Genomic DNA, 288,358 nt, shown 5'->3' on the forward strand with positions numbered 1-288,358 from the left:
AGTGTGGGTTCTTGTCTTCACATGGGAAAGAATTCAACAGTGAGCCTTAGTAAAGTGAAAGAAGGTTTATTCAGGCATATACACACTCCATAGGATGTGGGCCATCTTGGAAGGTTAGAGACACCAGGGTATGGGGCTGTCGGTTTTAATAGGGGTGGGTAATTTCATAGGCTAATGAGTAGGAGGAGTATTCCAGCTATTTTGGGGAAGGATTTCCAGGAATTGGGCCACTGCCCCCTTGTTGGACTTTTATGGGTGTCCTTGGAACGGTCATGGCACATGTAGGTGTGTCATTTAGGGTTCTGATGTATTATAATGAACACATACTGAGGCTCAAAATCCACTGGAAGTTGACTTGTCCGCCATCTTGGACCAATTTTGTTCTAACCAGTTTATGTTGTATCCTCAATGGCTATGTCATTCTTTTTTTTTTTTTTTGGTGGTACGTGGACCTCTCACTGTTGTGGCCTCTCCCATTGCAGAGCACAGGCTCTGGACGCGCAGGCCCAGCGGCCATGGCTCACGGGCCCAGCCTCTCCAGAGCATGTGGGATCTTCACAGACTGGGGCACGAACCCATGTCCCCTGCATCTGCAGGCGGACTCCCAACGGCTGTGCCACCAGGGAAGCCCACTATGTCATTCTTTTAAAGGTTGTGACCTGCCTCCTTCCTATTTCAGTCTTAGCTATTAAGGATTTTAGGTTTCAGGCGATAGACAGTAAAGCTTTGGAAAGACTCCAAACAGAGAACTGGCAAAATTAGACTTCATTTTATAAGTGAGCCCCTAGAAATTTCTGGTTCAGTACTGTCAACAGGGTAGCTTTCGTGTGGCTAGTGATGAGAATTTGAGGTTAAGACACAGAATGTGGTGTTAGGAAACGTTTTTGGACCAGATCATGGGATTAGGGGTGGGTATGATGGGGTCATTTGCCAAAGTGAGGTGTAGAGAATATGAATATATTTTAAGGGAAGAGATACTTTTTTTTGTTTGTTTGTTTTTATTTTTTTTAGTATGGACCCCCTGAGTTTTGCATAATTGTGTTCCATGCTTAGGACAGGCACACTGGGATGCAAGAGCAATAGCTTTCATAGAAGGAAGTTCTCCTGTCTCCCTCCTGCTAGACTGCAGGGTGTTTCTTGTATCAGAAAACATGGGAGAGGACAGTGTCAACAAATTTGCATGCCACATTAACACTTGTCTTCTTTCAAAAATTATGGATAAGAAAATACATTATCTTCCTGTAGAGAAAACTTGTTAAAAGTTATACCTCTGTATTTCCTATAGAAGTCTTGAAATACCTTTATATGTTGCCCCCTTGTTCTTTCCATTTAGTATACATAAAGTAAATGTGTATTGTCTAGCATTCGTTTATCAGTGAAAGTACATAGGCACTCTGTATACACCTGAAATGTGGGAACAGGTGCTTATGAATTTCAGTTGCAGGCAGTGGTGTAGAAGGAAAAGTTTAACAAGTTCTCCATAAGGAACAAATTCTGATTTCTATCATTTGCCAGTTTCTGAGGGGTAAATTCCCCACCATTGTTGACTGCAAGCTTCCAATGAGATGTCACTGCACACAGACTTGGGAAGCAATGTGTACAAGCCTGCTCCAACATTGCATAGATTTTAGGCCAGTGACAATATCTTGGACAGAAAATCAAGTTATACTGAAAAAAAAGCATAAAAGGAAGAAGTCTCCTATCTTGCAGACAGGCAATATGAATTCTCAGGGTCAAAACGAAAAATGAACAAGAGTTATATGATGAGAGCAAATGAAATTTGCAAAAATGCACATATATCCTCTAAGACATCTAATTTTACTTTTAATACATAGATAAACATTCATGTATTAAACCACCCACATATTAAAGGTAAAATTAAATGTCTCAGTATATTTATTCTAGTATATATATAATCTATACATTTATTTTAAAATGCTTATAGTTGAATATAAATCAAGCTTATACTTTTCTCCCCGTAATATAGTTTAACAAATGAATAAGGAAAAAAATTACGTTAGACTCTTGATAAAATATAATTGATATTAGTTATATTGAATAGATGTATATAGTCTGTGAGTCTCCCTCAACTATTTTAGCTTAAAACAAAAGGGACAGAACTACTACCATAAAAACAAAAAAAGTATTGTTTATAATTCTAATGCCACTTATACTTGAATAAAGCTTTATAGTCTACAAATCCTTTCACTTATGATAGTGCATTATGATGCCACCAAGAGGTCTCAAAGCAGTCAGGCTATATAATTAATATTAAATGGTGCCTTACACTTATGCCAAAGGGCATTTTCAATGTTCTCGAAACTAAAATTAACAGTTTGTACCAACTAGTTTCTCTAAGCTTTTTAGAATGTTTTATGCATTTTGTATTATTAATTCTCTCAAAATATTTGGAGGTTGGAAGAAAATTCTATCATCCGTGCATATTGGAATAATAAGCTCAAAGAAGAGTTGTGACAAATGGGTTGGTGGGTTGATGTCATGATACTCAGAATAGGGTCCTCAGTACCTTTGCCAGAATTTAGGGGCTGTAGTTGGTGCCAGGAAAAGATGGAACCCATAGAGGGAAAGACAAAATGAGAATAAGTCCTCTAAAGTGAATGCATGGCATCAGTGGGTCAGGTAAGTGCTGAGTGAGCACTCATTGTTACAGGAGAGAATGATAGTAGCTTGTAGGAATCTTAGATAATCTGTTCAGAAAAAACGTTGAAAATTATGAAATGAATTTAAATATTCAATGCAGATTTTGGTTTTAGCAGTTAAAAATGTTCATTTTGCAAAGAATAGAACAAGTTTGTTTTTTCTTCCAAATATATTTGCTACAGATAAAAGTACATTTATCAACTAATTGCAGGATATCTATCTACCTACCTACGTGACTACTTACTTATCCTCTATTAATCTCTATCACCTGATGAAAAGAAACAATGGAATAGTTTTCCCTTATTATCCCAAATAGATAAGAAGGCAAGCAAGCAGGCAAAGAACAAACAAAAGAACATTCTGTCATTTTTAAATATGAATCACTCAATCCACACTTTACAATCTCCCACCAAAGCAGCCAGAAGCTTTTCTAAGGAGAGAAAGGAAACATCTACTCAATAGCATTCTAACTTGAAAAGCATGCCACACATGTGGCAGGTATTCAGTGACATTACACATCTGAGAAGTCCCTCACTTAATATTGCATTTATATTTTTGAGCCTGAATTATAGAAGTTTTAACTAGAAGATATGTGAAAGCACTTATTCCAAATTATATGTTCTTTTTCAAAAATGAGATATTAAGTGCATCCTGTCAAGTATTGTTAAATATTCGCTCCTATTTTTTAAAGGAAAGGTATTTAAATTAAAATGTTCTTTCGAAAATGCCATTACTGAAGAATTTTGTCCCTCTTATATTAACCTTTTCAAAATAAGTCTAAGATTTAGCTCCATACAGAGTTGACTTCTCTTTGATTTAATGAAGGGAATGATAGATATTTAAATGTAAAATCGGGTAGCAGTGCTTGTGAATTAACAGCTTTTGGTTACAATTGTAGCAATGAACACAGTAAATCCTCTAGAGCTGTCATGCTTCACTAGGTAAATAATCTGTTTTTGATGCCTCCCCAAATAAATGTTTACATGAATGATTGCAATGGCTATGAAGAGGCAATTATATCAAGGAAGTCAATAATATACTTTTGTAAGAGTCTTAATCTGTTAGAATGTATTATGTCAGTTTCCAAATGACAACTTTCAATGATACTTCAAATAGAAAATTTTCTAAATTTGAAAAGATAAACCGTAGAGACCATTAGTTGTTTAGTTATGTCAGATGTATTAATAACAATTCATTATCTAGGACAAAAAAAAACCTGTTTGTTGTTTTATTAATGCCCCATAGTTTAGATTATCACACCTGTTATCTATTTTACTTTGCCTTTGTAATTTATAGTTTAAGTAATATTTTGACTAATAAAGGTGAGGGAATATAAAAATAATGTTAAATCTATTCATATCTTAAAGCCACGAAAAGAGCTCCAGAATTAATATATCAACTGGATGAATGAGTGGATGAATGGATTTATAGACCTATAATTGGAAATGTGTATGTTTTGAGTATGCTTTTAGACTTCTTAAAAATAACACCCTGGGACCCAGCCTGCTTCTATATATTTCAGGAAGCACATGATAAATATGGGCCCTGTGTTTGGAAGGAAAATAAGGCAGACTGCACTGCGTTTAGCTTTGCCTGTTATGAACATATTTGCACATATATATTTGGCAACTGAAGCTAAACCTCAGACTTCTTATCTCCATATCTATTACAGATTCTGAAACACTTGTATTATGTTAGCCAACAGTATACTAAAACAAAACATGCGGAACACTAAAAATATATCTTCAAAGTGAAAATATTAACCTTTACTACTGTTACTAATAATGAAAACTAAAAGCAATCCATATCATATAATCCCAATAAACTTGTGACATGACTTCATTATCTCCATTTCATACATGAAGAAGTGAGAGCTCAGGGGCTGAGGTAAATGATGTACATCAAGTAGCCAGGAAGGAAGTTGTAATTTCAACTGAGGCCTTTTGACTTCCAAATGCTTCTTCTTCCAAGCTTGTCCAATCTGACAAACAACCAAGAACGTTTTCAATTTAATAATTTATGCTAATATCTAAATTAAATTATCTCACCCAAGTAAAGTGATGAGTTTTATCCCTGACAAAGTCATATGGTCACAATCTGATCAGCTGATTTTTTTTCTTTCTCATCTTTCCCAGATCAACTTTGTAAAATGCCAATTGACAGAATAAATACTGACTGCCGAGATTTTTTCAGAGCATAATGTTCGTATTTAGGGAATATATCTATTTTTTCTATACTGTATAGTCATAGGTCCTTTCCTAAATGACTTTTACTACTCATAAATTATTAAGATTAAACAATTTTGTCTTTATTCATCACCATTTTCACTTGATAGTTGGCCTGAATCAACAAGTTTAAAAGAAGAAAAGTAATAACAATTTCAAGGTAGTTGAGCCCATTATAAAGCTGTCCTGCAAAACAGCTGAGAACATTTGTAAAACTTGAATAGTTTTAATCCTTTAGAGATGAACAAACCACAAAATAGTTCTCAAAGCTCAGTAAAAAAATAATTATACTTACCTAAATATAATTATTCCCCAAATAGCTCTTTGTCATCTTATAGTGGCCTGCCATATACCATATATACAGTTTATGTTAAAGTAATATTTTTCAGTGAACTCTTGAAAGCAACTATTTGTGTCAGGAATATTCCTCTTGAATGTCTTTTTGTCATTCACAAATAAATATTGAAGCAATCATCATCCTTTGGTTTGGAATTCTACTTGATTTGGGTGGAGTCATGTTATTGTACAACGTAGTTCTGAAACTGGAAATCCTTTCTGGTTAGTGCTTTGCCAAATAAGCTGTCATTTGTAATCATTTTCACACTTGGCAGTTTTGCATACTGCCTTGCTGAAAGTCTTCATTCAGAATTTTCCTGGCTTTATCAAGGGAGGAAAAAAAAATCTAATTCTTGTTCTAATTCCAATGCTTCCCCTCATATACATGCGTGTCTGTAATAGTCAATAGGTCTGAATTCCACTTCTTAGGCCAATGAGCTGAGCCTCTGTGCATTGGATCCATTAGAATTTGGGAAATGCGGATCAACACAGTGGATGCACCCAAGTGATGTTTTTCCATGCTGCTAATACTCAGCTTTTAACTGACATCAGCATCATGTGGCAAAATTGCTTCCAATCTCATTTAAGCAGCTGCACATTGTAATAGGGCTAAATGATGGGCTTTAGTAAGTTGGTGAAGCTTAAGTTTTAGAGTTGTATAAATTAACCTGGACACAAGCCATCTTTCAGAAATTTGATTCCTGTTTGTCCTCCTAAACGTATATATTGTTTCTCAGGATGAAGACAATGGGTTAAAAATGGGGACTAATGAATGGTACACAGTATGCTTTTGTTCGACCCTGTGGCTTGGACCTATATGGGCTCTCAGCCATTGTGCTAACCTCTGCAGGGCCAGGCACTTGAAAGAACTCTGTGCAACACTATTCCTATTTCTAGAGCTATGCAGGGACAGGGAATATCCACTGCTGCTTCCTTTCCATTAAGGTGCAACTGTCCCTCTTTTTTGCCTTTCTTTTATCCTTTTCATGAGTGCCAACTCATACAGACTCTATTATCATTGTTAAAAATTGTCATTTTCTAATGTTAATGGTAGCAGTATTTCTTCATCCTCAAAACCTCACAAACACACTTTGATGTTGGCACATGTATCAGATCAGAGGAAATGAAGAATGCCACTGAAAAGTCAATTTACAACATCATTGCCATTCTTCTTTTGATAAAGTCTAATCTTTCACCTTGCATATCAATTTGGGTAGCCTAAAAATAATTTTTGGCTGTAAAGTACTCAAATATTATTGAGATGACTTTGTCAATAAAAGTGTAGGAAAAATGTTATTTGTCACACTTTTTATATCTTTCCCCTTTAAAATCTATTAAAGTAAACCAAACCAAAACAAAACAAAACCCATGAATTTAATTCAAGAGCTCTCTGTAGTGCTAAATGCGCCATCTAGTGGCATAATTGAGCCCAGGGAAAATGTATTACACTTAAAATACAGTGTTTGTTTACTTCTTCTCAGTGAGGCTTGTTGATGAGACAAAAGTGATCAGAAACAGAGGAAAGCTTCAAAATATATGAAATGTATCTATCTTCACTTATCAATATTTTGCTTGAAATATTCTAACATTTACATTTAAAAAATTAAACTATATATGTATTTAATATTTTTAAGAAGAGTCATATATTTCTACTGGCAATTTAAATAACTACTATAATCAAGGAGGTGGGTAATGTATAACATTTACGTAGAATTAAAATCTAAGAATGGGGTTTCCCTGGTGGCACAGTGGTTGAGAGTCCGCCTGCTGATGCAGGGGACACGGGTTCGTGCCCTGGTCCGGGAGGATCCCACATGCCGCGGAGCGGCTGTGCCCGTGAGCCATGGCCGCTGAGCCTGCGCGTCTGGAGCCTGTTGCTCCGCAACGGGAGAGGTCACAACGGTGAGAGGTCCGTGTACCGCAAAAAAAAAAAAAAAGAAAAAAAATCTAAGAATGAATTAATCCAAACATTTTAAGAATGACAGGTAACTTATATTTGTCATCTATCTTTATCTTTCTATAAACTATATTTTTCATAAAATATAAAAATAAATCTAAATTAATTACTATCAATCTTGTTCATGACTCAGATATATAATTATCTAAATTGGGGGTCAGCAAAACTATTTTACAAACAGTAAAATTTTTTGACTTGTGTGTTACATGCAGTTTAGTCCTTATTTTTTTCCTTTGGTTTTTGTCTTACAACACTTTAAAAGATATACAGATATTTTTTTAAAAAACAGTTTTAACTTTAGATTATAAAAAACAGACAGTGGACTCAGATTGTTCCCCAGGCTGTAGTTTGCTAACTCCTAATCTAAATTATTACATTTAGAATATAAGCACTTTTGTGATTCTTAAAACAAATAATGATAAAGTGACATAATCTTAGTCTTTCATTTAGTTACTATCTGGAAAATCATTGTTTGGATGAATAGTAGTTAGTGACCTTATGAAAGAAAATTAGTAAATTACATTCAACAGGACCTCTAAATTTTTAAATTTAGAGTACCATGGTATTATGTTGAGTAGCATGACAGAAAACTGTCAAACTTGAGAGAAAACTGAAGTAGCTCTAAATAAAGCTTAAAATAATATCATGATATTAGAACAGAAGTCTTGTGACCAAAAACCAAGGTTAAGTTTTTGTTTCAGAAATGGTTACAGTTTTGTGAGAGTCACAATGAGAGGGTATTTCATCTCTTCTTAAATACAGATATTTTTCACACATTTTGTTGTGAATGCCATAAAGGAAGTAAAAATCGGACCATTGGGGATGGCATTTTCCTGACCTTGAGGTCAAGCATGGCCATGCAAATTGCTTTGTCCAATGGAACATGATCAGAGTTGAAATATGCAAGTTCTTAATAGAAGCTGTCAAATAAAAAAGCAAGCCCAGATTCAGTAAGGAGAGACTTAATAAGAAAGGCTTATGCAAGCGGGTAGAAGGGCCATGACAACAGGGGAAGGGGAATTATTACAATAGGGAAGACATTCAGACCCTAAGAGATGCAAGTATCTCAAGGGTCAGGCAAAAGGATTAAGTTTGTTTTATAGGGAAGAGTAAACAGAAAGGGAATGTGGGGAGGTGGGATGAACGACAGGGACAAGGTAAGATAGCAGCCCAGAGAATGCTTTACCCTGAGGCTAGCTTCCTCTCCCTGTGTATTTAAGGAGGTGCTGAATCTTGGCTGAGGCTGAGGATGGCCAAGTTCAGGAGCCCGGAGGGAGGACAGAATTTTAACTAAAGTTTGATTAACAAGCATTTTGTTCCAGTTGATCAGTGGGACAAACAGTTCAGCTATTCATTTATGAGGTGAAGAATGGGGATTTGGAGAGTCCATGTTATAAACAAGGGGGCATCCAAGAATCTTATCTAAATCATTCGGGAAGGGTATTTCTTTGCAGTAAGCTGTTTTCGGGAACACAAGGTATAGGGGCTTTCTTCAATTGTACATATTTTCTAGGATCCCAAGGCTTGGATGAAATTCAGCATCGTTCAAGAGTCTAATTGCTGGTGCCATAATCATCATTAAAGGAAAAATTTCCACAATTTACTGACCTAGTAGGCTTTTATTCAAGGATTCATGAATTGGGTGGCATCCAATCCAGCAGGTAGAAAAGAGCTCCAAAGACTTGTACAAGGTGAGAGATTTTTACAGACCAAAGTAAGCAGGATCAAGGAATTTGTACTAGGTACTTTCTGTTGGTTAAGGCAGCATTACTTTTCTTACACTGGAGCAAAGGGAAGTCTTAGAACCTGGTTAGGTAACTTGTACAGAGCAGGACCTAAGCCTTCCTTTTCAGGAAGAGCAGAGTGTAAAAACTTAGTTAAGTTTTGGTTTGCTGAACAAGAGCCTTAGCATGAGGGACTCCATCTGGGGGGTAGTCTGGTTACTTTAACATAATCATGGAAGCCCCTTTGTTAAAGTGGCTCTTGAAGATTGTAGAGTCTTATATGCTGAGGCCACAGCTGAAGGAGTATGTCTGGGTTAGTTCTCCAGGCTAGAAACAGGTTCTAAGTGAGTGCAGTATACTGTTACTGTCCCAAGCTGCTGAAATTTGGGGTCTTTCTCCTAATCCTTAGATTTATGTATGCCAGGTTTATGTAATTTAATAAAATCTAACTGATACACTCTGTTCCAGTTTTTAACAGTCAATTAGGAAACCATCAGGGGCTATTTGGTATTATTGCCATTATGATTATGATCATTATTTGATGTTTAACTAGTTGACCGGCCATTCTACCCAGCCTTCTTATTCTTGGATCAGAGAGAATTTGCTTATAAATTAAGAAAAGGAAGCACTTAGATCCCAAAATACATTAGGTAGGCTGGAGAATAAAATCTGAAAATAAATAGAAGGTGCTCAACTATTTCTTTTTTCTTTCTTTCTTCCTTTCTTTCTTTCTTTCTTTCTTTCTTTCTTTCTTTCTTCCTTCCTTCCTTCCTTCCTTCCTTCCTTCCTTCCTTCCTTTCTTTCTTTCTTTCTTTCTTTCTTTCTTCTTTCCTTTGGAGGTGAGGGGGTAGAACACCTTCCTTACTAAAACAGGCAAATATAATGCTTTTGACAGAAGTTGTGATTATCAGAGAAAGCATAGCAAAAAATTTAACAATTGTTCACTTGTGATAGCATGTGGGCATTATAACTTATATAAAATTTGAAAAACAAAAGAGAGTTGAAGTCTCCATTCTGTTTACTTTTGCCTTGGTAGGCATACTCTAATAATCTTTTTTTTAATGCAACATTTACAAATAAGGTTATGTATAATACTAATGAGGAACGTATAATAATTTTAAGAGTAAGAAATGGAAGCACTCTAACCTTTTGAAAAGGAAGGATTTGGTGGCCAAAACACAATTCTACAATATCTTTCTTTTTATTGGAGAACATAAGTATAAAACTCTATGCTTATTGTTCATGAAATAGGAGGATTTTTAGAATGTATATTTTATATGAGAAAGATGGATACCAGTTAGGCATAATTTAATATTTAGTTTCTTTGGATGATACTTCTTGAGTCAAAAGATATAAACCTAGAGTCTGTCATAGAGAGTGAAATAAATCAGAAAGAGAAAAACAATCGTATGCTAACACATATATACAGAATCTTAAAAACAAACAAACAAAAGACCATCATCAAAAAGTCTAGAATCAATAAATGCTGGAGAGGGTGTGGAGAAAAGGGAAGACTCTAGCACTGCTGGTGGAAATATGAATTGGTATAGCCACTATGGAGAACAGTATGGAGGTCGCTTAAAAAATTACAAATAGAACTACCATATGATCCAGCAATCCCACTACTGGGCATATACCCTGAGAAAACCAAAATTCAAAAAGAGTCATGTACCAAAATGTTCATTGCAGCTCTATTTACAATATCCTGGAGATGGAAACAACCTAAGTGTACATCATTGGATGAATGGATAAAGAAGGTGTGGCACATATATACAATGGAATATTACTCAGCCATAAAAAGAAACAAAATTGAGCTATTTGTAATGAGGTGAATGGACCTAGAGTCTGTCTTACAGAGTGAAGTAAGTCAGAAAGAGAAAGAGAAAGACCGTATGCTAACACCTCTATATGGAATTTAAGAAAAAAAAATGTCATGAAGAACCTAGGGGTAAGACAGGAATAAAGACACAGACCTACTAGAGAATGGACTTGAGGAAATGGGGAGGGGGAAGGGTAAGCTGTGACAAAGTGAGAGAGTGGCATGGACATATATACACTACCAAACGTAAGGTAGATAGCTAGTGGGAGGCACCCACATAGCACAGGGAGATCAGCTTGGTGCTTTGTGACCACCTAGAGGGGTGGGATAGGGAGGGTGGGAGGGAGGGAAACAGAAGAGGGAAGAAATATGGGAACATATGTATATGAATAACTGATTCACTTTGTTATAAAGCAGAAACTGGCACAGCATTGTAAAGCAATTATACTCCAATAAAGATGTAAAGAAAAAAAGAAAGAAAGAAAAAAGTGGTTCTGAGGAACCTAGGGGCAGGACAGGAATAAAGACACAGATGTAGAGAATGGACTCGAGGACACGGGGAGGGGAAAGGGTAAGCTGGGAAGAAGTGAGAGAGTGGCATGGACATATATACACTACCAAAGGTAAAATAGATAGCTAGTGGGAAGTAGCCACATAGCACAGGGAGATCAACTCGGTGCTTTGTGACCACATAGAGGGGTGGGATAGGGAGGGTGGGAGGGAGATGCAAGAGGGAGGAGATATGGGGATATATGTATAGTAGAGCTGATTCACTTTGTTATAAAGCAGAAACTAACACACCATTGTAAAGCAATTATACTCCAATAAAGATGCTTAAAGAAAAAAAAAGATATACACAATGGCTCTACTTTTTGAAGATGCAGCAATTGATTACGTGTGAGAGTAAAGATGCCTGAACACATTACAAATCATTTATTGTGTCTATATAGGTTATGTAATCCAAGAACCCTCACATGTATTTACCTAAGAAGTTAATAAAATGTTAATGTTTTAAATTAGGAAATATATTTTAAATATCAAGTAAATTAAAAATAATGCACTAAGATGTTATAATAAATGTGTGAAGTAAGCATGCATTTTTATTCCTTTTTTTTTTCTTTTTCTTTTTTTTGTTTTTTTTTTTTGCCGTACGCGGGCCTCTCACTGCTGTGGCCTCTCCCCTTGTGGAGCACAGGCTCTGGTCGCGCAGGCTCAGTGGCCGTGGCTCACGGGCCCAGCCGCTCCACGGCATGTGGGATCTTCCTAGACCGGGGCACGAATCCATGTCCCCTGCATTGGCAGGCGGACTCTCAACCACTGCACCACAAGGGAAGCCCACATTTTTATTCTTTAATAAGATAAACTGGAAAATAATACAGTGAAATAAAAAATACTAAAATACTTCTTTTAGAAAATACTTGATAAATGCACTTTCAAAATTATATGGAGAGCCTGGCCTAGATAGGAGACTGTACATTTTTTTTCCATAAGCAGAGATAGTTTGAACCTTATGTAGTTTCCATTATGATCCAGAGCAGATATTTGAGATATAGCTGCTCAGGATTATGGCCAAGTTCAATTTATGGCACTAGGACACTGTGTGAAGCTAACTGGTCTCCTGTAGAGATTTAAATCAGAACTTTGACCTCATTAACTCTGCATACAAATCAACAAAATTAACTGATTCAGATATGCCAAATAAGATTAACTCTCACATTACTTATTAAAAATATAGAAATCTACACATAGCACAGTTAATATTTTCACTTATTTTGATGTACCTCCTACAACATTTGACAAACATGGAAACACAGTTCATGAAAAACAAAGTAGTAGGTAGACTCCCCTGTGTCACCTGCTTGGAACAGAGTAAGGACAGAGTCTTGGTCTTGGTAGTTTTCCCATGATTGCTACATATTCTGGCAATGAATTTGACAATAAATTACTGTATTGAATTCATTCCTATCTTCTGTGTGTCTAACAGAGCTATTTATTAAAGGGCACCATAAAAGACTTTCAGGATTTAGTAGCAAGTATGTGCTGTGATTTATTGTTCATGAGTGAGGTCTGTTTTCTGCCATGTACTCTGGCTTGTTTTGTGTAGGCAGAAATTTCATACACCTTGTGCCAGGACATAGCTTTGTCTTCTGGAGTGTGAATTGTCACAATAGAATAATGATTCTGTAACTCCATGTAGATATGAATTAGTTCCCAGACACATAAAATGAGTCGACACATTGAACTTACCAGAGTCTGTATGCTCAGAGGCTGAAGTTTTGCAAATGGTTGCTCAGAGAGAAGTATGATTTTAAAAGATTTTATCTTTAATTTGTCTTCTCAACAATTTACATATTCTAAGGCAGATGTCAAGCTGTCTACAGATGTACTGAAGAGTCCAAAACTTTCCCAGGTGTAGAATCTAAAACTTTTTGCACATAAAAGATTTTAAAGTGGTTGATGTTTTATATTGGAAACTACAGGCATGTCTTTTGGATTTACCTAACATAAAATGCATAGAATCTGATAACAAAAGAGCTGGCTGATTAACATCTTTGAAAGATACATCAGATGAACTTTTACAGCAAAATATTTAATCATATAAAGTCAGGTCAATATTTTACTTTATTTTTTTAATAAAACGTCTTCTGAACCATACTAGAGATTATACAAACATGTTAGAAGTAAGGCTTCACCTTCAAGTATTGTTTCCAGATAATTAAGGAAACAATACAGATTCCCACCAAAAGACAATATAGATCACCATCACCAATGTGCTTAAAACTCGTCAATGGATTACTATGCCAGATAAATCTAAATTTTGAAACAAGTCATTTGAGGTTCAAAAGAAAGAAAAATAAGTGAAAGATAAAGGGAGATGACTTTAGGAGAGTGTTCTAATTTTCAGTGTATTTACACTGAGGAAGTGGTGAATTCAGTCCCTGCAGATATTCAGCATTAGCTGGACAACAGCAGTCACAGAGTCCATAGACAGGACTCGAGCATCTGCTGATGTTTGAAGTAATTGACATTAAAGAATATATTATTGAACCCTGATATTACCGGCTGTTTTTCATGCTTTTCTCACCTATTTTGTTATCCAAAGGAATAGCATAAGGATAACAGGTTGTTTGTTGGAGCATAGTAATCCTGTGGTCCCCTCAAAGATTTTTAATGGAAGATGTCTCCCAGAATGTTAGTACCTTTTTGTGAAGTACATCTTGTTCATCACTCAATAGTCTACACGTTATGGAAAATATGAGGGTTGTCATGACAACTGGATGGGAAATTTAGTCAATATAATTAATTTCACATAATGCAGTATTCTCTTCCTTCTTATTTGTTAAAAAATATAATTCCATGCCAAATCCATATTCTGCACTGAAATAGCCTGAAATATGTCTGATGATATACACTGCAGATACTTATATAAATGAGAATTTATAGAAAGTATATTTTGTCCTGTCAGATTCTGCCATTTCTGTCTTGATCCCACCTTTTCCTCCACCAGTCAAGTCAGTGCCTGGACATTGAATGGACAGCACTCAGGCTTAAATTCAGCTCAGGAAAAATTCTGTCTTGACTTACAGTTTGGTGAGCATTAAAAATAGGTTAATCCTAAAGAAAAGGTTCAGAAGCAAATTTGATATATCAAAGTGAAGCATGTAATTCAACTTTCAATGCACATACAGAGCAGACTGAGGCACCAGGCAATGGGATGAAACCTTGGAGTGTGAGACCACAGCGAGAAGGATCACAGAGGGTGTCTGCTTTTGAAAGTGTTTAATGAAATAAATAATCTACCAGATATCATCCCTATCATATCACCTTCCATAAATATAAACAACTATATTATTGGAGTCACCATTATTTTGTAAATTTTTCAGGCACTATTAAATTTTCAATAATGGAAATGTGCAGAAACCTAGGTAATGACCATATATAATTTCTACTGTACAGGCAATCATTTTACATCTTCCTCCAGTGAGTGAAATATAAAAATTCATTAAACCAGGAATGTACATGTGCTGACATATATCTCAGTATTTCCTTAGAAGATGTCAAATTTAATAAACAGAAACCTCAATTAAAATAATATCAGGAGGGTGTGGCTGAGATGGACCACATCTTCCCAGAGGCACACCAAACTTACAACTATTTACAAAGCAACTATTGAGAAATATTGGAAGACTAGAAGAAAATATTTTGTACAACTAAAGACATAAAGAAGGAACCACAAGGAGACAGGTAGGGGGGCAAAGATGCAGTATAGTCAACTCCCACACCTCTGGATATGTGTTCCACAAACAGAAGGGTAAATACAATTGAGGAGAAACTCCCCAAGGAGTGAGGGGTCTGAGCCCCACATCAGGCTCCATAGTCCAGGGGTCCTACACTGGGAAGACAAGCCCTCAGAACATTTTGCTTTGATGGCCAGTGGGGCTTACTTTTGGGAGAGCCAGGAGGCTGTGGGAAATAGAGACTCCACTCTTCAGGAGTGCATACAAATATCTCACATGCTCCAGGATATAGGGCAGAAGCAGTAATTTGAAAGGAGCCTATGTCAGACCTACCTGCTGATCTTGGAGAGCCTCCTGGCGCGGCAGAAGGAGATTGCTGCTCACCTGGGGACAGGACCGGTAGCACTCATGTTTGGGAGCTTGATATACCATGTGGACACTGATGCCTGCAAGGACAATTTTGGAATCCTCTCTCTAGCTTATTAGCACAGGGCTCCAGCCCTGCCCCTACTCACCAGCCTATAGGCTGAGATGCCACAGGTCAAACAACTAGTAGTCTAGGTGGAGACACAACCCTTCCCACCAGCAAGCCTGCTGCTTGAAGATCTCCTGAGACCACAGCTGCCTGGTACATAGCCCTGTCCAACAGAAGGTCCAGGACCTGGCCTTGTATACCAGTGATGGGACTAGCCCCAGGAACCCCAAGGCCCTGCAGCCAGAGACCCTGAGAACCAGCCTCACTACCAGTGGGCCAGCACTTGTCCTAGGACCAGTCTCATCCACCAGTTCATAGACACCAGCTGAAGGACATCCTAACCCCCAGCCCAACCCACCAGTAGGCCAAAACATCAACTCTGGGAGCCCAGGGCTCTGCAGCCAGAGATCCATGGACCCAGCTTTGCACAACCTTAGGACGACACCAGACCCAAGAGCAACCTGGGACACAGTCTCACCCACTAGGAGGCCAATACTAGCTTTGGGATACGCTAGACCCAGAAGTGAGTCTTGTCAAAACAGGATCTGCCCACCAGCAGGGCAACAACAGCTCCAGGGCCCCCAGGGCCCTGGAAACAGCCCCAGGAACCTGGCTCTGCCCACTATTGAACCAACACTATCCCTGGGACACTGAGGTCCAGGTCCCATACACCAGCAGGCTGAAACCAGCTCCAGGACACCTTGGAACCCTCTGCAAGTCACCACTGGATCCAGCCCCACTCACCAGTGGGCCAACACAAGCTTTGGAAGACCCCAGACTCTGCAACCATCCATGCCAAGAATAAGCCCTGCCCACCAGCAGGCAGAAACTAGATCTGGGACCCCAGCCCCACAATCACCCACCTCAGAACTAGGCTCCATCCCAATCACAATTACATGAAAATGAATAAAATATCTAGGAATAAATCTAAGAACGTAAAAGAACTGTACTTGGAAAACTATAAAACACTGATAAAAGAAATTGAAGGCCACACAAACAGACAGAAAGATACACAATGTTCATGGATTGGAAGAATTAGTATTGTTAAAATGACCACACTACCCAAAACAATTTACAGATTCACTGAAAACCCTATCAAGATACCAATGGCATTTTTCACTGAACTGGAAAAAAGTAATTCTAAATTGTGTATGGTAACACAAAAGACCAAAAAAATCTTAAGAAAGAGCAAAGCTAGAGAAATCATGCTCTCTGATTTCAAACTATACTATAAAGCTACAGTAATCAAAACATTATGATTTTGGCACACAATCAGACACATAGATCAAAGAAACAGAATAGAGAGGCCAGAAATAAACTTACATTTATAAGGGCAGTTAATCTACAACAAAGGAGGCAAGAATATACAATGAGGAAAAGACAGCCTCTTCAATAAAAGGTGTTGGAAAAACTGGACAGCTGCATGCAAAAGAATCAAACTGGACTACTTACTCACACCATGCACAAAAATAAATTCTAAATGGATTAAAGACCTAAATGTAAGATGTGATATCACAAAGTTTCTAGAAGAAAACATAGGCAGTATGCTCTTTGCTATTGGTCTTAGTAATATTTGTTTTTGTGTATGTCTCATCAGGCAAGAGAAACAAGAGCAAAAATAAACAAATGAGACCTAATCAAACCTAAAAGCTTTTGCACAATGAAGGAAACTATCAACAAAACAAAAATTCTGCCTATTGAATAGGAAAAGATATTTGCAAACAATATATCTGATAAGGAGTTAATATCCAAAATATAAAAATAACTCATACAACTCAAAATCAAGAAACAATTAATCCAATTAAAAATGGGCAGAGGATCTAAACAAACAATTTTTTCAAAGAAGACACACAGATGACCAATGGGCACATGAAAAGATGCTCATCACACAAATCACCAGAGAAAGGCAAATCAAAACCTCAATGAGATATCACCTCACAGCTCTCAGAATGGCTGTCATCAAAAAGACAACAAATAGGGCTTCCCTGGTGACGCAGTGGTTGAGAGTCTGCCTGCCGATTCAGGGGACACGGGTTCGTGCCCTGGTCTGGGAAGATCCCACATGCCGCGGAGCGGCTGGGCCTGTGAGCCATGGCCGCTGAGCCTGCGAGTCCGGAGCCTGTGCTCCGCAACGGGAGAGGCCACAACAGTGAGAGGCCTGCGTACTGAAAAAAAAAAAAAAAAAAAAAGACAACAAATAACAAGTGTTGGTGAGGATGTGGAGAGAAGAGATAAATTTTGCACTGTTGGTGGGAATGTGAATTGGTGCAGCCTCTATGAAAAACTCTATGGGGGTTCCTCAAAAAATTAAAAATTGAACTACCATATGAAGCAGCAATTCCACTCCTGGGTATATAACTGAAGAAAACAAAACCACTAATTCCACAAAAAAATATGTGTACCCTGAAACCAAGCAGGACCTGTAGGGCTCCTGGGCATGGAAGAATTTCTGTTCCCCATTTCTTGTTTGTAAGGAATAGACCCCAGCCTCCATGACCTTCCCTGAGTTCCAAAGGGCAGATTTGAACAGTTGCTAATCAGGAAAAGGAGGGCATGCAGAAACAAGGGAGGAGCAGCCAAGAAACAATAGTGTCGCCTTGGTGCAGGGTCCTGGTTCTGCCTTAAAGATTACACATAACAATATCTTTAAGCTTTTTATAGAAATACAATCTCCAACAAAGGGAAGATGTCAGCATTCTTCATTCCAGATTAAAGGAACCAGAGGAGCTCTTCAAGAAGATCACCCAGGGCCAGATTAAAGGAACCACAGAAACTCATCAGATTGCCTGAGACCAGATTAAAGGAGTGTAGGCCCTGCACACACCCTAATCTTGTCAGCAACCCCACCCTTGAACTATTGCTATAAAACCCCTCACCAAATCCCCCTGGGTTCAGAAAGAGTTTTGAGAGGTAGGAGCCTGTGTGTCCCCCTTTGCCTGGGAAAGCAATAAAGCTATTCTTTTCTACTTCAGCTAAATCTCAGTCTCCAAGATTCGATTTGGCACTGAAAACTCAAGAGTTTTTGACATCAACCCGAGTGTTCATTGTGGCATTATTTACAATAGTCAAGATATGGAAGCAACCTAAGTGTCCATAAACTGATGAGTGGATAAAGAAGATGTGGTATATATTCATAATGGAATATTACTCAGCCATTAAAAAATATGAAATTCTGCCATTTGCAACATTGTGGTTGGATGAAGAGCATATTATGCTGAGTGAAATAAGTCTGACAGAGAAAGCAAATACTGTGTGATTTCTCATATGTATGGAATCTAATAAAACAAAACAAACAAACAAACACACAAAAAATAAACGCAGTCACAGATACAGAGAAGAAACATGTTGTTGGCAGCTAGGAAGGTGGTGGGCAGATGAAAGAATTTAGTGAGGGAGATTAAGAGCTACAAATTTTCAGTTACAGGGCTTCCCTTGTGGCTCAGTGGTTGAGAGTCTGCCTGCCGATGCAGGGGACACGGGTTCGTGCCCCAGTCCGGGAAGATCCCACATGCCGTGGAACGGTTGGGCCCATGAGCCATGGCCGCTGAGCCTGTGCATCTGGAGCCTGTGCTCTGCAACAGGAGAGGCCACAAAAGTGAGAGGCCAGCGTACAGCAAAAAAAATAAAATTTTCAGTTACAAAATAAATGAATCACAGGTATGAAATGTACAGTATGGAGAATATAGTTAATAACTATGTAATGTCTTTGTATTATGACATATCATATCTAGAATTATTGTGGTTATTTTGAACTGTATAGAAATACCAAATCACCATGTTATGTAAGAAGAACTAACATAGTATTGTAGGCCAGTTATACTTCAAAAACATCAAAGAAATGAACTCACAGATAAAAAGGTCAGGTGTGCGGTTATCAGTGGCAGGGGGAGGAAGGAAGAGTAATGATGAGTAAGAGTAAGATGAATGATGGTTGTCAAATGCACAAACTTCCAGTTATATGATGATAAGAACTAGGGATGTATTATACAACATACTAGTTATAATACCACTCTATATTATACATGCAATTTGTTGACAGTTATCCTGAGTTCTGATCACAAGAAAAAATTTCTTTTTCTATTTCTTTAACTTTGTTAAAATTTTTATGTGAAATGATGGCTGTTTAAGAAACTTTCTGTGATAATCATAAGTCAAGCTATTGTGCTGTACACCTTAAACATACACAGTGCTATATGTCAATTAAATATGTAACCAGGAAACCAGAAAGGGGAGTATGCTCTACAATGATAGTAGAGCCCAAAAGGAAGAAGAAAGACTCCCTCTTCTTTCCTGGCAAAAGCTCATCCAATGAGATAGTTACAACTCAGCCAATGAAAAGCCATAGACTCTTTGTTTACTTTAGCCCTCCCACTTCCTTTCCCCTCTGTAAAAGTGTTCTCCTCTATATTTTTGCAGGGGATTTTCACATGGCTCACCATGGTTGCAGACCTTGAATTGCAATTCTTTGCTGATACTGAATAAACCCATTTTTGCTGGAGAAATAACTGGCAGGCTATTTGTTTTAGATCAACTTTATGGTGGCCTGTATGGGGACCAGAGAGGACCCCCAAGGAATCTGAGGCTGGTAAGCAAATAGGTACAGTACCTACACTGAGCCCACTGTGCTCACTGCTTTTCTCACTGACCTTGGGACTTGTAGGTAAGTTTTCCTCCTGAATCTGACCTTCTGCCATTTTTACAGTTTGAAGTTCTCCAAGGTTTTATTTGGGATCTTTTTAAGGTTTTATTCTTTCTGGCTAAGACCTTGTTCCACATGTGAGTATTTGTTTGGCGCTTTGGCATGAATTTTGAAATAAGGCTGTTCATCTGAATCTGGCTTTCCTTCCACCCATTCTTTTTGAAATAGGGGTTGTTTAATTGGCACTGTGCCACTTCAACTTTCAGCCCATTCCTTTGGAATACAGGCTGTTCTATTGTAACTGTGATGAGCAGCCTTTGGCCTGGCTGGTCTGGGACCAGATTGTTCTCTTAGAACTGGCTGGTATTAGGGCTGCAGGATATTTGAGCTGTTTCAGCTGTTTGAAAATTATTCTTTTATGCTAGAGAAAAACCTGAGGAGAAAGATCCCAGTTATATAAATATTTTGAGGGCATGTCTGCTACAGAGACCCCAACCCATTTTATGTTTGAAAATCGTGGTGCATTTCTAACCAAATGGACTGACCTGACCAAAGGCAATTTAGAATATCAATGGCCCTTGTGAGGAACTTTTTTTTTTTTTTTTTTTTTTTTTTTTTGTGGTACACGGGCCTCTCATTGTTGTGGCCTCTCCCGTTGCGGAGCACAGGCTCCGGACGCACAGGCTCAGCGGTCATGGCTCACAGGCCCAGTCGCTCCGTGGCATGTGGGATCTTCCCGGACCGGGGCATGAACCCGTGTCCCCTGCATCGGCAGGTGGGCTCTCAACCACTGTGACACCAGGGAAGCCCGGAACTTACTTTTATTGCAACCAAATTGGACAACCATAGCTCTAAATTTTCCAAAACTGAATGGAATGCCTGTTTCAATTGGTATTTTGAGGCTTGACATATTATCAGGAGTCTAAAATTACTGAAAAATAAAATCTTAACATTAACTGGGGAAAATAGTTAATGATAAAAGAGAGAAAAGATCTCTGAAGCCTCAGGCTCTTCCTCTCTGGTTTCTTTGTCTCAAGACCCCTCTAGCACTATCCTCCTCTCCCGTCTATGCTGCTTACATCTCCTCTAGACCCTCAGTTCCCACATAATAATTCTTGCACCGGACTTCACTTTTTCTCTGAAATTCTCCCCACCTCCTTTTCCTCTGAACCTATCAGAACCTGCAGATCCAAAGACTACACCCTTCATTTCTTATGTTCCCTGGACCAATGCTGAACCACGAGCTATAGTCAAAGATTTTCCCAAAGTAATTGGAGATCCTCACAGGTTTTCTGAGGAATGTAATATAGTCATTCAAACATATCAACATGGTTTCTCTGACTTATATCAGCTACTTCATATGCTTATCAGTAAAAGTCAGGCCCAGCACTGGATGAAAACTGTTAATTGGGAAAATCCTGAAAGCTCTCTAGAATGACAATTGGGAGACCATAATATAAGGACTTCATCGAGCAATTCCTAAGGCTTTGAAAAGCCTGCTGATTAGAACAAAGTTCAAGTTTGCACACAAAAATTTCATGAAACTGTCCCTTCTAATAAGATGGAATCAGAAACTATATCTACTCCATATTTAGTTAAGCTGGCAAACCAGACTCTAGATGAGCACAATGGAAGACCGCCAAAATTCTTAATCTCCAACTCCAGCAAATTGAGGCCCCTAAGTGAAACCAAAACACTTCCATTTCTGCTATTATTGCAAAGAACCAGGACACTGGAAAAGAGATTGTTACAAATTCAAGCACTTTAGGCACCTCCAGCCCTTTAACCAGCCTTTCCAAAGTCCTCCCAATCCTCAGTGATGGACTTCAAGGAATTGCAGCGTCTCTTCACAATATTCCTTCATAATTGGCATGGAGGAACATTTCTCCAGATAGGGGATGAATTTCTTCTAGTCCTAATTGACACCAGTGACACACTCTTGGTTCTCAATCCCACTACTATAAAATAGCCCCTGCCTCAGAGTTCCAATAGTGGGGATCTGTCCACCTATTCCCTTTTGTTTAGGTCCTTTGAAAGATACACACCCTTTCCTCCTTAGTTCCTCCAACCCTATCCATCTAGGCCAAGACTTCTCAAGGAAGTATCATTCAGAAATGTCTTTCTCCCAAAAGGGGGAAATAATTCTGGAACTTGAAAGTAATCATCAAAGTAATCAACTAGGTGAATTAAATGACACTTTGATGTTTATTATTCCCCCTCTCTCTCTCTGATGGTACTAGAGCTTATTCAGGAACAATGATCATTTGTTTCTATTGAGTCAGCTACCAACCTTCTTACGGCCAAAATTTCCAACTGCTATTGACAAAATTCACAGCACTCCTCCAATCAAGAGGCAGAAAAGCCCTTCAAGGCATAAGGCCCATAATAGAAATTATAAGGTTCAAGGTTTTATTACCTTCTGTACTACTCCCCATAATATTCCCATTTTACCAGTGAGAAAACCAAAGGGCTGAGGAAGGACATTTTCCCAGGACCTCAAACAATAAACATTATTATCCCTCAACACCATGTTGTCCCTAAGCCTTGTGGATGTTACTAACATCCATTGCCAACAAAAGCAAATTCTCTATTGTAATTGATTTATGCAGTGCATTCTTAATTTTCCAGTTGATAAAGCTAGTCAATACCTTTTTTTGACTTTACATTAGAAGAAAAACAATTCATCTGGATAGTAATGCCCCAGGGTTTTACCGAGTGTCCTTATTTCCTGCAGATCCTGAATGCTGATCTGGATTATGCAAAGTTCCCTAGGGCTTCTACTTTGTTTGCAGTATGTGAATGACTTCTTTAAGCTCCTTACCAAGCCTCCTCACTTGCTAAAGCTTTTAGCCTTAAAGGGATATAAGGCTGGCAAAGAAAAATTGCAGGTTTTCCAAACTCATGTTTAAAATTGAGGGCACGTGGTATTAGAACAAAGGCTACCCCTATATCCAGATAGACTTCATGGTGTCCTAAGTTAAACAAAACCCAAAACTAAGACCTAACTGCAAGGTTTTCTCTGGCTGTTGGTTATTGCTGAAACAGAATCCCAAATTTCAGTCTCATAGCCAAACCACTGTATATTTTACTGAAGAAAAACAACCTGACCCAATCTTATGTGAAGAACCTGATGACATAGACTTTAAGGACTTGAAGTAGAATTTGTGAACCCACCTGCTCTTGGGCATCCCAATTATCAGATCCACTTTTTTTTTCTTTTTTGTATATGAAAAAAAAGGGAATGCCCTTGTGTTAACTCATCTCTAATCATAGAGATCACCATCAACCTGCACCCTATGGCACAACGATACCCTCTTTGCCTTAGAGCCATTACAGCCATTGCCATTTTGGTTAAGGCTACTGAGAGAATCACTGTGGAATTCCCTTTAATTATTTTTGTGCCGCACACAGTAGAAAACCTACTGCATTCTCATCACACTCAACATTTCTCAGCCAGCAGCCTTACCTTTTGTTAACTGCTCCTCACATAACTCTTTAATTTCACTGATGATTCTTATTTAAAAAGGTGACTAACAAATATTGTGTTGTGTATGCTACTGCAACTCCTTTCAATGTTGTTCAGAAAGCATCTTTAACTATAGCTGTTACTTTGGCCCTACAAGCTGAATTATACACTCTTACACAGGCCTGTACTTTAACTAGGGGCAAAGGTGCCAGTATCTATACTGATAGTAGATATGCTTTTGAGGTAGCTCACAATTTTGGAATGTTGTGGAAGTAACCTGGCTTTCTCACTTCCAGAAGAAATAAAATTTAAAACGGTCCTTATAAAAAAAAAATGGTCCTTATGTTAAGGAACTATTTGATGCAATACTTTTGCCTTTTGGAGCCCAAGTCGATCAACAGGTGGCTACAAAAAGGCATCAGAACACACACAAATATCCAAACAGAAAATGGCACCACAAAAACACAGCCTTTTTTTAGCCAGTCTTTATTAATAGGAAAGAAAGTCATCCTAGAAAGTACCAGAAAAAAAATGTTACATCACATTACCAGATGATATGCAACAATCCATACAAGTTTAGACAGATGATGATTTGAGAGCTAATAAGTGATTTAACTTCCTTAAGATCAAGAGATCTCCACCTGTTTCTTAAACAAAATCAAGGCACTTTTAGCAGGAAAGAGGAGTAAATGGTCATGGGGTAAGCAAATAACATCCACTGCACCAGCAGACTGACCTGCAGGTTCTTGCCTCCGGTACTGCACTTTTGTAGGGTCCCACCATTCTTTTAAGCCCATATATATTGAAGTACTTCTACTTACTGTGGCAGCACTGGAAAGAATACTTTTAAGAGGACAATCTTTTAGTGTAAAAATAATGCTCAATATCTTAAACTGTAATGGATTTCTTGAGTTTGATATGAAAACAATGCCTCAGAGAGGTCTGGTCAGAAAAAAAAAAAAAAAGAATGAGAAAGAAAGTAAACTGGGTTAAAGATTGTCACTCATTTTACCTGTTTCTCTCAGTCAATTACATATAGTGTGTTGTTGTTGCTGTTATTGTTTTAGATATTCAGTTCAACTTAATTTTTTTTTTTTTGTGGTACACGGGCCTCTCACTGTTGTGGCCTCTCCTGTTGTGGAGCACAGGCTCTGGACATGCAAGCTCAGCGGCCATGGCTCACGGGCCCAGCTGCTCTGCGGCACGTGAGATACTCCCGGACCAGGGCACGAACCTGCATCCCCTGCATTGGCAGGCGGACTCTCAACCACTGCGCCACCAGGGAAGCCCTCAACTTAATTTTTTACTCTTAAAAAATAGCCTCTTAATCATAAATTTTATAATTGCATAATAATAATAAGCACTCTGGAGTCAAGTAGGTGGCAGTAAATTAGAGAGTCCATGGCAGTACTTTTCAACTTGTATGCTACACATCCCTGGTGATTCTCCCAGAGGAAGATCTGTTGTGTACAATTTATTTTTGTTTCAGCTGAATACATATACACTTATGGCACTGTTGGTCAAATGATATATTTAGATGAGTTGTTTTGAGATGCAGTTTGCTACATGCAGACAGTTCATGACATAATATTTTGAGTTATGCATTGTGCACATGTGTATGTGTGTTGTATTCTGGTTGCTGAAGGGAAAAGGGAAATCTGGCTCACTCAAATAAGAGCTGGTCCCAAGTCCATATCTACATAGCAGTCTGGGTAAGAAATAGAAACTGTAGCTAGGAAGACAGTTTCCAAAACAACTGTATATTAAAGAAAGGGCAGTATAAGCTTTGTAGTACCATAGCTATTTTGTCACACAATCCATGTCCAAGTGCCTTCATGCAATGTACTGGTAATTGCCACTTGAGAACTTTTTAGACAGCTATGTATCATTAGTTCCAGACTTGATGTGACTCTCCCATACTAGTGAACACAAGGTAGGTAAGCTTTCATAAATTCAACAAATCCATTGAGTATTCATTATGTGTCAAGCATGTATTAGGCTAAGTATATCACAGTATATATGTCATGATGCCCAAGAACTTACAGTCCAGTCCAGGGAATGACAAACTTGCTGTGAATGGCCAGGTAGTAAATATTTTAGGCTCTGTGGGTCACATATGAACTTTGTTGCATCTTCTTCTTTGTTTTGTGATCTGTTTGTTTTGTGGTTTATTTTTTAAACAACCTTTAAAAATGTAAAATATATTCTTAGCTTGCGATCTATACAAAAAATGTGTGAGAAAGCTTTGGATCTGTGCTTTCTATTTTGCTGACCCCTGGTCTAGTTAAGAAGTCTAGAGTAAGGTGAGACTGGACAAAATGCAGAAACATAAAGACAAAGAGTGATTGACTAAAGGCTCCTCACTGCTTAAAAACAAATGCAGGTTTTTATTGTTTTGTTTTGTTGTTGTTGTTATTTACATTTGGTTCATTTTAGAATAGTTCATTATGCAGGTCAAAACTTTATATCATTAGTAAAACATCACACTACTTAAAATAATAATACTCTAATTTTGGCTTAATTTCTTTATTATTCTGATACTATAATGTTTAGTGGAATTACCTAGCATTTTAATATTTCAAGGAAGAAAATATATAACTTCTACTCTCATTTTGTTTCAGTGTCAGTGAAACCGAAAATCTGAATAATACATTATCATTGTATTAGTTTGAAAAGCACCATAGAATTTTAGTGCTGAATCAATTTAACATTATCTTTCATGATCCTTAATGGGCATTAAATAGGTGTGAAAAAATGTAAGATAAACTTTGGATTCTGTTTCTTGCACTTGGGTTTTGCAAAGTACTCTCATACCACATTAGGTGTGTAATTTTGATTAAACTTCGGATCATTGTTTTCTGTTACAGAACAAAGTCACCTTTTTTGGAATAAGTATGCACTTTATGATCCCTCTAGACAGTTTTTGATTACTTCTGCTAAAAATATTTTAATGAAATTATGGTTTCTACATGACTGTACTGAAATTATCCTTTAAAGACATGAAAGAATTATCAGGAAAAAAAAAATCCAGATTTGAAAAAAAAAAATCATAGTGGGCACAGAGTGCTCAAATCCTAATATAGTTCAGAAATACACTCAGCAGCATGTTTTTCTTTCCTGAATATAATTGTTGTTGTAGTAATATATTTTTTAAGGACTATAATAGCTCACATTAGTACATTGATATAGTTACTCCTCAGGATTTTATATTTTATGGTTCTTTTTAGAGCAAATATAGGCTTTTACAATAACTTCTTTTTAAAACTCCATTGACCAATATATGTTCTCTTACTCATTGTTGTGGACCTAACTGCACTGGGTCAACTGAGCAGAGCTTGTACTAGGTTTTCCAGTTCCTTTTTTTAGATCACATGCACCACAAGGTACACTTTGTGTGGGATATGGAAGGCAAAAGGGAAGCAGCAGCCAAGTTGTTTTTAGGCTCAGAAGGGCAGTGCAGGACCTAGTGCTGTTGTAGTTAACACATATTGTTGCAGATTTGCTGGCTTACCTTGTTGGCCTGGGACACAGCCAGGCCCATAGTTCCTTCATCTTCAACCAGATCCTCATTTTGTGCAAATCCTGGGCATCAGTTTCTCTAGCATGTCACCTGATCATCAAAATTGGAGACTGGGAGACCAGTGCAGATTCTAGCTGGTCTTCATGGGTTCCAGTTTGCCCTTTTTGTCCTCCATTTTATGTCCATCTTTCTTTCCTGAAAGTCCGCCCTGCTCTCCAGACCCAAAACTAAAAGCAAAAACAACAGGTGTCTATAAAGTGTTATCAGCACCTTACAGTTATATAACTACAAGTCTTTTGTATAATTTCCATACCTCTATCATTTCTAGTGGTTCTATTTCTATGATTGACTCCTGCATGATAAACTCACTATCTTGAATATTATACAGTAACATTTAAATTTGCCTCATAATGTTGCAAAACATAATTTTGCTTTACAGTGTTTTTCTTTAGCTTTACTTCTTTCACTGAAGAGCAAATAAATGAATAGTTCATTAGACAATGTGTGAATGTTTCACAGCATAAACTTTTGAAAAATACAGTGCAATACATTTTGCATTTCAAAATGTAAAATGTGTAATGGAAAGCCTAAGAAGCTACTTTTAATAGTTTTTATTATATTAAGTGTGAACTAAGAGGGTCAGAAAAATACTTTGCAAAAAGTAATGTGAATATAGTGGACTCTGGAAAGATGCAGCCTGAACATACATTCCTGAATCCTTCTCATACTGTGTCTCCCTCTTTGAAATAACAAGCAAAAGATGTAAGCATGCTTGTTTTTAGCTTAGATAATATTCTTAATGCCTCTTTTATTCTGATAAATTCCAGGGGATGGCCCTCATTCTTTACAGTACAATGAGAGAACTGGAAAACCACAGAAAACAAAGGTTTCCCTCTCCTTTAAATTATGAAAAGAGATCTGTATATTTCATCACAAATTAAGGAGGTCCATCTGTATCATCCCCTTGAATGATCCGTGGAGGTAATCCTCAATCCTGCTGTGATTAGGATCCAAAGGAACCCAGTCACTGATAAACTTAATTATTCAGTCCATGAGAAGTGAAGCAGATAGCCTCTTACATCCATAGAGGACAGTTAACCTGGGGCTTTTTCTACATATCTCAGCTCAGAGGCAAATATTTCCCAGCCACTCTAACGTTGCACTTCTCAGCATTGAAAGATTATTAAACAGAGAGAAAGATAAGGATATTAATAATAAAAATGACAGTCCTCAAAGAGTTGCTATTGAAGGATTTTTAAAAATATCTTTCAGAACTAAAACCCAGTCTTCAAATTGAAAAAAAAAATTCACGATAATTAATAGTTTACTCTTTTTGAGAAATAAGATCAAATACATTATTTCACAAAACAGAGATACAAAGAGGTATAATAATCTCAGGCAAAGAAAAATGAGATATTGAAGAACACCTAATCCAGTAATAAACAGGTGGTAAGTTAGAAACATCACAGGCTGGGAATCCAGACTGCCTGGCTCTACCATTCAACAGCTGTGTCAATCTGTAAAATTGGGAGAATCATATCAACAGTACCTATCTTGCACATTGTTAATCTTTAGTCATGAGAATTAAGTATATATGTTATAGTTTGCAAAATACTTAGAACTAAGGGCACTAAATTTATGAAATATAGGCATAGTCAATTCTTCTTATTAAACCAGGTTTAAAAGCTAATGAGATATTATTAGTGTGTCATTAAACTTGAAAACATACATGAAACTGAAATTTCCTAGAAAATAAAATAGAAATTACAAAAATGACCTGAGAAGTTAGAAATCTTGAAACAGTCCTACTTTAAAAATTACAGTAAGGTACTCTTTATCTTGGTATGTAGTAATCAATTATTAACTAGGAAATTCCCCAAACCAGGTAATAGACATACAAGAAAATGTCAAGGGTCATGACTCACAGAGTGACTCAAAAAGGAAGAGAGACATCCATATACCCAAATTAACAAAAAACTCATCAGATGACAAGGAGCCTGAGTGAGAGTTTATCAGATAGCTATGGGATGACTTAAAATCCCACAGGCAAATGTGGAAATACTTGCATGTACTGGTTACTAATTAAAGGAACAATGTAGCCAATAAAATACATATATCATGGACTTCAGCATAATGTATCAGTTAGAACATAACAATTGCTATTAACAGACAAAACTGGAGATCTAAATTATTGATGCTTGCCCAGTTCAGGGTAGAATAAAATAAACATAAACCACCTTGCCTTTCCACTGAAGGTAACCATAAAATCTGGACAGAATGCATGAATAAGTTATTTGAGTACTCTGAAAAATAAATAATAGCAGGAAGTTTGGAGCAAAGGACCAGAATTCTAAATGCCACAGAACCAGTGGTAAATTTACCATTCTTTGCCCACTGGTATTCCCTAGCTAGTATATGAAACAATCTGAAATTCTGACATCAGTATGATCATGGACAGAGAAAGCTCCAGGAGAAGCCAGCTAGGAGAAAGTGGAGGAATGACCCCACCACCATGCTTTTCTTCTCTCTGATCTCCCATGGCAATGTTGGCAGAAGCTTAGATGCAATTGAAGTCTATAGGAGCTGAAACCCTGAGGGAGAGAACCCTTCCTCCCACAAGTGGTACTCATGAATGTAGGACAAATACCTAAGTTTTTGTTTTTCTCTCTCTGTATCCCACTGCTTGATCTTGAATGCAGGGGACATTACAGAAGTGTGCCACGGAGTGGAATAAGTAAACCTTCAGATTTCTGGCTGGAGAAACAAAAAGGGAGCTGCAGGGAACTTGAAACCACACAAAGGGGTGGTATTTGGAATACAATCCCATGATATTTTTCATGAAATCTTAGAGGTCACCCCCAAGCTATGCATGTATTAATCTGACCCTAACTAGCACACCAAAGACAGAGAACTGAACTAACAGAAACCACTTAGGCTCAGAGTCATAGGCAGTATATGCAAAGGACAGATCCAAATGGCACTGCAAAGTCTTTGAAAACTGAACGAACATTGTGATTACACTATAGAAGTTGGGTTGTGATTTGCAACCTGAAACTAACCAGGTCAATTACAAAGAGAAGAGAAAGGCTCCAATAATACTTGAAGAAATAATACCAGAAAATTCCTAAGTTTGGGGATAACACACAACCAACAGATTCAAAGAGCTCAGAAAACTTCAAATGGGGGGAGGAGTCAAGATGGCAGAATAGGAGGACACAGAATTTGTGTCTCCTCACAGGTACATCAAGAATCCATCTACAAATGGAACAGTTCTCACAGAGCAGCTGCTGAACATTAGCAGAAGATTCCAGACACCTAAGAGGACAAGAAAAATCCCCTTGTAACAGGGTATGATGAAAGAAAAAAAAAAAGAGGAATCAAAGAAGGGACCAGTAACCATGGCAGGAATCTGAAGGGCAGGGGAGGTCCTCACACTCAGAAAACCACCCTCATGGTGGGGAAATCATCTGGGACAGAAAGGGACCTTTGGGGAATCAAATGCAGTGAATGGTCTATGGAAGGCAGGACAAAGTAAGAACTGTGTGCATGGTCTGTGCCGCAGCCCTGTGCACCCCAGCCTGAGTTGTTTGTTTCCTACTGTGGAGGGGGAGTTGGGTGCTGGAAAGTGGATCTTGAAACATGGATCCAGGGAGGGGACAGCTGTTGGCTGTGAAAAGACAGCCTGAAGGGACAGGAGTAAGGAGCTCCACAATGGGAAAGTTTGTGGAAAAAGCCTGGGACACCATAGAAGCAAAGTGTCAATGTTGAGTGACGCACAAGAAGTAGGGCTGCCATTGCAACACCTTTCCCCACCTGCCAGCTTCTTTGGCCTCTGTGGGCAGTGGGAGGGATGCCCACCAGAGAGAGTACACCCCAGTCTGTTGTAATTGCCTGCTGGTCCCATTGCAGCAGGCACTTCGGGCACACCACAGCTGTGACTGCTATAACCCTCTTGGACCTGAGTGAGTAAGTGTGCCCCAATCAGCTGCTTCTTTTTCTCCCTCTCACCTGGGTGGGAAACAGACACCTGAGGGTGGCACACAGGGAGAGGTGGGGTGAAAAGCTAAGCTGAGCCCCAGGGGCAGTGAAATTAAGGAAGAGGACGGAAATCTCTCTATGCAGCTGCACAGGCCTCAGATTAAATCCCTGTGATTGGTTTGGAAAATCCTGTGTCTGTGGAAGATCTGAATAGACAATGGGTGCTTCCAAATGGAGACTGTTCTAACTTTAGCAGCAGTGGACTTTCGGGGCAAGTACAGGAGGGAGTTGGGCCAGGTCAGAGTCTGAGCTGACCCTGCAGTGCCCACAGCAGGTCCAGAGGCCTAACTAGAGGTATTGGAGGTCCTCCTGGAGAGGCAGCAGTTGACTGTGGCTCACTGTGGGAGGAAGGACACTGACAGAGGAGGCCCCAGGAAAATATACTTATTACTATTATTCGTTTTTTTGTTTGTTTCATTTTGTTCAGTTGTTGGTGTTGTTCTTTTTAATATTTTTTTATTTTCATTATTTATGTTTTTATTTTTTTAATATCCTTTTTTTTCTATTTTACTTTACATTTTTGTTGTTTTGTGCTTTTTCTTGTTTTTGCTCTTTTTTATCATTTTAATGTGTTTTATATTTTCTTTGCCTTTCTTTTTTAGTTTGCCTTCTGTTTTTGTTTTATTTTTCATTTTTCTTTTGTTTTTGTTAGTTTAGTCCTTATTTATTGTTCTCATTTTTGAGTTCTTTTGTTTGTTCTCTTGGGTTTTTTCCTTTCTTTTTCTTTTCTGTCTACTTCTTTGTGTGTTTCTGTTTGCTTTTGTTGTTATCATTTGTCTTGAATTTGGTGTGTTTGTTTTCTTTCTTTCTTTTTTTCTTTTTTTGCGGTACACGGGCCTCTCACTGTTGTGGCCTCTCCCGTTGTGGAGCACAGGATCCGGATGCACAGGCTCAGCAGCCATGGCTCACGGGCCCAGCCGCCCCACGGCATGTGGGATCTTCCCGGACCGGGTCACGAACCCATGTCTCCTGCATCAGCAGGCGGGCCCTCAACCACTGCACCACCAGGGAAGCCCTTGTTTTCTTTCTTTGTGTGTGTGTTATTTTTGCTGTTTGTTCTTATTTTTGCTATTTGTCTTGGGTTTTTTTGTCTGTTTTCTTTTACTTTTTTTTCTTTTCTTTCTTTTTTCTCTGACCATACTACATGGCTTGTGGGTTCTTGGTTCCCCAGCCAGGGGTCAGGCCTGGATCTCTGGCCTCAGGATTGCAAGAGTAGAGTCCAGGACAGTGGACCGCGAGAGAATTTCTGGGCACAGGGAATATTAATTGGTGTGTGCTCTCTCAGAAGTAGTCATCTCAACACCAAGACCAAGCTCCAACCAACTGACTTCAGGTTCCAGTGCTGGAAACCTCATGCCAAACAACTAGCAAGACAGGAACACAGTCCCACCAATTAGCAGACAGGCTGCCTAAAATTGTACTAAGCAAATTTAGTCACAAACACACCACATGATGCAGCTCTGTCCATCAGAAGGAAAAGACTCAGCTTCACACCCCAGAGTGCCAGCACCAGTCCCTCCTACCAGGAAGCCTACACAAGCCCCTGGACCAACCTCAGTCACCAGGTGGCAGTCAACAGAAGCAAGAGGAAATAGGACCCTGCAGCCTGCAGAGAGGAGACCATAAACACAGTAAGACAGACAAAGTGAGATGACAGAGAAATATGTTGCAGATGAAGGAGCAAAGTAAAAACCCACAAGACCAAGTAAATGAAGAAATGAGCAGCCTATCTGAAAAAGAATTCAGAGTAATGATAGTAAAGGTGATCCAAGATCTCTGAAATAGAATGGAGACATGGACCTAGAAGATTAAAAAAAAATAATGTTTAACAAGGACCTAAAAGAACTAAAGAACAAACAATCAGTGATGAACAACACAATAACTGAAATGAAAAATACACTCAAAGGAATCAATTGCTGAACAACTGAGGCAGAAGATTGGATAAGTGAGCTGGAAAATAGAATGGAGGAAATAACTGCTGTGGAGCAGAATAAAGAAAAAAATAATAAAAAGAAATGAGGACAGTCTCAGAGACCTCTGGGACAACATTAAATGCACCAATATTTGAATTATAGGGGTCCCAGAAGAAGAGAAAGAGAAAGCGTTTGAGAAAATATTTGAAGACTATTGTTGAAAAGGTCCCTAATGTGGGAAAGAAAATAGTCAATCAAGTACAGGAAGTTCAGAGAGTCCCATACTGGATAAACCCAAGGAGAAACATGCTGAGACACATATTAATCAAACTATCAAAAATTAAATACAAAGAAAAATATTTAAAGCATCAAGGGAAAAGCAACAAATAACATACAAGGGAATCCCCATAAGGTCATCAGATGATTTTTCAGCAGAAACTCTGCAAGCCAGAAGGGAGTGGCAGGACATATTTAAAGAGATGAAAGGGAAAAACCTACAACCAAGATTACTCTACACATCAAGAATCTCTTCAGATTCCATGGAGAAATCTAAAGCTTTACAGACAAGCAAAAGCTAAAAGAATCCAGCACCACCAAATCAGTTTTACAACAAATGCTAAAGGAACTTCTCTAGGCAGGAAACACAAGAGAAGAAAAAGGCCTACAAAAACAAAATGAAAACAATTAAATAAATGGTAATAGGAAAATACATATCAATAATTACCTTAAATGTAAATGGATTAAATGCTCCAACCAAAAGACACAGACTGGCTGAATGGATACAAAACAAAACCTTTATATATGCTGTCTACAAGAGACTCACTTCAGACATAGGGACACATACAGACTAAAAGTGAGGGGATGGAAAAAGATATTCCATGCAACTTGAAATCAAAAGAAAGCTGGTGTAGCAATACTCATATCAGACAATAGGACTTTAAGATAAAGATTATTACAAGAGACAAGGAAGGACACTGCATAATGTTCAAGGGATCAGTCCCAGAAGAAAATATAACAAGAGTAAATATTTATGCACCCAACATAGGAGCACCTCCATACATACAGCAAATGTAAACAGCCATAAATAGGTAAATCAACAGTAACACAATAATAGTGGGGGATTTTAACATTCCACTTACACCAATGGGTAGATCATCCAGACAGAAAATGAATAAGGAAACACAAGCCTTAAATGACACATTAGACCAGATAGACTAAATTGATATTTATAGGACATTGAGTACAAAAACAGCAGAACACACTTTCCTCTCAAGTGCACATGGAACATTCTCCAGGAGAGATCACATTTTGAGTCACAAATTGAGCCTTGATAAATTTAAGAAAATTGAAATCGTTTCAAGCATCTTTTTGGACCACAACACTATGAGATTAGAAGTCAATTACAGGAAAATTAAAAATTTGTAAAATACACAAACATATGGAGGCTGAACAATATGCCACTAAATAACCAAGTGATCACTGAAGGACTGAAAGAGGAAATTTAAAAAATACCTAGAAAAAATGATTCAAAGCAGTGAAATTAGAAATGAAAAAGTAGAATTTACAACTGACACTGCAGAAGTACTAAGGATTATAAAACACTACTACAAGAAACTAGATGCCAATAACATAGACAACCTGTAAGAAATGGACAAATTCTTAGAAAATGACAGCCTCCCAAGACTGAACCAGGAAGAAACAGAAAATATGAACAGATGAATCACAAGTAATGAAACTCAAACTATGATTAAAAATCTTCCAGCAAACAGAAGTCCAGGACCAGATGGCTTCACAGGTGAATTCTATCATTCATTTAGAGAAGAGCTAATACATATCCTTCTCAAATGCTTCAAGAAAATTGCAGTGGGGGGAACACTCCCAAACTCATTCTACAAGGCCACGTTCATGTTGATACCAAAATCAGACACAGATGTCACAAATAAATAAAATTACCAGCCAATATCACTGATGAACATAGACGCAAGAATCCTCAACAAAATACTAGCAAAACAAATCCAACAACACATTAAAAGGATCATACAACATGATCAAGTGGGATTTATCGCAGGGATGCAAGAATTCTTCAATATATGCAAATCAATCAATGTGATACACCATATTAACAAACAGAAGAATAAAAACCATATGATGATCTCAATATATGCAGAAAATAATTCTGACAAAATTCAACACATATTTATGATAAAAACTCTACAGAAAGTTGGCATATAGGGGACTTACCTGAATATAATAAAGGCCATATACAACAAACACACAGCAAACATCATTCTCAATAGTGAAAATCTGAAACCATTTCCGCTAACATCAGGAATAAAACAAAAGTGTCCACTCTCACCACCATTATTCAACATAGTTTTGGAAGCCCTAGCCACTTCAATCAGAGAAGAAAAAGAAATAAAAAGAATCCAAATTGGAAAAGAAGAAATAAAACTGTAACTCTTTGCAGATGACATGATACTATACATAGAAAATCCTAAAGATGCTACCAGAGAGGACCTTCAAGATGGCAGAGGAGTAAGACGTGGAGATCACCTACCTTCTGACAAATACATAAAAAATACATCTACATGTGGATCAACTCCTACAGAACACCTACTGAACACTGGCAGAAGACCTCAGACTTCCCAAAAGGCAAGAAAATCCCCACATACCTGGGTAAGGCAAAATAAAAAAACAGAGACAACAGGATAGGGACGGGACCCATACCTCTGAGAGGGAACTGTGAAGGAGGAAAAGTTTTCACACACTAGGAAGCCCCTTTACTGGTGGAGACAGGGGATGGGTGACAGGAGTAGCTTCAAAACCACAGAGGAGAGTGCAGTAACAAGGGTGCAGTGGGCAAAGCGGAGAGATTCCCACATGGAGGATCAATGCCAACCAGCACTCACCAGACTGAGAGGCTTGTTTGGTCATCTGCTGGGGTGGGCGGGGCTCGGAGCTGAGGCTTGGGCTTCAGTCGGATCCCAAGGAGAGGACTGGGGTTGGCGGCATGAACACAGCCTAAAGGGGGATAATGTGCCACAGCTAGCCGGGAGGGAGTCCAGGAAAAAGTCTGGAGCTGCCTAAGTCTGGAGACCATTGTTTTGGGTGGAATGAAGAGAGGGGATTCAGAGCACCACCTAAACCAGCTTCAGAGACAGGCACAAACCATGGCTAACAGCTCAGACAACAGAGCTGGGTATAAAATTCTAATACTGCTGCTGCAGCCACAAAGAATCCTTTGAGCAAGCTCAGGTCACTATCCACACATCCCCTCCCAGAAACCTGTGCAGCTCCCCACTGCCAGATTCCCATGATCCCAGGACAACTTCCCCAGGAAAACACAGGACACAACTCAGGCTGTTGAAACATCATGCCGGCCTATGCCACTGCAGACTCGCCCTGCATTCTGTACCCTTCCCTTTTCCCCAGCCTGAGTGAGCCACAGACCCCTAATCAGCCACTTCTTTAACTCCCTCATGTCTGGGCAAAGAACAGATGCCAGAGGGTGACCTACATGCAGAGAGAGTGTCAAATCCAAAGTTGAATTCCAGAAGCTGTGCAAGCAATGAAGAAAAAGGGAAATTTCTCCATGTAGCCTCAGAAACAGTGGATTAAATCTCCACAATCAACTTGATGTACACTGCATCTGTGAAACACCTGAACAGACAACAAATCATCCCAAAATTGAGGTGGTGGACTTTGGGAGGAACTGCAGACTTGGGGTTTGCTGAATGCAACTGACAACTTTCAGATTCATATGGTTATTTTAGTTTAGCTTTTAGTGCTTGTTATCATTGGTAGATCTGTTTATTGGTTTGGTTGCCCTCTTCTTTACTTATTATTTTTAATTTAAATAATATTTTTAATTTTTTTTATTTTAATAACTTTATTTTAGTTATTTCTATTTTTTCTCCTTATTTTATTTTATTTCTTTCTTTTTTTCTCCCTTTTCTTCTGAGCCATGTGGCTGACAGGGTTTTGGTGCTCCAGCCCTGTGTCAGGCCTGAGCCTCTGATATGGGAGAGCTGAGTTCAGGACATTGGACCACCAGAGACCTCCTGGCCCCATGTAATATCACTCAGCAAGAGGTCTCCCAGAGATCTCCACCTCAAGGTTAACACCCAGCTCCACACAATGACCAGCAAGTTCCAGTGCTGGACAACCCATGCCAAACAACTAGCAAGACAAGAACAAACCCCACCCATTAGCAGAGAAGCTGCCTAAAGTCATACTAAGTTCACAGACACCCCAAAACTCACCAATAGACACAGTTATGCCCACCAAAAAGACAAGATCCAGCCTCACCCACCAGAACACAGGCACTAGTCCCCTCCTCACCAGGATGCCTACACAACCCACTGAACCAACCTTAGCCACTGGGGGCAGACACCAAAAACAACAGGAATTATTAACCTGAAGCCTGGGAAAAGGAGACCCCAAACACAGTAAGTTAAGCAAAATAAGAAGACAGAGAAATACATAATAGATAAAGGAGCAAGAAGAAAACCCACCAGACCAAACAAATGAAGAGGAAATAGGCAGTCTACCTGAAAAAGAATTCAGAGTAATTATAGGAAAGATGATCCAAAATCTTGAAAATAAAATATAGAAAATACAAGAAACATTTAACAAGGACCCAGAACTAAAGAGCAAACAAACAATGATGAAAAACACAATAAATGAAATTGAAAATTCTCTAGAAGGAATCAATAGCAGAATAACTGAGGTAGAAGAACGGATAAGTGACATGGAAGATAAAATAGTGAAAATAACCAACACAGAGCAGAATAAAGGAAAAAGAATGAAAAGAGTTGAGGACAGTCTGAGATACCTCTGGACAACATTAAATGCACAAAAAATCGAATTATAGGGGTTCCAGAAGAAGAAAAGAAAAAGAAAGAGTCTGGGAAAGTAATTCAATAGATAATAAATAGTTGAAAACTTTCCTAATATGGGAAAGGAAATAGTTAATCAAGTCCAGGAAGCCCAGAGAGTCCCATAAAGGTTAAATCCAAGGAAAAACACAAGACACATATTAGTCAAACTATCAAAGTTAAAAACAAAGAAGAAATATTAAAAGCAGCAAGGGAAAAGCAACAAACAACATACAAGGGAATCCCCATAAGGTTAATAGCTGATCATTCAGCAGAAACTCTGCAAGCCAGAAGGGAGTGGCAGGACATATTTAAACTGATGAAAGGGAAAAACCTACAACTAAGATTACTCTGCCCAGTAAAGAACTCATTCATATTTGACAGAGAAAGTTAAAACTTTATGGACAAGCAAAAGCTAAGAGGATTCAACATCACCAAACCAGCTTTATAACTAATGCTAAAGGAACTTCTCTAGGCAGGAAACACAGGAAAAAGAAACGACCTACATTAACAAACTCAAAACAATTAAGAAAATGGTAAAATGAATATACATATTGATAATTACCTTAAATGAAAATGGATTAAATGCTCCAACCAAAAGATATAGAGTGGCTGAATGGATGCAAAAATCCAAGACGAATATATATGCTGTTTACAAGACCCACTTCAGACCCAGGGACACATACAGACTGAAAATGTGGGGATGGAAAAAGATATTCCATGCAAATTGAAATCAAAAAAAGCTGGAGTAGCAATTCGCATATCAGACAAAATAGACTTTAAAATAAAGACTATTACAAGAGACAAGGAAGGACACTACATAATGATCAAGGGATCAATTCAACAGAAGATATAACAATTGTAAATATTTATGCACCCAACATAGGAACACCTCAATATATAAGACAAATGCTAACAGCCATAAAATGGGAAATCAACAGTAACACAATGATAGTAGGGGACTTAACCACCACACTTTCACCAATGGACAGATCATCTGAAAGGAAAATAGGTAAGGAAACATAATATTTAAATGATACGTTAAAAAAGTTAGACTTAATTGATATTTATAGGAAATTCCATCCCAAAACAATAGAATACACTTTCTTCTCAAGAGCTCATGAAACATTCTCCAGGATAGCTCATATCTTGGGTCACAAATCAAGCCCTGGTATATTTAAGAAAATTGAAATTTTTTCAAGTACCTTTTCTGACCACAATGCTATGAGACTACAATGCTATAATATCAATTACAGGAAAAAAATCTGTAAAATATACAGACACATGGGGACTAAACTATACACTAATAACTAACCAAGAGATCACTGAAGAAATCAAAGGGGAAATCAGATAATACCTAGAAACAAATGACAATGAAAACATGATGACCCAAAACTATGGGAAGCAGCAAAAGCAGTTCTAAGAGGGAAGCATATAGCAGTAAAATCCTACCTCAAGAAACAAGAAAAATCTCAAACAACCTAACCTTACACCTAAAACAGTTAGAGAAAGAAGAACAAAAAAAGAAGCTGAAGATAGCAGAAGGAAAGAAATCATAAAGTTCAGATCAGAAATAAATGGAAAATAAATGAAAGAAATGGTAGCAAAGATCAATAAAAATAAAAGCTGGTTCTTTGAGAAGATAAACAAAAGTGATAAACCATTAGCCAGACTCATCAAGAGAAAAAGGAGAAGATTCAAACCAATGGAATTAGAAATGAAAAAGGAGAAGTACCAACTGACACTGCAAAAATACAAAAGATCATGAGAGATTAATACAAGAAATGATACACCAATAAAATAGACAACCTGAAAGAAATGGACAAATTCATAGAAAAGCACAACCTTCCTAGATTGAACCAGGATGAAATAGAAAATATAAACATACCAATCACAAGTACTAACATCGAAATTGGGATTAAAAGTCTTACAACAAACAAAACCTAGGAACAGATGGATTCACAGACAAATTCTATCAAACATTGGGAGAAGATCTAACACCTATCCTTCTCAAACTCTTCACAAATATAGCAGAGGGAGGAGTACTCCCAAACCCATTTGATGAGACCACCATCACCCTGATACAAAAACTATACAAAGATGTCACAATAAAAGAAAACTACAGGCCAATATCACTGATGAACATAGAAACAAAAATCCTCAACATTTTAAATACTAGCAAAGAGAATCCAGCATCACATTAAAAGGATCATACACAATGATCAAGTCGGATATATCCCAGGAACACAAGAATTCTTCAACATATGCAAATCAATCAATGTGATACACTATATTAACAAACTGAAGGATAAAAACCGTATGATAATCTTAGTAGATGCAGAGAAAACTTTCAACAAAATTCAACACCCATTTATGATAAACACTCTCTAGAAAGTAGGCATAGATTGAACTTACCTCAACATAATAAAGGCCATATATGACAAACCCACAGCCAACATTGTTCTCAAAGGTGAAAAATTGAAAACTTTTCCTCTAATATCAGGAACAAGACAAGAGTGCCCCCTCTCACCACTAGCACTCAACATAGTTTTGGAAGTTTTAGCCACAGAAATCAGAGAAGAAAAGGAAATAAAAGGAATCCAAATTGGAAAAGAAAAATTAAAACTGTCACTCTTTACAGATAACATGATACTATAGAGAATCCTAAAGATGCTACCAGAAAACTATGAGAGCTAATCAATGAATTTGGTAAAGTAGCAGGATGCAAAATTAATGTACAGAAATCTCTTGCATTCCTATACACTAATGATGGAAACTCTGAAAGAAAAATTAAGGAAACACTCCCGTTTACCATTGCAACAACAACAAAAGTAACATACCTAGGAATAAACCTACCTAAGGAGACAAAATACCTGTATGAAGAAAACAATAAGACACTGATGAAAGAAATTAAAGATGATACAAACAGATGGAGAGATATACTATGTTCTTGGATTGGAGGAATCAACATTGTGAAAATGACTGTACTACCCAAAGCAAGCTACGGATTCAACACAATCCCTATCAAACTACCAATGACATTTTTCACAGTACTAGAACAAAAAATTTTGCAATTTGTATAGAAACAAAGAAGACCCCAAGTAGCCAAAGCAATCTTGAGAAAAAAAAATGGATCTGGAGGAATCAGGCTCCCTGACTACAGATTATACCACAAAGCTACAGTAATCAAGACAATATGGTACTGACACAAAAACAGAAATATAGATCAATGGAACAGGATAGAAAGCCCAGAGATAAACTCATGCATATTTGGTCATTTTATCTTTGATTTCAGAGGCAAGAATATACAATGGAGAAAAGACAGACTCTTCAGTAAGTGGTGCTGGGAAAATTGGACAATTACATCTAAAAGACTAAAATTAGAACACTCCCTAACACCATACACAAAAATAAACTCAGAATACATTAAAGACTTAAATGTAAGGCCAGACACTAGAAAACTCTTAGAGGAAAACATAGACAAAACACTCTTTCAGGTAATTTGCAGCAAGATCCTTTTTGACCCACATCCTAGAGTAATGAAAATAAAAACAAAAATAAACAAATGGGACCTAATTAAACTTAAAACTTTTGCACAGCAAAGGAAACTATAAACAAGATGAAAAGATAGCCCACAGAATGGGAGAAAATATTTGCAAATGACAAAGGATTAAACTCCAAAATATAAAAATATCTCATGCAGCTCAAAATCAATAAAACAAACAACCCAATGAAAAACTGTCAGAAGACCTAACTGGACATATCTCCAAAGAAGACACAGAGATGGCCAACAAACTCATGAAAAACTGCTCAACATCCCTAATTATTAGAGAAATGCAAATTAATCCTACAGTGATGTATCACCTCACACTGGTCAGAATGGCCATAATCAAAAAATGTACAAAGAATAAATGCTGGAGAGGATGTGGAGAAAAGGGAACCCTCTTACACTGTTGCTGGGAATGTAATTTTATACAGCCATTATAGAGAACATTATGGAGGTCCCTTAAAGATCTAAAAATAGAACTAACATATGACCCAGCAATCCCACTACTGGACATATATCCAGATAAAACCATAATTCAAAATGACATATGCACCCCAATATTCATTGCAGCACTATTTACTAAGCCAGGTCATGGAAGCAACCTAATTATCCATCAACAGAGGAATGGATAAAGAAGAGTTGGTATATATATATTTACACACACACACACACACACACACACACACACACAATGGAATATTATGCAGCCATAAAAAGGAACAAAATTGTGTCATTTGCAGAGCCTTGTATGGACCTAGAGACTGTCATACAGAGTGAAGTAAGTCAGGAAAAGAAAAAGAAATATCATATATTAACACATATGTGGAATCTAGAAAAAGTATATAGATGATTTTATTTGCAAAGCAGAAATAGAGACACAGACAACAAACATATGGACACCAAGGTTGGAAGGGGTGGTGGTGGTGGCATGATTTGGGAGATTGGGATTGACATATATACACTAGTATGTATAAAATAGATAACTAATGAGAACCTACTCTATAGCACAGGGAACTCTACTCAGTACCCCGTTGTGACCTAAATGGGAAGTAAATCCAAAAAAGAGGGGATATATATATGGCTGATTCACTTTGCTGTATAGTAGAAACTAACACAACATTGTAAAGCAACTGTACTCCAATAAAAATTAATTAAATATAGCTTCAAACAATATAAACTCAAGAAGCCCATTCCCTGTCTCATCACAATCAAAAAGTTTAAATAGAAGAAAATAATCCTGAATATAACCAAGAGAACATAAAGCATTATTTACAGGGGAACAGTGTGACTGTAGGTAGGTCACAAGAAATTGGAAACAATGGCTAATCTACAGAAAGAAAAGAACATTAATGTAGAATTATATATCCAGTAGAAATAACTTTTAGGAAAGAAGATGAAATAAAGACATTCCTAGATGACAGAAAAATAAAATAATTTGTTGCCAATAAACATGTTCTAAAAATTGCTAAAGGAAGTTGCTCAGACAGGACTTAAATGATAAGTAGGAAGTATTGTGAAACATCAGAATGAAGGATGATCAGCAAAGATGGTAACTATCTGGATATATAAAATAAATTATTCTCTTTTAAACTTCTTAAATTATATTCCTTAGTTGTAATCAAAATCTATAACTGATGTGGCTTTTAATGTATGCAGCTATAATATATGATACCTATAATATAAAAAGAAAGATCAAAGTGGTCTGTATGGTGGTAAATTTTTACAATTCCACTTTAAGTGATAAATTATTGATTCTAAGTAGATTTTGAAAAATTAGTTGTCCATATTGTGGGTCAACAGAAAGCAATAAAAATAATACAAAGAGATGTAATAAAAATGGATAAATTAAAATGAAATATTAAATATGTCAAATAACCCATAATAAGGCAGGAAAGAGTAAATATAGGAACAAAAACTAGAGGAAACAGATAAAGGACATGTAATAAATGGTAGATATATATCAAAATAGATCAATAAATACATTAAATGTATAGATCATAAACACATTAATTAAAAGACAAAGATTTTCAGAATGGCTAGAAATAAACAAACAAAACAAATCAAAAACAAAACTATTGCCTTACAATATTCTGTCCCTTAGCAACTCACTTCCAATGTAATGACATAAGTAGGTTAACATAAAGAATAAAAAAAGGATATCCCATGTAAACTCTGATCAAAGAAAGCTGCAGTGGAAGGAAGGAAGGAAATGACAGAGATAGGGAGGAATAAGACAAAGACTCTTTGCTACCTACTCTAATTGGTTGTTATATTAACTCTTTACCCTGAAAAAATAATTAAAATAGAGGGATTTAATATTTAATTTTTTTTAAGAATCAGGTTATCTCTAATTCCTGAAAGAACTATTTTATTCACAAGATAAAGCTAGATAATAAATGAGCAATGAGTTATGTAATTAAAAGATAAGTCCCTACCCAAATATATGTACCTACTATATTAATAATTTTGAAGAAACAAAAGCATTATGACAAAAACAGTATAATAACTGCCACAACAAATAAAAACCTAGAGCTATCTTCCCTTTACAAAGCATTTCATACCTACTACATAGTATAGAACACCACCCTCTAGTGACAATATTTTGTCTATGTGTGTTGAGGAGGATGGGGCTACTTGCTAGGCATTCCTAAATGTATCATTTTTACATAAAACTTTGAACCAAGTACAGACACAAAACAGCATCAGACTATGGCTATTTTGTTCTTTCATCAAAATCTTGTACAATTAAAATATGTAACATTAAGGTAGATTCAGCATTCATTAGTTACAATTTCCTGCTTTCATTTTACTTAGCAAAGGTAGTCTTAGAAACTCTTAGCATATTAATATGTACAAATGTGCATGCAGAAAAGTAAAGATTAGTCTTCCCTATTGCTCTCAAGACAATTGAAAGGAAGCATCATGTTTCCCCATATATGTGTTTACTATAAAGGTGTAGACCAATTTTAATTTTGGGGAGGACATGTTACATACTGAAAAAAACACAAACACACATCATTTTATTCATCTCTGTTTATGACAAATGTATATTCCCATTTTGTAATATTTTACATTTGCATCTTGAACAACCGTTTTAAAATGTCAAGGAATTTAAGAAATAAAGAGTGTGTTGAACAATCTGCAAATAAATTATTTCATTTCTTTTCAGCAGACTATTATTTTTCCTTCCGGAGCATGTGCCTTTTCAGTTTCATCACTTGATTTCCCCCATCCATCTTCGAGCTCTGTCTGATTCCCTGGTGCTAAGGCAGCCATGGAAATGAGGCCATGTGCAGAGCAGAGAACAGAACATCACCTTTGAATGTTATGTGGGCACGTGTTTCAGAAAAGAAGAAGCATTTTCCAGGTACCTTCCAGTGTGGTTAATACGTGACATTTCCCCAATCTCTTCCTCAATACACAAAGTGCTAAGTTTAATTTTGTTAAATGAAAACCATTCATTTCCTCAATATCCATCATTATTTATTTATCCTATGAAATCTTATTACTTTAGCTAAAATTTTCCCAAATATAAATTATGTTTTATAATTCTTTGGCTTGGGGGACACAATTACTTACAAAAATTCATGTCACTGTGAAATATTTCAAATCACAGAAAGCAAGGGACTGTTCAGATTTATATTATGAATGTACAATATATATTTGATTTTTTCTAGTAAATTATCTTTATTTCTAACGAGTAAAATATCAAACTTATTTGTAAAAATATAAACAGATTGAGGAATTCAGGTGTAGCATATCAGAATCTTATGAAAAATGCGATTTTATAGTTAAACAATTTAAAAGGGGAAAACTGAAATAACTATTTGGATTATTCAGCTAGTTGGATTTTGTATTATTCATAGGTAATTTCAGATATAATTATATTATGAGAGCTTGATATTTAACATCACATATGTGATACATATCTACTTTTACACATATGTATATATTTATAATGTAGAGCTGATTCAGATAACCTTTATACAGTACTATACACTTATTGTCCACTTTATTCCTTATCATCACCATTCATTTTATGCTTTTAGAGCTGCTTCTAATCTCTTTGTATCTTAGTTTCTTTTTCCTTAAAATGATACATTTTATCAGACAATCTAAAAGACTCACTTTTTGTAATTCTACAGAAATATCATCCAATGAGTTGAAGTCATAAGCAAATAGTCTTTGACCCTTTATAAAGAATGCTAACCAATTATGGTTTAGGACGTTTTGTTGTCAGGGAGAGTTTCTTGACCAGAATTATCCAAGCAGTCTGAATAATAGCAGTTAGCAATTATATCTCTTTACTCCACACAATGTCTAGTTGGTATGTTATTTAATTTTATAAATAATAGTTACTAAATCCAGGCAGACTTAGAGAGGTTTCTTGGCTGGTTTCTTGTCTGAACTCACAATGTTCTGTGATTCAGTAAGTGTAAGCTTTTTTTTTTTTGTTACATTTATTTCTCATGACACTGAATCAAGAATCACATGTCAGTGACTGCACTAAACCTCTAAGTTTCCTTTCAAAACTTCTACTGAAACCCTTATCCAAAGCCTGATATCTCTTACCACTACTTTAAAGAAAAAGTCTTTTCTTCAAAAGAAAATGCAAAATAGAAAAATTTGATGCAATTTCCAAAGGAAAATATTTAGCAGAAGACACATTAATATTTTTGATAGGGTCATAAGCACTGTAAATCACATAACAATGCCACAGTTTGGGAGTAAAATGTAAGAGAAATGATAGGTGGGTTATTTAGAAGTGAGTATGAACTAGGACATGAGAGAAGATGATCCAGAATTTTATAATAAATAGATTAAGAATAAGAGTTTACTTTTATTTTGCAGGAAACCAGGGAAGCATAATCACATCTAAGGAAAAATAAGTGAGATTTTTTTCACTGAAGAGAAATATTGAATTTCTTTTTTAGAAATCCTTTCTAGATATAATTAAGTGATAATTCAGATGTTAGGGAACCACAATGTAGCACTTTAACTACTGAATTTAAAGAATACCTTGACTTCTGGTTGGTGTTCTTCAGCAAAATACTTTTTACTGCCTTCTGTCATATTGGATATATATTTGTTAATGTCAAGAATAATTGCTTGACACCAATAAGGACATTATTATAATCTGAAGTCAGAGTTCACTCACTTTGACCACATACAACTAGGAGCCACCATAAAGGGCTTTAATTATTTACAGGGGTGTAACAAAGTATTGGCATAGGTATGGGTTGTAGGTATGTGTCCTTTTATTAGTGATCTAGTATTGGGATTGTTCTGGGTGTCATATTTTTTATCTCTAAATTGATTCTATAAATTACTATCGCTAACCATGATTCGGTGAATTGCTTTTAAGCTATATCACTCTCTGGAATTGTACACAGATTTGGAATTCAAAAAATAAATATTGGGTGTCTTTAATGGAAAACTATATATGTTTTTTTTAGAGCATACCATTCCAGGTTATCTTATCCTAGATTTTTGATGCCTTTAATCTAATTTATAATCTTGTAAATTGTAGATAATTATAGTATTTTCTATAGATGTGCAAATAAAATTCCAAATACTGGAATTTCAATTGACTTCATCCTCTCTAAAAAAAGTATGATGTTTATTTTTTAATTATTTCTATATTACGTGCTAGTTTTTGTTTCTTTTATTCCTCCTTTGAACTTGAAACATCTTATTTGTTTTCTAATTAATAATGAGTTAAAATCTCTTAAAGCATATTCATTTTGTCTCTCTATGAGTCACCATTTCACCTTTTGAAAAATATGTTTTTAACAAATAAAAAATAAAATTTAGTTATACAATGAAAGGAAATTATTGGATGGTTTAGTAAGAAATTGTTTACATTTAAAGAGATTTACTTCTCCTCATAATGGAAAATTAAGGGGGTGCTGATTCTTATAGCTGAATATGAAAATATGTGATAATTGATGAAATAGTGAGACAGGAAGGAAGGGGGCAGAGCACAACCATTAAAAGAATGGCATAGCCTTTGAGAAGAACAGGAAGAACAGGATATGACAAAAATTGGTTAGAAATGATTAGGCCCAAGATGGCAGAAGATTCAACTTCCAGTGGACCTGATTCTCATTATACAGTCATTATAATACTTTAGCTAAATGACACACCTACAGGAGCCATGACTGTTCCAAGTCTGACCATAAAAGGCCAAAAAGTGGGTGGTGGGCCAATTCCTGGAAATCTCCACCCCCTTACCCAAAATAGTTGGAATAATCTTCTCACTTGTTAGCCTATGAAATTACCCAACCCATAAAAACTAGCCACCCTATGTTTTGGGGTCACTCTCACCTTCTGAGATGGATCACATTCTGCCTATGGCCTGTGTATCTATATAAATAATCTTATTTTCATTTTACCATGGATTACTCTTGAATTCTTTCCTTCACAAAGCCAAGTAACCTCACTTGGTGGCCCATCCCAGACACTAATCCAGGGAAATATGACCAGCATTTTGTGTCCTATTCTTCTGCAATGATGGTATAGTTTTTCACTCCTTATATGCTATATGAAACCATGGTCGCACATTGCAAGCAATACTCTGGTTCAAATCACCATCATTGCTCACCTGGGTTAATGAAGTTGACCCTCCTCTCCCATTCCACCTTGAACTTGGCTTGCCTTCCATCTAGACTCAACACAGCAGTTAGAATGATTCTCTTCAAAGGTAAATCAGATCATGGAATTCCTCTGCTCAAGACTTTCTTTAAGCCAAAATCCTTACAAACCCTACACAAATTAATAATTTTAACTCTGATCTCATCTTCCAAACTCCACAATGGTCTCCTTGCTTCTCCTGAAACCCTTGCACTTGTTGTTTCTTCTCACCTGTGCTCCTCTTCTCTTCAGTGCCAGAGAACAGTAGGACTAGCTTCTTAACCTACTTCATATCTTTGCTCAAAGGTTACATTCTCCCCTCCCTGAGGCTTTTTCAACCACCCTATTTGAATTTCTAAATCACAACTCCCCTCTAAAGCAATCTTAAACCTAATTCCCTGCTTTGTGTGTGAATCTGCTTTGGGGAGCTCTGTTAAATTTCATTGGTCTTTTTCTCTCTCTTATATTATCCTAGTGTCTGAAACACAGTGAATGGAATTTTTTTTTTCTTTTTGTCATTTTTCCACTAATTTCCAATTGTCTGTTTGCTTGTTCTCTTTTTGATTTGTTGTTGTATACTACTAGTCCCCTATCCACCATTCAGAATGTGGTGTTATAAAGGTCAATCAAGATTCCTATCCCAAGGTGGTCTTGGAAATATTGCAGGTCTAGTCAGAGACTTGTAGATGTCTTTCTTCACTTCCTGGATATAATTCTCTGCCTGGCTTTTGTCCTTCCTAGATCCAGAAAGAGTGATGACCAACAACTGAATACATTTTATGCAGCCCTGGTATAAAGTAGTGGTGCTGACTCAGAACACATCCTACATGAAGCACTTGTAGCCCCATTTTCCTTCTGAAATCAAACCTCTGTTAGTCATTTGAATCTGGGTCCATTTGGCCCATGGATTCAAGAACAATCTCTTCTTCCTTTTTAGGCTGACCCGGTAGGCCTTGTTGCTTTCCTCAGCTTGAGTCACATTAGACAGGCTTCTTCTTACCTCTAGGCCCCGACTCTCTCTCATATGGCCCTTACAGAATCCAGATGGCCTAATATAGAGGCTTCTTCCTCTCTTTTCTTAAAAGTATTTACTTCAGAAAACGTGTTCCTGTAAATTATTTATCTGTCCTTTTGAAATGTAAGTACTTTTAAAAGCCTCTTGAAAATGTCACAGTCCAGGACAATGTTCCTCAAGTAGTTGCAAGCCAAACCCTTGAAATTCAGCCACTGAGGAAGCTACCCTCATCTCCCAGTCTGTGTGGGAGATAGAATTTATGACTTTGATGCACTCCTCACCCCAAGTTCTAAAACTATCTCCTGTCCTAAAGCTACAAGAAAATTGCTTTCCCTTTGGGTAAGGCCACTTAGCAAACACAGAAGGCCCAGAATGTACCTACCCCAACCCCAGGGAGCATTCTCCAGCCCTTTGTTTTAGCAGAGTTGAGTTCAGACAACATTTTGATTTCTCTCCCCTATTGCCAATAATAGTTTTCCTTGTCTGTTTAACTTTGTCCAGTGCAATTTTTGCTTTGACAAATCCCAAGGATATTTTTTTGTAACTCAGATATATTTTTACTTTATCATTTTCATAGATTTCATGTATTTGGCAGAGATTTATGGATGAACGTACTATACTCTCTTGTCCAAAAGTTCTCAATTTTTCGTTATAACTACAAATTTTAAGGCATATTATTAAAACTCAGATAAATTACATACATTTTTTTACTTTATTTATTAAGGAAATATTTCAAATTCAACTTCTTTAGGAGATATTTCTTCAAGAGCACAGCACAAATCATCAAATGTAAGACAGCTCAGAATAAAATGAATTGTTGTGAATGGGCCTCTGCAATGGAAATGAAGTTTGATAGTTGGTTAACGGTTTCTCATGAGATCTATGAGTCATCCAAAGCTCTCAATTTGTTTCCATGGAAGGAAAACTGGTGTTAAAATAAAGATCATTACTCATCCACCCTCACTGAAAAAAAAAGTTATTGGATTCAGTTTCCCCTGGGATAGGAAATAGACTAATCAATGAATCAGATATTCTTTTACTCCACTGTATGAAATTAGTGACATATCTTTCCCAAAAGACAATGCATTTGTTTTTCAAACATTTTACTAACAGTATCATGATTTTTTTTTTATTAATGGTAGGATTGCAATAGATTTCCTAAGTTATCTTGACACAGCTCATAAAGCAGTGAGAGGAAATATTAGCTTTTTGTGTTCCTTATCTGCAGGAGTCTCTTATCTCAAATATTGTTATCTGAAGACAGAAAAGAGAAATTAACAGGATGTTTATCTTGAGATGTGTGTTCAGTTCTCTTCAACTTATCCAAATTTTCAAATCAATAGACTAATTGCAACAGTGTTTGTCTTGAGATAGTTTTAAACATTTTACACTGAAATCAACATGGATAAGAATTCAAAATTCACATTAAATTTAAACATAGTACAGCAGATTTTGTTGAATCTTGAGTTTAGGATGGGTATTCTTCAGCAAATTTCCCAAATTTACCCTGGGGAAAATGTGCCAAGAAAACACTTGAGCAGATACGTGCTACTTGGGGCTGTTCTGTCTACCTGTTTAAGTTTGAAGAAAGGCAGGTGGGCATTTTGATAAGTTCTCTTAATATTGATTTGCCATTTTTTTTTTTTTTTAGTATACAACCAAACTTTAATATGAGATATTTGAAAACCTAGTTAAGTAGTGCAAAAGGCACAAAATATAATTGATTATCAGTAAATGATGGCTTGTTTCTCAGAAGACATCAAGGAAATACTGATTGTTAACCGGAACTATGTTATGGATTTTAGTGTATTTTTAACTATCATTTAATTATATAAATGAAACTATATTCATTTGCCAAATGGGACTAAGCAGTCGATATTTACATAATTTCTTGATTAAGTGCTCTTCTTCACAAACAAAATAGATGTACTTGTCCATGTCCTTTGAAATGTAAAAAGAATTATGTGGTGAGAATGTGAACTTGGGATTCAGGACTAGCTGGGTCTGAATCCACGCCTGACACTTGGGAGATGTAGACCTTGTGCAAGTCCCTCATTCCACTGATATTCAAAGTCTAAAGTTACTAAAGTGGGAATAATATCTCCTTAAAATATCTCATCATAGAAGACATGATCTAATCAGTGCAGTCAGCCTAGCACTGGGCCTGGCCCATAGTAGAATTTCAATAAAAGTTAGCCTGATTTTTCTCATTTATGGATAATTTGCTCTATGGGAGAAGAATAAATTTACTTTCATATTTCACACTGTCACTGAACACAAGTTCATGTGCCTGACACAGAATGGGGCCAAACAAACCAAAGCCTTGGTGTTGGAGCAGAGAAAGGTTTATTGCACGGCCATGCCAGGAGATGGGTGGTTTGTGCCCAAAACCCCTGAATTCCCAAAGGGTTTTGTCAAAGTATTTTTAAAAGCAAGATGAGGGAGGGTCATGGTTGTTTGTTGCAAGCTTCTTGGTGCAAGTGTCCTTTGTTTTTGCATCTTTCCAGGTAGTTGAGGTCACAATGTTCCTGTAATCCTCCAATATGACAAATGTTATTCTCTGTTCTGCAAAGTTTTACCTCTATATGAATGGAAAAGTGTTATAACCTTAAAGGTTAGAGCCTTGAGAATGTGTTATCCTGTATATTTCAGGCTATAGGCATTCTTAACTTGTAGCAAAAGCAGTACAGTAAGTCCCCTACATACAAACCTTCAAGTTACAAACTTTCAAAGATGGGAACATGTGTTTGCATGTCCAATCAAATAAGTTAGTTCACGTGTCTGGCATATATTGTCATGTGTGTGCATCCTCTACAGGTGGTTGTGCTTTTGTGTACTTTACTATATAGTATTGTATAGAGTACAGTAGTACAGTATCTTTATTTCTAGCCCAGGAAGTCCAGAAGCAAGCATAAAAGCACCAGTGATGGAGCTGGTACTGCTAAGAAGTGCCAAGTGATAATGATGGAAACAAAAGTGACAATAATTGAGAGAGTGGAGCCAGTTGAAAAGATGGTAGGTGTCACTCATTCTTATAACATGAATTGTTCAACCATTGGCACGATTCTAATGAACAAGGACAAGATCATGGAACATGTGAAGTATGCTGTGCCGATGACATTGACAATAATATTGAAGAAGTGTGGAAAAGTGATGGAGGAGATGGAGAAACTTCTTGGTGTGCGGATGCAAGAGCAACATCAGTGCTGAGCCCTGCTCAGCTTAATGCTTATTCAAGAGAAAGCTAAGAGCCTTCATGAAGACTTGAAGAAGAAACACAGTGAAGAATCAGAAGGTGCATTTAATGCCAGCTATGGCTGGTTCATCGGTTCAAGGCTAGAGCCAACCTTCACAAAGTAAAAGTAAGTGGAGAGGCAGTGAGTTCAGCTATGTTAGCTGCCTGGGAATTTCATGAAACACTTTGAGAAATTATTGATGAAAGTTCATATTTACCCAAGCAGGTTTTTAATGTGGATGAGACACAGCTGTACTGGAAGAAGATGCCAGACTGAAGTTACATCAGTAAGGAGGAAAAGTTGATGCCAGGCTGTAAAGCAGCAAAGGATAGGATAACTCTATTGTTTGGTAGCAGTGTTTCCAGCGATATGAAGCTGAAGCCTCTCAGTTTATCATTCAGAGAACCCAAAAACCCTTAAAAACATAGCTAAGTGCTCTCTTCCTGTTGTGTGGAAGAGTAACTGCAAAGCCTGGGTTACACAAGGCATTTTCCAGGACTGGTTTTTCAACCACTTTACCTCAGAAGTAGAGAAATATTGCTTGGACAAGGTCGTCCCATTCCACATTCTTTTGCTGCTCAACAATGCTCCAGGCCACCCCCCATTCATGGATGACTTTCATCCCAATGTCAAAGTAGTGCATCTGTCACCAAATACTACATCACTCATCCAACCTATGGACCAGGGAGTTATAGTGATTTTCAAGAAATATTTACATCACACTTTTCATCAGGCATGAGTGACAAATCAGGAACAACCTTGTGACAATTTTGGAAGGACTACAGCATCTACAAGGCCATAAAGGACATTGACTTTGCTTGGCATGATGTTACGGCCATCACCAGGAATGGGGTTTAGAAGAAACATTGCCTGCAGTTTGTTCACAATTTTCATGGATTTGAGAAGGCAGATGAGGAGTCCAAAGAGGTCTTCTGCAACTTAGTGACCCTCAACGAGAAGCTGGAGCTAGATCTGCAAGAGGAGTTCATTGAACTCCTTGCTGTGTAACATGAGTAGCTTACTAATGAAGACCTGATGGAATTGGAGGCCCAGAGAAAGGATGAAGAGAGACAAGAGGAAGAAGAAGTAACTGAAGAATTGAAGAGATTCCTGACGCAGGAAATGGCAAGGGTATTTTCTTTATTTGAGGAGGCACTGTTAGTTTTTGAGGCACAGGACCTGAACATAGAACAGTACATGAAGGTTGCAGCAGCCGTTCAGAATGCAATCCAGTGCTACCGTGTCATCTATGATGAGAAAAAAAAGGACACTACCCCAACATCATTGGATCATTTTTTTCAAGAATGTAGATAGAATTGAATCCAGCAAAGAACCAGAACCTGTGCCATCAATGTCAGGCATGAGTGAAATTGCAGCTTGCCCTCTGTCTCCTATTGCTGACAATCCTTCAGCTCTACCATCTCCCACCTCCTCTCCCTCCTCCAGTCAGTAACTCTTCTTGCTTGTTCACTTGATGCCAGCCCCTCTATGCCGGGTGTTGTACTGGACTACTGTACTCTTCAAGGTACTGTACTGTAAGATTAAAAATGTTTTCTTTATTTTTTGCATTTGTTTTTTTATGTATTATTTGTGTGAAAAGTATTATAAACTTATTACAGTACAGTACTCTATAGTTGATTATGTTAGATGGGTACCTAGGCTAACTTTGTTGGACTTACAAACGAATTGAACTTATGAACACTCTCTCAGAATGGACCTCGTTCATATGTAGGGGACTTACTGTAGAATAAAAGGTTAAAGTAAAAAGAAACAGATCCCGTGTAGAGTCAGATTTGTTCATCCCTATTACAATACTATTTATTGCTTGCTTTAATATGGTGACCAACAGAAAATCTGGACCTATATTTCTTAAACTAGTCTAAGCAGCACAGTATCCCATGAACTGTTCCTGGGTTCTTTGAGGGGCTCCCTTGATCAGAAAATTTCACGATGTGCTGAATATTATATATTTCCCTGTTGGAGAACTCTATGCATAGTGTATTATAGGATTTGAAATGTCCTGAAGTTAAAAAAAAAACAACAAAACAAAACAAAGAAACATAGAATTGTTCAACTTTATATGATTATGCATATTATTTTAGCAAAGTCTATTAAAATAGTACTGATAGTTCTTTCTCCCATCTTAGGGAAAAGTATAAAGAGATGTTCCATGTGAATTGAGTTTGGAGAGAATTTGCAGGTGGATGATCAAATCCGGCACATGAAGGGAATCATATTATGAGAGGAAATAAAGAGAAAATTGAAACGAGTCAACATGGAACTTTCAGCCAGGAAACAAATACTATGCATTATTTATTGTATTAGTTTTCTATATGTTGTATGATAAATTACCACAGACTTGGCAGCTTAAAGTTATACTCATTTATTATCTCAGAGGTTCTATCAGTCAGGAGTGTGGGTAAATACAGGCTTAGCTGTGTCCTCTATTGGAGTATCATAAGGCTGTAACCAAGGCGTTGGCCACTTCTGGGTTCTGATCTGAAGCTTGACCAGGGAAGGGCCTGCTTCTTCGTTCTCTGAGTGAAGAACAGACACCTTCTGGCGACCTACATGCAGAAGCAGGGCCAAATCCAATGCTGAACCCCGGGAGCTGTGTGAACAATGAAGAGAAAGGGAAATCTCTCCCAGCAGCCTCAGGAGCAGTGGATTAGAGATCCACAATCAACTTGATGTACCCTACAACTGTGAAATATCTGAATAGACAAGGAATCATCCCAAATTGAGGAGGTGGACTTTGAGAGCAAGATTTATGATTTTTCCCCTTTTCCTCTTTTTGTGAGTGTGTATGTGTATGCTTCTGTGTGAGATATTGTCTGTATAGCTTTTTTTTTTTTACATCTTTATTGGAGTATAATTGCTTTACAATGGTGTGTTAGTTTCTGCTTTATAACAAAGTGAATCATTTATACATACACATATATTCTCATATCTCTTCCTTCTTGCGTCTCCCTCCCTCCCACCCTCCCCATCCTACCCCTCAGGCTGTCACAAAGCACCGAGCTGATCTCCCTGTGCTATGCAGCTTCTTCCCAATAGCTTTCTACCTTACGTTTGGTAGTGTATATTTGTCCATGCCTCTCTCTCGCTTTGTCACAGCTTACACTTCCCCCTCCCCATATCCTCAAGTCCATTCTCTAGTAGGTCTGTGTCTTTATTCCTGTCTTACCCCTAGGTTCTTCATGATATTTTTTTTCTTAAATTCCGTATATATGTGTTAGCATACAGTATTTGTCTTTCACTTTCTGACTTACTTCACTCTGCATGACAGACTCTAGGTCTATCCACCTCATTACAAATAGCTCAATTTCATTTCTTTTTATGGCTGAGTAATATTCCATTGTATATATGTGCCACATCTTCTTTTTCCATTAATCCAATGATGGACACTTATGTTGTTTCCATCAATGGGCTATTGTAAATAGAGCTGCAATGAACATTTTCGTACATGATTCTTTTTGAATTATGGTTTTCTCAGGATATATGCCCAGTAGTGGGATTGCCCACTACTGGGTAGTTCCATTTGTAGTATTTTAAGGAACATCATACGGTTCTCCATAGTGGCTGAACCAATTCACATTCCCACCAGCAGGGCAAGAGTGTTCCCTTTTCTCCACACCCTCTCCAGCATTTATTGTTTCTAGATTTTTTGATGATGGCCATTCTGACTAGTGTGAGATATCTCATTGTAGTTTTGGTTTGCATTTCTCTAATGATTAATGATGTTGAGTATTCTTTCATGTGTTTGTTGGCAGTCTGTATATCTTCTTTGGAGAAATGTCTATTTAGGTCTTTGACCGTTTTTTGATTGGGTTCTTTGTTTTTTTCTTGTTGAGCTGCATGAGTTGCTTATAAATTTTGGAGATTAATCCTTTCTCAGTTGCTTCATTTGCAAATATTTTCTCCCATTCTGAGGGTTGTCTTTTGGTCTTGTTTATGGTTTCCATTGTTGTGCAAAAGCTTTGAAGTTTCATTAGGTCCCATTTGTTTATTTTAGTTTTTACTTCCATTTCTGAAGGAGGTGGGTCAAAAAGGATCTTGCTGTGATTTATGTCATAGAGTGTTCTGCCTGTGTTTTCCTCTAAGAGTTTGATAGTTTCTGGCCTTACATTTAGGTCTTTAATACATTTTGAGCTTATTTTTGTGTATGGTGTTAGGGAGTGATCTAATCTTATACTTTTACATGTACCTGCCCAGTTTTCCCAGCACCACTTATTGAAGAGGCTCTCTGTTGTCCACTGTACATTCCTGCCTCCTTAATCAAAGATAAGGTGATCATATGTATGTGGGTTTATCTCTGGGCTTTCTATCCTGTTCCATTGATCTATCTATATGTCTGTTTTTGTGCCAGTACCAAACTGTCTTGATTACTGTAGCTTTGTAGTACAGTCTGATGTCAGGGAGCCTGATTCCTCCAGCTCCATTTATCATTCTCAAGTTTGCTTTGGCTATTCGGGATCTTTTGTGTTTCCATACAAATTGTGAAATTTTTTGTTCTAGTTCTGTGAAAAATGCCAATGGTAGTTTGATAGGGATTGCATTGATTCTGTAGATTGCTTTGGGTAGTAGAGTCATTTTCACAATGTTGAGTCTTCCAATCCAAGAACATGGTATATCTCTCCATCTATTTGTATCATCTTTAATTTCTTTCATCAGTGTCTTATAATTTTCTGCATACAAGTCTTTTGTCTCCTTAGGTAGGTTTATTCTAGATATTTTATTCTTTTTGTTGCAATTGTAAATGGGAGTCTTTTCTTGATTTCACTTTCAGATTTCTCATCATTATTGTATAGAAATGCCAGAGATTTCTATGCATTAATTTTGTATCCTGCTACTTTACCAAATTCATTGATTAACTCTAGTAGTTTTCTGGTAGCATCTTTAGGATTCTCTATGTATAGCATCATATCATCTGCAAACAGTGACAGCTTTACTTCTTCTTTTCCAATTTGGATTCCTTTCATTTCCTTTTCTTCTCTGATTGCTGTGGCTAAAACTTCCAAAACTATGTTGAATAAGAGTGGTGAGAGTGGGCAACCTTGTCTTGTTCCTGATCTTAGTGGAAATGCTTTCAGTTTTTCACCATTGAGTACGATGTTGGCTGTCAGTTTGTCATATATGGCCTTTATTATGTTGAGGAAATTTCCCTCTATGCATACTTTCTGCAGGGTTTTTATCAAAAATGGGCGTTGAATATTGTCAAAAGCTTTCTATGCATCTATTGAGATGATCATTTGGATTTTCTCCTTCAATAAGTTAATATGGTGTATCACGTTGATAGATTTGCGTATGTTGAAGAATCCTTGCATTCCTGGAATAAACCCCACTTGATCATGGTGTATGATCCTTTTAATGTGCTGTTGGATTCTGTTTGCCAGTATTTTGTTGAGGATTTTTGCAATTCTGCTCATCAGTGATATTGGCCTGTAGTTTTCTTTCTTTGTGATATCCTTGTCTGGTTTTGGTATCAAGGTGATAGTGGCCTCATAGAATGAGTTTGGGAGTGTTCCTCCCTCTGCTATATTTTGGAAGAGTTTGAGAAGGATAGGTTTTAGCTCTTCTCTTAATGTTTGATAGAATTCACCTGTGAAGCCATCTGGTCCTGGGTTTTTGTTTGTTGGAAGATTTTTAATCACAGTTTCAATTTCAGTGCTTGTGAATTGTCTGTTCATATTTTCTATTTCTTCCTGATTCAGTCTTGGCATGTTGTGTATTTCTAAGGATTTGTCCATTTCATCCAGGTTGTCCATTTTATTGGCATAGAGTTGCTTGTAGTAATCTCTCATGATCTTTTGTATTTCTGCAGTGTCAGTTGTTACTTCTACTTTTTCATTTCTAATTCTATTGATTTGAGTCTTCTCCCTTCTTTTCTTGATGAGTCTGGCTAATGGCTTATCAATTTTGTTTATCTTTGCAAAGAACCAGATTTTAGTTTTATTGATCTTTGCTATCATTTCCTTTATTTCCTTTATTTCTGATCTGAGTTTTATGATTTCTTTCCTTCTGCTAACTTCGGGTTATTTTTGTTCTCCTTTCTCTAATTGATTTAGGTGCAAGTTTAGGTTGTTTATTCGAGGTGTTTCTTGTTTCTTAAGGTAAGATTGTATTGCTATAAACTTCCTTCTTAGAACTGTTTTGCTGCATCCCATAGGTTTGGGTCATCGTGTCTCCATTGTCATTTGTTTCTAGGTATTTTTTTATTTCCTCTTTGATTTCTTCAGTGATCAATTTGTTATTAAGTAGTGTATCATTTAGCCTCCATGTGTTTGTATTTTTTACAGATCTTTTCCTGTAATTGATATATAGTCTCATAGCATTGTGGTCTGAAAAGATACTTGACACAATTTCAATTTTCTTAAATTTAACAAGGCTTGATTTGTGACCCAAGATATGATCTATCCTGGAGAATGTTCCATGAGCACTTGAGAAAAATGTGTATTCTGTTGTTTTTGGATGGAATGTCCTATAAATATCAATTAAGTTCAGCATGTTTAATGTATCATTTAAAGTTTGTGTCTCACTATTTATTTTCATTTTGGATGATCTGTCCATTGGTGAAAGTGAGGGTGTTAAAGTCCCCTACTATGAATATGTTACTGTCGTTGTCCCCTTTTATGGTTGTTAGTATTTGCATTATGTATTTAGATCCTCCTGTGTTGGGTGCATAAATATTTACAATTGTTATACCTTCTTCTTGGATTGATCCCTTGATCATTATGTAGTGTCCTTCTTTGTCTCTTCTAATAGTCTTTATTTTAAAGTCTATTTTCTCTGATATGAGAATTGCTACTCTAGCTTTCTTTTGGTTTCCATTTGCATGGAATATATTTTTCAATCCCCTTACTTTCAGTCTGTATGTGTCTGTAGGTTTGAAAGTGGGTCTCTTGTAGACAGCATATATATGGGTCTAGTTTTTGTTTCCATTCAGCCAATCTGTGTCTTTTGGTGGGAGCATTTAATCCATTTACATTTAAGGTAATTATCGATATGTATGTTTTCTATTCCCATTTTCTTAATTGCTTTGGGTTCACTATTGTAGGTCTTTTCCTTCTATTGTGTTTCTTGCCTAGAGAAGTTCTTTTAGCAATTGTTGTAAAGCTGGTTTGATGATACTGCACTCTCTCAGCTTTTGCCTGTCTGTAAAGATTTTAATTTCTCCATCAAATCTGAATGAGATCCTTGCTGGTTAGAGTAATATTGGTTGCAGGTTTTTCTCCTTCATCACTTTAAATATGTCCTGCCAGTCCCTTCTGGCTTGCAGAGTTTCTGCTGAAAGATCAGCTGTTAACCTTATCGGTATTCCCTTCTGTGTTATTTGTTGTTTTTCCCTTGTTGCTTTTAACATGTTTTCTTTGTATTTAATTTTTGACAGTTTGATTAATGTGTGTCTTGGCGCATTTCTCCTTGGATTTACCCTGTATGGGACTCTCTGTGCTTCCTGGAGTTGGTTATTTCCTTTCCCATATTAGGGAAGTTTTCAACTATAATCTCTTCACATATTTTCTCAGTCCCTTCCTTTTTCTCTTCTTCTTCTGGAACCCCTATAATACAAATGTTGGTGTGTTTAATGTTGTCCCAGAGGTCTCTGAGACTGTCCTCAGTTCTTTTCATTCTTTTTTCTTTATTCTGCTCTGCAGTAGTTATTTCCACTATTTTATCTTCCAGGTCACTTATCATTTCTTCTGCCTTAGTTATTCTGCTATTGATCCCATCTAGAGTATTTTTAATTTAATTTATTGTGTTGTTCATTGTTGTTTGTTTCATCTTTAGTTCTTCTAGGTGCTTGTTAAATGTTTCTTGCAGTTTGTCTATTCTATTTCCATGATTTTGGATCATCTTTACTCTCATTATTTTGAATTATTTTTCAGGTAGACTGCCTATTTCCTCTTCATTTGTTAGGTCTGGTGGGTTTTTATCTTGCTCCTTCATCTGCTGTTTGTTTTTCTGTCTTCTCATTTTGTTTATCTTACTATGTCTGTGGTCTCCTTTCTGCAGGCTGCAGGTTAGTAGTTCCCGTTGTTTTTGGTATCTGTCCGCAATGGCTAAGGTTGGTTCAGTGGGTTGTGTAGGCTTCCTGGTGGAGGGGACTAGTGCCTGTGTTCTGGTGGATTAGGCTGGATCTTGTCTTTCTGTTGGGCAGATCCACGTCTGGTGGTGTGTTTTGGGGTGTCTGTGGAGTTATTATGATTTTAAGCAGCCTCTCTGCTAATGGGTGGGGTTGTGTTCCTGTCTTGCTAGTTGTTTGGCATAGGGTGTCCAGCACTGTACCTTGCTGGTCATTGAGTGGAGCTGGGTGCTAGTGTTGAGATGGAGATCTCTGGGAGATTTTCACTGTTTGATATTATGTGGAGCTGGGAGGTCTCTTGTGGACCAGTGTCCTGAAGTTGGCTCTCCCACCTCAGAGGCACAGCACTGACTCCTGGCTGCAGCACCAAGAGCTTTCATCCACATGGCTCAGAATAAAAGGGTGAAAATGTAGAAAGAAAAAATTAGTAGAAGTAGAATGAAAGAAAGAAAGAAGGAAAGAAAGAAAGAAAGAAAGGAAGGAGGGAGGGAGGAAAGAAAGAAGGAGGGAAAGAAGGAAAAAAAGAAAGAAAAAAGAAGATAAGGTAAAATAAAATAAAGTAAGATAAAATATAATAAAGTTATTAAAATAAAAAATAATTATTAAGAAAAAAATTTAAAAACATACAAACAAACAAACATAAACGGACAGATAGAACCCTAGGACAAATGGTGGAAGCAAAGCTATACAGACAAAATCTCACACAGAAGCATAAACATACACTCTCACAAACAGAGGAAAAGGGGAAAAAATCATAAATCTTGTTCTCAAAGTCCACCTCCTCAATTTGGGATGATTCCTTGTCTATTCAGGTATTCCACAGATGCAGGTACATCAAGTTGATTGTGGAGCTTTGATCTGCTGCTTCTGAGGCTGCTGGGAGAGTTTTCCCTTTCTCTTCTTTGTTCTCACAGCTCCCTTTGAAGCTCCCTTTGGCTCTGCTTTGGATTTGGCCCCGCCTCTGCGTGTAGGTCGCTGTAGGGCGTCTGTTCTTTGCTCAGACAGGACGGGGTTAAAGGAGCAGCTGCTTCGGGGACTCTGGCTCACTCAGGCTGCGGGAGTAGTGGGGCACGGAGTGTGGGGCAAGCCTGCGGCGGCAGAGGCTGGTGTGATGTTGCACCAGCCTGAGGCATGCTGGGTGTTCCCCCGGGGAAGTTGTCCCTTGATCCCGGGATCCTGGCAGTGGCAGGCTGCACAGGCTTCCCGGAAGGAGGGTGTGGATAGTGACCTGTGCTCGCACACAGGCTTCTTGGTGGTGGCAGCAGCAGCCTTAGTGTCTCATGCCTGTCTCTGTGGTTCGCGCTGTTAGCCACGGCTCGCACCCATCTCTGGAGCTCCTTTAAGCAGAGCTCTTAATCCCCTCTCCACATGCACCAGGAAACAAAGAGGGAAGAAAAAGCCTCTTGCCTCTTCGGCCGGTCCAGGCTTTTCTCCAGACTCCCTCCCAGTCAGCCATGGTGCACTAACCTCTTCAGGCTGTGTTCATGCCACCAAACCCTGTCCTCTCCCTGCACTCTGACCAAAGCCCGAGCCTCAGCTCCCAGCCCCGCCTGCCCCGGCGGGTGAGCAGACAAGCCTCTCGGGCTCGTAAGTGCCGGTCAGCACCAATCTCTGTGCAGGAATCTCTTCGCTTTGCCCCCCACGCCCCTGTTGCTGCGCTCTCCTCCATGGCTCTGAAGATTCCCCCCTCCGCCACCCGCAGTCTCTGACAGCGAAGGGGCTCCTAGTGTGTGGAAACCTTTCCTCCTTCACAGCTCCCTCCCACTGGTGCAGGTCTTGTCCCTATTATTTTGTCTGTGTTTATTCTTTTTTATTTCTATATGAATGAAAAAGTGTATAACTTTAAAGGTCAGAGCCTTGAGAATGAGCTATCTTGTATATTTCAGGCTACAGGTGACATTCTTTTACAAAGGTGCAGAGCCAGAATGACTAAGAACAGGCAACAGAACACAGAGGTTAGAGCTAAAGGAAGAGATCCAATATGGAATCAAGTTTGTTACACTAGGTATATTTCCAAACTCAGGTTTAATTAAGTGTGATTTCAACTCATGACGTCTAATAAGATATGCCTATTTAATTCATCATATGAATTTAATCAATGTTAGATTATTTTATGTGTAGCACTTTTAGTCATTTTGTTCATATAAAAATTGTTTCTATAAAGAAAAAACTTAAAAAGATGTCATTGTTCACTTTAAAAATCTTACTTATTTACTAAATGTCTTCCTTCATAATATGATCAACATTTTAACTTTTCAGCCTTATTTCAAAGCTCAAAGATATTCCTTTTTTACATGAGCACTGAGAGAACAGCAATGAAACCACACCATTAAAACCAAGACCCACTAATAAATTCTGAAGTGCTTAATTTGTCAAATAAAAGCAACCATTTAATCTATAAAAGCATAACTAAACAAAGATGAATTTACTAGTTTTGAAGAAGTTTCTTGGGGACAAGAAAGTGATTATGATGTTAAATCAGCTTTCTAAATATAAATGATTTATGGGAATCTTCCAGAAAACAAAAAATAAGCCCATCTTCAAGAAAAATGTGCAAGTTAAAAAATGTTAATACAATGTTTCATACTTAGTCCGAAATTGTTCCCTAGGGAGACATTTCTTTTTATTTCATTGCCAAGCCTGTGCTTAAAAAAAATAAAAAAAGGAAATTAAAACAAACTGCTTTTGACTGTATGTTTTCCACCATTTATAAATCCATGTGTCTTTGACATTATATCTAATCTCTTAAAGTTGTAGTTTTTAATTTCTAAAGTAGGACAATTAAAACCATGTACCTTGTAGGGTGGTTAAGAGTTAAACCCAACGTAACTCATTTAAACATGAGATACTCTAGAAAAATGCCTAAAAATTTTCTCATACTGTGTCTCAAAAAACAAAATGATCTTTGGAAAAAGATTAAAAATAAACATTTCAATTTTTAATTTGTTTAATTATTTATACCTTTGACTAGAAAATTGTGTTCATGAAGAGGTAAGTTCTTTAAAAGGGATTGAACTACTGTTTATATTAGTGAAAATTAAATTTAGCTATGTTTTGTTGGCTAGATATTAGATTTTGTTTGAAAACTGTAAGTTGTCAACCATAAAGGAAGTTTTATTTGTGTTAACTGAATTTTTAGAAGAATATATTCAAGTATTTACTTAACACTGTATATCACCCATACCTTAATAGAAAGGTATTTACTAAGCTAATATTTTTCATGGACAGATTTGTCTTTGAAATGTTTCTCACAGAGTGGAGTTGAATGCTTTATATTTGTGTCAGAGAGCATACTTGATTAAGTCAGAGTCCAGAAGATTAGATTGAAGAACAGATATTCATATTTACATTTTTCTTTTTTGGTTGAATATATTCTATACTTACACTGCTCATTTTGTGTTTATTACAAATTTTCTATTTCTAAAAATAATAAGTAATATTACTAAGTAAAAAGAATAGATTTTAATAAAAATTAACTGTAAATGTTTAAACAAATTATATACTGTATTAGTAAGTGCTATTTTTCAAAAGAGAAAATTATGCAAATTCACCAAACTGATAATATGTTTATGCTGGTTGTATTTTTATTTAAAGTGAATTTAACTAAATAAGAAACATTTATATTTTGAATTGTGTAAAACCTTTTGTCTCATTTATTTAGCAAGTTAGCCAAAGAGGAGTGTAATAATTGTTTGGGGTTTTGTTTTTTCCATTAAGGAGGATTATACTGCAAACCCATTTTATTGAGATGCCATACTCTATTTTTAAATATATTTATAATTTCTATAAATAGAGGATATATATTTTAATATGATGATGTATACATTATCAGTTTTTTACTTGTGTTCTTCCTTCTTGATGCAACTAAATTTTAATGCATATTGTTTCTTAAATGTTGGTAATTTAATAATTGCATTTTAAATCATGTTACAAATGCTAGCACTATATTATTCACATCTGAGTTATTTAATGGAGAAAGAAGAACTATCATGCATATTTAGTTTTTATGTGCATGTCTGAAATTCAGAAAATAATCTTAGTTCTTTTAGATCTGTATTTAGTAGAATATGCACATTCTCCTGATCAGAAACAATCATAGACACTGGTTTTTATATCTTTGAAATCACAATATCTCAGAGACAAACACCTTAAATATTTCAGTTATAATCTCTGGTATTCAATCATAATATATTGTGGTTCAAAACTAACTTTCAATATGACTCATGGTTTCTTTCGGTACTCACATATGTTGAGAATTGGAAGTTATACTAATTTTAAAGGAGTTAAAACTTTAATGAAAGTTCTCATTGACTGCAACTTTTTAAGTCTGTATTTTAAAATTCTTCAATATAATCTTACCTATGCTGAATCTTTTACTCAGAAGCAAAAACAAATAAAAGAAAGTTGGACCACCATTTGCCCTCAGGAATGGCTGCTTTCTCAGTAAGTAATGGATAAATAAAACAAAATAAAATTTAAAATATCTCCAGAACACTGTAGTTTAGTAGAAGAGATCTCTGTGGCTCTGAGGAAATGAATAGGAATACAAAGTTTGATGCGTTGAAATCCCGGTGCCTTAAAAAAATCCAAAGTAGAGTCTGTCATCATGAACACTCTGGTTCAAATTCTCTGCACATTTGGAAATCTCTTAGAGATTAAGTTCTGAGCCCTCTAAGAAGGCTACATGTTCACTATTCCTATGGCTTTTCTAAAAAAATCAATTCATATTTCTGTATGGTGTGTTAACTCTCTTTGTGGAATTACTTTTTCCTCAGTACTTTCTCTGACTGGGAAACTCTTTTTTACCTTTACAGCTCATTTCTGACATAACTTCCCCTGGAGCTCCTTCCCCACAATCCTCATACATATTTAGCCTCCTTCAATATTTTTCTTAGTATTTTGTTCTTTACTACTGTACTTAGCACATTGAATAGTAATTATCTGTTTTATAGGTCTATCTCCCACTCACGTGCCCTAATTTGGTTTGCATTGAAAATACAGATTGCTCTTTGCACCTTATTTCTTTTCATATTTAAACCATTTAGCAGAGGGCCTGTTGCACAATTTGCAGTTGAACTCTATTTGCTGAAGAAGAAATCAAGTATTTACATATTCTCTGATGCTCAGTTTGTACTATTTCTATTTTAAGTGGAATCCATCAAAGGGATTTTATTTTTTCAATCAGTTTGATGATATTCTCCACAATTTTTTTTTCTTTTCTTCCATGAAGATCTGCAGAAAGGTCAACTGCAATGTAAACTGAATCTTGCTCCCAATAACATCAGAAGTCAAACTCTTCACTTTCTGACAGTTAACAGGACAAAAAAAAAAAAATCTTGATGTTGTTAACTAATAAACAACCCAAAGGAGAAAAGGAAGTAAAAAAATGACAAATACTTAGATATCATAATTTTCAACAAAATAGTATAAAGACAAAAGACATAATCATATTAATTCATAAATATGAATAGTTTCAGGGAATAATCTTATTTAGTGTTACTTAAATGGCAATGAAAACTCCAGAAAAATGCCTCATATTTGTGAGTAGTTACACTGCGTTTCTTCTTAAGGTCCTTTATACTCAGCCACTTGTAGGACACTTTACTGGGTTATACTAATGTAAAACATCAGAATGGACTACTGCTAATGCTCCATTACCCTCCGTAATCTCATAGAGCAATAAGTCATTCATGGCATTCCTAAAGAGTTCCAATCTTGATATCAATTCTTACAATGGTTATGTGGATGTAGAATACAAGAATCTGATAATAGCTGTGCAGTTTGGGATCAACTTTAGGTTTTGGAGTTTCTAATTTCTCTCTTTATTTCATTTGTTGTTGTTATACTTCTGGGTAATAACATTTGTGTTCCTTTAAAATACGTGACAACTTTTCAGTCAATTCAGTCACCTCTGTGACTGTAATCAAAGGAGAAGTTAGGTTTCTGTAATTCGTTTACATAAAACGTCCCTCAAAATTTTCCCCTTTCTTCACTGCCTGAAAAGTGAGTGGCCTCAAATCCATTTTCTTTGCTCAAAATTTAAAAGCATCACAAATTTTATGGATGCGCTAGCAGCGTTTATAATCACAATTCTAAAACATTCATAGTATCTTGTCTTAGCAGCTACATAGAAGATAAGAACACAGTTATTTTTAATTTCACTGCTTGTTTCTTGGTCCAATGTTTCCTTGTATCATCAGCAAACTAAATGTATTGACAACTGGTACATTCTTATATTAATTAAATTATAAAGAACAGATCATTTAGCATAGAAAACATGAAAATTATTTAGTGTTTCTTTAGCCCAACATAATGTCTAATGGATTCAGTTTAAATATATTTTATTGGATAATTTAATTCACTCTAAGAGACATACTGGTGATACTGCAATGTGTAAGTTTCATCTAGAATATATTGTATAGAAACTTCATTTGTTGAATTAATCTCTATTATCAATTTGTTGACACTTTATATCCAATATCATGAGAAATACACTCTCTCACTATTAATGTGGCAGTGATGCACTTTTCATCTATATTATGTTTAGAGATTTCAGAGCAATTTTTATTCTAGAGCTTTGATGAGACTTACTTAAGTGAGTTATTGAACAATATTTATCAAGGGCCCACTCTATATAGCACTGTACTGGGTGAAAAATAGTGCTCAAGACAGTAGAATATTCATAAATAGTATAATTAGGCAAGAATATGAAAAAAAATCAAGGAATAGTTTACTTTGCTGAGTTTAAATCCTGTGGAATAGGAAATATATAAGGACAAAGAAATTACCTTCCACTTCCCCTCTTTTTTAGAATTATTCTTTGGAGACAGAGTAAATCTTGAGTTTTCATTTTAACTTTAAAAAAAAAAAACAGATATCTCTAGGGATAAACTTAGTTTCGAGTTCTTACAATGAAGACATATCTCCAAGGGCTATCTAATATTCTAGAGTCTGTCTCACCCTCTAGATTTGTAAAAACATACCTTTTGGAATTAGCTCAGGGGGTCTTTTAGAAGACTTACAGAATATTGTCACAAGAGGGAGCCCCTTTTGTTTGTCAAGGATAAAGAAGTCATTGTTCTTTCTTCTGCTTTGCTATATGATACCTGTGACATTTTTGTCTTAACTTCATGGCCACTTTCATGTTAATTTATATGCATGCATGTCTGTTAAAGCCAATCGAATAATAAGTTATGTTTTCTCTCTCTCCCATATTGGTGAGAAAGGGTTTTCAGTTGGCAGAATTGTTTTTTTCTCTAGCATACACACTAATGCACACACATGTATGCACACATGCACACATAGAAGTACATAAAGAGAGATTCGGGGCAAATTTTAAAACCAAATATTATAAACTGCACGTGTAATTGATAAAGGAATAGAGATTCGGTCTGTGTAGATTTAAGTGAGCAATTCCCAAATTGTTTGCCTTGGTATAAAGAGAGTTGAAGTATCTCCATAGTCAAATTATTTTGGGAATAGCTACTTGCTTTCTTCCCTTCCTTCTATTTAAATGTTTACTATGTGTATTAGCATATTAATATATTTGTAATAAAGAAAAAAAAAACTTGTTCATTTTTTATATTTATAAATATAGATACCTACTGACAATTTTTTTTTTTTTTTTTTTGCGGTACGTGGGCCTCTCACTGTTGTGGCCTCTCCCGTTGCGGAGCACAGGCTCCGGACGCGCAGGCTCAGCGGCCATGGCTCACGGGCCTAGCTGCTCCGTGGCATGTGGGATCTTCCCAGAGGGGGGCACGAACCCGTGTCCCCTGCATTGGCAGGCGGACTCTCAACCACTGCGCCACCAGGGAAGCCCTCCTACTGTCAATTTTTTTTATAGCAAACTTGCACATTCTAGATATAACTTCCTCTAGAATACTTTTTTGTGAAAAGCTGATCTTGCTAGATTAAATGAAGGAAGACAAGGGATTGCAGGGAAACTCTGGAGAGTTTAAATATAGGAAAAGTTATGATGACAATGAATGGATGTGAAAGGGACTTGCAGGCAGACATAATATTCTTGCTATTGTTGGGAGAGTGCAGCAAGTAATGTACAAGCCTATGTACACAGTGAGTATTATATTATATTGTAAATTATAACAAATAGAGTTATCCAGGAAGGAATCAGATTAACTTAACCAGCGAGGAAAAAAAATAGGAAGAGGAAAATTCAAAGAATGTTGTGAAGAAAAGAGCAATCAAAATAACTTACACACTGATGACTGTAAAAGAAACAATAATGAAGAGAAATTCCACCTTGATCAGCACTGCTGATTACAATGCCACCAGTCACTGAAATAGAGAAATTCTCTGATAGGCTTAGATAACACTCACATGTAATACATTTTATTAACAAATCCATGTTAAGCATGATGTCATTTTTTTCAATCATAGTGTAACTGTAACTTTTACCCCATGTTTTTTCTGGGAGTTCATAGTTATAATTCTTACATTTGAGTCTTTATTTTGAGCTGATATTTCTGTGTAGTGTATTCTTCTGTATGTGGAACACCATTTGTTAACAAGACTATCCTTTCCCCGTTGTATATTCTTACCACCTTGTCAAATGCCAGATGATTGCATATACACATGGGCTTATTTCTGGGCTCTCTATTCTGTTCCAGTGGTTTATATGTCTGTTTTATGCCAGTGTCATACTCTTTTTATTAATATATCTTCATATTATACTTTGAAATCAGGAAGTATGGTGCCACTTCTTTCTCAAGTTTGCTTTGACTATCCAGGGTCTTTTGTGGTTTCCTATGATTTTTAGGATTTTTCTATTTACATAAAAAATGTCATTGGGATTTTGATAGCGATTACATTTAATCTGTAGATTTCTTTCTATGGATATTTTAATACAGTTATATCTCCTAATCTGGGAATATGGGATGTCTTTCCATTTATGTGTGTCTAATTTATGTCATCAATATCATGTAGTTTTCAGTGCACAAGTCTTTCACCTCTTTGGCTAAGTTTAGTCCTAATTATTTTATTCTTATTTATATTACTGTAAATGAGCTTATTTTTTGTTAATTTCCTTTTCAGATAGTTTGTTGTTAGTGTATAGAAATACCATTAATTTTCATATGTTGATTTATATCCTGCACCTTTATAGAATTTTCTAGGTATAGAATAAATTTATCTCAATATAATAAAGTCCATAAATGAAAAGCCCACAACTAACATCATACTCAGTGGTAAAAATATGATAAATCTTTCTCTAAGATCAGGAAGAAGTCAAGGATGGTCACTCTTGCTACTTTTATTCAGCATAGTACAGGAAGTTCTAGCCAGAGAAATTAGGCAAGAAAAATAAATAAAAGATATCTATACAGAAAGGAAGAAGTAGAATTATGTCTGTTGACTGGTGATATATTATATGTAGAAAGCATTATTGATTACACATACACACACACACACACACACACAAACTATTAGAAAGAATAAGAGACCTCTTATTTGCTTGTTTTCATATTTTATGTTCACAAATAGGGAGGAAATATAGTGTGGATGAGTCAGTTCAAAGGGCAGAGAGCTCATAAGTATTAGACAACTACTATGACAAAAATCTCTAATTGTAAAGGTCTCTAAGTTTTAAGTTATATTCACAGTAACTACCAAAACAAATGAAATAGAAAGTAAGTCATCATATGATACAAAAAAATTTAAACTAGAGAGTAAAAAATTAAAGAACAGTTATCAATACATTTAATTAAATCATTTTTACCTTTTAATAAATGTTTCACTTATTAAAATAAATAACAGTTAATATGATTTTTTCTAACAGATTACTTGCTTCTTAATATTACACAAGAAATAATTTTCAAAATTAAAATATATGTCTCTCAAAACAATTTCACAATTTGACTTGACTTTCAATTGGTAATCAGCAAATTTTGCAAAAATACATTTTATTTTAATATGGACTATTATACTTAAAGTAATTTAAATTCATATAAACTTTAAATCTTAATACTTGTATCTTTCTTTTACCATATACTCTTAATACATTTCTGTAATTATAAAGTTATGTATTAGTAAAATTATTTTTATTTAAATTAATTAGAGTAGGAATAGTATGGTGCTTTTAATGCTTTCAATCAATCAATCAATATTCAATATAAATTGTTTTCAATTACATTAATACAAGGTAAATGTTATAGACTTAAAATCTTATTGGTTAGTATTAAAATGCATTTTTAATCTGTTTAAAATGATTGCTCAGTAATGGCTGTTATTATTCACTTGTGAAGAGTGCTTTGAGCAAAGTTTTAAAAAAGGTAAAATTTTAATTCAATTTCCAAGTCCACTTATTTTGTAATTTACTGTCTTTGCCCCCTTTGCCCAGCTCACCAATGCCACTCTTAATTCTTCCTGTCAAACCAATTCATTCCACATTGAGTTGCTATATATTCTATTCTTCTCAATATTATTTCTCTGATAAAACCTGCCCAGCACTGGGATGGCATGGAATAATTTAAGGGGTAAGAAGAATAAACATATAAATGGTAAAATTGAAAATATCAATGGCAGGCTATTGAAAAAGATTTTTGGAGATATAGATAGATAGATAGATGATATATATATATATATATATATATATATATATATATCTCTCTATCTCAAGCTTTCCAGTTCCTTTTAGATTATTGGATGCAGAATACCACCAAATCTTCCAGGATTTATAAGTCTGTTTTCTGACTCTGGAAGAAAATGGAAACTATAGCCAAATCAACCACATTTTAGGTGGTCTAATCCTTATGTTGAAATGCTTAGAAAGTTCCTACCTGCTAGAAATTTCCTTTCACAGTAGCTATGCAACATTGCCTTTGATTATCTCTTCTAAAATTCTTTGATTAGGATTACTCCTCAGGGCTAAAGCATGAATACCTACTCCCATGTAGTTGTTAAAAACTACCAAAAATAAACAAATAAGCAAAGCAAGCAACTTGCTTGCTTGTAGTAGAAAAATTGTGCCAGATCTTTGCTAAATAACTCTCCAACTATGAGGATATGACCACAAATATTCTGCAAGCAATATCACTTTATAAATGCCCTTAAGACTAATTCACATCTGGCAGACAGCCTTAACATGGACTGCTTAATTAGAAACTGAATGTCTTCTTCATATACGTGTTTCTATATACAAGTCATAGTAGTAGTCTAAAGCAATTAGTGTGAAACTGTACTACAGACACACCATTAAATTCTTGAAAACTATGTGCAAGTTTTTTTTCAGAGATGTCAGAATGATTAAAAGCACAAGCAGAAATTCACTGACTGAGTTAATATCATTATTTTCAGGATGAAAGTTTAAAGTGCTGTAAAAGAAAGTGGTCATTTGAGTGTGATACTAACTGCAGAAGACACTTCCTGTAGAGTTCTGCCAGAATGCCTAGTACTCCAGAAAGTGTTTAGCTTTGATTCAAACTTTGAAAGCAAAAAATGGAATAGTTCTTTATTTTCTCAAGTATGCTTTTTAAACATAGTTATGTCTTAAGAATGATTTACTTTTATCACAGGACACATTTTAGTAGCAAATTGATTGATCTGAAGAGATGTTCTCTCAATCTTAATACAACGTGGTTTATTCATTTGCTGTGGAATATTTCAAGATTCAATTGATGAGAATATTCAGAGCTTATATCTAAAAACTAGTTTAGAATCATATCATATGCAAAACAGGAGAGATAAGGATTTAAGTATTTCAATTCTATAATTTAATATTTAAAGGTAATAAAATTACTGGCAACCTACTAAAATAAACATAGATAAAACTCTTAATTTAAGATTAGTATAATATTAGTAAAATGCTTGGGAATTGAAAGCACCCCATTTATAATCTCAGAGTAATGAATTAGTTTATTCTTTTTAAAACTTAGACATGAGAAAGATGATATGTAGTATTACTCTTATTGTTGTCTTCAAATGAATTATACCCTGAAAATGGAGGATACATTTACAAATATTGAAGAATCTTGAGGACCACCTGCCAAATTACAGCTCCATTTTTTGGCCAAACTTTAAAGATGACCTGAATATACAGCTGGATTCAGGCTTGCTGTTTTTATAAAGATATGAAAATGCAAGTTTGAAGGAATATAAAATATTTTCTCTCTTTTTCTCATTAGAATGGTTAAAAAATAAACAAACAAACAAACAAAAAATACCTTGCAGATGCAGTGTTTTGCTGCTGCACACACTTTCACACACATACTGAAAGTCACATACACACACACACACTTCTTCAAAATATTAGTTTTCTTTGTTTTCCTTTTAAAATAATTTGTAGGTCACCTTTAACACAAATCTCAGTGTAAGTTTAAGATAACATATATTGACTTTATATTCCTAAGGAAATACCAGGAGAAAGTTGACCAAATTGGAAGGCATACTGATATTGTACATATGTCTAGTAGCAATGATGCTAACAAATAAGGCCAGAGGTGCAAATGATATATTGTACAGCTAGGTTTGCAACAAGAAAAATGCATTCCCTTTCTCATGTAAATTTTCCCCCAACCTAGAGTTGCAAAGGTCTCTCTTGCAAAATTTTTCAAAAGTGGAAATTCAGGGGTCCCAGACAAAGGAGAAAAGGACAACAGGACTGGCTTTTACTAGGACTCTGTTGGAGTATATATGATCCAGTCCATATAAACAGATCAAACCATAGGCAGGGGAGGACAATGGAAGAATGGACCAGTTGGAGATCAAGGAAATATGGGGGAAGCTTTCTTAGTTTAAAAGACAAACTAGCAAAATTATTTTATTGCTTATTAATGTCACAATTTTTAGTACAAGTTTGTGAGAGGTCAATCATGGGAATACTTTTAGTTTTGATTATACAAGAAGAATTTGTATAAGATTAAACCAATGTTGATTTGATAACATTTTTTCTCATGTCCTTCACTTAATTCTCTGGTTTCATCTCTGAGATGATGCTGTACAGGCCTGACATGCAAGAGGTTTTAATCCTTGACTAAGCTCAGCTTTGGTATGTTTCAAAATGTAGAAGTTTTCTCTAAGGTAGAAAGAGTCAGAACCTGGTCTCTCACTACTGCAATTACTGGAGTCTTGAGAATTTTCATTAAGGAAGTGGGAAATAGGCTAAAAGAGATCTTCTAGTGGACCTGAAAACAAATCTAGAGAACACACACACACACACACACACACACACACACACACACACACGGCTTCTTCACCACTAGGTGATCCATACTCACCATCAGTCCCAAGTCATCAAGGCAGAGTAAAGTGTATATACTATTATATTTGAGACTTTAAACCCTTTTAAAAGGCACCTGTGATGTTGATTATAATCAAATAACTCAAATTTTATATGCACACATTATATATGTATATATCTACTCTATATATTTACCTATACTATATATCTACTAATTATAGACATACACACATATTTTATCATTTATCTAGGTAGCTAGATAGCTAGCTTCATTTTTATTTCTCTGGGTTGCTAGGTTTGATGAAGAATGTGTGGAGGAGATGGTTAGGGAAACACAAGTTGAGTGATTAATCTTAAATCTTTCATCTTTAAGCCAGTTAGGGACAGTCCTGTTTAACTCTGTTTGTGAAGGTTTGTATCGGTTTAGGTTTTATTTGGTCTCTAAAAAATCTCTTTTGCTTTCTAATCACAATGAAATGATATATTTTTTCTTTTGATTATGTTCTTTCCCAGCTAAAGCTGAGAAAATCCTACATTCTCTTAAGAGCTGACTGATTCTTCCAGAATTATATTTATGATCTTATCTTTTGATTGTCTGTATGTAAGTGTATGTAAGTGTTAAACTCATAGATAGATATTTTGAAATGGCTGCATCATAAAAAAATGACCTTGAAATTTAGATATCATTTATGTACATTTTCATGGCAACTAGTTAGTCCATTTTGTATTAAAATAAAATATATTAATTTTAAAGGGGCAAAATGTCTCAACTTTATCCATTTGGCCTCCCCTATAATAAGGCAAAAACTTGTGCTTGTTAGAGTATGTTTGCCACATAAAAGCTACAAAAAGTTAATGTCACAGAAGAATACAGAGACAGCAAGAAGGGCACATTAGATATGACAGTCCAACAACCTCATATATTTTTCTGATGGATACTAAATTTCAAAAAAAATTGAGAAAAGAAGAACTCAGATATCAACAATTCATCTGTCTCAAGTGGTTTAAGGACATATCTGGTTAAATTTTGAATTTAAAAAAATTATTCTTTTACATATGTTCAATTTATGAGTTTCCAGAATAGGAGCAAGTGAAAATGTGTCAAAGTTTTCAAGTTACAGAACATAAACTTTCTCAGGGAAATTATTAAAATAATTGCTATTAAAATTAAAAACATATATAGAACTATGAACTGAAGAAACAGAATTAAACCTCATATTCATGTTGAACTTTACATTTTTCTGTTTCTAATTTCTAGTATGCTAAATCATTCTCTTTATTTTGATGGTAAAAGCATAGCCCTCTTGTATAATCTGTATAAGTTGACTCACACAGTTTGAAATCATAGAAATATAATTTGCTCTTAAAAATAAGCAACTGGGATGTATGCATTTTACATTGAGCATTTTTTAATGTATCAACATATTTTCAACTGCATTGCAAAGCAGGAGATGAAGAATAACTTGTAGAAAATAAAGAACATCTAGTATAGTAATTATATTACTCAATGACAGAGAAATTCAGGAGTAGTGGAAAATGTATGATACTAGGAATGTTGATAATTACTAGGGTATGCTGAGTTCTGTATATTTATTTGCTCAGATGCACCAAGTAAAATATGATCAAGCTATCAAAAAGAAGGTTCTACATTTTAAAATGCTTTAAGTCAATATAACAAATGTTATGAATTCATCCCTTATTTATTTATTTTTTCTCCAGTTGTAACAGAGCTTCAAATTGACATATCCACAGCGCATGTCTAGAGAAGAGATTTTACTAGAATATATCAACTAAAATGACTTTTACTCTTCAATCTGTCATCTGTTGTATTATAAATCTAACATCTTTACAAATCTTTCTTCTTTACATCATTATGATTCCTTTGAAGTGTGGTTTCAGTTTCAATGTCCAAGCCTTCATTTAAGGAATTTATTTTGTTTATTGTGTACTTTTGAGTAATTAATGATAATTTTGCAGAGATTTAAAAAAAATCATCCTAAAATTGATATAGGATCTTAAGGGACCCTGGATAATGAAAACAATCTTGGAAAAGAAGAACAAAGTTGGAAGACTCCCACTTCCTGATTTTAGAACTTACCACAAAGTTAAAGTAATCACAACAGTGTGCTATTGGCATAAGGACAGGCATATAGACCAAGATGAAGAGCCGAGAAATAAGTCCTCACATATATAGTCAGATGGTTTTTGACAAGGGTGACAAGAGCATTCAGTGGGGATAGGATGGTTTTTTCAACAGTGTTGGGAAAACTTGATATCTACATGCAAAAGAATGACCTTTAATTTTTTTATTTTTATCTTTGGTTATTATTAAAGAACAAGATTTCATAAATTTTCTCAGTTTTGTTTTGTTTTATTTTATTGCTACTCTGACCCTTATTGTTTCCTTTCTTCTCCTTGTCATTCATTTCCTTTGTTCTTCTGTTTTAGTTTTTTAAGGTATAAGTTGAGGTCAATGATCTTTCTTCTTTCAAGATTGTTTTGGTTGTCCAGGTCACTTAAGATTTTATACAATATGTATAAGTGTGTGTGTGTTTAACTCAGGATTATATAGCTTAAGTGGTGAACTCTACCAAATACTTAATGAAAAATAGTATAAATTCTGTGCAATCTGTTTTTTTCTACCATTATTATTGGAAGAATAAAATAAATAAATAATAAATAAAATTTATTCCATATTTATTTAAGGTGTAGAGCATAATGAGTTGGTTTACATACATTATGAAATGATTACAACGAAAGGTTTAATGGACATCTGTCATCTCATAAAGATACAAAGTAAATAGAAAAAAAAAGTCACTTGTAACAAGAACTTTTAGAAATTACTCTCTTTTACAACCTTCATATAAAACATAGAGCAGTGTTAATTATTGTAATCATGTTGCACACAATATTCCTAGGACTTAATTAGTTTATAACTGGAAGTTTGTATGTTTTGACTACCTTCATCCAGTTCCTCTCACCCCATTTCCCACCTCTAATAATCACAAATCTGATCTCCTTTTCTAAGATTTCGTTGTTTGCTTGGTTTTGAAATATAATTGACATACAACACAATGTTAATTCCTGATGCACAATATACTGATTCCATATTTCTATACATTTCACAATGATCACCACAATGTCTAGTTACCATCTGTCACCATGTAAAGAGATTACATAATTATTGACCAAATTCCCCACACTGTAAGTTCATATGTGTGACTCATTTATTTTGCAACTGGAAGTCTGTACCTATTAATCTCTCTCACCTATTTCTCTCATCCCCCCTACCTCCCTCCCCTCAGGCAGCCCTCTGTTTTTTCTCTGTATCTATGAGTCTGTTTCTGTTTTGTTGTGTTTGTTCATTTGTTTATTGTTTTCTAGATTTCACATACAAGTGAAATCTTACAGTATTTATCTTCCCTGTCTGATGTATTTTGTGTAGTCTAATAAACTTTAGATCCATCCATGTTGTCACAAATGGCAACATTTTATTCTTTGTTATGGCTCAGTAATTTTCCATTATATATATATATATATATATATATATATATGTTGTATATATATAATATATGAGGTATATATATATACCACTTTGATTGTATCCATTCATCTATCAGTGAGAACTTAGGTGGTTTTCATATCTTGGCTACTATAAGTAATGCTGCATTGAACAAAGGGGTGGATATATCATTTTGAATTAGTGTTTTATTTTTCTTAGGAAAAATACCCAGGAGTGAAATTGCTGTATCATATGGTGGTTCTATTTTTAATTTTTGAGGAACCTCCATACTGTTTTCCACACTGGCTGTGCCTACTTATATTCTCACCATCAGTGTGTGAGGGATCCCTTTCTCCACATCCTTATCTGCACTGTTATTTGTTGTCTCTTTGATAATGGCTATTTGACAGGTGTAAGGTGATATCTCATTGTGGTTTTGATTTGCATTTCTCTGACATTTAAAGATGTTGAGGATCTTTTCATGTGCCTATTGGCCCTCTGTATGTCTTCTTTGGAAACATGTCTATTTAGGTCCTCTGCTCACCTCTTAATTGTTTTTTGTTTTGTTTTGTTTTGTTTTGTTTTTTATATTGAGTTGTATGAGTTTTTTTGGTATATTTTGGATATAAACCATTTATCAGATAAGTTATTTGCAAACATCTTCTCCCATCCAGTAGGGAAATTTATTTTTTCTTTTGTTGATGATTTCCTTCCCTGTGCTAAGGCTTTTAAGTTTGATTAGGTCCCATTTGTTTATTTTTCCTTTTGATTCCCTTGCATGAGGAGAGAGATCCAAAAAAGTATTGCTAAGACCAACATGAATGTTAGTTTTCTTCTAGAGTTGTATGGTTTGAGGTTTTACATTTAAATCTTTGTTTATTTTTGTATGAGAAAGTTGTCCAGTTTCATTCTTTTGAATGCATCTATTCAGTTTTTGCAACACCACTTATCGAACAGGCATTTTCCACATAGAAAAAGACATAGAAAACAAACTTATGGTTACTAAAATGGAAAGGTGGGAGGAAGGATAAACTAAAAGTATGAGATTAACAGAAACAAAATACTATACATAAAAAAGATAAGCAACAAGGATTTACTGTATAGCACAGGAAAATATATTCAATATTTTGTAATAATTTATAAAGGAAAATAATCTGAAAAAATATGTAAATTTACACCTTACTGTACAACTTAAAATAACATAATATTGTAAATCAACTATATTTCAATAAAAGAAAGAATTAAAGGTAACTAAAAAAAAGAAACTATAAAGAACAAAAAATGTCTTTATTAACAGACAACATGATAATCTATATAACAGAAAAGATGTTGTAATCTACTAAAATGCTACTAGAATTCACTGGTGTGTTTATCAAGATTGCAGAATATAAGATAAGTACACTAAAAAATAAATCACTTGTATGTGTTTTACATACAAGAGACAGTTGGAGATTGAATGAATAAAGTATTGTCATTTTAAGATATTATCCAAAATGTAAAATACCTAGGGATAAATAAAAACTAAGAAATGCAAGATTTTTACACTGAACATTACAAAATATTGCTGAAAGAAGTTATAGGAGAATTAAATAAATTGAGAGACAAACTATGTACATGTAATGGAAGACTCAATATAGTTTAGATGTCAATTTTCCCAAAATAATATAAAGATTCAGTGTATTCCCAATCAAACTCAAGTAATTATTTTTGGTAGAAATTGACATTGTGATTTTAAAATTTATATGAATATACAAATAAATTAGAATAGACAAAATAATTTGAAGAAGAAAGCTGCATGACTAACACTACCTGATTTCAAGACTATTTATTAATCTATAATTATGAAGAAATTGCTACTGACACCAAAATAGATCCAGCAAGCAGAATAGAGATTCCAGAAATAGACCCATATGTATTTGGAAAATGGATTTTCAGCAAAGGTGGAAAGACAATAAAACCTAATCTTTCAAAAAATATTTCTGGAACAATTGGATATGCATATGCAAAAAAATTTTTTTTAAATAAATAAATAAAAGAAATTTATCCCTAATCTTTATGTTAGAAATAAATATATAGAAATAAATTCAGAATGAACCTGAGTCCTAAATTTAAGAAATAATACTCTAAAAACTCTAGAAAAATTTTAAGAAAATGTCTGTAAGATGAGTTAGAAAAATATATTTAAAATATACCAACAAAAGCACAATAGAAGTCACTGTTAAGAGAATGACTATAGATAGTACTGGCTTCTGTGACTTTCTGACAGTGAGCCTTTGTTCAGTCACACTGTTACCTGATTGATTAAATTTTGAAACAAGTCCTTTGCTAGGATTGGACTTTATGCAAAGTGTCTGGTGTTGAGTTCTCAATTCAGATGAACTTCGCTGGTGAGCTACTGAGAACTGAGACCCAAAAAATAATGTGGAAGCCATTGTGTGAATTTGACAAGTAAAATCCATGTGGCTGACAGAGTCTTGGTGCTCTGGCCAGGTGTCAGGCTTATGCCTCTGAGGTGGGAGAGCCGAGTTCAGGACATTGGTCCACAGACACCTCCCAGCTCCATGTAATATCAAAGAGCAAAAGCTCTCCCAGAGACCTTTATCTCAATGTTAAGACCCAGCTCCACTCAACAACTAGAAAGCTACAGTGCTGGACACCCTATGCCAAACAACTAGTAAAACAGGAACACAACCCCACCCATTAGCAGGGAGGCAGCCTAAAATCATAATAAGGTCACAGACCCCACAAAACACACCACTGGAGGTGGTCCTGCACACCAGAAAGACAAGATCCAACCTCATCCACCAGAACACAGGCACTAGTCCCCTCCCCAAGAAACCTACACAATGCACTGAGCCAACCTTAGCCACTGGGAGAAGACACCAAAAACAACAGGAACTACAAACCTGCAGCCTGTGAAAGGAGACCCCAAACACAGTAAGTTAAGCAAAATGAAAAGACAGAGAAATATGCAGCAGATGAAGGAGCAAGGTAAAAACCCACCAGACCAAACAAATGAAGAGGAAATAGGCAGTCTACCTGAAAAAGAATTCAGAGTAATGATAGTAAAGATGATCCAAAATCTCAGAAATAGAATGGAGAAAATACAAGAAACATTTAACAAGGACCTAGAAGAACTAAAGAGCAAATAAAACAAAGATGAACAACACAATAAATGAAATTAAAAATTCTCTAGAAGGAATCAATAACAGAGTAACTGAGGCAGAAGAATGGATAACTGACCTGGAAGATAAAATAGTGGAAAAAACTACTGCAGAGCAGACTAAAGAAAAAAGATTGAAAAGAATTGAGGACAGTTTCACAGACCTCAGAGACAACATTAAATGCACCAAAATTCAAATAATAAGGTTCCCAGAAGAAGAAGAGAAAGAGAAAGGGACTGAGAAAATATTTGAAGAGCTCATAATTGAAAACTTCCCTAATATGGAAAGGAAATAGTGAATCAAGTCCAAGAAATGCAGAGAGTACCATAAAGGATAAATCCAAGGAGAAACATGCCAAGACACATACTAATCAAACTATCAAAAAATTAAATTCAAAGAAAAAATATTAAAAGCAACAAGGGGAAAAACCAAATAACATACAAGGGAATCCCCATAATGTTCACAGCTGATCTGTCAGCAGAAACTCTGCAAGCCAGAAGGGAGTGGCAGGACATATTTAAAGTGATGAAGGGGGAAACCCTACAACCAAGATTACTCTACCTAGCAAAGATCTCTTTTAGAGTCGACAGAGAAATTAAAACCTTTACAGACAAGCAAAAGCTAAGAGGATTCAGCACCACAAAACCAGCTTTACGACAAATGCTAAAGGAACTTCTTTAGGCAGGAAACATAAGAGAAGAAAAAGACCTACAATAACAAACCAAAAACAATTAAGAAAATGGTAATAGGAACATACATATTTATAACTACCTTAAATGGGAATGGATTAAATGCTCCAACCAAAAGACAAAGACAGGCTGAATGGATGCAAAATCAAGGCCCATATAAATGCTGTCTAAAAGAGACCAACTTCAGACTTATGGACACATATAGACTGAAAGTGAAGGGATGGAAAAAGATACTCCATGCAAATGGAAATCAAAAGAAAGCTGAAGTAGCAATTCTCAAATCAGACAAAATTGACTTTAAAATAAAGACTATTAAAAGAGAAAAAGAAGGACACTACATAATGATCAAGGGATCAATCCAGGAAGAAGATATAACAATTGTAAATCTTTATGCACCCAACATAGGAGAACATCAATACATAAGGTAAATGTTAACTGCCATAAAAGGGGAAATTGACAGTAACACAATCATAGCAAGGGGCATAACACACCACTTTCACCAATGGACAAGCAAGATCATCCAAAATGAAAATATATAAGGAAACACAAGCTTTAAATGATACATTAAACAAGATGGACTTAATTGATATTTATAGGACATTCCATCCTAAAAAATCAGAATACCCTTCCCTCTCAAGTGCTCATGGAACAATCTGCAGGATAGATCATATCTTGGGTCACAAATCAAGCCTAGGTAAATTTAAGAAAATTGAAATCATATCCAGTATCTTTTCTGACCACAAAGTTATGAGACTAGACATCAATTACTGGAATATATCTGTAAAAAATATAAGCACATGGAGGCTAAACAATACCCTATTAAATAACCAAGAGATCACTGAAGAAATCAAAGAGGAAATCAAAAAAATACATAGAAACAAATGACAATGAAGACACAATGACACAAAACCTATGGGAAGAAGCAAAGCAGTTCTAAGAGGGAAGTTTATAGCAATACAATCCTACCTCAACAAACAAGAAACATCTCAAATAAACAACCTAACCTTGCACCTAAAGCAATTAGATAAAGAAGAACCAAAAAAACCCCAGAGTTAGCAGAAGGAAAGAAATCATAAAGATCAGATCAGAAATAAATGAAAAAAAATGAAGAAAACAATGGCAAAGATCAATACAACTAAAAACTGGCTCTTTGAAAAGATAAACAAAATTGGTAAACCATTTGCCAGACTCATCAAGAAAAAAAGGGAGAAGACTCAAATCAATAGAATTAGAAATGAAAAAGGAGAAGTAACAACTGACACTGCAGAAATACAAAGGATCTTGAGAGATTACTACAAGCAACTCTATGCCAATAAAATGGACAACCTAGAAGTAGTGGACAAATTCTTAGAAAAGCACAACCTTCTAAGCCTGAAACAGGAAGAAATAGAAAATATAAACAGAGCAATCACAAGCACTGAAATTGAGATGGTGATTAAAAACTTTCCAGCAAACAAAAGCCCTGGACCAGCTGGCTTCACAGGTGAATTCTATCAAACATTTAGAGAAGAGCTAACACTTATCTTTTTCAAACTTTTCACAAATATAGCAGAAGGAGGAACACGCCCAAACTCATTCAACAGGCCACCATCACCCTGATATCAAAACCAGAAAAAGATGTCAGAAAGAAAGAAAACTACAGGCCAATATCACTGATGAACATAGATGAAAAAATCCTCAACAAAACATAAGCAAACAGAATCCAACCACACATTAAAAGGATCCTACACCATTATCAAGTGGGGTTTATTCCAGAAATATAAGGATTCTTCAATATATGCAAATCAATCAGTGTGATACACCATATTAACAAACTGAAGGTAAGAAAACATATGATCATCTCAACAGATGCAGAAAAAACTTTTGACAAAATTCAGCACCCATTTATGATAAAAACCCTCCAGAAAGTAGGCATAGAGGGAACTTACCTCAAAATAATAAACACTATATATGGTAAACCCACAGCCAACATCATTCTCAATGGTGAAAACCTGAAATCGTTTTCACTAAGATCAGGAAAAAGACAAGGTTGTCCACTCTCAGTACTGTTATTCAACATAGTTTTGGAAGTTTTAGTCACAGCAAACAGAGAAGAAAAGAAATAAAAGGACTCCAAATAGGAAAAGAAGAAATAAGGCTGTGACAGTTTGCAGATGACATGATACTGTACATAAAAAAATCCTAAAGATGCTACCAGAAAGCTACGAGAGCAAATCAATAAATTTGGTAAAGTAGCAGGATAAATAATTAATGCACAGAAATCTCTTGTATTCCTATACACTAATGAGGAAAAATCTGAAAGAGAACTCAAGGAAACACTCCCATTTACCAGTGCAACAACAACAAAAATAAAATACCTAGGAATAAACCTACCTAAGGAGACAAAAGTCCTGTATGCAGAAAACTATAAGACACTGATGAAAGAAATTAAAGATGACACAAAGAGATGGAGAGATATACCATGTTCTTGGATTGGAAGAATTAACATTGTGAAATGACTATACCAACCAAAGCAATCTACAGATTTAATGCAATCCCTATCAAACTACCAATGGCATTTTTCACAGAACTAGAATAAAAAATCTCACAATTTGTATGAAAAAAGAACGACCCTGAATAGCCAAAACAATCCTGAGAAAGAGAAACAGAGCTGGAGGAATCAGGCTCCCAGACTTCAGACTATACTACATAGCTACAGTAATCAAGACAGTATGGTACTGGCACAAAAACAGACATATTGATCAATGGAAAAGGATGAAAGCCCAGGTCACCTTATTTTTGATAAAGGATGTAAGAATATACAATGAAGAAAAGACAGCCACTTCAATAAGTGGTGCTGGGAAAACTGGTTACATCTAAAAGAATGAAATTAGAACACTCCCTAACACCATACACAAAAAGAAACTCAAAATGTATTAAAGACTCAATGTAAGGCCAGACACTATAAAACTCTTAGAGGAAAACATAGGCAGAACACTCTATGACATAAATCAAAGCAAGGTCCTTTTTGACCTACCTCTTAGAGAAATGGAAATAAAAACAAAAATAATAAATGGGACCTAATGAAACTTAAAAGCTTTTGCACAGCAAAGGAAACCATAAACAAGAACAAAAGACAACCCTCAAAATGGGAGAAAATATTTGCAAATGAAGCAACTGACAATGGCTTAATCTCCAAAATATATAAGCAGCTCATGCAGCTCAATATCAAAAAAACAAAGAACCCAATCCAAAAATGGGCAGAAGACCCAAATAGACATTTCTCCAAAGAAGATATACAGACTGCCAACAACCACATGAAAGGATGCTCAACATCACTAATCATTAGAGAAATGCAAATCACAACTGCAATGAGGTATCACCTCACACCAGTCTGTATGGCCATCATCAAAAAATTTTCAAACAATAAATGCCAGAGATGGTGTGGAGAAAAGGGATCCCTCTCACACTGTTGGTGAGAATGTAAATTTATACAGAGTCTATGGAGAATAGTATGAATGTTCCTTAAAAAACTAAAAATAGAGCCACCATATGACCCAGCAATCCCACTCCTGGGCATATACCCTGAGAAAACCATAATTCAAAAAGAGTCATGTATCACAATGTTCATTGCAGCTCTATTTACAATAGCCAGAACATGGAAGCAACCTTAGTATCCATTGACAGATGAATGGATAATGAAGATGTGGCACATATATAAAATGGAATATTACTCAGCCGTAAAAAGAAATGAAATTGAATTATTTGTAGTGAGGTGGATGGACCTAGAGTCTGTCATACAGAATGAAGGAAGTCAGAAAGAGAAAAACAAATACTGCATGCTAACACATATATATGGGATCTAAAAAAAAAAAAAAGGTTCTGAAGAACCTAGGGGCAGCACAGGAATAAGGACAGAGACTTATAGAATGTACTTGAGGACATGGGACGGGGGAAAGGGTAAGCTGAGATGAAGTGAGAGAGTGACATGGACTTACATATACTACCAAATATAAAATAGATAGCTAGTGGGAAGCAGCCACATAGCACAAGGAGATCAGCTGTGTGCCTGTGACTACCTAGAGGAGTGGGATAGGGAGTGTGGGAGGGAGGGAGATGCAAGAGGGAGGAGATATGGGGATATATATATATATATATATATATGTATATGTATAGCTGATATATATAGCTGATATATATATGTATATGTATAGCTGGTTCACTTTGTTATAAAGCAGAATCTCACACACCATTGTAAAGCAATTATACTCCAATAAAGTTATTAAAAAAAAGAGAATGACAGTATAATTCAAAGAATATGCAAAAATATTTGTAAATTGTATAGCTGATAAATTAGTTTTATGCAGAATATTTTAAGTTTAAAAATTCAATGAAACAAATAACCAAATTAAAATGGGCAAAAGTTGTTAACAGATATTTCATATAAGGAGACACACGGATTCAATTTAGCAGAAGGAAAGATGCTCTGTGACATTATTTATTAAAAAATGCAAATGGAAAGCAAAATAATATGACACACCTATCAGCATGTCTAAAAGTAAAGATTGATCATGCCAAGTGTTGTCAAGGATGTGCAGTTACTGAAACTGTAATATATCATTGTGGATGTGTAAAATGGTACAACTATAATTTGACAGTTTGAACTTAAACATATATCTATCACATGATTGAGATGTTTCACTCTAGGTATTTGTGGAAGTGAAAATAATGCTTATGTCCATAAAAAGCCTTGTACAGAAATGTTCACAGCAACTTTATTTATAGTACCCACAATACGGAAACAAAACACATGTCCATCAACAGGAAAATGGATAAACTGTGGTTTCTAATGTTTACTCTAAGTTTCTGTAGTAAAGTTATGGTATAATACTAACAAGTTTTGGCTGGATCCTGTCCCACTGAATGTATTGCTTTCAGTACTATAGAGTACTCAGGATGATGGCAATTGTAGCTTTTTATTATTTTTTTTTCTGAAAGTAATCTCCATTCCTAAGATTCTCCTTAAGAATCTGTGACAGTACGCGCTAAGTTTTGTTTTATCAGTATGGCATTCATGTCTGGCTGATTCACAAACCTGGCACTTGACTTGATGAACATTCATTAAACAAATATTTGTTGAAATATTAACATCACACAGTTCTTGCATGCAATATTTAATGGTATTTTTCAATAACTACCTTTTAGTAAATGAATGCGACCAGGAAGCTAAAGGTTCTCCTTAAGATACTGTTAAGAGATAGAAAGTGGATGACAATGTGTTTAAAGATGGCTCGATGTAGTGTAGTAGGTTTGCTTCTCCTGAATATGTTAGAACCCTAGAGGAGCATGGCAAAAATGCATAGAGAGCACAGTGTGGATCCATCACTATTACTATAGCAAGACACATCTGTGCCATATTATCTTTCTTATTGTGGCTTCTTGATGTGAGACAATAATCATTTCATTGTGGTGTTTCTGACTAATCATCAAGCATGTGAAGAAACACTGGTGTCGCAAGTATGTGTAACTGACTTGCCGCCCCAGGTAGGAGTGATATAAACTTTTCAATTTCAAAATGTACAAAAGTGAATTTCTATTATTTTCTTTCCAGACAAAATATGGGTATATAAATTCATTCTTATATCTTTTGAACAAATACAAAAAAGACATTTTCCAGTTTCCTAGAATACTGCAGTTGATCCTTAGCAAATGAGGAAAATAATAAAACCATACTAGGAAATGTGTTCAAAGGAACTTGAGGTGGAAAAAGATGAACTGACACAAATAAAAAGGGTTTAAAGATGTAACTTCCCACGTGTTCTATAAATTGCCCTTGATATTGATGGCATCTCACAGTATTTTTGAAGCCTGCCTTGTCTAGTATATTTCTTGAAATATGTTTTCTATGTGTCCTGAACTACAACTTTGATTTCCTATAATTCTGTTCTTTCTGCATTTTCATATCTACAGAATCACTTTGTTGTGAGCTGACCAACAGTGCAATAAAATAAATCATTTTACTGCTGTCAAATTTTTCCTTTTGTCACTTTATAAAGATAATAGTTGACTTTAAAAAAATTAAAAGGATGAGACGAGTCAGTGATTTCTTCAGTTATTCTTCAAAGAGTTATGTGTCATAAATAAATTAATTCCATTGACTTACTGGTAGTATCTTATGGCAAGAAGGGAATTCTAAAAAATATTTTTTTCTATCAAGACAAATATGATATAATTCAACAACTCTTGCCTTAATTTACAACACTGAACCTTAGAAATTGTGGGCAAATATATAATATCATGAAACTGTCATTATACATTTTACATTTCAAGTTATGTTATTAAATAACCCAATAGCATACATGTTATGTTTTAGCCAGTTTCAAATTCTTCCTTGGATCGAAATAAACATAAATCCTATTATAGAATTTGAGTAGGACAGATAGTTTGATTGATTAAATATCATCATAAATACTTCTTGTTCACATACATGCATCTTATTGCAGTCAGTTTTTAATATTAACATTTAAAATCAAAGCAAAACTTGATTAGAATGACTTAGTAATTCTATAACTATTTCCAAATTAAATGTATAGTTATGGTTAAGCAAACAACATTTGCGTTATTAACAGGTAACATCATACAAAAGCTCTTCTGTTCATGAATGGACTGATAGGATAGATTGTGAAATGATCTAGGACATTAGTCTCCTAATTCAAAATGTATATTGCTCATTTAATAGTTTTGGGGGATGGTGTTATTTTTTCGTGTGCACTAAATTTCCCTTCTTCCACAAACCTTCCATTGTGAATCTGCATAACTGAAAATGTCTTACCTTTCACTTTATTTTTTTCAGATTTTCTTCATTCTTTAACAAATTACAGTATACAATCTAAATATAAATGTTTTAATTTTCAAACAAATAAAAATATAAAGATTATAATCCACTAATTATTTAAACAGCCACAAATAGTAAATACAAATATGTATTATATTAGCTTCAGGCTTTTAAATAAATAGGAAAAAAATAGAAATTTCCCCCATTACCCTCCTTGGTCCATTTTCACCCCTGTCTTTCCAAATATATGCTTAATGAATCTAATTATATGGAATAGTTTGCAAGATTTGTCTTTAAGTTTACATAAATTGTTATTATTACATAATTCCTTGTCTCATCTATCTTTAGGTATTTATATCCATATTGATACAGAGGGGCTTCATTTACTTACTTTAACTACTGGATTATAATTTATTTTATTAATATACCTCTCAATATATCTACATCCCATCAGATAGACTTTTTTTTTCCAGTTTTCTTCTTTACAAAGAGTGATCCAATATACATTCCTATAACGGTTTTCTATGGCACATTTGTAAACATTTACGTAGGTGATATATCTAGAACTGAAAGCTTATTCACACATTAGAAACATTTTAAATTCTCTTAGAAATTCTCTAACACACTATACAGTGGTTGTACTAATTTACCCTTTCCCCAAAAGTGTATGAGAGTTTCCATTTATTCAAAACCTTTCCAATATATTGTTTGCTTTCTTTTAAATTAATGTTATACTTAAGGAGTATAAATTTGTATCTCAATATGTTTCTCCCCACCCTTTCTTGCTTTTCTGATTACTAATAAGATTGACACCTTTTAATATATTTATTTTCTGTCCCTACTTAGTTCATATAATTTGAAATGTCTACAGGATGACTTGTTTTCAGTGATTTGTTGGGGTTTTTTATACATTGTGGATATTAATTCTCTTCATCTCATGAGACAACTATTTTAAAATTCAGCTGCTAATCTTTTAACAAAGATTCAAATGGAGTCTTCATTAAATGCATGTCAAATCCCTAGTTACTGCTTCTCCTAATATCATTCTGCAGAGATCCATGCAATGCAGAAATGTTAGGTTTGCTCTCCTTCAGGAGCTTTCATCAAAATTTCACCAATACCTCCTGGATGGACAGGAATACACTGTCCTTGTGTGTTAAATCTCTGCTCTACATCCTGTCTTTACCCAGCTCTAGGGCAGTAGTAGGAGGGATCTGAATTTACGAGTTGTGAGAAGAAAATAACTTAGAGGTTAGCTCAAAAGAAGTCTTTCCTACTGGGCAGAAGTAATTGATTCTATGTCAGTTGTTTAATGACACCATAAGGCATGCACCCTACCAACAAGCCAGCTGTAGTAGCCTGGGGCTTTGCTACTTAACTTTTTCACATACACTATGTGTGGACTACATAAGTTTTTTCTTCAATGATATTTCTAAACATTTTAAATTCTTCTGTGAATGCTTGGGTTTTACTGAAGTAGATAAACTAGTACATTTAATGGAGAATTCTCTGTGACCTATTTGACATGTTGGTACAGTCTTTAAACTTACATAACAAAAATGAATTAAAAACATTTAATTCACTTTAATTATTGAAACTTGAGTCAACTATATAATTGTGCAAAAGAAAAAAAACACTCCTGTGTGTTTTCCTTTCACTGCTAGCACAGAACACTGCTAACACTTCCAGTGTTAAAGAAAAGGATTCAACAGCACCTGTTAAAGATGGTAAGGCAGACTTTGCTTAGGACCATCATGGTAGATAGGGACCACTGCAGTGGGATTTCACAGTGGTAGAAAGATTAAGCTCAGTTCCAAAAACAGCACAAGCAAGTGGGAATCTACAGCCAAGCGTCAGGGTGGGGGTCAGTGAATGGAAATTTACTCAGAGGAAAAATCAGGGGTAAGGGGAATCCTGTCTACACTGACCTAACAGGATTCTTGCTGAAGCCAGGCCTGGGCAATGATGGAGAATGAGGAAATTGATCAGAAGTCAAAGGTGATCAGATATTGAGGGTTGGGGGTTCTGGTTAAACTGACTTAGCAGGCTTCTTGTTAAAGCTGGATTTTACAAGGAAGTAAGTGTACTGATAGGCATAGGAAAAGGTTTGTGAGCCTGCCTAAAGTTTGGCCAAACAAAGGATCTCTGTCACTGGTAAACAAATATGTGGAGGTTTCTCCCACACCAAGCAGTTCTCCTGGGATACCAGTTGGGTGTCCTATAATTCAATTCAATTTCGACACATCTACATGAAGTTAGCATCAGATCCCACAAGTTAAAGCCTCAGTCCCACAAGAATACCCTCAATTTTATCCATTTAACATTTGATCTCTTTCCCTTTTTTTATTTTACAAAGATTTTTTTTTTTGCCAAAAAATTTACTATTATAAATACTAGGACAATTTCACAAAAATTACATTTACACATTGTGAAATAACCAGAAATGTTATTTCTTATTAACTGGAAGTTCCAGGTTGTCACCTCTATTTATGACATACTGACTATAAGTCAGGGCTCTCATGATTCCCTTTGTGGGTTCAATAATTTGTTAAAATAACTCACAGAATTCAGGGAAACACCAACTTATTTTTACTGGTTAATGATACAGTAAAGGATGTGATAAAGGATGCAGATGAACAGCCACATGAAGAGATACATAGGGCAGGGTCTGGAAATGTCCTCAGTGAAAGATCTTCTGTCCCCCTGGAGTTAGGGTGCACCACCCTCCCATTATGTGGATGTATTCACCAACTTAGAAGCTCCCCAAACCCGTACTATTGGAATTTTTATGGAGGCTTCATCATCTATGAGGTTGAAAGTCCCAAGCTTCTATTCGTGGCTGGTCTTTCTGGTGACCAGCCCCCATCCAAGAGCTCACCAAGAGTCACCTCATTAAAACAAAGATATTCCTAACACCCTGGAATTTCCAAGGGATTTAGGAGCATGGTGCCCAATGCTCCTATCACTCAGGAAATTACAAAGGTGTTAGGAGTTCTGTGTCAAGACTGAGGTCAAAGACTAAATGTTAGACAAAATGATTCTCCTAACACCATTATTTTCAAGGGTTTTAGGAGCTCTCTGTCAGGAACCAGATACTGAGAACTATATATATATATACACATATATATATGTATATGTATATGTATGTATATATATATATATATAATTTATTTATTATTTCACTATATGTAATTTTGTGACATCATCCTAATATTTATAATATTATATTGTTTGGCAAACGAAATTATTTGTAAAAGAGAAGGGAAATAGAGCAAATGTTAAATTTATAGTATATAATTTCTCAAGTTTGTTCTCTGACACATATGTAATAATTTAAAAACAGTATTAGAAAGTATTCCTTAAGAACATTTACTAAACAAAAGTTATTTATCTGCCTGGGAGAAGAAAATGTAATATGCTAGGATTGTGGAGATTACTATTTTGTTTCTCATACAGAAGTTTTGGTGAAGTTATTTACAAAGCCTGTTTGATCCTCTGTGTGTTGGCCTTTCACCTTTCCAGGAGCCTTCTCATCACCATCTTCTTCTTTGCCCCAGATTTCCTGCAAAAGCCATGCTCAAACTGAATTACAACTTGAGTCAGTCAACTAAAACATGACAGTGTGGCTGCATTGGCTTCAAACAAAAGAGATAACGATATTCTGCAGTGTTTTGTACTGTAGAATCCAAACCAAATGTTCTAGGGAGTTAAAAATCCATAAGGAAAATGTTTGAAGGATTTTCCCTCCAAGTGCTGCTTAGTAGTCTTAAACTACTTTGTCATTTCACTATCCACAGAGTTATAGTGTGGTTTAGAGGGCTTTCATTCCAGAGCTTTTGTGAGGAGTTTCCCACCATGCTTTGGTACATAAAATATAGAATAAAAAGAGCACATCCTGTTTCTTCTTTATTATGGAACAATTATTTGTGTAGGTTTTCCAGTAAATCAGGAGGTGGACAAGGATGTCAGAGCCAGTAACATTTTTGCAACAAGTTTGTATTAAAAACTACATATATCCAAATTTGGTTTCAATTTTATGATATGAAGTTAAAGTGTTTCCAACTCATTTTTATGACAATTATTCATTTATTCCTGGATCTCAAAATAGAATCCTGAATCTTAAAACTGCATGTGTTTTATTCATTTGTTATGTTTTTCACTTACCTAACTGCTGTGTGTGTGTTTTTTTGTTTTTTTTTTTTAAACATCTTTACTGGAGTATAATTGCTTTACCATATTGTGTTAGTTTCTGCTGTATAACAAAGTGAATCAGCTATATGTATACACATATCCCCATATCCCCTCCCTCTTGCATCTCCCTCCTACCCTCCCTATTGCACCCCTCTAGGTGGTAACAAAGCACTGACCTGATCTCCCTGTGCTATGCAGCTGCTTCCCACTAGCTATCTATTTTGCATTTGGTAGTGTGTATATGTCCATGCCACTCTCTCACTTCATCCCAGCTTACCCTTGCCTTTCTCCGTGTCCTCAACTCCATTCTCTACATCTGTGCATTTACTCATTTCCTGCCCCTTGGTTCATCAGAACCATTTTTTTTATTCCATGTATTTGTGTTAGCATACGGTATTTATTTTTCTCTTTCTGACTTACTTCACTCTGTATGAGAGACTCTAGGTCCATCCACCTCACTACAAATAACTCAATTTCGTTTCTTTTTATGGCTGAGTAATATTCCATTGCATATATGTGTCACATCTTTACCCATTCATTGGTTGATGGACACTTAAGTTGCTTCCATGTCCTGGCTATTGTAAATAGAGCTTACAATGTACATTGTGGTACATGTCACTTTTTGAATTATGGCTTTCTCAGGGTATATGCCCAGTAGTGGGATTGCTGGGTCATATGGTAGTTCTATTTTTAGTTTTTTAAGGAACCTCTATACTCTTCTCCATAGTGACGGTATCAATTTACATTCCTACCAACAGTGCAAGAGGGTTCCCTTTTCTCCACACCCTCTCCAGCATTTATTGTTTGTAGATTTGTTGATGATGGCCATTCTGACTGGTGTAAGGTGATACCTCATTGTAGTTTTGATTTGCATTTCTCTAACGATTAGTGACGTTGAGCATCCTTTCATGTGTTTGTTGGCAATCTGTATATCTTCTTTGGAGAACTGTCTATTTAGGTCTTCTGCCCATTTTTGGATTGGGTTGTTTGTTTTTTTGATATTGAGCTGCATGAGCTGCTTGTGTATTTTGGAGATTAATCCTTTGTCAGTTGCTTCATTTGCAAATATTTTCTTCCATTCTTAGGGTTGTCTTTTTGTGCTGTTTAGGGTTTTCTTTGTTGTGCAAAAGCTTTTAAGTTTCATGACCCATCTCTGCTGTGTGTTTTCCAGTGACTTTTTAGTTAGCATTATTTCTCTGTGCTTAGACTTACATATTGATTTGTCCCTCTCTTGTCTTTCTTCAAATTCATCTTATTCTGAAAAAGATAAACAAATATGGTATCACACTAGGAATTCATCATCTGCTTAATTAATAATCTCCATAATATAAACAGTGAGTGTAAACATTCCCAAGTATTTTGCAATTGATCTTCAGTGCTTTTAGTTTAAAAAATAAGAAAATTAATATCTTTAATGTAAAGAGATGTTGCTCAATATAGACTGGCATATCTTCCTACTTTATATCTATAATGTTGGATGCAAAACAAATAAATAAACAATAACAGCAAGATTGCAGAAGCCTTGCGTAATAACTATTTTTAGGCTTACCTAACTTTTGTGATTGGTTCAAATAGTTAATTTGTCAGTAAATTTGAAAGTGATACTAAACAGGAAATCATAAACAATTAATATAAGAACACACCATGTGTTTTTAGAATTAAAATATATATGATAATATATATTGATATTTTGATCAATATATTGATATTTAGTAACCAACCTAGTTGTGTGAGGCTACAGTTGTAACTTAGAATATAATTTGCTTAAGGAGAATTCTATTATTATCTTTATTACAAAAAGATGTAACTTTAATAAATGAAATCTATGATTTCAAGTTGTAATGTCTAAAAAATGAATTAATGCTTTACTTACAAGACACATTAAATGTAGAATCCCTTTACTTTTTTTTCACTTAAAATTTTTTAGTTATACTCATTCATTAGATATTTTAGCAACTCACTTTTATCATATTCAAAACATTTTTACATAAAAGCTCTATTTTTTTCTCCTTGTAATTCATTAATTTGCGTGATTCACTTAAATGCTTTAACAAGTTCAACCAGCAAAAACAGGTTTGTTTATAAATACAACTGAATCTTGGTAATCTTAAATTTATGTCTTGAGGCCATATAGCTACATAGAAAAAGTGTAGGATTCTACTAGCTATGGTAGGAAGTTTCCTGTAGGCATTGTCAGTATGGGACATTAAGATGTATGATAATTTGAGGGGACAGTTGAATGGAAGTTAGTAATAATTCTTTGGGTATAATGCTCAAATAAAGAAATGTATTACTAGTCTCGTGAATGGTAATTTTCTCCCAATCATCAGCATTTAATGAAACTAGCATTCCGCCTTCAAATGTTTAAGCAGTTTAAAATAATGACTTAATTTAGTAAGTATTTCCACCATGTCAGCCGTCCCAGGAATTTTGTTCTAAAATGTTGTACTTTGTTCAAAAATTAGAAGTCTCCATTTTTCTCCCAGGAATTGACATTGCCTGGAATACTTTTTCCCCTAGTGAGAAGTTGGAAGAATGCATGTTTGACCCAGTGAGACCAAAAGACTCTGAGGGATTTGCTCCCGAGTCCTAAAGCCCAGAATAACCAGGGTGTTACATTTCAAACTGTTGCCCTGGATCCCACATAAGGCTTTACACTGTCCTGCTTTCCTGAACTGCCCAACAATAGATGAGTTATCCAGGGCTTATGGTAAGGGGTGGTGCTGCAGGACATATTGTCACATAAGATTAAGAATAGTAAAACATCACATGAGTCGAGTGTTTGATACAGGAAGATATGAAGTTTTCATTTGAAAATTAAATTATTTAAAAGTCAATTTTCCGTAGTCTTTAACAGCCAATTGTTGAAATGGTGCCATATTACCAATAATAGCCTATATTTTATAGGTTGTGGCCCTACCTTGTTTATGTTCATCCTCAACAAAACACTCTCAAATCCTTTCAGGAATGCCAAGGAATTCCTTACTCCTACTCATGAAGAATTCTGGTCTGTCATCAGTGAAACTAGGTCAGGCTCAACTGTGATAGTCTCTTGGCTCGAGCAACTTCCATGGCTGCACCACAACCTCCTGCCAGATATCAGCACCCCACTGCCGCCCCTGACTATTATGAAAGCTGCCACCTCCCAACAGAGTTGGCTTTGGGGGAAAGTCAGGGGAGACTTTTCATTCCTACAGTTATATTCTTTTAGTTAAACACCAACTTGACTGGATACTTGCTCCAGTATCTTGCAAAGAGGGTTTAAGGAAAAAAGGTCTTTCAATTTTTATTTATAGCCTTCTATCTCATTAAGATGAAAACATGAATCAACTCAGAGGTTGAACATGGAGACAATCCAAATGACATGCAGCATGTCATACTGATAGTTGGCCTTTTATAAATGGATTGGGCTAAAAAGCAAAATGAGTGTCGCAGAGGCAAAAATTGGCACATCCCTTTCAAACCATCAGACTATTGATATACCAGTCACATGGATAATAATGTTCCCAGTGTGAAGATAAATGCATGAGGCTCATTTATCATGATGCCATTAAACATTCACTTTATCTCTTGTGACTTTTGCATAAGATTATTTCAAAACAAAGTGTTAAAAATTGAAAGTCTATATCATCACACACTTAGTCCTAACCATATGCTCATAAAGTGAGTTTTTAATTATATTTGGTTTTATGATAATCTACTACAGAAGGCAGAGATTTTAGTGTTCTAATTAAATATACTTCATATGTGTTCAAAGTGTCTGGTTACATACTCTGAGAGGCATTTGGAGCAGACTCCAGATTGTGCAAAATTGGGCAAAAGCCAACATGAAAGTGTTCTTGGGAGTTAACAAGTGTTCCTTTGTCAAATATTATGCATTTGTTCTGTTTATATAACTATTCCATTTAAAACCTCTCTGTCCCTTCAAATTGTGAACTTAACATAAACTTAAGTTGCTGGACATTTAGAAGTCCTACTGCTCATTTACCTACGTCTTTAATAGGATCACCCATTATGTCTCCATTTGTTAATCCTATACATACATGGGTCTGTGAAAGGAAAAGGTTCTGTTAATTGTCATTTGCCTTTTTAAAGTTGACTGGTGACTGTGCTGCTCCTTACTTGAAAAGTCCTGAGAACCTTCTCTAGGACATTTAGGCGGGTAAGTTTCTAAATTTTAGATCTGTTTCCAATTGCTAAAAACCTTAACTTCTCCTTTCTCACTTGACTAATTTCATCTTCTGAGCAAGAACCTAATTTCCATAAAAATTATAGCTTTAACTTCCTGAATAAACTCACAATATTTATACCAAAAGAAAATCATTTTAAAAATAATCGGTCTTGGTTTTAGCCCATACAAAGTCTAACAATTACTACATTTGAAGTCATGAGACCTAGGTTTCAACTGTGATACTAACAAACGGATTCTAGAAAGTGTTGATCCTAAAAAATGTACAAGGTGAAAGGTGTGAATGAAGGTTTATGTGGGGCAAAATGAGGACTATAGCCTGGGAGACAGCATTTCAGATGGTTCTGAGAAACTGCTCCAAAGAGGTAGGGGGAAAGGTCAGTATATATGTGACATTGGTGAAGGGGGAGTACATACATACAATCAAGCATGTATTTGTTTTGCAGAAGTTTTCTGCTAGTCACGAGGAGCAGTCATCACCATGAAGGATTTGAGTGTTTTTCTAGATATGAGGAGATATAAGAATTGGGCTCATAAAATTGCCTCCTGAAAATATCTAACTATCTAAAGACCTGTTCTGCCAGTTTTCCCAGAGCACAGAGTGCCTATTTCTGCTCTCCACCTGAACTCCTTTCAGGGAGGTTGAAAATCAGCAGCTGCAGCAACACATGATTTAATCCTTATAGAGGTAGATGGCAAGTGCCAATGGCGAGTGCCAATTTGTTGTTGACAAAAGTTACTTAAGCTCTCTAGATCTCAGTACACTCATCTGTAGTAGGATTGGGTTGGATCAGTATTTTTCAAGTCAAATTGTATATCAGAGCAGTAAATGTTTTAAATTATATAACAGAGTCCCTAAGAGTGAAGTAGAAAAAAATGGAGAGAAAAGAGAAGTACAATTTGTTTTGGCTGATCCACAGACAATGGGTTGGACCATAAGGTCTATGCAGTCTTTTATATGTAAATTTGAATTTTATGCCAGTACTGATCCATTGTTAGTATATCATTCTTGATACATAACATGAAAATTTATTGCTAGTTTATCCACATTCTTTCACAATGTCTTTTATTAGACAAAAGAAAGCCTTTTGAAAAAGAGCTTTTGAAGGTATCAGTAATAAAGTTTGTAACTGCATAGCAGAATAAAGTTCACATTGATTTCAAATTCATGACCTTGTTCTCCTAAACAATGTGCCTTAGATAAATGGGTTAATAAGAGGGCAAAACTACATTATTTGTATCATATTTCAAAGGTATTATTGAAAACCTTATTTGTCACTAATCATTTTGTTTTCAGATTGTTAAATGCAGCACAATTGAACACATTTATTAAAATTTTACTAAAATATATCAACATTTCAAGATAGCATGACACAGGCATACCAGTGATTTTGAGATAAAACTGAAACTAAAACTTGGAATCACATAGTCAATGAAACAGCCAATTATAGTGTTTCTGTCCTCCATCATATACTTGTGTATATATATAAAATACACATGATAACATATAAAATTATATATATAAATGCACATACATTTATACATAAATGTATACATAAACATGTATACATAAACATCTCTATTCACTCTCACAGATGAGCTATTAAAATCTAGGCATATTTATGCATGCTACTGTAGCTCACAGAAGTACACTTAACTTCATGGATGCTGATTTATAATCTCCTTAATTCACTGATGTTTTTCATCTTTCTACCTGTATCATAAAGAAAAAAGGAAGCAATATAAGCTGTAATTTTTCTCTCAAAAGAATGTATTTTGTCCAAATGTTATTGAAATTCTATGTGATTATTTCACAGTGTATGCATTCTTTCTTGGTCAAACAGACATTCATGGAAATACATCCCCAAGGAATCATTGGCATCACAGTATGCACAGGACTTCATTGACTGAGGCCTTTGCTAATTGGCAGGGGTGGAGATTTTGATTTTTGCATGAATCATTTTGAGTCCCTCTGTCACACAGACTATACCTATAAACATTGCCAGTCAAGGTAACTAGAGCATAGCAGTACTCACAAAAGAACTGAAAAACCCACAGAGATAGGTCGACATAAATCTATCTATACTGCTAGAAAAGAGAATGCAATGTATATAGATTTTCAGCACTGGACAGGAGAGATCAACTACTGCCTCATTTTACAAAGGAGAAAGTTCAAATCCAAAGATACTGAGATGCTCTTTGTCAGATAGTTAATTAGCAGCAACACCAAGATGAAAACCCTCGTCTTCCGATTCTTAGTCCATTGCTTTTTTCACTTCATCTGCTATACATTCTGACAGTGGGTCAAAAATGAAGTCTTGTTGTGTGAAATAGCACCTTATTTCCATGAGCATTTCTTTTTATTTTATTCTATTTCTTATAAATATCTCTAAAGAAAGCAAAGTTTTGATGTTGTTTACAAATGGAATCGCATGGAAATATTGGGACAGTCTTTTCTAATTATGTAGGCTGCCAGCTGTCAATTAATGAATATGTAATTGCCTATGCATCTAGTCAAACATGTTTCAGTGAACCTGACATAATAATTTAGTGCAGGGCACACCTCTTTCCCCCTCCGGCTGCATTCTGCCCTTCGCTGAATCTCAGAGTCACGTTGAAATCAGGAATAATGCAGCATTTCCCCTTTTGTCCCGTTGTCTCCTGACTTCTTGCTACCTTCCTATCGTGAAGTTTCTCTCCACTTCCTATCCTCACATTCAAGAGCAAGCATTGGAAGTGAGTCACACATGGTGAACTTCCCAAAGCTCTTTCCATTGATTCTGCTGCAAACTTTCACATGGTGGGTAGGGTCTGGGTCCTTTCCTGACCTCTTCACTCTGAGGAAGCACTGTTCTTGTTCCCAGTGAATTTGAGGTTCTTGCCTTCCTGATGAAAGAATTTGGAGATGAGACAGGGAGGTTAAGAAAGTAAAGTGAGCATTTATTTAAGCAAGAACACACTCTCAGAGGAAGAGCGAGTAGACAGGTGAGGAGCTGCTGCCCTAAGTTTCTTCTTCAAGCTGGTTGTGAGGGGCATACAAATGAAGGGGTGGAATATTCACTTCAGAAAGAGGAGTTTGGGGGTCATGTTCCCTGATTTTCGTCTCAGCTCCATCTTCCCAAGAGGAGAAGGGATTTTTGTCCTTATTTAGCTTAGATCAGACGTGTCATGGGGTCAGTGCGTGATGGGTACTTCTTATCTGCAAGGCTAATTTTATTGTAATATAATGAGCAACAGGTTGCATTCACAGTCAGGAGTTTCCCACCTTTCCCCACCTTTCTTTGTCTGCCCCCAAGACACTTATCACCCAAAATGTGTGGTTTCCTGTCAGTCTGGAGGATCCTGCTTTTCTTTCTCTTTCCATGGACTTGTTTACAAGATGTATGATTTCCCACCACCTGGCCCCTACCCCCATTTCTCTGCTCATACCTAGCTATCTGCCTGCTCTAACGTTCTCAGAAAGTACTCAGAAAGTACTTTGACCTGTTAGGCCCTTTGTCCACCACTCAAAGGATGAGCAGAAAGACCTCTTGCTTGAAGTCTCTGATAGTTCTTACTTTAGTTAACACAGTATCATTTTCTTGACTGAAAATTTGAAACAAATTATTTGAAAATGATTTTTCCCAGAAAATAATTATTCCTGTTTACCTGGTAAAGAGGGATATTAAGTTGAAAAGTAAGTAACAAAATTGTTATAACTTTCTGAATCCAAGGCATTGCATAAGCAAGAAGCTTATCTTTTATGGTATTTTTAACTTAGTAAGACAGAGCAACCTAATAGGTATTTGTTAAATCTGTAGGGAAACTTCAGAGATATGAGCTTTTAAATTTTGTTTCCTTTTAGTTATTCTCTTGTCTTCTTTTCCTTAAGCTTTTTGTATCTATTCCAGTTTCTTTTGTGGTAAATGCACACAAAGTGTCTGGAAAATTTAATACCAAGATGACTGTATTTCAAAGATAATTTATGGTGATGTTTTTCCTTATATTTCTTTCAAGTTATTTTCTTCATATCTTTGTCACTGCATGCCCTTCTCCCAGTCTGCTCTCTCTTCTACTACTTTCCTTACTTGCTTAATTCCCAGAAACTTTTTCCCTAAAAATTTACAAAATTTGATTAGTGTAAATGGAGGTAATAAAAACTATACTGGTTGTGAAAAATATGTACAGGCCCATCCTAGATTGCCTCTTAAGCAAATTTATTTCATAAAGTGGATTTAGCAACAATGATTCAAGAGGAAGGTTATTTCTAATAAGCCTAAAAATGAACTCTAGAATTTTGAAAATACAAGATTTTTAACAATATTCCAGTTGTTTACAAAATTGCAAATGACGTTCCTAGCAATACAAAACATACACTTCATAGGCTCTTCTAAGATGGTCAGGTAATAGAGTTTTCTTGTAGCAGAATGTACTGAAAACTGAACACTGTATGTACAAATACATAACATACAAACTTAAAGTAAAAAATAGAGCACAAATATCCGTCTGATCAGAGATTTGTTTGCAGGAATAAGCAAATATGGTACAGTTAATAAAGTGTAAAATATCCATAGTGAAAAAAGAGACATGCACGTATAAGTACACACAGTGAGAGAGAAATAATTCTCAGGAGCTTATCCTTAGGAATTTAAAGTAATTCTATTTCTATTCATTCATTGCTTGACTTATTATAACTGTTCTATAGCACAGCACCCAACAGAGAAGCTATAGTTAAAGTCAGCTTATTGTTTCCATCATAAATCCCCCATAGAATGATTTATAACTTGGTTGTGTTTATTTGCTTTTCCCCAAAATTTGGCATATATGTACTTAAACTTTTAGTCATTATTTCTCTAAATTTAATTTAAATGTTTAGTCTTTTTTATCAACAATAGAAGCACAGAATATATCACAAGGGACATCACAAATTCTACGTTTCTGAAATAAGGCATCTGTCAACAGGAAGAAGATGATAATTATCATGTGAGCATCCTTGTTAAAATCCCTGCTGGGCCAAATGAGTGTATGGAGTGTTTGGGGTAATTCAATCCTCTTTTAAAAACCAGCTTCTTATTTTAGTAAATAGAGCATATTTCTGAATAAAGTTTACAGCACTGCAACCATAATTATAATTTGACATAAAGAACTATAAAGAAAACAAATTTAATATTAATTATATCTCACAAAAAAACTGACTGAATTGTGACATACTCAAAGATCCAAAACATTGCAACTTTCTCAAAAAAACTATGGGTTGAATCTAGTATTGTTTATTTTATTTTGGAAAAGTTATTTTTTTAAAATTTTTCTCTTTGGAAAATGATATTTTACATTTAGGATCATGTAGAATCATGATCATATTTGTTAATATGAATACAGATCTTATTTTAAGTAAAGAATATGCTTTATCTTCTAAGAAAGCTCTATATGTCTGCACATACTTATCAAGTGACATAAATATATTCATGGAAGTAGGTTTTTATGTAAATAAATACACATTATTTAAAATTTTAGATTAGATATTTTTAACTTTTGAAAGTATATGTAGCATACTTTATATGCAAATAGTGTGTAGTTGTACAATGTTCTGGAAGATATGCATTCCCCCCTACCTTTCTAATCACCCTTATCCAATCTCTGTTGCCACCTGCACTTGCTGTGTCCCATCATTATATTTCTTTTCTCAGGGTTATACTATGTACTCTTCTTTTTTTTTTTTAATTGAAGTATAGTTAACGTAAAATGTTGTGTTAGATTCAAGTGTACAGAAAAATGATTCAGGTTATTATAAGTTATTAAAAGATATTGACTATAGTTCCCTGTGCTATATAGTAGGTACTTGTTGGTTATCTATTTTATATATAGTAGTATGTATATGTTAATCCTAAACTTTGTGCTCTTCTATTCTTAATTTAACACACCCTATTGAACCAACTCATACTGTCTCATGATTTCACTTAACATCTGTGTTGATGACTTTTGACTTTATAAATCCCCCTTGCACTCCATACCATTGTACCGTGTAACCTAATAAACATATTTAGCTTAAGGTTTCTTTTTTCCCTAGTCTCAATGAAAGCCATGCTTGTTTCCTGTCTCTCAAGCCATTCACCTGGGTACACTTATTTCTGAGCACATATTCAATCCTTGGAACTTATAGGAAAACATTTGTAGAAAAAAAATTACTGTGATCTTCTATCACCTTACATAAACCTCAGCATACTTCAAATTTCAACACAGTATCTTATAATTGAATCTTTAGTTATTTATATTCTTAAATCCCTGAAAAATATTCTAGGTGCTTCTAAGGAACTCAGCTCATAGAATATGTTCAAGAAATGTTTGTTGAATGAAAGCATTTAATACAAAACATCCTATTAGGTAATCGTATGCTTGAAAGCTAGTCTTTGATTTAACCATTTTTATTAGACTTAATGTTTATCTATATGATTTGATTTATCAGAATTCTTTTATATTTTACTATACGTCAATTATATTTATATTTTATTGAGTAATAAAAAAGAAGCCATGTAAGTTGACCTCCAGAATAAATTGCTTTTTTTTCCTACGAAGCATTTTACTTCAATGACTATGACATTTTAATTTTTTCAAAGCTTTATAGTGTTTCTGAGGTAAAATTGACACAAGTTAACTGCACTTATGTAAAATGTCCAATTTGATGAGCTTTTGTACCTGCATAAGCCCATAAAACCATCATCAAAATGAGTATGATGAACATACCCATCACCACCAAAAATTTCATTAAGCTCCTTAGAATCTCTCGCTCCTACCACCCTCTGCCCATACTATTCCCAGATAAACTATAGATTAGTTTACAATTTCCATAATTTTATGTAATGAAAATCATATATATGTACTCTATTTTGTTTGTTTTTTTATTCAGTATAATTATTTTGAGATTTATCTTTGTTGTTTGTATATCAGTGTTTCAAACTGTTTTATAACTGAACAGTATTCCATTGTATGGCTATATCAGAACTGTTTTTCAATTCATCTCTGGATGGATACATTTGCTGTTTCCAGTTTTGGCTATCAAAAATAAAGCAACATGAAGATTCATCTCTTTAACACTTGACATTCCTGCAAGGAGTGTCTGAGGGTGCCACTTGTTCAACATTCTCACAACACTTGGCAAATGGTTTTATTATAGACATTCTAATAGGTGTATAATAGGATCTCATTATAGTTCTAAAGTACAATCATTACTCTAATCTCTAATGTTGTTGAGCATCCTTTCATGTTCTAATTTGCCTTCAGTATTGTTTTTTGTTGAATTTTCTCTTTAAACACTTTGCCCATTTTTAGAAATGGCTTCTGGTCATTGAATTTTGAGAGTTGTTTTACATATTCTGATCAAAAGTCCTTTATTAGATATTTATATGCAAGTAGTTTTGCTCTGTGTGTGAATTGTATTTTCATTATCTTACCAATATCTGTTGAAAAGCAAAAGTTCTCAGCTTTGATGAAGTTTATTTTATCAATGTGTTTTTAATGGATGGTGCTTTTGGAATTGTGTCTACAAAATCTTTGCCTAATTTAAAGTCATAAAACTTTATCCTGTGAATATTATTCAGCCATAATAAAGAAGGACATCTTGCCATTTGTAACAACATGGGTTGTCCTTGATGATATTATGTTAAATGATATGTCAGAGAAAAACAAATGCCATATTTTATCACTTTTATGTGGAGTCTTCAAACAAACAACCACAAAAACAAGCTCATAGATTCAAAGAACAGATTTGTGGTTGCCAGAGGTGGGTGGTTGAGGGTGGCCAAAAGGTAAAAACTTCCAGTTATAAAATAAATGTCATGGAGGACACAACATGGTGACCATGGTTAATAACACTATATCACATGTTTGAAAGTTGCTGAGAGAGTAGACCTTAAAATTTCTCATCCCAAGAAAAAGTTTTTGTAACTGTGAAAGATCATAGATGCTAACTAGATTTATTGTGGTAATTATTTCACAATATACACAAATGTTGAATCATTATGTTGTACACCTGAAATTAATAAAATGTTATAAGTGAATATTTCAATAAAAATAAATTAATTAAACTTTCTCCTATATTTCATTCTAAAAGTTTTATAGATTTAGGTTTTATAATTCTTTCCATGATCCATTTTAGGTTATGTTTGTATATGGTGTGATGTAAAACAAAAAGGTTGTGGGGTTGTTTGTTTGTTTGTTTGTTTTCATATGGATATCTATTTGCTGGAGCACCAGTTTTTGAAAAGACTTCTTTCTCCTCTGAAAGTCCTTTATACCTTTATCAAAACCCGTTGTCCAAATACGTATGCAGCTTTCTTTAGACTTTAATTCCACAAATGTACTTATCTATATGTCTGCCAATATCCCACAGTCTTGATTACCATATATTTTTAAAATTTTAACCTACTTTTGCCTTTATATTTAAATCACATGTAGGCAACATACATTTGATTTTTGCTTTTTTAACCAATTTGACAGTATCGACCTTTAATTGGAATGTTTAGACCATTTTCATTTAATGTGATTATTGATAAAGACAGGTTAATTTTATCCTCTTGTTGTTTGCAATTTGACCCGTCTGTTCTTTGGAAAATGTCAAACCCCATAGAGGAAAATAATAACTTTCATAATTACACCATCCAGTGAAAACTATTTTTGTAGCTTTGGCGCAATTCCTTGAATATATCACGTTCAGGCATAATATATTTTATTTTTAGTATATTGTTAGTAGCATTCTTTTTTCACACAATATTTAAGTATTTTATATTATACTAAAACACTTTGAAAATATGTTATGTGAAATCATAAAGTCACGCTTTATATTTTATCATACAAAATAGGTATAAAATAATATATTCTTGTATTGTTGCTTAATATTTAAATTATGTCCAAATTTTCATTAGCATATATAATGTTACAAACTAATATTCATCCACATAATTTATACCTGATACATCTTCTTATTTCTCTAGGATAAATCTTCAAATGCTAAGTTACTAGTCAAAACTTTGAACTTTCTAAACTGCCCACGGTTTTTATTCATTAAAACAAAGAAAATCACCAAAACTCTTGGGCATTTTGAGAGATAAAATATATTGAATTAACTATAAGGACTGGAGAAAGGAATTAGGAAAGCAGGCCACTGTTTTGAATAAAACAAAGAGAAAAAGGAAAAGAAGTCTTTGAATTATCAGTTCCTGAAGCTCTCTGCACTGGATACTGGACACTTGTGGATCCCTGATCTGCCTCAGAGCCAAGTTGGGATCAGCATTCTTGTGATATTCAACGGTCCCTTTCTCAACATCATTTTGCTGCTTATTTTCAATGTTCATGTTTCTTTAAAGTACGCGTTTTCTCACTCTTCTTGAATCTGTAATTTAACACTAGCCTGCTTATGCCACAACATCCTCTAGAAATTCGTCTATGCTCTTGCGCTTCTTCACTATTCGGCTCACCGCCCTAGGGCTGGAGTTATTTTGTCATGAAGATGACCTATATGAAATTTTCCTCATAGTTAATTTATTTCTTCAACTCCCATGACTAATTCCCTATGGCCACATGTTTAAAAATTAGATTCAAAATCTAGATTTCAAAATTATTTCCACATTTTCACCTCCAAACAATTCTCTTTTAAGTCTTCTTTCTAGACATGTAATCTTTTTATTTTCTTTCATGTTATCTGCTTCTATTATATTTTCTTCCCTTTCTACTCAGCCTACCTCCTGTCTGTTTAGCCTTTTTTTTTCCTTTAAATAAATTATCATTGGAGTATAGCTGATTTACAGTGTTGTGTTAGTTTCAGGTGTACAGCAAATTGAATCAGTTATACATATACATATATCCCCCCTTTTTAAGATTCTTTTTCCATATAGGTCATTATAGACCTATGCTATACAGTAGGTTATTATTAGTTATCGATTTTAAATATAGTAGTATGGATATGTCAACCCCAATCTCTCAGTTTATCACTCTCCCCTTATCCCTTGGTTATCAGCCTACTTGCTGCTCTAACTTCGGACATGAATCTGCCCTGCACCAGTATCTTGGAATCGCATTCTCTTCCACTCCTCTCTTCAAAAGCCAAGCAAAATCCCTACCTTGAAACCATACTAAAAGCTGCTATTGGTCTCTGGTCCTATGTGATGTAGAAATGTAGTGAAATGGGTATATTGAATTTTCCCTAAGTGTAAATCAAGGTCTCAAACACCCACAGAACCTTCAGTACTAGTCACCAACCCTCTTCTTTCCATGGTCAGCTACAAAGTGCTTTCCCCATGATGATTATTTTAACTTTAATGAATCTTCATAAGTGCCATACCCAATCTCCTTTCATTCATTCACAGCAGACAACTGTGCTTCTTATTATATGGAGAAAATGAGAAATATTGATGTGTTACTCCTTAATATCCTTCCTTACAGAAAAGTATTTACAGAAAATATCCCTACTTACAGAAAAGTATCAATTACGCAGGCCTGCTGCTAACCCTCCCTTGCTCAGTAGGTATTTTTCCCCTCTGCTTTGTTAGTAATCTATGAGGACATGGAAATCTTATTTCTGTGTATGGTGTGAAATGGTCTGCAGTTTATGTATTTGAATTGAAATATGGAAAATAAAGTATACAGAATATACTGCTAACAATCATCTTACTCTCTCTGCCCTTACTTGTAGTTGGTTATATCTTTTAGGATTCCATGTACATTGCTCATCTCATTTCTTCTAAATGAATGCAAAATAGATGTAATTTTGGAGATGGACCAACAAGGAGCAATAGATTGGCTCAGCCACACTATAGAGCTGCTCCACAAAACAGCTCAGCCCCAATCCTCTTATGGCTTAACATTCAGTGGGAACAATGAACGGGTATCTTTCATGGGTCTATTGATAGGTGCTTCAAAAATTGCTTTTTTCATATCTGGCTTTTATTAATTATATTAAGAGTTAGTTTCTAAGGAAATGGTGAACATTTAATTATTGTTCCGCATTTTTATTTTTTTCTTTATTTTTGCCTGTTTCTATTTAATGGTGAATGGGAGCAAACAGTCACATCTAGCTAATTGAAATCCAAACTCAGAAGTTAGGGATTTGTCTTTTATTGTAAGTTATGATAAATGAAATTAGATTCTGAAAGAAAATGCAGTTTAAGATTTACATTAACTTTTTCAGGCAGGTATTTGGATAATTCCACTTATAGACCAGATATTTTATACAGTCATACGTTATTTGTAAATAAAAAGAAATGATAGTCTCATGGACTAGCAGAACCATAACTATAGTAAATATAAATAGATATTTATTTTTCTAATTTTTCTGTGGATTTATTTTTAATCTGATTCATTTATAAAATATATAACCACAAATTTCTTATCTCATTTTCAAAGTAAACTGAAACCAACCGTAACCCTTAGTTGAGGGGAAAATAATGTAACACCTTTAACAGAAATCTTGGGTCTATATTCTGGTCTCAGCTGTATCACCAACCAGTTATTAACTTAAATAAGTCAAATGATCTCTCACTTCTCAGGTTCTTCACACACAAAATGAGAATGTTGGCCTCGATAATCTCTGAGGTTGTATTCAGGTCTAAGATTCTATGACTACATTTATTTAAACGTCCTCTGTGTAAGAGCACCATCAGTACACAAAGGGCACTGCTATAAATAAAACAAGCCTATTTTTACTGGAATGCCAACCAAATCCAAGGTATAACCAGTATCATTATGGAAGCTTCAACTATACATAAACATATTTTTTTGTTGTTTCAGTCTTAAAGATACTTTTTTTCTGTGACTTTTGGTGCTGCTGTAGTGACATAAGCTCACATAAATAATTTATCGTGTTCTACATTACTTAAAGGAAGAATTTTCTCTTTTTATTTAAGAACATAAAGGATGAAGAATACCATCCATAATACTTAAGCACCAGTAGGAAATACCTGTGGTCAAGTCACAGATACTCTATGTTTTCATGAAAATAAACTTAATATAACTCTGTTTAATTTCTCAGCATACTAATAATTTCCCGAAATTCAATTAATAATCAAAGCTCTTAATTTACTTAATACCAATGCAATATTTAGACTATTTGCATAACTTAATAGACATATAATTTTCAAATGACAATGTCATGGTGTTATAATTCGCATGAATAAAGAATGTGTTCAAACTGCAAGATGGATAATTGAATTTTAGTATAACAGAGTATGAATGGTTGTGGGTGTGGTTTCAGATTCCACGTGGCAACCCAATATGACTTGTCAATATTTGTATAGTACCAAAGAAAACTATTCACAGTTACGTGAAAATGTTGAAATACACCTCCCTTTTCCTCCTTATCCGGATGAGACTGAATTTTCTTATTATTCATTATACTGAAACATATTGAAAAGAAAAACAGATATGTCATACAGCTCTTTTCATTGAGCCACACTTTAAAGAGATTTAAAAAATCTTAAACCAATGCTCTAAAAAATAAAGTAGGAAACCTATATTATTTATATTAACATGAATGGGGTTATTATTGTTATCTCAAAATGAATTCATTAAGAATATTTTTAGCATTGTGTTTTATTTTCTAATACAGTAAATATCAATGTATATAATGTAAAAGTTCTTTGACATTCTAAAACTTTTTTAAGAATGTAAAAAAATTTTGAAACCAAAGAATTTCAGAACCGCTACCCTTCAGTATAAAAGAATATTTTATATAATGTGATAAAGTATTTAATATGCAGTGTCTAGAACAAAGAGCTTGACAGATACAAAAGAGCGCCATATATATTAGCTATAATTATGCACCACGTATAAAAGGTATAAAATGAAATGCCCTGAAACCTTAATATTTGCAAAAAGAACCGACACAAACAAGAAGCTCTTGCTACTTGCAGTGACACAAGTAATGGTGTCATCTCCGACCCAGGAGTTGCAGGGTCATGTAACTGGCAGGCTTAGATTTAGCTTACAAATACAGCACACCCTCATGCCCTTATCCACAGGGGATCAGTCTCAAGATCTCCAATGGATGCCTGAAAGTGAGATAGTACACAACCTACAGACGCAGTTGACTGTTGAACAGTGGGGGTAAGGGGTTCTGTACCTTGGCCCAATCATTTTTTATCACAAAGGGATATTAATACAACCAATCTTAACCCTAAAGATAAGGACATTCCATGAAAATTAATGGGAAAATGTGAAAGAAAAGCCACTGCAAACATTAAGCTTTTCTATGGTAGCGGACTCACAATCCAAACTGGGAAGAATAGGCTGCTGTAGGCACTGTTTAGTGATGCACAGAATGGTTTGGTAAGTTATAGTATAAATGACTTATATAAGGTCATGTGGATGGAGGATGACATCAGGAATAGAGACCACTTTGTTTTTCTTGCCAACACCGTGGCTTGATCTACTAGAGACAAAAACACAAAGTTGTTTATTCTCTGAAACTGTTTTGGATGAACTATGCAAAATGACTTTGCAAGTTATTTTAAATTAAAAATTTGCCAAGTGAGAGCTTCATTCATTGTTCCCAAGGTGGAAAGAAGGGTAAACTAGGGGGCTTGAAGTATTGCTAAAATAGATATTGTTTATTTACAAGTATATTAATTGATGTTGCTGTGAAACAAAAAGGCACAATTTATTGTGAGTAGGAAAAAAAAACAAGAATGTTATAGCTTTAAAGTGTACAAAGAATGTCAGTTAATTAAAACACAAAGGGGGGGTATATTCTCATACTTTTTTTAATGTTATTATTACACAAATTCACTTTTAAAATCTATTGTTCATTTTTTTAAAAATTTACTAACAGAACTTAAAATGGAAGAGCAAGTGTAGTGGAAAAGTCAGCTAACTGGGGAGATGAATTTCCTCCAAGATAAATATGTAGATATTATTTTTTTACTTGATTTTTATCCTCATTAATGCCATAATTTTATTTCATGCTGTATTTAAATTGACAAATATATATTACAGTTCCTATATTTTAATGTAAAGTTTATTCAATTACATTAAGCTTTACTGAATAAACTTTACATTAAAATATGAAACAGGAGTAAAATATGGGGATAACTAATACCTGTTATTTATTTTTCTATATTATTCTCTTTTTGAGATATTTTAAATTTGTTTTTCTGTGATATTTACTTTTTCTTGCACCTGTGTTTTTCATTATTTATCAATTTGCTTGCTTTAACTTATATTTTGAAAATTGTGTAACTGAATTTAAGCTTCATGGCTGTGTAAAATGAGATAGTCATTCAGATTTATTATGAATGCAGCTATATCTTCATACACATATGTAAAGAAAAATCTGATTTTTCAAACCTCAATTCTTCATTGATATGTAGTGGGTTTTGAGTTCCCAAAGTAATATTTCCTTAAATATATTCTGATATACAATTTTTAGGCCTGTAAATCTAAAATAAATTATCTATGAATGTGCTTCAACCAACTGGACTGGCATTTGAAAAATTTATGGACTAAATAATCCACTTTCTCAATGATCCTATTAGCCAGATATCGGTCAAGTCTTTGTCTGACTTTGAATTCTTTAGACACAGCAAAGCTGATTCATTGTTGAATGAAGACATATTAAACACATTTCTGATGCAAAGCATTAGGATAATTAGGCCAATTATGTGCCATACAGATTAGTGCAAATAAAAATTGCAAGATGGAAGTAACACTGTACTGATTTTATTTCAGTGCATCTATGGAAGTAAAGCATTTCAGTAGATTTTAGCTGCTTTACCTGCAAATACTCAGAATACTTAACAGAACAAGGTGGAGTAGGAAAGGTGCACTATGAATGTTAGATAAAAGTTGTCCCTGATGTGGCTGTGATCTCACTGAGCCTGTGAGGACACGCAACCACAACCCTCAGGGGAACTAGAAGGCCATTGATATGATAGACAAGGGGCATACTGTGTTCCCTTGATCTTCCAAGATCTTTTAGTAATGACTGAAAGTAAGAAAAACATATTGTTAATTAAGATCTGATGTATTAATCAAGGCAGGAAAAAATAAAAGCTTTTTGTTGTTTAACTAAAATGACTGAACCAAGAGTCAAGGTCAGATGTTATAGATTAAATACATAGCTACACTAATTCAACAATTCTTTTTGTTAAAACACCATTTTTTTTTCTGAGCCCTTTTGGTAATGCTTGTCAAAAACTTCCCGATGTTAAAATTGCTGGATAATAATTCTTTTCAGATTTTACACTTGTAATTTATTTAGGGGACTCTGTCAGAGATGGAAGAGTTCAGAATTTGTACCAAGTTATCTTTTTGTTAATTGTTAGAAACCCAATATCTTCATTAGATTTTTGTCTTTTTTGGTCCAAAGCAATGTCAAGACATCTAATCTTTCTCTGAGAAACTGAAGATCATGGACAATAGTAATTAAGATTCAGATCATACTTCCTTCTTGGCTGAGTTAAGGTCTTTAATTTCTGATGTATTTACTAAAAATTCTTCTCTCTTTTAGTTCACTAATTACCAAGGACTGCTAGGCTGGCAGAGCTGAACTGTGATTGAAAGATTGCATTCTGTGGAAATAAAAAAAAAAAGGCAAGAAAAAGCTGGGGTTTGCTACAGCAGATGTTTAATTTAGCTGTCTGAGGCTTCCAGAAAACACTCTTCACTCTGTGCTGTTGTAAAGATTACACTTCTAGAAACAAGATAGGGAAGGGAGGAAATTTCACTTTTGGTTGTTTAGCTTTCCACACAAAAAGTGATCTGCACTTTCCTGTCATCTGCCTTTGCTTGATTATTTGGCTCTTAAGTTAGTGGTTTGATCTAAGCTTCTTTGATCTGATGGTTTCATATTATTCACTACATTCAAGATAAACCTGTGAAGTCTATGCATTACTTTATGTAGGGAAGGGCGGAAGACAGAAATCATTTCACTCTTGTAAAATAAAGTATAAGAAGAAATAAAAATATGAGGTAGATCTATATATAACCTAAGAAGCAGAATGGCAAGTGCTTTCTTTAAAGGGAAGGGAAAACAGACAAGATTTTATATTTCCATAGTTATATTATTATTTTACAGTTTTGAGTTCTTTGTGTGGAAAACTAAGCAACCAACAGATACATATAGTTGAAAACTCAAGAAAGAGAAGCATAAACGTGTTAGCTAGAATTGTATGCATAATGGCCAAAATAGATAAAACTAGAAATATTTAAATGATGTGGAGAGAGATAATGGGTATAGGACATATTTGTATACTGTAACTTTTCCTTGATCTGCATTTATTCTTTTACCAATGCCACACCATCTTAATCATGTAGCTTTATAAAAAGCCTTGAAATCAACTAGTTTGAGTCCTTCTACTTTATTATTTTTCTTTAATATTCTATTGGTTATTCAAGGTTGTTTATCTTTCCATATGAACATTATAATCATTTTGTAAATATTTACAAAATATTATGCTGGAATTTTGATTGAGATTTCATTGACTCTATAGATCAAGTTGGGAGGAACTGACATTTGACAACAATGAATCTTCCAATCCATGAATGTAATATTTTTCCATTTGTTTAGGTCTTCTTTGAGTTTTTTTCATCAGAGTTTTGTAGTTTTCTGCATATAGATGCTGTATATATTGGGTAGATTTATATCCAATATTTCATGTTCTTGGTGCTATTGAAATGGCATTTAAAAAAATTTTTAAATTCCAATTCCAGTTGTCCACTGCTGGTATATAGGAAAGACATTAACTTTTGTATACTGTTGGGCATTGAACAACAAGGGTTTAAACTGTGTGGAACTGCTCATATGTGGATTTTTTCATTTTTAATATTTATTTCCTATTTTTGAGGATTTTTCATCTATGTTCATGAGAGATATTTGTCTTTTTTTGTGATGTCTTTATCTGGTTTTTATATAAGGATAGTCTGGCCTCATGGATTGAGTTTGAAAGTCTTCCCTCTGCTTTTATTTTCTGGAAGTGATCAAGTAGAACTGGTACCATTCCTTTTTTAAACATATAGTAGAAATCACATGTAAAATCAATGAGGACTTTTTATTTTTTCACACACAAAAACACTTTTTGGTAACTACTAATTATTGGTTTAATTTTCATAATAGATATAGACCTATTTGGATTATCTATTTTTCCTTATGTGAGTTTTGGTAGTTTGTGTCTTACACACAATTGGTCTGTTTCATTTAAGTTATCAAAGTTGTGGACATACTTGTTGTTTGTAGTGTTCCTTTATTATCATTTTAATGGCAATGGAATCAGTAGAGATTAAAGCTTTTTTTTCTGATAGTGGTAGTTTTTGTTTTCTCTATCTTTTTCTTTTTAAGCTTGTTGAAAGATAATCAATTTTATTGATCTTTACAAAAACCAGCTTTTGGTTTTGTTGATTTTTTTTATTTTTTCTTTTCAATTTCATTGATTTCTGATCTAATATTTACTATTTCTTTTCCTTGGATTATTTTTGGCTTATCTTCTTCTTCTGGTTTTCTAAGGTGAAAGTGTAGATGATTCATTTTAGATCTTATTATTTTCCTTTACAAGATAGGCATTTATTGCTATAACTTCATCTGAGCACTTCTTTCACTAGATTTCACAAATTTTGATAAGTTGAATTTTCATTTAGTTCAAAATATTTTTAAACAATTATGTGCAGACTTTTTCTTTGACTTATGCATTGTTTATAAGTTGTGGTGTTTAATTTCCAAATATTGGGAATTTCTCAGATATCTTCATTTTTTATTTCTATTTCAGTTAATTGTGGCCTGCTAATACACTTTGTAGATTTCTATTCTTATAAATCTGTTTGTTGAGATGTGTTACATATCCCAGAATATGATCTAGCTTGGTGAATGTTCCATATGAGCTTGGGGAGAATGTATATTCTGATGTTATGGTTGTGCTATTTCATAAATGCCATTTACATCAAGTTGACTGATAGTGCTATCCAGGTCAACTATGTTCTCACTTATTTGTTGTCCAGTTGATCTATCAATTACCAAAAGAGCTTGTTGAAGTCTCCATGTATAATGTGAATTTTTCTTTTTTCCTTGCAGTTCTATGAGTTTTTGCATCACGTATTTTGATGCAGCTGTTGTTAGGTGCACATTCATTAAGGATGGTTGTCTTCTATAAGCATTGTTACCTTTGACATTATAAAATTCCCTTCTTAATCCCTGATCATTTCCTTTTTTTGAAATCTACTTTTTCTGAAATTAATATAGTTATTCCAGCTTACTTTTCATTAGGGTTTACATGTTACATCTTTCTAAATCTGTTTAGTTTTAAACTTTCAAAGTCTTTACATTTAAGGTGGATTTCTTTTAGACAATACATAGCTGGGTTGTGTTTATATTTGTGTTTCTGTTTTAATCTACTCTGAAAATTTCTGTCTTTTAATTGGTGTATTTAGAGCAATCTCATTTAAAGTGATTACTGATATAGTTGGATCATTACCTACCATGTTTTTGTAGAAATGTTTTCTATTAGTTGCATTTGTTCTTTTTTTCTCATTATTTCTGCAATCTCATTTTAATTGAATATTCATATGTTATACTATTTTTTAAAATAAGGTTTTCCTGGAGTTTTCCATATGCATTTACAGCCAAACTAAGTCCTCCTTCAGGTAATACTATACTACTTCTCACATACCAAAGTTACCGTACAATATGGTATTCCCAACTCCTCTGTCCCTTGTTGTATGACATTGTTTTCATTCATTTTCCTTACCCATATATTGTAATTTCCCAGTACACTGTTACTACTATTATTTCAAACAAACTGCTGTATTTTAAATCAATTAAGAATAAGAAAATACCATCTCACGCTCATTATTATGATTATCAAAAAAAAAAAATCCAGAAAATTACAAGGGTTGACAAGGATTGAAGAAATTGAAATCCATGTGCACTGTTGGTTGGAATGTAAAATAGTGCAGTGCTATGGAAAACAGTATGGCAATTACCCAAACATTACAAATTAATGTAATGTTTTAGAATTACCATGTGTTCTGGTATTTCCACTTCTGGTATATACCAAAAATAATTAAAAGCATGTAAATGAGCAGATATTTGTACAACTATTTTCGTGGCAGCATTATTTACAATAGCCAAAAGGTGGAAGCAACCTGGAGCTCATTGACAGATAAATAGGTAAATCAAATGTGGTATATACATATGATGGAATATAATTCAACCTTAAAATGGAAGGTAATTCTGACACATGCTGCAACCTTGGCAATATTATGTTAAGTGAAATAAGCCACTCACAAAGAGAAAAATACTGTATGATTCCACTTATTTAGGGAACTAGATAGATTAGTCCAAGCTCACAGAGACAAAGTAAAGTTGTGGTTGCCTGGTTGTGAGGGCAACAGGGTTGGGAAATTATTGCTTAATGGGTATAGAGGTTCAGTTTTGCAAGATAAAAAGAGTTCTAAAGATTGGTTGTACAAAAATGTGAATATACTTAATGCTACCAAACTGTACACTTAAAAATGTTGAGAGTAAATTTTATGTTATGTATATTTTACCACTATTTAAAAAATATTTTTAAGAAGATTGAGAAAATAAAATGTTGTTTTTCCTTCATTTATTATCTGATGGCATTCCTTTCTAATGTAGATCTGAGTCTTTTACCTATATCATTCTTCTACCTGAAGAAATTCTTTCAGCATTTCTTGCAGAATAATTCTGCTGGCAATAAATTACATAGTTTTTGCTTCACTAAGAAATTCCTTATTTCTCCTTCATTTTGAAGGGTAATTTCACTAGATATAGAATTCTAGGTGGGTGTTCTTTTTTTTTTAATCTTCTTTCAATGCTTCAAGTATGTTATTCCATTCTGTTCTTATTTGAATGGTTTCAGATGAGAATCCTCTGTAATTCTTATCCTTGTTTCTTTTATAGGTTAGATTTTTTTCATACCTTTGGCTTCTTTCAAGACTGTTTTTTTTTTCCCCTTGTATTTTCTGCAGTTTGAATATTATATAGCTATGTGTAGAATTTTAGTTTTTTTCTTGCATGGTATTCTCTGAACATCTTCTTTCTGAGATTTGGTATCTGTCATTCATTTTGGAAAATTCTTGGCCATTAATATTTCAAATATATCTTCTATATCCTTTTATCTTTTTTCTCTCTCTGGTGTTTCAATTATGTATATGTTAAACCTTTTGAAATCACCCCAAATTTTTTGGATATTCTGTTCTTTTTCTTGTTCATCCTTGTTTCTCTTTGCATTTTGGTTTGTGAAGTTTCTACTGACATATCTTCAAGCTCACTGATTTTTTCCTTGTCTGTGTCCAATCTATAGATGAGCCCATCAAAGTTATTTTTCATGCATGTTACAGTGTTTTGATTGCTAGTATTATCTTTTGATTGTTTTAGAGACTTTCCTCTTTTCTTACTTTTATCCATCTGTTCTTGCATATTATTTAAATTTTCTATTAGAGCTCTTAACATATTAATCACTGTCATTTAAAATTTTCTATATGATATTGCCTAAATCTCTGTCATATTTGAGTCTGGTTCTCATGCTTACTTTATCTCTTCAGACTGTGTTTTTACCTGTCTTTTGGCATTCCTTATAATTTTTCTGTTGTTTTTGAAAGTTAAACATGATGTAAAGATAGGAAATGAAATAAATAGGCCTTTAGTGTGAGTTTTTATGTTAATTTGGCCAGGAATTGAGGTGTGTTTAATATTTGCTGTAGTCACAGGTGTTAGAGAGTTCAAATCCTTTTAGTGCCCTTATTTTTGTCTCAAAATTGCCTTTGAGATTCCCTAAGAACTCCTGCTTAGATCAAGTCTTTCTTATAGATCTCTCAACTGTAAACCACTGTTAATATAAAGAGCCCTATTGATGTGGCAGTATAGTGTGTGTGTGTGGGGAAGTGATCTATTATTTTATGTTTATATCTCATTTTTTCAGTAGACTTGTATCCCTGGGTTGTGTCTTTGCAAGTGTCTCTCACCTTGTTCCTCCTTAGGTGAGACAGGAAGGCCAGAGGAGACTGGAACATTTCACCTAAGAGGTTAAGGTATTGGTAAAGACCTTCTCTTGCAGTGTATGCCTCTGCTATTTCAGAATTCTCTGGGGATATTTCACAATGGTTATTTTCCCCCTCCCTCTGCTGAAGCCTCATGAGAACTTGTGGAGTCTCTGGATGTAAAACCCTAAACCAATGAATCTGCAGGCACCCCTAAGACTATAGCCTCAGCATATTTTATACTTTCTAGTTAGTCTACGCACAGTCTCCTGCAATTTATGAAAATTATCTTTAAGTGATATCATTAAGCAGTTAATGTCTCTAGTGATTTCTGGTCCGGATTCAGAGATGTTGATTGATACTCTCTGTACTCACCTGTCTTTCCAGATTTTGGAGTGGTGGTCTGTCTTGCAAAGTCATTTCTTTGCTACATCCGAGCCAGTGATGTCAGTTTCTTCAGCTTTTGTCATACGAATGGTAGTGATGGTCACAAAGCTCTTTACTAAGCTGAAACATGAAGTTGTCATATATTTTCATCCTTTTGGGCTACTGGATTTGTTATGATATACTTTGTCAGAATAAATTTGAAAGAGAATAAATGTGCCTAATGGAGAAACGGAGGATGTGACATGATAAAACAGATAATGTGACGGAGAGAAAGTCATACAAAAATATATCGATCATTTCTTCCTTTGCCTCAGTTTTTCTGCATGTTATAGGAAGTATACATTCCAGTCTTAATTATCCCAGTGGCTATCTGTGAATTTCAGCAAGTCGCATAATATATCCTGGCCTCAGTTTTCTCATTTATAAAATAAGTCATTTGGGTTAGATAACTCTAAGATGTGTTCTAGCTATAATTCTTTTGGTGATTTAGTATGTAAAAGAGTTATCACTTGCAAAGTGGATTTTTTTACTCATTCACTCATTAAGTATTTATTGATTTTCAACTCTGAGCCAAGATGAACTTCATAGTTAAGGTTCTTGTTTACTTAGAATATATTATTTTATCATGGGAAGATAGCACATAAAAAAGTAAAAGCTTTTAAACATGTGAAAATGTCAGTTACATTATTATTAAGATAGTAAATAAAAATAAGTAGTTGAGCTTAATTGGGTTGAGGATATGGATGGTGGTTGGCAGTTTGAGCAGTCAAATCAGCTATCCCAGTGGAGGTCACATGTGGACTGAACTCTGTATAGTAAGAAAGGACCAGTCAAGCAAAGTTAGGAACAGAGCATCCCTGACAGAAAGATCAGCAAGGATGAAGACGCCATATTGGAAATAAGATTAATATTTTTTTTCATAAAACATTAAGAGCAAAAACCAAGCAGGCAAACAAAAACTCAAGCGGCTGGGAGTGGCAAAGGATGTGTCAAGAGGAATAAGCAGAAGCCTTTTTATATACATATGTACATATATATAAAACAAAAATTTGGACTTAACTTCAAGTACAGTGGGAATCCACTGGAACAGAAAAAGCAGCTAAACTACTGCAATCTGGACAAGAGAGGATAGTAGAGTGAACCAGGAGTAGAAATAGAGGCAGTAAAAGGTGACTGGTGCTGATAGAATTCGATGGTACAAAGGTTTTGAACGTCAGTGGTGAGGAAATAAGAAGTTATAAATGACTTGTAAGTTTTTGTCTTGAGCAGTTAGGTGATTGTGGTGTCATTTAGTGGGAGAGGAAGGCAGAGAGAGGAGTAAGTTCAGGAAGAAATAGACTATTAGCTATGTTAGGTTTGTGAAAAGTGAGAGATATGACAAAAATGGCAAAGAATTAGCAGCTACTTCACGAGGTGAGAATGGGTAGGGTGAAAGCATCTATGAGTAACAAAGAGAGGAGATTGTGATCAAAATGCAAGGATGCCTACCGTAAAAACATTTGAAATAAAGCAAACATGGAAAAAATTAAAAAATACATATCACAAGAGTTCCCTTGCAGAGAACTGAAATATAGGGCAGGAATTGTAATTATGAATGAGCACAGCAGGAATCTGTGAAAATAATACAGAAATCAGAACAGAAGGGGCTAAAATAACAATTGAACATGAAGATGTAAAGGCTGTGTTTCCAAGCTGGGACAGATGTGTTCAAGTTTAATTCCAGTGGCATATAACCAACTCCAAACAATAAAGGAAAAGAAAGCAAGAAGAGACCAAATGAGAAAAAATGACAAAAGCGGGTATCAAGCCATTGCTTTCAGGATGTCACAGCTTTCCACTAAAGATGACTTTTTGCTTCTTGATCTGAGTGAGGATGCAGGAGAAGCAGCGGCAGCCCTGGAACTCAACAGAAAGAACCACATGAGCCGCTTATGGAGAATTAGTCCACCTTTGTAGGGAGGACGTCTGCACCCAGAATTCGGTGTTGACTTCTGTTACATTTAAATAAGAACATTTCATTACTAAAAGTAACCTTCGAGACATAATATCATTTCTTGCTCATTGTCATTCATTCAGATGAACATAATTTTGCTTCTTAATCATAAATGGAGTTTGAAATGTATGTTTAAGATAATTCACAGAAACATCCTCATTTTCTCACCAGCTGATGTTTAAGGAAGTAACTTACTAAAAAAGACACAATGCTACTTAGGGGAAATTTTTAATTTAGAATTTAGAACTTCTAATTGACCATGTTGGGATTTTTAAAAAGTTGTGTCTTTTCATTACAAGAAAATTCAGAAAGATGAAAATTATGTTTCTTTTCAATATGACCAATATATTTGTAACTCATTAACCTTGGTTTATAAATTATTTTTTATTAAAATAAAAATTTAGGTATATGTAACAATAAACAATGGGAAATTAAAAGATATTTTCTTTGATTAAATGTGAATATTTAACTTTCAAGAAAGGGACTAGAGGAAATGTGTAGCTTAATATTGTTATAAATTACTGGCAATATACTTAATAGGGCTTTATTTTTAAAACTTCCTTGTTATATATACTGTTATTTTAGAATGAAGCATATATTTTTCAAGTCAACTTTTTTGGATGGTGAATAGTGAAATAAATCAATTAAAGGAGGGCATTGCTGATCTCTACTTTGGGAAATTCTTTTCTTGACAGATTGCTATTCCTTCTTCTAGATTTAATATTCATCAATAGTTTGTAAAAAGCTGTATATATTATCAAAGGCACCCAGGATGTGATGGATACAAAGCTTTTGCTGGAGCAAACACCAACCTCTTAAGAACAAAATGTTAACATAAGACAAATTTTTATCCTAGCTCTGTGGCAGCTAGAAGACAGGCTTTTCTCATATGTATTTCACCCCACAGGGCCTGCACTACACCATTTTCATGGTTGGTAATGTAGGAAGTGATTCACTTGCCAACTCTAGAGTTATTTTCTAGAAATGGCATGCTGACATCAGTTTGCCAAGTACAACATACCTAGGTATTGAAGCTATTTAATCCATGCAGCCTTTGTGTCCAATGCGGTTTGTGAGCATGCTTTGTAAATTCTGCTTTTCAATTCTCAGTATAGCAGAGGTGGAGTAATTAAATTTTCCTGTTACATATGTTTTCCCCAGGATCTGAGTCATGTTAATGGTTTTTTGGTCATTAATGACCTAAAGCCTTTCTCCTGATAAATGGGTCTCTGGTCTCCCAGAGTACTTGAGCTTGGTTAAGATAAATCTTATACAGGGCTCCCCACTTTTTTTAGGGAATCAGTTATTAGTGTGATGGTCTAAAATACTTAGACTGATAACATGCTGTTTCATATTCCATAAAGTTTAAATGGTTTTTGGGTAATAAGGGACCCTGATATCAGTAATGTTAGTTCAGAAAATTAAGGCCTTTTATTTTCTGTGGAGTTTATAGATCTGAGTCTATATTTACATTGGCTAAATAAGTATATTAAACATGACAATAATATGACAATAACATGAGAATAACAGCAAAGTTATATTCTTACTAAAACTATATGTTAATTATATGATACTACTATGATATCAACTTATTGCAAAAAGAGTTATTGAAGAAATTCTGTAGGAAGTTACACAGAGACTGAATAGGAAATCAAAATAGTGGAATATAGGTAAATCGACAAGTATTGCATACTAACAATGGTGTTTGTAGGTGTATTAGCGTTTTGAACACATACATCACAGAGTATTTTGTAGTTTTCAATGATATCTGATAGGTGATATTAAGCAACTAAGAAAGGAATGTTTAACTAAGTATTAGGAGACCAGATTTGAGTATTAGCCTACCATTAATTTATACTGTTCATCTACAGAATGAAAAACAAATACATAAAAATGGGTCAGCAGATGTCTTAGGTCCATGTTTTAATTGTAAATGTTAAAATTTATACAACTTTGACTTTTAACAAAAAGTTAGTTATTTTTAGAAAATGTTCATTTCCTTGAAAATAATATTTTTGAGACCTTTCATTATGCACTATATGTATAGCGTTTCTAAACAGGGGTAAGTTCCCAGCTCTCAGGTAGCTTATGATCCATACTGGAAGCATCATTACATAGGTAATCAATCATCCAATTATAAGTGTGAGCAGTGCTCCTCTTTATTCTCATTCACCAAATACATAGTGAGTGTTTGTTATGTGCCAGACTCTGTGGTATGTGTGGAGATACAGTGGTGAGCCACACACACACACACACACACACACACACACACACACACACACACCATGGTTCTAGTTCTCATTGAGTAGAAAGATTTGTGGATGGGAAATATGTTAGCCAGATAGTTACACAAATATATACAAAAAGGCAAACAGAGGCAAGTGTTCTGAGTAAAAGCAACACAATTATTAATGTGCATGTTAACAACAACAAAAATCAGACCCATGAAGTCTGTGGTGCTAACGAGATTTTCTTGAAAAAAGCAACACAGGCGATGAATATACATTGAGAAGAAGGATGGGCAATTATCAGAGAATTCAAGAGAGCAGGAGCAAAGTTCTTGTGATGAGCAGGAACAGAGTACATTGGAGAAACTGATAAGATGACATGGGAATTAAACGCAGATAATTTGAAAGACAAATAAAAGATGTTAGAGAGTAAAACTAAATAAGTGTACTGCATTGGGAGGAAGTGACATAAAATCAGTAGGAAAATCAGTAGCAGTACAGAAAGAGCATTCCAGGAAGAAGACAATAATTTTTAAAAAATTTGAGGTAGAAAAGAAAAGAAGAACCGTTTTTATAATATATAAAAGAACAACCATGTATCTAGAGTGATGGTTCTCAGCCAGGATGATTGTGACCTTAGGGGACATTTGGCAAAATCTGGGGATGTTGTATCACAGCTACAGTGATGCTACTGGTACCTAAGAAATAGAGGACAGAGATGCTGCTAAATATTCCATGATGCCAAGACAGCCCCTCACAACAAATAATTATCTGGTACAAAACATCAACACTTCCAGGGTTGTTCAACCGTGATCTAGAATGTTGAGGGCTAAAAGAATAAAAATATGAAGTGTGGCTGGAGACTTAGGTAGTAACCAAATCATTTTAGATTTTATAATCAAGGCTATGGGAAATTTTTGAATAATTTTGTGTAAAGTAGTGACATGGTAAGAGTTACATTTCTAAAGATTACTTTGACTAATGTGATGAATAGATTATAGCAAGAGAAGTTGAAGGTACAGAAATGATTACAAAGTGTTTCAGTAATCGAGTGAAAATTAATGAAGAATTGATCAAAATTAATTCCAGGTGAAGTGGACAGATTTTAGGGAAATTTATAAAGGGCTCTGTGATGGACTGGATATATCTTTAAGGGATATCCCTTAAGGGGTATGTCTAATAGGGATATCCAATGACTTCCCTGTTCTGACTTGGGCAGCAGGACATCAGGTGGTGACATTTCCTGAAGAATTCTGGGAGGCTTGTATAAATGTTTCAGGGTAATTCTTCCTGCTCATGTCATCTTCTAGAACACTGGACTAATTGAGAATCCTGACATAAATGTTCCTACTTGATTATGTTATCACTCTATTTCAAGACACAGAAAACCACCAGTTTTCAGAAAAGAGGAGAATTAATTCCAGAAATGTATTAAAGAACTCATAAGCACCTTGCTTCTCTTGCTTCTTTCCACACAAAATATTGGATTGCTGATCTCACAACTCCCAAGTTTCCACATGTATAGTTTAATAGAGGGAAAGTTTAATAAGTAACTCATCCAGTCCTCACCTCAAGTACTACGGTGAGAATAGCTCAGTCATGTAGACAGCACGTGTTTGCTGCAGTCCACACTGATTGATACCATGGTTGGTCTCATAGGGAAAGATTCTGGGTTGAGTAGCTTGGAAAATTGTCCAGTGTAGCTGATTCATTGCTTTCACAGTCAACATTTTTTGACATCTAGAGATAATTTGGACTTAATTTAATCAAATTATCCCTTGTACAATTAAAACCACACTCTCTCTTCTCCAGGGTCACCTCCAAATAATGTAAGTGGATTCAATGCTGGGGAGACAGTATATTCATATCACACTTTCCCTAAATAATGTCCATTTTTTTCCCCAGTTGATAGGTATTCAAGACAAACGTGGTTATTCATGATTCTGCACTGCACACTTTGTGTATCAGCTTCCTCTTTTGCATCATTCTGGATTATCATGCCCTCACTTGTTTCCTGTGCCCTCTAGTGCTGGGATGTAGTGAGGTGACCACTCTGCGGGTGCCAACCAAACACACAAAGTTGTGACCCAACATCACTGTCAGTCACATGCTCTCAGAATCAGCAATCGGAAGAGTTGGAGAAGCATCTCTGACACTCAACTCCACATTCCTCAGAGGAAGAATCTCTGGCTTGGGTCTGTTGTCCTCAACTGTGAGAGTCAACTGTACACTGGGGTCCTATAGCATAGCAGGACTTCTGAGGTGTCCACATTTTGGAAGCGGTGGGTAGGGGATGGTAGGGACAATACATTTATCAGAAAAAATGGCAACTTTAGCTGAGAAGGCACCAGAGAATGTCTTTGATACACCAGGATATCAGAAAAGTTACAACATTTTATATAATAAGCATAAAATGATGTTTATTATATCAAATATTGAAACATGTTTTATTCTCAAATAAATGAATACTGATTAGGAGATGTAAAGTAACCTATTTATTTTAAGAAAAAAAATAAACCTGATTTAGGACATTTAAACAATTGTATAAGTTTCGACTTCTTTTTGAAAAATTTTCCATACTTGAAAATAAAATTTAAAATCCATTATGTGTGTCATCAATAATACCAGAATAAAGATAATGGTATATTTTTAAATCCAAAAAGGATTTCTAAGTGTCATACATTTTAGTTGTTATAAGAAAAATCTAATAAATGTCACTGAATTTCAAGAGAAATGGATGAGTGCAAAAACTGAAAAGTGTTTTTACAAGCTGGATCTTTGGCACTCTTTTAATCTCATCACTTTTATTTGCACTATTTGATGTCCATGCATAGGTCTATAATTTATAAACAGTGCTGAGACCAGAAATTTTTCAGTTTTCATAAAACTAACTACTTTGTGCATATTGTTAATACACTTTCTTAATAATTTCCATAAATTTGTTTTCAAACATACTGGCTAAAGTAATAACAAGTTGATGAAAGTTTTAGTTTCACTGTGCACACCAAATTTATTTAAATGTTTAACTGATTGAACTAGTTGTTTTATTTAGATTATGTCAAATTTTTTAGAACAGATTCGATTTAATTGACTTCCTTCAGTCAGTCAAGTTCAGACTCTGAAAAGTCAAATTACACTTATATTATCAAAGCACAGCAAAAGCAACTTAGCAAATTGCTTCTAGCTTGGGATAGTTAATATATTTTTCACAATGTATTGCTTCATCCTGAATTTTGTTTTGAACTGATAATACTGAGTTTTTGTTTTGCTCCTGTAGTCTTGTTACTGTTTTATAACTGAATTTATTTTAAGCATAACATTGATTAATTTTAAATTTTATTAACATTTTAAAAAAAAGCAGTAACAGTCAAGCAAGGATGAGATGCCTTATCTGCTGAACTCAGAGAATAAGCCCAGGAGAAAACTATCATTGGAGAAAAAGAAGAAGAAAGGATTTATATATGGCTTTGCATTTTATAAACCAGTACAAATAGCAGGATTCTTGATGATTTTACTGAGCTCTAAATTAACAAACACGGATACCTAAAAAGGCCAGTTGTGTGTTGCATTGCTAATAATGGAAAATATACATGTGAGGCAGAAATAGCTAACAGCTTCTATGGAGTTTTGGTGATTGCCAAGCTGAAGGACCAGCTAGCTGTTTCCTTGCTTTTTCCACATGTTGACTTTGGGATATCCATCTGTTTCAAAGTTTTTAAGAAAATCCAGGAATTTAAAATTTTATGTAACAATTCTAGATTCTAAACACTGGCAGTAATTTCCTTCCCTTCTCTCCCCTCCCCTCCCCACCCTTCCCCTCCTCTTCCCTTCCCTTCTTTATCTTTCCTTCTTATTCCTTCTTTTCCTTATTTTAGTTATATTGGTCTTCTTTTATTTTCCATCTCCTTCCTTCCTTTTCTTCCTTCCCTCTCTTCCTTCCTTTCTTTGTCTTCCTTCTCTCCCTCTTTCTTTTTTCTTTTCCTTCTTTCTTTCTTTCTTTTCCTATTTTTATATGTGCTAATATTTTCCAGGCCAAACACACAAAAAATATGGATCAAAAAGAAAGAATAATACACCACATAATTTTTTGTAATAATCATAGAGAGAATTTAATGCTGGATCATTAAAATGAGACAATTATTTAACTAATTCTTCATACAATTTAGTTAAGGCTGCATAATGACAGTAAATACCAAAACTTTTCTTATATGTCTTGAAAGTTTAGGCATCATGTTTATCTTCAGTAAAGACACTAATAATCACTATGTATTACACTAACCTTGATCACCACCTTTTTCTCAAATTATCTCTTTCTCACTTTATCTTCTACTCCTCTCTCCTACTCAAATAGGGGCAAAGTTGAATAGACAAGTGTTTTTATCTTTATTCAAACTATTTATTTGTAAGTACCTCTGCTTACAGTCACCTTCAGAACAGACAAAGAACTCAAATTTCCAAGTCTCATCACAGACTCACTATAGAAGAATTCCCAATGATGGGGACCAGCCTGGTTAGCTGTTATTTCTAAACATCATAAGGAGAATTATATGTGCAGAGAGATGTGGGATCCACTATTAGAGCAACATGTTATTCTGGTTATCTGTGGAGTCATTTAACAAAATGAAAATGAACAGTAAAGAAATATTCATACTTTAGGACTCATAAGTCTAAAGATATTAGTTGAGAAATGAACAATTTTTAAAGAACACACAATAAACCATGAAGTTCAGTTGCTAACAGCAGCACAATGTATGTAAAATAGTTTATATACATATATAAATGTTTATTTTAGACATACATATGTCTCTGATTTTTAAAACTTTGGAATTATGAGAAAAAAATTAAATGTGAGGAACCTGAATATCCAAAACAAGTCTTAAAAAGAGAACAAAGTGGAGGTCTCACACTTCCTAATTTAACCAATTACTACAAAGCTACAGTACAGAACAATGTGGTATTGGCATAATGACAGACATATAGACCAAAGGAATAGAATACAGAGCCCAGCTATAAATCCCCACATATATGGTTAAGTAATTTTTGATAAACGTCCTAAGGTTATTAACTGAATAGCCAAAGGAATCCTGAGAAAGAAAACAGAGCTGGAAGAATCAGGCTCCCTGACTTTAAACTATACTACAAAGTATGGTACTACCACAAAAACAGAAATATAGATCAATGGAACAGGATGGAAAGTCCAGAGATAAACCTATGCACCTATGGTCACCTAATCTATGGCAAAGGATGCAAGAATATACAGTGGAAATAAGACAGAGTCTTCAATAAATAGTTCTCAGAAAACTGGACAGATACATGTAGAAGAATGAAATTAGAACACTCCCTAACACCATACACAAAAATGAACTCAAAATAGATTAAAGACCTAAATGTAAGGCCAGATACCATAAAACATTTTGAGGAAAACATAGGCAGAACACTCTTTGACATAAATTACAGCAAGATCTTTTTTGATCTACCTCCTAATGAAAATAAAAACAAAAATAAAAAAATGGGATCTAATTAAACTTAAAAGCATTTGCACAGCAAAGGAGACCATAAACAGAACAAAAAGACAACCCTCAGAACGGAAGAAAATATTTGCAAATGAAGCATCTGACAAGGGATTCATCTCCAAAATATACAAACAGTTAATGCAGCTCAATATCAAAATAACAAACAACCCAAACAAAAAATGAGCAGATGTTCTAAATAGACTTTTCTCCAAAGAAGACATACAGATGTCCAAAAAGCACATGATAAAATGCTCAACATCATTAATTTTTAGAGAAATGCAAATCAAAACTACAATGAGGTATCACCTCACACTGGCCAGAATGGCCATCATAAAAAAATCTACAAATGAGAAATGCTGGAGATGGTGTGGAAGAAAAGAAACCCTCCTGCATTGTTGGTGGGAATGTAAATTTGTACAGCCACTATAGGGAAGAGTATAGAGGTTCCTTAAAAAACTAAAAATAGAACTACCCTTTGACAGAGCAATCACACTCCTACATATATATCCAGAGAAAACCATGATTTTAAAAGATAAACATACACCCCAGTGTTCATTGCAACACTATTCACAATAACCAGGACATGGAAGCAACCAGATTAGGAGATGTAAAGTAACCATCAACAGAGGAATGGATAAAGAAGATGTGGTACATATTTACAATGGAATATTACTCAGCCATAAAGAAGAACAAAGTAATGCCATTTGCAGCAACATGGATGGACCTAGAGATCATCACACTGAGTGAAGTAAGTCAGACAGAGAAAGACAAATATTGTATGATATTGCTTATATGTGGAATCTAAAAAAAGGGTACAAATGAACTTATTTACAAAACAGAAGTAGAGTGACAGATATAGAAAACAACCTTATGTTTACCAGGGTATAAGTGGGAGAGGGATAAATTGGGAAATTGGGATTTACTTATACACACTACTATATATAAAATAGATAACTAATAAGAACATACTGTATAGCACAGGGAACTCTACTCAGTACTCTGTAATGGCCTATATGGGAAAATAATCTAAAAAAAGAGTAGATATATGTATATGTATAACCGATTCATGTTGCTGTACACCTGAAACTAACACAACATTGTAAATCAATCATACTCCAATAAAATTTTTAAAAAGGAATAAAGCTGGACCTTGTCATACACTGTATACAAACATTAACTCAAAATAGATAAAAGAACTAAGCATAAGAGAGAAAACTATAAAACTCCTACAACTCAACAACAAAAAAGCAACCCAATTAAAAAATAGGCAAAGAATTTGAATAAAATTATCCAGAGAAGATATACAAATGACCAGTAAGTACATGAAAAATATTTAACATTATTAATAATTAGGTAAATTTAAGTCAAAACCACAATAAGTTATTACCTGACACTCAATAGTATGACTGCTATCAAAAGAAAAAGAACTAGAAAATAACAAGTGTTGGTAAGGAATTAGAAAACTTTCACATTGCTGGTAGGAATGTAAAATGGTACAGCTGCTATGGAGAACAGCATGGTAGTTACTAAAAAATATATATAATTGCCATATGATCCAGCAATACTACTTCTAGATGTATGTCCAAAATAACTGAAAGTAGGGAACTGAACAGACACTTCTACAACCATGTTCATAGCAGCATTATTCACAGTAGCTAAAAGGTGGAAACAACCCGTGTTTCCATGGACAGATGAATGGATAAACAATGTGTGGTATATACATACAAAGGAATATTATTTAACTTTTAAAAGAAAGGAAATTCTGATACATGCTACTACATGAATGAAATTGGAGACATGCTAAGTGAAATAAGCCAATCACAAGAGGAAAAGTATTGTATGATTTCATTTATATGAATAAGGTGACTAGAGTTGTCACATTCATAGAGACAGAAAATAGAATGGTGGTTGCCTGAGGCTGGGGGAAGAGGAGAATAGAAAATTACTGTTTAATGAATACAGAGTTTTAGTTTTGCAATAGAAAAAGAGTTCTGGTGATGAATGATGTTGATAGTTGTACAACAATGTGAGTGCCCTTAGTGTTACTAAACTCTACACTAATCAATGGTTAAAATCATAAATTTTATGTAATGTGAATTTTACCAAAATTTAAAAAGTAGTAAAAAACTAAATTAAGAAATGCATATTTGACTTAAGTGCGGTAGTGCAAATGAAGCACTGCAAATAAAAGCATATGGTAAATGATAATTTCAAGTTTCTAAGTTACTTTTAGGTACGTTTACAAGTAAATATCACTTAACTTTAATTTTGTCAAAAGAATGACAGTCTATTTTTATTGAACCAAAGTATAAAATTTAATAAAATAATTATGCTAGAAAATCTGACTGTAAATCCTATTTTCAGACAACTATTTATAATTATAAGAGAATTATATGAATAAAGGTATCATGACTATAGGGCCATGGTAATTTGATAATTACAATAATTTTTAGTTTGAGACTAAATATTATTTTGTAAAGGCAAAAGTTCTCAACCTCGACTGACAAGTTATTTTGTTAAGAATTTTGGACAAATTTGTTGTCTGAATCCTATATTTTGTGTGTTCTAATGTCTCAAATATATAAGATTGTCTTTCAATTAATTTTCAGTTATAAACTGAAGAAATCTATGGATATCATTAGATCATATTCAATACAGATTTTAGCCAGAATTATGATTGATGCTGTATTATCATGTTAAATATACAATTATTACTTCAGACCATTATTATTATTTATCTTTGTTTTCAAACAGCTAGCATTCTTAAAGGTATTTCAGTAACTTATATATTGTTTTCTTTTCTTGGTAAAATATTATTACCAAGGGCTTCTTACTCATATACTAGACTCTAGTCAGCATCTTAGAATTCAAAAGACAAGATAGAGAATGGTAGGTAAGGTGAAAATCAAAACTTTTAATTAACTAAATAAAGATTCTTAAAATACACCAAAATTAAGTCAGGTCACACCTAAAGAAGAAAGTCACTTAAAGCCAGAGTTAGAGATCATGGTGGGGTCAAACTGATATTCTTGAATAATGAGATTTTAAAAAAGAAAAAGTTGTGAAAACAAGCTCCAGAATTCAGAATGCCAGAATAAAGGAGTAGGGAGACAATTAATTAAATATATATTTATTAAGTACCTGCCATCCTAAATAGTTTAATAGGTTACATGGGAAATATCGTGGGAAAAATGACAGGACACTTGGTTGTAAGGAGTTTTCACCATAATATGGAAGAAAGGCTGGATCAAGTTATTTAGCCTGTAGTTTGAGAGATACAGAAAGAGAAACTATGACAGACTGACGCATGACAAACAAGAGATTGGACTTGGGAAAGTCAATGGAATAAAGGGGCAGGGAGAACCTGTGAACCAGTGGAGCAAAGCATTTAGCCAATTACTCTTCCACTCAAGACCATGAGAGGTGATGGTTAGCGGTAACTTAGGCTGAGTAAAATGTGGGTAAATTAGATAAAATCCAATCTTTTCCCCAGGAAAGCAATCATTCACAATATTTTTCATCTTGTTTCTTGTACACACATTAACATATATATATATATATATATATATATATATATATAGTTATTATCCTCAAATACATGGGATCATTCATTCAAACTTAGATGTCAAAAGAAATTTTTTTTCCGAGATTTTATTGGAAACCTTAGAAGATAAAAGTATTTTCAGTTAATTTTTGTGTTTTGTTTTGATATGCCTTACTTCACAATATATGTCCATATTGAATTAAAAGTGTATCAATGAAAAAAAGAGTGTATCAATGCAATCAGCTCCTTATAGCCATCCTGGTAAATTTCCTCCTATGATCTAAATTTTCCTATTTATTCATTTCTCCAGTGATGAATCTCCACTCTGAAAATGATAGTTGTATATGTCAAATGATCAGTTGAAATAAAATAAAAGAGAAATAAAATAAAATTTAAGTTAATAAACATATTATTGTTTTTATTTTGAGGAAATAGATTTTCCATTTCTATTTAGTTTACTACTGTTTTTCAAAAATTTTCTGAAATATTAAATATATTATATACATTGTATGCATTTGAAGACTTTTGTTATGCTGATATTCACCTTGTTTATGAATGTTGTTAAAAAGTTTATATATACATATACACATATACATATATTCATGTATGTTTGCTTTGCTTCAGAGTGCCGTGTTTAAGACAAAGTCTTCTGCCATCTCTGAATTCTTTGCTATCTGTGCTCCTGTCTCAGATACTAGGTAGCTAGTCTCCTACTTCTTTTTCCTATTAGTCACAGTCAGAAGGTATTATGTTATAAGCCTTTCCAGAAAAGGCATCTTCCCAGGTATTAGCCAAATAATTCTCCAAAGGGAGTTCAAAAATAATTTGAAATCTTATTCAAAACTTTCTATTCAGCTATAACTCTATGACTTTTTATTGAAAAATAAATATAAGATTGTACTAGGAAGCAGTGACAAGCTCCCTTAACTTCAGAACTTTGGTGAACTCTGACTAGCTGGAAATCAAGCCTTCTGTAATAATATCTGCCAATATGAAACCCTTTGATTTGGTTTCAGAAAACTTTCTATACCACTTTTAATATTAATATCATAACAAATTTGATGTATGCTTTTTTTTACATTTTTTCAAATCACACAGATATGTATATATAGGTATATATATATATATATATATATATATATGTTAAATACACAGAATCAAACTAGTTATTTTTTAAATAAATGGCATGACATAAATGGCTTCAACCACAACCTACTTAATTTTATTCTTTTTAAGCCCAGTTTTAAATGCACTTGTAGTTAAATCTATATAAATAAACATACACCTACCTATCAAAGTGAATATAAATTTATTAATTTATATATCTTTAGTGTATCCACATTTCTGCTAAAAGAATATTTAATATATTTAGCCATGTACATTCCAAAGATGTATGTCAAAACTTTGCATCCAAATTTATCTTCTCTTAGTCATGAACAATTTTTATAACATATGCTTATAACAAAAATGCTAATCAACTCTAATGATTTTTCAGTGAAGCACTAGAGAAAATCAACTTATGTTAGAAGAAAAAAAAAATCAGAGCACACACAATGAAGAACATTCTGTTGTGAAGAAGATTAGAATTGTATTCTCAAGAGCTTCTGGAATCTGTCCTCCTTGGAATACTTTAGAATACAATTTAGATTCTTGAAAAGCCACCATGAATAATTTTATACTTGCTATGTATATAGTCCACAGACACCATTTCAATTTCATTGGGCCTCTCCACAATGTTGTGTGGCAGGAAATTCAGAATGTATTCTGGGCATTTTTAAGGTGGGGATTGAAATTCTGTGAGGTTCTAACCTGAGAACATAAGCTGATGTTAAAGCAGGACGTAGAAATAATTTTTGCATAAGTGTAGAGTGATCTTTCCATTTCTTAGGTTCTTAAAGGAGACATAAAAAGTGTAAACACCAAAACTATTCTTCTCTTGGATTGTTCCAGGTAACAAGAACTAAATAATTAGAATTTTTTGTCTATCCCTTTTAATCTGACCTTCTGAATGGTTGTTGGTTTTGCACACACCATCCCCAATTTCACTTATCTTGTAACTGTAACAAGACTACTGTAATGTCCTCCTAGCCTGACCCTGGTGGTGTGTCCCTTTTCTTTAATCTATTTTCCACATTCCAGACACAATTATCTTTCAAAATGTCAATCCAATAGATGTTCTTCAGTACTGTTATGAAAAAATTCAATCGTTCTCTAAATTTCTGAAAACTTATCTGTTTTACTTCTTTTGTTCCTATTTGGATGCTTTTAAAATTTTTTGTTCTTTTTGCCTAATTGCTCTGACTAGGACTTCAAGTACTATGTTGACTGGTAAGAATAGGCATCCTTGCCTTGTTCTTGACTTTAGAGATATAGCTTTCAGTTTTTCACCATTGAGTATGATTTTAGCTGTGGTTTTGTCATAAGTGGCCCTTATTATTTGAGGTACTTTCCTTCTATACCCATTTTATTGAGAGTTTTTACCATAAATGGGTGAAGAATCTTGTCAAATGTTTATTTTCTGCATCATTTGAGAAGTTCATATGCTTTTCATCTTTCATACTGTTATGTGGTGAATCACATTGATTGATTTGTGAGTGTTGAACTGTTCTTGCGTCCCTGGAATAAACCTCACTTGATCATGGTGTATAATCCTATTAATGTTTTGATTTGATTTGTTTAATATATTCAGTTTGCTAATATTTTGTTGAGGATTTTTGCATCTATGTTTATCAGCTATATTGACCTGTAATTTTCTTTTTGTGTGTTGTCTTTGTCTGGTTTTGTTACCAGAGTAATATTGGTCTTGTAAAATGAGTTAGGAAGTATCACTTCTCTTAATTTTTTTAGGAGATTTTGAGAAGGATATGTATTAAATCTTTGAATGTTTGGTAGAATTTATTTGTGAAGCTGTCTGGTCCTGGATTTTTGGTTTTGGTGAAGTTTTTGATTACTTTTTAAACCCTTTACTAATGTTCAGATTTATTCAGGTTTTCTACTTTGTGATTCAGTCTTGGAAAGTTGTATGATTCTAAGAATTAATCAATTTCTTGTTGTCAAATTCAATAGCATACTTCTGTTCATAATATTCTCTTATAATCCTTTATATTTCTGTGGTATCCATTGTTATTTCTCCTCTTTTGTTTTTGATTTTATTTATCAGAGCCTTTTTCCATTTTCTCTTAGTAAGTCTAGTTAAGATTTGTCACTTTCCTTTTTATTTTACAAAGAACCAGCTCTTAGTTTCATTGATATTCTTAATTGTCTTTTTAGTCTCTATTTCATTTATTTCCACTCTGATCTTTATTATTTTCTTCCTTCTACTGACTTTGGGCTTTCATTGTTCTTCTTCTTTTTTTTTTTTTCCTAGTTCTTTTAGGTATAAGGTTAGATTTATTCGAGATTTTTTCTTGTTTATTGAGGTAGGCCTGTATTACTATAAACTATTACCTTAATACTATTTTTGCTGCATCCCATTGATTTGGGTATGTCATATTTTCATTTTTGTTTGACTTAGGTAATTTTTTATTTCTTCTTTTATTTCTTCCTTGACTCAGTTGTTGTTCAGTAGCATGTTGTTCAGTCTCCACATATTTGTGGTTTGTCTAGCTTTCTTCTTGTAAATGATTTTTAGTTTTATACTATTGTGATCAGAAACTATACTTAAGATGATTTCAATCCTCTTAAATTTACTGAGGCTTGTTTTGTGTCCTATCATATGATCTATTCTTGAGAAAGTTCCATGTGCACTTGAGAAAAATGTGTATTCTACTGCATTTGGATGGAATGTTCTGTATAATTCCATTTAATCCATCCCGTCTAATATTTCATTTAAGGCTACTGTTCTCTTGTTGACCTTCTGTCTGCTTGATCTATCTATTGATGAAAGTGGGATATTAAAGTTCCCTACTATTATTCTGTTGTGTCCGTTTCTTCCTTTAGGTCTGTTAGTACTTAGTTTCTACATTTTGGTGCTTCTATATTAGGTGCCTACATATTAATAACTGTTATGTCTTCTTGATGAATTTTCCCTTTCATTATTATATACTGTCTGTCTTTGTCTTTTGTTACATCTTTTGACTCGAAGTCTATTTTGTCTGACATGAGAATGGCTACATGTGTTTTTGTTTGGCTATCATTTGCTTGTAGTAACACCTTCCATCCCTTCACTTGGAGCCTATGTTTCTCTTTATAGCTGAGTTGAGTCTACTAGAGGCAGCATATATTTGGGTCTTGTCTTTGATCAATTCAGCCTCTCTGTGCCTTTTAATCGGTGAATTCAATCCACTTATATTTAGGGTGACTACTGATAGATGAAGCCTTAGTACTGCCATTTTATCTTTTGTTTTCTGGTTGTTATATCTCCATTGGTTCTTTTTACATGTGCTTCTTGCTGACATTTTAATTTGGTGGTTTTCTATGATGTTTTTCTCAGTTTCTTCTATTTTGTGTGTTTTCACATCTGTGCTTTAGATTTATGTTTTGTGGTTACATTGTGGTTTATATAAATGTCTCAATAGTCATTTTTCTGCTGATGGCATCTTATCTTCATTTACCTATACATGTTCCATTCTTTTTCTTTTCTCCTTTTATGTTTTTGTTGTCTCAAATTATCTCTTTTTATGTTGTGAATTTGTTACCAAATTGAAGTTGGTATGGTTATTTTTTCTGCTTTTTTCTCCTTTATCTTTTATACTGTAATAAAGTGTTGAAAAATCTATTCTGATATAGAATCACAATTTTCTAATTCTGTCTATTTATCACCTTGCTCAAAGTCTTGTGTACTTTTGACTTTTTGTTTCAGAAAGAAGAGCTCTTTTCAACATTTCTTGTAAGGCAGATCTAGTGGTGATGAACTTCCTCACCTTTTGTTTGTCTGGGAAAGCCTTTATTTCTCCTTTACATATGACTGATAATTTTGCTTATTAGAGTTTTCTTGGGTGTCTTTTTTTATCTTTCAGTATGGTGAGAATGACATTAAATTCCCTCCTGACCTGTAGAGTTCTGCTGGGAAATCTGCTGATGGTCTAATAGGGATTACTTTGTAGGTTACCATCCACTTTTCCCTGGTTCTTTTAAAATTCTTCCTTCATCATTAACTTTAGACAGCTTTATCATTAACTTTAGACAGCTTTACTATATTATGTCTTAGAGAGGTTCTTTTTACATTGAGGCAATTAGGTGTTTTCTTATCTTCATGGACTTTTATATCCAGTTCCTTCTTAAGGTTTGGGAAGTTCTCAGCTACTAATTTTTTTAAATAAACTCTCTGCTCCCTTCTCCCTCTCTTCTGCTTCTGGATACCCATTACCCTAAAGTTTTTCTTCTTAAAAGAGATGGATAGCTCTTGTATAATTTCCTCATTTTTAAGTATTTTGATTCTCTTTCTTATTGTATTTCTGTAATTTCTAGATTTATATTTTCCTGCTAATTAATTCTTTCCTCCTTATGGTCTTCTCTATTTCCAGTGCTTTCTAATGCATTCTTCATCTCGTTTATTGAGTTCTTCAGCTCCAGAATTTGTTGAATTCTTTTTTAGAGTTTCAACCTCTTAGGTAAAGTATTTCTCCTGTTTGTTCATTTTATTTCTGAGCTCACTGAACTGTCTTTTTTAGTTTTCCTGTAGCTTGTTGAGTTTCTTCATGGCAGTTTTCTTTTTTTTTAGTTAAAACTTTGATATTTTGTTCATTAGGCTTATATTTGCATTAATTTTTAAATAAATTTATTTACTTTATTTATTTTTGGCTGTGTTGGTCTTCATTTTGGTGTGCAGGACTTCTCATTGTGGTGGCTTCTCTTGTTGCAGAGCATGAACTCTAGGCACGTGAGCTTCAGTAATTGTGGCACACATGGTCTCTAGAGTGCAGGCTCAGTAGTTGTGGTGCATGGGCTTTGTTGCTCCATGGCATGTGGGATCTTCCTGGATCAGGGCTCAAACCTGTGTCCCCTGCATTGGCAGGCAAATTCTTAGCCACTGAAACCACCAGGGAAGCCCATGATAGCTCTCTTGAATTCTCTATCAGTTGGGTCACAATATACCATGATTTTAAGTTTGGTTTCTGGAGAATAGTCATTTTCCTTTTGTGATGCTGTGTTACTGTGGTACTTCTTGGTGCTTAATGAGTTGTTCCTCTGCTGGCACATTAGAAGTAATAAACACCATTCTACCAATCCTAAGGATTCAACAGGTTAGAAATTAGAGACCTTTATTTTGTTTTCCAGTAGGTGTTGTGATAGTTCTTGGTTTCTCTTACCTGAGCTGCCTCTGATATTTTCTGAGAGGTAGCACTTTCTATCCTCTACAACCTCTTTCAGAGGCATCACCCCACACCCACCTTATCACTGCTTGTGCCTTCAGGGTCACTGATGCCTCATTGCTGCCACTCTTGCTGGTGTCCCCACCTGAGGCACTGAGATGGTAGACTCTTCTGCCACATCTGGGATCTCCTGAGTTGCAGGCTCCACCACCACAGGGGGAGGTGGAGAGTTGGGCGAGTAGCTGGGGTCACGTGGGCACCTCTGCTGTGTCTGGTGTCATCAGGTTTGCAGTCTCTACCCCAGATGGGGGCTGGGGGCTGGACTTGTGAGTGTCTCCATGTCTGGAGAAACAGAACCCATGTCCTTATGCAGCTGCTGCCCAGTTACCTTTGGCTGTGGGCACTGCTGTGGCTGGAAGGTCAGAGTTGTGCAACCTCCAAGAGGTGCTACCTGTCACCTGCTGCTACCAGGTTCTCAGGAGCTGTGGCCTCAGCTGCCATGGCTGAAGGACTTGGGATTCAGGAACTGTCTCCACTGTTCCCCTGGTTCTACCTTGTCTGTGTGCTCCAGTCCACCCACTTGTAGATGTACAGATATGTGGAATTCTCTGGCATCCTTTTATATTGGGCAGAGGCATGTTTGTTGAGTTGTGGATGTTTTAGTGATAGTAGATTGAAGGAGAGAGACAAAAGCAGCTGACATCATCCACATTTTTTTTCTATGACTAGGAAAAAAGTAACTTAGAAAAACAGAACACTATAATTTTATATTAAATCTCAGATTTGTCAACACTGAATAAAAATATTTCATAGAGTGTTAAATTTAATTACTTGTTATATTACATCATTTAGATTTATAGAATACATTTTTGCCTACTGCATAGTGCTAAATATAAACAAGAGTTAAAATTATTTAAATGGCAATTATAAAAATTTGACTATACAAAATCTTTTTTACACATACAAGTATAGCAGCAATCATAAACTTGTAAATCTTTACAATTGGATTTACTGTGCAAAAATCATAATTTATTATTTTTGAAAACCTAGAACAAACTATAGTTATTAATAAATTAGTTTGAACCACAAAAGAAACAAAATGAATCTTGGTTGAATGATATAATTTATTGTTTTCCTTTAGAGACTCAAGTTAAGTTACACAAATGAAAAATTTACTGTTTTGTAGCATCTTTCTGATAGGGACCAAAATAGCACTATAGTTATTAATCTGTGGATCAACACAATACAACAAAACAGAGACTACAGTAAAAAAAATAAGATTACACTATTTATTCCTCATGCCATTTCTGGAATAAAGTTGCAAATAAACACATAAGCAAATGGATAATTATATAAGTAAGACTAACTTTTCAATAGAAGAATATTTCTTATTACATCTATCCAAAGTAAACCTTGTTTAGTCTGTGGAAATAAATGGGTCAACAATTTAAGATTTATGAAAAGCAATCTGGGTTCTCCCTCCTACCCCTCTTCCTTAGGAAGCTCTGCCACATAAACTTGTAGTGAACAATGTGATACATCAACCAGATCACAATTCAGGAATGATGCACCCACAAGGGCAGCCCTCAGCTGTTCACCGCCTTCAAACACAGGTGAAAAAAATTATGTTGCCCAAGGTGGAATCCCCTTCCTGGGCTGGCTTGCATACATAAGTGATTAATGTTGGGGAATGAAAACCCAATACCCACACTAATTTGAGACAACTCTGCAGGGTCATCCTAACATCAGCATTCCCAAGAAGGACCATGGAGGCCTTTGTTTGTATGTACTGCAGCCATACTTCTCCCCATTCCCAAACCTGCTTCCTTAGTGTCCTGTACAGAGGTGTTTATACCAAGAGCAGTCCCAAATAAAGAGCAAACATTCTAATCTCCATCTCATATGCTGCTTTACAGGAACTCAACTAAGAAAATATCCATCTGTACATTCCATTACATGATAATCTGAATACGTATATTTCAAAAAAAAATATCTATTTTTTGAATATATATTTTCAGATCTAGTCCTTTACAATCTGAGCTCTCTACAGCCATTCAGTTACAAGTAGTTACCACAGGGATACTAAAAGTGACATAATATTTTTTCTATCTAACAAAACATATGCAAGTTGCCTAAGGAACTATCTTCCTCCTCCTCCTCCTCTCCTTCTTCTTCTTCTTCCTCCTCTTCCTTTTCCTCTTCTTCTCCTTCTTCTTCTTCTCCTTCTCCTTCTTCTTCTTCTCCTTCTTCTTCTTCTCCTTCTTCTTCTTCTCCTTCTCCTCCTCCTCCTCCTCCTCCTCCTTCTTCTTCTCCTTCTTCTTCTTCTCCTTCTCCTCCTCCTCCTCCTCCTCCTCCTCCTCCTCCTCCTCCTTCTTCTTCTTCTTCTTCTTCTTCTTCTTCTTCTTCTTCTTCTTCTTCTTCTTCTTCTTCTTCTTCTTCTTCTTCTTCTTCTTCTTCTTCTTCTTCTTCCCCTTCTCCTTCTCCTTTCTTTCTCCTTCTTCTTCTTCTTCTTTCCCAATACATTGTAGTTCTGCTATTAAGTACCTAAAAACCAATGCAGTATTCCATTTAATACTTTGCTGAAATTATCAGGATTGGTGAGATTCTAAGGAAATAAGACAAAGATGGTTTCTATTTATGGGTTTGTTACTAATTAAGTGTGTTGATACCTTGGGCAAGTGCTTAATTTCTTGGGATTAAAATTTTGTCTTCAAAAAAATGTGTGAAACAAGATAGTATAAGTCCCCTTTCAAGAATGGTCTAGCAGGGCAAGGATAATTCCCCCAAAAGAGGTAAGTATGAAAATATGTCAACATGTTCAGTGAAATAATAGTGTGTTTCCCCAAATGGCAAAAAAAGAGAACTATGACGGTGGTGATGGGAAACAATTAAAGTTTCTATGTGAGCCTTGTGACATCACTGGGAAGAATTGTCCAGATTTAGGACCAAATTCTCTGGTCATCCAGTATCTAGGTAAGCTATGGAAGTGAGTTTTCTTTGTGAGAAAGTGAATATTGCATTTGTGGGACCAGATTTTCAGAAGTTGTTGCACTTTCTCCTAATTCTCTCTTTCCTTCCTCTGGTTAGATGAAGAAGATGGCAAGGTAGGAAAGTGGAACCACGAGATAAAAAGAGCAGGGGGTCCCTGAATCACTGTGTGGATAAAGGTAGTCTGCAAACCAGAGACACTGCCATTACATCATTGTATGTTTTGGAAGCAGATTTTTGTTGTCATGAAACCACTGCCAATTTGTTCTGTGTTGGTGATTGCTTCAGCAACAATCATTGTTCCAATAAGGTTCAAAATTAATTTATTTCAAATCATTCACCCCTCAACTCCTACTCTCCTCTAGATTATACCCTGAGAGACAGTCAATTATATAAGAGAAGAAAGTCAACTCAATCATTATCTGTAAACTGCTAAATTAAGACTTTATTCTTGTCTCTTTCATTTTCTATCATTGACTTTTTTCTTCTTTTCTATTCATGACAAGCACTGGAGACTTCTTGACTTGATTGTATCTCTTCTAAAACATATAGCTCTATGTACAATTTTGTATCAGTCTGTCATTTAAATTATTTCATAAATAATGTTCTACATCAACATATAAACAACTACATCATGATGAAATACTTATTTTTATGCTTTTTCTAGTCTGCAGATTTATCCTTATTTATTAAATGTCTCTTGAGAATGAATTTTCAGGCCATTTTTAATTTCCATCTATTATATATATTGTCTTGAGATTAAGTTTCTAAAGCAGTTCTTAAACAATGTTTAGTCACAGTTGGTCAGCAGGTTAAAAAAGTAATTTAAATATTAGATAAATCTGACAAATTTGACCTTGCTTTGAATCAGAACATTCAACAACATAAACATATGTAACTTCCATTAGATAAATTATCTACCTTAAATATCTCTAGTTTGTTTTTTCCTAAGTGTATTATTGTTTTTTAACAAATACTTTTAGCTTAGGAAAATAATATAAAAAGCCATTCAACCCTTAAACATATTTGACATATAGTCAGAGGCAAAAAGTTAGCCAAGTTGTTTTATTCAGTGGACTTATGCTGTTAATTAATACCTGCATCTATAATGCATGGATGATATTAATGTTAAAGGATTTTAAGCAACTTACTATATTAAAATATCTAAATAATATATAGAATAAAAATTTATATCAGAAAACAACTTGTGAATCTAGAAAAATTTTGGAAACAAATTAGTAATTTTATAAGGAGCAAAGTATGCTAAAAAATGAATTTAACATTAAATTTTTGCCTGTGTTTTTAGGTAACCACAGTAAAAAGAAAAATAGCTGAATCATAATTCTCACTTTTTATTAAAAAATAGGCCAGATTATCTAGAAGGACAATTCTTACTGTAAATTTTATTTGTATTCATAATTTTATTCCTGTGTAGGAATCATTGAGAAACAATAAAAAACCTCTGCTGTTCTGATATCATCTGGGGACATATATTCCTATTATGATGGTTGTGCGTGAAAAACACTGAAGTATACTTAAGACATTTCAACCAAATATTTTTAAATTCAAAGAGAGTAATTAGTACTCAAAGTCATATTTCAGCAAGTAATATAAAATGCTCTTTTGGGAAGATCATTTGAAGAAAAGGACCAAGGTATGGCTGTCTTCCTACTTACATATTCTTCTGACTATAGGAGTGTATACTTTACTCAACTATCACTCCCATGCCTAATGAATAATGGAAGTAAGCTACCTTGGAAGGGATAAAGAAAATGAGTAGATTATTGAGCCTCAGTATTCCATTTTAAATATATCTGCAGTCAGCTACATAAATCTATGTGGAAATCCAAGTGGAAAAAATGAGAAAGAAGTACGGATATTTATGTTTTAAAAATCATTTTGGACCTTTAAAATCAATCGGATTTTTTTTAAGTACTATAATATATAGTGCAATTAAATTTCACACAATTTATTAGCTTGTCACTTAAAAATAAGTCAAGTTAATAATATACTGCTTTCCAAGGCTTACATTCAGTGACAAGATAAGATTATAAATATAAATTAAATACAAGTGGATATAAATATAAATGTATAATAAAGGTGTAAAACTCAAGGTGATAAATTATTAAACATTTAATTTAACATCAACAATGTAGAGCTATTGTGAAAAGAACACAATCAAGATTCTCATATGCAAATTTAGAGTATAAATATAGAGTCCCATGCAAGGCAATCATCCTTATTCCCTGTCAAATATTTTTCAAAGTATTCGTCTTCTTCTGAGATGTACATATTAAAAGGATGTGATGAATTAACAGAAATAGTGCTAAAAAATGTATCAAGGTTATCAAAGAGCTGAGAAATAAAACCAAGTAGAACATGCTTAAGGAATCAGATTCTGTTCAAAGTTACTGGGGAAAAATGGCTGAGAGGAAAGTAAATATAGTATCTAATGATACAATAGATTTGGTGAACATGAGTAGAAGAAGGACCTTGATTTGCTGAGCCATTGGCCTCTATAAATAAAAACAATTGTCATTGGTGTTAACTAGCTATTTGTTAGATTTTAGAAATCATTCATTCCTTCTTTCAACAATAGTATCAAATATACTAAACATTGTGATTATCATTTCAAGAACAAAAATTATTAGACTTGGTCCTATATATAAATAGTTCTCATTCAAAGAGGAAATACAGAATTAAGCATACAAATTAGAACCAAGAGCTACAGGTGGTTGAAAAGATAAACATGGGGCATCCATCCAGGCTCCTTCCTTTTGCTCTATCCCTTACATGCCTCAATCCATTCTTCAGAATGACATTTTTAAAAGTTGATCACCTCATATGATACCGTTTGCATTTCATCCTCTAATTATTAGTGTCTAATGATTTCTCATTGGTTTGAAATAAATTCAATAGTGCTTTCTATTTCCTGACAAGCTCATGATACTTTCTCCTGTCTAAGTCTCCCTCCTTATCTGGCACTCCTCTTCCCCTTGTCCTCTAGACACATTGTGTTTCTTTTGCTGTTTCCAGATACATTGCATACACCTTAGGTCTTCTGGAGTTTCCATTCCCTCTGTCTGGAACCTCCATGCCACATATCTTCCCATGACTACCTGAGACTAAGGATTCAGGTGTCAACTACAATGACACTGCACAGAAGGATTTATACAGATCATCCTCTCCCAAAGTATCCATTTTTTCTAATGATTACTGTATGAAATTATGTTTGTATGCATTTACTTATCTTTTTAGAATGGAACTTTTCCTTCAAATCTAATTTAGATAGCTTAGACCTGATACGTTTGGTTCACTGCCTTATACCTATTATTTAATAGAATAATTTTTGGCATGTATATTAATAGTTTAGTATAAAAAAGGGTGAGATGGGTGAATGTTAAGTGAATGAATGAAGATAAATAAGAACCCGTATTAGGCCTGAGCTAAGAATTGAAGAATGAGTAAAATTTAATCAAAAACACAGTCCTCCTTAGTTAATAATAATAATGGATCAATATCAGATCACTAAATGTCACAAGTGCATCATACCAACATAAAATGTTAATGACAGGAGAAACTGGATACAGGGCATATGGGGATTCCCTATACTATCTTCTCAAAGTTTCTGTATATCTAAAACTGTTCTAAAAATTAAAGTCTGTTGAAAACAAAACATCATATAAAAACACAAAACAGTCATGGAAACAGTGTCATGTCAAAAGATCAGATGATGTTGAGAATGTCTCCAACCACTTCAGTATAAAACCTTGTGTTTTTTTCTCACAGAGATAAGGATTCTGTCTGCTTTAGGTTAGGTTCTCCAGAAGTAGATCCTGAGATAAGGGTTCATATGACAGAGAGAGAGAGTAGGAATTATCCCTAGGAGAACTGGTAGGGAGGAGTGAAGTGGGACTAGGAAGGAAAGAATGAGCAAGTGTTGGGGGCCGGGGAGATGGGGCTCCCAAGCAAAGTCTGATGGAGAGTCACTGGTTGGATCTCATCAGGGAGATCTGGGGACAGTGTGAGTCATCTTTCAGAACATCTTTAGGAAAGCAAGAGAGCTGGAGCATTTACACACCTCAGTTATTCGTTAAACCTGCTCAAGGTTAAATCAAGTGAATTAAATTTCCACAAATGCCCAATTAAGGTGAAGCAGACAAATTCTGGCAGCCTAAAGGCTACCTTCAGACAAAGACCCAGTGCTGGCTGTTGGGAGTGCACAGGTCCTGAATGCCAGACACGGTAAAAAGTCTAAGGAGACATGGGTGGGACACTGACACTGATCTGATTGCTACAGAGTCAGATCTTGAACTATGTACTTCTACACAATGTGCATGATTTCAGAAGAAAGATTCCTAGTGATAGTGATCTATAGGTCCATTTTGTTTTGTTGTCTGAATTTCCTTATGTCTGACTGTAATGGTACATTTTTCTTCTTCTACGCTTAGAGCATGTCAGATTGCTCTGCTTACCCCTGGAGTTTCTGATTCAGTAGGTCTGGAGTGGAGCTTACAATTTGTATTTATAACAAGTTCTTGGGTGATGCTGATATTGCTAATCTGGGGAATTACTATTCTTCTGTTATGAATTACCAAAATATTAACGAGTATTTTTTAAGCTATGGATGTGCTTGTTTTGTGTAAGGAAGAATATTGGTTTTAGTAATTGTGGAGTCTATGTTCTATCATATTTAAAAAACTTCTCATTTGCTTTAATGGTTGGAATATATTTTACACTTTTGAAATGTACCCTATTAATAGAAATGATTGCATAGCTTTTCTGTCAGTTTTATTTTCACAGTTACCTTGCCAGTATTTAATAAACATGAGATTGCAAATGAAGTAGCTAAATGTGTATTGAAATACATCATATGTCCTACTGAAGAAAAGCTACTGACACGAGTTATAATTGGTTAAACAGTATACATACAACAAAATATAAAGCCAATCAGAGGATACCACAAGAAAATGAAAGTTAAACCATTTAATTTTATATTCCTCAGTGAAATTACAGCATCCCTATAGAATATGAATTTTTGGTTGTTTTAGTAGGTAATACATTTTCTGTAAATTCTTAAATTAGGAGGATTAATGGATTAATGTAGCAGTTTATTTTCACTTGAAATATTGGGTAAAGTTCTATTTCAGGTCAAAAATAAATTAACTCAGTAAACTACTTTGTGTATTAGAAAAATATGTCCATAAATCAAAATGCCTAAAAACAATTTACCACAAATCCTAGGCTTCAAAGATGAGACCCAGAGTTCCTTACAAAAAAATCTGAAAAAATTCTAGTTTCTATCAAATGAAAACTAAGTGTAGTGATTGTCCATACATACTCATATAACAAAGCTGCCACTGAGCTAAATCTTATATGTTGTCTTCCATGAATATAGGGTTTTTATTAGGGTTTGGTTTAAGCATTAGAATTCTATACTCCTCATTTAACAATGTGTTTGAAAGTAGTGTTCTTATTCTTTCATTTATCTGACTGTTTGTGACATTTGAATCTTCAGCTATTGTTCTGACTATGCGATGTACACTTCATTTGGTGGCAGTCCTTAGTTCTTTGTCTTTATCAGAAGCAACTAAACACACACATTTGTTCAATCCTTCAAGAATGTTTATTAATGCCTATTAAACATTAATAATATATCATTAATTCTGATGTATACATATTAGCATATATTAGAATTGCTGTGTGGTTGCATTTTTAACAGTAATTCCCAGTTCATAATGGCAACTTTAAGGAGAGTCCCTCTTAATTTTCAATATCATCAAATAGATATTTATTCTTAGGGGGCATTGCCAGTCATTCAATATTCTTCATAGGCAGAAGGGGGCATTGCCAATCATTCAATATTCTTCATAGGCAATAAGAAAGAAAATTTGAGCAAAGTATCATGAACCACAAAGAATATTAGAAAAATATAAAGATCAGAAACTTAGTCACCCTACAAAAATCAACTATTTAAAATATTCATTATCTGCATGCCAATCATCACATTCACTTCAGCATTTATAAAAGTTGAAGCTAGGAAAAAACAGAGATCTCTGATACCCAGGTCCACTGCACTGGAACTAACATGGTGAACCTCAGCCACCAGAAGCACATCTTGTTAAGAGGATCAGCTCACCTCCCTCAGGTGCACTCCTGACCCTGGCCCAACATGTGGGCTGAGGAGTTGCAGTATGTGTCAATCAGCAGAGCATCCTAAGGAAACTGAAACCTCACTTAGCTGCCTGCAGTCAGCAGAACTTTCTTTACTGGCTTATTACCAGCAGAATGGCTTGATTAGGACCCACACCCCCACTCAGAAGTTTCCAATCACAGGATAATCTTCATTCCCTGAAATATGGGAATCATCTGTAACATAAAAATATACACCTAGAGATTATTATATTAAGTGAAGTAAGCCAGACATAGAAAGACAAATATCATATGATATTTTTTATACGTGGAATCTAAAAACAATGATACAAATGAACTTACTTACAAAACAGACTCACAGACATAGAAAACAAAGTATGGTTACCAAAGGAGAAGCGGGGAGGGATAAATTAGAAGTTTGGGATTAACATATACACACTATTACGTATAAAATAGGTAACAAACAAGGACCTATTGTATAGCACAAATAACTATACTTAACATTTTGTAATAACCTATAAGGGAAAAGAATCTGAAAAAAAATAGATACATATGTATGTATAACTGAATCACTGTGCTGTACATCTGCAACTAACACAACCTTGTAAATCAACTACATGTCAATAAAATATATTTTTAAGTAAATAAATTAAATAAATAAATATATATGGAATTCCTGCATAGGGATTTACAGATAAAATCGTCTCCATTCCACTTTGGCAAACATACTTCTGAACACCTTGAGCTTCAATTCCCTTGATACTTTTCCACCTCAACAGTTTGACCTTAGGGTGACATTTTCTAGCAATAACCAATTGGACTACCTTTGCTATATCCCATGTCATCATTTTTTTGAATCTCTTCTTTATACTTATTGTCAATTTAAACCCTCCCAGCTTTTTCTGTTACTTACCCTTCTGGTTTCTATTTTCAATATGGGTACCAAGGTCAACCTTGCTCTCCCTGACACCTGGGTTGCTCTCCCAGCCCAGCTCAGCACCTGCTAACCAACTACAAGCTGCTCCCCACTAGCGTTATTGACATGGTGCAATTTCGATCTGAGAAGGATGTGAGAATAGGACACTTCACACAGGCCTCTTCAGGGACGGGGCCCTGTGGATGCAGATTAAAAAGGAAAACAAATGGATAAAAAGCAACAGAACATATAGAGAAAATATCAATGCAAAGGTGAGGTGCCCACATTTTATGGTTTTAATAATATTTCTCATTTAAATTAATCCTTCTGGAATTACCTTAAAAACATAATAGATACACATTGGAAACTTTGAAATTACTCAGAAGGCTTTCTAAGGAAAAGTAAAATTCAGCCTATTTTTTCTGATGAAAAATTATTGTTAATAGCTTCTTTTGTTTCCTTGAGAAACATTATATGGGTGAACCTAGATGGGTGGGATGGGGGGAGGGAGGTCCAAGAGGGAGGGGATAGAGGTATACATATAGCTAATTAACTTCACTGTACAGCAGAAACTAACACAACATTGTAAAGCAACTATACTCCAATAAAAAAGATAAATGTGGAAAAAATACAGTCTTTTTTCTTAAAAGTGTTAGTGTGATTATAATCACATACTATCAAATAATGTTTTTTCATACCTAAGGAATATTTTAACACATAAAAAATGTGTAAATATATGAACACATAGAGATATACCTTGTCCTGTTTAACTACACTTTCACTTAACTGCCTTTCACTACAGTGTGACTCGTAATTGTTTACCTAGTCCCATATTAATAAAATTTGAATGCTTCTAGATTTTTCCTCCCTCAGTACTATACACTCTTCATTGAAGATATTTGTATTGAGTATATCCATAGAATAAACTCCTAGAAGTTAATTTGCTGGGGCCCTAAACTTTGTGCATGTTAAGGTCTTTATACTCATCCACCCCACTTACATTTCCTCACAATTTGTTCCTTGACACTGAGGTCTCAGCTTGATACCATCCTCTCAGGACTTCGTGGACAAAATAGTAAGTTTCTTTCCTCTCACTCTGTATTATTTCCATCCTTGTCCTTACTACTAAGTGCTTTAACCTCGAAATATGTTTGCCATTGTTGCTTGACTGTTTTCTGTGTTGTCTGCCTGCAGAACACAGGTGCTGTGAGAACAGAGACCTTTTCTGATTTGTTCACCATTGTGTCCTGGGCACAAAGTAGGCAGTCAACAAACAGTTGTTCAGTTAATGAACTGACTACTATTAGTATCTTGGTGACATATCACAACATTGTATTTGTTAATAAAGGGTAATAAACGGGGATAAGCATATGGAATGTTTCGAGTCTTAGTTCTTAGGCCCCTTCCCTTTATTTACTAGGTAGGTGACCTCATGTAGTTTTGGCTTTCAATATGATTTATATACAAATGACTCCTAAATGCATATTTACAGCCCAAATACAAACTCCAAAGTCATATAACACAGTCTATAAAACAACTCCATCTGGACACTGAGTAGGCACCTCAAAATTCACATGTCTAAAAGCAAACTCCTATTTATACCCCCATCTGTTCCTCCTACAAACTTTCCCATCTCTGCAAACTATAACCTCATTCTTTCTGTTGCTCAGCATAAAATTCTGGGTGTTCTCCTTGTCTCCTTGTATAAAAGCCATCAGCAAATCCTGCTGGTCTTCCTTCCAGGATCCATCAGGAATTCCTGTGGAATCTACACTACCACTTCTTACCACTTCCATTACTAACATTCTTGTGCAAACCACAACCATCTTTCATTTGTATTATCTGTAATCAATCCAGAGAATCCATTAAAGCCTCCTAACTGGTCTCCCTGCTATGCCTTTGTTCCCCTACAATCTGCTGTCAAACCAACAGCCAGCATATCACTTTTAAACATTGGTCAGACCACATCACTCCTTTGCTAGTAATTAAGATGAACATTCACCAGCAATATCACATTGATGGAAACTATGCTATGAGAAGGGCACGTCACCTCTCCAGTGTGCTTCCCCAAAGTCATGGCCTCCGTCTAATCCTGAGGAAACACCAGAAAAACCACAATTGAGTGACATTTTACAAATCCCCAGCTCAGAATTTTTCAAACACGCCAAAGTTATGAAAGAAAGTGAAGTAAGCACGAATTGTCACAGATTGCAGGAGACATAACGAAAAAATGCAGCATGGTACACTGGAGAACTCTGAATAAAGTCTGTAGTTTAATGGATGGTATTGTACCAATAATAATTCTTTTCTAACTTTGCTACAAGCACCATGGTTATTTAAGTTGATACCACTGGAGAAATGTAGGGAAAGTTTAGGGAAACACTCAGTTCTGTCTTTACAACTCTACTGCAAATCTAAGTTTATTTCAAAATGAAACGTTTAAAAAATGCTTTGGGAGCTTCACGTGTCACTTACAAAAAGAAAAAGGTGATTTAGTGTAGCTACACTTTCTGATTCTCACCACTTGGCTTTACCCAGCCTCTCTTACATCTTTTACTCATTTCTCCTTACTCATTTGATCACTCTGCTCAACTAATATTCTTGATTAAAAATGAACAACAACAACAAACACCAAGAAGCCCAGACCTCAGGTCATTTGCAGTTTTGGAATTTCGTCCCTTAAATTATCCACAAGTTTTCCTTCCTCATATCCTTTAGGCAGGTTTCTGCTCAAATGTAACCTTAAGAGTGAGTCTCCCCACCCCCACCTATCCTTCAAAAAATATCCTTCTTTCAAAACCCCACTAGTAGTCACTATTCTCTTCACCCCCTCTTTATTTTTTCTTCAAAGACCAGTCAGTATCTAAGTCGGAATTGATTTATGTGTGTATTTCCCCCTCTACTCTGTAAGACCAAGAACTTGTTTCATTCATTGCTTAGAATTTTTTCTGCCATGTAATAGACACTCAGTAATTATCTGTTGTTACTGTATGATCTCACTTGTATGTGGAATCTTAAAAAGTTGAGCTCATGGAAACAGAGAGTAGGTTGGTGGTTTCCAGGTGCTGAGGGGTGGTTGAAATGGGGAAATGTTGGTCAAAGGATTCAAACTTCCAGTTATAAAATGACTGTACAGCATGGTAACTATAGTTTACAATACTGTATTATGTACCTGAAAGTTGTTAAGAGAGTAGATATTAGAACTTCTCACCACAAAAGAAAAAAAAGTAACTATGTGATGTGATGGATTTGTTAACTAACATTATTGTGGTAATAATTTTGCAATATATACATGTATCAAATCATTACATTGTTATAACTTAAAGACAATATTGTATGTCATTTATATCTCAATAAAGCTGGAAAAATATTTGTTGAATGTATACATGAAAGAACACATAAATTGATTTGGATGAAAAATCAGTAAGAAACAGAATAGATTTAAAACTTTAAAATTTTGATTATTAACCTTCCCCCATTCTCTACATCTGTGTCTTTATTCCTGTCCTGTCCCTAGGTTCTTCAGAACCATTTTTTTATTTGTGTTTTTTTTTACATTCCATATATATGTGTTAGCATATGGTATTTGTTTTTCTCTTTCTGACTTACTTCACTCTGTATGACAGACTCTAGGTCCAACCACCTCACTACAAATAACTCAATTTCATTTCTTTTTATGGCGAGTAATATTCCATTGTATATATGTACCACGTCTTCTTTATCCATTCATCAGTCGATGGATACTTATGTTGCTTCCATGTCCTGGCTATTGTAAGTAGAGCTGCAATGAACATTGTGGTACATGATTGTTTTGAATTATGGTTTTCTCAGGGTATATGCCCAGTAGTGGGATTGCTGGGTTGTATGATAGTTCTATTTTTAGTTTTTTAAGGACCGTCCATACTGTTCTCCATAGTGGCTGTATCAATTTACATTCCCACAAACAGTGCAAGAGGGTTCCCTTTTCTCCACACCCTCTCCAGCATTTGTTGTTTGTAGATTTTTTGATGATGGCCATTCTGACCAGTGTGAGGTAATACCTCATTGTAGTTTTGATTTGCATTTCTCTAATGATTAGTGATGTTGAGCATTCTTTCATGTGTTTTTTGGCAATCTGTATATCTTCTTTGGGGAAGGTTAAGCTGGGACCAAGTGAGAGAGTGGCATGTACATATATACACTACCAAATGTAAAATAGATAGCTAGTGGGAAGCAGCCACATAGCACAGGGAGACCAGCTCCCTGCTTTGTGACCACCTAGAGGGGTGGGATATGGAGGGTGGGAGGGAGACACAGGAGTGAGGAGATATGGGGATATATGTATATGTATAGCTGATTCACTTTGTTATAAAGCAGAAACTAACACAACATTGTAATGCAATTATCCTCCAATAAAGATGTTAAAAAAAACCACTTTATTTATTTATTTATTAGATTTTATTATTTTGTATATTTAGCATTCTAATTTATCTAGCAAATGCATACTGGAAAATAAACATTTTCCCAAATAGTTAAAATATACAGTTATATTTATATCATATTATTTAAGATTAATACAACTGAAGGGACCAACTTGTATCTATAGTATCATATGCCTTTAGGAATTATTTGTAGAACAATGAGTAAATGACACATGAATGAGATAAATGGGTACAATTTCTCTTCTGCTCACAAGAGTTTAATTTCTGGTTCAATTATTCATCCCAAGTAGAATTCCAAATGATAGACACATTTCAAAAGGGAGTAATTAAGTTCAGTAGTAATACAAGAAAAAAATATCCCTCATCAATAGATGTTTTACTTCAGGTAATCATGGATGCTTTCAGAAGAATGCTTTTCATGATGCTAGTAAACTTTAAGAATAATATTTGCATGTATAAAGGAACCACACATTTGGAGGTTTTACTAAATTCTCTGCTTCTTGCTCTATGATTCTGCCAGGAAATTCTACGATATCCTGAAGGCTAGTCATCGATCAGGATTTAAATAGTGTGATGTCACACTGTGAAGGAAAAGTGTATTGTATCATTATGAAGTTTTAGTATACTCTGGAGTTAACTCAGGATCACAAAGCAATTATCCAATAATGTTAAATGTTATGGCTAATTTAACTAATGGTTAATGGAGCCTAGTAAAACCTTCAGTTGATGAGCCCAGGGAGATTTTGTACAGGAACACACATTAAAGTCAGAGTCTTTTATCTCCTTTTAGAGTTTAATCAGTATCTGGAATTATAGGCTCTCATTATAATGATATGCTAAAAACCGTGTTTTTTTAATTTTTAATCTTTCAAAAATGTAAGTGTGAATAGTAAAAACAGGAAGCCAGAGGTTTTCTACTGAGTATATTGTATAGGTCACAAAACCATGCTCAGACAGTCCCCAAGAAAGTGTACATTTCTAGGACTACTGGGAGCTTTACTAGCTATAAAATTAGATCCTACCTTCATCTATAGTTTGAAAATACAGCAATGACTATATTTGTGATTTACAGAATGACAATGAAATGCAATTAAATAAACCAGTGTTTGAAATGACATGAAAGGGGATGTAGAGGAGAGAAATTTGCAGGACCAACTCTTTCAAAAATGTTAGAAAAAAATTAAAGTGTCTTCTAAACATCAGTTTTGAAGTACTTAGCTAAAGGGCAATGCACTTTTCTGTACGAGCTTCATGTTTTATTCATTAAATGATTCAAGTTTGCAGAGAAGTTATGTGTTTTCACAAAGCTTATGTTATAGAATAGATCCCTTTTTCCAGGAACACTCAGCTTCCTACTGTGAGAAATTCACTTGTTTCCAAAGTACCAAATTTAGGTAATGCATGAGAATGTAGACTTATATACCAAAGAGAGAGGGGAACATTCTACATAAAGAACTGAAAAATATGGTCTTTAAAGAAATGCAACAATTAGTTACAGTACTCTTTCTGCAAATATAGGATGATTCTGGTTCACTGCTAAAAGAAAGTTTCATCTGTCCCTTGACTTCTATTAAGAGTTTCTTATTACAGCTATCTGGACTAAAACTCCTGTGAGAAATTTACTGCAGTCAAAAATATTAGGAGTGATTGTGATAACTAGTGCATTTGAAATAACAAAAAGATCAGCTTGTTTCCCCATTTCCACCACAAAAACACACTGCACTAAAAGTTCAATTCCATATAAAATGGAGACATTATCAATGACATGGCATAAATCAAATTATCAATGGTAAGTAAATAAGAATTTCTTCAAGGTTATAATAATGGCTTCCAAAATCTAATGGAGTTAGCCAAAATAATTTTCTAAATAATTCAAAATATGAAGGCAATGTATTATTGATTCTCACATGAAGATTTTTTATGTATATTTTGATAATTGAGTAGGTACAATACACAAAGTTCTATGTCAAGCATTGTGGAGAGGTAAACAAAAATGTTTTTAACTTGCAATATGGATGAGTAAAAAAGTTACATATATATATATTTTAACAAAGATTTTAATAAGACAATATAGAGTCAGATTGTAATAATTTCTAGTATTGAGTCCAAATTTATTATAAGATTGTAGTTAAGGCGAAGTTCAGTCTAACAAAGAGAATGTCTAATGTCTAAATGTTTGTGTCCCTTTAAAATGTTGATATCCTTCCCCTGAAATGTGATGGTAGAAGATGGGACCCCTAGGAGATGGTTGGGTCATGAAGGTGGAGCCCTCATGCAAGGGATTAGCACTTGCTCACTCTCTCCACCCTGTGAGGACACAATGAGAAGTCTTTGACTGGAAAAGGGTCCTCACCTGACCATGTCAGCACCCTGCTCTCAGATTTCCAGCCTGCAGAACTGTAAGCAATGAATTGCTGTTGTTTATAAGCCACCCAGCCTGCTATATTTTGTTATAGCAGCTCCAACAGACTGAGACAAGGAGGATCTGGAAAGCCAGGTAGAAGGTGAATTTGATGGGAAAGATATAGTAGGCCATTTTGTTACTGCAACTCATCTATTCATGCATTTAACAAGACAGGTAGGAACTACCTATTTCTCAGACAGTATAGTGTGCACTAGAGATGCAAAAACAAGTAAATTAGACAAGGTATCTTCACTTAAGGTGATCACTGTTTAGACAGTTTAGAGAGAATAGCAGACAAATTGAAAATTAGCAATATAACATTTTCACTTCATCCATAAAATTACAAACACTTTATTATTAATGGATGGGGTGAAGCTCATAGCCAAGCCTGCAGTTATCTAATTAGATTTTCAGAGGATTAGTAGGAGTTATAAAAGTTAAATAAATTAAGTCACATATCAGGCAGAGGAAACTGTAGGTAAAGACAGTTCAGAAATAACATGGTAGATAGTAAGCAAAGTAAGAAGTTGTTTAAGATATTCATGGAGCAGAGATTACAGGTCAAGTGGCTTTGAGACACAAGATGGATGAAGAACGCATGGGGAAAACCATTCCATGGCTTCCATCAGGTCAGCAGAATGAGATGCACAGGGTACAAGTGCTCCCTGAACTTAAGAAAGGATACAATTCAGCTACTTTAGGAAAATTCTCCACTTGAAGGTAAAGCACATATGATTCTCCTGGCACCTTCTTTATCCATCAGGATGACTTTCCTGGGATTGATGAGCTTGAGTTGTCCATATGGGTAGACATGGGGCTGGAAGGGAGTCCTTCCAGGATGGCTCAAATTAAAGCTTTTATTCCAGCCATTTTATTAACATCCTGGCCTTAAATTCTGCCCTTACAAAGCAATGATACTACCATCCCTCCACTTTCCTGAAACTGAAACATGAAATTATCTATCCATCTCCTCCAATCTATCCCAATGTCCCCAAACACAAAGTCACCAAGTCCTAGCAATCCTGTTTCCTAAATATCTCTCTAAATTGTCCACTCACACATTAACACCTTCATGGTTTCTGCCATCTTCACTTTTCCCTTGATATAAACTCCCTGCTGACTCTTTTCTCTGTCAAAATCTTTGTCCTTTAAATTCATTTTACACAATATAGCCAGAGGAATCTTTCTAAGACAAAAAATTGAATATGACACTTCCCTACAGAAAACTCTTGATTAAGTGTGTCTTAATCTTAGCTGGGTCACAGAACTCCTTGAGAAGTTGTTTTAAAGGTTTGGACTTTCTTCTCAACAAATAAAAAAAAGAATTATAAGCCATAATTTTTCGTATAAAAATTCAGGAGATTCATGGAACAGTGAGGCTCATATATTGACATATTATTAGGGGCACATAAATTCTGTATCCAAAGTCACCTCTTCAGGGACAACAGGAGAAAGCAGAGCTCCAGAGTTTGCCTTCAGAAGTGCCCAGTTCTATCCTGACTCACTCTCATTACTTTCCTCTTTGTTTAAATGAGCCTTACTCCACTTTCAGAGATTTTACACATAATTTTCCCTAACTCTGTAATTCCCTTTCTTCTTTTTTAGCAAGTGTTCATGTTTTATTTATTTTTTTAAAAAAAATCTTTATTGGAGTATGATTGCTTTACAATGGTGTGTTAGTTTCTGCTTTATAACAAAGTGAATCAGCTATACGTATACATATATCCCCATATCTCTTCCCTCTTGCGTCTCCCTCCCTCCCTCCCTATCCCAGCCCTCTAGCACTGAGCTGATCTCCCTGTGCTATGCGGCTGCTTCCCACTAGCTATCTACCTTACGTTTGGTAGTGTATATATGTCCATGCCTCTCTATCGCTTTGTGGGCCTCTCACTGCTGCGGCCTCTCCCCTTGCGGAGCACAGGCTCCGGATGCGCAGGCTCAGCGGCCATGGCTCATGGGCCCAGCCGCTCTGCGGCATGTGGATCTTCCCGGACCGGGGCACGAACCCGTGTCCCCTGCATTGGCAGGCGGACTCTCAACTACTGTGCCACCAGGGAAGCCCCCCAGAACATTTTTTTTTTTTAAGATTCCATATATATGTGTTAGCATACGGTATTTATTTTTTCTCTTTCTGACTTACTTTACTCTGTATGACAGAATCTAGGTCCATCTACCTCACTACAAATAACTCAGTTTCATTTCTTTTTATGGCTGAGTAATATTGCATTGTATATATGTGCCACATCTTCTTTATCCATTCACCTGTCGATGGATACTTAGGTTGCTTCCAATGTAAATAGTGCTGCAATGAACATTGTGGTACATGACTCTTTTTGAATTATGGTTTTCCCAGGGTATATGCCCAGCAGTGGGATTGCTGGGTTGTATGGTAGTTCTATTTTTAGTTTTTTAAGGAACCTCCATACTGTTCTCCATAGTGGCTGTATCAATTTACATTCCCACCAACACTGCAAGAGGGTTCCCTTTTCTCCACACCCTCTCCAGCGTTTATTGTTTGTAGATTTTATGATGATGTCTATTCAGAGTGGTGTGAGGTGATACCTCATTGTAGTTTTGATTTGCATTTCTCTAATGATTAGTGATTCCCTTTCAACATCAGAACTTCTCAGCACATTAATATGGCCTCTGTTTAAAAGTCTTTCCAGACTGGTTTCTCTTCTGCCATAACTCTTCTGTCTGAGCAACAACTCAGCTATCATTGTATTTATTTGATTATCATGTGCCTTTCAAGCCATAAGCTTTACTTCCATATCCACTGTTATGCATAGTGTCTGGTGCTGTACAGGTTCTGAATAAATATTTGTTGAATAAATGAATATTGGTGTAATGCAGTGTGATATATTAATTAGTGTTACCTGACAAATTGTGGCAAAACCAACAAATCCAGATTTCAGTGACCTAAAATAAAAAGTTACTTTGCCACCCTGGGGCTGTCTATCAGCTATGGTTTGACTGCTCTCATGGGTCTTGGATAGGAAAGCCTGGACTCCTGGCTTGAGGTTAGATTTAAATTATGCATTGTCAAGGGAAGCAATATTGGCCCAATGGGGTAAAAACTGGTTCATGATGTATGTATGCAATTTATATGTTACAATGATTTGTGTTATTCCAATAGGTCACATTATAGAAGCAAAAGTAGTATACCTGTGGGATTAAAAAATTTCATGGGTGGGAAGAGGCAATTAGGGGGAAAAATGTTTTATAAGTTTCCTTAGAGTATCAATAACATAGTAAAGGTAAAGAGACACTAGTTTAGGTCTTTCCTTCTGTTTCATTCTGTGATTCAGAGTGAATAGACACCCGGGCACACTTTTCCTCCAGGCAGAGGCCAGGAGCTCTGAAAAGCCAAGACAAATCACTCATGCACATCGAAAGTCTCTGTGTGCTTATTTCTGCTCACTTTCTATTGAAGAGGGTAAATCACAAGTCTGGTATTTAACAGGGCAAGAAAATTTACTCTTGGGTATTCTGGTAGGAGACACTGCAAAATTCACAAAGCAAAGGATACAGATACATAATTACATTATAACCAGGAGTGGAGTGTTAGATACAATAATCCAAGCTACTACATAAGAATTGTGGAGTTCCAGGATGAGTATAAACAAACTACAAAGTGTCAGTCTTCAGCACAAACATTTTAGATTAGAATAGGTCAAAAAAAAAAAAAACAGGATTGAATATTATATACAGAATGGATAAACAACGAGGTCCTACTGTATAGCCCAAGGAAATATATTCAGTATCCTCTGATAGACCATAATGGAAAAGAATATGACAAAATGTATACATATGCACAATTGAATTAACACAACCTTGTAAATCAACTATAGTTTAATAAAATAACTTTTTTTAAAAAAGGGTTGAAATTTGCAAAACCAAAAAAAAAGAAAGAATTTCCTTCTGTCACTTTTATTTTCTTCTTGAACTTGCATTCTGATAAGTCTGACTGTACAAAATGCTTGTTAGTTGACAGTAGACAGTGTTCTGGATTTATTGAAATTTCAGGTGAAATCTGAAGTATTTTAAAAATCCCTTCATTTTATACTACAATAAATAATTCAGGATTTAATTGTAAAAACTGAGAATAAAAATTCACAGAGCTTAATTTCATTAGCAGTTTTATCATTTAAAAACATTAACAGAAAACTCCTATACAGCACTTTCCTATGACAGAAATAATCATGCCAGTGTAAATAAATTACTAGGAAATGATAGCATAGGTAAAGTTACTGGACAGTCTAAGCTCTCCATCACTAGGTTGGAAAAAAATACTTGATACACAATAAACAAAGACCAGTCAAGATTTATACACTGAAGAAAATCAGCTAATATGAAGACTTGTTAATTTCACATATTTTATAAGAATGATACCAAAGTCTGTTCTGTGAACTTGGAAAAAGTTGATTATTAAAGTGAACACTTAGAACAAGCTATTCTAAGTAATAATAATAATTAATAATAATAAGGCTACATCTACAATACTAGGAATTAAAATGAAGCTAACAAAAGAAAAAAGGAAGAAAAGCTTTTGAGTCCTTCAAGTAGACAACTAAAGTAAATTAACAAAGTAAAAGCATTTTGGAATTAAACATTGACTACAAGGTAGAACGTGGTTAATCTTGCAGACCCTGATGTCAGTTGCCTGAGATGCTTCCAAATTCTACTTAATTAGTCATGGAAAGATTCACTTTCCTCATCTAACACTAAAGAGCAAGTATAACAAGTATTATTTATTCTCTTTTAATTACTAGATTTTATCCTTTAACCTCCTGGAACGGGTTATACAAACTTTTGCTGTAAAGGGCACATAGTAAATATTTCCATCCCTGTCACAACTACTCAGCTCTGCCACTGGAGTGTGAAAGCAGTCATAGACAATAAGTAATTGAATGGGTATGTTCCAATAAAGCAGATAAAGGCAGACAGTGGCTAGATCTGGCCTACAAGCCTTAGTTCACCAATTTCTGTAGTAGAAGAAGTTCAGTCCTAAAAAAATGTTTGTCAAAGTTCAGCCGGATCTATCTGATTCCATAATACATTGAATTTCACTGTAAAATGCTACCTCCAAATACCATCATTTGTTTTCAGAATTATTCACTATTTGACTAACATCCTCTCCCCAAACTATCTTGTTAAGGTATAGTTATTATCATGGTGACAGTTTACAAAACAAACTATTTTAAAATATGTAGGTTTACCATATATTATGTTATCTTAACCACATTAGGGAGAAAAAAGTGATGTATAAAATATTACCAACAAAATAGATCAAAATACTAAGATATGTTGCCTTTTAATAAAAGGTCTATAGTAGACTTTACATTGCCTGTCTCTATTTTCCTGTATTTTCTATATGTTCTATCATGTGGATGTATATTATAATATTCAAGAAAAAATAAACTTTAATTTTTAAATGCAGCCTGGCAACCGAATTGAACAAGGAAGAATTGGTATTTCCACTGTAGCTAAAATAATAATAATAATAGTAATAAGCTTTCTTTCCTCTATAAAAATATTTCAAAATGTACACATTTATTTTTTTAACTTGTCATTTTCCTTCATACCAACTTACAAAGTAACTAAGAAATATCTGGTTTTGTGTTTACCCTGGAAATGATTAGCATTGATATCCATTTTATCCCCCCAGTTTAGGTGGTGGGGTAAAAGTGAGGGATGAAAGAAGCAGAAACCTTGGGTGAGGGTCCAGCTACAGTGAAGGGTAGCTTGCCTCAGAACAGTCCTGTGGGATTCTGTTCTAATTCCTGGATTCCTGCACGTGGGCACTGGGCTCCCAGACAATCCAGAAACCTGGCTCCAGCACTGGCTGTGGACACAAGGTCCCCAGGTTCTGCAGGTCTATCAGCTGCTCTGGTAGGCTTGACAAGGGTTTCATTTAAATGCAGACTCAGTGCTAGAAACTTGAAATGTTTGCTAATTTGGGGACACCCTCCATCATCATTAACAATTTACCAACTATTTTAATACCAAATATTACTATGACCAAAGCCTATTACATAGCATAACATTAGTATTTTGTTTTAGCAAAAAGGTTAGCTGTCTTGTGTAATGTGCTCATGGTGAAAAAAGTTTCCTAGGAAGCAGATACCCAGACACAGATAATATTTCCTGGCTGCCTGCAAGTTATATGTGGCCATATGACTGATTTTTAAGCCAATAGAATGTTAATCTAATATATGTGGTCAAGGTCCAAAGCTGACAAATTATAAACTTTCTCACACACTTCCTCATAGAAGCTGCTGGGACACAGGAGGGTACACTGGCACATCGCAGACCCCCAGACCCCAAACTGTGAGCAGTGTCCGGCTCCCAGACTGACACATCCTTCAATAAGGATTGGTGGGTCAATGACTACCCGATAAGTCAGCAAGATACTTCCATATTATTGATAAACTGCAGTTTGGGAGCTTGTTACTGCAGCATGTTTTAAAATAACTAATAGATGATCTGGAGATGGGCTCCATTCATAATAAAACATTAATGTATGTGGCTCTGGCTTGGAAGTCAGTGGTAGTCACTGAAGAAAAATATCTAACAGAATGGAAGACTGAAAGAGTACCATGATGCCGCACAAAATACATAGTAAAATTAATGCCGACGGTAGCGTGAGAGAGCAGTGTGTGTAGTTGGAGGGGAATGGTTGGAAGCCACAATGTTAGTATATCTTAATTGTTACCCATTAATTACAGGAAGAGATGAGCTAAGATAAAATATTTGTTAGCAGAATAGAGATAAGGTCAGAAATTTTATTTGGAAAAATGAACTTCTAGAAATGAACTAATGATAAATGCAATGGTAAAGATCTCAAACTAAAAAAAAAAAGCCCAAAGATTTTTCAGTTAGACAAAATGCTAAGTGCTGCTTTCTTCCAAAAGTTTATTATTTCAGATGCTCACAATGTGGCTGTTTTTAAGCTGAGTGAAAGAATTATGGGTCTGAAGTAGCAAATAAATAATCATGTCTCAGAAAGAAGGATGTGAAGAAAATAGAACCTAAGCCTCTTTATTATTTTAAGAACTAAGATTCAAAGAATGTTTCTTACTGCAATTTAACCAATCCATCCCTGTACACACATTTATTCTAATAGGTAGAAAGAATAAAAGATGACATGGACACATGTAGTTTATGATGTTTGGTTGTAAGAAAATAAGGAAATACTATTTTCTCATTACTTAGGTGAGGAAACTACCTGCTGAGAGTGGAGATCAAAGTTTTTTCTTGGAACATTTGAAGAGAGTATAAGATAAAATATGGACACTGTTACTGTGTAGAAGAGGAGACCGTTAAATAGATATAACGGAACCATGGCCCTTTATTATTGAGTGGCTGGCTATGATTGAGGCTACAGGTTTGTGGAGATACCTTTATCTTAATGTGAGCATGTGAGTGTGCTGAGTATCACTCATGTCCCCTGTGAGTGCAAACATTGATTTGACTGAGTATTGATGTTTTCCCAGGTCAACATGAGGAAACAACATGAGGTCAGAGACAGAAGAGCAGGAGAGATTCCAAAACTGTCAAGAAAATGGTTCAGGTGAAATCACTCTAAAATTTAAACCCGATGAGGATGGATGGAAAGATATGCAGGAATTCATAAGTAAGCACAAATCAAAGCAGTCAATTCTGTAAAAGGTAAACTGTCTCTTTCATATAATAGAAAAATGAAAGAATGAAAAGTTGTGATCAGAAAAGAAGTTAGGATGCTTTTAGATAAGGAACATCTGTGGAATATTACTCAGGAGTGAAATATATGGATCTGAAAGGGGTTTTGATAAGGGCAGAAGCTGACCCTTTCTCCCATCTCTAGGATATGTGGGGCATGGAAGGATGGTCACCCTAAGAGCCAGCCAAACACACATGTCTTTCTTATTCTCCACCCCAAGAATCCACTGACTGGACAGCATAGAATTAAGAAAGAGAATACATTTATCCTAGCACAGAAATGAATAAGAGGCCTTGCATCAGATGAGCAAAATCCATAAATTAATGAAATACGGAAACCTATGAGAGCTTGTTGATTGAGAGAACAGAGCATGAGATGATCTATAATAGAAGGTGTTGCAACGAAGACCGGGCAGACCTCACTGAGGTCTCAGTGGAGATGGGGCCAATCTTACTGAGACTTCATGCTGACTTTGCTTTCAAATAAATAAAATGGAAAGGTAAAAATACAGTTGTAAAGAGAGACTTAAAAATGGATATATCTGTTTGCTATAATATAGCCACATGATAGAACTGAAAACTATGCTTCAGAATAGTTACACCAATTTGTCCTTTTCTCTGCCCTCCTCCTGAACACCTGAGTATACAGTGAATGGCAGCCAGGCATTTGCATTTAACCCTAGAAAAAACCTGAGGGTAATTTAAAAGAGCTGCCAAGAGAAAACTGGGTTTTCTTGTAGAAATTGATCACTCCATCACAAAGGCATCCTGCAGGACCCAAAGGCCATCTCCCCAACAACACATCCAGAAGAGGAGCCAAGGATTCAATGATCTCACCAGCATGGCTTACAGCCCTTGTCAGCCTTCTTTTTAGTCAGAGATCCATTGTGGGAGAATATATAAATACATAGCAGTAAAGGAAATCTATAAGAATTAGCCCTAGTAATCAGCATAGTCTCCCATTTACCATGAAAAAAGTAACATTTAAGAAAAAAGAAAAGATTATTTATTGACAATAAGTTTTAAAACCCAATTAGATTCAAAAAGATATTGCTTCCAAAAAAGTCAGGAAAATATTAACAAGAAAAAATAATAGTTTAATCAGAAGAATGTAAATGTTCTTAGAAATTAAAAATATTAATGCAATAAAAAAAGTTAGTTAAATGACAGAGTCATTTTGCAAAACAGTTTCATATAGCTAAAGAAGACAAGAATCTTCACCATAAAGTACTCTTGAAGTCCTCCACAGCATGAAAAAAATACCCAAAACAAAACAAACAAATCACATCTAGCAACTTCATGATGATACTTCAAGCAGATAGAAAAGATCCTTAATCTTCTAGAAATAATAAAAAAAGAGGCCACTTTGAAAGAAATCATAGTAGCATATGCTTATTAGAATAAATGTATGTTAGAGGACCACAGAAAATGAATTCAAGTATGGGAAAATAATTATCATAGAATTCTGTACGCTTCTAAACTACCAGTACAAATAGATATTTCTGTTCATTTTCAGTAAAAATGAACATATCTTTCTTACAGAGGTAATGTCCAGTAAAAGAAAAAGGAAAATATGAGAGAATAAATTATAACATCTATGAAACCCTTGTTCTAATTGATGAGCAAAGTATGACAGGTCTGTAACAGACTGAGAAAACCTGTACAGGTTGTAGCAGAAGATTGGAAGTCTCTTGGGAGAATAGCATCAGGAAGAAAACACTTATAAATACTAAAAAAAAAAAAAAAAGAAACAATGATGAATTTTGAGGGTATGTTGAAATCTTATAGCTTGTTCATCAAGAAAAAGGAAAGTCAAAGGAAAAACTCTCGAAAAACAGGAGCTGTGAAAGAATACCATAATCTGAGTAGAAAGCAAATTAAAATGTTGTGTGGTTTTGAACAAATGTTGTAGTACCTAATTATTCAGGTTGGGCTAAACTCTGTGGCAGTCCACACACACCTAACATCTCAGAGGTTTGTACATCATCAGTCAAGGTCTGCCTAGGCTCTGGGTCCAGAGGGTGGCTGCCTTCCACATGGTGACTTAGGGATACAGGCTGCTGACGTCTCATTATTATGTCCTCTGGAACACATGGGGTTCAGGTCACTCAAACAGGAGAATAATGTGGTAGAGGGTCAGACAGCAATGCTGGCCCATAGAAGACACTAAACACTTCCATTTATTGGTAAGCTCTGGTTCCACATCCCTGACTGTAAACGATCTGGGGAGTAAAGGGACCCTCACTGGACTGTAAATGCCTCCACCACAGAGTGTGGAACATGAGAATCCATTTGAGCCTGACACTAGAAAATTTCTTGTTCAAGTGCTACAGAGAATCTGGCTTTGGACCTGCAGAAAAGAAAATTAATTTCAGCATATGTTTTGGATTTTTCCATAGCCAGTGATATTGTAGCCATAATAAGATAAATATTCTTTGTCTTTACACATGTAGAACATAGAATAATTTATCATTTCTAAGAAAAATGTAATATAAAAGTAATTTTATGATTTAAAATAAAACCATAGTTCTCAAGATAGAAATTAGTAGGGAAAAGGTAAAGTAAATAGAAAAAAAGCATGAATATCTATATCTTATATATCAGAGAATCAAGAAATACTGCTTAAATTTAATGGAACAAAAATAAAGATAACCAACTAAAAACTAATATAGAAAGAACAAACAATTTGAAAAATGAAGTAGGTATAGAGATGACATGGGATGTGTTTAAAGGTCTTAGCTTTTTTCATAGTGAGGGGCAATAGATGTTAATTTGATTAAGAAAAATATAAAAGTTTATTTAAGCTACAGAGGAATTCAAAAGTAAAATGAAAACATTTAAAAATCATTTCTGTAGCAACTAAAATTGGAAGGCAGAGGGTTGGATTTGAAGATTGTACCTATTTATTATGAATGTTTCCATATCATTTAATTGAAACAAGATGACATATGGGATTTCTGTTATTGCAGATGGATTTCTGAGGTCCCAAAGCTGAAGACAGTGAATTGATGAAGGCCCATTCATTTTTGTGAGAACTGTTAGTGATCCGTAGGGTCCAGAGGATAGTTCTCTAATTCTTAACCCATTACCCACTTTCTGCTTTTATGAAAAAAATAGCGTAATAGGTTCAGAAGTAAGGAGGGTTTCAAAGATTCACCAGCACTGTCAATTTCCTGATAAAGAATGTTAGCATAACTTTCCTTTCTCTATGGTAGAAGGGTAGTGATGTTTCTCTTCCACCTTAAGACAAATGAGGGAAGGCTTCAAGAGAATAACCCAGAAAGATTGGGTTTGTTTGTCCAAAGGACTGGCTTCTTGGCTCTGCTTGGATGCTGCTGGAGCTGGGAACCGTGTAGATCATCATAAGCTGCTACCTGCTTGCAGAGTTGAGAGAGATTTGAGAGAGTCATCTTTGCCTTCTGGAGTTGGGAAGCTCCTAGTGAGTGGTTCTCAATAGGAAAAGCTAAAGATGGGAAGCTGGTTGGAACTGGCCGGGATACCAGGTTAAAACAGAAGTCAGGAAAGGGCTGTACCTTTCTTCCAGAATTTCATCAGTTTTACACTGACCTCAGTGAAAACCAGAGATGGAAGCCAGGCTGAGCCATCTTAAAAGGACCTAGCAAAAGGGATGCCTGAGGTGTTGAAGCAAGCCCAGAAGAGAAGGTTTTGGGGATTTGTATCACTGAAGGAGGACTTGAGAGAAGTCACAATAGTTTGTCCACTTCAGAGAATCATGTAATTATTCATTTGCCCCACCTGGAAAGTCTCTGACGTGCTCATAATCACCCTGTAAGCGAAAGAGGCAGCATTTGTGTGTGTTACACAGTGAGAACCACTCCAGCCTACAGCATCATCTGTCAAATGAGATCTTGTTTTTTTTCCTTTTATCTCTCTCCTCCACCTTGTCCCTGGTGGAACCAGAAGCAGCTTGGATGGGAGGGGCATAGGATTGAAAGAAGAAGACAAAAGGACAGGTCTTGTGATATTCACCTGAACAAGACTTAAAATTCTTTGATGAGACTCAGCTTCCTTGTCGTCTTTCATTGATGTTGGCAAAGAGGAAAACTCATATAAACAATGAATAAGATAGGTGTCATGCCCATTTCCTATCAAATAAACTTCCTTAGGATTTTAGTTTTCCTTTGAAGATGAAGCAGCTTCTACATTTGTAACTTTGAAAGTCTGAGAACTTGCATTTTGAGTCTGTATTCAATTGTTTTGTTTCTTTTAAATGTTATTTTTTAGCCTTTTGTTCTCAAAGATATTATGCATTCTCTAGATGTTTTGAGGCAAGCTTTGTACATTACATTATTCATAGCATTACAATTTGCCATTCATTGTTTTATTTTTAGTATTCTTTTAACTAGTCAACTTCCTAGCAGTACCAGTTATCAGAGTTGGAATAGGAGCACTGTCAATGCTGTGTGTGTGTGTCTGTTTGTACCTAAGTTTGGAAATAATTCGTATTTTGGAAAAGGTTTAAAGGACACTAAATTCAGTCAGGCATACTGTAGGAATCATTATTTCAACATAAATCTTTAGTTATAATAGTAGTATCTTTGATTCCTAGAACTTACCAGAGTAGGTGTGTTCTCAAATCTACTTTTATCCATCCATTCAACAAATTCTTACTCATCAGCAGGTACACAGAATATCAGGCAAACCAAGAGATACAGTTATTTCCTTCAGATAGATAATAAACTAAGGGAGCTAGAGATAGTAAATAATACTAATAAATAAATACTAGTGATTGGAAACATGTTTTTAAAACACTAAAAATGAAAAGGACGGGGTGTTTTAAAGTACAGACATTAACACTGAGACCTTAAGCATGAATAATGCATTCATAAGAAGAGAGGTGAAAGTATTGAATATGTTCAATCTCTGTGTAGCTATTGTGAGATCAAAAGATGGATTTCATATTACAGGAGTAGAGAGATTAAATTTCATAACTCTCCACCAAAACTAAAATTTGGAAACAGCTCTCCTGACATGTCTGTCATGTATGAACACCTTTGTGTTTCTAGTTGTAATAAGCAATATTCAGAGAAATTATTTCTGTTACAGAAAGAACATGCCTCTGATTTTATCCAAGCTTGATCTTTTTGGAAAAGAAAACCCAAACAAATGAGTACATCCTGTTGAAAGCAAACACAAGTCTACAACAGAAATTGTATGACTAGAGTCATCTTTGGTTTTGACAACATAGACAATATTCATTTTCAACAAACACACATTGATGCCTCAAAATAATCCAGATCCAAGCATGCAATATGTAAGTCTGTTTTATCCTTAGTCTATTTACACTCTATTTACTGGCAAAAGAGAAATTGCAAATATGCATTATTTACAACACTGTGATAATTCTTGCTATGGAGGATTAGATTTCTACACCTAAAAATTGTATCAAACCAATTAATAGAAAGAGCAAAGAATAAAACACATGAATAGCTTTTTAAATAAAATACTTGATCTAAGTACAAAAGAAGTATTTATACTTAGGAGCATTTAAAATTAAGAACTTTGAATTCAATCATCATATTCTTGGCAGGTAATATCAGTGAACAAATTACATATGGTAACAGAAGCCTCCTCCATATTTATTGTTATTTACAAGACTTAATCAAGTAGATATTAGTAAAAACCTTATGCATTCTTTATTGTACTTGAAATTTTGTTTGAACATGTTTATAAAAACCTTAATGTGCCTCCTGTTGAGTTTATATTTTCAAAGTCTAGATGAGGAATAAAGGATTATTTCACATGCTTGAAATAATATTTGTTTCTCTCAATCCCTTGGGAAGTTTAGGAAAAGAAGTAATATGCTTAATTTTCACATATATTGACTTGTAATGTTCATTTTACATTTTTAAAAATTTTTGAATTGTTCAGTAGTCCCTGATGGGGTATTTGTCTCTCTTCTTGTCTGATGAATTTATAATTTATTGTATATCTGTGTAACAGTAAGCATACATGATTGAGTAAAAGAAAACTTAGGTTTATCTGTAAAACTTAGGTTAATTATAATGATTTCAGCCATGAGTATTATGTACATTTTCACCTGCATCTCAGCAAAGTGTACATAGCAATCTAAAAGTCATAAGTAGAAAAACATGCACAAATATACCAAACTATAGTCATTTCAATCACACTTTATGAAAAATTTGAATAGCGAAGTTGCCAAATATCATCTTTTGAACTATAAAAACATGTACACAGACAGTTCTAAAATCTCCACTCTGGTTTGAATTGATTTAAAATTTATAGTGGGAAAAACTCCCCTAATAATATACAGATGCCATGTAAAGAGTTTTTAAAAATAGCACAACGTCTCTGTTTTGCTCTTTTAGTCTGCTTTTGAGTGTACACTGCTGAACTGTATTAATAATGTTCAGTGGTGCTCGTAAGTATAAAAACATCACCTGTAGTCTTCGCCAGAGCTGACACACAAGGAGGCTATTTCTGCCCACTTCTACTAATACATATGTACTATGGTCAATATACCTGTTAAGGCAAATAGAGGCCAAATCCGTCCTTGGAGTGTATCAAACCTCCTGACGTGCCTCATTCTATTTTGTACTTCACCATCAGTTTGTGTTCTCCCCTAGAAGTGTGAAGGATTCAGATCTTATTAAATATGTAGAAAAAAGAGAATGAGGAGGAAGGAGAAGAGAAATCTCAGAAACAGTAGCCTGAAATCAGTGGAGTGTTATCAAATGATATTTTGGCAGAAAATAATTGTGCAGAGTACCTAACAAATATAAAATGACTCAAAACAAAATAAAATCATTTGACTCCAGGTCTCTTGGCATCAGAAACTTCTGCCTACGTTCAAGCAAAATGTTAGCTCTGAGCTTAGTAAAAACCAAAAATCACTATGACGGCACAAAGTATGTAGAAATATCCAAGTTCTATTCTTCCATATATGTATTTTTCTGTAGGTATGTTTCACTATGCAGTTAAAAAAAGAAACCCTATGCAACATATTCTATATAATAATATTATTTTAGTAATATTATTTCCTAATAGTGTATCTACAAATCTTCTCAATAATGTTAAATATACATTGATTTTATGAATGGATTTATGTAAATTTACAAAGAAAATGTATCCATTTCTCTTCTTATTATCTAGACTCCTTACCCACCTGTTTGTGACTTGTCTTCATCTACTTGTTTTGTGACTGCAAAGCTTAAGTTATCAAATTTGACTTATGTAATCAGGATCCAGCACATTTAGCTACTTCCACTGTGTACTTTATAAGTCTGCAAAATTTTAAATCATATATGTAGCTTTATCTCAATCAATTATAAATCTTCATTTTTTGTCTTGCCTACATTGTGTCATAGCAACCTCCTTGACTTGAGATGCCACTGACTTTGAAGTATTCAAATAAAATTAGAAGTAATAATGAATTGTCTTCTTATGATGGTAAGATGGAAATTGATGCAATGAGAATGTACTCTAAAAAATATAAATGGCAAGTGAAATGCAGCATAATTTATCATCACAGGCAATTTTTAACATGAATATATAGAAAAAATTTTTATAAAACTCAATCGTAAAGAGCACTTTCAAAGTTTGACAAAATAAGGTTAGGCTTTTAAACAACAGGTGTGAATAACTGTTATTTTTTAAGAAATCCAAATTAAGGGATCTATAATTTTTAGTGAGCATGGAAGAAGAGACTAATGGCTAGTTATCAAATTAACAAAAATTAAACTGCTTCATTACAAGGGTAACACAGTTTAAAAATATCACATAATTATTTCAATATTGTGGCAAAATGGTGCACTCTAAGCTTTTAGAGGAAGTGTTAAACTGATCCAATGATTTTGGAAAGCAATTATAAATTTGCATATATATATGTTTTAAATTTTCAACTAATTATAGGCTCACAAATAGTTGCATTTTTTATAACAACTTGTGACAATTTATTTCAAGAGCTAAAGTGTGCCTCTCAACCTTGTCCCTTAATTTCACTGTGCCAATATTTCCTCTTATGAAATAAAATAATAAGCAGAAACTCTAAATAAGCAAATCCATTCATTGCAGTATAATTTATAATAACTCAAATTTGGAACACAAAGATATATGATAAAATTTATTTTTACTCTAATCCAATAAATTGTTTTAAAAACTATTCTGAAGCCTGAAGAATAAGAAAAATTCTTATATACATTAAGTATAATCTTTAGACTAAAATGACTCATTATCATGACAGCTATGGAAACACTTATGAACTCAGGTTAGAATAAGGAAGGAAGGCGAAATGTTGATTTTTTTAGTTCTTGCTTTCCTTTTTTCTGTAATATTGTATTGCAAATATCAGAGATAAAATTTTTTGAGTGCTTGTATTTGACCAAGAGCTATATTTGTGTTATTCTATTAATGTTCAATTAAGGGTGCATATTAAAAATTATAATTGAGAGCAGTTTTTTTTTCTTTTTCTTAATGGCATATACAATAATAGCACATGTTCATTTGTTGAGGATTTAGATGAGAGGGAATGTTGCTTGTGGTTTGGTTATTATTTTCTGGTAAAACACTGAGAGATTTATTATGTTTCTGAAGATCGCATTGCCAATTACATGACTGAAAAGATATGTAAATCAAGTCATATTTAATTTCAAAGCTTTCTCTTTTCTACCCAGAGAAAATGAGACATAAATATGTGTCCTAAATACTATAGACTTTTCTAGAGGGAACCCATGCAGGGCCTGTCAATATTTATCTATATCTGGAAAGTTGTATCTACACATCAAACATGTTTCTTTCTACACACACACACACACACACACACTACATGTACCTTTGTGCAAATTCTTATAGGTATCTTAAAGGCAAATCAGGAGAGAGTACGGCAAATGCTGCTAGACACGTGCCATTTTTAAATGGTGTGATCCAAACTTATTCACTTCAAAGTATACACGCCTATATTTCTTTCTACTTATAAGTATTTTAATACTCCAGTTAGATTTTTAAAAGCAAAATATAATTTAAAAGATTGTTACTTCTTAACTGATGTAGTATCTTCTTGGAGGCACTTAACCCATTTATGTCGTAATGATCATTCTGCCTACCTGTGGTGTGTGTGTGTGTGTGTATATGTGTTTTCTTCTTTTTATTTTGAAGAGGAAGAAATGCTTACATATCTCCAAAACAAAGCTACTCAGTAAATGCATAGAAAATCAAGCAATAAATAGATGTTATCTCCCTAAAATTGGACTGCCTTATGTTTAATTTCAGTATGAGGTTAGAGTCTGAATCAAATATAAAAATAAATACAATGGTGGATCTAGAGATTATCATACTAGGTGAAATAAGTCAGACAGAGAAAGCCAAATATCATGATAGCACTTATATGTGGAATCTAAAATATGACATAAATGAACTTATTTATGAAACAGAAACAGAGTCACAGACTTAGAAAACAAACCTATGGTTACCAAAAGGGAAAGCAGATGGGGGGTGGATAAATTAGAAGTTTGAAATTACCAGATGCAGGCTACTCTATATGGTATAGAGGGGCAAAAAAGTCCTGCTTATAGCACAGGGGACTGTATTCAATACCTCGTGATAACCTATAATGAAAAATATTATGTAAAAGAATATATATATATATATATATATATATATATAGGAACCACTTTGCTGTACACCAGAAGCTGGTGCAACATTAAATAAATAAATAACACATACATACATAAATAAAATCAATCCTGAAATTTACGTCTTTGATGAAGTCTCTTGAAGACAAGAAAGAATGAGATAATACAGCACAACACACAGCAAACTTTCTAAAAACAGTATTTTCTGTTCTTCTCTAAATTCTCACATAGCAAGAGTATTGATACCAATCTCTCTTTTCTTGATTAAAGTCTAAACTTTGCTGGATTTTTCTCTCAATCTAACTTAGTTTTCCTTATTTTTTAACTCATTTTGTGTCCATTAAGAACCCTATGCTTTTTAAAATGTAATTTAGCCTTCCTGTCTTCAGTAATTTTACTCCTCACCTATTACCATGAAGTGCACATCAAAGGTTTAGTTATCCAGTAGGTAAATAAAAATACTCAGAAAGATGTTGCTAAAAAAGAAAAAAAAAGTAAGAAAAAAATTTTTCATTTTGTCCAAGTTGCAGAATGAAGAAATTAGTTATACACATTTTATCTTTAATTTTCAGTTCCCAGTACCATTTCTAGGTATCTTATGAGCTCACGAAAAACCCTGCAATATTTTTCTTTTCTCTAACAGGGTGCTCAGTGAAGAATTTGTTGATTCTTTTGTGAATGGTGTTCTTTATGAAAGAAGGAACTAGATTAGTTTTGGAACTGACTTTGTTTTGATAAAGTTATACTTTAGAAACACAAAAGCAAAGCAATTTGGAAAAAAAAAGTGCATAGGCATCTTAATCTGAGAGTTGAAAACTATAGATCATTGTTTTTTAGTATAGTAAACTGTGTTGATATACAACTTCTAATGTTAATAGGTTAGAGACATGTTCCTCCCCAAACTGGTTTTGGATTAGACTACTGGTTCTCCCAGCATAAATTTAACTTAATTTTGAAAATTTCAACCATCTAGCAATTCACTCTCAGATTTTATGGCCAGTTTATTTGAGGTGTGGCATTCAGACCACATCCTGTGATTGGATATAAGAATTTCCATACATGTATTTGAAATATATTTCTTCTTGCCTCTTGACTGTCAGCACTGCCATTATCTACTATTATTCCTGCCAGACCTCAGAATGGAGGACAGAAGGACTTTTTCCTTCTGGAAGGTGGATGCTATGGAAACGATAAAAGGGCCTGGAGACTTCTTCTGATGGAGAATGAGTTCACATAGGAGAACTTAATAGGAACTCCTGAGCTGCATGAAACTTTTGATGTATTAGAATCTATCGACTTAATAGCACCACATTCTCTCGAATTCCCTTGACTTAATGGTTCTGGTTTAGAACTACTACCATGAGAAAAATTTGTATGAGGTTTGGAAGGCAGAAGCAGTGGGCAGCCCTTATTCTGTGAAAGTCAGAGGATGTGACCTGTGGGCACAGGATGCCAGTGAAGTTCACAGACGCTGTCTCTGATGTGCCAGCCTGCCTGGTTGGTGGGGTTATGGCAGGGTGCACAGCTGTACCCAGTGGCACCTGCTCACTTCTTTCACCTCCTCTGAGTCCTAAGTTATGTGAACGTTCAGCCACTTGACCAAGGTCAGCAGCCTTTTCTGTAGGTCACCAGTTCCCATCAACATTGGAGGCAGTAAGAAGCAAATGTGGGTTCCAGCTTGTCCTTGCAAGTTCCAATGTGTCCCTGCTCTCCCTGGGTCATGTCCAGCTATTCTTCCCAACTGCAGCTCTGAGACAGGCTGGGACCTGGGACCTGGGACCCTTTGCTGCAGTGCTTGCACCTGGACAAATATCTCCTCAAGCAACAGAATACAAAGGAACTATAAGGGACTAAAAATAACTGTGTACATGCACACCTGGGACAAATTATGGATGACAAGACACAAGAAGACCAAAAAGCCCAACTACCACTTCTGGAAGAGCTGGGAGCAAAAACACAGTGTCAGGAGCAAAAACAGGGTATTGTGCATGCCCCCTGCACTCAACACCACCAAAGGGCTGGGCAGACCACCTAAGCCACTACTCCAGCCTGACCCCTGGACCCACCACTACCCTCACTCCATATAAGGAACCAGTTTGCTCCCTCCTCTGGGAGCCAGTAAGCAGGGGCCCCAATAAAGCCTTCCCTGAACTTCTCATCTGGTCTCTTATCAATTTCTATTGATTAAGGAGGCCAAGAATCCTGGTCAGTAGTAGCTCCTCTGGCTTACAGCAATTCCAGAAGCAACAACCATCCATAAACTTCTTTATAACCCCTCTGTTGTGCAAGGTGTAATCTCTAAACCCCATCCCTTATGCCATGTCACCAATGCTGTTTCAGCATTAGAGAGGCAAGGCCCTGTGTATCTTTCATTCTCTCAGAGAGGTCTGCAACTTTTTAAACATACAGTGTGTCCTTAATAAGACAAGGAAATTAAGGGAAACAACTAGATTCATACACAAAATAAATAGGCACAGAGAAAGCTAATGGCCTGGAGGTAAATGTTAAGAAGCTCTGCTCAGTGACTGGTGGAGTCAGCCAGCAACATGAAGAGTATATGCAAAGGCCAAGCAATAAGCAACTGTGAAGATGGATTCCTAGTGCCTGTAGGTGCCTGTATTAGTTTTCTACTGATGTCATAATAAATCACCCCAACCTTATGGGAAATCAGTGTCCATGACTTTCTGAACTTCTAGAGGCTACCACATTTCTTGGAAATATGTCCCTCTTCCTTCATCTTCAAAGCCAGAAATATTGCATCTTCCTCTGACCTCAGACCATTTGGGTAATCCTGGACAATTTTTCCATCTCAAGGTCTTTAAGCCCATCCACATCTGCAGTCCATTTCCATGTAAGTTTATATACTCTCAGGTTCCAAGGATTAGAACCAGACATCGCTGGGGGACATTATTCCGCCTACCACAGTGTTCAAAAATTTCACGGAAAGTACTTATGTGATAAAAATTCTAGGGAAAAGCTAGACTTCTTATCTATTGGGGAGGATTTATAGTTTGTTATGTTCTGGTTTGAATCCTAACAAAAATATAATTTTAGAGATGAAATTGAAAGATGAAATTTAACAATAGTTTTTTGTTTGTTTTGTTTCATTTATGCTTTGTGGAATAGAGAAGTATTTATTATCTCTTAGTGTTCCCATTATTTTCCTTTAAGTATATAGGATAAAATGTGTTTCAATTCTTGAATGAGATCATGAAATCAGGGAAGTGGAAGACTTTAAAAAGAGAGGTAAAAAGCAGTGCACATATTTCCATGTCAAACCTTGTGTATGTATGTCAAAGAAAAGAAGTTAGTATTCCTTTACAATTAATCATTTTTATATACCTTAATTACTTTTACTTTTGTAAACCTAGTCAATGAAAAGCTTCTCATTTGTTATTCTAAAACCAAGAAAATCTATAGTTTGTGTTTTTAAACTTCTGCAGGGTTAGATATAACAAGACTATTGCATTCATTTTCAGCAGCATTTTGTCATAGTCTTTTGACAAACATAGTTTATCACCTTAAGGGGATATACACATTCTTCTACAATGGAAATTGTAACACTTACATAATGTCAAACTAAACAGTCTTGAGGTGATAACTCTCAAAACTAATTTAATGCTCTCTTTAGTAAACAGATATACACTGTAATATAATTTCACAGTGAAGAAATATAGAATAAACATGATTTTAATTTAAATTTTAAGGTGAGTAACATTCAAATTCCTTCTCATTTTCTTTCATAGTAATCCAGAGTTTTGCAATCTCAAAAAGCATTGGGTCAATAAATTCTTTACTCCAAATTTCACTACAAGGCTTCTGATTTAAACTAACATTTTACATAAAGCTAAGACAATGTATTTGAGGCCTATAAAGATTTTCCATATATAAATTATCTCACTTATTTTTCCTGGGGTAGATATTAAATGCAACATTGTATAGATGATTACTCTGAGTCTCTTGAGTTGAATAAACCTGTTCAAACCCTGGTTGCTAGTGACCCTGAGTTTACACCTTATGTGTTTCCTTTCACACCACCAACTCTTAACTTTTCTAAGCAGAAGTTGTAATGAGCTTCTTGGCCCCTAGCTCCTGCACCTGCAGTGTTTCCCTTGTGACACCCTTTTCTCATGCATTAGATGAAAGTCATATATTTGATTTCTATTTATAACATGTTACTCCTTTTATCCCAGTGTTTCTCTCAACTCTCGTTTACTAGTCAGCTATCTCTGGGTTCTGTAACCATCCATCAAAATACATTTTCTTGTAGATTAACTTTTCTCTTAGTCTTAATAACCTTAATCAAAATTTTTTAAATATTGGAACTTGAATGAGAAACTTACTCTGCTTCCTTTCTAGGAGATGGGCAATGGCTTTCTATTACGTTGGTAAAAAAAGAGATGTGGATACATTTTACAGTATCCAAAATCGACTAGGTTTTTAAAATAATATTTAAACTAAATTATTTTGAATAAATTGTCAAGCATTAAATTATTTCAAATGTTACACAAATATAAAATGTAAAAAAATACATCAATAAGCTGTATCACAATAATTTATTTCAATTAGCATTGTCACACCAATACTGCCTTTGTTATTTGGAAAGAATGGTCCTTCTTGAAATGTCCCAGATTTATTCTTTGTGCAGGAATGTGATACTATAGTCAGATTGCCTTGATTAATATAGAAAGGAAATTTAACTTTCTTTTGGTTACCTTCTGCCTCATTATTTTCCTATATGCTACTGTCTATATATTATTTTCCAAAGTTCAAAATATAGCATATAAATATAGAATGAACATGTGTCAGAATCAACAAACCAATAACATGGAACACCAAAAGGACTTCAGGAAAAGAGTTTATACAATACAAAGGTTAGCAAACTATGCCCCATAAGCCTAATCCAGCTAGTTTCTTTAAATAAAGTTTATTGAAGTGCAGCTACATTCTTTGATTATGTATTGCTTACGTCTGCCTACAATAACTATAATGATAGAATAGTTGAGGCAGAGACACGAACTTCAAAACAGAAAATATTTATTTTCTGACCATCTACAAGAAAGGCTTGTTGACCCTGAAATAGTACTTCACAAAGTCATTTACAAATGAAAAGAGCAAAGAATATGAAGCTAGGTGACATACAAAACTAGCTCTTCCCCTATGGGATGATACAAGTGTAACCTTTGTGGTTATCTTGTCTATTGGACTGCAGTCTACAAGTTAACCTTTAACTTCATACCACCTGGATTCTCACCAAATAATAAATTGCAACATGGAATACTCATACCTACTTCCAAATCATTAAATGGTCCCTCAGATGCTCCTTAAGCATTGCCTCAGTATGTCATTGAAAGGACATTTTGTACTCTCTTTTGATTGCCAAGTGTGGGAAAATTTTTCTTATTACCACTGAAGTAAAATAAAATAAAATAATTATAATCAGTCCAAATTCAATCTTTTGGTTTTTACTCTGATATCTAACCATATCTCTGTCCTAATTTCATCATATAATTTGTTATGAGGGCAGTTACTAAGGCATCTACAAAATGTATAAAACATAGTGTCTTAAAATTTTCCCTCTGTATGATTTGATTTCTCCATCCTTTAGACTATGACATTACATTTATACAACTGTCATTTATTTTATTTTACGTAATATTATATAGTTATTTTCTACACATGAGGAACTCTTATTGGGCTACATTACAGTTTGCATTATAGCAGAGATCACTGCTGTTATTAATCACTATTTATTAAATTATACAGATTTTTAATGCTTTCTGACTTAATTTTCATAGGATACTTTTAATTGTTTGCAAATAGTTACATGAAAGTATTTATTTTGTAAATAAGTAGGATAGATTCCTCTAGTCTATGCCTTAGAATATTTTTAAAGTCCGGGTTACATTTATTTGGAAACCTTTAATACACTCCCAAGATGTTGTTGTCCTGTATCAATTGTAAGAGCATTTCATTGTTTTCTTGCCCCCTACTGAGCTGGAGACATTCTAAAAGTGTCTTTTATTATACCTCCCAAAGCAATAGAAATAGTGCTTGACTCCTTTTGAATTGCTGAAGCAAATGCTACATTGGCAAGTTGCTGTTTCCAACTCATTATTGAGCTTTTGCTATGACATATTTATGGGTTCAATCATCTATTCTGGCCAATAATATTATTTTGTTGATATATTGGTCATTATCTCTACAAACCGTGCTAACTTCAGTAACACATTTAGGTAAAAAGACATTTGTTTTTGTCAAAAACGATTTTTTTCATATATCTTCATGAGGTACCCAAATTTTAAACTATCAAACAATGATCCCAAACACCATAAAAGAATTAGTATTATGTTTAAAATTTTAAGAATATGTATAAATACCTAACATTGAACTTCAAATTTTAGTGTGCACAATAATTATATGTAAAGCTTTTCATCATGCAGATAACAGGAATCCACCCTTAGAGATGTTAGGATTAGAAGTCAGCAGTGTTTACAAGAATCTGCATTGCACCAAGTAAACTAGGGGAAGGTAGTGGAAGTTGTCTGACCTCAAATTGAGAAAAATGCTCTAAAGCATCTGTTTTTACTGCTAGTCTCTTTAAAAAATCTTAGAGTAGTGTATAAACTATATTTGTCTCATATTTAGGAGAGTGGTAAATATTTCCTTTTTTAGTCGATTTTAAATGTTGAATCTCATATACAGGTTGAATTGATGAATCCTTGAAGTGAATCTTCAAATAGGGATTTAAATAATTGGTCCAATCTGTCTTCCCAAAGAGGGAATCCATAGGGTGGAGTAGTTTGTTCAGTTTTGTGGGTCAAAGTGGAGGAATCAGAAGAGCTCTTCTGCCTTTAATCTGCGGCCCTGCTCAGGGTCCATGGAGGGTGAATATCAATAACTTTATTCCTGAGGTGGAATGTCAGGTCAAACTGGAAGAGAAAGAATGTGCTTACCAAGTCAGGGCATAAGTAATATGAAGCAAAATCAAGACCATAAGCCAAGCGGTCCTGAAGAAACAGAGGTAAGTGAGTCAGAATAGGTAAATGGATTGAATAAATGTTTTTGATGTAGAAAATTGTCTGGCACAGGGAGTTTAAGCTGTTCTGTTTAATTTGTTCACATATAGAGCAGATCCACAGTAAGTCCCCTACATACAAATGAGTTCCATTCCAAGAGCACGTTTGTTGTTGTAAGTCTAATTTGTTCATAAGTCACAAAGTTTGCCTAGGTACTCCACTAACATGACCAGCTATGTGGTACTGGACTGTGATAGGTTTATAACACTTTTCACACAAATAATACATAAAAAGCAAACACAAAAAATGAAGACAACATTTTTAATCTTACAGTACAGTACCTTGAAAACTACAGTAGTATGTACCAGCTACATCACCACTGCTTTTACACTTGATTCTGGACCTCCTGGGCTTGAAATAAAGATACTGTACTACTGTATTCTATACAGTGCTGTACAGTAAAGTTCACAAAAGCACAGCCACTTATAGAGGATGCGTGCACGTGATAATGTATGCCAGACACATGAACTGACTTATGTGATTGGACATGCGAATGCATATTCGCATCTTTGAAAGTTTGCAACTCGGAGGTTTGTATGTAGGGGACTTAACTGTATTCAGAGAAGACACTGATGGTTGTGCAAATTGCTCAAAACAAAAGCAGTACATACAGAAAGCCTCTGATGCTATACATTTCTTTAATGTATAGAATCAAAATAAAAAGTTTTGTAATTCTATATACTTTCTATAAAAAAAAATATTTTGGAGGCACCCAGATGGGAGAAAATGACATATTGCATTCAGAGGTTTAAAAAAGAAAAGAATCACATCAGACTTCTTAAAAGAAGGTAAGCAAGCTAGAAAACAATGAAGTAACATCTATAAAGTACAAAAGAAAAAGAAAAGTGAAACTGTCAAGTTGGAATTCTATACCCAGAAAAGATTTTTTTTAGAATTCATTGCTATATGATTTTGCAGACAAACAAATGCTGAAAGAATTCAATGCCAGAAGATGTGAACTATAAGAAATATTAAAGTGAGTTCTACCAGCAGAAAAACATCGGCACCCTTCAAAATTTGGACTACTCACAGAATGAAGAGCCCTTAAAAAATAAAAAAGAGGGCTTCCCTGTTGGTGCAGTGGTTGAGAGTCCACCTGCCAATGCAGGGGACACGGGTTTGTGCCCTGTTCCAGGAAGATCCCACATGCCGCGGAGCGGCTTGGCCCTTGAGCCATAGCCACTGAGCCTGCGCGTCTGGAGCCTGTGCTCCACAGCGGGAGAGGCCACAACAGTGAGAGGCCTGCATACCACAAAACAAACAAACAAACAAACAAAAAAACATTAAGATAAATGTCAGAACTTTCTTCCTATTTTAATTGCTCTAAAATATACTTGACATTCCAAACAAAATACAGTGAGCATACATTCTGGGATTTGTAATTTATGTAAAAATAAAATGCATGACAGATCTGAATTGAAAATTTATTCTTCCACTCACTAGCTGAGTAATTTTGGACAAATTATTTTACATTCCCAGCTTTAGTTTCTTTGTCTCTAAAATGGGGTTAAAAATAATACCTTATGCCACAGAATTGTTGTCAGGATAAAATGAGCTAACAAATATAAATATCTTAGAGTACCCTCTGATGCATAGTAAGTTCATTATAAAAATTGTTTTATTAATATTATTATTTTATCACAATGAATAAATGTTAGATTAAATTAAAGTTTAGTAAAGCCCATGTTATAAAAACTATACTCCTTAAAGGATAGAAAATTTCCACTAAAACAATAGTCTCACTATTGACAAGATTACTTGGGATTACTTTTTAAAAACAGATTCCAAGACCCCACAGCACGTGACTCTGAGTGTATTAGTCCAGGATAGAGCCCGGTAATTTTAAAAATATGCTTAGTTGATTATGATGTAGTTTTTACCTTTCCTGAAGAAAACACTGTACCTCTACTAGGTCAGAAACATGTCTATTTTCTATCATATTTTGCCTGATTCCTACCATAATGCTCAGCACAGAACTAATACTCAAAATGATTTATTATTTTTTAAATTTGTTTTAAATATTGATGGTATTGGAAGGAGAGAGAAATTGAGAGAAACACCAAGATAGAGAGATACATGTACAAACAAGATTAAGTTGGTATGCAGAAAAAAAATCAGTATCAAGACATCAACACACATCTGCCTACACATTGCCACCACCACTAACAACAACAACAATAAACTGTGTTGACATGGAAATTGAGATTGCTGTGTTCCCATATCATACACTAGAGAGCATAGACACAAGACCTAAATGACATTAAATTAACTGGTATTACTTATAAAAAGAGTGTGTTATACCTGTCAGTAAATACTAAAATAAAATTCAGAATGTTTTATTGAAATGTTCTAGTATGCATAATCCTTCTGTAATTTTGCCAGAAGTTGTTTTTTTTTCTTATTTATCCATTTTGGGGGAAATGTAGAGGATAAGAATGCAGTTATATTTTCAGGTATGCTGAAATTTAACCAATAAGCACAATATTTAAATTATTATAATTTGGACCAAACTGGATTACCATATACATATAGAAATGAATCCTCAGGCCATGTTAGATATTCCTATTTTAAGATTAATCAACATCTTGGTTTCTTTTGAAGCATTCACTACACTTTAAAAATTCTTTAACAGATGTGTTCTCTGACAAACTGCTAGTGAAATGTTTATATAACATATAAATATTCCTTTCAGAACAATATCTGTCACTCCAACAGAGTGCTGGTACATAGTAAATTCTCAATAAATACTTGCTAAATAAATGACTGAATTAATGAAGGGTTGGTCTTTGTGATTACAATTTTCAATTTTTAAAAGCCAGGTTATAAAGCCTGCTACAGATTTATTTCAATGAAAGTGTCTTTTAGAAGATCTTAGAATTGTTTGACTATATTGACTTCAGACTTGGCTTTAAAGGAAATATTTATTAATGTTTGAAGACTTATTTGGATTTAGAAAGAAGCTGTAGTCATTGATGTATCTATAGATACATTGGAGAAGTGGTTTTGGTAGCATTATCAGATGAGGACAAGAAAAATGAGGCAAAGGGGTCCTGTGTCGATTTATCTCAATCATCTGTGGATAAATTCGGTTCCTCAGGCATGAGACACAATGAAGTCCTACATGGGAATTCTTTGGAGAGACTCGGAAACTTAGGTAATTTAGCAAAAAGTGAGGAAAATTGTCTCAACCCTCTGTGGAAAGTAGAGCTGGTGTATCAAAAAACTGTTGAGGAATGGCCAAATGGATCTGTGTAAAGAAAGGGACAAACCTTTGTTTCTGTGTAGAAGTAGTCCCCACTAGTTGAAGGCATGGTCATACTTTAAGAATAACAGTCTCAGATGTTAATAAATCACTAGTTTTCAGATTAATTTATTAATTAGAAAAAATAAAACAACTATTGAGCTCTTAGTGTGCCTAAGATGCTGAATTAAATATAAAAATTAATTGAGTCAGATACTATACGTGGCATTGCAATTTTGTCGAGAAAATTATGTATATTTTAAAAAAACCTCAATCCAAGGTAAATATACATACCATAAGAAAATGATATGCGGTCCCACGAACACAGGAAGTGATGAAATTATTGGTGAATTTCAGTCCAAGTGCTCCTGGCAAGCCTCTGGGATGCATCTTTCCTGTTTTCTCTCATTACAGGGGACTTTGGCAATGGCATTCAAGTACCAACCTAGAGATGCATAAAGTGTTGTGGCAGGAATGAACCTTAGAATTTGCGTACTTCGCCCTTTGGTCACAGGCTTCTCTGACGTTGGATTAGCACAAAGAGTCTGCTGGAAATGCTTTACAGCTCTCGTGTAGTGGGGATCCGACCACTAAGAAACACACACTTTCTGCTACACCCCTTTGGGGGAAAGAGAATTTCAGCGAGGCGATGTGAATGATCTTGGACAGAATAAAAATTGGAGAGAAGAAAACAATTTAGTATCAGTAATCCTACATTAGTTTTCCTCAGTAATCCTACATTATTTTTCCTCCCCACATCAAAAGAAAAAGCAACAGACATTCCCCACATCTAATTATGTAGGTTTCTGTAAGCTATCTATTTTCTAAATTAAAATTACTTTGCCATAGAAGAGAATTTGCAGGGACTTTTGCTTAAACTGGTCCAAGTTCTGTGACCTCAAATACCGATTGGCTTGAAGTAGTTAATGCAAGTGCATTGCTGCTGTGCAATTGTTACTTTTAACTGCTAGTAAGTGGAGATATTTTGCTATTTTGAATTACTGTCTATGCTTATTTTAATTCCTATTAATTGAATTAAATTCTGAAAAGCATAACATCTTTTCTTTTAATATCATAATGGATATTTGGGATTTAAATATGAGTAATTATTTTAACAAGCACTTCTCCATCTAGTCCCCAGGAAGCAACTCATCTTATTATCTACAGACTAACTTTGTGTTCTTGGTCACAGTCATATTTTCAAGGAAAGCTCCACATGTTCTTGTGTAGGTAAATTGAACACTTAAATCCCCATGTCTGCAATGCTTACCTCCTAAGATGCCAGAGCAAAACCTGTGAAAGAAGAGAACAAGGAAGGTCTTGAAAATCCTTTCTGGGGTTCATATTCTGCCTTCCTTGGGGTAAGCAGTGGGGAAAATAACAATTCCTTATTTGTTATTTGTCCAACACCACAGGAGTATCAGGTACCAGCAGTTTAAAATGTGCCCTTTTCTTCTGGAAGCACACTGGCCTATAACTAGCCTACTGATACCTCTTCATTTACAACAATGTAAGCTATGTTTATAAAAATAAGAGTACAATTATTGGATAAACAAATCCAGATTAGGATCTGAGGCTGATCCTAGTAATGAACTTGAGAGTGAAGTATACTGCAGTGATTTCCTCAATTCTGATTCAAACACAGATAGATGTGAATAGACACAGCTATAACTTTTTTCTAGCAAAACTTCAACCAGCATTTATTTATTCAAAACAAAATTCCTTCCGGCAATCTGGAATTCAAAATGATTTGGACCTAAAACCTCGAATAAGCTATTGAGTAAAGACCAAAGAAATGCAAACAGCCTTAAAGCAAACATGAGAAGCAGTGATCACTTGTGTCTGCCTAGTGCACAATTCAGAGTGAGTGATTGTTTGGGATCATGCAGATATAGAGTCAACCATGAAAATAGCAGTTTCACTCAATTGCCCTGAGAAAATGAAGCAATCCCTTGAAAAAATAGAAGATGAAGCCAGAGTACTAGGAACAAATTGTTAATAATTGTTACGGTACTTGATTGGCTCATAAATATTTCACTCACTCTATCATATCGACCAGTCCCTTCAGAGGAAGCTTCAAGTCCCATAAAACAGTTTCCATTTGCTAGTAAAACACTAGGCTTGGAAGACAAAACATGCTTGGTAGAAAAATGAAGCTAATTTTATGCACATTCTTCCAGTTATGCTGAGCCCTTACCCTATTCTTTCATTGATCTCAGTGAGGCCAACGCCAGTCCTGAGGATTCATCTGGTATGTGTGTTCTGACTCTCTGCATGGCTCCAACCACAGGTCTGAATATTCCTGGTACTCTTCCCTTCAAAATGCTCCATGCTTGGGGGATAAAAAGACCATTGACAATGATGAACACCATATGTACCATGGTACATATGATTGGTTTTCTCCAGCAAAATTGCCTTGTGGTACCACTGCAATCCCAGCATTCCCTCTACTTTGAGATTTGGAGTTGTTATGATCTTAAATAGCCTAGGTTATAAACTAAATTCTGGTATCTAAAATTCTTTTTAAAATACTCAAGAAACTGTCTCAAGAAACACTCTATCCCTTATGGATTTTCTTTTTATGTGTCCTCTCAATCTATAAACCTGACAGAGTACTTAGGTACAGGAAAACCTTATGGACAGACCTTCATTTTATCACCATCTGGATCCAGAAATCTCTCCTCACATAATCGGAAGATTAAAGGTACAGACAAACAAATATGTTTTCTGACCTGCTGTTAACATTGGTAATTAATGTCCACTGTCCAAGAAGATAGCAGATAGGAAAAAATGAGGTTACACTAAGGGATATCATTTCATACAGTCTCTAGATGTGGATGTACACCAGAAAAGTGACTCTTCAAAGTATGGTTTTTGAAAAGTCTGTTATGGTTGAAACTTTTTTTTTTTTTTTTTGACCATGAAGCAAATAACACAGATCTGGTGCTATTTTGAGGATTCATCCATTTCCTTTCTCAAAAGTTTGGTATTAATTGGTCTCTATAATAATTGCAGTCTTGTCACACTGTTTTTAGCTGTGTATAGCTGGCACCATAAAACTCATATCATAGCCTAGGGTAAATGTTTCCTAAGTAAATCACATGACTGTACTTATGATTTTGAAGTATGTGCTGACTTAAAGTGAGCATTACTCCGTGTCTCTGTGTGCAGAGGAGACATATATATTCCTCCATCCATGTGTCTTTAACTTGCTCTTTTTATCCACTTGCCTTCCAAGCTCTTATATGTCAGTGATACTCTATGATATAAAACATTATGGGTTGCATCCCCACACTTCATGAATATGAAATTTTGCATCTTGTTTCTCGGCAATAATTCTTTTTTTTTTTCTTTTTTGTTATATACCATCATCTCCACTAATGCCATGGTTAGTAGTGACTGGCTCTGCTAGCATTATTTGGCTGCTAAATCTTCTTTTCCCATTATTCCATTGTTTCCTTCCAGTCTTTTTTTTTTTGAATCTTCCATCCCCATCTTGCTTCTCCTGTACTTTTAATTTTTTATCAAAAACTGTTAACTCTTTTAGATAAACAATGTTTATTTTTATTTGTGAAGGATTTCCATAATGTAAACCTTATCATATCTGGTATTTGGGCTTGTAGCTTATTAGCTCTTTTTAATAATTTAATTCTTTGCTCAAATAGTGAATGCTCAGTTAAGAAGATCTTTTTGTTTTCAGTTTGATTTTTTAATTTTAAATTCTAAGCCTGGCACTATGCTGGAAATCTAAGTTTTCCAAAAGACTAATCTCTGAATTAGAGATAATTTATAAAAGAGCCTCAAGTATAACAAAAATAGATACATTTTCAGCATAATATAATCCATATTCATTTTCTGACTTGAGTATTCTTTTTTCTTTGATTAAATTGAAACAGGTGGTAACTTTAATCACTACTGATTATCTTATATTCATCACAGAGTATTTTACTGAAATTCTTATAAAATGTCATGATTAGAACTATTTCAGTTTTTTTTGTTCATGGTTCAATGCATGATACCCATTATAGCTCAAGGAAATATTTAATCTAAGAACAATATTGCTCAATGAATGAATCACAAATTTTTTCATCATAATTCATTTGTGCATACTTAGACGTAGGAAAATAGATATATGCAGAATAAAGCATTGCTTTGACATTGAAATATACAATTTAAGGATTAAAATTCAAATTGTCAAGAAATACCTAAAGAAAAGATTACTGTGTAAATTACTGTGTAAATTATTCATTATTTTATTCAGCGTTTGAATAGTGTGGACATTGGAGCACATCACTTAAATAAATAAAATGAGAAATCTAAATAACAAGCTCCCTTTCTGTATTCAAATATGGTTTCAGAAAAAGAAAAAAAAAACTTAAAAATAAGATAAATATGAGTCTTCCAAACACAACAATAACATATTTGGAATTAACCATGAAGATGCCATTTGAATATACATAATTCAATAAGTGAGTGGAAGTGCCTGGATCGTGATAATCATTTGTGAGGTGAGAGTAAAATAATGGGGCATTTTTATCATGTGATACCTGACCAGATTCTTTCAAATATATAAAAAAAAAATCCATTTCACTTCTCTTCTCCGCTGTGTTTGCAAAACAGGTTAAATTAAACCTCCCTGATGATATAGACAAGGATGCCTGAGAAGTGACCCTTAGAGGAACAGAAGAAATGGCCTCTCAGGATCTGAGGACTGCACTGTGCCCAAAGTGGGTCCCAAATTCCCAGAAAAAGCTTTAGGAGGAAAACCAACAGGAAAATAAACAAATAAGCATTTCAACAGCAATCTAGTGAGTTGTTAAATAAATTCTGTCCACTCAAAATATTGGAACCTTTCATTTAAAAAAGAAAGGATTTTAGAGAGATACAATATAGGTTTCACCTTTTACCAGGAAATTACAGTTTAATTGATCATTCTGAGTACTCAGGTATTTTGTTCAGTAGAATTTTAATAAAATGTCATAGATAAATCAAATGGATTAAAAACATCTGATATGTTAAGTTGCAACTATGCCACCAAGCAAGAAATATGAGAAAGAGAAGGCTTTTCCAGAATGGCATCTTACATGTTTGCTAATTAAAAAACATCAGGGTAAGGGATACAATTTCTTTAAGCAAGTGACTCTAGTAATGAATGACAGACTCTATTATTTAGTCTAAGAACTAGAAAAGGAACTCAGGCAGAAAACAAATGAAGCCTCAAATGCATATATTTGAAGCAGTGTGGTATACCTTTGGAGTTGCTGCAGGACATGTTATATAAGAAATACATTTTCATACAACTAGAGGATGACAAGGGGAATAGTTGAATTGGACACATATGACAAATAATCTCAAAATACCAAAGAGCATTTTGTTGTAATTAGTTATACAAGTTCAGCAATTGGCTAGGCATAGGAGAATTAAGAAGATAGATGGAGGCTTCCCTGGTGGCACAGTGGTTAAGAATCTGCCTGCCAATTTAGGGGACACGGGTTCGAGCCCTTGTCCAGGAAGATCCCACATGCCATGGAGCAACTAAGCCCATGCGCCACAACTACTGAGACTGCGCTCTAGACCCCCAAGTCACAACTAATGAAACCTGCGTGCCTAGAGCTCGTGCTCCGCTACAAGAGAAGCCACCACAGTGAGAAGCCATGCACCACAATGAAGAGTAGCCCCCGCTCGCTGCAACTAGAGAAAGCCTGTGCACAGCAACAAAGATACAATTCAGCCAAAAATAAATTTAAATAAATAAATAAATTTATATATAAAAAAAGAAGATAGATGGTGATCCTGCTGCTCTACCCTAAAGAACAAATATGTCTAACAGTTATAATGCCCTGACACAATATACGTGCTGCTAAGAACTTGCTGATATGGTAATTCATGGAGGGATGGAGGTTTGATTGCACCATTACTCTGTATAATTTAATATTTAATCTAAATTGGTAGCCCATGTGGCAAGGATCACAGAAAATGTGGTTGTTTTTAACTGCAATAACAATATGTATTACACAATCTCTAATAGAGGAAGAAACAGTCAAATTCTTTGCTTCTCAGGGAAAACTAAATGCCAGATAACACTTATCTTGCAGAACCTCTTGGTGATATGTGGTACAGAATTTACGTTACTCATTAGTCTTTTATTAGTGTAATCCAGTTCTCTTGCTATGGGGTAGACAACAGGATGTAGAAGTTTAAATGACATTATTTTTCTAGCACTAATAGGCAAACACAATACATAATGCACTTAACATACTATGATTTACACAAATTACTCCTAGTTTTTTTCCCAGCAGACATATCTTGGCATCTCATGGAAATGAAGATTGGAACATCTGTGCTCTTACTGAACAAATTTCTTCTTAGAAGTTCTGTAGCAATACCATATGGAGAAAATGTTTTCACATTTCTTTTATTCATCAGGTATTACATGAGAAGATCTGCACAATTACTGAAAAAGAATGAAATGAAACCACTTATAACAATTTATTTTCTTGGTAATAATATGAAATATGATTGCACTATTCGTTTTATCATTTACACGTTTATTGTTTACAAAAGGACACATTCTTTATACTCAGAAAAGATCACACAGTATAAATGTAAAAAAAAAAAAACTATACTACCACTAATAATAAATAACACTGATATATCATCTACTATGCGGCAGGCACTGTTCCAGCTACTTTAAATATAGTAACTGATTTTACCTACACCTAGGGTAGGTATCACCATTTCCTCAATTGTAAGGATGTGGAAACTGAGGCATGGGGAGGCTATGTAAGCTAATAAGTGGCAGCAACAGTCAGTTGAGTCTACATTCTTAACCACAATAAGTTTGGTTCTGAAAAGGAATAATTATGTGATAGAATGGAAATCACATTTTGAATGAAAATGAAATGAAATAGCTTATTAACTCTATAGGTATACCCATTTATGTTCAAAATTGTATGGTTCAATAACCATAAAATGCAATGCTTTGCTACAAGTTGTCTTCCAGTCATTTGGTCAAATCTAGATATATTTTAAAATAGTTGCTTAAGTACATATTCTAAATATTTTCAGAATATGTAAATATTCCTTGATAGATTCTATCAAAGAACCTCTTGTGATAACCAAAAAACTTTATAAAGGCTACATATTCTGTAGTATTTGTGTTTTATTTGGCTTTTAAAAAATAATGTAGGAGGGGTATCAAGATGGAGGAGAGGTAGACTCTGAACTCACATTCTTCCATGGACACACCAAAATTGCAACTACTTATAGAGTATCTATCTGTGAGAATGACCTGAGGGCGAGCAGAAAAAAAAATTTCCACAACTGAATATATAAACAAAGAGCTACAATAGATGGGTAGGAGGGGTGGAGACTTGGTCTAGTCTCTAACCTCTAGGTTAGAGACTCACAAGTAGGAGGGAATCACAACTGCAGTCGTCCTCCCTGCCTGTGCAGAAGGCTCGTCAAGATCAGCAAGTGGGTCTGACCCAAGTGCCTGTCAATCTTCTGCCTCTGCACTGGGAATCAGAGCATATAAGAATTTGCATGTTCCCTTTAAGAGCAGAGTCTCTGTTTCCTATAGATCTCCAGATCTTCTGAATGCAAGCCTTGCTGATTTTCAAAACCTGCCTTTCTGGGGGCTTATCTTCTCTGTGCAGGATCTCTGACTGGGGACCCTGAGTGAGGCTCAGGCAGGAGGCAGCTGGTATTCCCCTGGGGACTGAAATGCTCACAGGAGTCATTTGCGGGTATTGGTCTATTGTGCTTACACTGTGCAAGCACCATTTTGGACTTCTTTCTCTAGCTTGTTAGCACAGAGGCCTGACCATTCACCAATGGGCTACAGCAGACAGGCACTTCTGGATTGCACAACCAGCCAGGCTGGAGCCATCCCTGCCCACCAGCATGCCCACTGTAGTCAGCCCTGTCACAACCAAAGGGCACACAGAGCTAACATAAGGGGTATTCCTGGAGCATCTAGTTGTGGTAGCCAGAGGGAAGCAACCTGCTAGGACCCATAGGCTGTCTCCTATATAAAGCCACTTCTCCAAGATTAGGAAAAGAAACAGACCTACCTAGTACATAGAAATAAACACAGAAAGTTAGGCAAAATGAGGTGACAGATGTTACAAACAAAGGGAAAAGACAAAACCTCAGAAAACAACTAAATAAAATGGAATAGCAATCTGCCTGATAGAGTTTAAGGTAATGATTATAAAAACACTGATCTTGGGAGAAGAATGGATGAATACAGTGAGAACATCATCAACAAGTTATAAAACATTAAAAAAATCAATCAGAGCTGAAGAATCAATAACTAAAATTTAAAAATACACTAGAGAGAATCAACAGTAGATTAGATAATACCAAAGAACACATCAACAATCTGGAAAACAGAGTAGTGGAAATCAAACAGGTTAAACAGAAAAAAAGAAAAAAGAATTAAGAAAAAAATAAGACAGTTTAAGTGACCTCTGAGACAACATCAAGCATTCTGGCATTCACATTATAGGGATACAAGAAGAAGGGAGAGAAAGGGGCAGATAACTTATATGCAGATATAATCACTGAAAACTTCACTAAACTGGGGGAGGAAACAGACAGACATAGGTCAGAAAGCACAGAGAGTTCTAAACAAGATGAACCCAATTTGATCTATACCAAGACACATTATAATTAAAATGTAAGGGAACTTCCTTGGTGGTTCAGTGGTTAAGACTTCGCCTTCCAATGCAAGGGGTGTGGGTTCAATACCTGGTCAGGGAGATAAGAGCCCATATGCCTCATAACCAAAAACACAAAACAGAAGCAATATTGTAAAAAAGTCACTAAAGACTTTAAAAAATAAATAAAATTTAAAACTTTAAAGATAAAGAGAGATTCTTAAAAGCAGCAAGAGGAAAGCAACTAGTTACATAAATGGGAACTCCCACAAGACAATAAGCTGACTCTTCAGCAGAAACTTTGCAGCCAGAGGAAGTGGCATGGTATATTTAAACTGCTGAAAGGAAAAACAAAAAACAAAAAACAAAAAACAAACCTACAGCCAAGAATACTCTACCCAGCAAAGTTATCATTCAGAATTGAAGGAGAGATACACAGTTTTAAGAGAAGCAAAATCTGAAAGAGTTTAGTGCCACTAAAATGTTTTTACAAGAAATATTAAAGGGATTTATTAAAGCAGAAAAGACAAGACAATAGAAATAAGAAAATTATGAAAGGAAAAAAATAATCTCACTGATAAAAGCAAATATACATGAAAGAGAGTGTATTATCACTTATAAAGCAAATAGAAAGTGTAAAAGACAAAAGTAGTAAATTTATCTATATCTATAGTAAGTATTTAAGAAATACACAAAATTAAAAGATGAAAAATATGACACCAGAAACATAAAATGAATAACAAGTAAACATGTAGGGCTATTAGAATGTGAGCTTAAGAGATCATCATCATATATCTATATCTATATCTATATCTATATCTATATATGCATTATATGCATATATATGAATATATAGTTATATACCTATATCTGTCTATAATATCTATCTATCTATCTATAGTTATATATGAACTTCATGGTAAACACAAATCAAAAACCTATCCTAGATGTGCATTAAAAAAAAGAGAAAGAATACAGACATAATACTAGAAACAATTATCAAACCACAAGGAAAGAGAGCAAGAGTAAAGAAAGAAACAAAGAAGTACTACAAAACAAACCAGAAAAAAAATTAACAAAATGGCAACAAGTACACAACTATCAATAAATACTTTAAATATAAATGGACTAAATGTTCCATTCAAATGACATAGAGTGGCTGAACAGATACAAAAACAAGACCCATCTATATGCGGCCTACAAGAGACTAATTTCATATCTAAAGACACACACAGCCTGAAAGGGAGGGAGTGGAAAAAGTTATTCCATCCAAATAGAAATGAAACAAAAGCTAAGGTAGCAAATACTTGTATCATACAAAATAGACTTTAATACAAAGACTACAACAAGAGACAAAGAACATTTCATAATGATAAAGGGATTAAGACAATTAGAAGCTATAACACTTGTAAATATATATACACCCAATTAGATGTACCTAAATACATTAAGGAAATATCAACAGACATAAAGGGAGAAATTGTTAGAACTATTATAATAGTACGTATTACATCATAATAGTACAGTAGGTGTTACATCAAAGAAAATATCATTTGGAGAGGAAAAATATATTAGATACATTAGACATCATAGGTTATATTAACTTAATAGATATATACAATACATTCCATCCAAAAATAGCAGAATACACACCCTTTTCAAATGCACATGAAAGGGTAGATCACATGCTTGGCCGTAAGACAAGCCTCACTAATTTAAGAAAACAGAAATCATATCAAGCAACTTTTTCCAACAGAATGATATGAGGTTAGAAATTAACTGCAAAAAAAGTGGAAAAACATAAACATGTGAAGTCTAAAAAATATCTTACTAAAAAAACAGTGGGTTAACAAAGTAGTCAAAGAGAAAATCAAAAAAATACATGGAGGGACTTCCCTGGTGGTCCGGTGGTTAAGAATCTGCCTTCCAATGCATAGGATGTGGGTTCAATCCATTTTTGGGGAAATAAGATCCCACCTACTGCAGGCCAGCTAAGCCCACATGACACAACTACTGAGCCTGCATGCTCTAGAGCCTGTGAACCACAACTAGAGGGCCCACATGCCACAACTACTGAGCCCATGCACTCTGGAGCCTGCAAGCTACAAAGAGAGAGCCTGTGCACCACAACTGCTGGGCCTGCACACTCCAGAGCCCGAGCGCCACAACTAGAGAAAAGCCCGTGCACCCCAATGAAGAGCCTGTGCACTGCAACAAAAGATTTCACATGCTGCAACAAAGATCCCATGTGCTGCAACTAAGACCTGATGCAGCCAAATTAATTAATTAATTAATTGAAAATGCATGGAGACAGAGCTTCCAGGAAGATGGCGGAAGAGTAGCATGTGGAGATCACCTTCCTCCCCACAGATACACCAGAAATATATCTACACATGGAGCAACTCCTACAGAACACCTACTGAACGCTGGTGGAAGACCTCAGACCTCCCAAAAAGCAAGAAACTCCCCACGTACCTGGGTAGGGCAAAAGGAAAAAGAATAAACAGAGACAAAAGAACAGGGATGGGACCAGCACCACCCCTTCGTGGGCGGAGACTGTGGGTGGTAGAGGGGGAAAGCTTCAGAGCTGTGGAGGAGAGCACAGCAACAGGGGTATGGGGGGCAAAGCAGGGAGAGATTCCCGCACAAAGGATTGGTGCCGACCAGCACTCACCAGGCCGAGAGGCTTGTCTGATAACCCGCCGGGGCGGGCAGTGCTGGGAGTTGAGGCTCGGGCTTCGGTTGGAGCACAGGGAGAGGACTGGTGTTGGTGGTGTGAACACAGCCCGCAGGGGGTTAAGCGCCACGGCTAGCCGGAAGGGAGTCCGGGGAAAAGTCTGGACCTGCCGAAGAGGCAAGAGACTTTTTCTTCCCTCTTTGTTTCCTGGGACGCAAGAAGAGGGGATTCAGAGCGCTGCTTAAAGGAGCTCCAGAGATGGGCGCGAGCCGCAGCTAAAAGCACAGACCCCAGAGACAGGCAAGGGATGCTAAGGTTGCTGCTGCCACCACCAAGAAGCCTATGTGCGAGCACAGGTCACTATCCACACCCCCCTTCCCGGGAGCCTGTGCAGGGTCCCGCCACTGCCATGGTCCCGTGATCCAGGGACAACTTCCCCAGGAGAACGCAAGGTGCACTTCAGGCTGGTGCAACGTCACGCCAGCCTCTGCCGCTGCAGGCTCACCACGCACTCTGTGCCCCTCTCTCCCCCCAGCCTGAGTGAGCCAGAGCCCCCAAACCAGCGGCTCCTTTAACCCCGTCCTGTCTGAGCAAAGAACAGACACCCTCCGGTGACCTACATGCAGAGGCAGGGCCAAATCCAAATCTGAGCCCTTGGGAGCTGTGAGAACAAAGAAGAGAGAGGGAAATCTCTCCCAGCAGCCTCAGAAGCAGTGGATTAATGCTCCACAATCAATTTGATGTACTCTGCATCTGTGGAATCCCTGAATAGACAACGAATCATCCCAAATTGTGGAGGTGGACTTTGAGAGCAAGATTTATGAATTTTCCCCTTTTCCTCTTTTTGTGAGTGTGTATGTGTATGCTTCTGTGTGAGATTTTGTCTGTGTAGCTTTGTTTCCAACATTTGTCCTAGGGTTCTCACGTCCTTTTTTTGTTGTTGTTTTTGCTTCTTTTTTTTTCTTAATATATTTTTTTATTTTAATAACTTTATTATATTTTACTTTTATTTAATTTTACTATATCTTCTTTTTTTTCCTTCCGTGCCTCCTTCTTTCCTTCCTCCCTCCCTCCTTCCTAGCTTTCTTTCTTTCTACTTCTACTAATTCTTTCTTTCTACATTTTCTCCCTTTTATTCTGAGACGTGTGGATGAAAGGCTCTTGGTGCTCCAGCCAGGAGTCACTGCTGTGCCTCTGAGGTGGGAGAGCCAACTTCAGGACACTGGTCCACAAGAGACCTCCCAGCTCCACATAATATCAAATGGCAAAAATCTCCCAGAGATGTCCTTCTCAAAACCAGCACCCAGCTTCACTCAACAACCAGCAAGCTACAGTGCTGGTCTATGCCAAACAACTAGCAAGACAGGAGCAAAACTCCACCCATTAGCAGAGAACCTGCCTAAAATCATAATAAGTCCACAGACACCCTAAAACACACCACCAAACGTGGACCTGCCCACCAGAAAGACAAGATCCAGCCTCATTCACCAGAACACAGGTACCAGTCCACTATGCCAGGAAGACTACACAACCCACTGAACCAACCTTAGCCACTGGGGACAGGCACCAAAAATAATGGGAACTACGAACCTGTAGCCTGCAAAATGGAGACCCTAAACACAGTAAGATAAGAAAAATAAGAAGACAGAAAAACACACAGCAAATGAAGGAGCAAGATAAAAACCCATCAGACCTAACAAATGAAGAGGAAATAAGCAGTCTATGTGAAAAAGAATTCAGAATAATGACAGTAAAGATGAACCAAAATATTGGAAATAGAATAGACAAAATGCAACAAACATTTAACAGGGACCTAGAAGAATGAAAGATGAAACCAACAATGATGAACAACACAATAAATGAAATTAAAAATACTCTAGATGAGATCAAGAGCAGAATAACTGAGACAGAAGAATAGATAAGTGACCTGGAAGATAAAATAGTGGAAATAACTACTGCAGAGCAGAATAAAGAAAAAAGAATGAAAAGAACTGAGGACAGTCTCAGAGACCTCTGGGACAACATTAAATGCACCAACATTCGAATTATAGGGGTTCCAGAAGAAGAAGAGAAAAAGAAAGGGACTGAGAAAATATTTGAAGAGATTATAGATGAAAACTTCCCTAATATGGGAAAGGAAATAGTTAATCAAGTCCCGGAAGCACAGAGAGTCCCATACAGGATAAATCCAGGGAGAAATATGCCAAGACACATATTAATCAAACTGTCAAAAATTAAATACAAAGAAAGCATATTAACAGCAGCAAGGGAAAAACAACAAATAACACACAAGGGAATTCCCATAAGGTTAACAGCTGATCTCTCAGCACAAACTCTGCAAGCCAGAAAGGAATAGCAGGACATACTGAAAGTGATGAAGGAGAAAAACCTGCAACCAAGATTGCTCTACCCAGCAAGGATCTCATTCAGATTTGATGGAGAAATTAAAACCTTTACAGACAAACAAAAGCTGAGAGAGTTCAGCACTACCAAACCAGCTCTACAACAACTGCTAAAGGAACTTCTCTAGGCAAGAAACACAAGAGAAGGAAAAGACCTATAAAAACGAACCCAAAACAATTAAGAAAATGGGAATAGGAACATACATATCGATAATCACCTTAAATGTAAATGGACTAAATGCTCCCACCAAAAGACACAGATTGGCTGAATGGATACAAAAACAAGACCCTTATATATGCTGTCTACAAGAGACCCACTTCAGACCTAGAGACACATACAGGCTGAAAGTAAGGGGATGGAAAAAGATATTCCATGCAAATGGAAACCAAAAGAAAGCTGGAGTAGCAATTCTCATATCAGACAAAATAGACTTTAAAATAAGGACTATTAAAAGAGACAAAGAAGGACACTACATAATGATCAAGGGATTGATCCAAGAAGAAGATATAACAATTGTAAATATTTATGCAGCCAACATAGGAGCACCTCAATACATAAGGCAAATACTAACAGCCATAAAAGGGGAAATCAACAGTAACACATTCATAGTAGGAGACTTAAACACCCCACTTTCACCCATGGAGAGATCATCCAAAATGAAAATAAATAAGGAAACACAAGCTTTAAATGATACATTAAACAAGATGGACTTAATTGATATTTATAGGACACTCCATCCAAAAACAACAGAATACACATTTTTCTCAAGTGCTCATGGAACATTCTCCAGGATAGATCATATCTTAGGTCACAAATCAAGCCTTGGTAAATTTAAGAAAATTGAAATTGTATCAAGTATCTTTTCTGACCACAATGCCATGAGACTAGATATCAATTACAGGAAAAGATCTGTAAAAAATACAAACACATGGAGGCTAAACAATACACTACTTAATAATGAAGTGATCACTGAAGAAATCAAAGAGGAAATCAAAAAATACTTAGAAACAAATGACAATGGAGACACAACGACCCAAAACCTGTGGGATGCAGCAAAAGCAGTTCTAAGGGGGAAGTTTATAGCAATACAAGCCCACCTTAAGAAGCAGGAAACATCTCGAATAAACATCCTAACCTTGCACCTCAAGCAATTAGAGAAAGAAGAACAAAAAAACCCCAAAACTAGCAGAAGGAAAGAAATCATAAACATCACATCAGAAATAAATGAAAAAGAAATGAAGGAAACAATAGCAAAGATCAATAAAACTAAAAGCTGGTTCTTTGAGAAGATAAACAAAATAGATAAACCACTAGCCAGACTCATCAAGAAAAAAAGGGAGAAGACTCAAATCAATAGAATTAGAAATGAAAAAGGAGAGGTAACAACTGACACTGCAGAAATAAAAGAGATCATGAGAGATTACTACAAGCAACTCTATGCCAATAAAATGGACAATCTGGAAGAAATGGACAAATTCTTAGAAATGCACAACCTGCCAAGACTGAATCAGGAAGAAATAGAAAATATGAACAGACCAATCCCAAGCACTGAAATTGAAACTGTGATTAAAAATCTTCCAACAAAAAAAGCCCAGGACCAGATGGCTTCACAGGCGAATTTTATCAAACATTTAGAGAAGAGCTAACACCTATCCTTCTCAAACTCTTCCAAAATATAGCAGAGAGAGGAACACTCCCAAACTCCTTCTACGAGGCCACCATCACCTTGATACCAAAACCAGACAAGGATGTCACAAAGAAAGAAAACTACAGGCCAATATCACTGATGAACATAGATGCAAAAATCCTCAACAAAATACTAGCAAACAGAATCCAACAGCACATTAAAAGGATCATACACCATGATCAAGTGGAGTTTATTCCAGGAATGCAAGCATTCTTTAATATATGCAAATCAATCAATGTGATAAACTATATTAACAAATTGAAGGAGAAAAACCATATGATCATCTCAATAGATGCAGAGAAGCTTTTGAAAAAATTCAACACCCATTTATCATAAAAACCCTTCAGAAAGTAGACATAGAGGGAACTTTTCTCAACATAATAAAGGCCATATATGACAAACCCCCAGCCAACATCATCCTCAATGGTGAAAAACTGAAAGCACTTCCACTAAGATCAGGAACAAGACAAGATTGCCCACTCTCACCACCCTTATTCAACATAGTTTTGGAAGTTTTAGCCACAGCAATCAGAGAAGAAAAGGAAATAAAAGGAATACAAATTGGAAAAGAGGAAGTAAAGCTGTCACTGTTTGCAGATGACATGATACTATACATAGAGAATCCTAAAGATGCTACCAGAAAACTACTAGAGCTGATCTATGTATTTGGTAAAGTAGCTGGATACAAAATTAATGCACAGAAATCTCTAGCATTCCTATATACTAATGATGAAAAATCTGAAAGTGAAATCAAGAAAACACTCCCATTTATCACTGCAACAAAAAGAATAAAATATCTAGGAATATACCTACCTAAGGAGACAAAAGACCTGTATGCAGAAAATTATAAGACACTGATGAAAGAAATTAAAGATGATACAAATAGATGGAGAGATATACCATGTTCTTGGATTGGAAGAATCAACATTGTGAAAATGACTCTACTACCCAAAGCAATCTATAGATTCAATGCAATCCCTATCAAACTACCACTGACATTTTTCAGAGAACTAGAACAAAAAAATTCACAATTTGTGTGGAAACAAAAAAGACCCCGAATAACCAAAGCAAACTTGAGAATGAAAAATGGAGCTGGAGGAATCAGGCTTCCTGACTTCAGACTATACTACAAAGCTATAGTAATCAAGAGAGTATGGTACTGGCACAAAGATAGAAAGATAGATCAATGGAACAGGATAGAAAGCCCAGAGATAAGCCCACTCATATATGGTCACCTCATCTTTGATAAAGGAGGCAGGAATGTACCGTGGAGAAAGGACAGCCTCTTCAATAGGTGGTGTTGGGAAAACTGGACAGGTACATGTAAAAGTATGAGATTAGATCACTCCCTAACACCATACACAAAAATAAGCTCAAAATGGATTAAAGACCTAAATGTAAGGCCAGAAACTATCAAACTCTTAGAGGAAAACATAGGCAGAACACTCTGTGACATAAATCACAGCAAGATTCTTTCTGACCCACCTCCTAGAGAAATGGAAATAAAAACTAAAATACACAGATGGGACCTAATGAAACCTCAAAGCTTTTGCACATCAAAGGAAATCATAAAGAAGACCAAAAGACAACCCTCAGAATGGGAGAAAATATTTGCAATTGAAGAAACTGACAAAGGATTAATGTCCAAAATTTATAAGCAGCTCATGCAACTCAATAATAAAAAAACAAACAACCCAATCCAAAAATGGGCAGAAGACCTAAACAGACATTTCTCTAAAGAAGATATACAGACTGCCAACAAACACATGAGAGAATGCTCAACATCATTAATTATTAGAGAAATGCAAATCAAAACTACAATGAGATATCATCTCACACCAGTCAGAATGGCCATCATCAAAAAATCTAGAAACAATATATGCTGGGGTGGGTGTGGAGAAAGGGGAACCCTCTTGCACTGTTGATGGGAATATAAATTGATACAGCCACTGTGGGGAACAGTATGGAGGTTCTTTAAACACTTCAAATAGAACCACCATATGACCCAGCAATCCCACTACTGGGCATATACCCTGAGAAAACCATAATTCAAGAAGTGTCATGTACCAAAATATTCATTGCAGCTCTATTTACAATATCCCGGAGATGGAAACAACCTAAGTGGCCATCATCAGATGAATGGATAAAGAAGATGTGGCACATATATACAATAGAATATTACTCAGCCATAAAGAGAAATGAAATTGAGCTATTTGTAATGAGGTGGATAGACCTGAGTCTGTCATACAGAGTGAAGTAAGTCGGAAAGAGAAAGACAAATACCATATGCTAACACAGATATATGGAATTTAAGGGGAAAAAAATGTCATGAAGAACCTAAGGGTAAACAGGAATAAAGACACAGACCTACTAGAGAATGGACTTGAGGATACGGGGAGGGGGAAAGGTAAGGTGTGACAAAGTGAGAGAGAGGCATGGACATATATACACTATCAAACTTAAGGTAGATAGCTAGTGGGAAGTAGCTGCATAGCACAGGGAGATCAGCTAGGTGCTTTGTGACCACCTAGAGGGGTGGGATAGGGAGTGTGGGAGAGAGGGAGACACAAGAGGGAAGAGATATGGGAACATATGTATATGTATAACTGATTCACTTTGTTATAAAGCAGAAACTAACATACCATTGTAAAGCAATTATACTCCAATAAAGATGTAAAAAATAAAAAATAAATGATAAAAAAATACATGGAGACAAATGAAAATGGAAACACAACCCTCCAAAATCTACGGGATATAGAAAAAGCAGTTCCAAGGGGAATGTTTATAATGATACAGGCCTATGTCAGGAAACAAACAAACAAACAAAAATCTCAAATAAACCACCTAACTTTACACTCAAAAAAACTAGAAAAAGAGGAACAAAAGAACACAAAGTTAGCAGAAAGAAGGAAATAATAAAGATCTGGGTGGAAGTAACTGAAATAGAGACTAAAACAAACAGTAGAAAAGATCAATGAAACTAAGAGCTGGTTCATTGTAAAGATAACAGGAAAATCATAAACCTCTAGCCAGACTAATCAAAAAGCAAGATAGAGGACAAAATAATGAAAATCTAAAACAGAAGAGGAGAAGTTACAACCAATACCGCAGAAGTGCAAAGAATCAGAAGAGATTACTACAAACAATTATAAGTCAACAAATTCGATGACCTAGAAGAAATGGACAAATTCCTAGAAATGTACTGTCTTCTAAGACTGAATCAGCAAGAAATAGAAAAACTGAACAGACTGATTACTAGTAATGAAATTGAATCAGTAATTAAAGAACTCCCAACAAACAAAAGTCCAGGACCAGAGAGCTTCACAGGTGAATTCTACCAAATATTTAGAGAAGAGTTAACGCCCAATTATCTCATGTTATTCCAAAAAAACTGATGATGAAAACAATGTTTCCAAACTCATTCCATTTTCCAGCATCTCCCTAAATGCAAAGTGAGACAAAGTCACCACAACATAGAAAATTACAGGCCAAAAGCACTGATGAACATAGATGCAAAACTCCTCAACAAAATATTGGCAAATCAAATGCAACAATACATTACAAGAATAATAAACCATGATCAGGTGGGATTTATCCCAGGGATGTAAGGATGATTCAACACCTTCAAATCAATCAATGTGATATATTACATTATCAAAATGAAGGATAAAATTTATATGATTATTTTGAGAGATGCAGAGAGATCTTTGACAAAATTCAAGATCCACTCATGATTAAAACTCTCAACAATGTGGGAATAGAGAGAGTATATCTCACCATATTAAAGCCCATATGTGACAAAATCACAACCAACCTCATAGTTAATGGTGAAAAACTGAAAGCATTTCCTCTAAGATCAAGAACAATTCAAGGATGCCCACTCTCACCACTTTTATTCAACATAGTACTGGAAATTCTAACCATAGCAAGCAATCAGACAAAAAACAAAAGGAATAAAAAGAAGCCAAACTGAAAAGAAAGAAAATTAAAACTGTCACTCTTTACAGATGATATGATGCTATATATAAAAATCCTAAAAAACTCCACTGAAAAACTATTAGAACTAGTAAATGAATTCAGTAAAGTTGTATGGTCCAAAATTCATTTACAGACATCTGTCATAATGAACTATCAGAAGGATAAATTAAGAAAACAATCTCATTTACAATTACATCCAAAAAAAAATGCCTAGGAATAAATCTAGCCAAGGAGGTGAAACCTCTGTACTCTGTCCTCTGAATACTATATGACATTAATGAAAGAAATTGAAGACAACACAAATGGAAAGATATATTTAAAAAGTACACACTATCCAAGGTAATCTGAAGTTTCAATGAAATTCTTATCAAAATATCAATGAAAGTTTTCACAGAACTAGAAAAAAATAATCCTAAAATTTGTATGGAACCACAAAAGACTGCAAATAGCCAAAGCAATCTTGAGAAAGAAGAAAGCTTGTAGTATCACAATCCTTGAGTTCAAACTACAGTTAACCCTTGAACAACACAGGTTTGAACTTCATGTGTCCACTTACACGTGGATCATCTTCAGTTGTAAATACTACAGAACTACAGGATCCAAGGTTGACTGAATCCAAGGAAGGTGAAACATGGATGCTGAAGAACTGCAGATATGGAAGAACCTCATATACAGAGGGCCAATTATAAGTTTTACACAAATTTTTTACTTCATGAGCGTTAGCACCCCTAACCCCAGCATTACTCAAGAGTCAATTGAGTGCTCCAAAGCTACACAAATCAAAAGGGTATGACACTGGCACAAAAATAGACATATAGGTCTATAGAGCAGGTTAGAGAGCCCAGAATTAAACTCATATGATCAACTGATCTATGAAAAGGAGGCAAGAATATACAATAAAAAGACAGCCTCTTCAATAAATGGAGTTTGGAAAACTGGACAACTACATACAAAAGAATGAAACTGTACCACTTTCTTATACCACATACCAAAATAAACTCAAAATGATTAAAGACTTAAATGTAAGGCCTGAAACCATAAAACTTCTAGAAGAAAACATAGATATTTCCTTCTCTTTGACATTAATCTTAGAAATATGTTTTTGGATCTTTTTCTTCAGGCAAGGGAAACAAAAGCAAAAATTAGCAAATGGGACTACATCACCTAAAAAGTTATTGCACAGTAAAGAAAATCATGAGAAAAAATTAAAAGACAGCCTACTGAATGGGAGAAGATGTTTGAAAATTACATATCCAAAAAGGGGTTAATATACAAAATATAAAGAAAACTCATACAATTCAATTTGATTAAGAAACAGACAATCTGATTAAAAATGGACAGAGGATCTAAATAGATATGTTTCAAAAGAAGACCTACAGATGGCCAACAAACAAATGAATATCACTAATCAACATCACTAATCATCAGGAAAATTCAAATCAAAACCACAGTGAGGTATAATCTCATGTCTATCAGAATGGCTATCATTCAAAAGACAACAGGTAACAAGTGTTGGTGAGGATGAGGAGATAAGGAAACCCTAATGCACTGTTGCTGGGATTGTGAATTAGTAGAGCCACTATGGAAAACAGTAAATTCCTCAAAAATCTAAGAGTAGAACTACCATATGATACAGCAATTTAACTTTTGGGTATTTACCCAAAGGTAAAAAACTCACTAATTCAAAAAGATATACAGAAGCCTATGTTCATGGCAACATTATTTACAGTAGCCAAGCTAATGGAAGCAATCTAATTGTCCATCAATAGATGAATGGATAAAGAATATGTGGTATATATATGTAATTGAGTATTACTCAGATATAAAAAAAATCTTGTCATTTGTGACAACATGGACAGATCTAGAGGTCATTATACTAAGTGAAATGAGTCAGACAGAGAAAGACATATTTAGTATGATCTCATATGTAGAATCTAAAAAGCAAAACAAATGAACCAACAAAACCAAATGAAAACAGACTCATATGTACAGAGAAAAAATGAGTGTTTGCCAGAGGGGAGGGGGCATGTGGGCAAAATAGATGAAGGGAATTAAGAGATACAAACTTCCAGTTGGAAAAGAAAAGTCATGGGGGTGTATTATACAGCATAAGGAATATCATCAATAACACTGTAATAACTTTTTATGGGGACAGATTGTTACTAAACATTGTAGTGATCATTCCAGTATGTATTTAAATGTCAAAACACGTTGTCATACACCTGTAACTAACATAATATTGTATGTCAACTGTATTTCAATAAAAACTAAAATAATGTAAATTTTCCCCCATTTGTAATGAGAAGCTTCAGGTGATAGAAACATCATAATGAAGTTGAAAATCAGAATTATGCAAACAATTTTATTATCTTCCTTTCACCTCTGAATTATGTTTTCCTTTGTTCCATCATTCACCATTGAACAGAATATTTCAGGGCCAACTCTTGCACTTAATGTTTTATCTATAGAATCATCCATCCATTATCTACATCTGTTATAGTCACATATGGTAAAGGAGAGCAAGGGTTATTACAGGCTATTCTGATAACATTTCCATACTGAGCTTTTTCCAAGCAACAGAGGATGTGTAAAGTGTAAAGTGTAAAGGCCATGCTTTTTAATACAGAATTATTTTCAGAGAGGTCTGAACTAAACATTAGAAATAATTAACAAAGTATGCATTTTTTGGAAACCATTGTTTCTCATAACTCAATGAAAATAACAATTTGGTGAGCATAATAACTGTTTTTAAAATGCACATTACTAGGCTTTACCATAGACCTTTGAAGTCACAGGACCAATGAATATGCCAAAAAACCAATCAGGCCAGGTGATTCTGATACGAGTGGTCCATGGACCACATTTTGAAAATGATTCTTTAATCTACTATTTCTCTGTATATTTAACTCCCTACTTCTTATTCTAATGATACCCATAGGCATTGCAAATTCCACAGTAAACGCTAGACATTCCTTGATGCTTGATATTAAGTTTATAACTGATTTTACCACTTCCTCATTCTTGATAGAAGTCAGCAGAACATTATAGCATATTCTTAGTGTGACCAATGAGAGATGGTGTAGAGCCTTGCAATTCTGCAAAAACTATGAGCCAAACACGAATCAAATCTATTGTTATCTCCAAGTTCAGAGATCACAAGTCTTTATGTCCATTTACTAGGAAAGAACTGATTTCTGATTTCCTTCTCTGGGCTCTGCTCTGGTGGCCAGTTGTGGGGTAACTGATGAAAACCCAGAAATTGTCACTACAAACCCACACTAAACTCTCATGGAGCAGTGTGATATTCTTACTGTGACAAGTATCTATTTCAAGTAAATTAAATTAATATTCTTCTAAATTATACATGTTTGGGATTATTATTGCTGTTATTGTCATTGTTATTATTATTTTGGTTTTGATAGGCTGCAAAAAAATGAAAACTCTCCTTATGTTCTGAAGAAGAGGGAATAATTAAAATTCCGAGATCTACTCAGAGCCTTTCCATTGTAAGGTTTCTGAGGAAATCACCAAACTGCCAATATATTGCCTATTTGTGAGAAATATAGTACAGGTTTGTTGGAAATTAACCAAACAATCTAAAGAGTAAAAAGGAAGAAAAAAGAAACACATACAGTGTGGGTTTTTTAATATATTTTTGAACTTGCATTTTGTAACTGGCCTTTATTTAATTCTCAGATAACTATAACAGATGAGCGTACATTTTGAGAGAAAATTTCACATCCATAAAAATATAAAAATGTATAATTAAAAACATTAAAATGTGGCAAAAGAAATTCCTTCATTATTCTCAGCCTCTTCCTCATCAAAGTTATGCCTAAATAGCAGAAACTCGTATTAAGTATGCATATACGTATATATGTGTGTATCTGTCTATCTATCTATCTACCTACATACCTACCTACTTTCCATCTATCTTTCTACCTATGTTTGCTTTTTTCACTTACTGTCATGAAAAGAGTTCAAGTTGCTCCTGGATGTCATGGAATGTTCCCCTAATCTGTAAGGGAGTTGTACTTCCATAAGTCTGCTCTAACATCAACATTCTTTGAGTAATGACCCTACCGCATTCATGAACATATATCATTTTGGGTCTGCAAGAGCATCAGTTAAACAGAGTGGATCAGTTAAGCACAATTAAGCACAGTGGAGCTTCTATTCCTTTCCAATTTCCTGCTCACAATCCAGCAATAAACATGATCAGAAAGAACAGCCTCTCTCTTTCTCTCTCCCCACCACACCTTTGCTTTATATGGTAAGCAGTACTAAAAGTATTTTATGATATATACATATATTATGCATTTTACCTAACAAAATCTTTAAAAAATTAGGTAAAGTTAAATTTACATTTAACAAGCTTCTTCTTAGGGATTTTTTTTTTTCATAGAATTAACAACAGAGAAGTTCTCAACACTCTGAGGCTTCTTCACCCGATGGCTAGAGACTGTCTTGGAATAAAATTATCTGTTACAAAGCATGTAGCCTATAGCCAAGTGTTAACCTGATTTTCCCCAGCACACAGGTATCTTTCAGTTAAATGAAACACTAAAGTTGAGTTATGTCTGTCATAGAACTGCTCTAGAAAAGGTGTATTCCCTGAAGTATATTTTATTTGCATTGTATTTTCATAATCAAAACCTAGATTCTCTTTGTTAAGTCATATGTGAATTTGTGTAGACCTTGGGAAAATGCCATATACTCAGCCACACTGAAATATGAGTTTTCCATGAACATGATAGATTGAAACAGATTTGTGAATTAGAGGTACTTTTTTTTGTTTTTTTTGTTTTTTTCTATTTTGCTGGGGGTGGGGGATAGAGTATAAAGTTCTAGTTTACACTAAAATAACCCACCCTGTGTAGGGTCAAGTGACTCAAATTAATTTTCATTCAGTCCTGAAACTAAGAATAGATCTGATCTAAACAACTCGCAACAATTGCTATTATATTTAAGAAGCTGTAAACATTGTAAAATCATGGATCATGTCTCACAAATATTTTCTTTTCAGTGGTAAAATAGTGATATTACTTTTAACCTGACTTCAGTGAATATTTAATTGTTGAAACAATCTTTCTAAGATTCATTTTAAATTTGAAAGGGATGAACATGAAGTGACAAAAGAGTCACCAGTCCTGCTGTAAGTCAAGTCTTATGTTTTCCCTGTATTGTGGAAACACAAAACTGATCTCAGACTTACATTCTTCTAATATATCCTCCACACAGGATGATATTCCTATGCTTGACACGTGTTACTGAATCTACAAGGTCTAAAATGTAAAGTGAAATCACCAGATAGTGTACAAACCCTTGGAGAAATAACTACAACCTTTTCTCTCAGGTCCGTTCATCTCCCTTTTGTTCTAAGGAAAACCAATCATTTGCTCTTCCCTCTTACATTCCCTCTCATACCTGTTTCCAGGCTTTTTATCTTCTCTTGCATTGACTCCAAAAAAAAAAATCCGTTTATTCTTTATATTTAGCTTACTTATAACCTTGTCTTAGCTGCAGCCTCTGCTGAAATCTCACTCTCTCCTAGCTGTGCCGCATTCTTTCTTGTACCTATTTTGTGGTAGGACATTAATGCTCTATTGCAAGGGGCTGCATGTCTAAATTCTCTTACTAGTAAGGCCATCAGGTCCTGATGGCAGCACATGTAATGCTCATCTTTATGTTCTCAGCAGTGAGCACACTGAAGAGAAAATCAATATTTATAAAAGGAGGGAAGAAAGGCAGAGAATGAAGCAGGAAAGAACTGTTGCATCTAGGAACACTGATAGGCCTATTTAGAGAGGAGAGAAGATGTGTGGCACTATTGTCGATTGCCTCAGACAACATACAAATCATATATAACTTTCGAAAAGAATATAAAAGTTCATTTCATCCATCCATTTGTACATAAATTGTTCATGTGTCAAAATTATCATTTGCTAGCTAGAACAATGAAGGGAAACTGCAGATTCAAGTTTACTTATTTTTCCTTTATACCAAATCCTAAAATCTTAAGAAAATCTCAACCTTGCAAAAATCTCTAATTTTTTTCTCCTTATTTGTTTCTTTAGTCTCTATCACAGCAATTGGTACCTTAACGTTAATAAATAATCAAATAAATGATCAAATAAATGAATTTCAATTATCTCTGGGTTTTAAATGCAGTGATAATGATAGATTACTCTAGGTTGAAACAAGTTTACAATTCATAGATTAAATGTACCTATGTTGCAGATATCATTCTTTTTTTGACAGATTATGTCACTGAATTTTCTTTCTTTTTTCTTCTTAAGAATCTAATCGAGTTGTTTTTATTTTTTTAGGTTTTTTTGTTTTCTTTTTCAAAGCAAGTTTTTTTTGTTGTTGTTGGTTATTGCTTACACAAGTAAAAAGAACATTGATTTTTTACTTAATACTCTCCACTCATAGCCTAAATTGAAATTCAGAGGTGGTCATTTCAGTGTAGTCAAAGAAGGCATGGTTTGTACAGAGAAAACACAGTCACAAGGGAATTAGATGCATTGATACCATCATCCCTTACTTTTCAGACTCAGGTTATCTCCCACCCAATATTACCCCTTGTAACTTCAATACCTACTCTCCCTCTAACATAATTCTTCTCCCTAAACTTGACTTATTCTAGCACAGGTCTCAGTCTTTGTTGAATTATTCTGGTGACTGTCACACAACTTAGATCTGACTTTCTGCCTCATCATAACCCCTTTCCTTTCTTTCTGCACAGAATGGAGCCTCTTAAACCTACAGCTCTTAATATTTCCCCTGCCTTCTAATGTTTTGTCTATTTTGGACTTTATTCCTTGTTCCTACTTTTAAATGTCTATGTTTTTGCTGTTTATAACTGCTTTCAATTCCTTCAGTTCATCCTCGTTTTGAACACTGCAATCTGGTTATTCCCTGGTCCAAATCCCCTCCTAATATTGAACATTTTTATTTGTGTTGAGCCATGTATGTTGGGAGGTGCTGAGGTAACACGTCACTGATGCTTTATCCCTAAACATGCCTTATGTGAAAAAATAGAGAGAGATTCATGGAGCTCTTATAAAATAAACCAGCTGGCCACTCAGACACTGATTAGGGGGTGGAAATTTTAGTTTGAGTCATTCAAAGCAGTCATACAAATTCATAAACTCAATGGATCAGAGTTAAATTGGTTTAGGGGAACTGACTCACCAACCAGACATACCACAGATGAATGCACAAACCAGAAAGCTGAATTATTAAGTTACAGGGAGAGATGTAGCTAGACAATTTGTGTCTCTGTTCAGATCATTCTGTCTTATGGGAAAATAGAAAGATATTCAAAACTGTTTATAACTGTAGAATAAGAGCAAGGAAAATGAACTGAAAAAATATTAATAACAATTATCTTCAGGCCACCCTTGTCTGATGTATCCATCTTTTTAATCACATGGAAAAAAAATAGTCAGCTCAGCAGAAACTCCTTCTGACAACCACAGAGGTATATTTATTAAAACTCTAGATTATACAAACACCCCATATATTAACAAAATTTCCTCAAGTTATTTCAATAGTGTTAATTAAATTTTACCTATTTACTTAAATTATTTTTGTCCCCTGTGGCTACACCCGAGTCATAGTGATTGCATTAAGCTCTTTCTCAATTCTAATCTCTCAATAATCTATTTTCAGACCAATTCATGGGAGTACTGTTACTTCTATTTTTGGTTAATCTGATCCATTGGCTTCAAAATATGTATAGATTAACTACAGAATAACCAAGCTAGGAGAGTCACTTTAATGTGATCTCTGTTGAAATAATTGTGCCTTAATTTTCCCAGTCACGATGTTCCTCTCGGTTTCCAGAATGAATCATCTCTGTGGACTGGCATTCTGCCTTTTAAACAAAATCAGTAGTACATTTCTTCCAACATATAAATGTCAGAAGAGAGAAAGGATGTCTTAAAGCATATAAATATTATCTTTCTTTTTTCTTTTTAAACTAATAAATAATAAATATTTGATTTAATGAGATTTGACAACCATATTCATCCATGTGACCAACACCCAAAACAGGATATAATTTCCATCACTTTAGATAATTCCCTTGTGTCACTGTCCAATAAATCTTCTCCAGGAGACAACTATGTTCTGATTTTTCCAATATAGATTAAACATTTTCTTATAGTTAGACCTCATGTAAAAGGAATCATATTATGTGTATGATTTTGTGCCTGATTTCTTTCACTTGAAATATAAAAAGAAAAAAATTCATCCATGTTTTTCCATGAATCAATGATCCACTGATTTTTCTTACTGAATAGTATTCAATTATATAACTATATCACAATGGAGTTGACCTTTTTCCTGATAATTATCATTTGGGTTGTTTCTACCTTTTAGCCATTACGAGTGAGGTGCTTTTGAATATTCTTGTACAAAGATTTCTGTGAACACACTTTCTTTTCTCTTGGATAGATTCCTGAGATTGGAATTGCTGACATTTAGAGAGTGTGCTGAAGTGTTCTCCAGAATAAGTGAGCCAGTGTATGCCACTGCCAGAAATGTAAGAGCATTCCACTTTTTCCACATCATCTACAACATTTGTATTTCTATTCTTTGTACTTTAGCCATTTTAATGGGTTTAAAATGGTACCTCATTATAGTCATGTTTCTTTGTTTTTATATTTCCTGGACAACTAATGATGTTGAGCACCTTCTCATGGACATACTGGCCATTCTTATGTCTTCTTTTATAGAGTGTTTGGTGTTTTTTTTTCCCTCTTGTTTAATTGGGTTATATGACTTTTTAGTTTCAGTTTATGAGTTCTTTATCTGATTTATCTATTGCAAATATTTGTTCCCATACTGTGGCCTGACTATTCATTTTATTCATGGTGTTTTTTAGAAAGCAATAATATATAATTTTGCTGAAGTTCAATTTGCATTTTTTCCTAATGACCAGTGCTTTTGTAACCTGGAAAATCTTTGCTACCTCCTAGATGGAATTTGCATAGTTTCTGTTAACAATTTTCAAGGTCACTGATCCTTTCCTCGGCTCTGTCCAGTCTGTAGCTAAAAGCATTGCATATGTTCATTTCTGATATATATATATATATATATATATATATATATATATATAATTACTTAAAGTCTTTTCGCTTGGTTCCTTTTTTATAATTTCCATCTTTCTGCTGAAATTATTCTTCCTTTCACAAATATTGCTGCATTTTCACTAGATACTTTCACATATTTTTCATAGTTTAAGATATTATTTTTTTTATCCTAGGTTGCATTTTCTTGCTTCACTGTGTTTCTTGCATTTTTATTGAATGTTGAACAGCTATAGAGCAGTAAATAGCATTTATCCCTCAGAAAAGGGAATTTTTTTTTTCTACCAGGCAGCAAATTTGTCTGGTCACTATGAGTCCTTTGTTCTCCAGTCCAGCCAGATTTTTTGTCACATTGTCCTGCTCCCAGCCATGAAGTTGGTGAAAACCAGGGGCACCTCTGAGTGTTGTTTCTCAGCTCTCCTAGCCTGTCCTGACTGTCAGCCCACTGTCTCCATCAGCTCAGCTAGCACCTGGAGGAAAGAGTTTGCAAGTTGGATTCAGGCTTATGCTGCAGCTAGAGATCCATCCATGGGATTCTAATATACCAACCAGCCCGTGTACAGTTGTTAGGAGTTTGTTAAAATTAGGCTGGTTTCTCTGTAACACCCTGGATGTCACTTTTCTTTTCTACTCACTACCATGCAGGGATGAAAATTCCATAGGATTCTTCTCTCTTAGAAAGGTCTTGCTGTTGTCTTGAGTTTATTTTATTTAGGTTTCCTTGCATCCTTGAATATTTGATAGTAAAAATAAATTAGAAAAAAATAACTATTATGTTGAGGCTTACTCATTTTGTCCAAATTGTTGGAGTAGGAGTGATGATCCGCTGAAACTTTCTACATCCTAATCACAAGCAAAAGCCTGTTTCTTTTTTCATTCTTGTTAATTAAAAACAAATATCTATAGTGGATGTTAATGGATCATTTTTTTAACATTATTAGGAAATATGTAAATTTATGTAGGAAATCTATTGAACTGAATTCTGTAATCAAAAAGCAAATATTTATAAATTTAGGAGTAATATGTTGTTATTTTTTTAAAAAACAAATATTCAGATAAGGTTTACAAGGTGAATTCACATATGTTAATAAGAAAATGTCATTACATTACAGCCAAAGAAGCCATTTGCCTGTCTGTTGCCCTCCTAGTACTGTTTTGAAAAACTTTACATAACAACATTTATTTTGTTTTACAAAAGGAAAAGACAAAGCTGCCAAGAACATAATACTAATGGCACATCAATGGATCACTTTCACAGACGGTATTTTATCTTACTGCTGTAAAAAACAAAGGCACATATTATTGTTCTCATTTTACTGTGGAGGAAATATAGCCCAGTTGGATTACAGGACTGTTTTAAGGTCATAGAGAGGAGGTGTCACCACAGGATTGAAATGTTCCAAACTATCTCTCCTGAGACAGACAGATGAGGAATACATGAAGGTAAACTGCAATTTTAAATAGATCTAAACAAGTTTTTTCTGTTTAAAAAAAGACTTTGTTGATGAAACCAGAAGGAAGTGTTTCTGTTAGTGTTTTGCATTTGGACATTAATCCACAAACTTGCCTGATGTCTTTTAAAGAAGAGATGGAAATAGTCATCTACTGTGTTAGGAAAAGTAAAAAGGGGGGAATATCTGGCTGCATTTTCCTGCATACCTCACAATCAGAGCTATTTACTCTCTGCCTGCCAATTAAACCCCATGCAGTGGACAAGAAGAATAACAGGGCAGAACAAAATGGGTTCTCATGACTGTTACTTTGATTTGAAAATTTTGAAGCTTTTGATTGATTTGGAGCCATTCCTAAAGTATATAATTATTTTGTCTGAGCAAATAAATTGATTCTTATTTAAGTTTATGCTCCAAATAATCTTTACATTTTTATTACATGTTAGAGACAGTGTGCGTGAGGTAAAGGATATTTTGTTCATAACTATTTTTTTAAATTATGTCATTTTGTTTGTCATTAATTGAAAGATCAGATTGCAGATGAGGAATTAAAATAAATTGAAAAAGGGTGTCATCTCTAGTTATACCCTCAAACTTCAGATATATGAGTGTCACTAAAACCAAAAATATTTATATATTGCTTTAAGATAACATAATATTTTCACATGCATGTTCTTAATTTTATTCTCAAATCATTCTGTAAGAAAGGTACTTTTATTATTAACCTATTTTCATGGATAAAAATCCTGAGTTCCAGAACTTAAAATTAATATCCATATTCATGCAACTAGTAAGTAGTAAATTTAAGACTCAAATCCGATTTTTCTAATCATGGAACTATACATTCTAGTTTACCCAAACAAATTCACAGAAGGTAATATCACTTTTTTAAACTGCAATTTTTGGATCTCTTAATTTATAGGTCTCCCTCTTTCAAAATAAACATGCTGGAAATGAAGGAACTATTTGAGATGCAGTCACTACACAGCCTAGTTTATAGCAATCATTTCCTAAATCACAGCAAGTTAGAAATACCTGGGGAATTTTCTTAAAAATACCAAAGCCCATACATCATTATAGAAATTCTGATTTATTTGGATTGGGTCCTGTTCATGATTTTTTTTTTTAACATCTTTATTGGGGTATAATTGCTTTACAATGGTGTGTTAGTTTCTGCTTTATAACAAAGTCAATGAACAAATGGGACCTAATGAAACTTAAAATCTTTGGCACAGCAAAGGAAACCATAAACAAGATGAAAAGACAACCCTCAGAATGGGAGAAAATATTTGCAAATGAAGCAACTGACAAAGGATTAATCTCCAAAATACACAAGCAGCCCATGCAGCTCAATATAAAAAAAAAAACCTAATCCAAAAATGGGTAGAAGACCTAAATAGACATTTCTCCAAAGAAGATATACAGATTGCCAACAAACACATGAAATAATGCTCAACATCATTAATCATTAGAGAAATGCAAATCAAAACTACAATGAGATATCATCTCACAACAGTCAGAATGGCCATCATCAAAAAATCTACAAACAATAAATGCTGGAGAGGGTGTAGAGAAAAGGGAGCCCTCTTGCACTGTTGGTGAGAATGTAAATTGATAAGAGCCACTATGGAGAACAGTATGGAGGTTCCTTAAAAAACTAAAAATAGAACTACCATACGACCCAGCAATCCTACTCCTGAGCATGTACCCTGTTTGTGACATTTTTAAAGCTCCATAAGTTCTTTAGCTTTTTGTGGTACGTTAACCTCTCACTTTTGTGGCCTCTCCCGTTGTGGAGCACAGGCTCTGGGCACCCAGGCACAGCGGCCATGGCTCACGGGCCTAGCCGCTCCGTGGCACGTGGGATCTTCCCGGACCGGGGCACGAACCCGTGTCCCCGGCATTGGCAGGCGGACCCTCAACCACTGCGCCACCAGGGAATCCCAGTTCTTTAACTTTTAATGTGTGGAGAGGAATAGGAATAGGAATAGGAGGAATAGGAGGTTTAGGAATCAGAAGTTAGGATCAAACTCACTTCTTCCTTTTGACTGTTCCTATCTGTATACACTAGTCATCTCCACACATATGACATGTTCTGCTTCAATAATCACGTTATTTCCATGTGTGTGACAGAATAGTAACTTTCATATTGCTTCATACATAGACATGTTTCTTTCTGCAGGATAATATATATATATATATATATATATATATATATACATGTATAAATCATCAATATCATTGATACATATTCTCATTCTTTTGGAAGGATTTGAAGATCAATTCCTCCTTTGTCTGTAAGAAAGGCGATTTTTTAAAATTTAGTTATTTGTTATATTTATCCAGATACTTGCCAATATTATAGGCTGCAGTTTTAATAGTTTAAGTACATGAAGAGAAAGGCAATAAGGAGAAAAGCTATTTCTGGGGGGGATAATAAAGTCATGGATATTAAATTATGGGGAGGGGAGTGTGAGACATGTAACAAGGGATCACAGAGACTTAGGTGATACTGGGATGGTCTACTAAAGAGATAAGTATGTTATTAGAAAAAAATGTGGTTACATTGGAGGCCATTGAGAAATCATGGTATAGACTAGAGAACAGTTATCTAGAAATGGCTGTGCCTTCACTGGACAATCCTATCTCTTGTCCATGACCTATGTTAGTTGACCCGTTTCTCTATTTTTCTCAGGTAGAAAGTTCACTTCTTATAGCATATAGTCTTTCAACTATTGGTTGCCAAAGATAAAGTATTCTTCCTCTTTAAATACCACTTCCATTCTGAAATGTACATATTTTGTGCCCATTTTTTGGATGAACGCCCTGAATTGCTTCCAGGGACTACATTACTGTAAACATTACATTGATGTAAATTAACACCTCTAAGTTCTGACTGCAGATTCATTTGACTCTGGCCCACTGTCATTTAACCATAATAGCACTCAGGGAACCTCAGTTGTGCGATGTTAGTAGGTTTTGGGGGGATTCTGTAGTCTAAGTGTCTGAAAAATTGTGCCTGTCACCACCCTGTTTTAGAGATTCACAATGTATAGCAGAGCTGTGACAAGTTCCACAGTGAAAGGCTTCCTTAATTTTGTTTGCATGCCAGTTTCCCAACTCACTTGACTGGATGCATCTTTTCACAGAATACTCAGTCACATTGGTAGAAAAAAAAAATTTAGGAAATGCTGCCTTTTGCAAGCTTCCCTGTGGGAAACGTGATTCTCAAGCTCCCCACGCCTTAAACAGAATGCTGGTCGAGTCCATCATCACAGTAGGCAGTGTATTTAGTTCCTAACTGTTACCTGGGGCTGTGGTCCACCCATCTTCCTCCACTGTGTTAGACCCACAAGTCACTCCATCGAACATGTAAGAGTGCTGTGGATCTCCATTTAACCCCTGCTATCTATTTTCCCAGTGATGCCAAAACTCGGCATCTGTGCAACTGTGCTGAATCGAATCTCAGAGAGAGAGTTGTGGGTGAAGTAAAAAAGAATAGCTTTATTGCTTTACCAGGCAAAGGGGGAAATAATGGGCTCCTGCCCTGCAAACTGTGTGTCCCAACCTGGGGGGATTCGGTGAGGAGTTTTACAGCAATGGTTCAAGGGCGGGGTTGCTGATAAAGATCAGTTGTGTGCAGGGCCTGCACTCCTTTAATTAGGTGTCAGATGGTCTATTGATGAGCTTCTGTGGGTCTCGAGGTTATGAAACTGTAACAATTTCTCTGGAATTAAGAATGCTTCATCAAGCAGTTAATATCTTCCATTTGTTGGGGGCTTTAGTTCTGCAGAAGAGCTCAAAGATATTATGTGTATCTCTTGAGGAGGAACCAGGATCATGTCCCAAGGCTCCACTGTTGTCTCATGACTGAACCTCCCTTGTCGCTGCATTCCCTCCCTTCCCTGATTATCAGCTCCTTGAATCTGCTCTGGAAATCAGGGAAGGTCAGAAATGTGGGGCACAGAAAGGCTCTCATGCCCAGAAGCCCCACAGCTTCCTGCTGGGTTTCACCAGTGAATCCTGCCCACTGATGGAGAGCCTTGAGCTATTTCCACTGAGGGATTTTCATGTGAGTATTGCTATGACTTATTCAATGGGCGAGTATTTACTCATTTCTTTGCTCATTACTCTCCCAAACACTTTGAAAGACACTTGAGATGAAGAAATTAAAAATCATAATGCCTAACCTAGATAAAATGGAGGAGGTAAAGTGGGAGAAACAAATCCACTAAAATACAATAAGGATGCAGAGCATCAGTTCTGACTAAGGGTGCAAGGCTCAGGGGATGGGCAACTCAAACAGCTGGAGATTTGGGGGGTGGCTTCACAGAGGAAATGATGACTCAAACTGAGCTTTGACATATAAGGTGGAGTTCTGAGTTACAGGTATAAAGGATTTGGGAAGAGGAAAGAGTCTAGAGAAAGCAGATATGAGAGAGAGAGAGGAGGGTGAGGAGAGTAAGATAGGCAGATTTCACTATAATTTAAATAAATGGAATGTGGGAATATGTGATGTATTAATATCAATGCAGGGGAAATAGGAGGCATGGGGCTAAATTATGAGGAATTTTATTGCCTTATAAAGGGGACCTCTAAAATTTCTGTCTGTCCTACATCCATTCCCATTTTCTGATAACAACATCTGTCTTACTTTTAGACTTCTCCTCCTCCCTATGTACTAGGGCTATTTATTTTAGAGTCCCACTCTTGCCCAGAACACTAAAATGATTCCAAACTGTTTCCCCTTCAGTTCTTAAGCAAAAAACTATTTCTACTTCTTCATGGATTACAGAATATAAAGATGCTAATCTCAGAGCTAACTATTAACATTATCTCTAGTAAAGAACAAGAGTCTGAAAAAATGCCATCAAAAGAGGTTGGTACGTTTTTTCCATCATCATTCCTATTATAAATGATAACTATAAAAGCAAATTATATTATTTACACCATCTTGAATTTGTATTAGATTTATGTAACTTGGAATTGATTGAATCCAGAAAAATCCACCATGCAAAGGAGTCTTGACTTCATTCTGGAGGCAAAGACAAGCTATTGAATGGATTTGAAATGGGCAGCCATCAGCAAGGTGAGGGTTATATTGCAGGGAGATTAACTTGCTGGCAGGTGAAAGGACAGTAATCTAGTGGCACAAAATATTTTAAAATTTAGAGTGGTAATAGAGTTGGACTTTTACAGGATACATTAACATCATATTATGAGGCTATATTTTTGTTTAAATGGTGGGTCTAGTCTAGATAAGAGGATAAGTAACTCCCATGGAAAATACCTCAGTGAGTCCTTATCATAATCCTGACATTGGTGGGGTGTAACTCTGCTTGCAAGAGCTTGCTGCTTATTTATCTGCCTAACTCTAAACTATGTTCTCTACGCACTGTGATTTATCCACATTTGCTTAATAGGTGGAGGAAATGCAAACACTGGAATTTAATCTGGCAAAGGCAGAGCAGAGGCTCCAGGCAATCATCAGGACTCAGCTGATTACAGTGATATGAAGATTTTGCAGTTAAAAGAGATAAACCTTTAGGACACTGTGTTTTGTCTGCATCTCCACAGACACTGTAGTGACTGGAGGTTAATATCAGATCCTGCATTAGAGAGTAAATCTGTGATCCAGTTGCCCAGATCCATCTGAAGTGGAAGATGGCTGCACTCACTACTAGAAATTGTACCCTGGACCATCTTGTGACACAGAATTGTCCCCAGAATAACACCATCAATTCTACTGCCTTACTGTGAAAAAAACACAAGTAATTTTATTTCCTTGTACAATCTCTGCCCCTCAAAATATCAGATTCTAGGTTAAGAATGTCACTCTTCTTAAGTAATAACTGATTAAAAGTAATCATACTTTGGTTTATAGATTTCAGGTTAAAAAAAAAATCCTCCTCCCAAAATGATAGGAGTTTAAAAGTAGTCAGGCATTTCTTCACTTAACATAGAAAAATTGTGGAAAACAATACCTGAAAGATAATTGGGCAATTTTAAAGTCAAATTATTTAGTGAACATTAATTCATTTCACTTTTCAACCCCCTTCGCTAGTTCTGTTTCTCCTTTTGCAAAGCCTGCGAGGTAACTGGATAGTTGTTTTTCCCTTCCACATTATTCTACAAACTCTTTAATTAAAATAGCTAATAAAAGAAGATTAGAAATAATTTGACTTAGTTGTGCAGTTTCCCGATTTTTAATCTCCTTTAAAAAAATTGTTAAAATAAGCAGAAAAGTTTGGACATACCATTTCTTGGCAAACATCAATTGATAATGATTATTTTTCTCAGCAAAAAGAAGGATCAAGAGAGAAGCAATTCCTTGTTTCCCTCTTGTATGAGCTACAGTATCTACATATGATGAGGAATTGAGGTTATTGTCTTTTTCAAGATTATAAAATCCCTTTAAATCTAGGAAGAACTATGACTGTATTCCTAGAGTTAGGTAACAGATCACTGTTACCGGCTTGGCATGCGTTGTGGTCAAATAGCTTCAACAGAGGAGGTCACAGAAGACCCAGACCAGCAGTTTCGGTCGTTGTGATAGCAAGCAAAGAACTGCAGACTACCACTTCACACCTGTCTAGTCGGGACATGTGCAGCCTGGGGAAGTCTCCTCGTGTTACTGTGCCCCCTCTTTATCAGGGTGAGTTGCCCACCACCCGACCATAGATTCGCCCATTCTGGGTGGGGTCAAGGGAGGGTCCCCAGAGGGTTGGGGTGTGACTTGACTACTCCTCGCTTATCTTTTCACCACTGTCACCTCCTTGCTGCTAATGTCAGGGGAGGGTCCCCAGACAGTTGGGGTGTGACTTGATTTTTCCCCTCTTGTCTTTCTGTGATGGTCATCTCCTTGCTGTTCATGTCTGACTAACTACTTAACATCAACACACAGAGAGTCAGTAAACTGAGGTTAAAAAGAACATTTTATTTATTTGTTTCAGAATCCTTAGTGCTTAGTATAAGGCAGAGACCACATTGACTGCTCAATATAAATTTACTGAATGATCAATGTTAAGCAACAATCTCATTATGCATTATTTGTATTGTTCCAAGGCTTTCCGATGTGAATGGGAATTCTGCACCGTTTGTTTCAGTGAGACCATGCTTATTAACAATGATACCCAATTCAGTTTCCTATTATATTGGTGCCTCAAAATTTGGTTTACTCCCAGCTGTGCGGTTATTACATTAGAACTTTAAAACTCAGAATCTAGTTATCTTTGAATTCAATTTATACTATACAATATTATACAACAGAATAGAACAATTATATTTAAAAATTTAAAAAGCATCCTAAGGCACCAAGAAGACATGCAATTCTAGAAAGGAGCAGCAAACACCCTCCTGAAATTACAAATAATAGCAAATAATCTATTTCAGTAACTTTCATAGCTAAAACAACATTATTTCTAAAGTGAACCAAAAGCAATTAAGTAGATGGACAAAGAAAAACTTAATAGAACAAACATACAAATGAAAGAACTATTCATACTTCACACTGGATATTTTTCAATTAAATATTAACTCAGAAATGAAGTGATATGATTGAATAAAATGTTTAATTCAAATGGAGAGTTATAATTAATTTTACATTGAGTTTGCTTTCATAGAACTATTTTCTGTGTTCTATAACATTATTTCAATTATGATATTATTCCAATTAATATGGAAGGACTCAAGAAAAACATCAGACTGGCTCTACCAAAGTTAGAGGACTAGCATTGTTCAAAATGTGTGGCATTAAGTTTCCTGCTGTCAAATTATAAACTCTAAAATAAAAGATTAAGTTCCTGTTTTCTTTCTCAATTATACTTGGGTTCCATGTCTGTGGCACCTGAACTGTACAAAGTTTCACCTAATCTTATCAATTTTAGTAAATTCTAATATTTATGTTATATATAAATTAAATATGAATCAGGTTTATTATATTTATCCATAGTCTGTTCAAACAGTGCTAGAAAGGGTTACAATATTGTACCAAGTGTCTCATATGCTAAAGCAGGTCACTTTCTTAGAAGGCTGTTCTTTTTTACATAGGAAGGGTAATCACAATTTGGTGGGCAACAGTAATATCAAAGGAGGGAATTTCACGAGCCATCAGAGTGAAAGGAGGAGACAGTTCTTTGTAAAGTAAATGACTGCTCAGAAATCATACAGATCAAGAGGATATCTGCAGTGAGCGTTAGTTCATAGTCTGTGATGCCTTGATTCGGCCTAGATTGACTTAGGCCATTGTTTTCCAAGCATTTTATTCTCTGGATTCTTTTACACTCTTATAATTATTGAGGACCCCAAAGAACGCATTAGTAAAAGTAGGAAAACATTAAACATTGGTTTATAGTTCAATTTTTTATTTTTGGTTTAAAACACCTAATCATGATCATTCCCTAATCTTTCATGTAAGACCAAGTCCTTCTACTACAGTATGATTGAAGCATTAAACCATATTTCTTGCATAAAGCATACCCAAATTTATCATATACAATGATTATTTTCATTTTTTTTACGTGGAGTGAGAACTTAAAGACAATTGAGAAGAATTTTAAGTTCAGTATTTTTCTCCCAGTGGTTTTCTCTAATCATTCATAACTGTCTAATCAACACTTCAATTAACCAGTCATATATTTTATTTTCTCTACAGTTAGTGAGCTTTTCAAAACATTCAACTATGATTTTTATAGAAAAACACTGTATTTCTCAATCATATTTTAAGAGCTTATCTAATAATTATGTTTAATTATAATAAATAGAAAGTATAAATAACCTTGGAGACCTACTGATTGATTCTTGGAAACTAAATGCTCAACTGATTTTTTCAAGGTTAGTGTATTTTAAGGAATGAATTGTTTGTACTGCTCTGCAAATGAGTTAAAATAGAGGTCAATTATACCATTTATGCACCAATTCTTAGAACACAGAATGGAGTGTTGAACTATTATTAATTTTTGTATACTGTTTATAATCAACTTAAGATGAACACCATTTTTATAATTTTCTTTTTCAGACATGTCAACAGGTTTACACAGGATTTTGTTCAATTATCTAATACCACTTCCAAAACTTTATAACTTTAGTTGATTTTGATACTGATACGTATTTTGTGTTAGATATTTACAATATCTGTAAACAAATTAGAGAGTAAAAATTTGATAAGATAGATAGATATAGATACATGGCTGATTGTATGAGGGAATTCTGTGGACCTGAAAACAGACCACACTCACAAGAAACAGAGAAGTGATAGATTTCTCACCTTTTATAGGAAGCAGACAATGAGAAGACCAGACAGATTTTTCAAGCTTACCACTCAGAAGAAATGCATGTTCCCATACTTTCAGTTCTTATCCTTCCACCTGGGCTATAAAAAAAGACTAGGGCACAATAGAGTGGATGAAACAAATCTTTATAATTTTGAGGTGTAAGAGAACATTTTCCTTTTTCAGAGTTGGATGGAGTGATTCAAGAAACCCACAAGTAGAGACTAGGAATGCCTGTTGGAAGGAAGGATGTTTTTTTAGCCTTTTAGATGGTCATTAAGTGGCATATTCTGCCAGTCTGCCTTGGTGCTGCCATTCAAATGAAGCTAATTCTCATGACAAAATTGTTGAAGAAATTGACACTTTCTCTGAAGTGGGAACCTAAACATGGAGAGGGATACTGGCCACCTGAACAGAGTTTCTTGAAGAAGTGAGAAGGTTTTTGAGAGCAGTTGACAGCTGATGAAAAAGAAAGCACTGTAGTAGTTGCTCTCCCCAGGTGCCTGGGGAGAAGCCTGGGCAAACCTGCACCCCAAAGCCCTTAGAACATTCAGAAGATGACCTGATATTTCCCTGTGCCCTCATATAAGGGACCACAATGATTAGCTAATAAGATAAGAACAAGAGAAAGGCCCACATATTTTCCACGTGTGGAATTGTTTCTTCCAGAGAAACAGTGAGGTTATGAGTCATAACTGGGATTAAAGGGACACTTAGCTGGCTGTCTCTGAGAGGGTTCTTAACAGGGGCTAGAGAAGAACTGAACACCAGTCCCCTAGAAAACTGTGCTATACCTTCTAAGTGGGGGTCACCATTTTGGTAGATGACATTATTCATAAGTGGATCCAAGAAAAATAGAGTGAAATCAGGCATGACCTCCCAGCACTACCGCAGTTAGCAAGAGACTCAAGATTTCTGTCATCTTCTCCCCATTGCCCTAGAGAAGTCCCCAAACAGTTAATGCCAGGGGAAGGCATGGGGGCACAGGATAAGAGATTTCAACAGGACTGTACATCACTAGATTTTTCTTAATTTAATTAACTGAGAAGTTATGTGAACTCTGTAGCTTGTTGAGTGGGGATGGAGAGGGTAATTTAATACACCACAGTTAAAATCAATAATCGTTTGAAAACAAAATCATTTTTAGATTATTTTTCCCACTGAGATGACAGTGCTTAATTACAGAGGCAAGGTTTAAGAGAAGAGGAATTTTGAGTGGGGACATGTTTATAAATTTTCAGTTTATTAGTGAATATTTTTGTGTTATGGTGACTTTAATTTTGCTCTGTAATTTCATAAATATGGGTTCTTTGTTAATAAGCACTTGGATAATATGAAGCTCCTGCATATTTTGGGTTACAGTACTCTGCTTTTCTCCTATCAAACCAAACTGTAGTTAACATAATTATTTACATTTCCACTAAATTGTTCAATTAATTTAAATATTAAAGAAGATTACAGCTATCGGAATCTTGATATATTAGAGGGAGAAAAGATTCTACCCTTTTGGGGTGGGTGGTGATGAACTGATTATTTAAAATTAAGAAATGATCTTCAATTAGTAAGCCTAATGGCAGTTGTAAATATGATTGTTTATGTTCTCTAAATCATTACATTGTTCTGTAGGATACTAATTTACAAGTTTTTCTCAAGTGAAACTTAAACTGGTAATTTTTTTTTTTATAATTTTAAAAGTTCTTTGGTATGAGTCTATCTTTCTATTGTTAAAATGAAATTGTCATTAATCATCAACTATTTATTGAAAAACTACTATGTGCCAAATATTGTTTCAAATAATGGTGATGTTCTTGACATCGTAGTGCTCGTAAGTTTGGAGAGTCAGCAAAATAATAAATCAATAGAATATATTTAAGTAAATGCTATGAAAAAAGTATGCTTAGGAAAAGCAGAGAAGTAACACCTTGGAATTCTAGTCTCAGCCTTGGAAATTTAGGCTTTGAGGAAGACATGTTGACTTAGTTGAATTTTGAAAAGGAAAAAGACTTTGAAATATAAAACAGACTGGATAGGTATTTTCTCAAGAGCATATGTGAAGCTGGTATGAGAGAGACTTGTGTGTATGTGCACCACATATGCTTGGGGAAGGGGCCAACTCATAAGGAATCCTGTCAGTTAACACTCAGCCTTTTCTGGTATGAAAAAAGAGATCCTTTGTAAATCTTTATGGGAACTTCTAGGAAAACTTCCTACACTTCTGTGAGCATAGGAGGAGACATGCTTAGCCAAGAGGGGTGGGGGTAAGGGTCCATACTCTCCTCAGCAATCAGTAGAACAGTTTTCAGCATGTGGGAATATTTTATGCAGGAAATTATCTATATTAGCCATGGAGGTTAGACCATTTTTTCTTTAAGAAATAACCTGACATGTAATAGTTACCACTACATCTACCATAGCATGTATTTTGACTCTGCAATGGATAATAGCACCAGTGGACCAAATTCATTATGACACAATATTTAACCTAGAGCTTGACCATCCAATTTTTTCATGCTAATGTAGCAGTGCAATAGAAAAGTCCTTGTTATACCCTCTAAGATGTACACATCCAATAGAATATCAAATATTAATGTACTATATCTGTCAACCACAGTAATAAATGCTGGAGAAATATTATTAAATGTGTGTGTTTATGAATAAAACATTCAGCCTTATTAAATGCTAGTTTGTCAGTTTGCCAAACACAAAAATTAATGAAAGAGAATAAAGGTTTTCTTATTTTATTTTTATATAAAGTAAAATCTAATACATTTAGGTGAGATAAACATGCCCTGCCCTTCATGCCAAAGACAGGATTAGTTAATACAGCGTAGCTAGATTCAGGAAAGGAAATAGAGTATAAGTATGACACACATACTATTTGGGGCATATATACACTAAAAAGTACTTGTTGTTTTTAAAATTAAAATTTAGGTCCCACTTGTTTGCTTTATTTTTATTTTCATTACTCTAGGAGGTGGGTCCAAAAAGATCTTGCTGCTATTTATGTCAGAGAGTATCTGCCTATGTTTTCCTCTAAGAGTTTTATAGTATCCAGTCTTACATTTATGTCTTTAATCCATTTTGAGTTTATTTTTGTGTAAGGTGTTAGGGAGTGTTCTAATTTCATTCTTTTACAGGTAACTGTTCAGTTTTCCCAGCACCACTTATTGACAAGATGGTCTTTTCTCCATTGTATATTCTTGCCTGCTTTGTCATAGATTAGTTGACCATAGGTGTATAGGTTTATCTCTGGGCATTCAATCCTGTTCCATTGATCTACATTTCTGTTTTTGTGCCAGTACCATATTGTTTTGATTACTGTAGTTTTGTAGTATAGTCTGAAGTCAGGGACCCTGATTCCTCCAGCTCCGTTTTTCTTTCTCAAGATTGCTTTAGCTATTCAGGGTCTTTTGTGTTTCCAAACAAATTGTAAAAATTTTTGTCCTAATTCTGTGAAAAATACCATTTGTAATTTGATAGGGATTGCATTGAATCTGTAGAGTGCTTTGGTAGTGTAATCATTTTTACAATATAGATCCTTCCAGTCCAAGACCATGGTATATCTCTCCATCTGTTTGTGTCGGCTTTGATTTCTTTCATCAGTTTATAACTTTCTGAGTACAGGTCTTTCGCCTCCTTAGATAGGTTTATTCCTAGGTATTTTATTATTTTTGGTGTAATGGTAAATGGGATTGCTTCCTTAATTTCTCTTTCTGATCTTTCATTGATAATGCATAGGAATAAGAGAGATTTCTGCATATTAATTTTGTATCCTGCAACTTTACCAAATTCATTGATGAGTTCTAGCAGATTTCTGGTAACTTAAAAGCTTTTGCAAGGCAAAGGAAACCATAAACAAAACAAAAAGACAACCTACAGTATGGGAGAAAATATTTGCAAATGAAGCAAAAAATAAGGGATTAATCTCCAAAATATACAAGCAGCACATGCAGCTCAATATCAAAAAAAACAAACAACTCATTCAAAAAATGGGCTGAAGATCTAAATAGACATTTCTCCAGATAAGATATACAGATGACCTAAAAGCACATGAAAAGATGCTCAGCATCACTAATTATTAGAGAAATGAAAATCAAAACTACAATGAGGTATCATCTCAACTTCACACTGGTCAGAATGGCCATCATCCAAAAAATCTACAAACAATACATGCTGGAGAAGGTGTGGAGAAAAAGGAACCCTCCTACACTGTTGGTGGGAATGCAAACTGGTACAGCCACTGTGGAGAACAGTATGGAGGTTCCTTAAAAAACTAAAAATAGAGTTATCATATGATCCAAGAATCCCACTCTTGGTCATATATCCAGAGAAAACCATAATTCAAAAAATACATACACCCAATGTTCATTGCAGCACTATTTACAATAGACAGGACATGGAAGCAACCTAAGTGTCCATCGACCAATGAATGGATAAAGAAGATGTGGTACATATATACAATGGAATATTAGCCACAAAAGGAATGAAATAATGCCATTTGCAGCAACATGGATGGCCCTAGAGATTGTCATACTGAATGAAGTCAGGCAGAGAAAGACAGATATCCCATGATATCACTTACATGTGGAATCTAAAATAATGGTACAAATGAACTTATTTACCAAACAGAAATAGAGTCACAGATATAGAAAACAAACTTATGGTCACTGGGGGGAAAGCAGGGAGTGGGGGGAGGAATAAATTGGGACACTGGGATTGACAAATGCGCACTACTATATATAAAATAGATAACTAATAAAGGCCTACGGTATAGCACAGGAAAATCTCTATATTCTGTAATGACTTATATGGGAAAAGAATCTAAAACAGATTGGATATATGTATATGCATAACTGATACACTTTGCTGTACAGCAGAAAGTAAGGCAACATTGTAAATAAACTCTAATAAATTTTTTTAAAAAAAGAGGATAGCATATGAATTTTACTTTTTGTCCTACTGAAGTTTACTTTATTATCAAAAGTCCACTGAAGGATAGTGACTTGTGAATGATTCTTTGCTAACTAAGTTTACACATTAAAAATTTAGACATGAATACAATTTTAGAAAATATAAGCAACGTAGGTTATTTTAATAATAATAGGAGAAATAGAGTTGCAAGGAAAATTCTCTCCTTGCTTCTCTTTGGGGGTCATCAAAAATGATAGTAGATAGTTCTGTGTTCCTATAGTCCCTGGATCTAGGATTTTAACAGCTGAGAATGCTTAAAAAATACTTGCTGAGATCCAACACTGATATATGTGCAAAAACTATCTCTAAAAATGTTAAATGATATTTAAAACATCACCAATTATTTTATGCTATTTGTTTTAACCCATCTGCCTTCCAAATTTCTAAGAATTCCTAAATATAGAAAATATGAAAATGTGTATTAGTTTAACAAATGCTTCTATTTGAATATTTGTTTTACTGATATATATTAATTTAAAAACAGCTTTATATTTTTATTTCTCCTAAGAATTAGATGGTTTGGAATTAATGCTGCTTCTAAGGATAAATTGGGAACACAGAACAGTTATTTATTAAAAAGTGTACTCTTGATAATAAAAGGGAAAGATAGAAGCAGGTTTATCACTCAAAGTACATTTATCACAATGACTGGCAAAAACTTAATATATTTCTCCTTTTGACAGAGGCTATTGTTCTAGTGTTGTCAGATAAAATACAGGATGATCAGTTAAATTTTCATTTATTTATTTTTATTCATTAGAAAAGCCATAAATTTTATTTGTTCATTTTTTAAAAAATTTTATTGGAGTATAGTTGATTTGCAATGTTGGCTTTGTTTCTACTGTACAGCAAAGTGAATCAGTTATACATATACATATATCCAATCTATTTTAGATTCTTTCCCCATATAGGTTATTACAGAGTATTGAGAAGAGTTCTTGTGCTATACAGTAGGTCTTTATTAGTTATCTATTTTATACATAGTAGTGTGTATTTGTCAATCCCAATCTAGCAATTTCTCTCTCTCCCCCTTGCCCCCTGGTAACCATTAGTTTGTTTTCTACATTTGTGACTCTATTTCTGTTTTGTAAATAAGTTCATTTGCACTATTATTTTAGATTCCACATATAAGTGATATCATAAGATATTTGTCTTTCTCTGTCTGACTTACTTCACTCAGTTTGACAATGTCTAGGTCCATTCATGTTGCTGCAAATGGCATTATTTCATTCCACTGTATATACGTACCACATCTTCTTTATCCATTCATCTGTCGATGGACACTTAGGTTGCTTCCATGTCCTGGCTATTGTAAATTGTGCTGCAATGAACATAGGGGTGCATGTGATATCCTCTTGGAAGGAAAATAGAATCCACTGATCCTATCTGTATTATTACATTATTTTTTCTATTTCAAGTATTTTCTGTGTAGTCTATCACATTTGTGTTTTTATTTTTTAAGTTTTTATATTTCCATTTATTTATTTGTTTATATTCAAAGCCATGGGTTAGCCACATAGCTTTCTGCCTAAGTGCATTGTGCTGCGATTACAATCAACAAACACTATTTTTTTTAATAATTCTTTATCTTTAATAATCCATAAGTTTTGCCTCTCTTTTTTCTTCTACACTTTATATTTTATTTACAGTCTTGTGTTAGTTTTAGGTGTACGGCAAGGTGATTCAGTTTTACACACACACACTTATTCTTTTTTTATATTCTCTTCCATTATGGGTTATTACAAGATATTGAGTAGAGTTCCCTGTGTTACACAGTAAGTCCTTGTTGGTTATCTATTCTATACATAGTACTGGATATATTTTAATCTCAAACTCCTAATTTATCCCTCCCCATACCTTTCCCCTTTGGTAACCATGAGCTTGTTTTCTATGTCAGAGAGTCTATTTCTGCTTTGTAAATAAGTTCACTTATATCTCTTTTTTAGATTCCATGTAAAAGAGATAAAATTCTTCTGTTAGAAGGTGATATCAGGTGCACTAAGAATTGGGTTTTGAAATATATATAAATAGAAAAAAAAGATAGTTATGTTGCACTTTTTTTTTGCACTTATTTTAAAAACTGTTCCCTTGTATGCCAAATCAAACACACCGAAATAACAACAAATATGTCATTTAGAGTTTAGAAATCTTAAATTCAAAAGAATGCAATTATAACAAAAGCAAGGGGATAGGGGAGGGATGGATTGGGAGTTTGGGGTTAACAGATGTAAGCTATGATATAGAGAATGGTTAGACAACAAGGTCTTACTCTATAATACAGGGAACTATATTCAATACCTTGTGATAAACCATAATGGAAAAGATTATTAAAAAGAAGAATATATATATATATATGTAAAAAAACTTGATTTTATTTAGAATTTGTGATTCAGTATTTCAAGTGCAGTGACTTACCAAAGTATACACATCCTTAGAACTTACCTTAGCATTTATTCCATCATGTTTTTCTTACATCATCTACAGCTTGTTTCTTTCTACAAGCCAAACTTGCTTTCCAAAAATGCTTCTTTCTCCAAAATTCTTTAGAACCGCATGTTCAAAACCTTAATTGTAGTGACCATTCTTTTAGATTTAGATTTTGTTTTTATTGTCTGTTTGTTTGTCATAAACTTAAAGAACATCTGTCAGTGTTACCAAGAATAATCAGAAGTGTTTGGGAGCTTCCCAGCTCTTTTACAAGGTTCATAAAGCTTAAGTTTTATTGAGGCCATGGAGGCTGTCCATAATTCAAGGCCCTCAGCAATATCTGTAAAAGGTTGGTTTCCCCCCCAGCACATGGTTTAGCTCAGCCTAGAGATAAAAGAGTGAAAGGTCATTTCTATCTTTCTAATACATAAACATTAAATATAAATTGACTTTTAGGACTCAAGCTACTTGAGAATGAGTAAAATTATTAAGTAACTCTTGTGATGAAATAAATCAAATTCCTATGAATTATGATATAGAAAAGCAGTGGGTGCTTTGACTTGAGGGATAAAGAGGACAGGTGGATCCAGATCTTCATGGAGAATGGAGACATGATCGCTCTCCCTGCTGGGATTTACCACCGTTTCACGCTGGACGAGAACTACGTGAAGGCCGTGAAGCTGTTTTCGGCAGACCTGGTGTGGACGGCATACAACCAGCCAGCTGACCACTTCGGGGCCCGTGGGCAGTACCGAGTTTCTAGTGCAGACGGCCTAGGGGTGCCCTGAGGCTTCTCACACCCCAGCTGCCCTTGTGAAGGTCCGGGCGTGATAGCAGCAGAAAATCTGTTGTATTCTCCTTGTTTCTGTGTTGTAGACTTGAGGCTAGGTGAGCTCTCCTTTGCAAGATTATTTGATCAGAATATGCTCTAGTGAAAGTAGCTACAGAACCGGTTTGCACATGGCAGCGCCTGTGGAAATCTGGGCAAGTCTGTTTATTTTCTTGGATTCAGGATGAGTGGTCAGTGACCCTGTGTCAGTTCGTGCCTTCCGCTCTGCCCAAGTGGCTTTCAACTCCCCAGACGCAGCCACTTAGCTGCTCCATCTGGACCCGATTCTTGGACCTTAAGCAGATACCAGGCGAAGTCATGCCAGCCCTATGTGGAGGAGTGACGGTGGATGACAGGACTGGGCAGAGAGAAGACGCTTTTCTCGCAAAACACAGGGGGAATCTGAGTGGGAGTGTGCTGTGGGGGACGAGCTGGCATGTTAGGGGGACACTCGCTTGATTATGCCACTTTCTTGTTCAAAATAAAGTAGCTGGACTTCCCTGGTGGCACAGTGGTTAAGAATCCGCCTGCCGGGCTTCCCTGGTGGCTCAGTGGTTGAGAGTCCGCCTGCCGATGCAGGGGACATGGGTTCGTGCCCCGGTCCGGGAAGATCCCACATGCCACAGAGCAGCTGGGCCCGTGAGCCATGGCCGCTGAGCCTGAGCATCCGGAGCCTGTGCTCCGCAACGGGAGAGGCCACAACAGTGAGAGGCTCGGGTACCACAAAAAAAAAAAGAAAAGAATCCGCCTACCAATACGAGGGACACGGGTTCGGGTTCGAACCCTGGTCCAGGAAGATCACATGTGCCACGGAGCAACAAAGCCCATGCGCCGCAACTATTGAGCCCGCCTCTAGAGCCCTTGAATCACAACCAGAGAAAGCGCTGGCTCAGCAAGGAAGACCCAACACAGCCAAAAATAAATAAATTAATTAATTAAGAATAAAAAAAAGCAGTTGTAAAAACATCTCCTGTCGAATATATGAGATGAACCAAAAACTATTACCGGAAGCAAATTAACAGATTTTAGTGTTTTAATTATTAAATAAAATATTATGTATTTAAGTGTCACAAGGGTTTAGAAATAGGAAATAAGATAAACCTGTGGAAATTAATGAAGCTAAAAGAAGGAATGTATGAGTAATGAACAGAAATAAGGTTTAGTTTATAATTATAGTGGTCTGTAAAAATCAACAATAATATTATAATCAAATTTAGTTGCTAATCAAATGAAAATTTAATAAAAATAGGGAGATTAACATAGTGACATTGGACGCTATTTGGATATATTTTAGTAAAATAGGTGTTTTCTAAAATCTTTTGACTCAGGAAGTAAAAAACCTATACAGAAATATAACCACAGAAGGCAGCTTTAACAAAATACCATCAATGCATGTCCTGAAGGCAGGACCTGGCCTTGATTGTTTACCATAAAATCATTTTATTTTTCTTAAGAACAGTTGATTCCCACATTATAAAGTAAAATTTGAGCTGAGAAAATGATTTATAGATTACAAATTTATTTTATGAAACTTACATAACACTAATCCCAGAGAGCAAACATACAAACTAGAAAAGCACAGAATAAATATCTTCCTTTACTAATAAATAGGACAAAATTCTAAACAATGTTCTAGCATATTTAAGATGCAGTATTTAAGAATTAAAATATATGAAAAATCCAGTAATTTTTATTCTAAATTAAGTTTATTTGCTATTTAAAATCTATTCATTTATTTTAACATAATAGTGGCACATTAAAAAATTATCCTCTTCTTTGCACAGGGGGAAGCTTACAGAATGCATTTATACATATTTCACATGATAAATAAAATCTATTTCAACCCAAGAACCTAAAATACATTTACAGGTTATTCCGAAGCACCATTGCCATAAAATGCTGACAATTAAGAATGTCTTTGCTCACCCACACTATTAATAATTTTATGAAAATTATAGAATGTAATATATATGCTATATAAACTTCTAAAAATGTACATAAAAACAGCAAAAATCTCAACTCACTGAAAAGTGGAAAAAATATTAGGCAATCTACAGAACTGCTCAATTAGTAACACCTTGAGTGTCTTAACAGTCATAATCATTAAATGCAAATTAAAATCACAATTAAGTAACATTCACATGCATTATTTTGATAGAAATTTCAAATCTGAGAAGAATCTTCAAGTTGGCAAGTGGTGCAGTGATGGGCACTTTATAACTCCTCCTGGAAATGTAATTTACACATCTCATCCGTTAGGAGATGCCGTCATCCTCATGGCTAACATGGACAAGATTTATAAAGCAACTTTTGGAAGACGTGAGAAAACAACCAATTCATTATGGCCTTTCAGAGGGTAGCATCATATTTTAAGAAAAATTTGATGTATTATCTTTAAGTAAAAACTGACCATAACCTGAAATCATCACCTTTGTCTTATGAAATGAAACAGGAAAATAATCCAATATGATATAAGATGAAGAGTTATTTATAAATTAAACTTATTTAGATTCCATTTCTGTCTTTACCACCATAATATGTACATACTCTGAACAACCAATATTATTAATTCATTCTCTAATTCTCCATTTACATTTTGTTTTAATATTTAGCAATTTAATACTTTCCATTTTAATTTTCCCTTAAGTGATAATATAATAATGGAAATATTAAAAATGTTGAATCATGAAGCTGAAGTTGTATTAAATGTTAATTATATTAAGGAAATTAAATTCATATTTTAGTATAATTACACTATTAATTTTCCTGAGTTCTTTGATTTTAATATTAAATTATAGAACTTCTGTTTAGAAGTTACTACATTTTGACTATCGTTATGCTTTGTGTAATCAGTTATGTCATATAGTATAGGCACCACTGATTATATTCTTTTTTTTTTTTTTTAACATCTTTATTGGGGTATAATTGCTTTACAATGGTGTGTTAGTTTCTGCTTTATAACAAAGTGAATCAGTTATACATATACATATGTTCCCATATCTCTTCCCTCTTGCGTCTCCCTCCCTCCCACCTATATTCTTAATATATTTATTTTTTAACTATTTTAATATAAATGCTCAAAAACAGCTAATTTCTATCTTTAGATCAAAAAGTTATATGAAAATATATCCAGTAGGTAACATATATCCAATTAGGTCTTGATCTCTTTTACATTTAATTAATTTATACTTCTCCTTAATAGTATCTAAACAATGTAAAACATACATTAATATGCACATCATTATTTACATTTTAAAAACATTTTATTGATATATACATGATTTACAGTGTTGTGTTAATTTCACTGTATAGCAAAGTGACTCAGTTATACATATATGTATTCTTTTTCATATTCTTTTCCATTATGGTCTATCACAAGATATTGAATATAGTTCCTGGTGCTATATACAGTAGGACCTTGTTGTTTATCCATCCTATATATACTAGCTTGCATCTGATAATCCCAAATGCCCAATCCATCCCTACTGGCCTCCACCTTTGGCGACCACAAGTCTTTTCTCTATATCTGTGAGTCGTTTTCTGTTTTGTAGATAAGTTCATTTGTGTCATATTTAAGATTCTGCCTATAAGTGATATGATATGGTATATCTTCCTCTTTCTGACTTACTTTGCTTAATATGATAATCTCTAGGTCCATCCATGTTGCTACAGATAGCATTATTTCATTTTTTTTTATGACTGAATAATATTCAATTGTGTGTATATACCACATCTTTTTTATCTATTCCTCTGTCAGTAGACATTTTTGTTGTTTCCATGTCTTGGCTACTGTAAATAGAACATGTACATCATTAAAATGTTATTTTTATACTACAGGTATGTGTTTAACCAGTTTAGAAAAAACTTAACAATTGATTGATGTTAATATAATATGAAACCAAGTGTATCATATAAGCATTTTATATCATTGTTTATTAAATTAATGCCAAGTGAGCTCTGAACAAACATATAATTCAAAGATGTGCCATTTTTTACAATGCAATATGAATAGGAAAACAAAAGTTCTTTCTGCATATCCTGAGAAATAACTTTTATTGAAATCATTTTTTGCAAATACAATTTACTTTTCTTCTGCTAAATGACTCAACTCCAAATTATGTTATAGCATAACTCAGTAGAAAAAGTAAATAAATATATATTTTTAATTTAAAATAAAAATTTCTAGATTAATATTATATGAAAAATGAATCCACTATTTTGAAGCAGTATGTGTACCAAATCTAGCTTAAAACAGGTTCAGTATTGAGATTCAGGCCTAGACCAGTGAACTGTCTGGGCAAACACACTGGAGCTAAAGGCACACTTCCCTTTATACAGAAAGTGTCAATCTCCATATAATAATGTCTAAATTGTTACAGAGCTGAAAAAACTACAAATAAAATCTAGTAATTGGGGACAAGCATAGCCCATGTACGGACTCTCCTAAACCCATGTTTAACTGCAGCAGGGAAACTACAATTTAATACTAAACGTGCCCGTGAGACTAAACTAATTGTGAAGGACTGTGACACATGGAAGACAGTGCTGTTGAGTTTTCATCGATACTGTGAAAGACAGACAAAAATGAATAATATCTATTTTGCCACAAAGAAAAGTCACACACACGTGTACCCACATGCATGAGCGCACACGCACACATGATAGGATGAAGTTTTGCCTTAAATGATCCCTAGCCATCTGCTTCCAACAACAGTGGTGATTGCAGTCTGCTGGGGTTAGTGAGATGCCGGGTCCGGGGGTGCTGGTCATGGCGGTCAATGTGGGCTTGTTGCAGCAAGTGTCTCCTGTGCCTCATGGGTCAAAAAAGACCCTGAAGGCAGATGTGCACCAGAGTAATTAGAGCAAACAGAAAGGAAGTAAAGCATATGGTAGTTGAAAGTACTTCCTTATGTGAAGCACCTATGGACCTATGGACTTCTGCAAATAATTCTAAGATTTTAGGGCTCCTACAATAGACAATAAAGAGGAAAATATGAAAATTGTAGCTTTAACCATGCGAATATGAGCTGATGAGGTGAGTGCTTGGAAAGGGTGCATCAATATGAATTACTTCAAATTAATGAGGTAATTGTAATTAGTTATGCAACTGGTTACATCATTACATATGTAATTGCATAATGACTATTATCCATTTGCTTAATTAGTGTCACATATTCTGTTTTTTGATATACATACAGGGACAAGAATTTATATAACAATTTAGCATTGGAAATGTAACCTTTGCAAGAGCTTGAAATGTCTTGAAATGTTGCACGCTTAGTTAAATTTAGAGAAACAATTCTTCTCACACATGTGATAGAAAAGGAGGAAAGTTTTATATGTCTCCCTGAGATCTGAGTGGAAAAAATAAATCCTCTGACAATATGTAACTAAGGAACTAATTCTAATATAGATTTACCATACCATAGAAACATAGAAACTATAATTTAAAATTATCCCTAGGTCCTCAGAGAACACAGTAGAATCTAAAAAACAAATAAAATAAAATAAAATTATCCCTAGGGAAGTGATCATTCTGACAATGTAGAAGAGAGAGAAAAATTACTGTAGAGGAAAACACACTCAAACAAAGCTGTATGGGACTCCCAAGAAAAACAGAGCCATAAATCAGATTCAATTTAACATTAAAGATATATACGATGAAATATTTATATGAGTAAGGTTTGAAGGTTAAACATACTGTAAGGTTTAGATAATAGAACAGACTGATAGAGCCTCTGAAATAGGTAAGTATAAAGGAGTCTATAGTACAAACAAGACATTATGAAAAATAAATGGAAAAATGGAAAAGTTACCAATTTACACCAACTAGAAACTTCCTGAAGGACAAAAAAGAAGCACACAAATGGAATTGCATGCCTCCTTGGTACAGGAGATTCAATAACTTAACAATGTTAATTTTCCCTGAGTTGATTTACAAATGATATATTCCCAGCAAAATGTTGAAATACTTTTTCTAGACATTGATTCTCATGTTCATATGAAAAAATAAGCAAATAAAAATAACACAGTTCTAGGTAAGAAGAACTATTGAGTAAGCATAAGCTGTACCTGATATTAAAAAAAAATAGTATAAAGCCTCAATAAGTAAAACTCTTGGTTTATGAATAGGTAGATAGACTAGTTGAAAGAAAAAGAAAGTTCAGATAAGACCCAAACCCTCTGGTGATTTAGTGTTGTAGTGAAATCAGCATCTAAATACAATAAAATGAAAGTGGACCATTTAAGAGATAATGTTGGAGAATAATATATATGAAATGATTTGTGTCAATTATGAAGCTTTATAAAATTGTTAGAGTTCTGGTTGTGTAAATGATCTTGTGAGTATAACTCTTATAGATTGATTAAAATAGAAATCATTTAACTATTTTTTCCATTGTTGTGTTAATCATAAACCAGCAGGCAATAGGGCCAAATTAAAAAATTAAAAATTAAACTTTCTTAAAAAATTGGTAGTGAAATACAAAGTTTTATACTTCCAATTCACTTAATGAGGAATTACAATATTTTATAATCTGTTTTTGACACTAATTTTCTAACAATGAAAACTATAACATCGATTCACAATGTACACTGAATACAGGATTTGCCAAATATCAATTGTTAAAAGCATGCAACTGCTCTAGATTTATGACGTTAGTGTTTTAGTAAGCAAGTGTTCATTCATGTACACAGTTTAAATAATAATAATAATATTTCAAGTGACTAAACTTTTTATTAGCATGGTGTTGCTTTTAACTGAATTTTACTGTTTGTTAATGAGTGATTTACAAAACCAGATCTTATAATAATAAAATTTACATGCATAATTTAAGCATCTACTTTATCTGTTTTTCTTGTATCAATCATTCCTATCTTTCTTATACTACTTATACTTTATATCATCTCTCCATTTTCACTTTTATTCTGAGTTCATTTTTCTTTCTATTTAACTTGTGAAAATCAAACTTTGTTCATTGAAAAATATTTTGAGGAATATAATAAAGACAAATCTTTTTAAAAAAATTTACTGTATCATCAACTGACTTGTAAACAGTTCCTGTTAAAATGCCAGGAGATAGAAATAAAATCAATGATTTGAGTTCTTTCTTTTGCTAAAACATCAGGAAGAAAATAAGAGCAATGACCCATGCAATAGCCTATTCAATAGCCATGATTGTAAAAACAAGTAACACTTCAACATATTTGATTAATTCAAATTTCACAAAGGTTTAGATATTGGAAATTAAAGATTGAATGTTCTCATAGAATAAATATAAATATCATCAAGTGAGTGCAGTACTAATGTTGCCATGTCATAATTGCCAAATACCTGCAGCTCTGAGTCTTCAGAACAAATGTCTTAAAATCTACAAACCTTTAAGAAAAGATTTCTTCAAATGTGTGTTGTCACCGTTTGGAACCCTTTTTAGAAGAGATGCCATTCACTGAGGACAGCCCTTTAAAGCTTGGTTCTTGTTCCTCAATTTATTTAAATTTTAATAGATCTATAATGTTGTACTTGCAATACTCCTTCCCCACAAACCATGTTAGGATATCTGTACATGAAGTAATATCAGGCATTTTAATAAAATAAAGGGAGGGGGGAATCCTACAGTATTATTAATATTGTGAGGATTATTTTAAATAGCCTTGAAATTTAAACATTATTCGAAGTCCATTTCAAAATTGAATCCTTTGACCTTTCTTTTTGTATTAAAATGATAATAGAACTTGAGGGAAGGTAAATCAACTCTAAGACCTCTTTGCATCTGGTTTACTGATGGAAATGGTATAAAGTTATACTTCAGGCTTGTGGTTTCAATTATTAACATAATTGTATGCAATCCAAATGTGCTTCTTATATTTTCTACCTCTTCCCATCCTTCAGAACCCAACACCAGCTCATTTCCACTGGTCACTTTACTCGAATATGCCAGCACATGTGAGGCCCTGAATTAGCCTGAATTAACCATGTATATAATTTATCCTTACCAAAAGAGTCACCGAAACAAGGGCCTGTCCTTTGAAAATATGTTGATGACAAAAACCTAGACTGTTGAGATTATGTCTTCATGGAAATATGGGAGGGAACTTTGGAAAAAAACAATCAGAATTGTAAATGCATTGTCAAATTGTAGAAAGGATTACTTCTTAATGAAGCCAAATTTGTTATCATTAACCTTTCAAATCATCTTCAATCATGCGTAATACTGCTTCAATATCTTCAAGTGCTAAAGCAGAATCTTTTATGTAGAATGTAACTTTAAAAGTGTTTTCTAACTTGCCCTGACTGGCTTGAGTTTTTAATGTTTTTTCCAATTACATTTTCTCATGTTTCAATTTCCATAGGCTCTGTGCTTTCTGGTTTGGTCTTCTAGATGTTTATTTATTAAGAATGTGAAACATACACATGTATATATATATGGTGTGGAGCTTAACAACAGAATAGCAAACTTAGGCTGGGGAGGTCCTTTCAAGATAAGACATTTGCAACCTCCCGCAATGGAAAATTAGCGGCAGTCACAGCAGTTGGCATTCCAGGAAGATTGAGCAATGACACACCCAGCCTTAACCACAATATGGGTGGAACATTAACCCAAGGGTGACCAGAAGGGACCATAAATGAAGCCCAGTTTCTCTCTCCCAGGGAGATCCCCTTTTGGTCTCACCTGCTGCTCACTTGCCGTCTATTAAATAAATCTCACTTTCTACCCTCACTTCACTTCTGGCTTGGTAAATTCTTTTACCACACGTATTGCCGGCCCCATCGTTGCACCCTGCCACATAAAGCAAGTGGCACATAATGTTTTCTCTCTTTCCTGAACAAACGTTGACTGAGCATCTCCTATGCAATAGCTCCTTTTCTGTGTTATCATCTACTTTGAACACAGGAAATCAATTTTCTACTCTCATGGATCTTACAGTCTAGTGAAAGAAACAGACAGCAAATGAATTTTAAAAAAGCATAATATAATGTCATGTAGAATGAGATTCTATGAGAAAAAAGTCTAATAAATAGGGATGACAGATTTATTCAATAAAGATACAGGACACCCAGTTAAATTTAAATTTCAGAAAAAGAAAGAGACCCCATTCCATATAAATCTATCATAAAATATTTTAAGCATACTTTTACTAAAAAAGTTGTTATTTATCTGCATTTCAAATTAAACTAGGCAACCCTAGTGCAGTAACAGAGCCAGAAGTTTCTGTTTAAGAAGGATCTCAGAAGACTCTCTGAGGAGATGTGACATCTGAACAGAAACTTAAGTGAAATGAGAGACTATGTGCAAATATTTCTAGGAGAATAATCCAAGCAGAAGGAACAGCATGCCTTACGTCTCCGAGATGGAAAGTCACTGCTGTATTTGAGAAGAAACAAGGAAGCCAGCGCAGCTGGAATGCAGGGAACAAGTGGGAGGGTGACATTAAATAAAGCCCAGTAACTCTTGAGTCCTTGTTCTATATTTTATAAAGAGCTGCTGGAATGTTGAGAAACGGGGAATGTGTATTCTCACCCTACTATGTGGTATTATTCCTGCTGTTATATGAAGGCTAGATTGCAGAATTGCAAAGGTAGGGATATGGGGATGAAGAATTTTATTGGCCTTTAGTGCTAATGGAGGAGGTGAGATATTGTATCCAGAATTTTTTTTTTTTAAGGTTTTTCAATTTTTTTGATGTGGACCTTTTTTTTTTTTTTTTGATTGGACCATTTTTAGTCTTTATTGAATTTATTACAACATTGCTTCTGTTTTATGTTTTGGTTTTTTGGCCATGAGGCATGTGGGATCTCAGCTCCCCGACCAGGGATGGAACCCACAGCCTCTGCATTGGAAGGTGAAGTTCCAACCACTGGACCACCAGGGACATCCGCAGAATATGTTTTGATGGTAGATCTAATAGAATTGGATGATTTGGGGTACAACAGAAAAAGAAGAATCAAGGATGACCCCATGTATTTGCATAGGCAATGTAAAATGAAGGTGGTTCTATTTACTGAGATGGCAAAGATGAGTGAGGGACACATCTTTATTTTTAACTACCCCAGAGCCAATACAACCTGGTCCTGAAAGAGAGAGTATTAACTGACATGTTTCTCTGTATACAAGTATTGAGAAATAATTATGGGAGAGTGGATTTTGAAATCTGGTATTTGAATGAAAAGCTCATTATCTCCAGGTCCTGTTTGGTCTTCCCTCATCTAAGAGTAATAAAGCAGTTGGCAGTAGTCACTGGGATTGATTTACATTTCTATCTCCCCTCTGAATTGTGAGTTTCAGGAGGTCATGATTTTCTGGCTGAGTATCCCCATTACTTAGAGTTCCTGGCACATTCCATTAATTTGAACAAGAGGAAACTGCAATTTCTATCTGTCAAAAAATATGAAAGAGTATCAGACATTTCCTGAGGTTAACCTAAAATGAACTCAATCCAAGTTTACTCAATAAATAAATTGTTTTGTGACTGGAAGAGTTTGAAAGCAGCCAAATGTTCACAGCAATCTTCAAATTCACACGGAGAAATTGCCATGCAATTAAACCTCTGCTTTGTTCTGTTTTTTTTCTGAATTTGTTGTAAAATATTATAATTAAATTAATATATCTTATGAGACTGACTTATTTGGTAATGAGCACTGGGGTGTATTTATTTTAGATTATAAGTGAAAAGAACAAGAAAGTTTATTTCCAGCCTTTGATGATGGCTCTCTACTAGAATCCTCCTTCTATAGAAGGTCATTATATGTCATTATATGTAGACCTAGACTAATATAAATGGAAGAAAATTTTCAGTAGAAACCTATCATGGTTTTATTCATGACATGAAGCCAATCAGCTCTTCCAAAAGTAAAAGACTGTATATGTGCTGGAAGGCTACATCATATATTTTGGACAAAGCAGATAAATCATGTGCTAGGATATAGAATTCAGATTTGTACTAGCATATTTTGCCTCTGTGACAAAATTTCAATTATTCCATTTGTCCTCATCTCTGGATCCTATAACTTAACTTCCTTGGATATTTACCTACAGTATGAGCTTTTTGAACTTTCCAACTTCTAACAACTGAAATACAAACTCTATTTTTCCTTCTCGCCTCTGTCATATGATGCCAGCCATGACAGAGCTATGCACAAGAAGAGACACACAGAATGTATGCCAGTTTTTCTAATATAAATCTAGGTTATATTGTGAAGCATCCCAGATGCAGAAGTTGTGACTTCGACATTCTAGGGTTTTTTTTCATAGAGTTTTTCCTCAACTTAATATCTGTGCATATTTACTCGTTCTGTTGCCCTGAGATCTTCCTATCTTAAGACCACTGTATATGAGACAATGGAAATCATTATAGCAATTAAATCATTAGCACAACCAGGATATCAACATTGACAAAAGCCTCCAGTATTATTCAGATTTCATCAATTTTACATGTACTCACTTGCATGTACTTATGAGTGTTTAGTCTATGAATTTTTAACATTTGTATAAGTTCATTTAATTACCACTATGGCTGAGATACAGAATAGTCCCCTCACCATGAGGAGGCTTCCTGTTGCCCCTTTATAACCACACCCACCCACTTCTACCTCCAGAACAACTCTGGCTGTCATTAATCTCTTCTCCATCTGTGTACTGTTGTCATTTCAGGAATGCTATCAGGAATGTTACATAAGTGAAAGCACACAGTATGGAATATTAGGGGGGAGTTGTTTTGTGTTTTTTTTTTTTTTTGCATAGTATGATTCCCTTAAGTTATATCCAAGTTGTTACATGTATCATAGTTCATCCCTTGTTATTGTTAAGAGGTATTCTATGGTATGAAAATAACCCATTTACTTAACAATTCACCCACTGAAGGACATCTGGGTTGTTTCTGATTTTTTACTTTTATGAATCAGGCTGTTATGAATATTGTGTACAGGATTTTGTGTGGACAAGTTTTCATTCCTCTGGGATAAATGACCAAGAGTGTAATTGCGATATAGTGTAGTAATTGTGTGTTTATTAGTATAAGAAACTACCAAAATCTTTATTATTTTTATTTTTTCAGGTTTACTGAGATGTAACTGACATAGCATTTAAGTTTAAGGTTACACTGTGATGATTTGATATACATATATTGCAAAGTGATCATTACAGTAGGGTAAGTAAACACCTCTATCACTTCAAATAATTACCTTTTATTTTATTGGTGAGAACATTTAAGATTTAGTCTCCTAGCAACTTTCAAGTGCATAATACAGTATAGTAAACTATAGTCACCATGTTGTACATTAGATCCCTGGAATTTACTCATCTTCTAAGCAGAAGTTTGTATTTTTGCACCAGTGTCTCCCCAATATCCTCTCCTGCCCAGTCCCAGGTAAGTACCATTTTAGTCTCTGTTTCTACGAATCCAGCTTTTTTAGGTTTCACTTATAAGTGATATCATGCAGTATTTGTCTTTCTCTATTTCACTTGGTATATTCCACTCAGGTTTCATCCATGTTGTTAAAAATGGCAGGATTTCCCTCTTCCTCATGGCTGATTGTTATTCTATTGTGTATATATATCTACATATCTATATAGATATATAGATTTAAAAAAATTATTTTATTTTATAATTTTAAATTATTTTATTTTATTTTATAATTTAAAAAATATTTATTAATTCATCTTTATTAATAAACAAAATTTTATTATTTATTCATTTTATATCTATACAGATATGTAGCTATATATACATACATACAATAGACACGTGTTGTCTTCATATTTTGACTATTATGAGTAATATTGTAATGATGACAGGGGTGCAGTTTTTTCTTCAAGATCTTATTATCTTATTGATGTCTTATTCTGCCATCTTCACCAAACTCTTTTTTGGAGTGGCTGTACCATTTTACACTCACACAAACAATACACGAGTGATCCAATTTCTCTGCATCTTTGCTTGTATTTAGTTTCCTCTATTTAAAATTTTTAATCCATTTTTATAGATGCGTACTGGTACCTTATTGTGGTTTTCATTTGTATTCCTGTGATTAATGATGTTAAACATCTTTTCATGTGCTTATTGATCATTTGTAAATCCTCTTTCATGAAATGTCTGTTTATGACTTTTTCCCATTTTATAAATGAATCGTTTGTTGTTTGAGAATTCTTTACATAGATACTAGTCCTTTTTCATCTGTGCGGTATGAGAACATTTCCCTCAGTCTGCAACTTGCTTTTTCATCTTTTTATTAGGGCTTATCATAGAACAAAATTTTTAATTTTGATGAAGTCCAATTTATCAATATATTTTTTTTTATTGATTGTGCTTTTGTTGTCAAGTTTAAGAATTCTTTGCCTTAGCCCTAGCCCCTGAATACTTTCTTCTATGTATTTATTTTTCTAAAAGTTGTATAGTTTTACCTTTCACAGATAAATCTATGGTTCATTTTTAATCAATGTTTGTAAGAGTTGTGAGATTTACATAGAGGTTCAGCTTTTTACCTATGAATATTCAATTCCTCCAGCATCAGTTGTTGAAAAGGCTATCTTTTCTCTATTTAATTGTTTTTTTTTTTTTTTCGGTACGCGGGCCTCTCACTGTTGTGGCCTCTCCCATTGTGGAGCACAGGCTCTGGACGCGCAGGGTCAGCAGCCATGGCTCACGGGCCCAGCTGCTCCACAGCATGTGGGATCCTCCCGGACTGGGGCACGAACCCACGTCCCCTGCATTGGCAGGCGGACTCTCAACCACTGCGCCACCAGGGAAGCCCTATTCAATAGTTTTTACACTTTAGAAAAAAAGAGAGTTGGGCATATTTTTGTGGTTCTATATCTGTTTCTTTTATTTTTTTTTCCATAGATCTGAGTACCTATTCCTTTGTCGTTACCACACTGCCTTAATTTTAAGACTTTATATTTAGTAGGGCAATTCACTCCATTTTTTTCTTCTTTTTCCAAGTGGTCTTAGCTATTTTAGTTCTTTTTACTTTTCTGTATACTTTTAAAATTTTTGTTTATTAATTCATTTTTATTAATTTTTATTGGAGTAAAGTTGCTTTACAATATTGTGTTAGTTTCTGCTATACAACAAAGTGAATTAGTTGTACATATACATATATTCCCTCTTTTTTGGACTTCTTTCCCTTTTAGGTCACCACAGATCCCTGAGTAGAGTTCCCTGTGCTGTACAGTAGGTTCTCATTAGTTATCTATTTTATACATAGTAGTGTGTATGTGTCAATCCCATTCTCCCAATTCGTCCCACAACTCCCACTCCCCCCACCCCGCCTTGATAAACATGTTGGTTTTAAAACAAGCTTATCTAATTCTACAAAATTCTTGATAGAGGTCTTCCCTGGTGGCGCAGTGGTTGAGAGTCCACCCGCTGATGCAGGGGATGAAGGTTCATGCCCCGGTCCGGGAGGATCCCACATGCCGCGGAGCAGCTGGGCCCATGGGCCGTGGCCACTGAGCCTGCGCGTCCGGAACCTGTGCTCCACAACGGGAGAGGCCACAGCAGTGAGAGGCCTGCGTACCGCAAAAAAAAAAAAAAAAAAAAAGTCTTGATAGAAGTTTTATAGGAATTGCATTAAATTTGTAGATCAATTTGGGAAGAATTGACATCCTTAACATATCTTTTAATCCGTGAAAATAATGTTACTTGATCTATCTAGGTCTTCCTTGATCTCTTTCATAACATATTATAATTTTCAGGATACAGATCCTGTACATATTTTGTTAAAATTATATCAAATTATTTTATGTTCTTTGGAGAAACTGTAGATAAAAATGTGTTTTTAATTTTAGTTTCCATGTGTTTGTTCTTAGTATATATAATTTTGATTGATTTTTGTGTTGATCCTGTATACGATGACTTTGATGAACTTACCAGTTTTAAAAGATTTTTGATTTCCTTTTTTTTTTTAATGATCAGTATGTCTTTTGTTTATTTATTTTTTCTTGGCTTACTTTACTGTTTAAAAATTCTGGAACTATTTTGAATAAGAGTAGTGAGAGAGATTTCCTTTCCTTATTCCTGATCTTAGGAGGAAAGCATTTAGTTTTTCACTAATAATCTTAACTCTAGGTTTTTATTAGCTGCTCTTTATCAAACTAAGTTAGTTTCTCTCTATTCCTAAATTACTGCAAGATTTTTGTTTTTGGTTTTGTTTTGTTTTGTTTTTTTGGCTGTGTTGAGTCTTCGCTGCTGCACACGGGTTTTCTCTAGTTGCAGTGAGTGTGGGCTACTCTTCACTCCAGCGCACAGGCTTCTCATTGTGGTGGCTTCTCTTGTTTCAGAGCACAGGCTCTAGGCTCATGGGGTTTCAGTAGTTGCAGCACGTTGGCTTAGTAGTTGCAGCACACAGGCCCTAGAGCATGCAGGCTTCAGCAGTTGTGGCTTGTGGGCTCTGGATCACAGGCTCAGTAGTTGTGGTGCACAGGCTTAGCTGCTCTGCAGCATGTGGGATCTTCCCAGACAAGGCATCGAACCCATGTCTCCTGCATTGGCAAGTGGATTTTTAACCACTGCGCCACCAGGGAAGTCCTGCAAGTTTTTATCATAAATGGCTGTTGGGCTTTGTCAAATGCTTTTTCAGTATCAACTGTTATAGTCAGAAGATTTTTCTCTTTTGCCTGTTAATGTAGCAGATTTCACCGATTGATTTTCAAAAGTTGAGATATGGAATAAATCCCACTGTGTGTAGTATATAATTATTTTCATATATTACCAGATTTAATTTGTTAATTTTTTAAAAATTATGCCATTTGGTATCCAAATTTTGTTCTGGCTCAAAACCTTTAGAAAATATATGGTAGTATTCTGTTTTGAATATTTTTCATTCAATAAAAATCGGTATTCTGGGTTTTAAAGTTTAGTGTGTTTTTTTTTAGTTTTCATGTACATTTTAGACTAAATATTTGGTTTGCATTGTTATGGTGTTATTATTTCTGGAAATATGACACTACATCTTCCTCTATGTCTGAAGTAAGTAATTAAAGAACCAACCCCCACTGAATCTAAGTTCTCTCTCTCTCACTCTCTCTCTCTTTCTTCCTCTCTTGCCTTTTTAGTTGTCATTTCTTTCACTCAAATTATTTTTGATAAGGCCCACTGCATGCATAAGACCATCCTATGAGGAATTAAGAACTAAAAATAAACAAAACCATGGCCATTTAAAACATATCAAGAGACAAATGTGCTTGTCTTTAAAAAATATTTTTCTCATTTGAAAATGTTTGTATCCATTTTCAGATTTCTAACTTGCAGAAGGATGGCCCAGACAGAGTCAATGAATATATGAGTAAATATATGAAAAGAGACAGAAAGATGTAGAGATATTAATAGGCCAGAAATAAAGCATCCCTTTCTCTCATCCCCATGTGGGCTACAGTCTATCTCCTCTCACTTAGGAATCAAACAGAAGGTACAGAGATTTTCTCCTAAAATGCCTCCACTTGCCCTGAGAAATTCTGGAGTCAATTCTTCACGCTAAATATGTGCCGAGTGTGAACTTTAAAAACAAAACTACTTTTCAACTCTCCAAATGTATTAAAACTGTCTGAATAATTTCTTAAAGTTCACCCTTACATAACTCAAAATGCCTTAATGGAATTTTACTAACCTTTCCAAATATTGTACCTTGAAGCTGAGTGTAAGACTGAGAAGTTTTGGCTTAATGGGTAATATTTCAAGAAAAGTGTAAATGATTGAAAATAAGGGTTATAAAATGTGTGTTTTCTTTTTCAAATGTAGCTACAGGTTTCTTTCCAGCAATATAATTGTTGTTTGACTGAATCTAAAATTGTATCATTAAACACTTTTATTCTTAAATAAACATTTTATGCATTGTTCATATTGTCAAGCTTTTATAAATGGTTTATTAAATGATATCCCCCAATAGAAGATTGACAGTGATTCAACATAGCGACTTCCATAGTAATTATATATGAGTTACCTATAATAGGATACTGGTTAAGAATAATGCTATTCAGTTATGACATGTGAACAAACATAAATCTGATGAAATGATTTCATATTATTTTGCTAATAACTAAAATAGTGTGCAGTCATGTTATAAAATTTAAATTAAAAACAAAAACATCATGATAAAAATTTTAGAAATCTTATGCTCACATTTACTTGGAAATATACACTATGTAATTAAATTGCATTCAATTCAACTCATAATTTTTGCTCATCCACTATTAACTACAGATACAAAAATGGAAGATATTCATATCAGCATAGATATTTCCTTTTGTTCATTAAGGTTGTCAAGACATTTCTCCAAGTTTGTACTTTTTATTTATTTATTTATTTATTTATATATTTTTTGCGGGCCTCTCACTGTTGTGGCCCCTACTGTTGCGGAGCACAGGCTCCGGACGCGCAGGCTCAGCGGCCATGGCTCATGGGCCCAGCCGCTCCGTGGTATGTGGAATCTTCCCGGACTGGGTCACGAACCCGTGTCCCCTGCATCGGCAGGTGGACTCTCAACCACTGCGCCACCAGGGAAGGCCTGTACTTTATTTTTTAAGGCTTTTTTTTTCTTCCAATGCATTGAGAAAGAAATAGAACATTAAAGGAAAATATGAAAATAAGAAATAATTAATAAAGTATACTGTGGGCTACACCAGAAATTGAGGACACAAGAAATATGATAAATAATAACAACAATTATGGAATTAAGACATACATTATTTTTGTTTATACAGAAATAATGGAGTGTTTTTAATTTATGATCATATCTTCAAAACCCTGCTTAAAGAAAGAAAATTAAGTAAACGCTAGGTCTACCTGGTTTAAAATGTCTTACATTAATTACATATTGCAATTCCATTAATAACTCAAGGTACTCAAATATTTCATTTAATGAAATCTACAAATTTGGTAAAACATTTAGTCATATCTGTGTAATTTCCTCAAGTTCATTCTCATATTGTGTTCAACTTTTCCATTTTGATTCACAAAAAATGTGAAGAACATATTTATTTTTATCTAGTCTCTGTTTCTACTGTTTCTTTCCTAATCCCACCTACCTCTCAAGCGTCAAGACTGGCCTTCCTGCTTTTAAACTCTTTATTTATGGGCTATCTTGTAAGCATCATTTTGATGCCATTCTCTTAATTAAGGGTCAGCATTTACTGAATGATGTATCTGTAATTTATACCTTACTTACCTCTGTGATGTAGTGGAGCCAGCCTTAACTGGCTCACAAGAGCCAATTTGACCACCTTTTCCCATTTCCACAGATAGTGACATAATATTGGGAACTTAAAATTGCCATGTTGCAGAAATTTATACCAAGTAATCAGGCTTTTTGCTTTTACTTTTTTCCCGCCTGGTGAACTAGTTGTTAAAAATTTACCAGCTTGGGGGCTTCCCTGGTGGTGCAGTGGTTGGGAGTCCACCTGCTGATGCAGGGAACAGGGGTTCGTGCCCCGGTCCGGGAGGATCCCACGTGCCGCGGAGCGGTTGGGTCCGTGAGCCATGGCCGCTGAGCCTGTGCGTCTGGAGCCTGTGCTCTGCAACGGGAGAGGCCACAACGGTGAGGGGCTCGTGTACAGAAAAAAAAAAAAAAAAAAATTACCGTCTTGTCATTGCTTATAGTTCTTCATCAACTAATCCTACTAATAGTGAAGATAATTTAAGATCTCAGTGTATATTGTAATTTCTTTATTCCTTATGACTTGTGAAACCATCTCTTTTATGACCCTGCAGTGTATATTTGCTTTTGTTACACCGTTTTGCTAGCTTCAGTCCCATGACTATAGCCACTTCTACCCCTGTATTCATATTATACTTCCCTAGTCTATAAAGTTCAATATTTAAATATACAAATATATTTATATACTATGTCTTTATTTTTCACACGTATTCCCAAAATATGTGATAAATTATTTGAATATAAAATTTATATATTTTTCTTATTACTCTTAAACATATTAAGTATTTTGGTATATATGTGAAAATTTATGACAAACTAGCATATTTTAAGCAAATTATAATAAACTTTAACATTTTAGTCAAGTTTGAATAGAATAAGAATATAGAGTATAGAATAAGAGTAAAATAATAGAGAGAGAGCTTATAAATCTGTGTGCATGTACACATACACACAACATAGTGTGCATGACAATATACTAGAAGGAGCTGAAATTTTGTGATTAAAATGAATTGAGTTTAAATCACTATCACACACTAACATAAATGTTGAAGAAACCCAGCTCTAGTTTCTCCTTTGTGAAAGAGAAATATTACACATCTAATAGGATGGTTGTGAAGAATAAATAGGAGAATATATCTAAAGTTCCTATGTGTCAATATATTACCTGGCACATGATGGTTTCAAAATCCTTCTCCTTTTTCCATTCCTCAAACAATCAATGATACAGTATATCAATCTTCCAACTAACATAAAAGATGCAATTAGAAAAATATCAGACTCTTGAGAATATTTTTTTTAATTTATACATTCATTTTTCAATCTATGGCACTGTATTCCTTTCACCATCCAGTTTTTGGTTATGTTAATAAAAATCCTGCCTGTTTTCAATCTCCACTATACCCAACTTGGGAAGGCAGGAAAGATATTACTTCCAGTAAACCAACTCAAAAGAGGAAATAAGTGGAAACAACCTGTCATTATTGTGAAGATAGAATCTAGAAGTGATAATTAACAAATATCATGGTCCAGATATACATGTATATTTCTAAAGACACGTGTTAACAAGAAATCTTGCATAGAATGCATTGAATTCAACCTCATGTTGTGATCAGTTCTTCTAAACTATTACTGTATTATAGATTTACGCTAACTTCGCCATCAGCTCTTAACAATTCAGAGCATTTTCACATATAAAAATCCCAGGCTTTTTTTTTTTTTTTTTTTTTTACAATCTCTCTGTAAAAAATATGATCGTTCTTCTTGTAAGAGAATAGAAATGGCCCTAATCTGAGCTTCAGGGAAGGAACTAGACAAGAACTAAAATTTGTCCTCTCTCTTTGCCTTGATATTTATTTTAAGAGTTCAGGTTCCAAGTGTGTAATTGATCTCTATTTCTTTCCACAGAGCCAATTTTGATCTGTATAAAGAGCCTATTCAAATTCTACATAAACATACTGACATCAGTTGCTAATGGATATTTTCTGTATACCCTTGGCACAATGACAATTTAATTTCCACAGAGGCAAGCAAATATCTAAGTTTGTCTTCCTGGCTTCTAATCAGCTGGTTCCTTGGGGTTGGAACATATTAGAGAAACAACATTTTATCTTGCATACCAGATGCTGTCTCCTACAGAAAGGTGACAGCATCTTTTCTTAAACTCAAAAGACAGGTCAAGGTCCCAATATACTATCCAGGCTCTCTGCTACCTTTAGTAAATGTTTTCCTTTTAACTGCAGAATCTTAAGTGATTAATCAATCTCTAGGTGATTACATTGGAATGCTAACAGCTGATGTAGATGATCGGTCACAGCTGATGTAGATGATCGGTCACAGCTAAGTGAGGAAAAGGAAACTGCATATAGAATATTTCTACTGGGGACATAAATATTTATCTGACCTGCATCCTCTATCCCCAAGGTGGCATTTGTCTCTCTTCTTTCCTTATGTTGATTTTGATAACATAAAACAATGGTTTTAAATGGTACAATTGAATGATAAAGAGTCTTTGGAGGGGATTAGTTTAAATGGGATAATCGAATATCTCAGAGTACAATTTGAAGCCTGACTATCTCCAGAGTCCCCTGAGGCAAAGCCAGATTTGCCTGAAAGTTCAAATGTAAGGCTGCCTCTAACTCAGATGAAAAGGTTTCTATTGCGGAAGTTCTGGCAGCAGAGATAATTGCTTCAAGATGTCTTTATCCTGGAAAACTCTTTTGGAAGTTAGGAATCCCCTTTTGTGACTAAGACTTTCTTTTATATATTTATTGTATTCTCTTTTATTTATTTAGATCACAGAAAAGAAAGAAATTAGAATTAACTCAGATTTTCCACTGAATTCTCAACTCATGTTGATTTCCCACAAAAAACACAAATATTTGAGGCCACATAAGGTTTACTTAACTAAAGAGATAAACTGAGGCCAGCTCAACATTGGCAAAAAGATGAATTTATTCAGGAATAGCAGAGGGATTGCAATTTGGGACATGCAAACTGTAGCAAGCTACAGGCGCATCCCTTGAGGGTTTGGGGCTAGGCTGTATATATAGGCAGGGGATGTAGAAGGGAGAGTTCAGTTAGAGTCTGTTAAAATCAAAACAAGTGGAGACCTGCTGTGAAAATTCCCTGAGCAGACAAAACCAGGCAGTCATACAAAGCTTAATTCAGCTCCTTTTGTGAGACCAACCTGACCTGGGTCATTGATTTCTTGTTCATGGCTCTGTAAACTATAAGCACAATTTCCCAAGGTTGATATTGGGCAACCCCTGACCAACTCCCTATCATTTAAGAAAATTTCAGTATTATCAGTTTTCTGTAAATCAGGCGTTTGCAGGACGTCAGTCTCTCTGTCAAGTTTCATTTTTCTGAGGGCACAAGTGTGAGATTTTCCATTTTATCTCCTCCAGTTCCATTTTTGATTGAACTTCTTTCACAATAATGTTTCAAAATATGGTGGGAAATGTGTTTTTGCTGAAATATTTTGTGCGAAAGAAAATTATTTTCCAAACAGAAAACTTTAAACCAAAACTTTGAATACCTGTTTTTTGTTTTCAAGATGTAAATTTAGAAAATGTAGTGAATTACAAATGCTGTTTCTATCAATAAAACTAAGAGAGTTTAATGTACATACACATATTGGAATATTTACAAATGCAAATATGAGTTCATTTGATATTGACTTATTAAGTCTTTAGAGATTCATAGTATAATTTTCATTTGACAAGTTGGTGCTAGAGGAAACAGATGAAACTTTTATAAAAATGGGATTAATATACTACCTTTGTGGTTTTATATATATATATATATATATATATATAACTGGACAACTTTCCCCTCTATATAGAAGCACAGAATATAGAAAATGTACTACAGACATGTCTCAAGATGGCCTTTCATTCATGTTGTCATGTTTATTGAACTCCAACAATATGCCAGTCACCATAATGCACTGAGTGCTGAGGTTATGCAGTTGGGAACATACAATGTCTCTGTCCTCTTATAGCTTTCATTCTGTTGAGGGAAGGATAGATCATTAAGCAATAAAGTAAATATATATCATGTGCTATAGTGATAAATGTTGTGGAGTAAAACAAGTTAGGTTAATAGAACATAAAGTGCTAGGTCAGAGTATAAATTATATGGGGTGATCAGAGAAGGTAGCACTGATAAGACAGCATTTAGTGAGCTTGAAATAAGAGGGGGTGTCTTGTGGCTATCTGGAGAGAACACACACCAGACAAAGGAACTCTAAGTAAGCCAACAACACATGGGACAATTTTGTATATGTTTAAGAAATAGCAAGAAATCCAGCTGTTACTTCAAGGAGGAGGACATGGAACAATGTGGTTGCAGGTGAGATCAGTGAAATAGACAGCAGAGTCATTCTCCCTTATCCAAGGGAATATGTTCCGAGGCTCCCAGTGGATATCTGAAACCGTGGATGCTACAAAACCTATACATATATACACACTATACTTTTTCTTATATATACATACCTATGAAAAAGTTTAACTTATATTAGGCACAGTAAGAGAATGTCTGAATTGCCAGCTTCTCCACTTTTGTACTTTGGGGCCATTATTAAGTAAAATAAGGGTCACTTGAACACAAGCACTGGGACACCATGACAGTCGATCTGATAAGGGAGAAGGCTGCTAAGTGACTAACAGGCAGGTAGCATATACAGAGTGAATGTGCCGGACAAAAGGATGATTCACATCCTTAGATGGACAGAGCAGGGTGGTGGGAGATTTCAAATCGCATGCAATTTAAAACATTGTTTATCTCTAGAATTTTCCATTTAATATTCTAGACTGATCACGGGTAACCCAAACTGGAAACAAAAACTGAGAATGAGGGGGGACTACTGCATTGTGCCTTATGCTCCATTGTAAGGCTGTGGGTCAGTGGTGATGGGAATGACACTAAGTGACACTGGGTGCCAGTAAGTGTGGAATTTATTTCAGGTTTAAATCGACAACAGAAAGAAGATTGTAGCTAAAGATCCAGGCTCGCCTTGGGGGAACGATATTAAATACCTATAATCCTTGATGTGAGAACTGCCCCTTATTTGGCGGAATATGAAATGGTCCACACTAACACGTAGGCCAGCCACGTGGCAGAAGCAGTGGCAGTGGTGGCAGCGTAAGTGGTAAGCATCGCTGAGGACCTGGGGGAAGTAGATCAAAGACAAGGCCCTGCCAGGTAGGGCAGAATAAACGATCCCAGTGACTCTAGACTCTAGAGACAGAGCATATCTTTACTTCGTATGCTGTCTCTTTACAAACAGTGGTATAGAGAGAAACAGGGACTCATTAATTGTATCACCATGGCAAGTGGTGATAAAATGATACTTTTCTAGTAATTGGGGCTTGGACTAAGACATCATTTAACTTCTAGTGGTAAGTTTTCATAGATAGCTCACCTTAATATGAGAACTAATGACACCTGTGGGCTGGGGACATAAGCAAGATATTCATGCCAGAAATAAAGCTATAGGATCCCAACTCCTAATGCATGGGGAGAAAAGACCAATATAGATCCCAACTGCAATGTCAAAGGCACAGGGCCCTCTGAGTGCCAACTGGGTACTCATTACCTGGTCTATTTGCAGAGAATTGTCTTCTCAGTTACTTCCCATTATCTCCCATTACCTTAGAACTGTGTCTGTCTGGTGTCCTTCTATTTAGTTATGATTTTGATTCCTATTCTGTATGAGTATAATTCCTGCTGCTAGACCCTTCTGGCATGGACCGCCTAGTCCTCCCATGAATGTGACAGGTTTTTTGTTTGTTTGTTTGTTTTGCGGTACATGGGCCTCTCACTTTTCTGGCCTCTCCCGCTGCAGAGCACAGGCTCCGGACGCGCACGCTCAGCGGACATGGCTCACGGACCCAGCTGCTCCACAGCATGTGGGATCTTCCCGGACCGGGGGACGAACCCCTGTCCCCTGCATCGGCAGGCAGACTCAACCACTGCGCCACCAGGGAAGCACAATGTGACAGTTTTCATCCAGGAAAGTGCATTAATTTTAGCAGTGGTAATTTGGTAGTTTTCAAATATGAATTAAGAATATTTATGTGCTCAAGCTCTCTTCTACAGTTAGGTTCAATTAATCAAAAGCATGGACCTAAGAAACTTACCAATTGTGTGTTTGTTCATAGAGAATATTGTGGCTGATATTATGATGAATATCTTATATAAGTTATTCATTCAAAATCGTGCACAGCTCCTGACCTAACATTTTAATCATGCCATCAAATCCTAATAACTGCCTGTGGGTAAATAAAGTTCAAAGTTATAACTAAATTGTTTTTAAAGAAAATGTTACATATGATCTTTGACTTCAATATGATATCCTTGTAAAATTTACATGCCTCTGTTTCCCATTTCTTTCCTATTATTTACTAAAGTCAGTGCAGATATGTGATAAAAATAATCCTTAGCGGCTGGGAGCTGAGGCTCAGGCTTCGGTCAGAGCGCAGGGAGAGGACTGGGGCTGGCGGCGTGAACACAGCCTGAAGGGGGTTAGTGCATCACGGCTAGACGGGAGGGAGTCCGGGGAAAAGTCTGGACCTGCCGAAGAGGCAAGAGACTTTTTCTTCCCTCTTTGTTTCCTGGGGCTCAAGGAGAGGGGATTCAGAGCGCCACTTAAAGGAGCTCCAGAGAGGGCGCGAGCCGCGGCTAAAAGCGCGGACCCCAGAGACGGGCATGGGACGCTAAGGCTGCTGCTGCCGCCACCAAGAAGCCTATGTGCGAGCACAGGTCACTATCCACACCCCCTTCTGGAGAGGCTGTGCAGCCCGCCACTGCCAGGGTCCCGGGATCCAGGGACAACTTCCCGGGGAGAACACACAGCGCACCTCAGGCTGGTGCAACGTCACGCCGGCCTCTGCCGCCGCGGGTTTGCCCCGCACTCCGTGCGCCTCCCTCCCACCTGCCAGAGTGAACCAGAGCCCCCGAATCAGCGGCTCCTTTAACCCCGTCCTGTCTGAGCGAAGAACAGACGCGCTCCGGCGACCTACACGCAGACGCGGGGCCAAATCCAAAGCTGAGCACCTGCGAGCTGTGAGAACAAAGAAGAAAAAGGGAAATCTCTCCCAGCAGCCTCAGAAGCAGTGGATCAAGGCTCCACAATCAACTTGATGTACCCTGCATCTGTGGAATACATGAATAGACAGCGAATCATCCCAAATTGAGGAGATGGACTTTGAGAGCAAGATTTATGATTTTTTTTCCCCTTTCCCTCTTTTTGTGAGTGTGTATGTGTATGCTTCTGTGTGAGATTTTGTCTATATAGCTTTGCTTCCACCATTTGTCCTAGGGTCCTATCTGTTCATTTTTTTGTTTGTTTTAATTTTTTTTCTTAATAATTACTTTTTATTTTAAAAACTATTATATTTTATCTTACTTTACTTTATCTACTTTCATTCTTTCTTTTTTTCCTTCCTTCCTCGCTTCTTCCCTTTCTTTCTTTCCTTCCTTCTTTCTTTCTTTCTTTCTTTCTTTCCTTCTTTCTACTTCTACTAATTCTTTCTTTCTACTTGTTCTTCCTTTTATTCTGAGTCCTGTGGATGAAAGGTTCTGGGTACCCCAGCCAGGAGTCAGTGCTGTGCCTCTGACGTGGGAGAGCCAACTTCAGGACACTGATCCACAAGAGACCTCCCAGCTCCACATAATATCAAATGGAAAAAATCTCCCAGAGATCTCCATCTCAACACCAGCACCCAGCTTCACTCAACGACCAGCAAGCTACAATGCTGGACACCCTATGCCAAACAACTAGCAAGACAGGAACACAACCCCACCCATTAGCAGAGAGGCTGCCTAAAATCATAATAAGTCCACAGACACACCAAAACACACCATCAGACGTGGACCTGCGCACCAGAAAAGCAAGATCCAGGCTCATCCACCAGAACACAGGCACTAGTCTTCTCCACCAGGAAGCCTACACACTGAACCAACCTTAGCCACTGGGGACAGACACCAAAAAAAAAAAAGGGAACTACGAACCTGCAGCCTGCAAAAAGGAGACCCCAAACACAGTAAGATAAGCAAAATGAGAAGACAGAAAAACACACAGCAGATGAAGGAGCAAGATAAAAACCCATCAGACCTAACAAATGAAGAGGAAATAGGCAGTCTACCTGAAAAAGAATTCATAATAATGATAGTAAAGATGATCCAAAATCTTGGAAATAGAAAAGACAAAATGCAAGCAACATTTAACAAGGACATAGAAGAACTAAAGATGAAACAAACAAAGATGAACAACACAATAAATGAAATGAAAAATACTCTAGATGGGATCAATAGCAGAATAACTGAGGCAGAAGAACGGATAAGTGACCTGGAAGATAAAATAGTGGCAATAACTACGGCAGAGCAGAATAAAGAAAAAAGAATGAAAAGAACTGAGGACAGTCTCAGAGACCTCTGGGACAACATTAAGTGCACCAACATTTGAATTATAGGGGTTCCAGAAGAAGAAGAGAAAAAGAAAGGGACTGAGAAAATATTTGAAAAGATTATAGTTGAAAACTTCCCTAATATGGGAAAGGAAATAGTTAATCAGGTCCAGGAAGCACAGAGCATCCCATCCAGGATAAATACAAGGAGAAATATGCCAAGACACAAATTAATCAAACTGTCAAAAATTAAATACAAAGAAAACATATTAAAAGCAGCAAGAGAAAAACAACAAATAACACACAAGGGAATCCCCATAAGGTTAACAGCTGAACTTTCAGCAGAAACTCTGCAAGCTCGAAGGGACTGGCAGGACATATTCCAAGTGATGAAGGAGAAAAACCTGCAACCAAGATTACACTACCTAGCAAGGATCTCATTCAGATTTGATGGAGAAATTAAAACCTTTACAGACAAGCAAAAGCTGAGAGAGTTCAGCACCACAAAACCAGCTTTACCACAAATGCTAAAGGAACTTCTCTAGGCAAGTAACACAAGAGAAGGAAAAGACCTACAATAATGAACCGAAAACAATTAAGAAAATGGGAATAGGAACATACATACTGATAATTACCTTAAATGTAAATGGACTAAATGCTCCCACCAAAAGACACAGATTGGCTGAATGGATACAAAAACAAGACCCTTATATATGCTGTCTACAAGAGACCCACTTCAGACCTAGAGACACATACAGACTGAATGTAAGGGGATGGAAAAAGATATTCCATGCAAATGGAAACCAAAAGAAAGCTGGAGTAGCAATTCTCATATCAGACAAAATAGACTTTAAAATAAAGACTATTAGAAGAGACCAAGAAGGACTCTACATAATGATCAAGGGATCGATCCAAGAAGAAGATATAACAATTGTAAGTATTTATGCACCCAACATAGGAGCACCTCAATACATAAGGCAAATACTAACAGCCATAAAAGTGGAAATTGACAGTAACACATTCATAGTAGGGGACTTTAATACCCCACTTTCACCAATGGACAGGTCATCCAAAATGAAATTAAATAAGGAAACACAAGCTTTAAATGATACATTAAACAAGATGGACTTAATTGATATTTATAGGACATTCCATCCAAAAACAACAGAATACACATTTTTCTCAAGTGCTCATGGAACATTCTCCAGGATAGGACATATCTTGGGTCACAAATCAAGCCTTGGTAAATTTAAGAAAATTGAAATTGTATCAAGTATCTTTTCTGACCACAACACTATGAGACTAAATATCAATTACAGGAAAATATCTGTAAAAAATACAAACACATAGAGGATAAACAATACAGTACTTAATAACAAAGTGATCACTGAAGAAAATAAAGAAGAAGAAAAAAAAATACCTAGGAACAAATGACAATGGAGACACGATGACCCAAAACCTATGGGATGCAGCAAAAGCAGTTCTAAGAGGGAAGTTTATAGTAATACAATCTTACCTTAAGAAACAGGAAGTATCTCAAATAAACAACCTAACATTGCACCTAAAGCAATTAGAGAAAGAAGAACAGAAATACCCCAAAGTTAGCAGAAGAAAGAAATCATAAACATCACATCAGAAATAAATTAAAAAGAAATGAAGGAAACGAGAGCAAAGATCAATAAAACTAAAAGCTGGTTCTTTGAGAAGATAAACAAAATTGATAAACCATTAGCCAGACTCATCAAGAAAAAATGTAGAAGACTCAAATCCATAGAATTAGAAATGAAAAAGAAGTAAGAAATGACACTGCAGAAATACAAAAGATCATGAGAGATTACTACAAGCAACTCTATGCCAATAAAATGGACCACCTGGAAGAAATGGTCAAATTCTTAGAAATGCACAATCTGCCAAGACTAAATCAGGAAGAAATAGAAAATAGAAACAGACCAAATCACAAGTACTGAAATTGAAACTGTGATTAAAAATCTTCTAACAAACAAAAGCCCAGGACCAGATGGCCTCACAGGCGAATTCTATCAAACATTTAGAGAAGAGCTAACACCTATCCTTCTCAAACTCTTCCAAAATTTAGCAGAGGGAGGAACACACCCAAACTCATTCTACGAGGCCACCATCACCTTGATACCAAAACCAGACAAGGATGTCACAAAGAAAGAAAACTACAGGCCAATATCACTGATGAACATAGATGCAAAAATCTTCAACAGAATACTAGCAAACAGAATCCAACAGCACATTAAAAGGATCATACACCATGATCAAGTGGGGTTTATTCCGGGAATGCAAGGATTCCTCAATGTATGCAAATCAATCAATGTGATATACCATATTAACAAATTAATGGAGAAAAAACATATGATCATCTCAATAGATGCAGAGAAAGCTTTCAACAAAATTCAGCACTGATTTATGATAAAAACCCTGCAGAAAGTAGGCATGGAGGGAACTTTCCTCAACATAATAAAGGCCATATATGACAAACACACAGCCAACATCATCCTCAATGGTGAAAAACTGAAAGTATTTCCATTAAGATCAGGAAAAAAAAAGGTTGCCCACTCTCACCACTCTTATTCAACATAGTTTTGGAAGTTTTAGCCACAGCAATCAGAGAGGAAAGGAAAATAAAATGAATCCAAATTGGGAAAGAAGTAAAGCTGTCACTGTTTGCAGATGACATGATACTATTCATAGAGAATCCTAAAAACGCTACCAGAAAACTACTAGAGCTAATCAATGAATTTGATAAAGTAGCACAATACAAAATTAATGCACAGAAATCTCTTGCATTCCTATACAGTAATGATGAAACATCTGAAAATGAAATCAAGAAAACACTCCCATTTACCATTGCAACAAAAAGAATAAAATATCTAGGAATAAACCTACCTGAGGAGACAAAAGACCTGCATGCAGAAAATTATAAGACACTGATGAAATAATTTAAAGATGATACAAATAGACGGAGAGATATACCATGTTCTTGGATTGGAAGAATCAACATTGTGAAAATGACTCTACTACCCAAAGCAATCTACAGATTCAATGCAATCCCTATCAAACTACCACTGGCATTTTTCACAGAACTAAACCAATAATTTCACAATTTGTATGGAAACACAAAAGAAATAACCAAAGCAATCTTAAGAACGAAAAACGGAGCTGGAGGAATCAGGCTCCCTGACTTCAGACTATACTACAAACCTACAGTAATCAAGGCAGTATGGTACTGGCACAAAAACAGAAATATAGATCAATGGAACAGGATAGAAAGCCCAGAGGAAAACCCACGCACATATGGTCACCTTATCTTTGATAAAGGAGGCAGGAATGTACAGTGGAGAAAGGACAGACTCTTCAATAAGTGGCACTGGGAAAACTGGACAGGTACATGTAAAAGTGTGAGATTAGATCACTCCCTAACACCATACACAAACATAAGCTCAAAATGGATTAAAGACCTAAATGTAAGGTCACAAACTATCAAACTCTTAAAGGAAAACATAGGCAGAACACTGTGACATAAATCACAGCAAGATCCTTTTTGACCCACCTCCTAGAGAAATGGAAATAAAAACTAAAATAAACAAATGGGGCCTAATGAAACTTCAAAGCTTTTGCACAGCAAAGGAAACCATAAAGAAGACCAAAAGACAACCCTCAGAATAGGAGAAAATATTTGCAAATGAAGCAACTGACAAAGGATTAATGTCCAAAATTCATAAGCAGCTCATGCAGCTCCATAACCAAAAACAAACAACCCAATCCGAAAATGGGCAGAAGACCTAAATAGACATTTCTCCAAAGAAGATATACAGATGGCAACAAACACGTGAAAAAATGCTCAACATCATTAATAATTAGAGAAATGCAAATCAAAACTACAATGAGATATCATCTCACACCAGTCAGGATGGCCATCATCAAAAAATCTAGAAACAATAAATGCTAGAGAGGGTGTGGAGAAAAGGGAACACTCTTGCACTGCTGGTGGGAATGTAAATTGTTACAGCCACTATGGAGAACAGTATGGAGGTTCCTTAAAAATTAACAAATGCAACTACCATATGACCCAGCAATCCCACTACTGGACATATACCCTGAGAAAACCATAATTCAAAAAGAGTCATGTACCAAAATATTCATTGCAGCTCTATTTACAATAGCCCAGAGATGGAAACAACCTAAGTGTCCATCATCGGATGAATGGATAAAGAAGATATGGCACATATATACAATGGAATATTACTCAGCCATAAAAAGAAACAAAATTGAGCTATTTGTAATGAGGTGGATAGACCTAGAGTCTGTCATACACAGTGAAGTAATTCAGAAAGAGAAAGACAAATACCGTATGCTAACACACATATATGGAATTTAAGAAAAAACAATGTCATGAAGAACCTAGGGGTAAGACAGGAATAAAGACACAGACCTACTAGAGAATGGACTTGAGGATATGGGGAGGGGGAAGGGTATGCTGTGACAAAGCGAGAGAGGCATAGACATATATACACTACCAAATGTAAGGTAGAAAGCTAGTGGGAAGTAGCCACATAGCACAGGGAGATCAGCTACGTGCTTTGTGACTGCCTGGAAGGACGGGATAGGGAGGGTGGGAGGGAGGGATACGCAAGAGGGAAGAAATATGGGAACATATGTATATTTATAACTGATTCACTTTGTTATAATGCAGAAACTAACACACCATTGTAAAGCAACTATACTCCAATTAAAAAAAAACTTAAAGAAAAATCCTTAGCTGCTAAAACTTTTCAAATATGTATTTTATTCAATTTGTTTATATGAAAGCAGATTGAGGACTGACATCTTTTGAGGTGAGGGAAAGCACGACTGCAAAAGTAGTGCTACTGTATTAAGTTGAGCTATATGATCCCACCATTTTTGATCTACAAAAACTATTATTTCATATAATTCAACTAAAATAGAATAAGAAGTTATGTCATGACATTAATCTCCTGCCTTTCAGTCTGGAATCCTATTTAGAATTTTAAAAGTCCTTAATTAACTGCTAATCCAAGGGTTTTCAGGTGTATTTCATAGTCAAAATGATCTTTCAGGGGAATCTTACATGCAAGACCAGTGTATACAACAGGTAAATGAAGTCTGCCATGGTTCCCACCAACCGCAATCCTACAGCCTTGGCCCCAAGGGTTTCCTCTCTCTCTCTACTAAGTAATTGCTAATATGGTTGAGAGAAGACAGTGTGAAACAAATGCTCTAGTAAATTAAACCCTTATTACAAATAGGGTTCATAATAATGGTTTATATATTAAGTCTGTGGTTCTGTGGGGTAAACTGCCTAGGCCAAATTGGTAAAACATATCACTGTCAGATTAATGAGTAAAATACAATCCTAATGATTTGTGCACTGAACAGATGGAAATGGTATAAATAAAATTTAAGTTTCTCAAAAGTATTTATCTCGCAGGCATTCAGAAATTTTAGGTTGTTTATGTACTTATATACGAGGGTGCCAGGATGCAAAAATATTCTTGAAAGGCCATGAAGCCAGATTTGATGTGCATAGTATATTCCCATGTTGCCACTTATCAGAGTATTTGAATCCACCACATGCTTATTTTTATTATTTTTTTTAACCTGGCAGTGATCAGACAGTTGATAGTTTTGGAAGATGTGTTATGATTATAGAGAATGCCATTTCATGAGAAGGGTAGTTAATCATTGCAGAAGCGTCACATCAAAACCTTTCTGAAAACAATTGGCCTATACCCCTGGAAATTACTGCCCAAGGGTTTGGTAATTCGAGGCAGTTATTTTATAATAAGTCATCAACACATTTTCCAATGAACTCCCTCAGTAATGAGCAGTTTAAAAGAGAGCATGGGTATCATCCAAACTCAATCTGTGCATTGCATCAATTAACTTGGAAGAGATAATTGTAACATAGATCTAAAGAAGTTGAAAGAGAAAGAAACTGACTTGGCTTCTGATCAAATGAACTATCTTCTGAACTCTTAGATATCCAGAGTTGATTATATTAATATTCTGCTTGTAATTCATGAAAATGGCAAAATTTTCTAAGGCCGTTTTAGAGCTAACAACCTAAGATTCGGAAGACATCTTCATTATTTTATCTACTTCACTTCAAATCCCTGTCTCTCTTTAGATAAATAAACTCTAGATTTTGGGCAAAGTAGCAGAATATATGCCTAAGCTACATTCTCAAACCCATTTTTATTGCAAAAAAATCTGATTCCTATATTGCTGCTATCTTGCGTTTAAGTTTCTTTAAAGCTGTTGGGGTGAATGTGAGTGACTGTGCTACAGAATTCTCAGGATTCTGAGATCTACACTGTCTTCTGTTGCTTAACATCCATTTCTCCTTCTAGGATGTCAGCTCCATGAGAACAGACTTGGTCTGTGTAATTCCCTAACAACATTCTGTCTTGTCGATTGTAAAATATTTGGTTAATGAATAAATATTTACTGGAAATGTGCTAACTGGGAACTTAAAATACTTTAAGTTCTCAGTTCCCAGAACCTGTTGCCAACTGTTTTCTGTACTAACAATTTTTTTATTCAAACATATTGAAGAAAAAAATTAACTGGGAAGTCTGTGTGACCATCCAAGCTAACCATCGGTTATTATGAGACCTAAAATTTAACTACCTGTTGTTTGGAATTCTTAGTTATGCGCTGTGCAGTCCTCTGCAGACAATGATGCCCTCTGCAGCTGCCTCCTGTGGCTGGCCTCTGCTGAGCTGATGTCCCCATGGCCTCCACAGCCTTTAGTACTGGGGCCCTCCTGCCCCAACAGTCCATATACTGTACACCAGGGAAATTTTAAAGTGCTCAGGCTGGCCTGCCCCTGCTACTTCTGCTGGGCTCAAGAGAAGTGCAGAGATTGTGCTTCTGCTGTCTTCTCTCCTTACTCTGTTTTGTGCCCCAGCCATCTTCCAGCCCTTCAGGTGAAAAGTGGGACCCAGCTCCTCCCCACACACTACAACCATGTTTCCTAAATCCCTCCATGCCTATGGGGAGGAATAAGTAAGGTGCCTTATTTGGTTTTGTTTGCAATTGCCACAAACCATATTTATGCAAATTCTAATAAAAATAAACTACTAAAAAATAAAATACAAAATTAAAACCGAAAACATGTATGTATTAATATAAATCGAATCTCTTATTGTTTAGAGACAACAGGCATTGTCAAATTGCCAACATTTATGATTAACTTCTTCACTTATCCATCCTAAATAGTTCACACTCGGCATAGATTGCTCTGGGAGATGAATGTCAGGTTCTCCCATAAACTCTTTGAATGCATGTGTGCAAGGGTGTGCTTACAGAACTCTGTGGAGTAGAAATCATCACACCAGGAGGTGAGATGACGGTGTCCCTTTTTTGCCCTCATTCTCTGTGGGTGCTTTTCATCCCAAGCTCCCCACTCCATGACAGCTTATCCTACTGAGTTGAGAGCTTTGTATTTTGGTGACTCTTCAAGTCCCTCTTAGCAGTTCTGGTCTTTCATGAGTTAGAAGTGGGTGATGGGGTAGTCATGCAGCTATCTTTTAGAAAACTTATCATGCATAGTCCTGACAGACTTTTATAAAGTGGTACATCTCACCAATTTTCTCCAATTTACAACTTTCACAATAATCACAAAATTACAATCACATTATCTTTTTTGTTACACTAACATAAATGAAAACACTTAAAAGTCTTCTCACATCTCCCACTGGATATCATTGGTTAACTTCAAATTTGTTTAGTTAACTAAACTTTAGTTAGAGGAGAAAATCGTAACAAATGACAACTACATGCCTTAAGTCTTTACTTTAAATGAGACATGTATGCATTCATTCATTGCTCTTTTTCCATAAGCCCATGGCCTTATTGTTGATCACACTTCCACTGAGTGTTATTTTCTATCTTTACTTTTAACATAAAACACAGACCTATTCTTTAGAAATTTTAAAAATTTACTTTTTTCTTTAAAGCAGGGTGATAATCTAACAGCATGTGAAAATAAATCTGTCCAAATATTCCACAGTTTTAGAAAATTCTCCATCTCCTCCCCAATTTTTATTATTTGTTTTGAACATTCCAAATTTTGCAGCATTTTAAAGTAGTTTAATAACTTTGAATAGTTCTAAAGCATTCAACCTAGTTTTCACTGAAGGAATTTTCTCATTCTTCTCTCATTGGTTTACTTAATATAAGTATTTATTTAAATTATAAAAATTACTATGATAACTACAAGATTTGGAAACCATTTTTTTTCTCAGATTAATACTCTTCGTCTAGGAGCTGAACTCTGCTGGCATCTACAGAAAGGTCTGCTTGTCAAAAGGCTTTAGTGTCTTAAGGTATTGTCATTTTAGTATTGAGTACTGAGAATGAAGAACAGTTGTTAATCTTCCTAATCAGTTACATGGAGACCAGTTGAATTAATTTATCCAAGTAGAATATGCCACTGCCATTAGTGATAGTTTTTAGAAAGACAAAGGCTATTCACTACTGGGAAAATATAAATATATTCTACTGCTTAAATATTCACAAATATACTTATATAGTCCACTATATCTATGTATACATAAATACCCAAATTCCATTTGAGAAAATTCATATCACTAAGAAGTTTTAAACTTTATTAGACTTTTTGAGATTTAATTATCTAATGCATGTAAAGTATAGCATAACATAATGAACAGTACATGAGAAGCAATCAGAAAAGACAAGATTGTGCATCACCACTTCCACCCACCATTGGCTACAGGTTACCCCATGGAGGGGGTGTGATCTTGGGTGAGGAAGCCCCCTTCAGCAAAGGAAAGTTTCCTATAACTCAGTGGTGACCTCACAACAGTATCCAAAACACGTGGTACCTGGTGGAGTCTTCCTTGCCTTCTGGACTTAAGGCACAATGAAGCCAAATTGATCGGTGGTAACTACAGCTTAATGTTTACTGGGATTCTTACTGTGTCCTTTGGCAGAAAGGTACTTTCTCTTTGGGAACTCCAAACTGTAAGAGCCTAAGCATGTAAGTTCACAAAGTAAAAATCACCGTAGTGTGTACCACTAAGTGCAATAGAAACCAGTCATTCCTACCTTCCCCTCTTTTTTGCTGTCCCACGTGCTGTGGCTATTAGAACAATAAAATAGTCATTAATTAATGGTGTATAGCATATCCTGGGGAATGGCACTCCATCTTGGCAGAGGATATTTTCAAAGCGATGCCTTCAAAGGTTATCCTGTTGTTCTATTATGCTAGTAACTTCTGGATTGTGCTTTATGTGGTAGGACCAGCAGATGCAACTGTCATGAGTCCACTGCTACAACTCCTTCAGTGGAGATGGTCCCTTGTTCTGAAATATTGCAATAATGATAATATGTATCAGTAGACCAAATACTGTACTCCCTAGAATAGTAATGCCGGCTAAATCCCTGTAAGCAGAAACGACAAACCCACGCCCACAGTACAGCTGTCCCCCCTTATCTGTGGTTTCCCTTTCTGCAGTTTCAGTTAAACACAGTCCAAACATATTAAACAGAAAATTCCAGAAATAAATTCATAAGTTTTACATTGTGCACAGCTCTCAGTAGCTTGACGAAATCTCATACTGCCCTGCTCTGTCCAGCTCTGTCCCTCACAGGCAGTGACTCATCCCTGTGTCCAGGTAACCTCAATTTGTCATTTAGTAGCCATCTCAGTTATTAGTTCAATTGTCACAGTATCACAGTGTTTGTGTTCAGGTAACCCTTATTTTGCTCAGTAATGGCCCCAAAGCACAAGAGTAGTGATGCTGGCAGTTCAAATATGCAAAATATAAGCAGTATATGAAAATTCTTGACAATGGAAAAGAGGAAAATTCTCAACAATGAAGAAAGTGAAAAGGGGAAAATTCTCGACGATGAAGAAAGAAAAACAAATTGTATGCTGAGGTTGCTAAGATCTACAGTAAGAATGAGTCTTTTATCCACAAAATTGTGAAGAAGGAAAAAGAAATCTGTGCTAGTTTTTCTTTGGCACTTCAAACAGCAAAAGTTACAGCCACAGTGTTTGATAAGTGTAGTTAAGATGGAAAAGGCATTAAATGTGTACAATAAGATATTTTGAGAGTGATAGAGACCACATTCACATAACCTTTAATACAATATATTGTTATAGCTCTATTTTATTTGTAGTTATTATTGTTAATATTTTACTATGCATAATTTATAAATTAAACTTTATCATAGGTATATGTGTATAAAAACAAAACATAGTACATATAGTGTTTGGCACTATCTTCAGTTTCAGGCATCCACTGGGGTTTTGGAATGTATCCCCTGAAGATGAGGGGACTTCCAATCAAGATGAATCACCACCTGTTCCAAGGTATACAAGTTTTATCATAATAAACTTTCCACCAACTGACCAGTTGTCTTCCTTAAGAAAGGTGCCTAATCAAGGTCTCAAGTTTGGTCTCTAATGCTGGACAGTTGGACATTCAGCTGCTACAGGACTGAGGCTGCCCACAGTGAATGGGTCACTGGTGGGTTGTCCTTGAAAAGCTCCATCCCTGCCACCAGGACTCTTCTGATCATGTGCCCATTTATGCCAGAGTGGCGATGGCTGACCATGGGGCTAATGTAAAAAAAACAAAAAAAAAGTTTAAAAATCTACTTGATTATTTAGTGCCTCATCTAGTGTTCATTATCTCAGAAGGGTATCAACATGCAATGTGGGATCTTCATAATTTATATCCACTCCCATAGGTCCACCTACAAGCCTTTTCCCCAGACCTCAAATCTTTCTTCTTTACGGCCTCTCACCAACCAGCCACACTACTTGCCACTGCACATAACTCTATGTATATTCTTAGCTGAGCCACTTTTCTTTTCACGCAGAGTAGATGATCATCTGCAACTCTTGAAGCTTGGCCCAAGAGGAGGATTTTCTTCCACTGCTGAGTCACCTTATAGCACGGTTGTAGTACAAAGTCAGCTTTTAGTGTGTACATACATACTTACCTGAATCACCTGAGAATCAAAGTCCTATGTCCTATGTCAGTTCATCAAAAGAGGCCCAACCATGTGGTCACAGGTATGAACTAAAAGAGATGTATTAATGCAAAAGTGGTAGATGATGTGGTTTTCAGGGCAGTTTACATGTGCCCTGTGGTCTTGTTTATGCTGATTCCTGATACGTTTTCAGCTTCCAGTGGAGTTCTAGGGCCCACTCAGCCTTCGGAACTGGTAGGTCTGCTCAATCCTGGCTCCAGAAGGGCAGCACTGCTTATATGGTTCTATGATATCCCATGGTCAAATGTTCCCTTTTACTGGGATCCAGTAGCTGGCCAGGAGTTCTTTTATGAAAATTATATAATTCTCCAATGTAGAAACTTAGGATTCTGCTGTGATTCTCTCATTGGCACTTGCTACAAATACCACCTACTTCAGATAACTTTAATACAGCAATTCTCAAATTTTTCAACCCAGAAAACCTTTAAACTAGGCAGCTGTAGACATATAGATGCTATAATCTAGATATAGATATATTCACTGTATTAGAAAATAAAATTGTTAATTGAAAAAAGATTAAAAAATAATTTTAAAATAATGATAATAAGCTCATTTCATGCTAACATATGTAACATGTTTATGAAAAATAACTATACTTTCCAGAAGCATTTAGTGATATGGTGGCATTGTTTTATATTTTTATAAATATTTTAAATATCTGACTTAGTAGATGATAGTTGGATTCTTGTATCAGCTTCTGCATTGAATCTGTTTCTATATGTTGTTTTAATTGAAGTATATGAAAAATATCTATCTGGTCTCAGAAACATGCAGTTGGAAAAAAGAAGAGTATCTTCATGACCTTTTCATACAATTTTGGATATTCTCCTTTGTTACTACATCACAATGCAACCTGTGGTAGTTTCTTAAAGCTCAGTTGCAACATGGCATATGACATTTTATTAATGATATTTCATGCTCTGTTCCAATAAAAATCACTTGATCTTGCATTTTAAACAGATCCTTTATCCATGCAGGATTCTATAAAGCCATCCATTGATCACTAGGGAAATAAGATTCAGTGAGTTATTCAGTGAGGTTTTCCAGATGTTGAGACATCCTTAATCAGGATCAAAAATTCACATTCATTAATATCACCATCAAACTTATCAGAAAGTCTTTGAAGTGTTGAGAAGCTGTCAAGCTCATAGTTTTAGATACAAGTTTTCCAAAATTCTAATTTTGATTTGAAATCTTGAATGCTATTATTGGTAATAAATAATGTCAAGGTGTTTTTTCAAGTATGACAAGTACCCCGTGATAAAGTTGAAATGATAAAAAAGTAATATTTCAAACAATTAGAAAGTAATTATAGTATTCTGTACATAAACTAAGCAAGTTATGAAATAGTTGCATTATAAGCAGCTATCAAATTTTTAATATGCTCATACATAATGCAATTTGTAAAAATCATCAGTATCAACATTTTTGTAGTACATTTACATGAATGAAAATAAATATGCCCAATAAATGTGTATAATAGTCAACCCACTATTATACTAAAAATGTTAAGCCAAAAATATTAAGTATCTTTTAACCAGTCCAAATTGAGATAGATATACACACACACACACACACACACACACACACACACACATATAAATACTTATATATGTATATATATACGAGATAGCTCATACATATATATATGTCAAGGAAAACACATGTTGGTGAGAATTTTGTGAAAATTTGACTTTAACATTTGTATAGGATTAAAAGTGACAAAACTCTTCTAAAGGCAATTCAAAATTTGTATAAAACATTAAAACTATTTGCTTTGACCCATTAATTATTTGAAATAAAATTATGTATTAAAATATGTTATATATGTTTAATTGTTATATATGTTTATATATGTTATATTAAAATATGTTATATTAAATATGTTATATATGTTTAATATTAACATGACAGAATATTATACAGTCTTTAGAAATCTTATTTTTCAATAGAATTTTTTTAATTAAATATGTATAATAGTAAAGAAAATAAATCAGAGTATCAAATATCACTTCCACAAAGAAACCCTCTGATGTACATAATAGTCACCCATAATCAGCTTTTCCATCTATTTAAGTTTATCTTTGAGAAAAAGTGTTTGTTTTTTTGCTTATTTTAAATATTTTTCTCTCAGTGAAATATATGTTCCATGAGAAAATACTTTTTTTTTTTTTGCCGCGACATGTGGGATCTTAGTTTCCAAATCAGGTATTGAACCCACGCCCCCTGCATTGGAAGCACGGAGTCTTAACAACTGGATCGTCAGGGAAGTCTGGAGAAAAGGTATTTTTATTGTTTACTCCTTTATTTCTAGCAGATAAACAGAATCTGGTACATGGTAGGCATTTATGAAATAATTTTTATGTTAATGAGTAAATACAAATTAACATGAAATAAATTTGGGAGTGATAAATTTTATTGTTGTATAGTTTTCTGAGTTTTTTTTTTTTTTTTTGCAAATTATTTCTCAGGACAAATTCACATACTGCAACTACACAAATTCTATCTTGATAAAGGATAATCTTTTGAACAGACATCCGATATCTCAAGTTTTTAAAATATGTGTCAAATTGGAAATTATTTTATTACTCAATGTGAAGGGTTTCTAATTCCTAATGTAGCTATTCCATATTCAAAGCAAGCACTTTGTCTCTCTGTATGTACTCAATTTCTACCATGTTTTTGTTTTTGCTTTTGTTTATTTTTTGTTTTACTTCTTACAGGAGACAATCCTGCTCTAAGGGGATAAGACATTTATAGCTCTGGAATTGCCCTCCTGAGTATGCTTTCTGGAATGTCAATTTATTATTGATTTTGAAGACTGTGCTACTGCATTCTGAAGACCTAAAGCACTATTCTTTGTTACTGTCCTTTACCCTATGGTGTCTTTACTTTGCTTAAAAGCAAATCCCAGATGGCACATGGGCCCATTGTTAATTCTCTAAAATGTTACATAACAAATGAAATTTCACACAAATTGACAAAGAATTCTTTATTTTAATTGTGTGGTCAAAAGGAACATTTTTCAGCTTTATTTTTTCTTTGCCATTATAGTTTCTTATTCATTATGAGATTAGTTTGTAACTTGTAAAGATATGATGTCACCCTTACTTATGTCTTTGATGTCCAGGACATAGATTTAAAGGAATGTCTAAAGTTTATGCCATTGTGCCAACTGCCATTCTGGCATTTAGCTCTTACTATGTTACCTTTTGTAGAGCACTGTTTCACACACCCCTGCCTCCATAGAAATTCTAGTTGTCTGTATATTAAGCTGAGTGTACGGGGGGATGGAAAGATCAAACTACTATAAAGTGGTCTGCCTCTTTCCTTGTAGAATTTCCAGAGTTACAAGCAGAATCATTCTGTTAAAAAAAAAAAAAAAAAGCCCCCTGAGCTCTGGACTGAGTGGACAAAGAAGCACTGGGAAATTGTCATCAGTTCCAGGCAGCTGCCTTAGGGCAGGTTTTCTCAGCTTCTGGCATACTAATATTTTTGTTCCAATTATTCCTATTTGTAGGACCTGGATTGTAGGATGTAAAGAATCATCCCACCCACAAGATAAAGTAGCACTCCCCACCTTCCTGCCTGACCACCAAAATTGACTCTAGACATTGCCAAAGTCCCCTGGGAAAATCTTAACTTGCTCCAGTTCAGAACCACACCTTTAGGTATTAAAACATACAACAACAATAAAAACAAAAACATTTCATAATCACTAGGGTTCTCAAACTAAGGACAAATCAATTAAAGACAAAATCATTATTGTTTCTTAGCCAATGGCATTCTTCAAGTGTTGGATCGAATCATAGGTTCCTGGGTCCTGGTTTTGAAACTTTAATGTACATAAAACTTATCTAGAACCTGACAAGGTGCAATCATTCTCTGAACTAGAGGCCAGGTGAGGAGTTTTTCAAGGAGGATGGGATTAACTAAAAACTAATTTTGTCAAATATTTCTGCTGCTTCACCAAGTAAGACGAGGAATAGAATTGAATATTAGACTTACATCATATGGATGTCTGCTGACCTTAAATAAAGATGGTTTAAAATAAAGATGCTTGGACTCCCATTTGTAAGAAATTCTAATTCAATAGCTTTTCAATAGAATCTATCAAATAGAGTATTTGTTATTCAATCAATAATGGGATCTATAGAATCACAGGATAAATGAGTTATTGCATAGAAAGTTTAAGAAATTGAATAAGAGCTGTCAAAGACTGAAGATAAAATTTAGTGCAGTCAATATGGAGGTTCAGAGAAGAAGCGTCCTGTTTTAGTCGGTAGAAAGATTTTTTTTTTACCTGTACATGAACGAGTCTCAACAAATACGTTTTGCTTCTATCCCTCTGAAGCAAATGTTTATCTAGGTCCACGAGGTGATTTAGAAATACAAGTCAGGCACAAACAATGAACAATATCTTTGTGGGGAAAATTATGGCTGTTACCTTGAAAGGTAAAATGTTTTCATGACTACATTTAAAGTAACAGATGGTGAATTGTCTTTTATACAACTATAGTTAGAAGCTATATCTCTTCATTGCAATAGATTTTGAAATTGAAAAGATATAACTGAATGTTACACTGATTTTCCCTGACCATTCTCAGGAAGGAATTCACTGACTAAATCTGGACATATTCAGAGTTCCTTCCCAAACCTCTGCTGACACAATCTCATCACTTCTTTGCAAACAGTGATTACCAGACACAATCATCTCTGTCAGCTGAATAAAGAGTTCTTTTTAAAGAAACATTACCCAAGCTATTTCCTTCATGCTTCTTTTCTGAGCAAATAGTTACACTGAAATTTCAACAAAGACAAGTAGGGCTACACTGAAGTAATATTCTCTTGAGATACTGGACAAAAATTGTAGCTTTTTCTAATTCTTCAGCTTGTTTTTCAAATTCAATAAGTTTGTTAAAAGGCAAACACTATGGAGGTAGGGCTGCTTGTAAACTGTTTTGTTCGCTGCTGTGTTCCCAGCTGTTAAAAGAGTTCCTAAGGCCTAGAAGCTGCTAAATACAAATTTGTTAAATGAACAAATAAACAAAAATTCATTGTGTTGAATTTGAAATGAGAGTATTCATGCTTTCTCTCGAGTGTTTCTGAGCAGACATAACTATGTATAAATACATTATGTGTTTATTCAAGGCCCACCCCTCCACGGTGTGCCTGTGTCCTCACCTACACACAGCCACTGATTCCTGTTCCCTGTGCATCGCCATCCTTTCCTTTTTCTAGGGCACCATCCAGTTAATATAAATGCAGGCTGTTTTACATCCTTCTGGGAAAAATAATAAAAACTATTATAAAAGGAAGGAAAATCAAACCTCTCTCTTGTCCTCACTTCATTCTCCAACTATACTCTCTCTTCTCTTTCTATTTGCAAAGACAATTGTTTGCCCTTTCAGTTTTAATTTCTCCCTACCTACTTTTTCTTCAACTTTCTCCAGTCAGGAATTCACCTTACAAATTCACTAAAAGTGCTTGTGTTAAGGTCAGCAGATATCTGTATGATGCTAAATCCAATGTTCAATTCCAATTCTCATCTTACTTAGTGAAGCAGCAGAAACATTTGACAAAATTAATTTTTACTTAATCCCATCCTCCTTGAAACACTCCTCACCTTACCTCTAGTTCAGAGAATCATCGCACTACGCCAGGTTCTTCTCAACATTTTTTCTTGGTTCTCCTTATCTCCCCAACAGGTTAAATTTGGAATGCCCTAGGCCTCACTCCTTGGACATCTTTTCTTCTCTATTTGCATTCTTTACTTTAAAATCTTCATCTCTTTTCCTGGTTTTCAACATTATCTATATACTGATGTCATCACATTTTTATCTGCACTGAAGAGCTCCCCATGAATTCCAGGCTGCCTAGATATAGTGGACACTAAGGACATTGCCTACTTCCAGTTAAACTTTCAGACAGTCTTAGACCTCAATTGGCACCTGTCTACACAGAAAGATGTGGATCAGCTACCCCAGCTGGCCATCAGGTGTGTCAGACTTCCTCATCTGCAGGAATCTGAGTAGCATCCTTTGCAGCAGTTCACAGAGTTCAGGTACAAGGACAGAAAATCCTTTCCAGGAGGAGACATGATCACCCAGTTTTCAAACCTCATCTACCACAGGAGAAATATTTTTGTAATAATTCAACAGGCGAGGTTTCCAGGGTCTCCATGAGGGGCTGCCCAATAACCTCCTTCACAGCACTTGGGAAAGTACAAAGCCATGTCTTTTAAATCAATTATAGTTCCCCAATACAGATGCAGTTCACCAATCATGGTCAGGTATTTCGGCCACCAGCAGCATTGTCTTGTTTTAAAGCTCATTTGCCAAATCCCACCAATGACACACCTATAGTAAAAAAAAATATATATATATATATATACATATATATATATATATAGTTTAAGCTTATTGAGTTTGCTGCAATAAAGGGCACAGCAGGATTAGTGGGGTGTCTCAAAAAGGGGGAGTTAATGAAGGACGCTTACAGGATTTTGAGGTCTGGAGTTAATCACAGGATGATCTTGCTAGTGATTTGTGAGGTTTTGCAAATTAGGATGTTGTTGGAACAGTCAGTAGTCTCTATTTTTAGAATATATGCATTCACCTGGAGGTATTTTTAGTTCAGCTTTTTCATGGTATTATCTTGGAGCTATGGCTCTGAAAGAGCTGGTGTTAAAATAATTTGAGAATGGAGCACCTGTAATGGACACCATGGCTTTGGTTTGGCGCCTTTATCTGTTTTGTGTGTCATACTGTAGACTGCTTTGAAATAATTTAGTTTTCATTTCAATTTTCAGTTTCACCTACTGTCTATCAGGATATTAACACTTTATTATTAATAATACCATTGGCATATTATCTGTATGAGGTTCCCAGGAAAAGAAAAGAGCCAAACAAAAATCAAATTCTCTTATCATGCAGGAAAATTTGTTAACCCTTTTCCACAACATCTAACTGCCTACTTTACATTTCTCATGGAGGTAGATCACAGACAGTACTCCGCTTAAACTTAGCATTTCCAGATTTAACATTCCATCCTTCACCAGAAAGCAAACAAGCTAACAAAGAGCCAAACTACATAAAACACACACAACCCAAACCCTGCTTCTTCTACAGGCTTCCATATTGCATTCATGTAAAGTATATGTTTCCAGTTTTATAAGTTAAACACTTGAAGCCCCCTTTGTGTCTCCCTTTCTCACACAACTCATATTCACTCAAGTCTCATGTTCTATTAGTTTTACCTTCAAAACAAATCCAGATTTCAGTCACTTTATAATTTCTATCTCTCCTGGATGTTTGCAATATCCCCTTCAGTCATTTGTGAATATGGCAGCCACGGTGATTCTTTTAAAGTGTAGTCAGGTTTTCTCTCTTCTCAGAAGTCTCCTGTGGCTCCTGTGTCACTCAGAGTAAAAGCCAGAGCCCTTAAAATGACTTTCAGGGCCCTAGGAAAACTTACCACCATAACCTCTTTAACCTTAGCTCTTATGTTGGGGATGGGACATTTTCCCCCCTACCCCTCTTTGTGTTCTTTTTGGATGATCTAATAATTAATTCTTTAATAAGCAATTCTGCTTAAGAGTAAAGGGGAAAAGATTTCCTTAAATCTGGAGAAGCAAACGTTTAAAAAATCAGCAATGTTTCAAGTGTAAAAAAATCATAAAAAATAATAATCGTCTTCCTCTGTTTACCTAGCTCCACATAATTAATGGTGGTTCTGCTTGATCTTTTGCTAGTTTTATGAAGCCATCAGTTTTTCATTAAGGTTCTGTAAATTCTTAATTCAACATTATGACTCGATAGTTATCAAAAACTTGTATTCTAGAGTGCTTATTAAATTCCTTTCCATGAACTTCTCTGAAGATGAAACACTTTTGCAGGAAGATTTTGTAAAAACATCTGAATAAAACAATATCTGTCTTTAAATTATAAAAGTCTTAAAATGTCCATTATTAAAGATCTGATTTATTATCATGGAATTCACAAGGAAATCTGGTTATTTCTGTGACACACAACATTTTAGGATAATATCTAGAATTATGACTGATAACATTATATTAAGACATATCCACATTTTAGGAATTTCATATAAATTTCTAGAACATTTATATTGATTTGACAATGTTTGCCATGTAATTTAACATATCAAGTAAGCCCAATTAGTTTAATATCTCTCTTTTATAAGGAGAGAAAAAAATCTTTTGAGGTGTTTCAGAAAGCCCTCTGGAAAACCCCCAAGTTATGTTTAGGTCAATGAATTCATTTAAAATTTAGTTTTGGAGAAGTTTATCAAAAATATTTTAAAATGTTTGGTCCAATAGGCTTATAAATCACTGTGAAACTAGACTTAGTTATCTATTCAATCAAAGTGACAAAGACTTTGCAGGCAAATTCAGAAAGTTAAATACAGTTGACCCTTGAACAACATGGAGGGTAGGGGTACAGACCCTCCACACAGTCAAAAATCCACATATAATGGTTGGACCTCCACACATGCAGTTACTCTGTATCTGCAGTTCTCCATGTCCATGGATTCCACCTACTGCAGATTGTGTAGTACTGTAGTAGTTACTATTAAAAATATCTGCAGGTAAGTGGACCCAGGCAGTTCAAGTCCATATTGTTCAGGGGTCAACTGCAGTTGTAAAAAGCTTTAGCTCTTTCAGTATCAAAATGACTCTTTTTTGATTTCCTAAGTAATCAAAAACCTGATAAAGACAAAACATATAATTTTTGTTTTTCTAGACAGATTAAAGGTAAACAAAAATTTTGTTTATATTTTCTGATTAAGAGCAGACCAATAGTCTTAAAAAAAACCTTTGTTTTATTAACAGTGGGAAAAATCAAATTTTAATTTTATACAAGTTTACTTTTGATATTAAAATTCATTTACTTAATTAAATTCATTACATTCTTAGTTAACCCTAACAATATATAAAATTACTTTCCAAAGTTTCCTTTTTCCATAAACCTTGTACAACTTTCTATATCCATTTTATTTTTTCCCTTATTCTCTTAACCATTTAGAAATAACCAGCTTTGCTTTAGTAAAAAATAGTTTCATTTCCCCCAAAATGTATTTCCATACTTCATTTTTCCCCCAAAACACATCTTACTTTTCCCTGTATACAAAGATGTTTTTCTTATTATATTTAGTAGCTTTAATTGCATATATTAATTAGAATTCTTAACCATTAGAAACTGCAATATCTAGTAAAAACTAAGAAGTAAGCTATTGTGAACTGTTTGTTACATAAGCATTCTTTAGATTGGCAAATTTTATAATTTTTAGAAACATACAATTTCTCATAGAGAGAATTTTTCAGTGTGGTGCAAGACGTTTATTAATAAACCAAAGCACCTTTAATTCCTCTATAGTAAGAGGTCAAAAGTAAATAAACTTAGATTTATTTAGTAATTAATGTTTCAGTATTTTATCTTACTCAGAAATGATCTAAACTTTCAATAACTTTTTATCATTTAATTTAATTCTAAGGTGATAAGTTACTAAAGAGGTTTGGGAAACTATTAGCAGACATATCATAAAACAATCATTGCTAAAAAGTTCACCCCAAAACTGTTATCTCATTTACATCTATTTAATTCATTTGTTCTTAACAATCACACTTAAATTACTCATGAAAATTGCATGAGACATTAAAGCAGTTAGTGATTTTCTTAATGTTTTTTTTTTCCGACAAGCATTGCAGCAGAGAAAAACATGAGCCCCTTTAATTAGTAAATTCAAGTAGAACAAAAGATGTTTATCTGCATTATATTTAATACTGATACTCTGAGGACACACCCATATTAATTGAACCAGCAAGCTTAAAATTATCTTTTATTTACCAAAGATTAGCCTAGATCACATGAACTTGAAAAGAAAAAACATTTTGGTTAGCTTTTATTATATCTGAGATTTAGACATACTTAATTTATAACTGTTTATTTTTATGCTAAGTAATTAAAGCTCTTTTACGAATTAATTTTGGCAATGCTATCTGAAGGTAGAAAAATACCATATCTATAATGCACATGCATAGACGTATTTACATACAGTTAGGAACAGAGATCTAACAATTTTATTTTAAAACTTTAGTCATGAATCAGATACAATACAAACTCACTAATTTATAAGTAACAGTTGGAATAAATTAAGTTTACTTGCTCAGATAGCTTGTCTTTCATTATTTATGGAGATTTTTAAGATCTTTATTTGCCCTTGAAGAGCAGGCTAAAGATTTAGTGCTTGGGCAAGAAAACTATTTTAGCAGTTTGTGTTTTAAATGGCCCCTTCTACACCCCCCTTTTTTTTTTTTTTTTTTTTTTTTAGTTTCAGGTTCTATTTATTGAGTTAATCTGAGCTCAGTCTCAGGTGATTGTGGGCTATGTTTACATTTCAAAAACATAATAAGATGTATAACTTTAAGGGACAGAGAAAGAAAATATAAGTTTCATCCTAGGAGTTTTGGAGTATATTTGTCTATTATAATAAGTGTTAGGGTAATTATTATTTAAATTTTTTCTTAAGTACAGAAAAATTTTGTTCTAATATCCCGATCTTTTGTATCTATAAGCGTTTTGAGAGGAATAGGTGAGGTCTTTGGATTGGTAAAAATAGGTGGGCCTTGACTTATTTCTAGAGTTGCATTTCTGTCTTTGCAAGACAAAGACAGTTTTTTCTAATAGCTGTTGAATATTGGCTTCTGCTGATATTTTTCTTGGTTTTGGTAGGAGAGTCTGGGGAATTGTGAGGAGATGGGGCATTTTTATTTTAAGAAAGGGAATTTATAATGGATCTTTAAGTCTAATTTCTGTTTTTTCTTATTAATAAGGGTTTAAACACTAAGGCTAGTCATTATACTTTGCGTGTGTGTGTGTGTGTGTGTATATGTGTTCTCCTTTCAGTTTGGTCCTCCCACAATACCAATAAAACAACTATTTAGGATAAGAGCTCTCAAGTATTTTTGTTTTCTCTTTTCAAATATAGTCAGTTTAAAGGATCAAACAGTCTGGCCATTGATGAGTAGAATCTTACATTAATTTCAAATAGCAACTTAAACCAATATGCTTTTCTTATGGTTTAACGAAACTCACAGGAGGCATCTCACATGAGTCTAACACTAACTTTTCCAGCACTAACAAGCAATGAAGTTTGAAATGATAAAGGCCCCTTATGGACTAAGATCCCTGATGAAAATTCCCTAGAGAACTGGCACAGCTGGACACAGACAGTGCTGCTTATGATTTGGTGTCTTATAGAATCTCAGTCTATTCGACTGGCCACAAGTACACCCTGGTAAATTCACCTTCTGAATGGTGATGAGATCCCTGACCTTCCACTGGTCTTGGTAAGAGGTCCCAGGATCTCCAGCTGCAGAGTCTCAGGGAAGCGGGGAGTGGGTCCATCAAGTACCCTGCTGACTAAACCAACTGCTAGGGAAGGGCCGATTTCCCCCCTACCCCTACCCCTCTTGACTTCTTTTGGCTGGTCTAATAATTAAATTGTCAGATTTACAAGGCAGATTGACAGGAGGAAAAAAAAAATTAATGCATATGCATGTAGGTCTCATGGAAACGGGACCCCCGAAGTGGCCAAAACAGGCCTGTTATATATCATTTTTAGCTAAAGAAGAAACTATTTGTGAAGACTTAATGAAGCAAAGGGCTTGTGCTTGCGGTAGCAAGCTAATGAAGAAGGGACAGGGTTTGGTTTCTTAGCCTTGAATTCCCTAACTCTGGTGATCAGGATGCTTTCGATCCCCTTGCTGTAAAAAGGATGTATTCATGTGGGAGATTTATTTCACACTTTCAGAGGGAAAGGAACGGTCAGAGTGTTGTATTTAATATCTTCTTTTCCACTTCTGTTTCTCTAGTAAGTTTAATTCAAAATAATTAATACGGCATTGAGACATATTTGGGGGCAGACTGCCCTGCACCCCAACACTTCTCTGCCCTCTCACACTCCTTTCAGCCACATTGGCTTCCTTGTTTGTCTGCAATAAGGGATGTTCTTCCAGATTTATGTATGGCTTGCTACTTCACCTCCTTCAAGTCATTGCTCAATGTTTTCCCCACCCCACTCCCTGGTCTCTCCTCATCTCTCATTTATATACTTTTCTTATCCACGTTGTTTATTCTGTGTTTTTCTGCATTAGATTGCAGGTACATGAGGAAAGGCCTTTTCTTTCTGTTGCAGGAAGTATCTGTTGAATGGAGTTTTTGAAATTAAAAGTGCATTGTGGGTGTTTTATAGTGTGAGTAAAAAATATTGCCTGCCATAGCAGTAAACAAAGGATGTGGCTGCCATCAAACCATCACCACATTCTGCCCTCATGGTGAGCCTTAAGGGAACTCAGGATGGAAACAAATAGGCTGCCCACTGCCAAGCCCTCAGCCATTGTAGCCACCTGCAACCGTGTGCCCTGAGGGGATACAGGATGGAGAAAAGCAGGACATTGGCCCCAATAGCTGAAGTGTGAATCAAAGGAATGATTTCAGTGAGTCCAGACACTTGCATCTTCCCATACACAGAAAAGCTCTAAATTTCTTATCTTGAGATATCTGATTTTCTTTAATTAACATTATCTTTAATTAACATTATCTTTTGATACCTGGTCTTCATTGTAAAAACTCCTGTATACCCTGGCTCCTTCTCTTGCCTCTTCAGAGTAGTCCCTCAGAGTTATCTGAGATGCTGTGTTCTGGGCTTAAGTCCTCAGTTTTGTCTGCCAAATAAAACATAACTCTCAACTTCTAGGTTGCGCAATTTTTTTCAGTCAACAGTAGTGTAAGGGAAAGATGACAATAGCCTAAGCATATTTGCAGCTTTAAATGTCAGGTTAGTTGAAAGCCTATTTATTATTATTATCATTTTGCTGATGTGTTTATAGTACAACAGTTATCAGTGTTTCTATATACATAGACATGCATATAACATTAATCACTATCATTAGATATTGCCTAACATTAGAACCACAGTTTTCTATCATTGTCATAGGTGATTTGTCAGGGCAAAAAGACAAACTTTGATACAAAGGAAGACAATTTCTTATTAGAGCTCATTAAAGTTATGATTTTCCTGGGTTTCCAAAGAAAGCAGATTCATGTTATGATCAAACATGTATGTTTACGTGTGTGTGTGTTTGTCTAGCTGGAAGTGCATGTCACAAATATGTGACACAATTATTCATGTAAGCATTAGCAAAGGAAAAAGAAGAAAGGGAACTAACTAGGCAAGCAAATTCTAATTTTGGCAACATGGAAACTGGTTAATAGGGTTGAATACAGCTGTCGGAAATAGAACAGCAACTAGGTACCCCTTGACTTTTGAGGTTTGATACCTTTATAACGGATTTAAGGTCTTCTCTTCAATTGGACTTGGAATGTTTCTGAGCATATCAAGTATGCATTGTGGAAGGCAGAAATTTATCGTGTCAGCAAAGAAGTATACATATCCACATGGACAATACAGGTAATTTTTCTGGGCAAGCAGAGTGCTCTGGCTTCCAATCTAAAACTAGGTTCCTTTTTCATACTAGATTGATGGTGGTGTATCTATGGGCTTCCACAGAAACTGTGACATATTGCATGTTGGGCTCCATTATTCTGTGGATACAGATCTTAATGAACTATTGCTGCCAGAGAACATGATGTATCTGCCAATCTAGCTAAGACCTGTATACGCTATATATACTATATTCTGGACATTTTTCTTGTGATACATAAACCTGGCTTTAGGCCATGTTTGTACAATAGAATTCTACCTCACTGAACAATTCACTAGGTATGATTTGTTGTGACCTGTCTACACAGCTCTTGAGTAGTGGATGTCTTAATGAGCCACAGCAAATTGGAAGGGCCAATTCATAGCTGCTGTCACATACTATAGCCACGACCTCAATTAAAGTTATAGATTGCTTCTAAGCATTGTTCATTGTTAGTGGCTCAAACTAGAGCTTAGAATACTCTCATTAATCCCTTGATCGAATGGAGAACATACATATCAGACATTTCTGCACTGAAGGTATTACTTTACCTACTGGGATATTGCATAACTTGATTGACAGTAATTGCTACCATATGCTTCCAATTATCTAATTAGTGGTTGCTACTACATATGCTACCAATTACATAAAGCTAGCACTGCTTGAGGGACTCCATTCAAAACTGTCACTGAATCTCAGAATGCTGCACCAAGTTTGCCTTGAAAACTGCTTCTTGAATTGATGTATATGTAGCCTATGAAAAGTTTTATATGAGATGATAATAATCTTTTAAGTTAAAAAAGTTTTTAGTTATAAAATTATTGAAAATTAATTTCATAAAATTATTGAAAACAAAATTTGAAAAGTAAAAGAGGTGAAATGAAACACATTAAAAATAAACTCTAGGGCTTCCCTGGTGGCGCAGTAGTTGGGAGTCCGCTTGCCGATGCGGGGGACGCGCGTTCGCGCCTCGGTCCGGGAGGATCCCACATGCCGCGGAGCGGCTGGGCCCCTGAGCCATGGCTGCTGAGCCTGTGCGTCCGGAGCCTCTGCCCCGCGGTGGGAGGGGCCACAACGGTGAGAGGCCCGTGTGCCGCAGAAAAATAAATAAATAAATAAAAATAAAAAACTCTAAAGCAATCTCAATCTCTAATTAACAATCTATAACACTGAGGTTTCTGCCTCAGTTCTTTTAATTATGGAAGAGGATTCAGGAGTTATTTGAATGTCATGGTTTTTTTTTTTAATTTATTCATTTATGAACACATATTAAGGACCATTGCACGCAAAATATTAGATATAAAGACCATGGCAGACAGAAAGATAAAAGGCAACTTTGACTACAATATAGAAGACAACAATGTACACATATTATAAATCATGATGCAATAATTTAAAAGAAAGAAGTATCAAACTCTATACTCATTAAAATAGAGATCAGCTTTAGCTCTATGGAGAAAAATATATTTAAACTGATAGTGCAAATTTTCAATTCATGCTTGAAAAATAAATAGAATTTCACGTGGTAGAAATAGGGACAGATGAAGGTGCCTATTCACAAAGAGGGAATTGCAGGGCCAAAGGTGATTCATTTACATATGATAAAATGACACTGAGTCTCTTGTCCAACCTCACATGTCAGTCTATCCAAATAACAAAATTTCAGCAGTCTGCAAATAGAATGCTGGTTGTTTGAAAGTTTTCTCCTCTTTGTTTCTACTGTGTCTTGGGGAAATATCAAAAATACATAGTTGACATTTCAAAGCAATATCCAGTAAAATGTGTAGTACAAATACTAAATTGTCAGAAATCCTTGGGAATAGTGACATAGATTCATTTTTCCTAGCTGTTTGTTTGCTCGTGTTTTCGTTTTCTGGGCATCCACTTACATAATTCCAGTGTATCATAGCTGTACACTACAAATCCATCATTTCCTTATTCCATTTCATATTTTATGCACTTTTCTGATTAATCTTTTAAAAAATAATTTATGCAGTTTTATTTATACAACAGTTATGTACTGATCATCTACTTTGTGAGAGCTTTTTGCTAAGACTGGGAGGATTATAGCCTTGTGGACTAAACATTCTGCAACTTGAACCATATGCCATTCTCCTACACAAAAGACTAATGTGGCCTATCCTTGCCTAGTGCAATATTTTCCAGTATTAATTCCATTCTGAGTCATACTCCTGGAAATGTATTTTTAGCAAGGGCAGTGGATATTTTATTATAAGTGTCGACTGAAAAATGCACAACCTAAAAATGCACAACCTAAAAATATCCTTTATTCAGTGGACATTCTTAGGACTTCAAGCCCTGGAGACAGCATCTCCAATAACCCTGAGAAAACTGCTCTGAGGAGGCAAGTGGGCAGCCAGAACATAGAGGAGTCTTTGCAACAAAGGGCAGGTAGTTGGAACATCAAAAGATTATTGTTAATGAAAGGAAACCAGATATCTCAAGTTAAGGGATTTAGTGTTTTTCTGTGTATGAGAAGATGCAAGAGTCTGGGCTCACTAAAATCATTCCTTTGATATACACCTCAGCAATCTGGGGCCAGTATCCTGTGCTTTCTCACGCTGAGTTTCCTCAAGCTGCACCGTTGGAGGTGGCTGCAGTCTGATGACTGGTAGATGGCGGGCACCCATTGTGTCCTTCCTGAGTTCACTCAGGGCTCACAGTCAGGGGAGCTGTAATGTAGCAGCTTGATTGCCGCAATATCCTTTGTTTACTGCTATCGCAGGCAATATTTTAGTTCTCATAAGTAGGTTAGAGTCCTCCTCTAATTAATAAGCTCAAACCAGGCCTGTTCAACTTTAAGGTTTTCATGCACAGTTGGACCTTCCATTATATTTATATATAAAATAAATTCATCCAGGGTCAGTTTTGATAGATAGTTTTAAAAATTTCAGGGTATAAACTCCAGCTAAAGGGAAACCTAATAATGCTAAAAGTCTTGAATAGATGGGAATGACAGTGTTGAACAATAATCCTTTGGACCTGCAACAAGAGAAGGCCTTAGGAGAGGTAACGGGTATTAAATTGCAACCTATATTCCTACACCGGGACCAACTGCTTCACACATGGCCAGCCCCAAATTCGACTCATAAAGAACTTTGTAACAGCACAATTATATTAAATACAAGACAGGAGAAAAGTTAAAAGAAACACTTTAATTCCTTGATGATGCTGAAGCATAATTTCAAGAAATCTGGAAAAGGAGCAATAGTGTTAGGGGAACCACTGACCAAAATCACCCGCCCTGGCCAGGCATGATAGTAACCCCTTGCATGAGTTATTCTACAACAGGCGGTCCTGGTACGGAATGCAGAACTAACAAGTTACCACCAACAGGGAGAATTCAGGAAAGGTCAAAAGGAGAGAGGTGATGCCAGTCTATATGTCTTACTGACCTCTCAGAATCCTTCTCACTGGAATCTATCTTGGCTGAGCAATGTACGTGCCACCAGGAAGTACCCTGAGTCAGAATGATTGGCCAGAGACAGCCAGAAAACTAACCCCACCACCATAAAACCCAAGACTGCAAGCCACGTACATGGTAAAGCAGTTCTCCTGGGTTCCCTTAACCTGGTCTCTCTGCCCAGGAGCCCCTTCCCCATAAAGTTTCTTGCTTTGTCAGCATGTGTGTCTCCTTGGACAATTCACTTCTGAATGTTAGACAAGAGCCCACTCTCAGGCCCTGGAAGGTGTCCCCCTACCTGCAACAATAGCATGAAGCTGAGGGTATTGTTATGGACTGCATTGTCTGCCCTTGAAATTCATATGTTGAAGCCCCAACCCACTCCTACCCACCTTTAGAGATGATTAGATTTAGATGAGATTGGGACCCTCAACATGGACTGAGGCCCTTAAAAGAAGAGACACCAGAGAGCTCTCTCTCTCTGCCATGTGAGGACACAAGAAGTTGGCTGTGTACTAACCAGGAATAGAATCCTCAACAGAACCTGACCATGCTGGCACCCTGATCTCAGGCTTCCAGCCTCCAGAAGTGTGAGAAAATAAATTTCTGTTGTTGAAATCACCTAGTCAATGAAATTTTTTATGGTATCCCAAGCAGACTAATACAGCTATGTACAATCTGGGATATGACAAAGGCCCTGGAACAAATATATCACAGGCTGTTTAAGATAAATCTTCAAACTGGAAAACAGATAAAACACATAGACAACACTATTCCCACAACTTCAAGGAAAAATCAATCCTCAGCTGGATGGAATACGGAGAGAAGAATGCTTGACTAGCCATTAACAGAAACACAGTTTGTTTTTTTGTTTGTTTTTTTGTTTTGTGGTATACGGGCCTCTCACTGCTGTGGCCTCTCCCGTTGCGGAGCACAGGCTCCGGACGCACAGGCTCAGCGGCCATGTCTCACAGGTCCAGCCGCTCTGCGGCATGTGGGATCTTCCCAGACCGGGCCACAAACCCGTGTCCCATGCATCGACAGGTGGACTCTCAACCACTGTGCCACCAGGGAAGCCCCACAGTTTTAATTAAAGGAAAGGAACCACAGAAAATCATGCTGTAAAGATACAACATCTTTGAGAATGAAGTAAAAAGTAAGCTAAAAATTAGTTTATACAATGATAACAGTGACTAACATTTGCCAACTTAAGTTCATGAATGTATAGCAGAAAATTATTGTAGTTACATATTGTTTGAATTTCCAGTGTTTTTATTTCAAGGTGCCAGTCACATATGACCAACTTTCATAAAATTGTAATGCATTCAAATTATAATTTAGATTTTGTTACTGAAGTATGTTTTAAAAAAGGATATGAGGTACTATTTAATTTCTTTTCTTCAACATTAATAAATAAGCTTTTGATTTTTAGCTATATTACTGAAACAAAGCAGATGTTTGTTAAAGTGTGTCCCAACTTAGAGCCTCAAACATTGTAAGGGATTATTGTTTTAATTATTATAAAAATGTTTTCAAAGGTTAAGTTGTCACTAGGGGTAAACATTCTGCATAATGACATCTAAGTTAGTGCACTTTTTCTATGCAGGCGATGCTAAAAACCTGTGAAAACTACCTGAAAATAAAGCACACAAAAAATAAATTAGGCTCTAAATGTGCTATATGCCAAGTATAACTTCTTCTGATATTTAGTCCATAAATTGAAAGAATTGAAGATATGCACAGCCTTGCAGTCAGCATTATTCCTGACAGAAGAAACATGTCATCTCCAGTTGGCGAAGTGGTACAAATAAGTACAATAGCTATAAATCATTTGTTCTGCTAAGAGAAACAACTCTAGGCGGCTTGAAAATACACTCTCTATTTGGAGAAACACAAATTAAGTACATAGGTAATAAAAAAAAAAAAAAAAGAAAAAACCTCATAATGTGTCTTTTGTATTTAATGGGTTTCTTTTTCATGTGAAACTGCAAAGAAAGTACTGTTCCTTGTGGTTTCTTTTTTTGCGGTACGCGGGCCTCTTACTGCTGTGGCCTCTCCCGTTGCGGAGCACAGGCTCCAGACGCGCAGGCTCAGCGGCCATGGCTCATGGGCCCAGCCGCTCCGCAGCATGTGGGATCTTCCCAGACCTGGGCACGAACCTGTGTCCCCTGCATTGGCAGGCGGACTCTCAACCACTGCGCCATCAGGGAAGCCCCTGTGGTCTCTTTTTATGTAGCATCTTCCATTTGTTGTAAGCACATATATTACAGCCTTTCCCCTTTATGCACTGTCTCATGTTATGAAAGTGTATTGAATGGGTAGTTTTTAAATGAATAAAGAATTATATTCATGAATCAGAATAAATTGAATCAAGACAAATTGTACTTGTTGAAAAATTACTCATTCCCAAAGTGAAAAAAAAAAAAAAACAAAGAAACAAAACACAGGAGTGGTGGGTACATATTATAATATAGTGGGTTGTACATTCTTAAACATGCCTAAGTTAAATCCTGAGTTTTTTGAATCTGAAAACAAGGCTGGAAAAAATTTTAACTATTAACATATAAACATGAGAAGTCCATGATTCCTTTAGACCCAAGATACACAAGGCTAATTGTCACATTTTACTCTCACTCTGAAGTGTTCATTTTCTTTTGCTTTAACACTTTACTGTGTTTATTAATTTGAATAATTCAAGAGGCTTGTAAGTAAAGAAGTTTGAAAAAAATATTCCCATTTTGTTAATAGAGCTACCTTCACCCAAATTACTTTGACTAAATTTAAGGCTGAAAAGCATTTTTTTAATCAAATTGATGAGGCTTTCTTAATGATATGCCTTTTATTATAAATAATAAAAATTACCAATTATTTATTAAAGTTTTTGCCAATAGTTGTCATTTTCTTCATCAATTAGTTCTGCAAACTCAAAAAGTATTAGGTAAATATTTGAGTAAAAATTATAAAACATAATCTCATTAAATATGCTCTAATTGACACTGGATTTCAAAGTGTTGTTGTGTGTGTGGGGGGTGGGGGGTTAAAGGGGAGTGGGAGGAAAGAGGAGGAAGACTATAGAATCATACACTATAGGATAAAATTTTGAGATTTAAATTTTAACTCACTATACATCGTACACAGGAGAAAGACTCAAATAGTTTAAGTGACTTAATATCACAAAGGCAGTTTGTAAGTGCTTACACTCAGTTTGCAGCAATTACTAAAATTTGCCAAAGCAAATAGTAGAAAAAGTTTTCACTGTAAGTATTGTCTTGAACCAAAGAAGGCACTTAGCTAATGTCCTCTCTCCTTGATGTAAGCAGTATATTGGAACATAGAGTCCATTTACTAAGCACACCAAGATGACAGGAAAGGGAAGGGACGTAATGTGGCTGGATTTTGCTTTTGACATTAAGTTATCTTTGTAATAAAGAGCTCTCACCATGTAGACCTTAATATACAATAGCTTTATTTAAAATAACTAAATCCACAAGGCACTCCAAAGATTCACGGTAAGATATCACCAAAAATGCGGGGGAATTACATGATGCGGAGGAACAATAGCAGTCATAAAATATCCCGGCCCAGGGCTGTTCCCCTTTCTTTCTTTGCAAGGCATTCTTGCTGTTTTTTTTTTTTTTTTTTAACATCTTTATTGGAGTATAATTGCTTTACTATGATGTGTTAGTTTCTGCTTTATAACACAGTGAATCAGTTATACATATACATATGTTCCCATATCTCTTCCCTTTTGCGTCTCCCTCCCTCTCATCCTCCCTATCCCACCCTCAATCACAGTGAAACTTTCAATTTTGTTATGTTAAAGGATTACAAGTTGTTTAATGTCTTGATAACAAAGTGTCCAGGTAATTTAGGAAACTCTAAGATAACAATAATCGTATGAGGTACTTGCTAGTAATGCTTTATGCATGTTTGATTCTTTACTTGAATGGAGAGTTTTCCTCTCCCACACTACAGCTTTATTTATTTATTTTTTAATTATTTTTATCACTAGTTATTAATCTACATACATAAATTTTTTATTTTTGTACCATACACTTCTGTGGGCTTGACAACTAGAGTTATGGGTTCATCACCATAGGCATGATACAGAATAATTTTGTCACGTTAAAAATTCCCCTGTGCATCCCATTTTAACCAAAAATTGCCCCTATTCCCTTGCCCTGGCAACCACTAATCTGCTTTCTGTCCCATAGTTTTGCCATTTTGGGGATGCTAGACAAATAACATCAGACAGTCTGGAGTCTTTTGGGGTTGGCTTCTTGCAGTTAGCAACATGCATGTTGTTGCATGCATCAGCAGCCTTTCCTTTTTACTGTTAAAAATTATTACTATGTATAGATGGATTGTAGTTTGCCCATTCAGTGATTGAAGGACATCTGTGTTGTTTCCAAATTTTGTTGAATATAAATAGAGTTGCTATAAACATTTAAGCACAGGTTTTTTGTGTAAATATGTTTATATTTTTCTCAAATAAATCACTGGAATGAGATTATAGAGTCATGTGGTAGGTATATGTTTAATTTTGGAAGAAAGTACAGAACCATTTTCCCAAATTGCTATAGAATTTTGCATTCCCACCAGCAAAGTAGTAGAAAGCCAGTTGCTTCATGTCCTTACAGGTACTTGATACGGTTAGTTTATTCATTTTAATTGGCATCTCATTGTGCTTATTTGGATTGTTTTTATTTCCGTAAAAATACATGATGTTCAACATTGTTATAGCTGAGGAATTGGCACTCTGTCCAGCTCTCTATGCTCTGAGTACCTGAGAGAAGTCTCCAGCTATT

This window comes from Orcinus orca, chromosome 12, assembly GCF_937001465.1.
Source record: "Orcinus orca chromosome 12, mOrcOrc1.1, whole genome shotgun sequence".
Taxonomy (NCBI): Eukaryota; Metazoa; Chordata; class Mammalia; order Artiodactyla; family Delphinidae; genus Orcinus; species Orcinus orca.